At 30.9% G+C, this 288,358-nt stretch overlaps 11 protein-coding genes across 18 annotated transcripts; 4 read left to right on the top strand and 7 right to left on the bottom strand.

The window, feature by feature from the left end:
• Positions 1-4,159: 4,159 nt before the first annotated feature.
• LOC132940694 (uncharacterized) lies at positions 4,160-5,725 on the bottom strand. The gene has a single exon (XM_061008399.1). It carries the CDS (start codon positions 5,723-5,725, stop codon positions 4,625-4,627), a length of 1,101 nt encoding a protein of 366 aa, XP_060864382.1. The 3' UTR covers positions 4,160-4,624.
• Positions 5,726-34,219: 28,494 nt separating this feature from the next.
• Positions 34,220-75,030, bottom strand: LOC132941643 (homeobox protein CDX-2-like). Its single transcript, XM_061009784.1, has 3 exons — positions 73,290-75,030; positions 38,014-38,159; positions 34,220-35,643 (listed from the first exon to the last, which is right to left on the bottom strand). Exons 1-3 carry the CDS (start codon positions 74,038-74,040, stop codon positions 35,497-35,499), a joined length of 1,044 nt encoding a protein of 347 aa, XP_060865767.1. The 5' UTR covers positions 74,041-75,030; the 3' UTR covers positions 34,220-35,496.
• Positions 75,031-96,907: 21,877 nt separating this feature from the next.
• LOC132941757 (V-type proton ATPase subunit d) lies at positions 96,908-98,850 on the top strand. Its single transcript, XM_061009913.1, has 3 exons — positions 96,908-97,092; positions 97,276-98,077; positions 98,163-98,850. Exons 2-3 carry the CDS (start codon positions 97,292-97,294, stop codon positions 98,430-98,432), a joined length of 1,056 nt encoding a protein of 351 aa, XP_060865896.1. The 5' UTR covers positions 96,908-97,092; positions 97,276-97,291; the 3' UTR covers positions 98,433-98,850.
• Positions 98,851-100,535: 1,685 nt separating this feature from the next.
• Positions 100,536-107,270, bottom strand: LOC132940256 (uncharacterized). Of its 2 annotated transcripts, none has more exons than XM_061007743.1 (8): positions 106,821-107,270; positions 104,289-104,443; positions 104,037-104,203; positions 102,396-102,527; positions 102,181-102,330; positions 101,957-102,118; positions 101,653-101,885; positions 100,536-101,538 (listed from the first exon to the last, which is right to left on the bottom strand). In XM_061007743.1, the coding sequence occupies exons 2-8, from the start codon at positions 104,395-104,397 to the stop codon at positions 101,469-101,471; spliced, it is 1,023 nt and encodes a 340-aa protein (XP_060863726.1). In that variant the 5' UTR covers positions 104,398-104,443; positions 106,821-107,270; the 3' UTR covers positions 100,536-101,468. The 2 variants fall into 2 exon arrangements, with proteins under 2 accessions (XP_060863726.1, XP_060863727.1); XM_061007744.1 differs by lacking the exon at positions 106,821-107,270 and adding an exon at positions 105,558-105,578.
• Positions 107,271-107,903: 633 nt separating this feature from the next.
• Positions 107,904-114,214, bottom strand: LOC132940253 (G patch domain-containing protein 2-like). Of its 2 annotated transcripts, none has more exons than XM_061007737.1 (11): positions 113,783-114,214; positions 111,763-111,838; positions 111,622-111,698; positions 111,425-111,552; positions 111,214-111,342; positions 110,938-111,119; positions 110,688-110,872; positions 110,486-110,613; positions 110,302-110,418; positions 110,145-110,230; positions 107,904-109,433 (listed from the first exon to the last, which is right to left on the bottom strand). In XM_061007737.1, exons 1-11 carry the CDS (start codon positions 113,837-113,839, stop codon positions 109,324-109,326), a joined length of 1,275 nt encoding a protein of 424 aa, XP_060863720.1. In that variant the 5' UTR covers positions 113,840-114,214; the 3' UTR covers positions 107,904-109,323. The 2 variants fall into 2 exon arrangements, with proteins under 2 accessions (XP_060863720.1, XP_060863721.1); XM_061007738.1 differs by having other exon boundaries at positions 111,763-111,833.
• Positions 114,215-115,462: 1,248 nt separating this feature from the next.
• On the bottom strand, positions 115,463-118,092 carry LOC132940258 (probable 18S rRNA (guanine-N(7))-methyltransferase). Its single transcript, XM_061007746.1, has 6 exons — positions 117,761-118,092; positions 117,492-117,529; positions 117,226-117,404; positions 116,058-116,251; positions 115,745-115,971; positions 115,463-115,681 (listed from the first exon to the last, which is right to left on the bottom strand). Exons 1-6 carry the CDS (start codon positions 117,794-117,796, stop codon positions 115,534-115,536), a joined length of 822 nt encoding a protein of 273 aa, XP_060863729.1. The 5' UTR covers positions 117,797-118,092; the 3' UTR covers positions 115,463-115,533.
• Positions 118,093-120,641: 2,549 nt separating this feature from the next.
• Positions 120,642-135,780, top strand: LOC132940252 (serine/threonine-protein kinase minibrain). 3 transcript variants are annotated; one of them, XR_009664073.1, is made up of 11 exons: positions 120,642-122,031; positions 122,258-122,480; positions 125,015-125,241; positions 125,784-126,014; positions 126,092-126,239; positions 126,302-126,588; positions 126,649-126,795; positions 126,864-127,124; positions 127,204-127,414; positions 129,379-132,736; positions 135,463-135,780. XR_009664073.1 is itself a non-coding variant. In XM_061007735.1 (11 exons), the coding sequence occupies exons 3-11, from the start codon at positions 122,396-122,398 to the stop codon at positions 129,783-129,785; spliced, it is 2,004 nt and encodes a 667-aa protein (XP_060863718.1). In that variant the 5' UTR covers positions 120,642-121,477; positions 121,569-122,031; positions 122,258-122,395; the 3' UTR covers positions 129,786-133,824. The 3 variants fall into 3 exon arrangements, 2 of the variants coding, with proteins under 2 accessions (XP_060863718.1, XP_060863719.1); XM_061007735.1 differs by lacking the exon at positions 135,463-135,780 and having other exon boundaries at positions 120,642-121,477; positions 121,569-122,031; positions 129,379-133,824; XM_061007736.1 differs by lacking the exon at positions 135,463-135,780 and adding an exon at positions 127,618-127,699 and having other exon boundaries at positions 120,643-122,031; positions 129,379-129,516.
• A 6,343-nt stretch (positions 135,781-142,123) lies between these two features.
• Positions 142,124-143,728, bottom strand: LOC132940257 (transcription initiation factor IIB-like). Its single transcript, XM_061007745.1, has 2 exons — positions 143,310-143,728; positions 142,124-143,227 (listed from the first exon to the last, which is right to left on the bottom strand). Exons 1-2 carry the CDS (start codon positions 143,323-143,325, stop codon positions 142,308-142,310), a joined length of 936 nt encoding a protein of 311 aa, XP_060863728.1. The 5' UTR covers positions 143,326-143,728; the 3' UTR covers positions 142,124-142,307.
• LOC132940254 (elongator complex protein 4-like) lies at positions 143,264-147,772 on the top strand. 4 transcript variants are annotated; one of them, XM_061007742.1, is made up of 8 exons: positions 143,264-143,281; positions 144,704-144,870; positions 145,446-145,481; positions 145,631-145,746; positions 145,968-146,191; positions 146,785-147,019; positions 147,094-147,282; positions 147,620-147,772. In XM_061007742.1, exons 2-8 carry the CDS (start codon positions 144,741-144,743, stop codon positions 147,719-147,721), a joined length of 1,032 nt encoding a protein of 343 aa, XP_060863725.1. In that variant the 5' UTR covers positions 143,264-143,281; positions 144,704-144,740; the 3' UTR covers positions 147,722-147,772. The 4 variants fall into 4 exon arrangements, with proteins under 4 accessions (XP_060863725.1, XP_060863723.1, XP_060863722.1 ...); XM_061007740.1 differs by lacking the exon at positions 143,264-143,281 and adding an exon at positions 144,468-144,625; XM_061007741.1 differs by lacking the exon at positions 143,264-143,281 and adding an exon at positions 144,497-144,620.
• Positions 147,773-155,037: 7,265 nt separating this feature from the next.
• LOC132940693 (general transcription factor II-I repeat domain-containing protein 2-like) lies at positions 155,038-155,376 on the top strand. Its single transcript, XM_061008397.1, has one exon. It carries the CDS (start codon positions 155,038-155,040, stop codon positions 155,374-155,376), a length of 339 nt encoding a protein of 112 aa, XP_060864380.1.
• A 722-nt stretch (positions 155,377-156,098) lies between these two features.
• LOC132940247 (protein O-mannosyl-transferase TMTC2-like) lies at positions 156,099-249,085 on the bottom strand. The gene is made up of 11 exons (XM_061007729.1): positions 248,934-249,085; positions 248,709-248,812; positions 238,038-238,187; positions 236,252-236,732; positions 210,265-210,916; positions 207,422-207,536; positions 184,088-184,173; positions 183,694-183,932; positions 166,982-167,122; positions 161,293-161,556; positions 156,099-156,563 (listed from the first exon to the last, which is right to left on the bottom strand). Exons 1-11 carry the CDS (start codon positions 248,973-248,975, stop codon positions 156,393-156,395), a joined length of 2,445 nt encoding a protein of 814 aa, XP_060863712.1. The 5' UTR covers positions 248,976-249,085; the 3' UTR covers positions 156,099-156,392.
• Positions 249,086-288,358: the final 39,273 nt, after the last annotated feature.

Genomic DNA, 288,358 nt, shown 5'->3' with positions numbered 1-288,358 from the left:
TGGCATCAAATAGAAGGCATGAAGACGTATTTACATCATTGGCAATCATGAAAAATGAAAATGAGTATAAAGACATTCTACATGATTTAAGTTGTGAACCATTTTATATTCATTACCATAGTTGCGAACAGATCCATCTCTACAGAAGTTACTGTCAAAGTACTTCTTATCCTAAGATCATAATTGATGCAACTGGATCATTAATTAAGAATTTTAAAAAATTTGGAATGAATAAAACTAAAACAATTTATCTATACGAAGCTTTGGTGTACGATGAATCAAAACTACACAGCTTTACGGTTTCAAACATGATAAGTGAGCGGCATACAACTCTTGCTATCTATAACTGGCTAGCAAACTGGTTAAATTTTAATGTGCCTTCACCTAGAGAAACTGTTTGCGACCAATCCATGGCCTTGTTGTCCGCATGTGTGAAATGTTTTACCCAGTATTCTTCACTAAAACAGTATATCAGAGTTTGTGCTAAGTTAGCATTAGGTAAGGTATCGCCGGATCCAATTTGGTTGCCCAATTGTTTCATACGAACAGATGTTGCTCACTTTATAAGATTAGTGAGTAAATGGATTCCATTGAAGAATACTCAAGGTAGAGTTAGAGGAGTAATTCTACGCAGCATAGGAGTTATAATTAAAAACCAATCTATATCGGAAATATATTCAATTGTTTTATCCCTATTTGTCGTGTTAACAAATGAAACTGATGGAGTTGATGCAGTGAGAGGTAGAGACACTCCATGTGAGTATCATAAAAAACAATTAATTGATATAACATCCACGGGTTTTATAAATTACGAAGAATGGTATAATCAAGTGTTATCAACTATTGACTCTGAGGAAGACATTCATGATTCAATTGAGGAAGTGGATGAATCACAAAATTTTGATCTTGATAATGAAAAAAATCCATTTCAGAGTTGGGCTGAGGAAATATTTGAAAAGAGCAAAGAATATATTCAAGAGGGTAATGGCATTAATGCTATGTATTTGCCCACATTAGTGCCATTAATAATTAAATGCATGCAGTTTTTACCTTTGTGGTCAGGTTTAATGATACCTATTTTTAAATATGGAAAAATGACAGCCAGTTCTGCAGGAGTGGAATCAAGATTTAAAAAACTAAAAGTAGTAACTTTCAAAGACATAGACCTTCCTACAAATATTGATTTGTTTTTAGAAAGACACATAATATCTCTACGAGGAAATTCTCTTTTGCGTTCTTCAAATTACACACATACCATTCAAAGTAACAACTTTAAAGAAGTTATACTGATTGATCAAACTAATGAAGATGACTTTATTGCTATTGATGAAAACAATATTAATGATATTATAATGGACACTGAAAATGAAATCACAATAAACAAATCAATAACAGTTAACTGTGATGAGAATACTGCTAAAGAAGGGTGGGATAGAAAATCTAAAAAGCAACGTATAACAAATTCTTACTTAAACTCTAACACACATTTGCGTCATATAGACTTAAATAATTCACGCAGCATTACATCGTTACCTAATTTAAAAAATGGTTCAAAAGTAACTGATCTAAAAAGTAGGAATTTAAAAGGTTATGGTAAAGTTGCACTTAGTAATACTTGTGATTTTGATGCACTGGCTTCAATATTCATGGTGTCTTATTGTACAAGTAAGCGATATTCCGAAGAAATAAATTGCCTGGAAAACCCAAATGAATTTCTTTCTTTTGTTTCGTCAATTGTTAAAAAAGGAATCAACCCTACAACTTACAAAGAAAGAGCTCAGATATTATTAACTTATCTCGAACCAGAAGCAACCAAAATTGACTATGACATTACATTAGTTTCTTGCCATGCAACAACAGCATTTGTCATACAAAAGCTATTTCAAGATGTACCTACGGCATTTGATTATATATTATGTTCAAACCCTAAATGTGACTACTCAACGGAAAAATAAAAACCAGTGACATACATCACATTCCACACAGAAAATAATCTAGATGGTTTACAAAATTTTTTATTAGAAAGATTATCGATAGACTATTTGACTTGTGGAAATATAAACCAATATCAAACAAACCTATGTAATGGTGATAAAACTATAAGGATCGAAGCATCTACAAAACATTTAATTATAGAAATTTTAAAATGGGAAGGTACTTACAGTAAATACATTAACTAAAATATAACCTATAAACACTATATACATTTATTTATGTTATCATATTTTTTAATTGCAGGAGATATTACTAACTATAAAGATCAATCAACAGAAGCTGCTCCACAGCTACAAATACCTCTAAAGGATATCCCACAAGTTCTAACACATTATAACACAGCATATGAATTGCGAGGTGTATGTGACTATCGGAAAGGGCTAAGTAGATTGCGCACATCTGTTGGTCACTATGTAGCGTACTGTAAAAGAGGGCCTAACAATTGGGAATTATTTGATGACACTACCAAAAAGTCAAAAGCAGTCAATCAAAATACAGTTGTATTGTGTGAGCTTCTCATTTATACAGTATAATAAAATAAATTATCAAAGCATTTGTATACCATAAAATGTACAAATAAAATATTTTGATTAACTGAATTCAAATTTTATAGGTACTACATTAAAATAACTTGACAATATATTGTTATCTATTAAAAAAAATTCCAACCTCCAAGTGTAACCAATTTTAAAAAATAAAATTTAATAAGATTGTTTACGAAATTTCTATTAAGCGTTTGAAAAACTCTGTGTAAAGTTCTAATAAATACTTAAATATAATACTGCAGAAGTGTAATGAGTGGGGAATAAAATACTTCATACCTGTACTTATACAATAGGTGCCTATACCAATGGAGGTATTTTATGATTCAACCAGCTTCAGCTGCCTGAGAAGAGTCCGAAAACTTATTAAATTGGGATAATAAAGCAAAATTATATGTTAATTTTGATTCAACGTGGATGCGTCTGAGTAAAACTAAAGTTAAATTAATTAAAATATAAAATGGGGAACTTTATTTCAAAATTTTCTTATTCAGAAATTACGTTTCGAAAACCTTTAATTTAAAAATATAAACTTGGTGCAACTCAAATTTAACTTTGTACACAGTTTTGTATTATTACCAAAATAAAAATCTTAGATTTAAAAAGAAAAATTTTTACGAATTCTCAACTCAAAATAATTTGCTAACTTTCGTGATTTTTGAACTTTAAATGCTTATAAAAAAAAACTGAGACTAAATATTTTTAATATTTTTCATCTACCTTTGAAACAATATACTAGGAGCCTTCTATTACATTTTCAAGCTTTTTTAACCAACAAATAAAATTTTATTGACATTTCTAGAAATAAAACTAAAAAATAATGGAAAATGAAAATTTAATGAATAAAAAAGTTTAGATGGTGGAGTGAAGTGGTACGCGGGGTTACCCCACAAAATGTTTGTCCACTACTCCGCTTGTCTATACTTATAACTAGGGCTGGGATTTCGATGCACTTAGCATTGTTTTTCAAAGCTTACTGTGCAATGCTCGTCTTGTCACAAATTTGTTTTATGTACATTTGAATAAGAATAAGAAAGTTTATTTTGCATTTTTTTGGGCATCTAACAGTAGATTATAAATTATAGAAAACTGAAAAAGTATTATAATTGCGGTAGTAACTAAAATATGAAATTTAATTTTAAAGTTAGATAAAATTGTGGAAATTGGTTACGACAAAATTATATAAGTAGATAAAAACAAGTTAAAACATTTTATTTAAAAAAATATTTTATTATTCCGCAGAAAAAATGTTAAAATGTAAACCTTAAACATTGAATGAATTATACAGTTGTTTATCTTGGGTACCTATGTAAACTTAATAATAATTATTGGTATATGAATATTTAATATTATTATCTACATTTTCGTATACTTGTAAATTTGACGTTTTTTTTTTTAAAAAATTAGTTATATTATTTACTGCATGGGCTTCCACGATAAAAATTTTTTTGTAAATCAAATTGTCTAAAAATATTGTTATACTTTTATCTTCTTCTGTAATGCCGTTAGTTTTTTTTCTTCGTGTATTTCAATATTATTGTTATGATTACACGGCGTTATGGATAGGCAATTTAGCTATACCTCTGTCATGGTTCTATTTGTCCGGTATCTCCCGTGTTAGGCCTTATTCAACAATAAAATACGACTTATAAATATAATAATCATAAAAATATAAAGTAATTAGTGTTCAAGACGAATGTACACATTAAATTATATTATTTGTTTTATTGTTATTACTTATGATTATGTACATTTTTTTTTATTTCTCACATTTTTATTTTTTATAACAATCAGAAAAAAATTTGACGGTATTCGAAGTAAAAATTTACATGTATAATTAATATTTACATATGTTATGCTTCATTGTTTATTTGATAATATGAGCAAATTAACAATCATTATAATATTAAAGTTTTTCAACAAAACGAAAATTAAACAAAATGAATTTTAATAAATTATAAACTTAAATTTTGGATTGATGACACCAGTCAACATCTCTTTTTGCATCCCTCTTGTCTTCTCAACTCGTTGTCATCTCACAGATGCAATCGAGCGCACCATATGGCGGTATCGGTGTACCTACCACACTATTTGCAACAGCAACAGCAGCATAACGTCCTCCCGAACTTGAGGAGCCGCCTCCCCACTGCCGATAAGAACGATCTACGACGACCTTGCCGGGGTTTTTCTGCTGCTGCTGACTTTGCTTGGACCGCAGTCGTCGCTGGCTCCAACCCATCGCCATCACTTTTGGCCACGGCTATAGGAACTATGGTCGTGCTTTCGGTTGCCTCGTCCGGAACAAAATCGTTAACATCAGCCAGTGCATCTAACAGCTGGATTCTAACCGGTGCCACGTAAGAATCAAGCTGTTCAGTCACCGCTGACTTTACTTGGATCGTAGTCATCGCTGGCTCCAACCCGTCGCCATCACTTTTGGCCACGACTGTAGGAACTATGGTCGTGCTTTCGGTTGCCTCGTCCGGAACAAAATCTTTAACATCAGCCAGTGCATCTAACAGCTGGATTCTAACCGGTGCCACGTAAGAATCAAGCTGTTCAGTCACCGCTGACTTTACTTGGATCGTAGTCATCGCTGGCTCCAACCCGTCGTCATCACTTTTGGCCACGACTGTAGGAACTATGGTCGTGCTTTCGGTTGCCTCGTCCGGAACAAAATCTTTAACATCAGCCAGTGCATCTAACAGCTGGATTCTAACCGGTGCCACGTAAGAATCAAGCTGTTCAGTCACCGCTGACTTTACTTGGATCGTAGTTGTCGCTGGCTCCAACCCGTCGCCATCACTTTTGCTCGAAGTCAATGTCGTCGTCGTCGGTTGTTGATCACGGAGCTCACTGATAGCACATACAATTTTGGGCCTCACGGTCAGTGTAGGGTCGTCTACCGCGTCATCTTTCGTCGTGTATTTATTGTCGTCCACCATATATACGTTGTCTGTCGATGGATAATCGCACTCCTGCAAGATTCCAACAGGAGCTTCCAACAGTTCGTCATTTGGACACAGGGATAGTAGTGGTGCTAAATCTAACGTCCTCTGATCGGCCTCCACCTGCAATGTGGATGTCGTCGCCGACGGTTGTTGGTCACAGAGCTCAGTGATACAGACAATTTTCGGCCCCACGGTCAGCGAAGGGTCGTCTGCCGTATATGCTCCGTCGTCTGCCATCATGTGAGTGTTGTCTTTCGACGGATATCCGCTATGGGTGCGGAACTCGTAATTCTGCGAATTTCCAACAGCCTGGTTATTCTGCACTCGTCCTGACGTAGTGACGTTGTTTTGCAAAACTTTTTTTGATTTTTATAAGGTTGACTCCTCAGCGTTTTTTTTTTACCTCACGCAAGGTTATAGAAAAATTATTAAACAATAAGATATAAGTAATACATTCAAAAGTTGATTATTAAATTATATTTATGTTATAGAAAATAAAATAATTCGTTAAGCGGTTCGTTACGAAATATAAACTGATTCAAAATATGTAATCGGTCGTATGAATAAACATCCAAACGAATATTTCCATGACAACAAAATAATATAATATTGTTCAAAATTTAAAATATAATACACGGCCAATTTAATTCCAAAGACATTACATATGTAAATTTCAACATAATTAATATTAACATGAATACTTGTATTATACAAGTAATATAAGTGGAATACTTAAAAGCACCTTTATTGCACGTCACAATATTTTCAAAATATTTAGATTTATTTTATGCTATTCGCTACCACAAATCTATTAAAACCGTATGTTTGTATTGTATTTACTATTGACTAGGTAATAATAACATCTAGCAAGATCGTATAAAATAATATTATAATTTATAATATAGAAAATTAGTTTTTGTCAAGAGTTAGTTCAACCTGGTACTACTGATAGAAAAATAAATTACTTACAGAAATACCATATAGGTACCAATATACCTATAGTAAAATATGTTTAGGCTGACAGATCGTTTTAAAACAATGATTTATGTAACCCCGATGGTATAATAGGTGGTTCAGAATAACCTGAAAATATGAAATATTTGATTGATGGTTTGAACATTTTTTTTCTTGTAAAAATGTTTGTTGTACCCTTACTTTTCCCCCAATTATTTTGAATATGTAGGTATTACTGCAAGGCTGGGCATTAACGAGTTAAAAGTTAAAATTAAGTTAAAACGTTAAGTGAATTTTAATTAAGTTAATTAACGCGTTACTTTTTTTTTCAAATTAACTTTTAACTTAATAAGTTACTTTTTTTCAAGAGTAACAGGTAACACGTTAATCTTGAAAAAAAGTATCTATATTAAGTTAATTTTTGTCCGAAGAATAATGCAAATTTTTGAATGGGTTTTTGCTTTGATGTATCATTTTAAATTTCCCCAGTAATTTTCTTGAGCGTAAAGAAAAACTATCTAATAATCTATATTTTGTATCTGGAATTTTTTATTTTTGTAAATTAGCAAATTTTAAATTTAAACTAAGTTAAGTTACTTTTTTTTCAAAGTTAATTCTTAACTTAACGAGTTAACGAAAAAAAAATATGAGTAACTTTTAACTTAACTCAACTTTATTGTTTTAAAAAAACTTAACTTAACAAGTTAAAAAAAATCGTTAACTTGCCCATCCTTGGGTATTAGGATGCATTTCTGTTCTTTTTAAAGAACAAACATTCACTTTCCTAACAGAACAAGTCCTAAGTCGATGACTCAAGCATAACAGCTCTAAAAATTGTTCACAGACGTAAAAAAAACATCATTGTAAAATGAATCGCTTCACTACTAATCTAAAATAACGATTTTAATTTTTTTTACTAACCTAACGTTACAAAAGATTGAGGTGAATAAAATTGTAGTTTTTCAAATTTAACGCTCCCCCTCCAACACCCTCCTCCTGAAAAGGATTTTTTTTTATACTTATTATTACGGACTAAAATCACCTGTTTTCATCAGTCGTACATCTTCTGTTTCACGATGTGTGGCGCTAGACATATTTTTTTGAACAATGGCTGTTATTACTTTTTCCTTTGCTGTTCCCAACAAACGGCGTTTTTTATTTGGCTCGTGCAACATGTCAAAATTCCCCGTATACGTGCATTGCATTAATACCCTGTAAAAAATAAAATTAAAATGTACAACTTTGTATGAAATAACAAAATTTAGGAAAAAAATTTGCTTAAAATTTAATAAAAATATTACTTTTCATTATCTAATGGTTTTTCAGAAATAATCCCTTTAAAGCATGAGCTGCATACACTACATCGTCCAAATACGGTCACAAAGTTTGTTCCATGTGGATGAACATTTGCTTTAGGTGTCCATTGATTTTTGGTTAATGCATAGTACGTTTTAAAACTTTGTGATGGTCGTTTTTTATCATGCAGTCTGTATTGCACATCATCAGGTTTTATTTTTTTCCATTCTTCTGAAGAAAAAGTTACCACAAATTTTCTTCTAGGAAAATCCAGATTACTGCTGGAATTTTCATCCGAACTACCTGTATAAAAAAAAGTTAACAGTTATTAATATATGTCAATTGTAACGCAGATAATTTAATGATGTAAGTGCATATAGTTAAATAAAAAAAACTTTATTTAGATGATATGTATTGTGTAATAATACCTTATCATTATGAAATAATCAAATAAAAGTGTACTTATATAAGTAATATATTTGAATAATACGTGTAAAAAGTAATACCGACCATATTCTGTGGAAGAATTAAAGATGGCTTCTGGTGGATCAATCTTGGGACTAGAACAAAATCCGAGCTTTTCTTTTATCTCATGGCGTCCCTTATACACAAAAGTGTGAATAGCACTTTTACTCATAAGACTATTTAAATAAATGCTTATATCACTCCAAACAGTGTCAGTAGCTACAATAATTTCTGAAAAGAATATTTGTAAAAATAGAATTTGTAAAATGTTACGTCAAATTATGAATTTTGTTTAAATCCTTATTTTTGCACAACCCTCCAATAATAATAGCCTACTCACGGTACGAAGTATAATATACAATATATATTTTGTATTATTATTATTTAAGAATAAATTAGCATAAATGATAATTCTGTATACAATAATTATAATCACAATATTCTTGTTGTTTTTATTTCATATTAATAATAATGTATTTTATTTGATTATTCTTTGGAAAAAACTCAATTTACAAAATACAAAATTAAAATAATATTAGGGTTGAAAATTTGAAACATAATATTTTATCACACTAACCATATTGGATGGTATATTAATATTGGTCAAACAGAAATTTATTTTACGAGTAGGTTAAAATTAATTTTCTGAAAAAATTGTATTTGATGTCAGTATGGAATATAATAATATACTTTAAAAGTTTCAAGTATATAGTTACCATTTACCAACGAATAATATTTTTAAATTACAACAAAATAACTAAAATCGGTGTTCTAGGTTTTCATGTACTTACCTAATTTCGTCCAAATTTAACTTAAAATTTGTGTAAACAATAACTGTGTTTATATAGGTAATATTATTTGTATTTTTTGGTTATAGAACGAACTATATGGAAAAAGGTAATTTGAATAAAAAATGTTAAGAGAATACAATAAAATTATACATTACGTCGAACTCAGTGTAAAAAACGGATAAGTAAAAAAAAATAGATCTTTAAGCACTTTAAGGATGTGATACCTATCGGCTATCATAAATCAATGCTAAGTACATTTAATAAAAAGTACACTTATTTTGTTTTAATAATTTATTTACTTGGCGAGAAATTATTTTCAGCAGAAATGTCCATTATAATATAATATTTTAAATTACATTGATTTTCTAATGCATTTTGTTTATTTTATTCACGTTATTTCGTGTGCTGTGTCGTATAAAGTTTACGTCATATAGTTTCTCACCGAGTAAATAAATTATTGAAACAAAATAAGTATATTTTTTATTCAATTTACTTAGAATTTATTTATGATATCACATCGTTACAGTACTTAAAGATCTGTTTTTTTTACTCTTCCGTTTTTTGCACTGAGTTGTGATATAACCATTAATTTAGAAAATTGTCAAGACAACAGTATTTTTGGGAAATTTATTTTATCACTAAGATTCTTTTTTTTATTCAATAAGTACTTTTCTTTATTTTTTATTCTTTCTTTGTACACTTTGTTTGGCATATTTATATAATTAAATAATACCAATATATTATCGTACGAACATAATATAGGTACGAACATAGGAATAATTATCAACAGTATAACACACTAGGTAATAGTGTAATACTATAGTATTAATTACAATTTAACAAACTACATTAAATAAAATATAAAAAATTTAAGCTATAATGTAATTCAATGAAGCGATATAGTTTATAACGAATTGAAACAAATAATCCATAGCTACGTATAGGTAGTGGCGAGAATCTAAGTTAAAATATACGTGAAGTCGTGAAAGAGCAATAATGAAATGCGTCGCGTACATGAAATTGAGTGGGGGAATCAGTCGGCACGACAATGCGAGATGCGGCCGCCGTGATTCCAGATTTCATTATAATTTCTCATTAAAAAGTTTGCACATTTCCTTTAATAACGTAATTTCTAACAGTACTATTTTGATGATTTATTCAAAAAGATCATCTGCACGATTTTTCCAATTTTTCCAATTTATTAGAAATATATTGATTTAGTAGATAATTAGTTAGGTCCGGTTAAAAAAAACACCAAAATGTACAATGTTGAAATGGGCAACTCCAGCTTCGAGATAATAATATACACTGTCGTGCCGCCGCTTTATTTTTTAGATTCTGAGTGAAACGATGAATGTATTGATTTTACAATGATGTGTGTTTTTTTTTTTATTTTTTTATTTTTGTGTCTGTGTACACGATAAGTAGTCGAAATAATGCTTCGATTTTCGACTTCAGTATCTTGTTCGATGGGAAAGTGAATATCGTTGGTGCATTGGGGAGGTCAAAATTTTATTTCCCAGTAGTTTTCAAAAGCGATGTGAAAAACAAAAGAAAAATTAAGGAAAAACGGGAATTTTTACGCAAAATCTGTTTTCGAGAAAATCGATTTTGGTTTTTGGTGTAACTCTAAAACAAATGACCGTAGGGACATGACATGTTGACTGAATGTTTATATTAGCATTTTCTATACACCATAAAATTTTCCAAATATTTTGACTCTTTTTGAGCTGTTTACAGCCATTGTCAGTTTTCAATTTTTTTAGTTTTTTTTTCTATAAATATCAATAAAATTTTATCTATTGAGTAAAAAAGCTTGAAAATTTAATAGAAGGCTCCTAGTTTATTGTTTCAAAGGCAGATGAAAAAAATTAAAAATCCTTAGTCACAGTTTTTAATTATAAGCATTTAAAGTTCAAATTTTGACAAAATACGGAAAAATCACGAAAAATAGCAAATTATTTTGATGAGAATTCATAAAAATTTTTCTTTTTAAATCTAAGATTTGAAAATGTAATATAAGATTACTCATAAGTTTGTCTACCTTTATCAAAAAAAAAAATGTCTAGAAGAAACTTAAATTAAATTTTTATGAGCGTCTGAAATTTATATTTTTACAACATTTGATATTTACTCGATTTCTCATGTAACGATTTTTTTATTTTATTGTAATTAAAAAACGAATGACTGTAGATACTTGAAAATTTCACTGAATGTTTATATTAGCATTTTCTATACACCATACAATTTTGAAAATATTTTGACTCTATTTGAGCTGTTTACGGACATTGTCAGTTTTCAATTTTTTTAGTTTTTTTTTCTATAAATATCAATAAATTTTTATTTGTTGGGTAAAAAAGCGTGAAAATTTAATATTAGACTCCTGATATATCGTTTTAATAGCAATTGAAAAATATTAAAAATACATTTGCACAATTTTTTTTTATAAGCATTTAAAGTTCAAATTTTGACAACATTTATCAAATTTATAATTTATTAATTATTTTGTGGTTAAAAATTTATAAAATGTTTAACTTTTATGGCTAAGGATTGAAAATTTAAAACAAGGCTCCACGTTAATAGGTTATATATAAATTACTTTATTCACAATAATATCATCAAATATACTTGGTAATATCATAGGGTGACTGACCGTTTTCGCTCAGAATCGTTTTTCTTATACAATGATATTATATCATTGAATTCAAATTTAACACCATCCATTACAGTGACCCACTTGTAACCTACCGTACAGCAGAGCGACATCCACTTATCCACCTTTTTTTACTTAAGGTTAGCTCGCGCCACGACGATGAAAACTATTTGTTCAGCACAAAAAAATTTAAAAATTCAAATATTTGAATATTATATACCTAATTATTTATCAATCTTTTATTTCTTTTAGTGAAAATTAATTACAAAAGTGGTATTTTTGGAATTTTGAATAATTTTAAATTTCTATATTAAATACTTAAATTTGTTTTTCATATTTCACATTTTTTCAAGCATATTTTTAATTTTTTAACATCTATATAACTACCGAGCCCTACATATTAGTGAATACACACAATAAAGTTATAATTTACTACGTCAATTAATTTAATTTAGTATTAAATTGATTATTACTGTAAGTTTTTATAAAAATTTAGGTCTACTTACTTTTTTCACCATTGACTTCAGTTATTATACGGTCTTTAAACTTAAGAACTGCTTCCACAATTTGATGAGACGGGATAACTGTTTTTCGACCCGCCATTATTCAGGTAGTAATGAATTAATAGAGAAAAATTATACATAAACTAACTATTAGGTGCAAACTAAATAACCAAACTCATAACGGCGTGGAAACAACGTTTATTTCAACAACGGTGAAATCGGAATAATGAATTAAAAAATTCCTGGATACTAAAAATGGTTAATGATAATACAGTAGCAATATTAGTAGCGCAGTTTATTTTTATTGGCCAATAGGCAATATGAGCAATAACAATAATACGATGGGATATCGATGAACTTCTGTTTGGAATTCCCCAGCTCACCCGTCATACCACGGTACAAATCATATTACAATCACACCCAAACAATAACATGATCGTATTAAACCTTAGAGATGATTCAAGTTAAACTATTTTAGATATAATATATCCTATTTTAATCAAAACATTCAAATATTTTACTACCTACGAGCTAACCAAATTAAAAACAAGGGATCCAACATGAGCATTATATTAAGTCTACCACTGTTAAATAATTAGCTCTATCAACTTAACAATTATTCAATCTACAGTGAAAATATTAATAAAAAGGTGCTCTGCTGTACTGAAGGTTACAAGTGGGTCACTGTATAATGCATGGTATTAAATTTTAATTTAATGATATATCATTGTATAAGAAAAACGATTCTGAGCGGAGACGGTATGTCAGTCTAGGTTTAAGACATATTATACATATTTATGGTATTAAAAAAAAAATTGACCTATAATAGGTACCTATACTAAATTCCAAATTAATCATATCACGATATCCATTAGGTACTTATAACGCGTTATACATCAACAACAAACCGTGATACTATCATAGATATATAATAGTACACTTTAGAAGTTTCAAGTAACCACGAATAATATTATACAATCACAACAAAATAACTAAAATAGTTATTCTAGGTTTTTTAATATGTAATTTCGTCCAAATTTGTACTTAAAATTACTATAAAAATAAACTGTGCTTGTGTATTATTTTGATTTTTTGGTAACAGAATAAACTACTTACATGGAATCTTGTTTTAAATTTTGAATCCTTAGCTATAAAAACTGAACATTTTATAATTTATTAATTACAATGATTGATAATTTTCGATATTTTGATAAATTTTGTCAAGATTTGATCTTTAAATGCTTATAAAAAAAACTGTGCCAATGTATTTTTCATATTTTACAACTGCTATTGTAACAATATATCAGGAGCCTTGTATACAATTTTTACACTTTTTGGCACAACAGTCAAAATATTTTTAAAATTGTATGGTGTGTAGGAAATGCTAATATAATAAACATTCAGTGAAATTTTCATGTATCTACAGTTATTCGATTTTGAATTACAACAAAATAAGGAAATCGCTACATGACAAATCGAGTAAATATTAAATGTTGTAAAAATTTGAATTTCAAACGCTCATAAAACTTTAATTTGACTTTCTCGTACACATTTTTTTTTTGATAAAGGTAGATAATCTTATAAGGAATCTTGTATTATATTTTAAAATCTTAGATTTAAAAAGAAAAATTTTTACGAATCCTCAACTCAAAATAATTTGCTAACTTTCGTGATTTCTGAACTTTAAATGCTTATAAAAAAAAACTGTGACTAAATATTTTTAATATTTTTCATCTACCTTTGAAACAATATACTAGGAGCCTTCTATTTTATATTTTCAAGCTTTTTTAACCAACAAATAAAATTTTATTAACATTTCTAGAAATAAAACTAAAAAATAATGGAAAATGAAAATTTAATAAATATTGGCATAAACATTTTTTTGATTTTCGCAAAATTTCCATTTTGGGCGGTGCTGGCGAGACGCGTGAAATAGTCGAACGTGGTTTGTTCACGGACCAGACACGTGCGAATTTTGGGGTATATGGTGCGAATTCGTGCTAATCACGTGCTAAATATTGGCATAAACATTTTTTTGATTTTCGCAAAATTTCCATTTTGGGCGGTGCTGGCGAGACGCGCGAAATAGTCGAACGTGGTTTGTTCGCGGACCAGACACGTGCGAATTTTGGGGTATATGGTGCGAATTCGTGCTAATCACGTGCTAAATATTGGCATAAACATTTTTTTGATTTTCGCAAAATTTCCATTTTGGGCGGTGCTGGCGAGACGCGCGAAATATTCGAACGTGGTTTGTTCGCGGACCAGACACGTGCGAATTTCGGGGTATATCGTGCGAATTCGTGCTAATCACGTGCTAAATATTGGCATAAACATTTTTTTGAATTTCACAAAATTTCCATTTTGGGCGGTGTTGGCGAGACGAGCGAAATATTCGAACGTGGTTTGTTCGCGGACCAGACACGTGCGAATTTCGGGGTATATCGTGCAAATTCGTGCTAATCACGTGCTACATTTTGGTATATCGAGTTTGTTATTATTTTTAATTTTTCACGTTGGGCGGTGCTGGTGAGACGTCTCTCCAGCACCGCACATCATTTTTTGTCATAGAGTTGTATATTTTGTCATGCAAATTTTGGCGATAGTCATGCAAATTCATGCTAATTGCATGCTAATTTCCTGTAAAAAAAAATTGTAAAATTTTTGAATGGGTGGTGCTGGAGAGACGTTCGTGCAAATACAATAATGACGAACACCGCGTGATTCCACTAGACTAAACTTATGATTTTAAATATTAATTTCGTTTCCAATCACTGTACAAGTTTGTCAGCTATTGTTGGTTGACAAGACACGCGAACATACATTTTTCTTGCCTCAGGGTTCGGCCTAATCTACTTGACGGATTTGGCCAGTAGTTTTGGTCTAGCTCATAGTTAGCGTAGCCGGTCAACTGGTCGAGAATTTACCTTTAACGTTTTTTTTTAACAATTTAAATGCATTTTAATAATAGTTCATAGCTGCATTAGTAACGTACACGACTTCTCACATTGGAGGGTAAATAATAGGTGATTAAATTAAATTGCCTAATTCCTATCTAATTTAGGTCATAAGTATATATGTTCTAATTGTTCCTTAACAATAACACAGTCCTATTTAATAATACGCATTATTACAATCAAATTATTTTCAACGTCTGAATCTTATACGAAACAATTTTTAAAGTTGTCAACTAAGCATTATACCTATTTTAGAAGTGCAAATACAATAATGACGAACACCACGCGATTCAACTATACTAAACTTATGATTTTAAACATTAATTTCGTTTCCAATCACTGCAAGTTCGTCAGCTATTGATGTTGGTTGACAAAACACGCGAACGTACATTTTTCTTGCCTCGGGGCTTGGACTAAGACAAATCATATAATATGATCAGCCGGTTAGCCACCTCCCCCCCCCCCCCCCACCCACCCATGCGTACGCCGCTGACTGATGGTATAGCATATTATGTATACGGATTGGTAACATTTTCACGACTATAAATTGTTGGGTATGATTTTAAACAGGATTTCTACATTCTGTTATAGTTTTGATGCGGTATCAAAAAGTTTTATCCCATCAAGTAATTTTTATAGTCTGGTCTCAGAAGTTTTTACTTTAAAGTACCTAAATAAAACTTTTGGATTTTTGAAACAAATGATGAGATTAAAATATGCGTTGTACTATTTAAATTTAATCGTAAAAGTACAAAGTAATTAGTTAGTTTATTTGATTTAAATTATTTTGGAGTGCAAGTATACGTAATATTTATGGTATATATTATATATAAAATATGACATGGTGTCAAATTATTAAATATTAAGATGGCCGATTCGAAAATAAAAATGTCAAATATGTAATATTCAATGACATCGCGGACGTTTAATTAAATTTACTTTAGGCAAGAAAAATGTTATAGCCGAAATAACAATTAAAACATACTAATAATACCTAAATTAGGTAGGTAGCAGGTAATTTAATTACCTACCTATTGTTTACCCTGCAATGTGAGAAGTTCTGTGCATTACTAAATATGCAGCTATGAACTATTATTAAAATGCATTTGTGTTGTTGAAAAAAAACGTTATAGGTAAATGCTTGACCGGCTACGCTAACTTATCTGCTATAGACCAAAACTACTGGCCAAAAGAATAGATGATTTGTCTCGGGCCGAGCCCTGTGGCAAGAAAAATGTACGTCCGCGTGTTTTGTCAACCGACAATAGCTGACAAACTTGTACAGCGATTGGAAACGAAATTAATATTTAAAATCGTAAGTTTACTAAGTTCAGTATAATTGAATCGCGTGTTCGTCTCGTTGTATTCGCGATTCCAAAATAGGTACAGTGCTTATAGTTGACAACTTTAAAAATTGTTTCGTAAGATTCAGACGTTGAGAATAATTTGATTGTAATAATACGTAAGTATTATTAAACAGCACTATAGCTGTGTCATTGTTACGGAACAATTATTAAAACATACTAATAACCTAAATTGGTTAGGTAATTAGTAATTTAATTACATACTGCATACATATTGTTTACCCTGCAATGTGAGAAGTTCTGTTCATCGAACTATTATTAAAATGCATTTGTGATGTTAAAAAAAACGTTGTAGGTAAATGCTTGACCGGCTACGCTAACTTATCTGCTATAGACCAAAACTACTGGCCAAAAGAATAGATGATTTGTCTCGGGCCGAGCCCTGTGGCAAGAAAAATGTACGTCCGCGAGTTTTGTCTACCGACAATTGCTGACAAACTTGTACAGCGATTGGAAACGAAATTTTTTATTTTTGTATTTGTTCATTGAAACGACCTCAAGGTCTTCGTCAATGCTTATCACAAGTGGGTAGTAGGGAGACCATGTGATCTATTTATCTATGTATATCACTATATACATGATACTACCCCCGTTCTCCAAGAGGAGACATGTGCGGTCTTCACTCCCGGTGGAGTGGGGGACATGGTTGGAAACCGGATGACGCAATCGGACGACAACATGGGGATTTTTGGTGGTTGCGAAGAACCACACAATTTTTTTGCACTTTGCAATGAATCGAGCCGATGACTGTGTGAGTCGTAGTCAACTGCGTGACCACTGCACCACTCCGGCCCCGGAAACGAAATTAATATTTAAAATCGTAAGTTTACTAAGTTCAGTATAATTGAATCGCGTGTTCGTCTCATTGTATTCGCAATTCCAAAATAGGTACAATGCTTATAGTTGACAACTTTAAAAACTGTTTCGTAAGATTCAGACGTTGAGAATAATTTGATTGTAATAATGCGTATTATTAAACAGCACTATAGCTGTGTTATTGTTACGGAACAATTAAAACATACTAATAACCTAAATTGGTTAGGTAATTAGTAATTTGATTGCATACTACATACATATTGTTCACCCTGCAATGTGAGAAGTTCTGTACATTATTAAAATGCATTTGTGATGTTAAAAAAGAAACGTTATAGGTAAATGCTTGACCGGCTACGCTAACTATCTGCTAGACCAAAACTACAAGCCAAAAGTATAATTTATGCTGGTCACAGAATTTTTTCCACTGGAAAAGTTGAACAATTTTATGTTGTACAAATTCTTTGAAATACCTCAACTAAACGTCTATAAAATGATTATAATATTATTACATGTTTTTATTTTGGTCTTGCAAATCAATTATAGCAATCTAAAGAGATTTTTTAGAAATTAAGGTAGACTAAATCAAAACTTTAAAATATAGGAGTCCTTTGAATTTAAAATTAAATAATAATTTACATTACTAACTTGTTAGGTCGATAAAATAATTTGTAACTATAATCTTTAAAAGTAAACAAACTTTGTTTTTGGTTTAAATAAAAAAAACAATCTATAGATTTTTCTCATTAAAGCACAGAATAAATTATATGAATAATTAAAAACAAATAGGTAATTGCATTTATTCTATGTTCCAGGTACAGGTAAGAAATACAACTTTTAATAAAGTTTAATCAAAGGAGATTAGAGTCTATACTAAAATAACGTAAAATCGCACTTTAAAGTTTAAATAGAAATTTCTCGAAGGAATTTTCAAATCGAAACAATTTTGGCAAACATAACTAAATTAATGTAGCCAATGTAGGTTGCGTGTTTGGTGAGCTTTAAGTGCATATCTAATAATTTATAATACATTTTTAATGACACAATCGGTAATATTATTACCTACTTCGTCAATTATTATTGTTATAGTTGTAACAATATTGTTGGGATATTTTTCGGCGATAAATTGACCGGGATATTTAAATATATGTTACGGTACCTAAATGATGTTATATCGGAAATTAACGTTATTCGCCGGTTATTTACGTTATTTACCTACGAATGTGGGATATTATCGTTATTTTCTAGTGAATAACGTTAATAACCGTATGATTTGGGAAATGTTGATTTTATTTTAAAATAATGTCCAACGAGCAATGATAAAGTGATCGCTATACTAATTGTGGTACTATAATTGGGTAAATCAATAAAACTTTATCGGCCACAGATAAGGTGGACACTGGGCCTATACAGTATACAATTACTATACATATTATAACATTGGTATAGCCGTGGAGATTACATTTGAAAATAGCATACGTAACAAAAATTTATATGGATTATTACTTTAGTATGCGTACAACTGTCGTCGTATTTACCGCTTATTTAAAATGGCTATCGATATTCAAACTGTTCGCACAACTTTCAACGAAAATATGAAAAAAATTCTTACGAGCAAACGAGATGATAATAACTCATTTTTGTCTACTAAACACTACAATGATGTTATTGAACAAGTTAAAAAAATAAAAATATACTGGCAGTAGTTGTCACCCAAGTTGAACATGACTTATACAAACTCTGTAAGTTAATTCTTAATGAAAAAATATATTATTAAAATTAAAAATGTTTTAATTATTTTATAGGTACGGGACATGGTTTTCTTAAATATAATTACACACGCCAAGAAATAGCTGCTTGCGAAGAAAATCTATTAGACATGGACAATGTGATAAAATTAGCAGGTGATAGACAGTTGACACTGGGGGGAAGCAGCTAGTAATAGTTCGGTTGCGGGCCCTCAAGGGTACCAGCGTTGCAATTGCAAGACTGGTTGTAATAATAAACGTTGTGCCTGCCGTGGGGCTGAAAAATTATGTAATAGTAAATTTCATGGGAGTACAAATTGTAAAAACAAATAAAAAATAATAATGCATTTTTTTTAAAAATACCTATTTTAAAATCGTAGTAGGTATTTGAGATTCACGTGCATATCTGGTCTATAACAACAATTACCTGTGTATTTGGTCATTGATGTGATTATCCGGCTTATAACGATAATTACCTGTGTATTTGGTAAATAACGTTAATAACCGGTGAATTACGTTAAGTTCCATTTAACATCACTTACCGTAACATATATATATATATATATAGTATTTAAATCAACGTAAACATTACCTAATAAAAATCGTGAATGTTTTTCAGCGTTTGACAACGAATTGTTGTTATCGTCGTTAGAGAATGTTGTTACTAGGTTGACTATAACGCGTTGTATATTAATCTGGTACCACAGAGGTCAACTAAAGCGAGTCCATTTTTGTGAAATTTTGAGTTAGTTATATATAATCAGAGAATATGCTTTTTGTGATCTTTTTGAAGGTATCAAAACGTTAGGTTAGGTTTTTAACCGTAAAAGCCCTTTAACCGTAAGTATTGAAACGTATGTCCAGCGCGATACATAAGAAAAGTAATGCAAAAAAATATTTTTTAAGTATACGATTATTGTAAGTCCGTTGCAAACAAACATTCTTGTTTTGTCTCTCCTGTAAAATTTGCTTTTTTTGACTTGCGTTACTTGACTTCTGTGGTACAGATTTTCCTCCGTAAAATGTGTGATCCTATGATAATATTAATATTAGTTAGTTCGGTCTGTTGCACCCGCGAACAACCGTCAGTACGAAAATTCTTCGGTAGAGTGTGCCATGCGTTGTACCGATCACTGATGTAGGTAATAATAATATTATCAGTCAACAAACAACTTACTTACTTCTCAAGGTTTATAGATATTTACCATAAACCTCGCTTACTTCTGTCATAATAATATTATTATTATTATTATTATGGTTATTAAACTATTATCGTGACAAATAATATTGTGTATCCGAGGGCACCTCAACTCTTGAGCTCTTCTCTCATCGTGTTCGGGTAATAAGTCTGCGCCGATATGGATCGTAGGTCTTGGATAGGGCTGTTCGATTATTTGTTTTACCACTCGATTATTAATTTCACGTATTATCGATTATTTTGATTAATCGAAAATTAATAATCAAACAGAAAATCGATTTTTTAACGACCGATTAATCGATAAACCGATTTTTTTTTATGACTGAGTAATCGATTAATCGATTTTTTTAATGACTGATTAACCGATGAATCGATTTTTTTACTAAGGGCAAATTGATTCCTTAACTTCTACACAATTTTAAACAAGATTTGCAGTAAGTCATTTAGATGTAGATGTCCACTTTTATATTATCCTTAATACATTCCCAATCATTGAACTCAAAACATCATATTAGCACAGATTTTCAAATTTAAATATTTAATCTATATTAGTAGGTATCTATCTATGAATTGAGAACTTTACATATTTTAAAGATAATCTGAGTCTAAAAATATTTTATAGTTTATAATATAAGACTAAACATTAACTATAACAATATAAATTATGAATAGTAATAAGTTGTGAATATACAAATGTTGCTGTATAAATGTATTATTATATTTACTATATACAGTCTCAGATGACGGAAATCGCAGCAGATAATCGTTCGAACTACTGCTGAAGAATCAGCTTTAGGCGTCACACAATATTAATAGCCCATATTATACCTCTATATATCTATATAGGTACTTCTTTTTTTTATATATACTGTTTAGGTTATACGACATTGTATTTAGAAACCACCTTCACTGGCTTCACTATAGTGTTATTATTATTATTATCGTACATCATCTCAGCTGAGGAATATTTTGTCCAGAACGTATTTATAATATATAAGTATATACGCATAATTATTTAAATTCATTTTATATGAAACGTAAAAATTATAATTATATATATTAAAATATAATTATTTATCGCTAAATAAATTTATGGCGTTTTAGCATGCTCCGGTCGTATAAATATAACTGTTATTATATTATAATATTATATATTATGTGTACATTTGAACCGACTACCGCCGAGTGCAGTTTATTACGAATCTATATTACATATTATTATAGTTTAGAGTAAACGCGATAAATATTTTGTCCTTTTCCGTATAATATGATATAATTTTATAATAACATTTTGCAAGCTATGCAGGTACGATGAAATTTAAAACGACGACCGCACAAATGTTGCCAAGGGAAATGTTAACAAATCATGTCGCGTGTGGGTGTCGCTGGTAGAACGGTTGCCCGGTAGCCGTGTACGGCGTATTATTATATACGTTTTTGCTGTCCGGATCTTACTTTACCGAGCAAACACACGATAATAATACATAATAATATTATATTTAAAAATACGATTTACAATCGAACGAAATTGTTCGAATGCGCACAATTCGACGTGATATTTACTAAGCTAATATAATATTATCTAAGAGCAGTCGTGGGTCCCCGTCGCGTATCATAGTATACAGCTAATAATTAAATAATATCTATATACAATTATTTTGAATTTAATATGCGTATACGCACGCTGCAGTAGACGTTTGCTGAGAAATTCCGTTCATAAATATACTGTAAAAACCAAAATTAATAAATTGCATATTATAATATAACTTGATACACGTCACAGGCCACAGCACGTGTATACAGTGTACGTGGGTGATATAAGACGTGTCGTGCTAGAGTTCATATTTTGACTAAATTTATCAAAATGTCGAAAATTATCAACTATTGTAACTAAACAATTATAAAATTTTCAATTTTTATAGCTAATGGATTGAAAGGTTAAAACAAATATTCTCATAAACAGTTGTAACGATTGTCGTCATCGACATCGTACATTCATCCTTTTAGTGAATTTCATAGGTATTAAGACCAAGAATAACGTTTTTAGTTATTTTGTTGTGATTTAAAAATATTATTTGTGGGTAGGTATATGAAACTTTTAAAATATATTATTATATTTTATAAGTCTACACAATAACATTTTTAAATGTGATTTTTTGGCAAAAATGAATTTAACCTACTTTAGTAGATATCTACTAACGTCTAATACTAAAATTAATCACAATAATATCATAAAATATACCTACTTGGTAATATTATAGGCTTAAAGTCGGTTCTACATAAATTATTATACATTCACCTGACCAAAAATACCTATCATTATTATAATATTTTATTGATATATTTGATGCATGACAAAAACATTGCTATAGTAGTTAATACTTTGCATTGGTCCTCACAGTGCCATGTTCAGTGGAGCCCATTATTCTGTTGAAATAATTAAATATACAAATACACTCTAATACGTAAAAAAGAAACAATATTTTGTTTTAGTATAAACAATTTTATTAAGTTATTAACAAACAAATATAATTTTGGAATAAACTTTTTAAAGTTTGAATATAATCAAGTGTCAACGGATTGACGGCTCAAAATGGCCTGAAAAATTTTATCTATACAATATACAAACGGCTCAAAGTGGCCTTTTTTTTTTTTTTTTTTATATTTTTATCATTTTTTTTTTATTATTTTTCATTATTTTTGTAACAATAAATGGCACAAAGTGGCCTAATGGTGGGGGGGGGGGGTTGGGGGGGGGGGGAGAAAACACCAGACAAGACACAATAAGCAGGGGGAGTGGTACGTGATGGCGAGGTGCTTAAAGCAAAATAAGGCTACTGGTCACCTCTATACGTTCTCGCGGCACATCCCGCAGGCGGACGAGTGCAATGGCCAGCGCGTTTGCTCGTGGGTGACGACCATCATGACGGCGGGCGAAGTCCCGACCGCGACGGCCACGGGAGCAATGAGACGATTTGACGGCGAGCGGCTAGTGCGCGATGTTGTGCGCATCGACGATGTGCAGGTGCCGAAGACGACTGATGCGTGACGACGGCGACGGTGACCTAAAACACTGAGCGAGCAAAGGCAGCTGTTGGTGCTACGGAACCGCCGGCGACCGGAGACGTGACTCGACCGATTGCCACTGGGCAAAAATGGGAGAGGATCGTTGGACCGCGCTGCAAAGGTCCTTATCCTCTCCACGTAATTTTTGCCCTGACTCGACCGAGTCACCATCCGTTGGCCGTCCTGGAGTCGCGCATCGCCGTACCCTGAAACGTTATCCGTTTCCTCAAGTCCGGCGATGCTGACGTCCTTGTTCCTAGCTCAGCAGCTGTATCGCTCACCCGTTGTGTTTTGCAGTCTCCGCCGCCGCCGCCTTTGCGAGTCGTCTTCATGCGCTCTGCCATCGTCGTGGTACCGTCGGGGCGGTATCGTTGCCCGCGCCGGTACAGCTAGCCACCGCCGTCGTCGTCGTCCACCGCTCCTGGTGTGGCCGAAGCAGCCGAGTCCGCGCCGAGTCGTCTTGATGGTCTCGCGTGTCGGCAACCGCGAGCACGCGACGCTGGCAACTGCGATCTCGTCTTTCTGCGGGTGGCCGGAAAACGTATAGGGTGACTTACCGCCGGACACCATAAAGTGCTCTTTTACGTACCACTCCCCCGTCGCCGCCGTCTTGTCTTGGTGTCTTCGTCTGGGGGGAGGGGATGACTACACTGCCGGCTTCAAGCTTTCCGGCAACAACCACACAGCAGCAGGCGCTTTACGCTCTTCCACGTGGCGGCGATAAACCGCCTTGTCCTACCACGTGTCTTTATCTGAACTGCTGTAGTGGTTGTTCCCAGTTCTATTTCCCTTTTCAATGTAGTCATTTCCTCTTCTTCATCAGACGGAATAGTGTCCGCCTTTTGATTGTCAACCAGCATGCTATCGTCACCAATGCATTCGGCGACAGCATCATTTTTCTCAAATAACCATTTAATAGCATGTAGAACCTCCTGCTCTTCATCGTCGAGTGTTCGCTCTAAAAATTTTACTTCCGGTTGGAACTCTTCGTCCTCTATTGTCATGACCCATGTTTCGACGCGTTCTACAACATGAATCATCACAATCTCTTCCACGAAGTCGCTAGTGATGGCCATTTTGATTTTTGGTCTATTCAGGTCGGACGTTAAACTGCAAGTGAACTCGAAGTTCGATACAAAATCAGTTTACTCGAAAAATTCAAGCATTTCCCAGACGACGGGTACACAGCGACGCGAGTATGGTCGTTACGAAGTCGTTTGTTCTAATCAACAATCGTTAGGATTTCGGTCCCGTTTATTTTTCCAAGACCATTATTAATGATTATATTATTATGTATTCATTGTTCCATTAAAAATCTAAAAAAAATTTACTTAGTACTTAAGAACATCAATTATGCTACTTGCTACTATGGCTATACGAGGATAATTATTGTTAGGTACCTACATGAATAGTTAATCATAATAAACCAGACTAATTTTTTTTTCAGTCATCTTGACTGTGACTTTTTTAATTCAAACATAGAATAGTAAATATTCTATTAAATGAACAAAATTATTTTTATATACATATCATGTAATAAGTTAAGCTAAAGCTTGAGTTATTTATTATTTTTAAGAAATTAAAACTTATAAAAATAAAACATACAAATGTACCTTTATTAATAATATAATAATTAAAACATAACATTTATCTTTATAATAATGTAATAAGTAAAACATACCCTTTGGCCCACACAAAATGGTATATAATACAAAATTCCCTATGTTCTAAAAATAGAAGTTCATTCGAACCGTCAAAACAACGATTAATCATTTGATTAATCGGAAATTCGATTATTTGGCGATTAATCGAGTTTTATAAAAACTGTAAAATAATCGATGGAAAAAAATAATCGACGTAATAATCGATTAATCGAAATAATCGAACAGCCCTAGTCTTGGACACAACATTATTATTATCTATGCATACGCCACAGGTGCGCATCATCACTCGTTATTACTTTTTTTGAATTCGGTTTTTTATCGTATATATTTGACGACGAAATAACGTATTGTTACGACGGTGAGTTGATACATATGGACAGTTTAATATTTTTCTCGTTCGACGACATCATACTGGCTGCCAACTGCCAAACGAATCACTATTAAGTACAAACCGTACACAATATATACCTATGTGCTATTTTAGGGCCTAAAATTATATTGCTACTTTATTTACTGATATTTTGCTACTGCACACCTAATTCCACACCAGAATATCTTAAAGTAATGAACATAGAGACCTAGTAGCGGACATGCCACATATAACTTCATTACATAATATTGTCTTTGCTATTCATTAATAATTAGTTATAATAAAAACAATCCAAGACAATCTTCTATAAAATTCCTTGATACCTATATATGGCTATATATTATGACTAAACATTTTAAAATTAAAAACGAAATAGCTATTGGGTCAATATACTAAATTATATTATAAGCCGCCCAGAATACGGTGCAGTCGGTATTATTTTTAATGTAATGGATTTTAAACAAACACAATATGCTAATTAGCGATTTTCAATAATCAATATTGAATATTGATCAAATAAAAATTTATAAAAGCCAAAAATGAAAACGGCACACTTTTAAATTTGCTACTGCACGTTTAATATTAGCTACTGCACACAATTTTAGGCCCCGGGCTATTATATATACGCGTGGGACGAGCAAACTACTGCGGCCTAACCGGATTTTGATATACCTGGGTAATACCCACCTGACGAATGGACTGCTCGAGCAACCTATTTTCATAAACGCCCAGCTGATCAGCCATAAATAGTAAAAATACTATTATATAGCACCACCAAATAATCTTATTTTAAAACTGTAACGCAATAATAATACTTGAGCATAATATTTTGAACTGCGTACATTTAAATAAGGTCTTATTATTCCATGACATCCACGACACTCACCGCAATAATGAAATGCAGGGCTTGAAATCGATTTCAAAATCGATTTTAAATATCGATAAAAATCGTTAAAAATTTTTTAAAAAATCAAAAGTAATATCGAAATCATTAATGCTGGTTAATGATTTCCAAAATTTATATTAAAATTGAAAAAAGTTGAAATCGATAATTTATATCAATATCGAAATCATATCATAATAATATCGATTTTAAAGAAATTACAAAAAACATTTAATTTAAAATTAAAAAGTATACAGGCATACAGCCATCAGGTCTATTTATATTTTATATTGTTAATAGGCACACGCATTGATATATTGGGTTATAAGTTATAGCATTGACTATTATATACTTACATAATGACCATATTGCGTATTATGCACAATAGTAATAACTAATTACTAGTAATAATTAATAACTTGTGTCTAATATTTTGTTTTCTTGAAAGTTAAAATAGAATCTTTACAATATAGTGTACCTACATATTATAGGATAAAAGGAATCAGCGTTCGACAGGCGATAGTTGTTGTTATTGCAAGTTTTATTTCCATACACACATTTAACTTATTATTAAGTAAAATGCTTGGAAAAATAATTTTTCCATTATCGTACATTATTTATTCCGTATATAGATATTTTGTATTATGGAGGTAAGATAATAATATCTTAGTGCGTGGCGCGTATGTTGTTAAGTTTAAACCAATAACCTAAAATACTAAAATAGTTTTAATAATTTAATTTGCTACGCGTCGTCAATCTCAATCATTACATTTTGTCGATTTGACTGTTCAGTTTGCTGAAGCTTGCCGTGTATGCCGCTCATGCCCGGTTATTAGTTATCACGTTGTAAAATTGTCATATTATATAATTTTAAATGGGTAGACCTCAAACTAATCCCGTGAAAAAATTATTTTTTTCTTACAATATTGACAAAAATGAGTCCGTATGTAAGATTGAAGGTAAAATTGAAAAAGCATAACAATCTATTGGGTAATATCTTTAATTTTGGTGGCTCTTAAGTGTTTTGTTATTAAAAAAGTCTAAACACTAGGTAAACGTTAGATCTTGGGCATTATTATTTAATTTTTAAATGGTTGCGACCAGGCCCGTATTAACAAATATTGCCGCCAGGGGCTAACCTTCATTTTACATTTTTGACCATTTCAATATTTTGCCGCCCCTAAACCTAATTTTTATACTGCCGCCAGGGGCAATTGCTCCTCCGAGCCCTCCCTTAAATACGGGCCTGGTTGCGACAGAAATTTAATTGATAAAGTTAATCAATATCAGAATCTAAAATCTAATCTAAATTTCACATTGATTGAAATGTAAAAGTAATAAAGAATAATCAAAAATGTATAGTTAAAGTTCATAAATTGAAAATATTTCAGTGACATTGAAATAATAATAGTATAAATTTGATATTTAAATTTTAAAATGTAATCTAAAATTGAAAAAAAGAAAATTATATTTAAAATCAAAATCATAATATAATGAAATCGATATATTATTTTTAAATCAAAATCAAAAAATACTAAAATTGATATATTATTTTTAAATTGAAATCGAAAAAAACTAAAATCGATAAATTATTTTTAAATTTAAATCAAAAAGAACTAAAATCGATAAGCAAAATTGAAATTAAAATCGAAAAATTTTATTTCGATTTCAAGCCCTGATGAAATGATGAGGGTAACAGTCGCATAATATTGCACCTTTCGATTATATACCTCTATTTACGCACTTATGTGCTACCGAATGACTATAAACTAACCGGTTATAGTTGGATTATCTAGAATCGATGGGACTACCACCGTCACTGTTTAGAATCTTAATCTTCGACGACTACGAGTTAACAAGATTTGGTCTGATTGTACTCAAATAATACAGTTAAATAGGTTAGGTTAGTGTGACTACTCAAACAAAAACCGATAGTATTATTATACGCAAGTACCACCTTTATTATAATAATAACAGAAAAACACAATTTAAACCGATAGATTTCCCCGAACCCCGGCCACCGTCGTACAAGACCGTTTAGTTGGTTTTCGATTGTCGATTCGGAGAGAACTCGACGTGTTCGTGTCAACCATGTGACCTTTATTAGGTACCTATATTTCACATTTGAAGCTACATCAGCACATCTACACGAAAAAAAAACCAACATTATAGTATAAAATTTTAAAATTATAAATATAAATTTTTGCGATATATATTTTTCCTTAATTCTATTCCTGTTACTTAATAATTATAATATTTGTACTGTTATTATTAAATAATATTAAAAATAGAAAAATTAATTTATAATATAATGCATTACATATTTTGAAAAAATTAAATTTATATTTTAAACTAAAAAAAACTAATTTCTAACTTGTAATTATACTATAGTACAGGTAGTAGCTATTTAAGTTACTATTTTCACCAAACTAACTTTTATGTAAGTTAGAAATTTGATAAATATCAGAAACTTACTTTTATTCTAACTTAGTTACTTTTTATATTAAAGTAATAATTTAACATTAACTAGTTGAAAATGTGACTAACTTGGCCAGCTTTGAAATTGGATAAAATAAACATATAATTTTTATAATATTGATAACACAGCATAATATAGATTGTATATTATATTTCGTGATAATGCTAATTCTCTGATTATATTATCACTTTGGTTTTTTTTCCTGGATTCGGCGTAACACGTAAACAAATGAACACAATTTAGAATTTACGTACCAAATAATTTTACAACCGCTGAATTATGTACGGTATGAAAAACAATATCCAATGTTAAAATGAACGATTTTAATACATTGTATAAAGATAAATTGTGTAAAAACGGAATTTGAAAGTCGCACGTGATGAATCTATTGATTGAATGTAAAATCGCGTTCATATTTTTTTTTCTTTTTTTACGAATAATAAATACGGTGAACCTTTAATATAGTTGGAACACCATCATTGCACATAATATTATATTCTGAGGTTTACCTTATACCAACATACGATTGGTCGTTCGGTATCGTATACAACTATATATAGGCACAAGGGGTGTATCGGAGATATACCTCGAGGCCATGACTTGATGTGGTTTTCGAGACGCAAACTTCGGCGCATACTACAACAATAAGTACCTGCCCCGGGTGGAAATTCTCCAGCGATTTCGTGTGTGGACCGTCTTGTGATTAAAACCGGACAAACGGTGTTTTAGTGTCGAATAATGGTGTTGAAATTGTGTCCACGTAGAATTTTGCACTGCGGTGTGTGTTTGTACAGTGTCCCGTTAATACAACTAGCCCAATGGTGTTTGAATGTGTCGAATGGTGTTCGACGCCATACAAACACTATTTTGGCACTTTCAACAGTCATTCCGTATTCATTTTTTGGTGTGGGACTGGCGTGCGCGGTACCAGTCCTGGACCAAAACACTTAACATCTGACACTAAGCGCCTTTCTTTCAACGCACATGTGAAAAAAACACTGTACAAAAGCAAAAGAGGCCCGAACTGGTCAAAATCGAGGCCGTCCTAAACGTCGCCCCGAGAACAATAACCGGTGCACACTATACCACCGGAAATTCGACTCTCCTCACCTCCACAAACATGACCACAATAACAAACAGTGCACGCAGCTAAAACACTTCTATATACTAATGCACAATATCCAAATTTCCCCATCTTCAAAACTTAAAATTACCAACTAAACACATGTATACAAAATTAAACAGCGAAACCGGTTCGGAACAAAACTCGAGTCCGAGTCAGAGTAATGGCCATCGGACTCCGTACCACCACAACCTCCTCACGGTTTGTGTCAAACGACGCAATTCTTACTTCAGCACTGTCGTATACTGCAGACAGCCGTCAAAATAATATTATTTAATATAGGTGGGAATATTTTAAATTGTAAATTATCGACACAGGTCAGGCCGGCGGAGCAATAATGTGCCGAGGCGACAATAATATTTTCTATATAACACCGCAGGCACGGCCCCCGATGTCGCCGAGTGATTCGGCGAGGGCGGTGTATAGCTACACGACGTGCTTGTGAAACGCCGATCGTAGGTACGGGCTAGGCGATCTGAATTTGCTAAGTGTTTTGTATTTATGTTTGTTTTGATACAATAAAAGTGTTTCCGACCTGAAAACCCGAGTTGAACATTATTTTAGTCATACGTCTTACGTTCTTACCTTTCATAGGAACAGCGCCGGGATATACGTACTAGTATGTGTCAATGAAGTTTTATTAAACTGAACAGTGCCAAGGTATATATTATTGTAATCTTTGAGTCATTTCGACTAGATAGGGACGAACTAAGAATCGACAAGCGCATACCATTGTAACGATTGTCGTCATCGACATCGTACATTACTCCCTACGTTGAGCACGGCTAATATGCTGAGTGTTAGTAATGACAAATGTGTATATGAAATACATATTATGCTGACGCGATGTTTAGCTCACATCGTGTAAATAACCGACCGGGACGCCTGGCGGTAGTTAGTTATGATAGAGTCTACACGGTGAGGTAGTCGATGGAATATGGTCGGCGGTCGATAGTTGGATGGTCAAGAATGAAGAGTCGTAGTCGGTGGTCGACAGAGGAACTCGAGGACTGACAACGACTTGCGGACGACCAGCTCAACCCACATTTGGACGTCGGCACCCACGACACACCATGGCCCGATCGGTAGCCCGGAGTTATAATTTATAAGTATACTTTCGATGTTGTAACTTGTAGTAGATAGGTAATAATAATACATTAATATTCAGATATACATATATATATATATTACGTTGAGCACTTGCTTCACATAAGGTAACCCTGATCCCTAGAAATAATATCACACACCGAGGTCGAGTCTCCGAGACCTCGTTAGTATAAACAGAACGACACCGGAACGGGGAAGAGCCCAGGTGAAGAGGAGACGTTACACCATCGTACCTCAACGAGTTAACAGTGCCATTCTAATTAACTTTAGAGAGTGTCATTAACTAGAGAATACGAGGGTAAGGCGTATAGTCAAATCAGATGAGTGTTCGTCCAATTCTCAACCGAAACTAACCAATAACCGCAGATAACAGATTAACAGAATACAAAATATCGTTTCCACCAGAGCGCGTTTTGTTAATCTGTTTCCCCAATTGCTTGTCTACAGTATATTTGGGTGATTAATGCTAAAATTAGCAAAATCGTTGCGTCAAAATATTATTTTGTCAGTATAAGGCGGTATAACACGATTAGTAATTAGTTATTAGATGCGTATCATAATAGTTTATAATAGTTGAAGCCAGTGTCCATATTTTATTTTACTAAATTGTGATTTATTTTTATGTTAATTGTTTCATGTTTGTTTATTATTTATTAATTTGATATATTGTAATGCATAAAAGGAAATATCAGTGTGCTGCTAATAAAAGGAAAGCAAAACAAAAAGACGAATTAAAAAAATATGCGAATGACCAACGGCAAAAAAAACTTCGTTTCATTCCACAAACGGAAGGTAAGACCACTTTTAATACTCATTACTCAGTAATGTGCCCCCAGTGGGGGGATACTCCAATATTCCTTTTTGTACATGAAAATGTCCTTGGTTTGCTAAACACCTAAGTCAAAAGTCATAAATTGGAACAAATCTAAGGCACATTCAAATAATTGACGGAAATTAATTTTCTCTCGTTCGTTGATTTTACTAGGGAGATAATAGATTAACAATATTCATACAGTCAAGTACGACCTGGTGCTGCGAACTGACGAAGCTCAAACCGAGCCGAGGCGTTAAAGACAACAGACGAACGCCATCGATGGTTCCCCCCCCCCCCCTACGTGGAGTCTGGAGATTGTATGTATTTTCCCGAAATTTCGCATACGTTTTCCTTTAAATGAAGTGTATTTGAACGCATTTGATAATATTAGTAGAAAATATGTACTTAGCAACGTATACAGTTAGCTATAAAAGCGTATAAAGTGTCGATACCAAAATTCATTTATTATAAAAAGTAAAATAACCAATGTAAAACTATATCGATACACTCCGAATCGGAAGGTACAAAATATCGTTTCCACCAGAGCGCGTTTTGTTGATCTGTTTCCCCAATATATATCATATTATTATCCATTAAATAATTGTAATTACAACAATAATTCTGGTTCTCGTTTTGATAGCGTAAGATCGCAAACGAACCAACAGTTTATACCCAGCCATATGATTATACCGATTACCGGTGGTGGTCATCGGTTGATAACGGTATCTTATGCCAGATATGACGCACACCTTGTATGATAACTTTGTACGTTATGCTCAGATATTCATAAATATTAGAAAGGTATCTAAAAACCAAACTGACGAAATCTAATATTATTCGCATTTTAAATATTTTGATATTAATAACATTATCATATTTATGGCGATGCGGCGCTCTATATTGTTAATAGTGTATAGTAATCGAATAACTTATTTGGTATATTGCGATAATTGTATAAGGGGACGGGTGGAGTGGCCGAGCGGTCTAAGGCGTCGGTTGCGACGCGCACCGTCGCCGGTTCGAAACCCAGCCACGGGCGGCACTTTTCTTCGGGCAGTCACGGTGTCTGGAAAGAGAGGCCGCCGTGCCATGGCAGATACACCTACGTGTGCCCACGAGAAAACGCTGCCAAACTCACAAACACACGCGTTTAAACCCACATAGTACCCTCCCTCACTGTTAAATAATACCCAATGCCCTAAGTTGCCGCGGGTTAATAAATAAATATGAAAATCGATAATAATTGTATAAATTAGATTACACGAAACTATACACGTCTATATACTATATTATTACTTATTGCTAAATAACAATAATATAATAAATTATTGGGGGACGAGGTGGCCGAGCGGTCTAACGCGACGGATTCGGCACAGCCGGTCCGAGTTCGATTCTCGACCACCGGGCGGCATTTTTCTCCGTGCAAGTCACGGTGTCCGGAGAACAAGTGCCGCCATCCCCCACCCGGGCATGGCAGATACCTACGGGTGCCCAATCAAAAATTCTGCCAAACCCAACACACACGTGTTCCTCCCCCTACCGACTTAATAACCTACAGTAAAACTAAAAATAGCTAATGGCCTCGGCTGCCGGGCTCAAGATCAATTAAAAAAAAAAAAAAAAAATTTTTCTTGGAAGTATCTAAACCGACAATAACGGATAGAGAATTATTATAATATATAAATACATAATATTGCAAATATCGTCTCAACGAAAATAATATTATTTTTATCGACAAACAAATTATTGTGAAAAAAAAAATAATAAAACGGACTGTTACCCGTTAATTATTATTCATGCACGCCGGTAATTTATTGAATTTCTCGTTATAATAACACATATTATGATAATATATAGCCGAACGCCAAATCGGTTTTCTCACTCAAAATATTTCATAACTTTTTAGCTAAAAGAGGTTGCGTGTTATGTGTTTTCAAATTCCCCATCAGTCGGGAATCAGAAGGTCTATTTTCAATTTTGTACGCCCGTACGGATATTGTTTTTGCACGCCGTCGTTGTACGCATTATATTATTTGGAACGTAATTATTTTTTGGTATTTTGTGCAGCCTATAGTGTCTACGAATCATTGGCCGTGCGAATATGTTTCGCATTAGTTAGGTGCGTTAATATTTAAGCTGGTAACTAATGGACGGACGGACACAACGAGGATATAACTACTCTATAGATAATAATATATATAGCTACTTATATGAACAAGGTTTAAGATATAATAGCAATTGAAACTTACCGTAAATACAGATTGATGACGACAGCCATGCGAGTACCTATAGTACCTATCTAATCGGATCTTTAGGTTTGTAAAAAAATATGTTCCTAACATTTTATTGATGTATATAAATTATGTATAATATTATATGGAATACTGTATAGGATTTAAATTTCGAACTATAGGCAAAATTATTTAGCAGTGTCGTTTAATTTCACATAAATTGTCTTAAACAAATTAATACAAGTACTTTTAACCAATAAGTTTTATGCCCTATTTATTTTTACAATACATAAACCAAAATAATTATACAACACTGAAAAAAATATCGATAAACAAATGAAATCGTATTTTTCCTTAAATAATAATAATAATAATAATAATAAAATAATAATGATTATAATGATACAAATATTATTTATAATAATAATAATATAAATAATGATAATAATAATAGTAATAAATTATACGAATTGAAATAATCTGAAACATATATTTCGACACCTAAGAATAATTATTCACATAATTTATTGTTCAACTCAATTTTTTTTAAAACATTTTAATATTATAATCTTATTTTAAGTTCAACTACTTATATTCGTTCGGATTAAGTCTGCTTAAGTACAATATTATTTACAATCTAGAAATAAAATTCCAAGTGATATAGGTACACCGCTTACATGCCACCCATAGCTAACGTTCGCCGATAAGTACAAACACATTCGTCAACATAATAACAATAATCATCATTATTGTATTAATAATAATAATAATTATTATTATTATTATTATTATTACTACTACTATTATTATCATTATTATTCTAATAACGTCGGTAAACAACAGTTGCACATAGTACATTATAATCGAGATAGCCAGATAGGTAGGTGTATAGGTAGGCTGTAATTATTAAAACATAATGTTATTACAATAAAACCTATGAAGGTAAGTACACAACGGCGACGATTAAAAACATCAACGAGTTCGATAAGCTCACTATATACATTCGTAAAAATTAAAATTCGAGTAACAGTTATACCTAACCTATTATTATTATATTATAACGAATACACTTCGTACACCAATAATAATAGCGCGGGTATTAAGGTAAAATTAAACGATTTCTATATTATAATAATAATATTATGTACAGTCAAAAGTGTAACGGTATGATAAGCACGCATTATTGAAAATCGGCCAAAACAAAAACATAACGTCTTGTATTATAATAATAATAATAATAATAATAATATGCTAATTTTTAAAATAAAAATAAAATTGTGTTTAAAAAATAAAATAATGAAAAGTGTTTTATCGTTTCTCTTGGACGCGATTATCAAACTTACAATCTATGTAATGTAATATTATACAAAATGTTATGTATAACGTCCGATTTCGTTGGGCCCAAATTTTTTTTTTTTTTGGGGGGGGGGGGGTTCTCGATAATATTATCATTGTAATAGTAATAATAATGTTATACCCGTCGAATATCTCATATCGTCGATTTACACGATATGATTGGCATGATCGTTTCATAGGGACGAACAGCTCTCGATCGAATAATTTGTATCGGCAGGTGTCTGAATCAGTTGTTTTGAGTTCTCGTTGATAATCGTCTCTTCTCGTTTTTTGTCGATTTTCCGCTGTTTGGCTCGTCGGTTTTGAAACCATATTTTCACCTGTAATACATTTTAAAATTATTCAACTATTGAACTATAATATTATCGTTGATATTAATCGGTTATATTGTTATTATTGTATATTATAATTTATAGATATGATAATAATTGTGAAATATTAGCTTTGTTTTGGCGATTTATTCATCGAAATAATCGAATTATAATAATTAATAATAACAGACATAATTATAAAATTCACACAGTGCAATGTTTCAGTGTAAGTAAATATTATATACTATTAGTATTGTATAATTATCATTATATGCCTCTTCTAAATTTAAATTAAATTTAATTGTTTCGAATGTATACCTACCCTATGACCTATATCTACGAGTACATCAGGTAAATATTTATTTTTTCTCTCGGATGTATCAAATAAAATACTTCAGCCTTATCCAGAAATATATTTTTTATAATGCGGTCAAGACGTGTAAATGGAAATATTTTTGAAAATCTTATATAGATAAAAAAACCAAAGGATTATTTTATTATTTTTACAAAATATTCCTAGTGTATACACTATAGTATAGTGGCGTACGCTTGGGAGGGGGGGGGGGCTAACGGGCTAAAGCCCCCCCCCCCCCATTGCCGTATTATTATTATTGCTTTAAAAAAAAATATTTATCAAGTTTCAACTGTCAACTATAGTGAGCAAGACGTAAATTTCATATACATCTTACCAAAATTAATTCATTTTTGAAAAAACATTGTATACCAATTTTTATAAAATTATCAGTTATTTTTTGGTAAAAGTAGCAACTACTTGTATAAAAGGCCTTGTATTAAATTCTCTATCCTTCGCTATACACATTTAACATTTTATGAGTTTTGCGAACTACAAATTAAGTGTGCAGTTTTGACGAAATTTGAACTTTAAATGCTTATAAAAAAAAAAAACCATGATGCCTATGTATCGTTCGTATTTTAGCTAAAAAAAAAACTTACGTAATACATTTTTAAGCTTTTTGACCGGACAAACAATTTTTTATTGACATTTATAGAAAAAAAAAATTTAATCATTCAAATACAATCCAAGGGAGGGACGGTATGACCAATAGCTGGTTACCAAACAATTTTAATTTTTTTTTCTCCAATTATTTTAAAAAGCACTGAGCATTTTCAATTTCGACCTCCTAAAAATATCAACTAGATCCAATTTGCTTCCAAAAACATACATTCACCGGGTATCGAAGTTTATGATCAGAGCATTTTTTCTACCAGAAAAGTTGGGAAGTTACAAACATTTAAAAATATTTCAAATAAACGTCTGTAATTATTATAGACTGGACATAATAAAAATAAAATTGTAACTAATTTTCAAGCCCCTCCCCCCCCCCCCCATTGAAAAAACCTGCGGACGCCACTGCAGCTATAGTATATGGATTATATAATATGCTTGTACTTGATTATAGTGAATAACTCTAAAGTCAGTATAGTCCAACATTTATAAATATTATGTACCTATAACCTATATAAAGTGTGTGTGTGAGTTTCTATTTATGTAATTATAATTTATAAGCGATCTTAATATATGTTTGTCAACATTTTAAAATATTTATTACTTTTATAAATAATATCATATTGTATAACATTAGGTAAATTATATATTCGTTGCATGAAGTATGATTTTAGAAGAACTCAGTTAGTGGATAAGTAAAATGTGTTAATATAGAGATAAAATTCCTGCAAACAATGTGTATAATATTATGTAGTATATCCACTTCACTTATCTAAACTTTAAACAACTAGAGCTGCAGTTATCGTAGTTGAATACAGTTGTAACCAATTTTAAATGAAATTGTTGTATAAAATAAACTTTTAAATTATATAAGTATACGTTTAGAGTGTAAAGACGTTCAAAGATATAATTTACACAGTTTTATTTAAAAAACAATATTTATTACCTAACATCTAAATCTACACTTGCAGGGAACGATATTTCTTTCTAGAAATACAAAAGCGTAGGTATATAATATATCTACCTACAAACCTACTTGTAAGTTGTATTCTGAAAACATTTTTTTAAACATAACTTTAATTTTGAACAGTAAATACATAAAAACTTAATGTTATAGATATATATCGTACAAGCAATTACAAATTGTATATAATTATTATATTCTCACAGTTTTACGTGTACATTATTCATTCTAAAATTATTTTTCTAGTATTGTGCCTGATCTTAACTGTCACAAGTGGTCAGATATTATATTATATGTCCGTTGTACCTATACCTAATGACTATATAATTGCCCCGCTGCCGTTTAATTTTTCAAAATAAAATATACCTCCCCAATTCGTTATTAGCGTGTCGGCTTTGTTATCCAATTTATCATGTTCAAAAATATTATAATAATAATATGATCTTACTTGTCTCTCGGACAGGCTCAGCATTTTGGACAGCTCGGTTTTTCTTGTAATCGTGATGTATCGGTTAAAGTGAAATTCCTTCTCGAGTTCCAGGCGCTGCAAGTCGGTGTATACGACCCTGTACTTATCTTTGGTGCGTGTCCTACCTGTATGGTGAAAAGAAAAATTATTTATTAGGTCTGCCGGTTTAATAAATTGAAGGTTTAACAACTGCGCGCGAGTTTATTAATTTACACAAGAGCTGTTGCTGTGAAATAAAGATGATAAATTAGTGGCAATTTCCGCGGCACGGGTGTGCATAAGTACTATGTGACATTTTTATTGTCTATACAATCGCTTAACGTGCAGGTAACACGGCAAGGTAAACATAGACATCAGCATACAATTTAATTGATCCATCTTCCGAGATTTTTAATTATTGTTTTATAGATATTTTATTGATCGTCTATAAAAAAAGATTAAAAATAATTGAAATTAATTTATAAACCGTGATGATTTATTTTCAGACACAACGTGGGACACACGGGTATTATATAAAATATATAAGTACGACTGATATCGTAACACGTTTTATCACATCATCGTTGTGGGTAACGCAAAATTGTTTCATTTAATTTATATTATATTTTGTTTTCATTCTAAGAATAATTAATATAAAACAGGTACCATATTGGTCAACCGCGCGCCGTGACAACTTTATGACAACCAGTACCTAGGTACGGCAGTATAGATACCCGCTGCTTAAACATCAATACCTACACTACAATATTGTAATGGAGTTTTTGAATTAGTATATTATTATTGTGATACATAATAATCACGTAGGTACATCAACGTATCTATATATTATGCAATAAATATATCCAAAAATGTTGGACTTTATCGAGGAATGAACTATTATACAATAGTATACTAAGCTTGTAAAAGTCATCAATTAAGTTTTCGTTGGAACAATAATAAGTTGGTTTCACGAATGTTTTGAAATAGAGCTAGGCATCTTACGATGGTATTGTTAAATTCAATAATAGGTTTGTGTTAATTTTTTTGATGTGAACGCCTTGCAGGATTGGTGTAGGTAATTAATATAATTTTAGTATACAAAGCAATACATGTATACAAGTGTATAACATTGGTAGAGTTTTTTGTTTTATTTGGATAATTGAAAATCCTTTACAAACAATCAATATGATCAGTCATCGGTAGATCACGAATACGGCCACACTATAAAATTGTATAGTAATAATATTGGCACTTATATATATTATATAATAATGGTATTTATATATATGTATATAATGTAAATGCATTTATATATAGGCATTATTATTATATCGCTTTAAGTCGTCGTACTTAATCACTACAGCAGCGAAGGTTCTATAATAATAAATTATGTTCCTATACTTATATATGAACGCGCTTCGTTAAGTATGAGCACATATTTTGACGAAGAAAATTATTCAACACAAAATCAAAAGTTATACGGGTACACATTCCTAGACAAGTACCTATATATATAGTTTTAAAAGACTCAATTGGTGCGTATAATTGAATAGGTATACCTAAACTATTATAGTTGTACAACTATTGTGGCACAGTGGCATCACGCGATGCATCTTTTTTGAGCAATAATTGTTTCTATACAACTTTTAACATAGATTTTAATGTTAAAGAAAATTAATTTTAACACTGCGTAACGAGTCGCCTAATGTTATGATTAATTTTTATAATAATAATAGGTAATATTAACATATTTCTACTTCCAGATTTTAATGAATACCGTTTTAAAAACTATATTATATATTATTATATTATATAGTTTTTAAAATAGTATTCATTAAAATTTGTTACATACGTGTAATATAAATTGTGGGTATTATTAAACAAATTTAAATGCATTGGTTGGCTGGTATAGTTTTTGATGTGTGCCCCTGTGGTTCATAAAGTTCATGACGCCACTGCAGTGTTGAAGTTTATAGTACCGATTCGTTATTTTTGTACAGCGAAATTATGTAAATGACATACATATATAAAGTATACCTATACGTTTACCTTTGCATGATATAGATTTAGAAATTTCGTCGCTTGCATAAATCGAATACAAAACGCACTCGAGTCGATTGGAACACATATCTAGTATATATAGGTAAACTGCGCTTTTTAAACACCTACGAAACACGCTTATGTGGAGCGGCCCACAGGAAAATAAAAAGTCACGGCTGATCACCCTGTATATAGTTTGCCTATATGAATTAATATACATGTACAGTCATGTGTGTGTGTGTTGTGGGTTACTGTGCGTGTAGATACACCACTATATAGCCTGTACGTATACCTATATATAAATACGGCGCGATAAATTCGCTCAACTTGATGTATATAAATAATTTATTATATTGCATTATACCTATACATGATATAGAGGTAGGTACCTACAGCAATGACGGAACAAATTAAGTAAAAAACGAACACGTAAGCCACACGAAAATACGCTCTTCGCTCGGTTATCTCGTTCGGTCTATTCGTCGTGCATGTGTGCGTTGTGGTTTTAACATTTTTTTTTTTCACCTTTTCACACACATACTGTAATATATACGTATACACGCTCTGCAGTGCTAACACACACACACACATGTTTGACTACTTGTTCAACGTTTTCCGTGCGTGCGTGTGTATACCTATAGACGACGACAACTGATAGGATAAGGTTTTTGTAATTCCAAAACGTTATCTCGGGCCGCTCGAGGTTTTTCAAATAAGCCGCCAAGCCACTCGAGATAATCCACAGACATACATCACACACACTGCAGCTATACGGCGACGACAATAACGACGAGCTGCACAGAGACGATTAATAATAATATTTAAGTATATACCGCGGGTACATAATATTATATAGTGTACTACGAGTGTTGTACCCGCGGCCCACATGGGTATATGTGACGTACACACGGTTGTTGGTTTGCCCACATAATGGGCATATGTCTATATACCGCGATCGCCAGCACCGCGGTGTAGGCATATATACCTACACGCCGCTACCGCGTCGGTGATACCTACCTATCATAGGCATTACATAATAATATCTGTCTTACAAATACCTAAACGTAACAATTATTACGCTCCGAGTAATCAATCTATATAGGTATTGCGATGAATCATAACACTAGCCGGAAACCGTAGAGTTTCCCGAGGAAATTGCGCGAGGATATACCACTGCAGCAGGCTGCCAGCGGGCGTTCCTAATATATAACCGGTTAATAGTGGTTATAGTTGAGTGCGGTTGACGGTATCGTCTGCAGTAATCGACCGCGGTTTGTATACCTATATCGTACCTATCGTTGCCAAATCGTTTCGAATTCTTCCCGCGTACCAACCTACCTATATATTGTTGAACTATTGTTGTGAAATGTGCTGCGTTATGTGTGTCTGCGCATAAATATGTATTCGATTATTATAATATACACGCATAATATTATGGGCTAATACGACGGGCATGATATTATGTTACCATAACGCATGCAATGGGTCGCCGCGGTTTTCTTTTATGCCTTCTCGCGTTAACGATTGTCCGACAAACCACTGTGGTGTGCGAGACGAGAGAACGCCATTGGCCAGGTAACAATATGGCAGCCGATATACGCGCGACTCTGTGTGAACAGGTGGTGAGCCGCGCGCGCGTACAGTGCGTACGCGACCATAACACACACACACACATATCATATTATACCTATAATCATTGTATAATAATATGTAATATACACGCCGCAACTATATATACCTACGTGTCTAATATAGGTGCATATATACAGGGTGTAACAAAAACGCTGACCTGAATTGATGCTACTTAGACGTATGACAAAAATTGTTACAATTATATGATAATTAAATAGTTATGGAAATATAGGCCATGATAGCAAATTTCGAAAAATAATATTTTTGAAAAAGCTATATTGCGTTCCAAATGAATTTAATCAAAAAAATATTGATATTTAAAAAATTCTAAAAAATAAACTACTCGACTTAGATAAATGTTTTTACCATCCAAAACGTTCTGGTAATCAGATTCACAAATTGGCAATTTTGAAAAAAAATTTTAATCAAATTTAAAATTTTTCATTTTCAGTATTAAAAAATATCGATTAGAACAAAAATTATTCCAAAAGTCAGTTCTATCTGTTAAACACTGTATATATATAATATATGTATGTATGAGATGCAATAGTACGCATAAATTAAATATTATTATGTCTGTGTAATCTCGTGTCGCGTATATTTGTATATTTATCGAAAATATATAATATATTTAGAGGTACCTATCGTGCGTGTGGTAATGCAGACTATAATATATACGCAGCTCAAGCGCACCACAACACCTCAAATATGTATAGTTTTTACTATATAATAATATATTATATTATTTAGTTTGACGCGCTCGTTATTATTTAATTTATGCGCACGCATAATTTATCGGGAAGAAAGCCATAAAATATAGATTTATACGTGTTATACGAGACGATTAATATATCATGTGTATCCCATACACGCTATAGTTCACGTCCTCCTAATCTCGCTCGAACATCCCCTCTCCACCACCACCACCTTGTACAAGTCGGTCCGGGGCCTCGATAAACTACCTTCGCATCACCGCGGTTACCGCATAATTTTATATAATATCACATTGCGCGATGCGCCGGCGGTGGGATTTGTTTGATTTGTTGTTGTTGTTGTTTTTTTTTACTTTTTTAATAAACGCGCTATTGTTTCAACGCGCAGCTGTCACGTCGAAAAAGTCGTCCGAAACAGAGCAGACATACACATATATATATATATATATTAAACTACAACTGTTGTGCGCGTGGGGAACATTATTATAGCGGCCGACGAGTACTGCACATAATATTATTATTATTATTATTATAACGACTCTCGGGGGATCGGTTTGTTCGGTCGATGTGTACACCACCACCGCGCCGCGCCGCGTTTTGCGGGACAAGGACGACGACGACCAAAACGACTACAACATCGTTCGCGACAATCAACGGCCCAAATTGCGGTGGTGGTGGCGCAGACGTCCGTCCGGAGGACGATAAATCAAATCCGAGTACGACTCCGGAGCATACGTATTATATATATGGACGCGTATTATAGTACATGTCCGTTATGCGTAAGCGATTTAATTCGAAATTCAACGAGTATACCGATAAAAATGTAACACGTTTCACGCGCACGGTTTATTTTTTTTTTACTAGTATATAGTGCGATTGTGTACACACGCCGTGCTATAATATAATACATGTCCATTTACATGATCTACACGGTGTTAACTGTGTGTTAAGGGTATATCCGGAGCCGGCTATTTTTCGAAAAGTGATAAATCAAGACAGTTCCTATGTCGCGACCGATTTAACATTTGGGAAATAATAATATATTATAAATAAATATATTTGGGAAATAATATTGTTTTTCCTGCAGAACATCGTTAAAATATTCTGGTCGAGATAAAAGAAAATACGAAATACTATAAAAAAAAGACAATGCGAATAAATAAAAAAAAAATGCATTGTATATGCAGCAGAAAAAAATCCTATTTATCTTAATGTAAAAATAGATATGTAATATAATATACTATTATATGTACAGAAAAGTATACGATAAACTTTAATGATTTATGAAGTAAAATAATAGGAAATTGTCGAAGACATAGTTATCAGGATATCACAAGCTAGTAGGGCTTTTTAGGGCAACAATTATTTATGCCCACCATTACTATTCTGCATTTATAGTTTACATGTATAAAGACAAAGTTCCTGAAAATGCATTTGAAGAGTGTGGTCATAAAACCATTGCTGTGAAATTTGGACAAATAGTAAAGGAGAGAAAATACAACCAGAGGGTTTTGAAATGCGACGGTGCTGATGGTGAAATACTCAAGATTAAATGGATAGACAGAATAACAAACTAGAAAGTATTGAACAGACTAAAGAAAAAACCAGAACTTTGGCATGGTGCCATAGTATCAAAACCAGAAGAGATGAGTAGGTACAATGATTGGCATCAACTGCATCACAATAGCCAAACGAAAAGCATTATAGAAGGTAACAAACGAAGAGACGATCCGAAGAAGCAAGCCAAATACGGATATTATACTCATTACATACTTACATGAAACATATAATGATAAAATATATAAATAAGAATAACTACAATGAATTAAACATTACATACTTACATGAAACATATAATGATAAAATATATAAATAAGAATAACTACAATGAATTAAAGGAAAAAAGTTACAATAGGCAAAAGTGGTGAACTGCAGCAAACCAATAAAATTTTTGAAAATACGAACATGTCACTATAACAAATTTAAAAAAATGTGTAAATTGTCCACTCAAATATTTTGTAAACGCTTACATTTTTGAAGAGTATGCTTTTATACTTTGGTGCAACCAGACAAATTGTCCATTAATTAATATTCTGTCACTCAGATTAGTGGACCACTGAGTAAATGAGTATATTATTGACATTAAAACTTTTGGACCTCATACCGGTAAAATCAACATTACCTCAGATAACTTAATCTTTCTGAAACGTGTAAGTACTCTGCCCGCAAATATACCTATGGAATCGCTAATCAATAACTGAATAACCTTCAATAATGGAGTACCTATTTATTACAATATAAATATAATATTATTACAAAGACGGTTAAGGCGCCCGGTGCCAATGTCATTTTGAACACAAAAAAACTCTCTACGGGAATAATGATCTTGTTCTGTAGATTTTAGAATCAACCAAATTTGATAATTTTTTTTAACTAATTTAAAATCTAGATACTAGAGAGTAATATTCTACAGGCCGTATCGATCTCCGTTTTTAAATATTTTAATCTCAAACTTTATAATATGTCTTCAAAAATAATACAATTTTAAGCGTTTTTTTTATAAATTAATATATACCATTATTTGAAATAAAATAAAAAATCGGAGTTTGATGCGGCCTATAAGAAGTCTTGTTCTTTCAGATAAAAAAATATTTATCAAAATCCGACAATTTTCCCTGGCCTGAGAATTATTCCCGTAAAGTAATTTTTTTTATATAACCCCCCCCCCCCCCCCAAATAGGTATTGGGTAGTAGATTAGTGGAAAAGTATATTATAATTAAGGTGGCAACTAAAATATAAAATTTAATTTTCAAATTTTATAGAACAGCGGAAAATTTGAAAACTGGCACCGCGGGCCCCTTAACTATAGAAAAATATCGAAGACTCGAAATATTATACACGTCACACAGTATTATACTTACGCAGTGTGTAAGCATAACATGATACATTGTCGTCGAGTTACATTGCAGGCGTCGATTAATCGTTAAAAATTAAAAAAATTATGTGTTCACGAGACATCAATATATATTATCAATTATCATATATTAATATCGACTATCTGAATAAGACGTACATCATCGAGTTTATCGCCAACGACCAAGGTAATTATATAATATATTATATTATGGTCTCTCGGATGTAAATAATATTATAATATAATAATAATTATTGCTCTCCGACATTATAGCTCTGCACGTTTATCGACCATCGTTTTAATGGCCCTTCGGATGTACACACTACACACTATATTAATTATTATTGTAGGTAGGTACTACGCGTTTACCGACGACGTCTTCGTTTCCGACGAAAAGAATAAAAGTAACATTCCTCCGCGCGACGTGAAACCTTTTGTTGATGACGGTGATGTCTCCATTGGAATAAGGATATAAAAACGGAAAAAATTGAACTAAAACCGTCAGAACGTGTACAAGTATAATATAATGTGTGTACAGCTATCAAAGTTATAGTTACGACGTGTTACGACGACTGCCGCGGCGGTGATTATGAGGGGGTGGAAGGGGCGGGGGAGGGCGAGTGGGAAATGTTTAATGCAATAAAATTAAATAAGATAATGTGGCCGGTCGTTTTTTTTTTTGCCGCCTCGTCGTGCACGGCGAAAGGGTTTTTCTTGATGGTTTTTAATAGCGCGTTTCCACCGTCCCGAGCAATAAAATCCGTTCGAGCGATGTCCAGACTGCCGAAACCGGTATAAACACCAATAAAATAATAAGTATTAAACGTTACCTAGTGGTTTAAATAAAAACCGATAAATTACAAAAATGACTCCGGCGCGCGTTGTACGATAAGAGCTGTGTGTACCTACCTATGTATTATATGGGTATATAATAATAATAATAATAATAATAATATTCTTTTTGAACTCGGCCGTCGGCGTTAGGCGTATGTACCTACTACCTACTATATTATGTAGGCATGTATACCTCAAAGTTATTACCTATATACATTAAAATATTCAGAACGCGGTTTTGAAATCTAATCCGCGACGAAGGATATCGGTAATATGTATAAAAGGTTACATATTATATTATATACGTGCATAGGAAGGTTACAATAATCCGTTGCTTCGTCTGTGCGACGCGTGTGCTCGCAGAATACAGTAGGTATATTCTATTATTATATACGTACGCTGTTTACACTCATGTTTTAATCGCATGTATACCTAATTCTCGACATCAGGAAAAAAAAAAAACGACACGAAAGTCGGATACGAAAAGTCGGAAAATATTTGTTCCAACGGTAAATAATGCGCACTGCACCCGTCTCTGTATACGTAGGTATATGTTTTCGTTCTGTTCACATAACATTATCAAAAATTAGTCGGGAAATTTAAATATTTGATATGCACGTGTGACACTATCTTTGTAAAAATGCATTTCGTTTGTCTGACTAAAGAATAAGTCATAATATACTATATACAGTCTTAAAGTGTACATACGCATTTGAATACGCGTAGGAGTATATTATAACGTGATAGCGCGGTTTCCGCGGTATACCTATAGTTGCTGTTTAATGTATATTTACCCTGCATACCGTTAGGTCAAAGTTTGAGTTGGTATTTATGGTAGGTCGATGGTGTACTAAAGTGCGTTAGAAACATAAAATCCTTCTTCGAATTTGAATTACGAATTGTTTGTTTTCACTAAATCTATTTCAATTTAAATGTATAGCTTTCTTTTGCTAACTTATACAAGAAACATAATTATAAATATCTATCAATACTTTAATATTGGTAAAACTCAGAATTTAACGTACATAAAAAAAAAATTAAATCTTTACGTAATTAATTTATAGAAAATCGAATGATGGTATTTGTATAAATACACAGAACAATAATAGGTATATAGTTAAAAAAAGGTGGGTAAGTGGATGTCGCTCTGCTGTACAGTAGGTTACAAGTGGGTCACTGTAATGGATGGTGTTAAATTTGAATTCAATGATATAATATCATTGTACAAGAAAAAACGATTCTGGGCGAAAACGGTCAGTTAGCCTATGATATTACTAAGTATATTTGATGATATTATTGTGAATAAAGTAATTTATATATTTACTTATTTACGTGGAACCTTGTTTTAAATTTTCAATCCTTAGCTACAAAAGTTGAACATTTTATAAATTACTAACTACAAAATAGTTATTACATTTTAAATTTGATAAATTTTGAATTTAAAATGCTTATAAAAAAAAAATTGTGCCTATGTATTTTTAATATTTTTCAAGTGCTATTAGAACGATATATCCTTATATCAAGTTTTCACGCTTTTTTACCCAACAGATAAAATTTTATTGATATTTATAGAAAAAAAAAACTAAAAAAATTAAAAACTGATAATGTCCGTAAAAAGCTCAAAAGAGTCAAATTATTTTCAAAATTTTATCGTGTATAGAAAATGCTAATACAAACATTTAGTGAAATTTTCAAATATCTACAGTTGTACATTTTTTAATTACAACAAAATAAGAAAATCGTTACACGAGAAATCGAGTGAATATCAAATGTTCTGAAAATATGAATTTCAAACGCTCATAAAAAATTTAATTTGACTTTTTTGTAGATATTTTTTTTTTGATAAAGGTAGATAAACTTATGGATAATCTTGTATTACATTTTCAAATCTTAGATTGAAAAAGAAAAATGTTTATGAATTCTCAAGATTTTTTATCCAACAAATAAAATGTTATTGATATTTGTAGAAAAAAAAACTAAAAAAATGGAAACTAAAAATGTGAGCTCAAAATAAGTCAAAATAATTGGAAAATGTCATGGTGTATAGTCGTATAGAAAATGCTTGTATAAACATTCAGTCAAAATATCATGTACCTACGGTCATTTGTTTCAAAGTTACACCAAAAACCAAAATCGATTATCTCAAAAACAGATTTTGCGTAAAAATTCCCGTTTTTCCTAAATTTTTATTTTATTTTTCACGTCGCTTTTGAAAACTACTGGGAAAATGTTACTTTTGGACCCCCAAAGTACGAACTAGATTCACTTTCCTATCAGAAAAGATACTGTTGAAGAAAATCCAAGCACTTTAACTTTAACACAAAAATAAAAAAATTAAAAAAAAAACCACACATCATTGTGAAATCAATACATTCATCGTTCCACTCAAAATCTAAAATGTCTACAAGAAAGTCATATTAAATTTTTATGAGCGTTTCATACTTTTACAACATTGGATCTTAACTCTATTTCTCATGTAGCGATTTTCTTATCTTATCATGTATAGAAAATGCTAATATAAAAAACCAGTGAAAATGTCATGTACATTACGTTGTCATTACAATACGTTCATTTGTTTTAGAGTTATACCAAAAACCAAAATTGATTTTGTGGAAAACCAATTTTGCATAAAAATTACCATTTTCCTTAATTTTTTTTTTGTTTTTTCCCTGCGCTTTTGAAAACTATTAAGATTACCTCCCGAATGCAGCAACTAGATTCACTTTCCCATTGAACAAGATACTGTAGACGAAAACGAAGCAGTGTTACTGCTCTCAAACGGTGATGACAGACACAAAAAAAAAAACTAAAAAAAGAACACTTTATCATTGTAAAATCAATACAATTATCGCTCTGCTGTCCACTCAGAATGTAAAATGTCTACCTAAAGGTCAAATTAACATTTTTATAAATGTTTGAAGTTTAATATTTTACAACACTGGATAGGTATTCACTCAATTTTCATATGGAGAAATTTTATATTTTGTTGTAATTTATTCAAAAACGAACAACCGTAGAAATTTACACCATGTCTATTTTATCATTTTCAATATTATATTATATGTATTGTACTCGTATTATAAATTTAAAATTGTTGTTTTTCCAAACATTAGTGCGCCATTAGTGTGAATTTGTGCGACACCAGTTGTACCTACTCGGAAAAATCGTTTATTCATTTTTCGCATTTTTCATATTTCGACTCCTTTTAAGCCGTTTACGATATTTTTAATTTTAGTTTTTTTTCTATAAATGTCAATAAAATGTTATACAATGCGCCTCACACATAGTTACATAATACCAGTTCAAAAATATTAAAAAGAGACAAAATTTTTTTTATAAGCATTTTAAGTTAAAATGTTGACAATATTTAACAAATTGAAAATTTACAAATTATTTTGTTGTTAAAAATGTACATAATTTTCAACTTTTATAGCTAAGGATTGAAAATTTAAAACAATAAGGTTGCACGTAATTAATCAATTCTTTAACCGAATATCTAAAAAAATATAAAACACTATTTTTTTATAGTTATTTTTAATTACAATTTGGAAGGAATTACATAATATTAAAATCAAGAATAACGATTTCTGTTATTTTATTGTAATTTATTAAAAATATTATTCGTGAGTATACTTAAAATGTTTAGAGTAGGTATATTATTATATTTAAAACGCACATTTTTGAATGCAAGTTTTCGACAAAAATTAATTTAACTAACTGTAGTACTAATGAGTAAATGCCTAATAATAAAATAAATAAATTAAATCACTCAAGAATTTCATTAACATACATTCTAAGTAATATTATAGACTGACGATCGTCTTCGCTCAGAACCGTTTTTCGACTTTTCGTGTAGATACAATGATTTTATATCATTGAATTCAAATTTAACACACCCATTACAGCGTTACTCATTTACCAATTTTTTTTAGATTCTGAGCGGAGCGATATTTTTTATAGCAAATATACATTTATTTATTATAAATATTTAAAATAAAAAAGTCAAAGCATAATTTATATTTCGAACCTACTCCAAATTATATTTTGCATTGGAAATAAAAATCTATGTTATTACATTTTTTTTTTTTGAAAATTGTTGTTTTTTAACGATTTAAAATTATTGTAAAAAAATGTTAGTATTTTACGTTAAATGGTTCACACCATATATATATATATATATATATAGGTAGTTATTATATACCTTAAAAGGAGGTATATCTAAGTTAATTATAATTTCATTAACCCACTTTTTATTTTAATTGAACAAATTATTAGGTATTAATAAAAATTCATATGTATTAACCATAATATATATAATATAAAAAATGAGATATGCATCATCGCGCGTATAGGTACCGATTTTTATTTGATCAAGGAACCATGTTGTTTTTTTTATGGAATACTACTTAAATTACAATGTGCCCCAACATCACCAAACGATTGATGTACAACAATATTTAAAGTTCATAGAAAATAAAAAATAATAGTAATACCTATAGTATAAACATTAAACATACTATAAAAAACGATCAAACTGCTGCACGGTATATCTATATGTATGTATAATATTGTGCAGAGTACCAGAGTTATAATGTTATACTTATAGTAATAAGTAATAACTAATAAAGTCATAACAATAGTTTCGAGAATTTGTTTATGGTTTTAGGTAGTATAAACGGACGACCACGGTAGGCAGTAATAAATTTAAAAAGTTGTAACTTATATCATCGCACGGAGATTTATTGGCAGCTGCAGAAGCTATAAAACGGAAACAAAATAATAGCCGCTGACTCGGGAGTTGGGTGGGCCTGCAGCGAGGCGGGTGTGTAATGTGTATATATTTGCAGGTTTGATAAATCATATATAATCAAATAATATACTATCAAAAACGAATGTAGGTAAGTTTTACTATACCGAAATGGACCGAGTTCGGTTAAAACCACGTTTGATAAATTTTAAAATGTATTATCGTCTCTCCTCTTCAGTGTTTCCAGGAAACCAATAATATTACCATTTCGATATACCGCATCAATAATATCAACGTTGGCTTGTATTTCCATCGATAAATATGCCTACTACTTGGGCAGTTGTATCTACCAATATACTATTACTTAAAATGTTTAGAACACAAACGCTGCCCGGAAATGTTTTAACAGAATAAATTAAAAATAATCGTTGAAAAAGTGTAAAAAGGCGATCAGAATAAAAGACATGCGACGAATGTGTGCAGGCGTGGATGGTTTTTGCAAATTTTTGAAAGGTTAAATTGTACACACGTCAACTGTTGCGGGTCATTTTTCTCTCATGAATATCCGAAACCGACCGATATCGTCGGTAATGTAACATAATATCGCGGAAAATGAAAATATTATTTATCGACGTAAGACAGGGGCGGCGGCGGTGGCGCAAAAGAGGAAACCCTCGCGCGCGCGTCCCCTGCGAATCGACGCAGAAAAAGCTCGTCGTGCGCGCAACTCTCGCGATCGAAACTGTACGCCCGTCAGTGGCGAAGAGGAGAAAAACGATAATGTTATTATTATATATATAAAAGAGAGATGTTGTGTGAGAGAGAGAGAGAGACATTATTGCGAGCCGACAGTCGGCGGCGGCGGCAGTGGCGTCGTCGGTATAATATTAATTGTACCTGAGGCGGTTCGCATCGGATTTCATCATTATTGTCGTACGGCGGCCGCTAAGTCGTAAAATTCCGTGCAGCGCATTATTCTCATATACATACTGCAGGTTTTCGTATAATATATAATATATATAAACTATTTATGTTATATAAATATATATATATATATACAGAGGCATTACACTGCGCGCGGTTATAACTATACATATACCTATGCATGTGTGCGTCTGCGGCCGGTCTTTGCTCATACAATAAAAATACATAAAACACGCGACGAGTATAGAAAATACATGTATAATATGTACTGCAATTTATATATATATATTTATTTATATATTATATATGTTACTTATACGACAATATGTATACACCTACCCATAATAGTAGGTATATACCTGGGCGGTGTTGCGGTCATCGCTCATATACACAACACAATAAATATATGTATAAACACACACAGCTATAAGCCGCTATTATTGTTCGCTGTCAGCCGTACAAAAAAGACTCACGACGCATAATAATATAATAATAATAATATTATTATGACATATTATTATACACATGCGCGCCATTATACATCATATGTATATTATACTAATAATACAACAATAACGACACATGTATTATGTACGCGACGATATTATGATCATATTATGCGTACAATATTAAATTATTATATATTTATGCGGCTGCGCGCGTACATCCCTATATATTATAATATTGTGTTTACGCGCATACATAGTCGCGCCCCTCCCCCCCCCCCCCCGCTAAGATACCGCTTTTTCCGTACATAATATATTATACGTCGGCGCGCAGCTATTTTACTCGGTACATAAAAATATATATTTCGTGTTATAATATTATACTTTATATATATATTTTTCTTTTTTTTTTTTTAATGTCCTGCACACCACCGAAACCGGATCCCAGCAGAGTTCATCGCGGAGGAACATTATAATTATTACACGCACGTACCTACGCTTATTTTCCTCTTTATATATTATGCGCGTGTTTGTAAAGGATTTTCCTGCGTTTGCCTGCTGCTGTTGGTGCTGCAGTAGGTACCCATATAATATAGTATAGGTATGTATATTATACACAAACGTCATATAATAAGTATCAATATAATATATTTAACAGCAATATAAAATATTATCATAAAGTTATGGCTGTATATTACTAAACTAGGTATAATATGCGTATAGGTGCTACCGTAATATAAGAGTGTACATCCCTAGCTCGCTGCTGCATCGCGGCCATCGTCCTGCAGCACTCCATAACCGCGTAATAAATCTGCGAGGTCGCCATGTCAGCTCAATATAGGTAATATTAAAAAGTGCATATGTAGGTACCCGGTTACACGCTATACTATAATAATATACTACGGCTATAGTGATACCGCAAAAAGAACTATGAAATGTCATATTTTTTATCCATCTACGTCGTGGCAAAATCCACCTATACGACGCGCTCACCTGCACCACCATTTATTAGCGACGGCCCTGTCACGTGTCAAATAAGTATTTGGTTCTACAGACGTTGCAACAAACGAACAAACCTATAGTATTCTATAGATAAGTGTTCGGAATATAAAAATTAAAAATTTACGCTGTCATAAACATTTTTTAAATTATTAAAAAGCGACACCGATGAAAAAATGTTGTAGGTAAAATATTTTACTTGTTAACTTCAAAGTTCGAATTACATGAAAAAAATGTATTTCCAAAAACGTTACTATACTTTTTGATAAAATAAATATTACACTTTAAATTAATTACCTTGAAGCCTATATACTCTGTAGATTTACATATTATTATGTTTATGTCGTAGGTATATATACATATATTAATATAGTATTACCTGTATCTACTACTTGTTTGAGAATATCCGTTTTTCTGCTAAAACACGATGAGTTTTCGCAATTTACAACCAAATAAAAAAAATCTTTTATGTACCTAAAGTGGCGAAAAATATAATATTTTGCCAATTGTCGAAATGAAAAATGTCAACATTATTGTGTAACGAAACAGATTTAGCTAGGTACATAATAATATTATGTAGGTACTACCACTGTTTTATTGTTTGTTTTACTGTCTTGTCAGTTGTCATCCATTCTCTCTTCAACCCCGGAAATATTTTCTATTGCAGTTGCTCGACACAATTATTAGTGTACACAACTAAATAAATAGCCGTATTAAATTGTATTAACATTTCTAGGGTTGCATATCGGATTTTAAACATCATTTTTTTCTGTTTATAATTTTATGAATATTTATTACGTTTTTCGATTTTTGTGCAATTTAACAAGCATGAACAAAATTTGTACATTTCAATAATTGTATGATATTACAGAGGTTTAATCAAAATCAATTTCCGTGTACAATTATTTATCATCGATTGCAAATGGTACCTATTACTTATTAAGACGAAAAAAAATCCAATCCAATAACTGAAAAAAAAAATGTATCAACACTCCACAGGTAGGTAAGTAGATTGGAAACAATCTTGGTTTAATAAATGCGTAAATTAATGAATTGAAAAATTATTTCCTGATGATATTATAATACAATTATAATTACAAACAGCAACTATATGTAGGTACAAGCGTAAATCAATATTTTATGACACTCGTCACTCGCCATGTCGAAATTACAACATAATGTGAACGACTGAGCGCGAGTTTTATCGCATTTAAGGGGCTCAAAATATTTGCAAACAAAAATTTAAAAGTTTCTAATGGTAATCATTTACGCATTAGATGGTCACATTACGATACGAATAGTCTAGACTCTAGACGTTTTCTATTGCAGTTCTCCTGCAGTGATTAGAACATAAAGTTTCCAAGTAGTAAGTACCTATATATTAAATACTTATTAACAGGACTCGGAAGGAACTTTTGACTTAAATATTTTTGATGATAGATTTTAACTGGATTGAGATATTAAGCTCAGACGAATTATCCAAATTACTGTATTCTCTATACAGATATATAAGCTTGTACATTTAACTATTTAAGTGTATAAGAAAAACTATAATATACTTTGTTATAATCTTTTATTAGGTAGATATTAACGATTTGTTTGGTGATATATAATATATTTAGATACACAATTATTATAATGAATTGTAGTGCATATAATATATTTTATGAAACCTATCGGAGGCCATATTGAGTAGAAAAAATTCAACTACATGACGTGGGAGACAATTACTTTAGCCCGTCCGTTTTTAGATTTGCTAGGACTCATCAGTAACATTTTTTATTTGAGATCAATTAAAAGAGTAGATATTTGTACTTTCATAACATGAAAAAAATTTAGCTGTGACACACTCATAAATATATAACAGTGGATGAAGAGTCATAAACTACCCAAAATGTCTTTCGAAATTATTTTTAATAGTATTAAATAAAAAATAAATAAACGGGAAGTTTTAACTATTTTTTAGGGTGAAGGCACAATATTTATGAAAAATCATGCGTGTGCTAACGAAAATATAGTGAGCACATTGATGGTAGGTGATAATATAAATTAATAATATAAATAATACTATTCAAGTTGATGTAAATAACATATATATAATTAAAAATTGAGTCAAAAACAATTTAATATTTTAAGATAAAAAGGACCCCTCCTAATTAACTTAAATATTAACGAGGGAGTCGTTTGTTTTTTCATAGTAAGAATTTCCATTGAGATGAAGAATGTGATACCAGAAGGTGTTCAAAATTAATTTTTGATTGTAACGTAAGACAATCGATTTTACCATTAAGTACATTTTTAATAAAAATTAAATAATAGATTCGTGTCTATAGGATCTTCCAAAGAAATTAATAGTGTAGTCGATGTGCCAAACACTGTAGGAGAGTAATCACGAGGGGTAAATCAAACCGCTAAAATGTACGCTCAACTTTTTTTAGTTGACATGAAGTCAACCTGAACTATAAATATGTCCCTACAGCAGGAGCGTCATTCCAACTTTTTTTTTGTTGGTGCCAAAATGTTTGTAGGCCATTCAAATCATTACCAGGCCAAATATTTTTTTTTTTTTTTGGGGGGGGGGGGGGGGTTCAAGTGGAGACTATAAATGTAGAATATTTGTATAATTTATTTAATATGTCATTTATATTAGTATGAAAATATCACAATATTATTACTATTTTTGACGAACTATGTGTAGATACTTTTAATGTGTTTATTTTATACTGTGGATACCAGTGTACAGTGGTATTTACACTTGGTAAATAAATATATTGGTATAAAACACCTTTATAATAAAATACCTAACTGAACCTAACCTACACAGTTTTTTTCCCTGCATACTCGAAATATATAATATTATAGCAAGCTTAATAAAACCAGAAATTTATTTTATGGGTACCCTTCTTTACAATGTTTGTGTTATAATTTTACCAATTATAAAATTGTGGGACCACAAAACCACATCAAACAATCTTGGAAATTACACGTTAGTTCAATACATTTTTTTTTTAATACTGAAAAAATATAAAATATAATATTATAAAACACTTAGGTATATCGGCCTTTATATTTATTTATGTTGGCAGGCCAAAGAAGGAGTTTTAAAAAAAGTTGGTGCAAATGTACACTCTGAACCCCCCCCCCCCCCCCCCCGCGCAGAAAAAAAATGACGCCCTGCCCTGCAGAGGTCAGAGTCTAATTATTCTATATTATTAATAGTTTGACGAATTCACAGTACACAGCGGGCCTATATAGATTCAAAAGTGTTGAAAATTTAGATTAATTTGCTACTCACTTAACGAAACCTAAGGTTTTGATAGAATTGCAGCAGGCGCTTTCAAAAGCAATGTAAATAAACGGGAAGTTTTAACTATTTTTTAGGGTGAAGGCACAATATTTATGAAAAATCATGCGTGTGCTAACGAAAATATAGTGAGCAGATTGATGGAAGGTGATAATATCGTTGTGTTAAGAATAAAACCAGTTGTATACAATTAATGTACGAAGAACGAGACAAAATATTATATCTACGCAACAGGCTACAGTCTTATAATATATGCGCATAAATAGAAGGGAGTTTAGGGTATTGCGTAAGAAATTAATTCAAGTGAAAGCAAATTTGAAGAAGATATATATTTTGGCTGAACGGGATATTAGATAAAAAAAATGTTTTAAATAAGATTCATCAACACCTACGTTCGGGTTAAGTCACTATAGATTTGAGCAACTCTCTGTTACACGGTCGTATATTATCATAATATGTGTATTGCGCCGACAAGACGTGGTACGGTGATTGAAGACAGCTGTCTTTCAATAACTATTCAGACTGGAATTTAAACGTTAAAAAATGTCGATCCTGATTGAAGTTTATGGGTCGAAGTATCTATGTAGAACGTAGTAATGTCCTGATAGCAAGTTGCGAAAAAAAAAACAAATCACCATTTTGTCTTCAAGTAGCAAGAGAAGACAATCCAATCTACAGAAAAACTGGATCCTATTCATGGGATTAATGTTCATAAAAATTATATAACATCACATTATATATGGAAATACTAGCCATAAACACAAGCTCGAATTGCACCGACACGTAGTTAAAAAAATTATGTTCCCGTTTGAACACGATTGCTATTCCCACATAAACCAAACGATTTGACAATTCATAATATATTATAATATTATAGTTATACAGGCAGGCGTACGGAACATTAATAACATTTGCACATCATCGCAAAATACTGAGATTCCATTTAACGTTTATATTATCCACTCATCGCAATAAAATAATTGAAATTTAATTTTAATTGTCGACTTCAATCGTATAATATAAGGAGTTTAAACGCCGAATAAATTAAAGAAGATTAAAGCCAAATGGGAAATGTAACTCTTTAATGCAATTTTATGGGATACCATGGTGCGTATTATAAAACCATAAATAAAAAATAAAGAAACATAATACGCCGTCATAATAATGAGTAATACCGCTATTCATCAAAAAGGAAACAAAATATTTTTTATTTTGTATAAATATCGCAACACCATTACACCAATAATAAAATACTTATTAATATAATGTGGCAATGTGCAGTACACAATATTATAATATTATTTATTTATTTTTTTTAATTAGGGTTAAAGCTTCGACTACTAGGTCATTAGCCTGTGGTACTGTAGGGGAGGGTACTGTAGATTAGTTTACACGTGTGTGTTTGTTTTGGCAGAATTTTTAATTTGGGCACCCGTAGGTATCTGCCATGCCCGGGTGGGGGATGGCGGCACTTGTTCTCCGGACACAGTGACTTGCCCGAAGAAAAATGCCACCCACGACCGAGGTATCGAACTCGGGTCGGCCACTCCGTCCCCCATTAATATTATTATGCTGTAGGTAAAGTGTATAAATATCAGTGATATAGGTAGAGTACAGATGTATTATGATGTATGATCATCGGTGGTATAAATACTAAATTGGTAACAACGTGTATAACAATATTTTGACCGAAATGTTTGATTGTTTTTAAATTTTCTCATCGTCCATAGATCAATTTAAGAAGTTTTTTTCTTTAAATCGCCTACGCTTAGACATCTCAACGACAATAATGATTATATCATGACCAATTGGTTTATTATAAGGTCCGGTACACCAGTACTCCAGCAATAACGATAAAGAAATTACCGTGTCTGGGGAAAAATAAGTTACTAATATAGTAATATTACTATATAGAAACGAAATGTTTTAATCACTAGCTAATCCCATGCACTTCGTTGCCCATTAAAAGTGCCAACTCTATATGAATAATATGTTTTAAGCCAATGGCAACCAAAAATTATTGTTATTATAGCTTTGAAACCCATGGCAACCATTTATAAACAAAAATTTCCATCGGAAATCTCAAAACCCCTGGGTTGGTCCTCTCCCTTTTTAAACTAGTCTATCTTCTGCCCAGAGGTCTAATCTATCTCTGTACCAAATTTCATCGACATCGGTCCAGCTGTTTAGAAATGCATAAAGGACACAGACACAGACCGACAAACATTCATTTATATATATATATTTAACAAAATAGAGGGTAAATAAATAGGTATTACAGCTAGGTAGTCATTTTGAGGACCGGAGGGAAAGTATTGGGTCGGAGGGGAAGCAATTCCTCGTCCGGTCTTCGATACCACGAAGAAAAAAAAAAGGGTACACAATTTGGATTCGAAATTCTGAAGTCAGGGGGCGTGATGGACCTGCCCGCGATTATAGGTACCTATATTAAAATATCGAAAATCGACGACTGCACTGCAAAGCGTCGGCCGCGAGATAAAACGTACGAAATAAATATTACGTACATCTTTTACAAAAAAAAAAAAACCCCCCCTTACGCGGACGCATAATAATATAATATTGTTGTCGTCGTCATAAAAACGGACATTATAATAATACACCGAACTATGGAATCGCCGCGTTAACAACATCGCGCGACGGACAACGATAACTGCGCGCGGATAACGATGGCGAGCCGTTTTCGTATATTATTATTATAGGGTTTGTTTTTATTTCATTCGATTTGCCTCGCACAGTGGCCCATTATTACCGGCACCGAGTCGTCCGTTATTGTCCGCATTTGTATGTGAGCGGAATTTGATGACTGTATATATAAGCGTCCCGCCGAGTCGTTACGCCAAGTGTCGGCGCGGGTGTCGGTGGTGGGCGGAGGGTGGCGAGGGGATTAATTGGAGGGCCACCGGAATGGGCCGCTGGGGAGCCATTGGCCGCCGCCGCCGCTGTCTGTGTGCATGTGTACGCCGCGCGAAACCGGAAACGGCGCGAACCGTCGCACCGCCGAGGCGCGAAAAAACGTTTTTCGAATACGCGCGCTCGCGCTTCCGGTGAAGGGTGGCCGGAAGGGATGGCCAGGCAGTGCGCAGGCGACGAGGAGTACGCGCCGATGGTCGGGGTGGGGGCGAGGGCGTAGAGCCTCCCGATATATTTATTCGCGCTTAATACGCGTTGTTAACGCCACCATAACGACGACGACGACGATCGTAATAATAACAATATAATAACTGCGCTATGCAGTGCTTCATAATAATAATAATAATAATAATAATAATATATAAACTTACGCGGTCGGATTCGAAGCGGAAAACCGTTTATGACGTTATATGTGTATTGTGGTGATTTTCGTTTCGTTTTTAATTTTCCATTACGAAATACATGCTTCAGCAGAGTATAATATAATTGTTTAACTCTGAATAAAAACTTTAACGAGCGTTTCGTTTTAATATTTTTTTTTCTGAACACGACGTCGAAAATACGACTCCAAAATCCTGAGTTGTTATTTTTTTCTTCTAACTATCAAGGAAATCTCGCTCGGTATAATATATCCATATATTTTTTTGAGCTATTTCATTAAGACGCACGCCATTTTGTGCCCAAATAACGCGTTCGTAACGTCATAATGCATTATTACTTTATACTCTATAGCTGCATTATACAAATTATATTATACGACGCTAACTATATAATATTTTAGTTTTTGAAGTATGTGTAATGTGTATATAGTAAATTGCTGAATTGCTGACGAAATAGTTAATGAAGAGGCAACTGGCAACTGGCAAGTACTATATTACTACAGTAATTCAACATTATGTATTACATTTCGTATAGTATGTAGACGTAGAGTTATAAACTGTATCTGCAATGATGATTAGGATACATGCTTACAATACCTACTTACAATAAAAACATTACTTAATAATAATTTTACCAGAACAGTTTTTATTACAATATTATGGCTGACGAAAAAACCTATCGCTATAATATACTAATACCTACTTATAATCAATAAATTCTATTTAATATTTCTATCAATTTTAGATAGTGAAATTTCTTTATTTAGCCTTTAGGCCATAATATTTATACTTCCTCGAGTAGAATCAGTAGATACCTATATAATTTTCAGTCAAAATTACATTAAAATTTTTAATTTTAATAATGTATAGGTAATAGGTATGTCATATTTTTTTTGACTCTGAGAAAAGCGATGATTATATTGATTTTACAATGATATAGATATATTATATTTTCAGACTTTTATTCTTGTGTCTGACGTATAATTTTTTATGGGAGCAGTAAACATCTTCAACTTTGAAAAGAGTGGTTTTTGGTAGCAAATTGGATCTAGTTGGTACTTTGGGTGGATAAAACTACCTACAAGAAATTCCAAAAACCAGTTTTCGAAACTGATTTATTGTTGTAATTCATTAATGAATAACTGAATAGAGACTTGAATTTCTAACCAAATATTTTTTATTACCATTTTTTAGATTATTGATATAATTTTCAAAATATTTTTGAATTGTTCGACATAATAAGTTTTTTTTTTATTATTTATTATATATATACCTATATATAATATATTAGATTATTGTTTTTTTGATAATTTTAACTTTACTAGGTATAATATTTAAGTCATTTTAATTAGTTATTTTTTTAGTAGGTAAAGCAGTTTTAGTAATACCTATACTGCAGTTTTTATAAATTAACATTATAAGCAATACTATTCAAGTTTATGAAAATAATATATTATATAATTAAAAATTGAATGGAAAACAATTTAATATTTTAAGATAAAAAAGGACCCCTCCTAATTAGCTTAAACATATACGACGGAGTGATTTGCTTTTGTCATAATAAGAATTTCCATTGGGATGTGTAATGTGAAGGTGCTTTAAAATTAATTTTGATTTAAATGTAACAGAATCGATTTCACCATTAAGTACATTTTTAATTGAAATAAAATAATACATTCGTGTCTATAGGACCTTCCAAAGAAATTAATAGCGTAGACGGTGTGCCAAACACTGCAGAAGAGTAATCATGAGGGGGAAATCAAACCGCTAAAATGAATACGCCCAACTCTTTTTAGTTGACAAGAAGTCAACCGGCACTATAAATATGTCCCTGCAGAGGTCAGAGTCTAATTATTCTATATTAATAGTCTGACGAATGTACAGTATATAGCGAGCCTATATATAGACTCGGATAAGTGTTGACAGTTTAGGTTAATTTGCTACTCGCTTAACAAAACCTAAGGTTTTGATAGAATTGCAACAGGCGCTTTCAAAAGCAATGTATTATATACATTATGTATAATGTATATATACTATATAGGTATTAGGACTATACATGCATATAGGAATTTGGATGATAACCAGCTAGATCACGGCTGAGCAATTATATAATAGATGAAATGTACCTATGCCTACTAATTTCGGAGCTCCAGTGCTCCAAAAGTAGGAGGATTCTTTATCATGTGAATCATGTATTTTTTTCATAAATATCATGATATTAGGTATATTAAGCGATCATGACATTATCACTTTAGTTTATTGTTTATTGTTCGATATTTATGTATAGGTATACAGATAGGACATAGGTACAGGTCATAGGTAACAGAAACCTAATAGTCTCATAAATATAAATGGATAATTGTTTTATAGAAATTTATCGCAAGTTCAAATTTCGACAAAATTGATATTTAAATGAAAAATAACGATTTTAGTTGTTTTTTTGTAATCCGAAAAATATTATTCGTAGGAACTTGAAAGGCTGAAACCTTTCGTTACTATGTTAATAGATATCATTGATATGCTTTTGGGTATAATGTAGTAGAAAAAATCTAGTAGCATGCTACATTTCCTTATAGGAATTTTTTAATGAATTAAAAATTATGGATTGATTTTTAATATATATATATATATTTATTGATTAGCGTTTCTATAGCAATATACAATGCGTTACTCAAAAAGTTGGTTAGAAAAAAAGTTGTGTCCAACCCGAAAACATATCTATATAGGTAGGTTATAATATGAAAAAATCAAATACCTATACTTTATCATATTTAATTTAATATTTCAGCAGAATTGAGTAAAAAAAATATATTATTTAATACTCACATGGTTTTACAATATAGGTATTATACAACTATAGCCTATAATAGGTATATTTTTCTATTCGACAACTATTCATCTATATTATATTCAACCTCATCATCCCATTGTGTGATAAAAATATAAAAGAGTCTTTCATTATTTAGAAATTTTAAATTTGTTTAAAAAATATAATCAAAAAAAAAAATACTTAGGTATATAATAATTTCAGTAGCCTGCAACTGACTTTCAGAATAGGTACGTAAAGGTAGATGACACGTACAGTATAAGTACATCTGTAGTGCATAATATGTACACAAATAACAAAATACATATATATCTGCTTATCCAGATACAAAAATGTAATTATGTGTAATACAGAATACTAAATCTGCATAGTATAATAAATCTGATGAAAGGTGTAATATGTTGGATTTATATTATTATGTATTTAATTGACTTGCATCGTAAAAGCAATAATATATTAATTATGTTATATGTATAGGTATAAAGGTGGGTGTATTAAATATTTCAAAATCGCCTTATAGCTTTACATAAAATTCGATAATCATAAATATAAATGTATTCTCCTCTCGTCTCGACGAGCGAGGTTTGATAGTCAAGGCGAACATAAATATCTGGGTACAGGCGTAATATATAGGTACATAATATACGTGAATAACCGAGCGCATCGTAAACATGTTTTACAGATCATTAACGTGTCATGGCTACAGTGTCGTATACATCCATAGGTATAGAACAGAAGTACGGGCACGTAGGAAAATTCACATCGCACAGTAGCAATACTGGATTTTCTAGAATTTCTTATCTAAAATTACAATTTTTACGACTATCGAGGGAATAAAAATAAAATTCACTCCTCGTGGCATTTTCTATATAGGTATAGGTAGTAGGTACCATTATATTTGAAGTAGTACGCGGCTGGCTCAATGTTTTCGACTTACACCAGCTATATCGTGCACGACATTAAACGCATATTTTACACATAAAATATCTCAACACGATAAACAAGTTATATACACGCATAACGATATTATTATGACGCGCGTACATCAGACTTACGCTTAACAGTAATGGATTGCTTAGCTAATTTGTGGCGAGCGCATAAATTATTTATTGTACCTATGTGGCGAAGTATATACTATAAGTATACAAACCTATGTGCATGATGTAAATGTAATAATATTATTAAAACTAGATTCCGGATTTCTATGCACTAAAAACAAACCAAATATGCACCGAAAAACAATTTATATGCACTTACAAATAATATAATATTCTTCTATATAAAACAATTATTTCAACATATACGTACGTAGACATAAACATTTTAAATTTTGAGTGGGCCGTAAACCATTTTTTTTATTAAAAATTTAATAAGTGAATAGGCACTTATTTAGAGATATATTTCATTATTGCAAGATATTTTTAATTTTCGTTACGGCGTGAACACCTTATATATTGTTATCAATAATTCTTTGTCTATTATAGTCGACAGTCGTTGTTGTCTACGCACTCGTGAAATAAATAATACAGTCCATTAATATAAAAATTGATGATTATTAAAATCATTTTGTCAGGCAACAACTGTATAGGTATTAGGTATATACATTTAGGTATTGGTACTTTAGTAAAGTTATCGGTTCAAAAATACTAATTGACATGACCGTATAGACAATAATTTTGTTGGGGGACAAAGTGGCCGTTGGCCCCGGGCGGCATTTTTCTTCGGGTAAGTCACGGTGTCCGGAGAGAAGTGCCGCCATCCCCCCCACGCAGGCATGGCAGATACCTACGGGTGCCTACTAAAAAATCTGCCAAAACCAAAACACACGTGTTTAAACTTACAGTTCCCTCCCGCACAGTGAAATCCACCCAATGGCCTAAGTTGCCACGGGTTAATTAATAAAATAAATAAAATAAAGTAATTTTGTTATTATTTTCAAAAACTATTATCAACTCGAGCAGACCTATAGGTTTTAGTCGAGGCAATATTAATAATCATATCATAAAAAGCTATTATTGAATTTATCTGTCCATCACAAATACTATAAATATTATATGATATAATTTTGTAACTAAATAATCTTGTCACGACGACATCAATACTACCGCAGCATCACAACATAATAGTATATAGATATTATACCTCTCTATAATGTCGGTGTGACACACTCACACCAACAACGTCACAGTGGGTGGCGCTGCCGTGTGTTGTGTATATTATTGTCGTATATACGTGCGCGTGTTATTTGTCGCCGCACACAGAGCGGTAAACGCCACATAAATTTCACCCATCGGGGGTGGGGAGGGGTGGAAAAAAATTCCAAACGTATCATCGTTTCAAGGAAAACGCCAAACGCCGTGCCGCAACAACCCGTATTATGACCGTCACCATTCACCCGGTCACGTGTACTACATAATATAATGACGTACATTATATTATTATGTATATATTTAGGTAGTCGTAGCCTGTTTGTCCGTAAACTCACATTCGGACATTATAACATAATAATAATATTAGGTACCATATATAATAGTGCACTACGACTTAGGCGCATAATATACTTCTTAATAATATACCTATAATAGGTATATACTATATCGTAATAAGTATTAATGTGTACTACTTATGTGTATATAATATATATATTGGTCTTCGATATATAGAATACGGTGACATGTTTAGGTACCACATACGTGACGCACATAAGTACGTGGAGCTACGGACTTATACCTAAATAGGTACATAGTGTGTGTATAATAATAGTTGTATATGCAGTAATATGTACATGGGTGACTACAGTGTACATGATGGGTGACTAGAGTATATAAGGATCTCCCCGACGAGGGCTCGGCGCGCCGTGAGGGCGACAAAGAAGGCCGCCGCGCAGTTCAAACAAGTCGGTCTCTTTTGACGAACGATTCATCGGAACCTTTTTTTTCCTCTCCGCCCGGATGATTTACAAGTGTTGCACAACATAATAATATATTGTGTACAACAATAACATGTGTACGCTTTCTTTGGGTCCCTGCTCCTTACATTACAATATAATAATATTATCTCCTTCTCGACTGCAGTTTCGTGCGCGTGCGTGCGTGCCCGGCGTGTCCACCGCAGTCAACGTATAACGCGTGCGTGTTCAACATAATAAAAATAATAATAATGCTATAAAGGAAGCGACAGGCTTTCTCCACGCGCGGTGACCCGTCCGACGTCTGAGGACACACAAAAACGACCCCAAGCCATCACGTCTTCGACATGATAATATTATGATGCGCCAATGATGATGTAAATGTTATTATATAGCTACTATAATACAAAATTATATTAATTGCGATCCCTCCACGCCTAGTGACGTCCAAGATTCGGCACTACTTGTGGTCGCAGACTGCAGAGTAAAGACAGTGGCGTGGTGAACTAAAAAATTTATCGTCCGGAGGCAAGTTACAAATATCCCAAGTATTAATGTATAATAAAGTATTAATATGATAATATAACTAATTATATTTCAGATCATTATTGACTACATATTAAGTATATGAAGTATATCATATTACATTTACTAGGGAACCCACCCCTCTATTTAAGAAAAAAATCTTAGAGGCAATTGCCTTTGAAATTACCGTCCATAACGCCACTGGCGTAAATAAAGACTCGAAATCATATCTTCAAGTTCCAACCGACTCACACTACATACACGTTTACATAAGTATATTATCACATCTGTTGCAGTGACGTATTTATGGGGGGGGGGTATGGGGGATAGATCCCCTCCCTTGACCTTTTTTTTTAGTTTAGGTATAAAGTTTAAGCTGCAGTACTGTTGCTATTTATATTTTATAATTTTGTTATCCTGTGGGCTGCGAGTGATATTACCCAACAATAACAACAAAATTAAAATAGGACTATATTCGATAACTAAAACCCGCTAGTACCTAACCTATTATACTGTTATATACGTAAAACACGAAACTAATTGCGACTGCGGACAGAAAACGATAAGGAATTCGTAAATTTTAAAATAAATATTAAAAAATGTATGTGTTTTGTGATTATAGACTAGACTTAATGGGTTGGCTATGCTTTCTTGTCACAGAGAGGTCGAAATTACAACAGATGAAGTAATTGATGAGTTGTGCTTAAAAAACAGAAAACTAGAGTTTATTTTATAAATTAATAAAACAGAGTAAAATTAAAATCAATATTATTGTTTTTATTGTTAGCCTTACATGGAGTAACTAACAAAAGGTTGCATCAACACTAAAAAATTTTGATATCCCCCTCCTCAAGAAAATCCTATATACGCCCCTGATCTGTTGAGGAATACCTGTGTAAGTTCAAAACGTTCGACGTTATTATTCGGCATGTATATATCGTGCGGTATAGCATAGGATATACCTGTGAAAGGCCATATAGGTTGACACTGGAGACTTCACGAAAGGGCCGCAGTTGAAATGAAATTATATATCATATGTACATATTTTGTTCTTTCCGGTAATATAAATAGGTACTTATTATGCTGCTTCAAAAAATTACCTATACAGCTCTACTTATACATATAATAGATACTCTGCGAACCCCCGCAAATCGCCCATATCGCAGACACCGTCATCACTTCATAATATCCTAAACATTCTTTGGGCAGAAGAAAAAAATCCTTAAAATAAATCCTACAGGCGGCGTCATGATTTTTATCGGGGAAATGGGAATAATAATGTCACGTGTGCGCGCGCTCGGTTAAGTGCACATTTAACGACAGACGGCGGTGCCGCCTCACCCATCGGATGGCTCCGGAATCGCCGACATTTTTTTTTTGCTCCCCCCCCCCAAAAAAAAGTAAATCCTTTTAGTTAGGTCATTTTTTTTCTTTCTCGTCTCGCAACCTCAGACACGTCGTGGACAATAATAATCTATAATGCGAGTCAACATCACGGGACCGTATAATACAAAAAAAAAATATATAAAATCGTTTATTATAATACGTATTACATTATTGTGTTTATATATAATATTATATGAATTTAACATAAACACTCGCCGACGACACCCAAATAAGCGGCTTTCTCAAAAAGTGAGCATCATCCTCGTGTCGATGCTCGCACATGCGTTTCGGTCGTTATTACTGCAATATAATGCGGTAGGCTTTTTTCAGGTTTTGTATATTTTATGCGCGCAGACGTGATAACAACATAATAATAATAATAATAATAATATAATATCAAATAGCTCGGATATACGTGCGTGTATTGTGATGTAATTTATATGGGACTTATTGTGTTCGAATATGTATATTATGCGGTATATTACAATACTATATTAGAAAAACTACAAACGCGTGAATAACGAAATAATATAACGTCTAACGTCTGTATAGGTAACCTAATTCACTGCCTATATATTACTATAATATTATACAGAGGTATTTACGATACATCATTTTACCGACAGCTGTGATGTTAAAACGGGTGGTGGTCGAAGATAATACTTTTGACCAAAAAATTAACAGTTTGGGCGACTATCATCTATACCGCGCGTTTGGGTAAGTGAAATTATATTTACCTGCATAAAGTAAAAACCTGGTGACTTTGATGCGAACGTTTTTAAAAATATGGTTCATCATTAATTATTTTTATTACACAATATATCGTATACTATGATTTTGTTTTAGTAATTGCAAAATGCTTAATGTTGACTGTATATTACTATTTACCAATATATTTTTTAAATTGAGAATTCATTAATAATTATCTATTATATAATATTTTGTATATGTCTTTATTTTTTCAATAGGTATACCTATAAATTAATTTATTTGTTATATATTTATACATATTTGCGCAAATGGTAATTTTTGTTGAATAAACATCACTCACCCAATCGATATAATATATTCACCCAAACAGACCACGGTATTGGGTCGATTTCTTAAAACTATATAATTCTAGGTTAGGTACCTACGTAATATTTCTTTAATTCGTAATAACGCATTTCAATAGAATATCTATTCATCGAAAATCAACAGCTCAAGAAACATTTTTTAACCCGCCAGTCCATGATACCAGAATAAAATTAAACAGAAAGTACTAAGCTAGGCTGAAGAAAAATATTGTATGAATATATAATGATTTTCCACCATCAGTAATGATAGAGAAACGCAGGTTAGGTACACTCTATCCGTGGTTAAATTTCTAGGAAAAAAGGTTTCTATTGTTCGTAAATTGTGCGCAAATAGGCAGTAAAAAAGGTAATTGTGCGCAAATGAGTTGTAGCCCTTATAATTTTGTTATACACCAAAAAAAGAACCGCTTATGTGACCCAAACATCCAATAGTAGAGGATCGCTGTCCCTATCATTAATCATTATAAGTATATCATGACCTGTAGGTACAATAATATAGTACAAAGCAGTGGGTAAATTCAAAATGTAATAATAGAATAAACGGAATCAATTGATAAAATTAAATTTACCTACATGCGGATACATATTATATAATATTATATATATATATAAATAGGTACAAAAGCAAAATAATATATTAGAAAACGAAAATCGTAAACATTATAATAATTTATAAATTATAATCATTCATCCAACAGTATTGTTTAAATAGATGTAATATAAAGAATAATAATTTGTTATGCATTGTTTGTATTTATTGGTGGGTGGTTATTTAAAATAACTAAAAAGACTAGTTAAATATTGTATTTTAAATTGATTCGTTGCTTAACGCGATCAGAGTTATTTAACTAGCATGAAACTATTTGTATTATAGGTACTGTTTACAATATTGTATACGTTTATATGTTATTTTTTTTTTAAATTTCGTTAACAATTTACATAGATATTAGCATATTATACATCATATATTGTATAATAATACAATATTTACCAAATAAAGAAATCACAAGACGTTTAGGGATATATTATATAATATATAATGATATCTAATGATTTAATTTTCCATGATATATATTAAATTATTTTAGTAAAACGGGACGAACCCAAAATAGCTAAAATAATAGTGTAACGAAGCCGTTAAATTATAGGTTTTTTACAGTAAATAAAACATATCACATACACCCAATGGCCTATGTTGCCGTGGGTTTCCCAATAAAAAAAAAAAAAAACATATCACACATTGTTTATAATAGTTCGTATATAGTCATAGTATTTAAACAAAATTAACGGAATATTGTAATATGCTCGAATACTATGAATTGTTAAATCGTGATAGTTTTAAATAGGCATTGAAAAAGTTGTGCTCAATATAGTAATAACAATACATACAATAAATTTGTTTTAATGTCGTAATGACGTGTAAGTTTATTATTGTAGTGTGTGTATAAAAACAAAATAAATGTTTTAATATTAAATTGTGATGTATGGTATATATAGGTATTTTAACACAATAGGTACAATTGTCCGCTAACACGCATTATTATCAATATCATTATTAATCTATGTATTTAATATAATTTAATGCGTAAAACATAATACTTGTAATAACTAATAGCATAAGGTGTGCTGAAACATTTTACAATAATTGTAATAAATAAAAAAAAGCAATAAAATATATTATTGACGCCATAACGGTCTCACTTCGGAGAGGGTGACTATTATTATGGGTAGGTTTTATCATACATTTATACGTCTATATTTATAATTTATATTATATATACCTGCAGGCTGCTGTTGCAGTACTTGTACATTTTCTGATCAAAAACAATTAATATTTAATAATTAATGCATGTAAATGTCTGGGTCAGCCGAGTAGCTTACATTTCAGTATAAAAGACCAGAAAACACTTTTCGTCGACAATGGAGAAATTAGAATATTCTAATTACTTGTATAAAAATGCACAGCTACATACATAACTGAGATCCCTTCCTCTTCAACTACCTTTGAAATATAAGTTTAAAATAGTATATGAAATATTAATATACAGGCGATTATTATTGTGTTTAAAATACTTTTTTTTTTAATCCTCTCATTAAATCGAAATAATATTAGATCAAATATCAATATCTAACATATTCAATTCGTGATAAATGATGCGTATAGATCCCCGTTGATTATCTACTAAAAGTTCGAGTAAATTTGATTTTGGTTTTTCAGTAATGACTTAATGAAACTTTAGAATTGTTGAAAGACCACAACATTTTAAAAATTGCATTCTTTTTACATGGAATGTGTTATGGTATTATTACAGTACCTAAATAAATAGTCCTATTCTATTTATATCTCTAAAAAAACTATACCAAGAATACCTCTATAATATCCAAGTATTTTCAAAACAGTTGAACATAATATTTTACTTAAATGCATCATTTGAAATCATAAAAACTCCATTAATACGCAAGAGAGAAAACAATAATTTGAAATGTATATTATATAGTTTTGTTTATAATAATTCTTATGTTTTGTCATAGTAATATGAATAAACACCTATGTATGCAATTCTGTTTTATATTGTTTTAATGGTCAAATACCTTAAAAATAACTAAAAATAAAATAAATGTCGTTGAAAACATTATTTAAAACCCAAACAATATTTGTTTCGTTTAAAACATTGTTTTAAAACAGAAGAAAATTGTTTTAAACAACATAATACTGTTTTTTACCCCCAAAATGAATACACATACTAAGCTGCATATTTACGTATTATGCACGAGGTACACATACGATCTGCACGCGCAACACTCGTTTACAATAACTATTATTTTTTAATATTATCTCGTGAGCGTATTAATATGCATGAGTATACTTATGTCAAGTCACGACGACTCGCACACACCTGTAATATACCTAGGTAGTAAGTATAGGTATATACTATATAGTATGGTTGCGTATAATTCATAAAATTGTATACGAATTTATTTAAACACGACGTGCCGAGAATTTTTCACTCAACTTTAGACACACCACTTAATAGTCAATAATGTAATATGTATAATATATGTAAATAAATATACCTACTAACTTATACCTACCTATATAGTACCCTTAAACACCTCTGTATACTCATAATATGCGTTTCATACAATATAGTAACCCCACGATAGGCCATTTCCTACATAATATATTAGTGTAAACTGTAAAGTACTATAAAGTGTTTAGTATGTATTATAATTTATAGTATAATTATTAATTGTGTTAATTAAATTTGTATATAGTATTATAGCCTATAACGAAAAATGCAATGGACACATCAGAGGCCCCTAAATAAATTCAAACTATCGAGACCCGAAGGCCATGGCCACCTTGGTCCTCCTTAATCAGGGCTTGTAGCTAGTAGCTATAGTAATTAGTAGCTATAGATGCTTCTACATTAAAAAATATGTAGTGTAGTGTTTGTATTTTTAAAATCTTTATTGTATTTGTTTATATATTTAAGATTATTATCAAAATGCACGCCTTTTATTAGGTAGGTACTTCTAAAATAACATGACAAATTTTTCTACACAAAATGAGATCATGAATATTTGTCAGTCGCGGCCCCGAAGAAAGAGATTATTAAATATTCATATGTAGCTGGTTTAGATAATATTATATACCTATATCAAATATAGATATATCCAAAGTTTAATTTAATTTCTTAGTATAGAAACAATATGTATAAATAAATATATACTGAATATTATTTTGAACCATATGACGTGTACTTTTAAAAGAAATAATATTAAAGCACAACATAATTTATAAGAAATAGTTTATTTTGTATTACGGTTTTAAGAATTTTAGAAAACTACATTAACTTCAACTTTTAAATATTCAATAATATTATATGTAACAGCTAATAATCTTTGTTGTTGTGGCTTAATAATAAATAAAAAAAATAAATATTATATGTAAATTACAAATAACCTTTTAATTAATTTAAAATCCTGCGGCATATAAAGATACTTTTATAGTCCGCCAATAAAATGTTATGTCATTATAAACGACTCGCGACGAACAAATAATTATTATTAAATTATACGTTATAAATATCGCATGGGAAATCTTCAAATCTAATTTGGTATATTCGAACGCATAAACATTTAATAATATCCTTTGTAGTATAAAATATAATATATGTTGTAGAAAATATTGTTGCGTGAGTAGAAAAAGTTGGTTAAACGAGTTTGGCGGGAAAAACGTACCTACTTTGCTTTAATTTAATAATCTAATATAATCAGTACCGTGGACCGTGGTGAACGGTAATTTCAGCGCCTCTGAGATTTTTCTTAAATAGAGGGGTGGGTGGTAGCCGGTGGGTCACTTAGTAAATGTAATATGATAATATACTCAATAGGTAAAGTCAATACTGATCTGAAATATAATTACTTATATTATATTAATACATAATTATGCATTAATACTTGGGATATTTGTAACTTGCCTCTGGAAAATTTTCAGTTCACCACGCCACTGAATATAATATTAAGGGCCGTTCTTACGATGTCCGGTTAAAGTTAACGGATACTTGACCGGTGGAATTCTGCCGGTAAAAAAATCTGTCATCAATCAGTTAGCGTTAACCGACACTTAACCGGACATTGCAAGAACGCCCCTAAATATACTAATTATTGATATATTTTACTTACCAGGTTGTGGACGGTCTTGGTACTCGACTCTCTTCATCCAACCGTACGGACTCACGCGTCCTGTGCCGGTTGGCGACGGTTGCTGCTGTACGGGTGGCCAGTACTTGTAGTCGTTGGCAGTCTGGTAAGCAGCGGCCGCCGCAGCGGCCGCGGACGACGGTTCGTCCAACGACGTACCGGGCGACGAGCACGTGGCCGTCGAGGCCGTCACGGCCGTCGGGTTGTAGGCCGCAACGGCCTGCAAGGTAGCCGCAGCGCCGGCTGGCTGATGGTGCGGGGGCGGCGGTGGTGGCGGCGGCGCGTGGTGGTGCGCGTGATGGTACGCTTGCACGTCGTCAGCGTACGACGGCCGCCTCTTGTTGTACACGACTGCCGTCGGCCACGCGGCGTAACCGCCACCGTCCACCGGCTGATGGTGATGGTGTTGGTGCATCAACGACTGCGGCGGCGGTGGCACCGTGGGCATTCCCTGATGCGGATGATGGAGGTGATGGTCCTGTTGCTGCTGCTGCTGTTGATGTTGCTGCTGCTGTTGTAGATGATGGTGGTGGTGATGTTGATGATAACCGGCGGCGACCGCCGCGGGCTGATGGCCGTATGCAGTCCACGAACCGGCCACGGTGGCCGGTTGTGGTTCTGCCGCGCACTCGTCACCGTTGCACTGCGCCGGCATGACTACTACGTGATGGCCGTGGTGGTGATGATACGACGGTCCCTGTTGTCTGCTGCACACGGTCACCGATTCGTTCATTTTTCGTCGGCCTGCAGCGGTTTTTCACGTGCAGGTCGCCCGCCGCATTTTCGTCACCTGCTACTGTCTTCTATATAATATTATATCGTACACGACGATTGTAAAATAATATTATTTTGCAATTCTCTGCAGACACCTCCTCCTATTATGAATCGTTACATACAGCGAAAATTTCATTTGCAGGTGGTCCCAGACGTAGATCATATACGATTATGATATTATAATTATGGACGGATGAGGCGCGTTACCGATGACGTACCTTTATTACGATAATTAATGACGGATTAACACGCGAGCATCTCGTCGCCCGTATGATCGAGATCTTTAGCGAGTCGCGGCGAACATTATTAAATTGTTTTTATACGATAATTATTATGAATGCGCTTATTCCGACGCAATATTATATCGTTACTTAACAAGCGAACGATGCGAAAACGAACTGATGCACCGGCACTGCTGCAGTACGACATATATCCACGCGCATGTTTACACTCGCGTAAGTATATTATTATTTAGCTGATGCGTTTATTATAATATATTTATATATGTACCGTCGCGTAACCCGGTATTAGGTTAACCTACCCGTCGCGTAAATTTAATAAAACTGATTCGCATATATAAACGCCGCGGTCGTCGTCGTCGTCGTCGTCGTCGCGGTCGTCGAGTGTGTGTGCTGTGCGGGTTTCGAGAGCGTACAATATAATATTATAATACTAGAAAAATATTAATTGTGTGCGTACCTAAGAGAAAGATGAAAAAAAAAATACAGCAGACTTATATTTCGAGGTGTGACAGACGGATGCGTGCGTGTGCGTGTGCGTCGTACGTACCTGTAGTTGTACGTGTAAGCGAACGTTGATATTATAATATTATTACGCGTTCGAGTGTGTGTGTGTGTGTGCGTGCGTGCGTGCGTGTAAGTGTGTACTTAATATTATTTAGACACGCGATCGATTACGACTGATGAGGTGCGGTCGAGCGTGGCGCGCGGACGGCATTCGTGTGCGAGCACCGTCGGGGGCGGCGGCGGCGGGACGTGACGGGCGTACTCGGACCACTCCCGCCGGGCCGCGCGCCGGCCAATCGCGGAGCGACCGGCGCTTCGGTGGTCGTGACCCGCCGCGCTTCCGCGTAAAAAATAATATGTCCGCCGCCGTCGAACGTACGTACGCGACGGCGACGGCGGCCCGGGCGCGCGCGTTTTGTCGTTTCCGTTTTTGTTGTTCGCCGTCCGCGGAAAGACCTGACGGTGCGCCGCCGCCGATTTCTCGGTAAGCCCATTGTAACCCAGGTGGGCCAGGTACCTGCCGCCCGATTGTATTCTGTCATTATTGCCACCCGGTTGTATTCTATCGTTATTGCTATAGATTCAAAATATTTAAGTCTTATCTGGTGCGCCGCGGCGTATCCTTCAACACGTTTCTCTGAATTTCCGTCCGTTTTCGTCTAAATTTTTCGATTATATTTCGACGACGTTTTTTACCAATCTCCTACGCAGACGATTCAGCTGGCGCAACCAAATTTTTGCGTGCGACAGATTTAAAGATTATAAAAACCACGATAAGTAAAACATATAATGACAACCGAATCGCATCATTCGAGACTCATTTTTGGTGAGTCCTAGTTGTGACGCGGCGGGACCTTGTTATCCATATATTATATATATTATATACCTTCCTAATTCAATATCACGGGGTTTACTTTATAATCGTATATATATTGATGAAATTGTATTTAGGTAGTAGGTATATACGAACGAATCCTTTTATCACAACAAGTTTAAAAATACAAATTATTAAATTCACAAAATTAAAATACATTATTACATTACAGTACTAACGTATTTTAACTTACTGATAAAATATTGTGTTTGATTTTAAGTCTTGTCAACATGCGGGAGCTGATATGGTAAAATTTTGCGAACAAATTATGGTTGATATGGCAAAAGCGTAGCACTAAAATTATCTTACCCTATATTAAATCTCGTTGCCTATATTTTTTTCAATATATTGCAATATTATGTTTGCAGTTCTGGTATAAATTTATAATATATCGGACAAAAAGTCCGAGTGGAAAAAAGTTGGACGAAAAGTCCGAAAATACAATTTATATGTTAATCTATTTTTTTAAATTAGTATGGGGATCAATGCGTTCTTTCTGATTTCCTAAATTGTAATAAACAATTTCACTGAACTTTAATGGTGTAGTACAGTGTTTAAAATTAGCAATTTAAAGTCATATAATATTATATATCTGCAGGGTATCTAATCTACTAAAATATATCTATATATGTACAAAATTATTTTATCGAGAAAAATAACAAATATTATGTTTGTACTATCATAATATTGGGGGTTGTTTTAATTTGTATATTAATATTTTAGTAAATATAAAACAATAAAAACGAAAAGTTCAAAACTATTTTAACTTGATGGATTAATTTCAAATTGACTGAGGAAAGCTATAAGGTAATTTTAACTATCAATGAAATTCGTTAAATTCATAAGTTGGTTAGAAAATTAAATAATACTACCTAGATAAGTTAAAAGTTAAAAAAATGTTTAATTTAATTTCAACTTTTTAACTATAGTTAATTATTATTAATTAAATTATTTATTAGTATACCCACCTTTGAGAATACCTATATAAGTATAATATATGGATCCATTTCGGAGTTGTAACTTTTAGAAACTAGTTCATTATAAATAAGAGATACGTCTATAGACTATAATAGGTGCATTTGTTTCTGATAATATAAAAATGAAAGAGCAGTATAGAATTTGATTATTTTATTTTCACACCCCATTCCTTGAACTATTGTGGAAGGAAGGTGAGATGTTCTTGCAGAATGAGTAAGGAATTAGTACATCGGGTTACCTACCTACCTATTGATTCATATAATAAAATAAAAATAATTTTTGAAAATATTCTATTTTGTCAAGATGTTTTAATGTTTTAATTATTTTTAATTTATTATCTAAAAATCATTTCGAGATATATTTTTTTTTTACCTGTTGCATGTAGTATTTTTTTATGGATTTTGATTTTGGTCTTATAGAAAGAAATAATTAAAATTGTACCTATGTATACAATACAATACATACTATATTAACAATACAGTTTACAAAGCAAAGGAAACATCAAATTTCCAAAACTCTATATTTTGTATAAAAACGGTGTAATCCTGTTTCGAAAATATTTTTAAAAATTATTTCTGAAACTGAACCAATATGTTTTGTTATAATTTATAATATACTTAAACAGGCTTAGACAGTCTTTTATAAACGAATTTAAGTAACCTATATAGGCTTATATGAGTTATGGCCTGTGGACATAACAAAAACCAAAATATACCGACACATGAAATAATATATTTTATTTTATTTTCCATTTATTTGTAGTTTCTATATAATAGTGGTGACGACAGGATAGAACACACACGTCGTTTTAAGCTACCCTTATTTTATCCTTCATTTATATTATTATGTAGCTATAGTGCAGTATACTATACTATAATATAGCTTATAGATACATATATGTATAAATATGTTATTTTAAAATATTGGTATACCTACTATATACTTGGTATGTTTCCATATTATATATTGTCACAACTAAAATATAAATTATAAATCTAAATTTTTTTTTATAATATATATCTTGTTTTATTATAATATAATATTTCTTTGGACGTATATGAAAATCTCAGCATAATATATTTTATGAGTATAAATAATATATATCATTATAATATAATATATTAATATCTCTATATTGTCTATAATACAATTATAATGAGATATCTTATATGGTTACATATGAACTCTTTAGAACAAAATTAAAATACACTTTCTGTTACTATCCAAAATTAAAAGTATTCAAAATACTTTGTTTACGTGAGCTGGTATGATCAATCATACATAATATAATATAGAATATTATCGATAAAAATGATTAATACAATTTAAAAAAATTTTTAATCGTATAAAAATACGTCTTATATTTATATAGTGAGTTTATGAAAATGTACTACCTATATGTGCTTATAAGTTATACCGAACACGATTAAAATATTTTGAATAAAAATTTACTTTTTATATTATGATTCAACTTTAAGAACGGATCGATTTTATTCCCGAAATAACCTATGTAAGACTTACTATACGTACTGCAGGCTACCATATATATACTACTTGGTACTATACCTTGCATATAGTTACATAATAAAATATACGATATACGTACAGATATTATATGGACACAAATAATTTATCAATAAGGTATCTTCTACCTATTCCGTACGTTGTACACGTGTTAACTGTTGACACTTAATACTGATATACAAAAATATGTTATCGGTTGATGGTTAAACGGCGTATATATTATTGCACATAAGCGATGCCAAGCCACCTAAAATACATGACATGTATATAATTATTACGTATTCCGTTTACGGGGTCAATAATATTGTTGAAGATAAAGATGAATAATTACAATACTTTAACGTGTTTTTGGAAATCTAGGTTTTAGGTAGGTATATCTACTATTATAGGCACCTAGCGAATTTCTATAAAAAATTATCCAATCACATAGAAACTTCAACATTTCTGAAGTGTTATTCATTTATTAAAATACAATACTCTTATACTCATTATATTTTATATTTTATTTTAACCTACGATTTATAATAGTTTTATTTAATTTAATATTCAAGTTGGCAAATAATGTAATTTTAAAGCTTTTTTCTTTATCTACAAGGTTAAGTATCGTTTTTAAATCCTTTAGTTGAACAGTCGTACATTTTGCTTACGTCCATTACAGCCTATATGCCTACCGTTATGAGTACAATAAAGTAATTAAATTTTAAATGAAAACACTTTCACGAATTTACATAATTTGTTATATTAAGTAATGAACTGTTGTAGTTAAGACGAAATGGTTGATAAAGAACCCATGACATTATAATATTATATTTAGGTAATCGGGTATAATATAGCTGCTTAAAAAGTTATAAGCAATAATATCTTATAGATATGTAATTACTTGTTATTGTCAACTGATTACCGATAGAAATAATATTATGTTATAACTTATAAGTTTATCACAAAATAATTGAATTATATATGTTTACATAATTATTGACTACGAACATATATTTATCGGAAGAATTTTTTTTGGGAGTTTCCGAAATGACTCTTTTTTAATGTTGCTAGTGCATCCAGAATAAGGTATCATCCGAGTGCGTCCCTAGAAAAAAGGTAATATTTTTTACATAGCCCGAATGCGTCCCAGTTCATTTATAATTACCCAGGGTGCACCACGAGAAGGTGAACTGGCTTACACCCCAAAAATATATTTATTTATTATTATTATTATTATTATTGTTTGTATTATTATTTATTTGTATTATTATTATTAATTTATTTTAGCTTACACCGTTAAGTTTGGGTGAGCGTACAATTTATTAAAACAATTTTTGTTATTATATCTAAATAGGCTGGTGTTTAAACATTTAATCATGATAAGTTATTATTTTTAAATTGTTTTACAGTCATAAATGTACAAATGATATTATTATAATTGTACATTTGAACCACCATATTTGATCGCCAAACATGTAGGTATCTTAAAAGTTTTTATTAGATTAGTTTATCTTAAATAGGTACCTATAGCAGCTGTGGACCGAGGACGCACTCGGGCTATTCATTATAATTTGTCGATAATACGGCGGACTCACTCGGGTTATGAAAAATGTAAAAATTAAAAACGGGACGCACTCGGGATATCCCCTTTTTTTTTAAAAAATAGTAATAAAAGAAATACTGGGGCGTTCCTATAGGGTTTATTTTAGGGGGGTTTGGAGTGAATTTTTCCAAGAACAAACAACATATATAGTAAGTGATTCTGAGCGGAGCGATGAATGTAATACAATGATGTGTGTTTTTTTACACGTGTAAATATACGATGTGTATACCTTCACACGATAAGTAGTCAAAGTAATGTTTCGATTTTTAACTTCAATATCTTTTCTGATGAGTAAGTGAATGTATAGTTGGTTCATACGAGAGGTTCGCAATATAGTTTCGTCTAAATCACGAAAATTTGCAAATTATTATGAGTTTGATATTTATAATATATAACTAAGATTTTAAAATATAATGCAAGATTACTCATAAGCTTATCATCTACTTTTAACAAAAAAACTAATCTCTATAAGAAAGTCAAATTACATTTTTATGAGCGTTTGAAGTTCAAATTTTTACAAAATTGGATATTTACTCAATTTATCATGGAACGGTTTTCTGATTTTGTTGTAATTCAAAAATGAATAACCGTAGATATTTAAAATTTACACCGAATGTTTATTTTATATAATTGTATATCCTTGAATAAAATTGTCAAAATACTCTGGCACGTTTTAAGCTATTTACAGTCATTTTAAATTTTAAATTTATTGTTTTAGTTTTTTTTTCTAAAAATGTCAATAATATTTTATTCGTTAGGTAAAAAGCTTCAAAATTGAATACGAGGGTCCTAACACATTGTTAAAATAGCAGTTTAAAAATATTAAAAATATATTTGCATGATTTTTTTTTAAGCATTTGAAGTTCAAATGTTGAGAAAATTTATCAAATTGAAAATTTGCAAATTATTTTGTAGTTAAAAATGTATATAATGTTCAATTTGTATAGCTAAAAATTGAAAATGTAAAACAAGGTTCTACACGTAAGTATAGTTCATATTGTAACTAAAAAATCTAAAAAATATATGAACATAGTATTTGTATAGATATTTTAAGTTCAATCAGACGAACTTAGATATTTATAGACTTTAAATTACTTGAAACTTTAATAACTTTAATCACAATAATATCATCAAATATATACCTACTTATTTAATATTATATATCATACGCTGACAGACCGTCTCCGCTCAGAATCGTTTTTCGTACCTATATACAATGATTTTATATCAAAAATTTCAAATTTACATCCATTACAATGACTTTTTAGACACCTATATATTATACAGCTGATCGTTACCGATTTGACTGCTTTTTTTTCTTTCAAATATTGTTTTCCTTCTGCGTACCTAATTTTTCCCAATAGTTCAAAAATAGGTACATTCGGTGACCCGTCATCAATACTATCATAATACTTGCTTTTATTATGAGGTGGGCGGTGGTAGAATAGTTGGTTGGTGCACGGGGTTCGTTAATATATGCATCGCCATTCGCCACTCGAAGGGTCTGTGCTTAGTGCATACTGCTGCTAATGCATTCAGCACTGAGATTTGCCGACTGAATTTAGTTAATTAGTAAAAGAATTAAATAGCAATTAGCAAGTATATTGTATGTCTATTCTCTGTAATATTCTGTATACCTACTATTTAGTATTTTCACTATATTATAATAATAATATAATACCTATAATATGTCAAGCAGTCATCCACTCACCTAGCCAGCCACCCGCCCATTAATATTTTTGCATAAAGGATACCGCGAGTAAGGTAATAGTGTAATATTGCAACGTATACAACATATTATAATAGATGATGGCTCGTAAAAATTAAAAGATAATTTACCCTAATAAAATATAGGTTAGGAACAATATATTGATCAGATTATCATTCGCGTAGCAACGAGTAGGTATAATGACATAATGCCTATATAATACATACGTTTTATACATAGGTACGTTTGAATGCTGTGCATAATAAATTATAATTTATACTTTTGATTCTGAAGTTTTGTGATAACGCATTTTCGTTGGTATTTTCTTTTGTTATATAGTTATGGAAATTATTGAAATTATTGATTTCAAGTTTGAAAATAATAATAATTAAACTTATACAGGTAAAATTGTATATTAATTGTATACCTATACTAATATTTTATATACTTTGAAAATATGACAACGTTGCATCCCATCATAGTTTTGTATAGGCAGCTAGGTAAGCGGCATGCTTGCATATTGTATGCGTATATAATTGGGTCAACCGTTCGAGTTATGATGATACTTAAGAGTTTTTAAAAGCATCGAAATAATGTAGTTTGTTTTGTCATACTAATATTTATCCAAAAAAAAAAAACATCGGCATTGTATTGGTATAGGTAATATTTATTGTACTGTGTACACAAAAACGATACATGTATGTTCGCATGATATCGGTATTGTGAAAATGTAATAGAATTATTTCAACATCGGTAATAATAATAATATCTACGATTTCAGATTTGAAAATTATACAAAGAAAATAATATGATATAATAAATATAAGTAAAACTGCAAATTGTAATAATAAAACGTTTATGTGTTGTACATGAATAAAAATTATGAATGTTTTTAAGTGCGAAATTATTGATAATTATTAAATATGGAAATCGTTCTTATAAGTGGAGCATTTCTTCCAAAATTGCTACGCCCTAGTGGAATGTAAAATAAATCTTTATTACGAGTATTTCTAGGGACGCGAATGCTAATAAGTCGTTCCAGTATTCGAGATGCGTCGATGTTGCCATCAATCAATGCTAGAAAAATTAAACGACAGCTAGAAATAATGTTACTTCAGAAAGTGGCTTGAATTTAAATACCTATGTCATTAATGATCCTGTAATAGTGTAATCGTGTGGAAGATGTGCTACATTGAGTCTATGCCCTGCGAAGCTCAAGAAGCGGTTTTGGACTCTGCAAAGTCTCTGAGTGTTACTTATTGTGTAAGGAGACCGCAGATAATAGCTCTGTACCCCAAAAGTAATCATGTATGAGATAGTTGTAAAGTATAGATGAAAGACATTTTGGGTTATCAAAGTTTGAAAAGTGTCTCCTAATAAAACCGAGAACACGTAGCGCTTTATCGGCTACAAAGTCGATATGCGGACAAAAATCTAGTGATATTGGAACATAAAGGAATCTACGAAGATCTTTTATTAACTTGGTTAACGCGTTCAATTGGTTTTCCGTATTATAAAATACGTGTTATAAAAACACATCCTTAATATAGACAAAATTAGGATATGGCTGGCAAATGGCAATATATATTTGATATTTAATAGTGCATTCTTGAAAACCCTTTTATAAAAATATCATCTACTTAAATAAATATAATATAGATTATAATTTATAAGTATAAGGTATCCACAACTCTACAGTTGTCAGTAAGTAAATAATGTCATACCTATAGGTACGGCTGATCTGTTTAAAATGCAACAATAATAATACAAGTTTTATTATAAATTATTGAAAAAAAAATAGCAACAGTAATTAAGAATGAAATATTATATGGATTACTGGACTTGATAATAATAATTAATAATATTATATTGTATATTTTTTTACACTCAATAACAAAAGTTAACTTAGCAAATTGTTCAATATTAAACTACTTAGGTATTATAACCGAATCGAGAAATGTTTTGTAGTCTGCAGGCTGCAGGTTTATTTGATTTTTACCTACTTTGCTACATTTGTATAATAAATGAATAAGCTATTGGGTTTTCAATATAATTGAATTTTATTATATCAAGTGACATAGTGAAAACATCCTCTGATCAGATTCGTTTTTTCATAATTTAATAATTGATCGTAATAATTGACTTCAGATTTGAAGCAATATATATGTAATATGTATATTATATATATATATATATATATATGAAATACGTTATTGAGGAGAGCGAAGGTTAGGTTAACCTAACCTAACCGAGGTGAGCGAATCGAGTCAATAATAATTCGTACACACAACCAACTTTTATATTATATACTTTTTGAATCTAAAATCATGAAATATAAGCTCCCTCGAGAGCCAAGGGATTTACCCAACAATAAGAAATAAAAGTTTAAAGTACCCCTGTATATACATTATGATTATATTATAAACTATACAAAACTCTATTTTATACGAGAAAAAAAGAAGTTTAAAATTTTTATATTTTACTAAAAATAAACTCGCTCACTCATTCTCTTCGTTTTTACGTTATCAAACCATAACTGTAGTAACCTTTACGATAATTTTGAACAAGTTTTTTGATTTTTATTACGTACAAATTACTGTATCAAAAACTGAATATACTTTTAATTATTATACTAGCTATGCTGATTATATTATATTATATAATAAATATTTAATGATCTATATAGTATATATTATGAATATTATATACGTAGTGGCGTACCCACTACTCAGGTGGAGCTAAGGATACCTTCGAATCTTTCTCACAAAAGCTTTATTAAGCTTGTTATAAAATATATGCTATACTGCGGTGGTTTAAATAAATAAATATTATGTAAACGATTATTGCAGTGTTCAGTGTCCTGAACAACGATCACTAATGAATGTACTACAATTCTCTGTACTACAAATTACAATAATCACTACAATTTTATCAAATAATAAAATTATATTGTAGTTGTATAAAAAATAAAAATGATCAATATATTATAACAAGTCACATATAATATGTAACATAAGACAGTACGTAGCAGTAATTTATTTTTTATTCCTATACATATTGTATTAGGTATACATTTATAATTAATATAAAATTTACATCTATAATAATGTATAATGAAAAAGAATGTTACAGTACCTTATTTTCATTTACAATTCTTAGCCTTTCTTTTGTCATACAGTATATTAATAATATACATTATACCAGGTGTTATCGAATGGCGGCCTGCAGACAAGAAAAAAAGTAAAAACCGTTAATATTGTACGTACTCTGATGTTGTATTGTTGTAGTTTATCTTTTTTGTTCAATGGTGTTTACCGACACGGGCGACATCAGTAATTTTGATGGCCCGTGAACAAATTCCAGTTTTCAAATTTTGTCCTTAAAAATGATTAATTGATAACCCCTGCACTATACCAAGGGTCACAAATCAGTCAATCTTTAGAGGAATATTGGTCGATCTTATTAAAAGCTAATTATACTGTTGATAACTTGCGTATTTTTAAAGTTTAAAACTTGAACACACCTTTACGCTTTATAGTTTATATGCAAAGTAAAGTATATATTAGTTAAGAAAAACATTCAATTTTCCGATGGAGAAATAATGAAAGAAGAATATTATTATACAATATATTCTAATTATTCTGCATGTAATAATATAAATAATATACGGAAATAGGTATACTGTATACCTAAACAAATAGTGGTAGATCACCAGATACCTATATACGGCTATACTTAACATTTTTAAATTGGCTCACTTGTTGGAAAAGGTTGGCGACCCCCACACTATACAATCATATTTTGACTTTAAATTTTAAAGAAATTCAATTATGATGCAACTATTCGTAACGTAATGACTAATGGTTATATTTTATTATAATTAATTATATACAGGTATACTTAATTAATTATTTAAATTTTATTATATGATATTATACGAAATATAAATTTACAGGAAATAAGGAGGTGCTTACTAATTAAAAAAAATAAGTTTATAAATCGTAATACGACATTCCTTAAATTGTATGAAAAATCTTAGTATAAGAAAACATGTTCTTCAAGTACTTATATATAAATACAAATTCCTAAAATCAGAATTTACAAAATAAATTCAATACATTTTTTTTTATTGAACAAAATATATATATTTACAATCTGTATTTACATCTTATACAATAAGTAAATTTGATGAGATTTGATTGACGGGAGGGAGAAGTCACCCAGTGGCGGCACCCCGTAAAAGTAAGTTTAATAGGTTTATACCAAGTTGCGTTCGAGATTATAACAGATAAAAAAAAAATCCTAGTTGCTGTCGGGATCAAAACAGATAAAAAAAATCCTAGTTGCGGTAAAAAAATATGATTATAATTATTATGTTTAAAATATTGATATAGTTACATATTATTATGCTACGGTTAGGTTAGGTTAGTCTACTGAATTGATTTTTCAATATGTATCTATCTGAAAGAATTTTGTACAATAGTCAAAAGTGCCACCCACCAAAATAGTTTCAACACTGCACATGAATTTCAAATTACTTTCGCATGGAAATATTATTACATTGCATGATTTATCGTTAAATATTACTAAGTTTTCTCCTTTCGTAGATATCACTTCGTCCATATTCAAATAGTCATGTACGTCATATCCATACATTTTGGTAATCGTTGTAATTTTGCACGATTAATGTTTTTCACTAAAAATGAATAGTTTGAAATTAAATTAGGTAGGTTCTTATATGGTATTTTGAAAGAACAAAAAACGAAAACAATTAATAAAACAAAAACAAAAAATCCCAAAAAACTGAAAATTTTTTTATAACGAAATCAAAAACGAATACGAAAATAAATTATAGTATTATACATTATTATTTATACCATAAAAATAAATTTCACTTAAATCTTCCAAAATTTTCCCTTTTTCACTATACATTACAGATAGTTGTGACATTTTAACGTGTTGATACGAAAACGTCTTGCAATAGACTAAACGATATAACGTTGACTTACGTACGATAACATTGTCGATAAAGCTCGCGTCTGGTATCATAATATATATATATATATCATTATATTGGTGTAATAATACGTTAAAATAATAAATTACAAAATTTTGGCAACATCGCCTAACACATTCTATGCTCAATATTGTGTTGCTAAAAAGGGATACTAATATACTGAATACTGCTTCACAGTTAGATCATGAAATGATTGACGTGAAAATTGGATAAGAGCTAATCGGATAATCGATAACCGGATACTGACCGCAATTAAGACGTTAAATTTACCTTCAATATTATTAAGACCGCAATAAATTCGTCTATTGCGACCGCAACTCAGACAATACCGTTTAATATAATATAATATAATATAATACCGGTATTTTAAGGAGCAGGATGTTTTTTTCTTGTACCAAATAAGAAGAAATATATATAGAAATGAATATAACACTGCAACAATAATAAACGATTGACGCCGTTTCCATTAACCCTTATTCATATTACTATCATTGAGTTGTATACAATATAATATACTCAATGATAATGATATTATATGTATACAAATAGTGTATTTTAATTTTTTTTCATTTATTATAATAAATAATAATATAGTCACTTCGGTTTCAAGGATTGAACAGAATAATATTTAGTTCAGTGGTCTTGGGTATTATATTATTATTTAGGTGTTTGAGTGTTTTGACGACGGTCCCTGCACGATGTAGATAATCAATGGGAGAGTCACTGAACAGGTAAAACGGCGGTACGTTAGAACTATATAATATTCGAATGTAAATTTAAGATTATATGGGACTATACACAGTATTAGATTATATTATATTATTATATATCGCCCTTTAGCTATGACCGTAGGTCGGAAATGCCTTACTACAGCGCCTTAAACAGTGTATGCACGCAGTGTAAAACACTCGCGTGTTGATAAACTTATAATATAGGTATAATATATATTGTGTAGTTTCACCGTATTAATTAATTTCAGCAGTTATTTTTCATAATAAAATATGTGAAATGTTTGTTTCATGTTTATGATAATATAATAATAATATTATGTTTGTATTCATAGCGGATGTAATATTATGTATACAACTTAACTATATTAAGTACGAATGTTGTTACACAATAATAGTATCGTACTAGGGTAAAGGTATGTCGGTATATGTACTAAATTGTAGTGGTAGATTGAATTTAAATAATGTGACACGTAATAGCTTGTGCCTTGTGTATAGGTATATAATATTATAACGTAGGTACCTACCTACCTACGTACTATTATGTGCAGCAAAAAAATATATTATAAACGCATTAAATAATTTCTCGAGTTTTTCTATTTTGTAATAAGACTGCTGGTACATGTATTTTTAATATAAATAATATCGTCTATGGTCGCAATGAATCCCAGAAAAATGTCCGGGGAAAAAAAGCACACAGAAAAAAAGTCCGACCTGAAAAATAATTATATGGAAAAAAAGTCCGGTTATACAATCTACAGAAACAGAAGATAATGTAGATAGAAAAATCATGTGCATTATAGAAGGTATGGTAGGGTAATAACATCGTACAAACAATATTGGCGACCCAACCGTCTGGAAGTTAATTTCTAAAATGCGTGAAGAGATAGGAGTGGATAGAGCTAAAATAGCGTTACAAGAATTAGGTGAAGGGATTCCAGCAGCAAATTAACGGAAGTTTGGTAATACTTATGTACTATAGAGTGGTCATTGACGAAATATCGGTGGAAAAATTTTTAATTAATATTGGTTATTGTATTCAAAAACGAAATAAATATTAGTTCAATCCGCCGTCTGTATTATTTAGGTACATCGTACGCATAACACATGATTATATGTATATAATATTATAAGCTTGGTAGATATAGTTGCGATGATTATATTGATTAAAATTACAATTGTGGATATTGTCGTATAATTATATTAAACGTATTAATGAAAACTCTTTTGTACTAACTCAAACACAATATAATATACTACGTAAATACCACTAAATAGTGAGAAAATGGAAAGTTAAGCGGGTACTTCTGTAAGAAAAACACTGGTGAAAACTCCCATGCATATTTTATTTAATTTTACGATATTGTTTAAAACTTTAAAATAATAACATAACGTGTACCTATGATTTATTTATATAGCATTATTAAAGTATTAAAGTCTTGCACAGTTTCAATAATTGGTGTACTCATGCAGTCATTCTGCATATGCAACGTACCTATAGACTATAAAACATAATATAGGTAAATATATTATAGATCTATATTATATAACATAATATAGGTATATAGATCGTAATAAATATTATTTCAATAAATTGATGTAAATAGTATGTAAATGATAAGCAAGCAAGCTGTGTACCACCGAATGTCTATACACAATTATTTTGTAATACTATTAAACATAGGTTAATATACTTATGTGGTATAATATAGGTGTATTATATTATATATATTATTATATCGTATTAAGTATTTACAAAAAAAAAAATCAGAAGAAATGCTTATAAAAAAGAATAATATGCATTAACAACTATGTGAATAACTACGTTTATGACTCATGCAAGAAAAAATATTTTTACCAAACGATTTCTATATTATGAGAGTACCTACATCATTATATTATAATATGTAATATGGTCAATAATAGTCGTTTAGTAGTTGCGACTTGCGACGGCGACAGCACTGTTTGGCGGGCATATCAAAAAGGATACCAGATTTGTACTTATAAAATACCTTTGTTATTACATAATATGTTTGCATACCTATTATAATAAAAGGTACCTTAATATATTGTACAAGGGAAGAAAATTAACTAAATAAATGTACATAAGCACATCATGCCGAGTATTAACAATATACCTACATAATATAGCTTATATATAGGTAATATAGGTATTATTATATTATTATATTATAGCGATTTATTGTGAACACATAATACATTATTGAATTACATATTTTACTGATATAATGTCTGGCGCTTGGCTAATGTTAAAACGATAGGCTTAACTGTATGCCTAATGACAACATTTTGGACTTCAACCTCAAATAATTAACATTTTCCAGCTATACCTACGTGTGATTTATACCTAATTGAATTACATAATTATTCATACACAAATAATATAATTAATATATTATCATTTAAGAAAAATGATGATACCTGTATACCTACGTACTGCAGATTTGTCGAAAGTTCATCTAAATATCCAAAATCTTAAAATTTAACGGTTTATTTGAATCTATAGCTTATTGGTATATACGTGTACTTGCATAATATTTGAATTGGATTTATAATTATTTCTGTAGGGTCATTAGGGTCAGAAACACTTACCCACAGTTGGTTTAAAATTATTCACCAAACAGCGTTTCATCATTAGAATATTCCGACATTATTTACTTATATTTATATAGGTAGTAGCCAGTAGGTATACTATTATTACTTATACCACGGATATAAGTATATAACCGCTGTAGCCGTAATACGAACGGTTGTAAATATGTACAATACTATATAAATATATAATCGAATTATATCGAGACTAGAAAGTAGTAGGTCCCTAATAACTTCAAATAATATAACAATGTATTCAGTTTTCTTATTTTTGTAGTTGTATAATGTATTGAATGGAAAAAAGTGTTTATTCGTTGTAGTATTCACACAGGAGTATGGACTGTAAACGAACGAGTCGGCAGGTACCTATCATAGTCCGCGGGGCACAGGTCGAATGTGTCTCTTGATAAAACCTTATCTTAATCTGAGTAATCGTAGATACAATACTGCTATATACAGCATAAATATTATATCATTATTAATTATTCGTTATATTAATCGAGCGTACGCTATCTATATATTTTTTTAATATAACTTCCGTGGTTTATATTTTTGAATAACTTATTTACAAAACGAAATAAATAATTGAACAAAAAACAACATTTTAAAACTGTTTGTGCACCTACCTTTACAAAAATAAACAATAATCATAACAACATCAAAAAGAAAATATTTAACCGTCAAACTCTTAACAGTTTACAGGACAGATAAACAGACAGACAACGCCACTACGGAGTTTGGGATGAGCGCGACGATGCGGCGTGCGGTATTTCGTATATACAAATATGTCGGCCACTGTCGCCAGACTGTTCGTATAGCTCCGGTGACATCTAAGTCCACAGAAACGGACGGGGATGAGACGACTTCTTTCATATTCGTGGACAGAAAAGACAGTGGTTCATGTCGGTGCTCCGGGGGTTCTTTTATTCAACTTATTTATCAGGGTGCAGTCAATAGTCGTGACGAGCAAAGTAATTATAGAAGACGCATGCAAAAGCGATTTTGAGTGGACTTACAGACATGTTTGTGGAGGGGAAGGATCGAAACACCACTATAGATACAAGAACGGGTAAACTCTCGAAGCCGACCCATGGACAAGAATACTTACCGACCACACAGGCTCTTTAGTTGTAAACATATAATTATATCAACATCTTACAAATAACAAACGAAATGATTTTAATTTTAGGAATTTTATTTCTTATTATAGGTATACATATGTCAATTTTACATAATCTTATAATGGTTTTTATTTTAATAATATTATATCATTAATTTATTGTTTATAATAGTTTATAGAATTATTGATAACTTACGTTAAATTGAAGACTTTTGTAGGTACAGTTGCATTGAAATAAAAATAATTTATCTTAAAAAATCAAAGACATGTTTTGTAGATCTGAGGAATATTCATGTTTCAATGTTTGTATATCTTCAGTATTATATAGAATATTAGAATGAATGCTACGGCTTGCGAAAAACTTATCATTTTTTATTGTTATTAGAATTATTCATATGCCTATTGCCGTGTTACATACCATGGATTAAACATACCTACGTATGTGTATGTTAATATATATACCTACATACCTACAATATTATACGTTTCACGCGCATTTTTATACCACTCTATATACCTATATATATATTTTAAGGGGATTCGATACCGTGGTTTTCTGTTTTTGTTTAACACACGCTTGACATAGTATTTTAGACGTGTATTAGCCAAACATACCAATTGATCTAATGAAGCGATAAGAATATTCTAAAAACAGATTTGAAATTGTCGTCAAGTCTACTTGAAATTGATTTTCCCACATTTTTGATATTATCCCCCCAAATACCTAAAAATGTCATATTCAAAATGGAGTATTTAAAAATTGTTGTATTTCAATTTTCGGAGAAGTTAAAATAAAAAAAAGGTGGATAAGTGGATGTCGCTCTGCTGTACAGTAGGCTATAAGTGGGTTACTGTAATGGATAGTGTTAAATTTGAATTCAATGATATAATATCGTTGTATAAGAAAAACGATTCTGAGCGTAAACGGTCAGTCAGCCTATGATATTACCAAGTATATTTGATGATATTATTGTGAATAAAGTAATTTATATATAACCTATTTACGTGGAGCCTTGTTTTAAATTTTCAATCCTTAGCCATAAAAGTTAAACATTTTATACATTTTTAACTACAAAATAATTAATAAATTATAAATTTGATAAATGTTGTCAACATTTGAACTTTAAATGCTTATAAAAAAAAATTGAGCTTATGTATTTTTAATATTTTTCAACTGCTATTAGAATGATATATATCAGGAGCCTTATATTAAATTTTCACGCTTTTTTATCTAACAAATAAAATTTTATTTATATTTATAGAAAAAAAAAAAACTAAAAAAATTGAAAACTGACTATGTCCGTAAACAACTCAAAAAGAGTCAAATTATTTTCAAAATTTTATCGTGTATAGAAAATGCTAATACAAACATTCAGTGAAATTTTCAAGTATCTACAGTCATACGTTTTTTAATTACAACAAAATAAGAAAATCGTTACACGAGAAATCGAGTGAATATCAAATGTTGTAAAAATATAAATTTCAGACGCTCATAAAAATTTAATTTAAGCTTCTTGTAGACATTTTTTTTTTTGATAAATATAGACAAACTTATGAGTAATCTTATATTACATTTTAAAATCTTAGATTTAAAAAGAAAAATTTTTATGAATTCTCAACTCAAAGTAATTTGCCAATTTTCGTGATTTTTCCATATATTGTCTATTTAGGAACTTTAAATGCTTATCAATAAAAACTGTGACTAAGGATTTTTAATTTATTTCATCTGCTTTTGAAACAATAACCTAGGAGCCTTCTATTAAATTTTCAAGCTTTTTTACTCAACAGGTAAAATTTTATTGATATTTATAGAAAAAAAAACTAAAAAAAATGGAAATTGACAATGTCCGTAAACAGCTCAAAATAAGTCAAAATATTTGGAAAATGTTATGGTGTATAGGAAATGCAATTATATAAACATTCAGGTCAAAATTTCATGTCCCTACGGTCATTTGTTTTAGAGTTACACCAAAAACCAAAATCGATTTTCTCGAAAACAGATTTTGCGTAGAAATTCCCGTTTTTCCTTAATTTTTCTTTTGTTTTTCACGTCACTTTTAAAAACTACCGGGAAACTTTTACTTTTGACCCCCCAAAGTACCAACTAGATTCACTTTCCTATCAGAAAAGTTACTGTTGAAGAAAATCCAAGCACTTTTACTGTCCTAAAAGGTGATGACAGACACAAAAAAAAAATAAAAAAAAAAACACACATCATTGTAAAATCAATACATTCATCGCTTCGCTTCGAATCTAAAATCAAAAATGTGGGAAAGTCGATTTCAAGTAGATCGACGACAAATTCAAATTTGTTTTTAGAATTCTTATCGCTTCATTAGATCAATTGGTATGGTTGTCAAAAAACACGTCTAAAATACTATGTCGCATGTGTGTTAGACAAAAACAGAAAATTGCGGTATTGAATCCTCTTAAGGCTGTTGAAAGCGAACCATTTTTAAGGGATTAGATTTAGGCAATATTCCACATCCATCGGGAGTGCCGTGTGAATGTGTATAATATAGTACTGTAGGGATTGATCACTATAGTGTGCGTGAATTCCCTGAACGCTTTATGTAATTAAGACGCCCAGTGAAAGTGTTCGAATCTTGGCAGTCAATAAGCTTATGACAGGTTTAAATAACATTAAACAATAATTTAAAAGGTAAAACAAATAAATTAAAATGTATAGCTGCAGGAAAACTGAGTGAAAGAGGAAAACTATATAGATAAACTACGTATAAAATGAAAAAAAAGGTGGGTAAGTGGATGTCGCTCTGCTGTACAGTAGGTTACAAGTGGATCACTGTAATGGATGGTGTTAAATTTGAATTCAATGATATAATATCATTGTATGAGAAAAACGATTCTGAACGAAAACCGTCAGTCAGCCTATGATATTACCAAGTATATTTGATGATATTATTGTGAATAAAGTAATTTATATATAACCTATTTACGTGGAGCCTAAGAGCCTTGTGTTCAATTTACAATCCTTAGCTATAAAAGTTGAACATTTTATAAATTTTTAACTACAAAATAATTATTAAATTATAAATTTGATAAATGTTGTCAAAATTTGATCTTTAAATGCTTATAAAAAAAAATTGTGCCTATGTATTTTTAATATTTTTCAACTGATATTGTAATAATATATAAGGAGCCTTGTATTAAATGTTTACACTTTTTGGCCCAACAGATAAAACTTTATTGATATTTATTGAAAAAAAAACTAAAAAAATTGAAAACTGAAAATTTCCGTAAACAGCTCAAAAAGATTCAAAATATTTTCAAAATTGTATGGTGTATAGAAAATGCTAATATAAACATTCAGTGATTTTTTCAAGTATTTAAATTCGTTCGTTTTTGAATTACAACAAAATAAGGAAATCGCTACATGAGAAATCGAGTAAATATCCAATGTTGTAAAAATTTGAATTTCAAACGCTCATAAAAATTTATTTTGACTTTCTTAAAGACATTTTTTTTTTGATAAAGCTAGACAACCTTATGAGGAATTTTGTATTACATTTTAAAACCTTAGATTTAAAAAGAAAAATTTTTACGAATTTTTAACTCAAAATAATTTGCTAATTTTCATGATTTTTCCATATTTTGTCAATTTATGAACTTTGAATGCTTAGAAAAAAAACTGTGACTAAGGATTTTTAATATTTTTCATCTGCCTTTGAAACAATATACTAGGAGCCTTCTATTAAATTTTCAAGCTTTTTTAGCCAACAAATAAAATTTTATTGATATCTTTAAGAAAAAAAACTAAAAAAAAACGGAAAATGAAAATGTCCCTAAACAGTTCAAAATAAATCAAAATATTTTGAAAATGTTATAGTGTATAGAAAATGCAAATATAAACAACCAGTGAAAATTTCAAGTATCTACGGTCATTTGTTTTAAAGTTACACCAAAAACCAAATTCAATTTTGTGTAAAAATTCCCGTTTTTCCTTAATTTTTCTTTTGTTTATCTTGTCGCTTGTGAAAACTATTGGGAAATTTTTACTTTTGACCCCCCAAAGTACCAACTAGATTCACTTTACTATCAGAAAAGGTATTGTTGAAGAAAATCGAAGCATTTTTACTGCTCTAATAGGTGTCCTCAGACACAAAAATAAAAAAAAAAAATAAAAAAAAAAAAACACACATCATTGTAAAATCAATACATTCATCGCTCCGCTCAGAATCTAAAATGGAAAGTTTATAGTTTATATCTTTCAAGCATTTTAGTGGGTACCTACTACAAAAAAACAATAATTTAATTAAAATATCAATATGTACCTATATTACTTTATTCCTCAACATTCATATACCTATTATATAAAAATTAAGGGTGACTGTAAGTTGCGTCCCAATGTACGTTATTGATGTAAATTGCGTCCCGAGTATTTTTTGGGTATATGTAAATTGCGTCCCGGGTATTTTTTGTGTATGTGTAAATTGTAAATTGTGTAAAATGTTGGTATGGTTAAAAATATTGGTAATTAATTATTTACATTATTATTATTTATTAATATTAATTATTATATTTATTTATTATTATTTAAAATTGTATATTTGTATCGATATACTATAAGCTGCAGTTGAATTTTTCTGTGCCAACTTTGTCCTTTATCAATTATTAACTTATTCAGTATAACTTATTTAAGTCTATATAGAAGTAGGTAAAAATTTGAATGACAATTGCCTCACAAATTCAATTTGAGTAATTTTTTTAGTTTCTATAATTCTTCCATTTTTTTTTAATATATCCTTCTTTTTCAATTGTTACTCTATTTTTTGAGCCCTGACTTCGTAACGCTATATAAGTATCAATTTGTATATTTTTTAAAATATCTATAAAATTAAAAATATTAGGATGAGAAGAATTAAACGAACTATTTAATTTTCTATGGAAAGATTCGCAATTGTTAGTCGTGCGTAATGTCGATGATAAATATTCTGACCATATTTCTGGTGGAAAGTCAGCGTCATTTTTTATATATGAATCTAATATAGTCTGTGAATTCTAATACTCGAGCATCTTGTGGTTGTATTGCCATAATGTCTTCAGTAAAACAGTTTTCAACATCTTGTGGATTTAAGAAAGGAAGTCCAAAACAACTAATATGTGTTCATCGTATGAAATGTTACTACAGTAAAATTTTGCAGATAGAGAACAGGAAGTACTCTTGATAATACCATCATAAATACCATCGATAAAAACATTATAAATGTTAGTTTTAAGGATTTTCCGTCGGATGCAATTAACGTATACAGGACAGAAACACAGGCCGAAACTTACGTATGTACCTGAGAAATACCGGGCCGCAACTTAAGTATATTGTTATCGGAACCTTTTTTTTGGGACGCAACTTACATTTACCGAAAATCAACTATATTGTAAATTATTTATTGAAAAGAAAAACGGTTTTATATCTTTTTCATTATTATTCATAATTTTTATTGCCCACTGTATTTTGGTCATTCTGTGCAATTCCCGGACAAAGTGTTTAATTTCCCATATTGCCCGGACATTGTCCCAATTATGAATTTTGACAGTTAACTTTACGGCGTCAAGTATACATTCAAATTTATAAGAAATCTTGATTTTTTGCTGATGAAAGTAAAATCATAATACTTACTCGTACCTAGTAGTAGCCTGGATAATCAAATTTGGAATTTTTTTGGACGGGTTTTAGTAATCGCCCCCTCCTCGTTCACGATATATTTATTGAATAATTGAAATTGACTTCAAACTTGCAGCAGTCTAATAATGCAATGTATGAAAATTACAGGCACTTTGGCTGTCACAAAACGTTGCTGTGTTCATGCGATCCTCGTCCGTATCAATCACGCCGCGTTTCTAACTTCAGACCAATCTAACCAGAACATTACCACGACCACCTCTACCACAGATTCCGTGACACCACTTTCGACACGGAATGATACTGTCGTGACTCTCGATGATTGTCAATTGATAAAAATTAAGGTGTGTACTATAATTTGTACTTGTAGAAACAGTGTACGGTCTGCTGTGTTTGTGCTCTATCGTAATTTCGTTTTCTGCAGTCTGCCAAACATTCAAATTGCGGCGGACAGTTACGTTTTGATCGACACAACCCGCTCAGGTAAGCCCGGTGAACCCGAATCAGCCCGTGTCCGCGTCCTCTCGACCGCTATCGATTCAGTTTCAACGACACTTGTTTACATATTGTTCGTACTACAACTGATTGTCGGGCGATTCAGTGGGGACGATTTTGGGCGTGAACGGTCTCGTTTTAGATCAGTCGCTTTAACGTTGTTGTTTTTAGGTTGACTAACGAAATCATGGTGGACACCGGTTGTTTCTTCAACATTGACGGAGGATACTTGGAAGGATTGTGCCGCGGCTTCAAGTGTGGCATACTCAGACATGCCGATTACCTGAACCTTGAGCAGTGTGAGACCTTGGACGATCTTAAATTGCATCTGCAATCCACGGACTACGGCCAGTTTTTGGCCAATGAACCCAGCCCGCTGGCGGTGTCCGTTATCGATGACAAGTTGCGCGAGAAGCTCGTTATTGAATTTCAACACATGCGCAACCATGCCGTGGAACCACTCAGCACGTTCCTCGATTACATCACGTACAGTTACATGATTGACAACATCATATTGTTGATCACCGGGACCCTTCACCAGCGCCCCATATCTGAATTGATACCAAAGTGTCATCCATTGGGTAGTTTCGAGCAAATGGAAGCAATACATGTTGCTGCTACTCCAGCTGAACTTTACAATGCTGTGTTGGTCGACACACCGTTGGCTCCATTCTTTGTTGACTGCATTAGTGAACAGGATCTCGACGAAATGAACATTGAAATTATTCGTAATACTCTGTATAAGGCTTACTTGGAATCGTTTTATGATTTTTGTAAAAAGCTTGGAGGTATCACTGCTGATACTATGTGTGAAATATTATCGTTTGAAGCTGATAGACGGGCAATAAACATAACAATCAACTCGTTTGGAACAGAATTGACTAAGGACGATAGAGCTAAGCTGTATCCAAGATGCGGCAAACTCTACCCAGATGGTCTTGCAGCCTTAGCTAGAGCTGATGATTACGATCAGGTAACGTTTACAACATAATAAAATGACAATTGTTTTTAGAAAATAATCATTAATCATATTCTGATATGCTTTTTATAACATATAGGTCAAAGCTGTTGCTGAGTACTTTGCTGAGTACAGTGCTCTGTTTGACGGTGCTGGCACTAATCCTGGTGAAAAAACTCTTGAAGATCGTTTCTTTGAACATGAAGTGAAGTTGAATGTTAATGCATTCATGCGCCAATTCCATTACGGTGTTTTCTACTCGTATTTGAAACTTAAAGAACAAGAATGCAGAAATGTTGTGTGGATATCTGAATGTGTGTCGCAAAAGCATCGTGCTCGCATGGATAACTACATTCCCATTTTCAAATAACTTATAAATCTATGGTTATTTGTGCAGGTACACATATATTATCAATTATCATCAATTTAACATTATAAATTATCAATACCCTTTATCGTACAGTTTTGAGGTATAATTTAGATTGTTCATAGATTGCATAGTATATTAATTCATTGTTTTTATTTATCATTCCAACGGTATTAATATGTCTGGAGCATTGTTGATAGCTTTTTCAGAATATTATATGTTTTTGTTTTTATTAGATTTTAAGTGTCCAAAAGGAAAAAAAAACATAGTAAATTATTATCATTGAATTATTGGATCAGAAATCAAAAACTACCATGTTTAGAATTTATTATAATTTTTGTTTTCAAAAGACCGTTATTATATTTTAGACAGTCTTAATGTTTATTATGAAAAATAAATTTAATTTTCAAATGACCAGTTACATTATGTTTTTATTTATTTGAAAATCATGCATCCTTAATAAAATACACATCTACATAATGTTTTTTTACATATTATGTACTCAGTACTATAGTAAGTAATGATAAAAAAAAAACAAAAATATAATATAAAGAAATATATTTTAAAGAAAAACGAGGAGGTTGATTGCCAAAATGCTCCAAAGGGTAGTTCAGTTAATAGATTAATTATTATTGGCATGGGACGAATATCTACTCAACAGACAACAATAGAATAGATTAAATAATATGGATTATGGGGGACAAAATGATCTCGATAGTTGGAACCAGAGACATATAATATGTCTATGGTTGGAACTTAAGGCAGTGATTAACTGATATATTACATTTTTGAAATTGAGTTTTTGAGAAATGTCCAAAATGTAATCATTTTAAAATGAAATTTGTATGTATAATGTTTGATACATACTTGATACTTGAATATATTTTCCAATCATGAAAATATATCAAATGGAATGTTAAATCGATATAGGGCTGTATTCTATTTCTATATAATTAAAATATTTGAAAAAAAAACTAACCTGACATGTTGCAACATTCAGAAATACCACTAATCCGCTAATAATATATCTTAAATAATTTATTTTAATTTTAAATTTGAGTGGGGGCCGCTTTTTTTATAATATGGTCATGAAACTTCTGCATATTATATACATTTTTTAATTTTGTTTAAATATGAAAATAAATTAAAAATTTAAACCATGATTTCCTTATATCTGTTCTATCAGCTCTAGGAATAGATTTCCCATTGTTATCTTGGATTACCTCTTACTTACATACTAACCTTTACAGCTACATCTGGTGTCTCCCAAGGTGGTAATTTGTATCCCATTTTTTTTGTATTTTTCATAATAAGTTGTTGCAAAGGTTCCCTTCTAAAAGTTACTATGTTTTGCTGGTGATATAAAATTGCAAATCGCCTTGATTTTGTGTTTTTTGGAAGATTCAGACAGATTTGTCAAGTGGGGAGCAAACATAGGATTGTTTCTTAATATTGAGAAATGCAAGTCAATAATCTTTACCAGATGCCATTCTCCTCTCAACTTTCCATACTCTATTGACGACCATCCTCATACCGAACTCTATGAATAACCAAGTTCTAGATTTTGGTTCTACCAGATTAGTAAAGCGCTAAAATGGTTTTATTAAGAGGATACCTAGACATTGTATTTAAGCTAGGTAGTTCCTTAAAGGCGTTGTTCTGTATGCAATACCTGGTTAGGCCTATAAATGATTACGGATCTGTTGTTTGGATCCCTCACTCGGCAGTTGGTAATCTACTGCCGACAGATTAAGCACGCACATCCAATAATAATGTGTTTTGTGGGTTTCAAGCTAAAAATTACTCATTCCCTTACACAACTATGACCCAGTGGTCTTGAAGCTTAAATCTCCAGTCTTTAGCTGATCACCGAATTGCTTAAGTCTTTCCCCTGTAATCTTCTCAATGGTAAAATATTGATTTACCTTCCTTCTTACAACACATAAATTTGGTTCCCTCTCCACCTATCTGAAATGTTTCGTCTTTTTTTTTACCAATTAATGTATTTATTCAATTTTCTTGTGGATTTATAAAACATATAAATGCATGTAAAATGTACACCTTTTGTAATTGAGCTACTGACCATAAAATGTTTAAAAATAAAAATTTTAAATTAATTACCATTTATTTAGAATTATGAGGTTAGATACATTTCCACAAATAATAATTATAGATTTACCTACAAATACGATAAACATTAAACATAACTAAAACTAACAAAAAGTTATTCATACATTAGGTATACAAATTGTACATGGAACATTTATTTATTACTTTTTAAATCTAAGTACATTTACTTAATTTATCTTATAAAACTAACTATACAGTCTATGTAGAAGGATTCAAATTACATGCATTGCACACATTTGAGTATTACGACCCTACAGTCTTAAGTTGAACAAATTTATTGAATTTAATAATAAATTATTTTCAGTAAACTGACGATTAATACACAAACACGCTACATTTTTATATTATTTTAACAATTTGTTAATAAAAAAATATGAATATACTACAACGCAAAACCGTTGCTAATATTCTGTAAAATAATAAACTAACTTAGTGGTCCCACGTCTTATGAACATAATAATAATTGTAATAAATAATAAATTTCAATAGAAAAAAAATTACAATGGTGCACGAAATAAATAATAAGCAAAAAACAAATAAACCCCCCCCTCCCCCAAAAAAAAAAAATCATAAATATAGTTGTTTGATGGTGTAGGTGCAAACTAAAAATTTTGTGCAGAAATAGTAGGGGGTGGGTTATGTTGACAAAATTATTACAATTACAGAATTTCCAGAAATAAAACACAATACACCATATATTATTCACATATAAGTAGAAAACATTAAATTTTTTGTATACAATTAAAATAAATTTACTAATATTTTAAATTAACACGACGTTACGTAGTATGTTAGCTAAATAATTGCCTACAGTCAACATTTTATCCAGCAACTACAAAAATATAATTGCTGCTAGACAAAAAAAAAAAAATATATAATAGAGAAAACCAAACTAATGTGGGACGTGGGTCACTCACGAATGTTCAGGAAATGCAAACACCATTCTATGTCTTCACTGTCATCAACTAACAGCTTCAATCTATGTTAACAGACAAAACACAAACAGTTTTTAGAAATTAAATAATAACTAGTACGCTAGAATTTAATTGTACATCACCAATTGCATTTAAAAAGCTTAAAAAGAAAAACTCACTGGTTTTTATAATTGTCACAGCTTTGCTGGTTCATAGTGTCCTTCATGTGTTTGAGGGCAGTTATACACTGAGCTGATAGTGATTTAAAACATTGTCGGCGTGCAGCGTTGTGGGCAGGATTATCCCATATAGGAGTATTACGAACATGCTTCCATGCCATGAACACATAGTCCATAACGATTGGCCACTGATAGCTCTCAACCAAGCGTCTGCCTTGATCGACAACACATTTCTGAAAAACACATTAAATAATGCAGGATTAAAATATTGTCAATACTCGATGAAAACAGGCAATAAACTTACCTTGAATGCTAAGACATGGGTTGAGACTCTGTTATAGGCAGTTGGATCAGTTTTTGAAATCAATCTGCTACTTGGTAAAGCCTTGTAGATATTACGTCGCAAATAATAAATACGCTCTTCAAGGGGCTTTAAATCGGCCACAGGGAAGTGTGATCTAATTTCCTATTGAATAAAATAAGTATCTATATAAAGCTGTTTTTGAATAAAATTGAATATGTATGTACCTTTTCAATACTCGGATGGTCAATGACAATCTGTCCGATTATACTAATTAGCTGATCTGGAGATAATGATTTTAAAGCAGACAAAAGACAATTATCTTCTGGAAGTTCAACTGCCACTTCAGTACGTAATTTTTTACAACTTGGAGAGCCCTAAGCACAAACATTGTTAATTATTAACAAAATAATTAACTATAGTAACTAAACTTTATACATACTATTTTGTATTTATCTGGAGATGATAATTCCAGTGGATCATTTAATAGTAATCTCTTGCGAGGAGTACTCCTCAGAACAATTGAACTCTTGAAATTAGAACAACCAGATTTTGTTGGAGTTTCTTGATTGTTCTAAAAATAAATTTTAAATAAAACCAATGTAATATATGGCAACTAAAATAGTATCGATTGTGTAGTGAATATTTATAATATATAATCAATGATTTACGTAATCTGTGGATATATGTATTTAAGTGATAATATAATTATTACTGTAATATTATATGTGAAATAGTTAACATAAAAAATTTAAATATTTATCATTTAATATTTTAATCTCTGTTTAAAATATTAATTTGCCAAAATATGAAAAAAAAATTTCACCATTAGTTTCAAATAATGATGATTCATGGAGATACTGAGAAAAACCCAAAAATATTAAAAGGAAAATAATATACAATTGCATAGAAAACCGTGCTCTATTGATAACTCATACATAGCTGAGGTTACGATATGTTTAAAATTTTTTTTTAAACATATTTTTACATAATACTTATTTTGTTACAAATCAGAAATATATTGTAAAAGGAGTATATTTTTTTATTAATTTCAAGTTGTTTTAAATTTTAAAGGAATATTTTTAATCATTAAAATAATTTTACAAAGAACAGTTTCAAGATTTTTATTTAGAGGTTCCAAGAAATATTATGATAATTAACACATTGATTTTTTTTATCTAGTCTAATGATTATGAGATTGTTAAGAATATTATTATAATTGATTCCAGATGTCCAGATATTTACTAGCATTTAGCCATTATTTACAAAAATCGAAATATAAGATAATAATTATTTGGTCATGGATTTTATCAAAATTAAGCATATGTTTCATATTAACATTGAAGGATAATATACCTAATTAATCACACAATTCCATATCTATCCATAAACTGAAATAAATTGTAGGCACCTACTCGTTATAGCTTTTATCATAGATATAATTTTAACATGAAACACAAATAGGTACCTACTAAATGATTAGTTATCAGTTATTATTATTTATTATCTTATGATTATTATTTTTTTAATTGAAATTTAGTATTTTAAAAACTGATATAGGGATTATACAAGAAGGTTCACATTTATATTCATTTAACTAAGAAATTCAAATAATTATTTTAAGATATACATATATGAAAACTAAAACTTACTAAAGATAAATGTATTTTTAATCTCTATGAACCTTATTAGTAATTTATACCCGGATATTCTGTATTTATAAGATAATAATATTATTTAAACCTGCTAATATTTATAATTTAAAAGCATATAAAAAAAAATTATTTCAAACAATTACATAACCAGAAAAGGGCTAATAACTAATATTTGTCTATATTTGGTGGAAAAAAAAAAAATAACATTTTAATCATATAAAATGTATAAATATTTGAATGTTTTAAAGTGAAATAAGACATTTTATAGTTGAAACATAAAACCATACCACATTGTTAAACTTAGTAGTAAGTTACAATAATAATAATAAAAAAAAAAACCCAAAGATAAAAATAAGGTAAAATGATGGTAGAGTTGGTAGGTAATTAAAAACAAAATATACCTAATGAATGTAATGAATGAAGCCTACCTGTTTTATGGCATCAATGTCAGGGCTAAAAGTAACTGGTATTTTACGACGGCCCCTTTGTTGGATGATTAATTCATCCGGACTAGGGGATGGCGTCATCATTGATGTTGGCAAGTTACTTATAGTGGTATTCATTATATTGAGATGGTGATCATTTCGGCCCAAACCTAATGAAGGTATGGTAATATAGTATATATTTAGTAAGGTTTATTTGATGTAAATATTGCAGCTGTATTATTAATATTATATTACCATTGTTTGGGTCTGTCATAGATAATCGTCCTAGCCTAGTTGGTATTTCAGCTAGAACGCTTCTGGTCATCATCCGAGTTGGCTCTGGATAAAAAGGTGGTGTCTCCATTTTGTTTTATTCAATCAAAATCCTCAAAACTGTTAGTTCGAATTTCCTGTAAATTAATATTTTAAAAATTGTAATCTGATTTAATTTAAAATACAATGTACTTGGGATTCTGATTAAAAATAACCAAGAATTCAACCTTAAAATTAATTGAAGGTACCTATTAAAACCTAGTCGTTATTTACTTAAGAGAATTTATTAGAATTTAAGGTACTTTTCCCACTATCAAAATATGTGCTAGCTAGATTGCAAAAATATTTTAAGAGGAATTAAAATGTGTAAGTAAACAAATAACTTTGAAAAAGTATTTTTTTTTCTTTAAAATTAAGCAAATTATATAGGTATCAATAAATATATACATCAACCCAAATCAGAAAATAATACAAATAGTACAATAAAAGGTATTCTAAGGGAGAAACTTCCAACAGAGAATAGGATATTTTAGGTGGTGTAAATATTAGGTATAATAAATTATAAAAGTATTACTTATTACCTATCTCACATTACATCATGCTAAAATTGAAATAGGTATGAATATAACTGCAAACATAGTGAAATGAATAACAAGTATGATTAACACTACGGTAAACATTTTCATCCCAGTTTGCGCATTTGCATCGCTTGACTTTTTTACACTGTTATCTGTCAAGCATACTTCTTATTAATTTTACTATAACTGTAAAGAGGGATAAATAAATCGTGAGCAACAAAAATAGGAAGATAATCAAAAGTACCTATTCATAATAAAAGTACAAGTAGAACATCGACAATAATTGTTTGATTGGAATAATATATTTCAATTTATTAATTGTGGTACGTGACAGGTACCTTACAGTGGCTTGGTGAACTGAAAATTTTCCAAAGGCAAGTTACAAATATCCCAAGTATAAATGCATAATAATGTATTAATATAATTTAACTAATTATATTTCAGATCATTATTGAAAATCTGTCGAGTTTATCACATTACATTTACTAGGGGACCCACTGGCTACCACCCCCCCTCTATTTAAGAAAAATCTCGGAGGCAATTGGCTCTGAAATTACCGTTCACCACGCCAATGGGTACCGACATATTATATTTAAATACTAGGTATCAAACAAAAATAAGAAAATGTATATTGTAATATAAGCTACATTTTTAAAAATTTAATTGTATATACCTAATAAGAGAAGTAGATAAATGTATGCATGTAAATGACCATGATGTCTTGAGTTATTTTTATAAAATAATAAAAAAGTACAAAGGTACTATTGTGTGTATTATGATGTAACCTATTAACATATATAATATTTTCAATCAATTAAAACATTGTAGTCATTTTTTTAAATTTTTTTTACCAAGATAAAAGCAGTTGAAACTAGGTAAAAAAGTTTTTTATGAATCATATACTTGTCTAGGTACATACATTTCAAACAAAGTGGGTAGGTAGCATTGTTTTAATTTTTCTCCTAAATGTAGGTAGATAGTTTGTTAATATTTTATTTTTTTAAATTTAAATGATTTCCTCTATACACGGTAAAATCATTTAAATTTGAAAGATACTTATCACTCATCCTAAAACCTTATTATATAGAAATATTGTAAGTATAATACTAATAGTGTGATAGGAAGGTACCTAAGCTTAAGTACCTACCTGTTGAAAAAAAAAAAATTCAAGATATTATCGAACAAATATTAAAATATGAGATCATGCCTTTAAAAAACGATTATGATGAAGTTGACACATAGTCCACCCAATTGAATAGGTAGGTATTTTCAACACGATATAATCATTTAAAATGTATTTGCAGGCAAATGCCATATGATATTGTAATCGAATAAATGACTTGTGGAATATTCAAAACGCGGTGTGACCATTTCCGGGCATTTGCATAATAATAATAATATACGATTAACCTATTTCGTAGATTAGAGACAGACAGTGGTCGTGGGCGAATTAAATAACATAGTTTCACGCGGGTATCGATTTACGAAAATGTTCTCGTCGAAACTTCTGATACTCAACCAAGGAGGTAGGTAGGTAAGTATATTATACTTACAAAGTTACATCGGACCACCCCGTAATAGATTTTTCCAGCAGACGTTAAAAAAAAAAAAAACGTGAATTCCAAAAATCGTGCCCCTCGACGACAAAATAAATCGAACTACCTGTGAAGTCGAGTAGAGATACCGTCTATATTATACTTCAATACTATACGTTCTATAAAAACTTCCCTATCTACACATATACTTTTAATCGTCATGCCTATAGCATCTTGTATCGGCACCACCTGTTTGGATATCAAATAATATTAATATAGCCAATATTATTTTTAATTATAGAGGTGGGTCCGATGTCTCGGGAAAATTACAACTACCTAGGAGGGACGTGGTCGGGGGAAAAAGTAGATTAAAAAAGCAGCTAAGCACAAAAACCACTAACCTTTAAACTCCTGGACGATGACGTGACACCAGACACAGTGCTTTGCCGCCAAAAAAAAAAGATAAAAAAAGGAAAAACAAAACAGTAATTAGCGGTTAGGAAAACGATTACACGACTTTCAGCTCGAGACAAACGCTTCGAGCGAAGATTTCTCCGGACGGATATCGCTTACGACGGGCTCAGTTTGTCAATTGTCCGTTAAAAATTGTAATGCGGCGGCGGCGGTGACTGGGCGGGCGGGGTGCGGTGACCACTCGTGCTGCAAGACGGGAGGAGCAATAGGGCGAGTTACAATATGGTCGGACGGGTGCCGGTGCGAAGCGCGACTGCGGACTGGTCTCGACTTACGAGAAGTCGGAGTACCGGTTACCAGTATCGGCATTCGGCGGCGACCGGTTAGTAGGTAGAGGCCTTTGTCCCGATTGTGCGCAGGGATTTTAGCGGGAAAATCACGCGGACTCCCGCCCGTCGAACGGGGAGTCGCATGGCGCTCACGCCATTGGCCCACCGTAGACCAGTGGTTCCCAAACAGCACGTGCCCGCTTAAATTCGAACGTGCGCGCGCCCGCCCGTCACCAGCGCGAAGAAAATATTATTTCTATCCATAAAAATATAAAATACTATAGCGAATCGCGATGATGAAAGATTGCTCAAATGGCAACTGAAAACCAATAATAATATAGTCTTCCTTCAAAATCTGTTCGAGGATACACAAGCCCAAAACTTTCGTCTGTTCGAAGTTCGACCTGTTGCTACAGTTACAGACGATAAAAGTACCAACAGTAGGAACAACTTACGCCTAACGGCGAACATCCATGTTCCGCTTCAACTAAATTTTTCAAATTTAATTTTATTACCGGGTACACGAGAATACGATTTTGAATATCAAATGTTATAGGTATAGGTAAAACTGCAGGTTTATGTACATCAAGAGCAGACTTAACTGGTTAAGAGTAAACACTTTAAGATTATCATATGAAAATATTTTTAAAAAGAATCACCTATAATTATTGGTTTCATGTATTTTTTTATGCAGTCACATAAAATGGGCCACTTGATAATATATAAATTGATTTAAAAATTATGGAAAAGTACAAAATGTAATTTGCCATTGACACCATAAAGATCATTACAATGTATACAATGACAATAATATAGTACATACTATATACAAATTATTAATCAAGTTGAAATGTATTAAAAACATAGTGGACTGAAAGATATTTAAAATTAGTTTTTTTTATCTGCTAAACAACGAATCATTTTTACAAAAGGAAATCCAAATTATTCCCATAATGCTTCATACTTTAAATTATTCAAATACTAACGAGTAACGGCAACCTAAGTTATACAACATCCATATTTAAAATTTAGATACTTAGAAACCATATTGAATATATTATAACTATAAATAAGATCACAATAATATAGGTAGGAATTTAGTCATAGTAAACGGTGATAAATGTAAGTAATCTAAATAATTATAGATATTAGATAGGTATCTCACTTAAAATTAATTGTACAGGCTATTGATAACACCATATTATGCAAAAACCAATGAGAATTTTTTTTTTATAAAATTACATTCAAATATTTTATTTGATTTCCATTTTATTCTATGTATTTTTTAATCCTAATATTATTTTCCAACCAATTATATAATATGTCTATAATTTAGTTATATCATTGATTTTAAGTATAAAATGTTGTGTTTGAAGTATTTACAATAATATCCATGATTAAATAAATTATTTTCTCAATTATTATTGCTGATTCAAATTTCAACAATTGTATATTATAGATAATTTATTATTAAGTCTAAAAATGAAAACAATTTGTGTATGTAATTGTTTAAAATGTATATATTAACGGTGATTTCATGATGTTACGTCTTATAAACTAAGAAATTATGATCACATTCATACATCAAGTTACATAATATTTCATGAATGAGCATGTAAATTATATGATAAAACTTAATTGATTATAAATATATGGAATAGTAACATAAAAATAATACCTAAAAGTGTACATAAGAAGTGTTATTGGTTAAAACAAATCATTATAATAATGTCAATTTAAAGAAGAGTTTTAGACATAGAAAGCTTTACATTTAAAATGATGAAAAATGTTTGTTTAAAACCAGAATGTTTAGAATACTGAGAATTCAGAAAGTAATAGTATCAAGAGTATTTCGACCTCCGCGTTTAAGTATAATAGATAAACTCCTCTTAAAAATAATGACTGAAATTGATTGGTAAATTTAATAAGTCAGTATATAATTAAGACTATTTCAATCATCAATAGCAATACTTTGGTATTACTATTATCTAACATGCATTTTTGGTAGACAAATTAAATGTCAACAAAATAATAATTATTATAATAATTTATAATAATTTTTTCATATATAATATAATATATAAATAGTAAAAAAAGCGTGTTGAAGCTGCATTTTCAATTAGTTTCAGCCTTACTAGTTGGCACAAGTATGTAATAATGTTCACTTGTTCTGAGTTGAAGTTTCTGTCTGAGATGATGTACAAGGCTTGTCTTCTAGAACTATAGGTATCCATGCTTGATTATGTAATGCTTGCAAGCCTAAACTTAATTCTGAAACAATGATTTATCATTTAAGTTAAATTTTAATTAGACGTTAAATTAGTTTTGGTATTGATGATAGGTTATGACCTGTATTGATTTGTTAAAATATTATGCAACTGTACAATGTACACATGTGGTTAAAACCACATATTAAATAAATTATTTTATGTATAACACATTGTAAATAATAAACAAGTAATAAATATTTGTAGTACACCAGCGACATGCAATGGAATTAAACATCAAAGAAGGACCAATTTTACAAATGTTTGCAATGTAAAAAAAAGACCAATTCATATTTTTATTATTTATGGTTATGATTAACCATTTTGTTCGTATTCATTTTTATATAAAATTATTAATATCTACCAAATTTATTGAAAAATGAAAAGTAAATTTATAATTATATACAATCACAACAAATGTGGAATGATCAAAATTAAGTTATAGTTCATTTGGAAAAAAATGGTTTAAAATTGTTATGAGTATGTAATGTAACTATGTAAGGAACACAACATAAGGGCATTATTTTACCGCATGTATATATTTATATATATACATGCGGTAAAATAACACCTGTGTATTCCCAGCCCAAGGGAGACGTCTATGTTACAAAGACTTCATAATATATTCAGCAGCATACAGTTTTTCTAAGAGATAACATTACATTGGTACAGGCTGCTACTCATCAGTACTATGATTTTTTTGTTTTATTATTACCAGAAGTTGCAGATTTCTTTCTTTTGTGATCTTTTGATGGATTAAGATGTGAAAACGGAGCTTCTAAGTCTACTTGGATTGTGTTGCTGAAAAATAAATGTTTAATATAATTTTAATACAATCAATGTTAAGTATAATAATGAAAAAAAAAACTAACTCAGTTTTGGTCAGAGTAACTCCTTTTTTTGGCGAGTCATTGAGTTGCATATGAAGGGAATACATTTCTGCTAAATGTGATAGTTGGTCTTGTTCGTTTTTTGGCATTGGATGCAGCCTAAAATATAATATACTTTTTAGTTACAATTTAAAACCATACAAAAAGTAAGTAATAAAACAATTACCTTAATTCAGACTGAGCAGGATCTCGTAAGAAACGAGATACTTTTTCATTAGCTGAAGTCATAACAGAGAAACTAGGTTTAACTGACCGAACTCTGCGTAAGCCTCCACGAATTTCTCTATCACTCTTCTAAACCATACATTAATGTTATTTTTTTAGTTTTTTTTAAATTGAGAAAATAACTAAAAAAGTATTTCTAGTACCTTAAGAAAAGTATTTCTATGCCACATTGGCATACGGCCAGGTCCTCTTCCTTCGGCTAACGGGCTATTTTGTAAATTAACAGATAACAATTTCTGACAATCAATTTTAATTGGTTCGGCATCATCATCAGTTACTCCACCAGCTCCACATGCATTACCAACCCAATCACTCTGTTCATCATCTCCTACATATTAAATAACAGCTCATAAAAATATGACTATGAATAACTTTTATTAATATTAGTTTTACCTTCTCTTCCTTCATCATTAGTATAAATTCCAGCTTCACTTTCTGAGGAACTAATACTACTTGAGCTACTAGCAACATCAATATCCATTGATTTGATATTTGAAGTACCCTGATGGCCAGCTATAATTTCTCGATTACTGCGCTTTCTTTTACCAATAGCCAAGATCAATGATCCACAGTTTCTAAATTTTTAAGGTATTGTGTCATAATTTAAAGTATTTCAATTTGAATAAAATCATATTTATTTAGTTGAACTAAGAAAAAAAACAACAGTACCTTGGCATACTAGCCGAGTGACGTGTAGTTCTTCTCTTCTCACTGCTACTACTTTGAGAACAACTACTAGTCATTTGTGATGGAAACTTAACATCTGGATCGACAATCATCTTTTTAAATTTTCTTTTTCTATAAAAAAATTATAAGAACATATAATATAAATGTTAATATTTTATCAATAATCAATTTATTGATAACTATTTAATTTAACCTTCTAGTGAATGGTCTTCCAGGGGTAAAGTTTTCATTGACTGAATCTGATTCCAAATGCATTAGATGTTTTGATAGTAAAGCAAATCGAATTGGTTGTGGAGCACCACTTATGTCATCTGAATCACTCTATTTTAGGAATAAATTATATTTAATCAAATTAATGATGTTTGTAAAAAAAATTTAAAGCATTCTTACATGATAAATACTAGACACTCCTACATCTTTGGAATTACTACTGGAATCATCACTTTGAGCTTTATTATCTGGATATGCTAAAACACGAATAAAATAAGTTTAAAAGTAATGAATAAGTTTGTGATGTAATTTATAACATACCAACGCTACTGGCCGATCTTGTTCGTCGTCTGAATCCTAATGGCCGAATGAATCTGTTTCCTTTGTCCATTCTAAACTAAATAAAGAATGTTCATCATATTAGATCATATGATAATAAGTTAAGTTAGTCAATAAACATAAGTTATAATTTTTTCAAGTATTTAACAAAGGTCTTTAACTAAATTAGTTTTAACATGAGAGCTTATAGGTCGTTAGTAATTACACGAACAATATATTAAGATTACAAATTAAAGGTCTATTAGATACAGATCATGTTGGATAATACCTATGTATTTTATTCAAAACAGATCAAATTGATGCCCTTTGTTGCCCTTCATTTTCCATCAGAAATAGATAAGAAATATTTAAATGTGATCATAGACAAATATTTGTTTAAAACTACTAACACAGTTTAATTTAAAAAAGACAAAAAATACTTTCACAACAAACATACTTTGTGTGAGGTACAACACTAATAAGTAATAGGTAGGGTATTACCTTACATACAAATTATTACTGTATTTTAATATAAATTAAATATTTAGACAATACAAAAAGCATACCTATTTAGGCTTTGATATTAAAATATAGAAACAACAACTACCTATAAATTGGAAATATGGTTTGAAAGTATGAGATAAATAACGGTTTAATCAAATTAAGTTGGTAAGATTTGTATACAACTGAATAGACATCCATCTGGATATGAGGCACTTGTCTCGAATCGTTCACCTCAACACAAGATAGCAATGTTTACTTATAATAATGATAAATGTTCCTAGAGAAAAACAATTATTATAATACAAACAGAAACTAGTTACTTTCTTCAAAATTACACAATAAACATTTGTTTAGGATGTGAAATAAGCCTTTTGTTTATTACTATAAATATATTTTTGGCTATAGTCTAATAGTCTATAAGCAGAATTATAAATAACTATATTCCTAGGCCATAGCTACTTGAAACATATTATGATATAATAAATCTCATCTAGACAATCTGAATAACAGTATTAGGTACATACTGAATTTTTACATTAATATTGTAATTGGTTTTCTCTCATATCCTTACTTCTGTACTTAGGTAATTAAAATTGTTCGATACCTATATAATTGGTTGTGTAGGTTATTTAGAACTGATGTAAACGAAGGAGAGCTATTAATGAGATTGATATAAATTTAGTCCAAAGATCTATTAAAAAATTTAACCCATAATCAGAGTTATTGATGCAAATAATTGAACGTTACTCAAACTAAATAACATTTAGGCACCTCATGCAATTTAATTCTTCCATCAGGATGTAGGTAGTGAGGTGACCATTGACCTTTAGTACAACGGTACTTACATCATAAAATCTGAAATGACTACACTTTGTACCTACTAGGTATCCTTCTTTATATCCTAATGATAATATTATTACCATAGAAAATCAAATAACCTACAAGGCGTGGAAGAGGCAGGGGCGCCCGCAGAGAGCGATCAGTGGGTGCCATTGCACCCGCTGTGATTTTTTTAACAAACAAAAAAATCAGTGTATAATATAATAATGTAAATATGTGACTAGCTAGGCACCTACGTATGTATAACATAAACTTAATTTTGCAGCCACTGAGATGGTTTTCTGGGAAGAGGATACACGATAAGGGTGGTTCTCCTACCTAGTGCGGACTCGACAGACGTGAAGACGCTCACACGACTATGGTGTCAAATACCACAAATACGTGATTCCGTTCAGGGTACATCCTTGATGAGCTTCTAAAAGTGGATTGCCTATGGGTAAAAGGACGCCATTGACTGATCGGTAAGCTGATCAAATGGATAAAAATTCAAAAAAATTTGTTTAGCACGAACAAACGAAGAGGGTGTGAGGGGATCGTCAGCCGAGACCACGACCGTCCATCACGTTAATTTACTATACACCCACGTACAGCCTACCCCACAAGACATTTGGCAAGTACGTATTATTATGTCGTGTACGACCGTTTAAAATGGGTGGTAGTATTCGATTTCGGTATTTACCTTCCGGGCGTGCAGACGCGCGACGGCACAACTCAGAGTGCCCGGCACTGGTCGCATAAGTAACTCTTCGTCTACCGCACCATTTGTCGTATACGAAATATTTATTTTGACGAATCAGACGGCAAGTCGATAGATGACCGAACGTGTTGTCGCACTACTTATCGTCGAATGTCGACTGCTCGACTGGGCGCTATGAAGCGCGCCGAGTGCTAACGACTAACGAGACTCGCGGTCACTACTCACAACGATTCGTTCGGAGACGAATCACAGACCGCAGTAGGAGACTTTCACCGTTCACTCGGCGGCCTGTTGTGTTTCTTTTGTGCGGCAACGACAGTTTTTCCTTCCTTTTCTACTCGGCGCTCGATCACCACACAAAGAGACTCACTTATCATGCGACCGACCGGGCAAACAAACGACAAAGCAATCACTATAATTCAGTTGTAGTCATGTCGAGTCATGGTCAGGAAAAATTATGGTACCCGGAACAGCTTTTGAGTTTTGGCTACACTGTGATGATAAAAATCCCGTATATAAATTGTCGGGACACGGGCTCGGGCGCACGTAGGCACGGTAGTACGGTACTACAGCAGTACACTAGTACAGCAGCTGCTTCCCTAGTCCCTACCCGGTACCCGCTGCATTTCTGCAGCACGCTTTACTCTACTGTAGGGGTGGGAATTATCGTCTATTGGTCTAGTGCCAAGAGCACAGCTGCAGGTTAACACAGGGGGGTTCCAGAGACATGGTTAGAGGGGGCAAGTCATAATTTTCAGAAAATGTCAATGACTTTTTTTTTGTAGTTTTGTTTTTAACAGTACAAAATTGTTTAGAAATACAGCTTGGGGGAGGGGCGGTTCCTAGGCCCCCCTAGGTTAACAGGGTACAGACTACAGTATATTGTAAAGATCAGGATTTAAGACAACATCTTCTTTAATCTATCTTAAATCGGGGTACAGACTAGTGGACTTGCTATAAAAAGTCAAAGCATTGATTGGTGAATCTTTTCGGATTCTGTATAAAACAGATTGAAATTAACACTTGAGGCAGCATCGAGAACAATCTTAGGTTGAAAAAGTGGTCTTCGTCTCCTTGAAGTAAATCTTATGTAGACATGTAGTAAGTAACAACATACCAGGTCCAATCAGGAGGGAAAAATTGAATACACGATGGTTAGCATTAGCAGAAATGTGGAAAGTTAACCTTCCACAAGTATCTCACTAAACCCCCTAAAACAGACTTTTAGTTGTATCGGGTAAAAGCCTCACGCTTACATCAATGTTAAAAACATTAGCCCCCCCAGAGATTTTAATGGATAAGATCTATGGAAGCCTATGGTGGTTAGTCAAAGGGATGAGGAGATCTAGTATATAGATAAATAAATACTACATAATATTATTATACATTATACATAATAACAATAAATGAGAACAAAATTATAAAAAAATTTTCTTTGATTTTCATTATTGCACCAACCTTAGACTGAAGAAAATTACATAATAATGAGCTTCAAAATCTGTTTCAGCTACTCACGACCCAATATAATAAAGAAATGCACAAAGAGATTGATATTGGCTTTATATTGAAGTTCATATACATGGCAGAAACAATAATATATGATGATGTAAGTGGTAAATGGTAATTAAAGAAGACCCAATAAGAAAAAAAACAGTGAACTCATAAAAGTTTTATCCTTAAATAAATAACAGTTTATTGAAATTGACAAAATATAAATTAATTTACAAATAAAATCAAAACCGTCCACTCCTTGATCGTCCTGTGTACTTGGTATCTTCTCTAGTAGTTCTTCCTTGACGTCTTCTTCTTTCTTTTTTTTCTAAAATCCATTCTCTACTTTTTTTTACTAATTTTGAAGCACGCCCTTTTGTCATTTTTTCTCTGCAAATCATTAATAAATAAATCAAATATTACATCACTTTTAGATATTTGTACCATTATTACCTTTTTGATGTATAATTAATTTGTGAATTTTCTGTACCAAGTGCTTGAGGCATGGGCATAGCACCACCAGTCATCAAAACAAGAAAGTATTTTTTAGCTTTAGTACTATCAGGAAAATCAACCAACAATCCTCCAAAAAATCCAGCTTTTCTCGCTTGTGATACAACCAAATCTGTTTGATGTACATTTTCTGGATAAAATTGAAATACTGCTCTTGCATTACGGCTCTAAAATAAAACCAATCAATAGTTAAATAAATATGTCTATATTCTATTTATTTGTTTAAAAATTATATTATGAATGTAATACTTACCAAGCAAGCTAATAATGATGAAAACAAAGTATATAACCTTTTTGCAGGTTTATGTGATGATTTATCTGCATTACATAACCATTGTAATGTGCTTACACTGTATGCACCATCAAATGTACCAGGTTGAAATGGAACACCATCACCAATGTCTGCCAACAATAAATCACCTTCGACTTCTCTTTCTTTTGCTACTTCTAATAAAAAATAATAATAATAATAATATGTATTGTAAATGGTAGTTAGAAAGGATACTCCCAATACATTTCTATCTCCGTGTTTCAATAGATTAAAATATTTACATTTTATATCCGACATGACGGACACTGGCAAGAGGTTATAGGAAAATATTAAAATTAAAATATACATTTTGAATTTTAAAATTTAGCAATATACAGCATTGTATGGAAGTTTTTTTTTTTATTGATAGTACATCACACATATAATTATTACTTTTAAATTTGATAAATGTACAATTAAATCTAATATTGTTAGATGGACAATATTCAGTGTTCGAAACATTTACTAAAAAAATGAATTCGTTCACATACAGTGTTTAAAAAAGGAACTCGGTCACGTTAAGTTTCATATTTTTTTTCCAAATGACCATGTTCACATTCTTTGAAAATATGAATGCGTTCATTTAATTTATTTTTATGTATCCTTTAAATACGAACACAAACTTGTGGAAATCATAATATTATTGTTGTTTTATATCCAAGCTTGCCCACTGGAATTTCATGTATTTTATTTTAATAATTTGTAATATATTATATAATATCATAATAGTATTATCAATCAATATTTATTTAATACTAAATAAATCGTTCAGATTAATTAATATATAAATGTCGTTTACGTTCTATTTGAATAAAACAAGTGACATTCACATATCGTTCACAAAATATGAACTTAAACGCGTGAACGAGCTTTCATGAACCACGTTCCTTCCAAAAACTGACTATGTTGGTATTATAAAATGTAAATTTGTTATGAAATATACCTTAAGATTTGTTTTAATTAATGTTGCAAAGAATGATAGAATATATACAAATAAATTAAATAACCCAGTGTATACATTTCATGTCAAATATTAATGAGTTATTGAATGTAAATTGTCTCTTTAATAATTATAATTTGTAAAATAACATAACCAAATTATTCAACATACTTAACATGGAGCCTGAAATGTCCATGCCAAACCAAATATGACCCAAATCTTCAGCAATACTGCCACTTAGACCAGAACCACATCCTAAATCTAATAACAAACAGGTTTCGTCTTCTGGCAACATCAATAATTCCATACATCTTTCAGCCATTTCTAATTGAATGTTAATCATCCGAGAACTAAAAAATAGTTATATTTACAGGAATGTTTGAATTGCGAACAAAGAATTATAGAGATGGAGTAATAACTATGTGAAGGTTGCTTACTTTTGGGTATACTTCCTTGCTTCATCGTCATTATAAAACTGTTAAACAACAAAAACAAAATTTGTAAATAAATTATTTAATGACAAAACTGACATACTATACTAGGTGTAACAGCTAATAGGTATATAATACACATATAATATTACATATAAATACATAATTAAAAATGTTAAATTGTAAATAACTGAAATGTTTTGATATTTAATCAGCTCGGGCATATTATAATATATAAAAAGATCGTTCATATCTATTAGATATACAGAACTTACTATTTCCGGTGGAGCTAAATGTTCCGGACGAGACATATTGTTATCGGTACGAAATCAAACTTCAAAGTATATTTTGTAACAATTGTTAAATTCGCAAGCATTTAGTTTTTAAGAACAACCGCGAGCCGGGAATCGAAAGTCCTGTTAATTTGCTATCATCAAATGTCGTTATCTACCACGATAATTTTATCACGTGTTCAGTGTTGTTACCATAGGTCTGGTTACTTAATCTATTCCGTGGTTATAGCGCATAAAAAAATCAGAAACGACAGAAACTCGGGAGCTGGGGGCCCATGAGATTGGCTGAGAGTAATTACCAAAGGGTCGTTAGAATTATAAAAGTATCACCTGTAGGCTGTAGGTCGGCCAAATTGTCAAAATTTAATAGTTAGAGAAGGTGGATTTGTGTCTTGTGATAAGACTTGGCTCATTGGCGATCTTGTTTGGAAGGCGCGAATGTTTGAAGATCGAGTTAGAGTGTCTGAAAATCTCACACGGCCCAGGAAATTCGACAATTGAATTTCCAGTGCATTTTTGTATGTAAAATGATATAAGCTAGAAATCCGTGTTTGAGTGTCCAGTAAGTCAGTCATCACTCATTACACTATCACTGCAGGTTAAATAGTCTAAGAAGAAACCAGAATGAGCAATCCGTCTGTATGCAGTCGCATATGTCCGGTGTTCTCCGTATGTAAAATGTGTTAGTCGAAAATCGTGTTGAAGTGTATAGCAAGTCGTCACCTCAAGTGAAAATCGTTTAATTTCCAAGTTAGCCACGTGCCCACTCTATATAGGTACCTAGGCAATCCGACACGACGGTAAGTATTTGTTGGATAGGTAGTAGGTATTTTCAACGGCGTGCTCAGGAATTTTGGATTCCCCCCCTCCCCCCGGGCTGGTATGACATTTTTTTCAAACATAATATATGTTAAATTTAATGGTATAAATTAAGTTTAGCACCCACGTGAATTTTTCAATTTGTTTTTCTTTCGGAAACCTATGTATTACAACCAGACCGATGGTGCAATAATTAATTGGCAGAAATCATTAAACTGTATGGTATAGCATTACGAAGTTTAAGATTTCCGGTGTCTTAAGCACACACACAACGCCTTATGACAAATTTTTAATTATTTTTAAAAATTTTGGTGCAAAAATAATTCAGAGACCTAACCCAAGGTGGTTTTACATAACAAGTCAAGCAGGGGCGGCTCCAGATACATGATTAGTGGGAGAAGTCGGGATTTTCAGAAAATGTCGGTGATTTTTTTTGTAATTTTGTTTTTAACAGTATAAAATTGTTTAGAAATATGGCTGCATCCGCCCCTGAAGTAGAGGAATGTTTTCGATTTTAATTGTCCGATGAGTGAGTGACCACGTCGGATGTACATGAAAATACCAAAAATTTAAATTAGCTATAATTTTAAAATAAGTCTGACCGCCAAATTCAGACTTCTCCTGTATCGTTTTCAGCATGCTTAACTACATAGGTAGTAGGTACGTTAAAACAAAAAAAAAAAAATTTAAAAAAAAATGTTATTCAGTAAAACAGAAAATAGTTCGCTGAACGCGCGCTAAAATATTGCGTTGAACGAATGGGTATAAAACACGGAAAATCGTGAACTTTGTTAAGCTATAACTTTTTTTTTTTTATTTATTTTTATTATTAATAAAATACATAATCTGTACACAATAAGGCACAATAAGAGTATGTGCTATGATGAATAAAATATGAATAACGTGAGGAGGGAGGCCCACCAGTGTGGATACCCTCTAACTTGGGGTGATAGGATGTCATGGAGTGGACGAAATGGAAAGTGAAATTTTGTTAATTAGGGAAGTAAGAGCCAATAAAAGAGGGTTTAAAATACATTTTAAATCTTCTATAAATTTGTTGATGATGTGGAGAGGTTGATTGACTGATGAAGGGTTGGCTGTGGCTTTGGCATAAGATGTCGGTTTTTGATTTGAGTTGTAACTGGGGACGTTGAAGATTTGTGGTGCAACAGGTACAGCAGATGGTGGGCTGGGGTGTTTTTTTTCGGTTTTTCAACTTTGTCATCTTTGTAAGCGTCCTTGTGAATGGTGCGCTTTAGTAAATTTTTAAAAATTTGACAACCTTTGTAGTTGGCAGTGTGGTGACCGTCACAATTGGCGCATTTAACGGGTTCTTCCCGTGTTTTAGTGCAATCTACGGTGAAGTGGCTTAACCCACATTTCACGCAACGCGGAGGTTGGTGGCAATAATTGCGTGTATGTCCATAAATTTGACAAGAGTGACATTGAGGAGGACCAAGTGGCCTTATTGGATGCTAAAATTTCACAATTGAGTTAAACAATTTGGTTATTTTGAAAATGTCGTTGTTATTGCTGTTGCGGGCTAGGGAAATATTGAATAACGGAAGTGACGACTTGTTTATACGGTTGAGTATATTTGAAATGCTGATAACATTGTGTCCAAGGTCTCTTAGGCTATAACTTTAAAACTAATGATTTCCGGCAATTAATTTTTGCAATATCGTTCTCAACTCGTTGTAATACACGGGTTTTCGAAAAAAAATTTGAAAAATTTGCGTGGGCACGGAACTATATTTGTTCCGTCGTCTAATAATATAAGCTACGTTTACGACACACCACCGACGAGCGGCGAATACTGACAGACAGTCCGCAAAACGATCGACCGTCAGATGGCGGCACCGAGTCTGCGAGCCCGTCGCATCACTTTCGAAGTATCGAACGGCGTTTTCCATTGGTCCAGTCGAGCGGTCCGACGGTACGGTCGACCAACAGCGACAAGCGTTTTATCTACTGTCGCGACTGTGGCACTGTGCCATAGTGGGACGAAGGACGGGACGCGTCTTTAATATACGGAATGGGACGTGTCTTACGTTCTCCCATAGGAGAAAAGAAAACCATTTTCGAAATAAACCTCCAAAACAAAATGGAATCAAACCGTTAAAAGACCAAAAAAGACGAGTCACGAGTGTGATCGTATCTCGTAGCTGCGCCGGTCACCGATATTCGAGACGACAGTCGACAATCACGATTCAAGTTGCGAATTCGCGACGAAGATAAAATCATAGGAAAAGTATACAATTTATAACATATTTTGGGCTTGTGTGCAAGCTTGGCGTGGCACCACCACAAGTCACAACGGTAATGACGCGCAGGCAGTGGGCCGGCGTCTAAGACTCTAAAGCAAGTTGCAACTTTGAAATGCGAGCGGCGAGTGAGTGCGCGGCGCGACAGCGGTGGTAGTGTGGACGTGTGGTAAACTTGAAGTCTGGTGCAGTGGTACGAAAGTACAAAACTACGAGCGTTCGACGCAACCGCCGCCGCCGCCCGCCCGTCACTTAGTCCAGACGACCACACTCCACCGCCGACCACCCGACGGGCGATGACTGTAATGTACGTTCACGGTGTCTGTGCGTGCGTGCGTTTCGTGTGTGTTACTGTGTTAGCACGTCTCAGCAGCGAGCGATAACATAACGCGTCGTATATTATTTGTTATTATTTATTTATTATTATTATTACTATTATTATATAAAACTATCGAAAACTGAAAAAAAAACGTATCGCTCCGCGCCCGTCGTGTCGCGACCCGCCGCGATCATTCGATTTAGTTTAAATACATAAAATATTGTGTAAACGTCATTTTCTTCTCTTCTATTTTCACGGTTTTTCATCGTCTTCGTCGTCGTCGTCGTCATCATCACTGTTAATCAACGTGTATTACAAAAATACACGATAAACAACGATATTGGGTTGTATAAATCAATAAACGTATAATATATTATATTGTTTTAAGATATTATGCTGACTCGTCGCGTGTCGCATTTCCGTAACTACTGGTGCAGTGCTACTACGGTTGTCCGTGTCGACGGTGACCGCCGCCGTTCGTCCGTGTGGTGGTGATCGGTCCGCGGTCGTCGGCACTGCAGCAGGCTTCTTGTGCGTGTCTTGTCGTTACACCGATACAAAGACGATAACAGTCTCGACACTCCGACTGAGTGGACCGACCAACGATATCGTGTGGTACGTGCGCACAGTAGGAGCGTAGGACACGCCGTCGTCGTTACGTGATGTCGCGTTACCGCCGGGCGACGTGCGATACCGCCTAAAAAGGGCATATGCCCACCGTCGACGTAACGGCGCGCTTCACGTCGGTCAGCAGCCGTGCTTAGCGGTGTCCGCCAGCCACAGCTGCGGCTACGACCACGGACGCCTGTGAGTCCCCGATCAGCACACTCGGTGACCGTCACTTCTGTTATGTAAGTGTACACTGGCGACTGGCACGCCGTATTGTTGTTGTTGACGAGCTTTGACCCCTCCCGTCCGTCTCGACACGGGTGTTCTTCGGACATTCGCGCGCGTTTCGGATTATTATTGGGTCACGGAAAGTCTCGTCACCGCGCAAGTTGGACACTGCCCGTTGGCCACTGTCTCGTCCGTGAGTTAAATTTTGTCATTTATTTATCAAGTGTTTTGTTTGTCCAGAGTCTAGCCAAACGTTGACTGCACGTCCAGTCCCCCTCCCTGACCGTATTTTGGATAGACTACCATTGTGACACGATGCGTTTGCATGGATGGTGTTCTTGAAAAACCGGCAAAGTGTTGCCGGTTACCAATCGAGATATGGACGGCAGCAATGGAGCCAAGCAAGCCGACAGTTGGCATAAGCATGAGCCATTCATGATGGTCGAAAAGCAGAAAAATAAAAGTGAGTGTAACACAATTGAAATTGAGTAACGTCCTTTGCTGATCATCATTGCTTTTTTAAAACTAACAGACATTGATTTCACACTTATTAGAGTTGGGTACTATTTAGATAGTGCCCTGACAGCCTTTGTCATGTCACTGTGTCTTTAGTTGAAAATAGTTCTGATAAGTGTTTTGAAACAGTTTTTTTTACCAGATGTTGAAAGCGTCCTTGAGTGATTGGCTACATTTTAATACAATGAATTCTCCACACAACACCATATGTTTAGATAACTGTTTTGATAATTAAATTGGATTTCTATTGTTTAAAACAAATGCTGCTTATCTTTCATAATTAAATTTGTGTATAGTCTCACATTCACATATACCCATTTTAAGATCTATATGAGAGAAATTGGTAGGTAATTATCCAACTACTAATAACACTATAGATTGCATTTTAAACATTGGCATTAACAATTGTATGATGTAATCATTTATTTTCTGTTATTTCTTTAACATGCTTGTCATACTTACCCAATGTTTTCTCCGTTTTATGTTTATAATTGCTTTCCTTAAAGGAATAGCAAAGGTACCTAAGTATGATGAAAAATGCTTTAAATACTTGTTCACCTAAAATTGAGTTGATTAATATTTATGTATAAAAAAAACTAGACCAGTTTATCAACATTCACTGTCATAAAAAAAGATATCAATGCGGTGTCTGTATGTGAGGAACTAAATGGAATTCAATAATTGCCCTTGTATCTACATAATTGCGTAGAACGATTGAAAATACTCCCAGAAAACTATGTTGGTGCTCAAATAAGCAAAGTTTATAGGGTAAATCATTAATTAATGAATGTTGAAATATTACTATTGGATGATCTGAAAAATGCAAAGTAATGCACTAGATAATATAATTTGTAATAACAATTTTAATAGTTTCTATAACTGTGTTAGCCAATAAAATATCCTTTTTGAGCAGTTCTTAGTAACTGATTTTCCATTAGCATTGAATTTACAATTTATTCTAAGTTTTTTGATATCATAGAGTTTATTACTTTCATACTTTTTATAATTGTATGATATAAATGAAAATAGAAAATTTTGCCTTATTAGGCATAATAAAATCTGAATCAAACATGTGAACTGGTTGTCATTTATTACCAAGCTTATTACGGTTGTTTTACTGTCTTTATTAATGCGTATAATAAATAGTTTAATCCAGACCAGTTTAATTTATTTTATTTTACATAGTGAATTATATATGTTCCTGACTTACAAAAACCTAGGTATAACTATCAATAGAATCAAAATTAATAAATAATGAATGAAAATAGTTACATAAATATTATAATAAAAGTAGTTACTTATTGGGTGGTTTGGTTGTTGCATTGGCAATTTATATCTTTATGTATTTTCCAAATTGGAATTAGTTTGGTTTGATTCTATTTGTCCTATTCAGTGTTGCAGAGTATTTGGACATTTAGTAACTAAGGTTGACTTTATTGCTTTTATTATTTAAAACTGTTGTATGATTCTTAAACAACAGTGTACATCCATACATAGCACATGGTTCGCTATAAACTATTTGAGTATTTACATTTGTATGTGATCTGTGTTACAAATGAATTTAAATAACCCTTTAGTATCTATATTCTATAAGTGATAAATTGGTACAAAAAATTTTTTACACCACGGAAAATATTGAAGTTAATTATTGTTCTATCTATTTTCTTTGGTTAAAATATATAATTTGAATACTAAACAGATCAAAATTTAGATTATTGATCAACATCAGTTAACTATTTGAAATGGTTTCTCTTACTTGCATGTTTTAATCAATTCACTGGCAGGCATATGGTTGGGGATTAGATGACATATACTAAAAATAGATTTGCTGTACTGTCGAAACTATTTATAGAGTTTTGTTAATCAGTCTACACGTTTTAAATTCCAATTTCTACTTGGAGAAGTTTGTACTATGTATATACATTTTTAATTTAGAAAACTTGTTACATTTTTAACAATTTGAAATGTGACTGATAACATTGAACTTTAACCAATGATCATTCCAACAAATAGGATTTGAAATTATTTTGAGTGCGAGTGCAATCATATAATAGTTTATTTTAATATTTTATTGTACGACTGATACCTACTGCATGTAACAAACAATTAAAAATAAATCAATCATTTAACAGCCAGGTTAATCTTAGTGTTGTGGCCTTGCTCCGTGCGTTAGTTTTCCTTCTATTATTTAAAGAACTGTTTAATGATCAGCATTAAAGAAACTAGTTATAGAACAAAATCAAATAATTGTTAGTGAATGGTAACTAGTATTATATAATAGAATAAAAGTATTACTGAAGGGTAACTTATTAATCCGTGGGTATAATGAGTGTCTTAATTAAAATGTGTACCTTTACACTTAACATTGACATTTTTTAGAAAATTTTTAGAAGACTATGGTATTGTTTTTAGATTTTAGAATTTCTTGTGTATTACCTTTATGTCTGCAACATTCTAATATTTTATTATTATTTTATCAAGATCATGGGCAAGGATCCCAAGACAGTAACTTTGGTTTTGGTGGTGGTCCATTGTATGGAAGACTTGTCTCTGAAGACCAATTACCAATGGTTGGTGGTGTCGCTCCGGTACATGCTGATATCCATGCGATGCAAGCAAGAATACCACCCCATTTTCGAGATCCGTCAACCGCTCCATTGAGAAAGCTTTCGGTGGACCTGATCAAGACATATAAGTTTATTAATGAGGTATTATACGAATTATCATTTTATCTATTATTATTGTTTGTAGATTTGCCATATGATATCTATAAATTGCAAAATTCTCTGGCCAATGTTTACTAAAGTAGTAATGTTTATATTTATTTCTTATTACCAATTTTTCATTTTGTTGAACTATGCTAAAATAGAAATTATTTCTCAGATAATGTATATTATTTTTCAATTAGAACAATATTTTTTCCATTCTAATACTATTTATCAAATGCGTATATATTTATATGGCTTATATAATGTGTTAAATTTTAAAATGTCAAAGGTCAGTTATTTAATCTAAGTAACCAGGTTTTAAATACTAAGATAACACTTACTATACATAATAATTGCTTTGTACTAGGTTCCATTATCAAAAATCATTTTAATAATTAATGCTTAATGTATTTTTAATTTATATTTTAGTGGAATACTATAAAACATACATGTTTAAAAAAATATTTGATTTTGTATGTTTTTTTCTTTCTATTTATAAATTGTGTTAATTAAATTTATTATTTTGTTTTATATTTATTGAGGTATACTATGCTAAGAAAAAAAAAAGAGCTGGTGGTGGAGCAGTTGGGTTGAGTAGTCAACCTCAAAATAACGGGGCCCCCGTTGAAGGTCCTGTAGCCAATAAAAAAGAAAGAAGAGTGTATAATGATGGTCACGACGATGATAACCATGATTATATAATTAGAAGCGGTGAAAAGTTTTTGGATCGCTATGAAATCATATCCTTGCTAGGAAAAGGGTCATTTGGACAAGTGAGAAGCATTATTTGATTAAGTATTTATTGGCAGTAAAAGAAAAAAAAACTATTTATTTTATTTTGTTTATTTAGGTTGTTAAGGCTCGTGACGAGGAAGAAGATTGTTATGTAGCAATTAAAATAATAAAGAACAAAAAACCATTCCTAAATCAAGCTCAAATTGAAGTAAGACTATTAGAAATGATGAATAGAGCTGATGTTGACAACAAATACTATATTGGTATGTGAAAATATTATAATTTGTGGGTCGGTAAATAAATGGATAATAATAATTATTTACAGTTAAACTCAAGCGTCATTTTATGTGGCGTAATCATCTGTGCCTGGTGTTTGAGTTATTATCTTATAACTTGTATGATTTGATTAGGAACACTAATTTTAAAGGTGTTTCTTTAAATCTTACACGTAAATTTGCTGCTCAACTGTGCACGGCTCTGTTGTTCCTGTCCACACCGGACCTGTCCATCATACATTGTGATCTGAAACCAGAAAACATATTGTTGTGCAATCCTAAAAGATCGGCTATTAAAATAGTTGACTTCGGCTCATCTTGCCAACTCGGCCAAAGAGTTAGTTACAAAAATTGTGTTTTTACTTTATCATTTTAATGTTCAATTTGTTTGTTACAGATATACCAATATATTCAATCTCGTTTTTACCGTTCACCAGAAGTTTTACTTGGTATACCTTATGATTTGGCTATAGACATGTGGAGTTTAGGATGTATATTAGTAGAAATGCATACTGGAGAACCGTTGTTTAGTGGAACAAATGAAGTAAGTTTTATTGCAAATCCAAATTGTATTGATGATAAAATGTTATTTTATTGAATTTTATTTTTCAGGTTGATCAGATGAATAAAATTATTGAAGTTCTTGGCATGCCACCCAAACATATACTTGACCAGGCTCAAAAAGCTCACAAATATTTTGATAAACTGCCTGGTGTCGATTCATACACCTTAAAAAAACCTAAAGATGCTAAAAAGTACAGAAATCCAGGTGGTCGACGATTACATGATATATTGGGTGTCGAAACAGGGGGTCCATATGCTAGACGGTTAGGTGAACCCGGGCATTCAGTGTCTGACTACCTTAAATTTAAAGTAAATATTTCTAATACTTAATTTGATGATAAAATTGTTTTTCAACATATCTTAAAATATAATTTATTCAATTGTCTAGGATCTTATAGTACGAATGCTGGATTATGATCCAAAAACTCGAATTACACCATATTATGCTTTGCAACATAACTTCTTCAAGCGAACTTCTGAAGAGGGTACTAATACAGCTAGTGGTATCGCTCAAGCTGGACTACACAGCTTAGGTGCTAGTCCACCATTTAATAGTTTACCTAGTAATAATCCAGGGGACACAAATGTGCAATCATCTGGTAAGAATACCATTAATTAATATTTAATTTAAGGATATGTTTATGTTATGTTTTTTATTTTTTAAGAAGTCTAAAAAGTGAATAAAAATTGTTGACATCATAACTGATTATGTTTATTCAAGTCTAATATATTATAAATATTTATGTATGTATTATTATTTTTATTGTTATTATTATTTTTTTTTTTTTTGCTTACCTTGAAGGAAACACTTTCCCTACACATTTTTACGCTCGATGACTATTGCTAAACTTTGGGTCAACGTATTAGATTTCAAAAAAAAAAGTGTAAGTCAAATCTTAATAATGTGGCGTGTGTTGTTTTTGTAAATAATATTATGTTATTTTGAGTGATAACATTAAATACTAAACTATATATTATAAATGTATATACACCCACACAGATACCATTAAATTTGACTAATTAATTATATGAATTGTAATTTTATAGTAAAATCATCTTGCTTTTTTCAACACGTTACCATCTAAGTACATATTTATTTTTAGTAGTAGGCTTTACCAATTTTAATTTCTCATGGTAGATAGTAACACGTAGTAATAATGTAGTTAAAAAGTGTATACTATTTTCATAATGTACAAAGTGTGTAATGGTATTAAAGCTTATAATTGTTTTAGAGAAAAAAACATTTTATATTATGTACTAATAATACATAGGTATTTAAGAGTTATATTATAAACCGAGTGTGTAATTTTTTAGACTTGTTTTAGTTATTTAATTACACAGTATTTATTTTACTTTAAAAATACCTAAGTGAAAAATTGCATTTAAGTATATATTACTGTACCAAATTGTTGTATTAACCTTTTGACGAGCAATAGCGTTTATGCACGTTTTTAAAATGTTGGCATAGAGAGCATTATTTAGCGTGTATATACATTTTTATCACCAATATTTCTTTATTTAATAGGGTTGTATCTTATAAACCATAAGCCATTGCTAAAATATGGTGGTAAAAATGAGACATCAATAATATGTCATTGCTCTGACAATTATTTTGAAGAATTTTAAATTCTTAGAGTACATTTCTCTTGTGTTTAGATGGCTAAATGGAAAAAAAATTAAATATATGAACTTACACAAATTCAAAATATAAAAATTTTCGGCCACTTTTTGCATGACGTGGACGAATTAAGTACTTATGGTTTTTTACTAAACTTTGGCCTTGTTTAAAGAATAATATATTTAGGGTATTTAAAATGGTTGAAAAGAAACCTTACATTGTATTTTTGTTGAAAATGGATTACTTATTTTCATAATTAATATAAAACTACATGATATTAGTTAAGGTTTCATATAGTTAAGGTGTGTATTTAATTCAATTGTTGCTGTTGTTATAATTTACTTAACGTTAACTTAAAGAAAAATGCAATAAACTGATTTAAGTTACCTATTGAGAATTAAAAATTTTATTATGTTTACTATTTCTTTACTTGTCTACTTTAATTTGGTATTATTGATTTAGTAATGAGTTTTTGCATGCATACAAAATATGCATTGTTTATAAAAATGTTAGTTTTTTATTTTGATTATTGAGTATTTTACATATGTAAATAATTACTTTAAAAATGTTATGAAATGACAAAATATGATATTTCTTAATTTGGTTTTAAATTATTTTCTTCAAATACTAAATAAAAATGTAAATAATTTCTTCATATATTTGAAAACTCAACATATATGACAATAATCATACTTTCAAAACTTCCTTATTTTGTTCTTTACTCTTTGAAATCAAAAACAAAATTACCCCTAGCTTGTTTATTTATTATTCATAACTTTTAAGTTTAATACTCTCATTGTATTTCACTGATTTGTCATAGTTTTATTGCTTGTTTGGTGTTAATGCATTTTTGTGAAGTTTTTATTGCCTTTAAATTATTTTGTTTAGTAGTTATATTAATGATAATAATTAAATTCTGAATCTAATTGGCTTATTTTCTTATAGCAATAAGATTGCGGTCGGACCAGTGCCGAGGTAGAACTACAATGGATTGTGATCCTCCGCCGATTGCATCTATGTACCACGGTTACCAAACGGCGCCAATGGCTAGACACCATCTGCCTCACCATGCTACAGTTTATCCAATGAACCCAGCATCTGCTGTTGGTACTTTGGTTCACTGTCGACCCACCTCTTTGCCGTTCCTACATCCACAACATCACCCGTATCAACCAATACAATCACAACCTCCACGTTCATTGCATTCGTTGCATAATCACCCTCCACCACCACCAGTACAACAACCTGTTGCACGGGTACCAACTTCCCATTCCAATCGAACGAAACAAGAACAAGATGACATGATTGGGGTATGTATAGGTCAAAGTCCTGTAGCAATAAATATAACATGATCAAATCGTATAAAATGTAAAAGAGATGATTTATACATGTTTTCATTACATACATGTAAAAATGGAATAACTGTGATCAATCCAAAAGGGGAAAGTAATTTTTAAATTCGAATTTGTACTGAGTAGTGCCAGAAATTGAATTTTATTGTTTCCATGGACATTGTTATTGTCTTGTTTTGTTTTTTTTTTTTTGAACAAATTCCTTATAGAATTCAACTATTACTTTAATTTAACAGATTTAATAGATTAAATTAAAACAAAATAAATTGACAAATAATTTTTATCTGATGCAATAATGAATAATTAGTTAATAACATATTTTTATAAACTTACCAATTGCCATTTTTATCTTCATGTATATGTGGATAACTGTTAAAGCTACCTCAAATAATTTTGTATTACCATAGATTAAATAACACGTGTTATTTAATCTATGGTAATACTAATACAGACGAATCAATTTTGAAATTGTGTTTTAATATTTACTCACAACTGGCCAAAGCCCTATTTTAACATGACTTAGTATCAGCATTGCATGTACAGTATTTGTTTAATAAATGATCTTAATATAAATTATTTCATTTATTTTTTTTTATTTTAATAAATTTAAAACATTAATAATTATATCATCAAATTTGATTTTTATTATTTTGTTATATTTCTTTAATATTGGACAAAATTAAATTAAATTTATAAATTATCACACAGTATACTATGCAATGCACAATACATAAAACAACTATGATCTACAGACAAAAAATATATCCTAAATGGAAATCCAATAAGTATTCATAAATTATAAATGCAGAGAAAGCATTTTTTTCTGTATTAAATAATGTATTAAAGTTTTAGGGCTTTTGCTTTGAAATTTATCTGTGGCATTTCTTTTTTTCTTTTTGAAATATTGCCATTTCAATTTATGTTTTGAGTAAACGGTATACCTACACACACCTAATGACATAACGAGAGAGTTCGTATGTGCAGTAAAAGTCATAATAACGTACATAATCTGTATTGTGTTTGAATGCGTGATTAACAATGTGATGCGCGTAAAATTGAACTTTTTTTTATTGTCAGGGACCTTCGAAAACACGACTGATCGTATGTATGTAACTTTTTTTTATTATTAATACTAAAATTATTATTCGCTTAAAAGAATCGATGACTTGCAAAAGATAAAAATGGCATACGTTTATAATGATTTTGCGTACCTATACATATTTTAACACGATTTCATTATTATCGTGTCTTCCTGGAATGTTTAGCATATTTTTTATTCTTATATATTTCGTTAAATAATATACATATGTACCTATATATATATATATATATATATACATGGTAGTCTTATAGTATTACCCTAAAGATTTTTTTACGCGTTTCCACTGCCATAGGTGTATATATTATATGTGTGTGTGTATATTATATTTAAATAATAAATTATATAGTCTAAAAATATAAATAGACATAAAATAAGAAGTCGAGTACCAAGTTATAGTGCATTATGAGTACCTTTATGAGCACTATATGTCCAAGTCGTCGGATGACGATGCTGCCGAATACGCATCTCTCTCTCTCTCTCTCTCTCTCTCTCTCTCTATCTATCTCTCTCTCACACACACACACACACACACTCTCATACACACAACTTGTACGCAACTTGTGTAGTGACATACGTAAGCCGATTTCGATGACATGACCACCGAGGTAGTTTTTTCGTTTTTGTATCGCGGGCGTGTGTAAAAAATTTTAACCAACCAAAAAAAAAAAAACGAAAGAAATAATATAATATGTGATAGAACAGGGTGGAATATCCTTAAAACATTATTTTGTTCATTTTATACGGTGATCGTTTATTATATATTAAATTAATTATAAGATTAAGTATATATATAATTTGATCTATTATATGATATTATATAATTTTTTTTTTTTATTAAAGACTGGTGTGTATATAGACTTAGATATTGTACGTGAGATGTTCATATTTAAATAATAATTATAATATTATATTATATATATGAAATAGGAAAAAGTTTTTATTTATTTTTACATTTTGTTTTGTTTTTTATTTCTCTTGACGCGCCGCCTTTTTTTCCGACAAACTTGAATACCGTGTGTGAGTTGCAGTGGTCTGTACTCGCACACACACATACGTCATACATACACTTACAATTATTACACACAAACTCGTAGGTTAATTCGTGTTTGGGGAGGGGGGAGTGGTATGCCGACGTCAGTGGTCATACCATATCACTTGTATATATATATACATATATATATATACTTAGCTAAATTGTTAGTAATTAGTAATATTAGTAACTACTTTTATATATATATATATTATGATGTACGAGATTTAGTTTTACCACTCGATCCGTGTCTCCCCACAGAATTTCACGACGATAGTATATATATATATATATATATATATAATATATATTTATGTATATGTACATAATATTATGTATGTGTTTTTTGTTTTGTTTTTTTTCTTAGATAATTATAATCGTTTAACGTCTGTCTCGTCATATATTATTATTATTATTATTATTATTATTATTATTATTATTATTATTATCATTATTATTATTATATTATTAAGTAAACTGAGATATCTATTATAATATGTAACTGTGAAAACGAAACATATTCACTTTTCAGATGATTTTCTTTTTTTTTTATCATTATTATTTTTAATTATACATGTAAACGAATAAATGTATACGGCGTTTGAAAAAAAGAAAAGAAAAACAAGCAAAAAGAAAAATCGTAAAAATTATTTTCATCGTCTACTTACTGTAACTCACATACGTCTTACGTCCGTTGCAGGTGGTGCACGTTTCTATTCCCAGAGAATCCTAATTTGTTCTGAAACGTCCGAATTTGTTCCTGGGTTGATACGAAGGGTAAATCTGAATTGCTGGTTCCTGGTTTGTTAAAAAAGAAAGGTATATCTGTCATTCGTTTCTAGATTTTAAAAGCAATTTAAATTTTCCTTCCAAATGTATCTAGACTAGATGATCAGCGGTGACCAATTATGACCCGCGATCATATTTTATAGGCCACCTCGCCAAAGTATTAAATCAAAATTGAAAAAAAAATACCAAATTTCAAAAACCGAAAGAAAATTTAACTCAAATTTATTAAAAATGTGATGTTTCTAAAATGTAATATAAATTAATCTTTCCCATTTCTTATTGTCAATAATTACGTTGTTAATCAGACATGACCAAGTGTCGCAGCCTTATCGTCGTACATCGTCTAAAATCTAAATCTAAATAACATTATCGTATTTTAATCGTTTTGCAGTTTTAAAATAATACAACATTAAACGACACTATGAAACTAAACATAAAGACAAATTTAAAAATCTAGTAAAAACATCTAGAATGGTTATAAAAATGCAATTTTTAAACAAACATTTTTTTCTCATTTATAATAACAATCGATACATCATGAATAATTAAATTTATCACTGTAATATACTTAAGATTTACCTACAGTAAATTATAATATCTAAACTATTAACTTAAAATAAAACTTGTTATGCCCCTCGGTAAAAATGGTTGGTCAACACTGTTCTAGTCAATAATAATGGACCGTCTATACATTTATTTTGTGTGGTAAAAAATGTTCATACACTTAATTTTAATTTTTTCTAATTATTTATTTTCAGACCTTTAATTTTTGGAAATTAGTGCATTTCCCCTTTTTCTTTTACAAAAAACCAATATGCAACTAACAACTACCTATTTGAAATTCGCAGTTTTTTTGATAAATCGTTGTATTAATTTTGATGTGTTCAGAAAAATTATCTGGAAATTAATTCAGAATTCAGATGTGTGCCGCATAAAATATTAGGGACCATTAATTATTAAGAAAGATGTTTTTAATCATTCAGATGTTTATTGTTTGGGCATGGGAACCATTTTGGATGTAGGTTCTTTTCCAATAAGATCCTTGTATTCCTCATGATATCACCTATCATTATTACTTTTTCTACTCAATGATCTTAGGAAAATAACAACCGAACAAGTTAACGAGTTAAGGCATCTTATTTTACTTACCTATAATATATTACATATGTAAACGTTGTCTATTTTTAGTGTAAACTAAAAAAAAATCGGTTAAAAATATAAAATGAAATGTACTTACTTACCTATTATATAGATATTATTATAAATTAACGAATAAATGACTAGGTATAGTAAAATTTATAAATAAGTATACCTATTATAGTTAAAGAGTGACAAAATAAAAATTATTACTTACTATACTATGGTGCCGATGGTATTAATTACTACGTACTACACTGCTAGGTTATAAACTTAAAATAATATGAACACGTCCCGGACACAATTCTTTGTATTCACTCGACTCGGGGATTTATCAGGTTATTATATATCAGGTATATATCAGGCCTTACCTTAAATTGGTCACTTATTTTACTTAAGTTCTTTTTTTCCTATAGATAATACGTAGGTATATATCACTTAACAACACTACTATTTTCGTAAAATCTCTTGTTCTTTTTTCTCGAACAACATAAAGCTGCGTCAAAGTTGCAGTTTTACAGTATCTATAATAATATTTTTTAATATTATCATATGTAGAAAATGGTCAGTTTTAAATGAAATAATTGTTCCCAGGTATCTTAGTTATATCGTCATTAAGTTTATATTGTACATTTTAAAAGTTGAAGATTTTGACGAATCAATCATATCTCGCATTCTTAAAAATAATGATGACCCGAATGTCAACGGGTAACTATTCGTTTCGAGCTGGCATCTATTAAATATTGGGTACATAAAACAAGCATTTGATGCCTAAAATAAATAAGAAACCTTTATATATACCCACATAATATTTGACATTCATGTTAGAGACACAAACTTACTCAACTATACTTACAGCTATTTCATTAGTCATTACTTATAATATAGGTAATACTGAAATAAGTATACCTTAGGTCCTAGGGTAATAGGATATTTCTTCATGGATATGTATGCATCCATTACTGTAAAAATTATTTTTGTTATTCGTTTGTACCGATGGAACCCGCGATTGAGCACAGTCAACCGAATGCAAGTTGCCAATTTTTCTTTCCATTTACAACCAACCACCGAAACATACGAGTCTTTTGAAATAGGTACTCATAGGTATACCAACTATTATATACATTATACGTAAAGCCGGGGTGAATATTTTTCAGTTGTTGTGCTTTATAAGTGTTATGAGAGGTATTTAATCGTAAAGCTTGCTGATTATTTTCACTTGTGGTTTCCCATCGGTTGTTGCTAAAATTGGCATGAATCGAAAACAAATCGTTAAATAATATTTATATTCGTATATTATACGAGTCCTGTAGGACACTAGGAACGATATTAGGTACGGACAGGCCCACCGTGTGATAACTTGGATATAGCCGAAATGTCACTATTTTTTTTTTTAGTTTCATAGTTGGAATTGGATTAGCTGAATATAGGCAGTAGGTCTACAAACTACTACTAAGGTCTTGTTTACCCAGCTGTTGATGTTGGGTATCTAAAATCTATTTTGCAACAAAAAGTTGAAATATGTTTAATAATGCTTATAAAATGGCTGGACAAACAATTAGTATCCATATGACTATGGTCTATGTTACAAAGTTAATCTAGAAATTTCAATGTTATAGGTACTTAATGTTACGGATAATTGTATCAATGAATTGGGCGAATACATCTACAGAGTAACGTGGTTTGGATAACAATGTTTCTCTAACATTTAAAAATCAAAGTAAAAAAAAAAAGGTGGGTAAGTGGATGTCGCTCTGCTGTACAGTAGGATACAAGTGGGTCACTGTACTGGATGGTGTTAAATTTGAATTCAATGATATAATAATATCATTGTATAAGAAAAACGATTCTGAGCGAAAACGGTCAGTCAGCCTATGATATTACCTAGTATATTTGATGATATTATTGTGAATAAAGTAATGTATATATAACCTATTTACGTGGAACCTTGTTTTAAATTTTCAACCCTTAACTATAAAATTTGAACATTTTATAAATTTTTAACTACAAAATAATTATTAAATTTTAAATATGATAAATTTTGTCAAAATTTAAACTTATAAAAAAAAAATTGTGCCTATGTATTTTTATATTTTTCAACTACTATAGTAACATTATATCTGAATCATTGCATTAAATTTTCACGTTTTTTTACCCAACAAACAAAATTTTATTGATATTCATAGAAAAAAAAACTAAAAAAAGGTGGGCAAGTGGATGTCGCTCTGCTGTACTGTAGGTTACAAGTGGGTCACTGTATAATGGATGGTATTAAATTTGAATTCAATGATATATCATTGTATAAGAAAAACGATTCTGAGTGGAGACGATATGTCAGTCTAGGTATAAGACATATTATACACTTATCTATGGTATTAAAAAAAAAATTGACCTATAATAAATTCCAAATTAATCATATCACAATATCCATTAGGTACATATAACGCGTTATACATCAACAACAAACCGTGATACTATCATCATAATATATCGATGAAAATATTACAAATTAGAAGTTTCAAGTGCCCACGAATAATATTATACAATCACAACAAAATAACTAAAATAGTTATTCTAGGTTTTTATGTAATTTCGTCCAAATTTGAACTTAAAATGACTATACAAATAAACTGTGCTTGTGTATTTTTTAGATTTTTTGGTAACCGAATTATCTATTTACATGGAATCTTGTTTTAAATTTTCAATCCTTAGCTATAAAAACTGAACATTTTATAATTTATTAATTACAATGGTTGATAATTTTCGAGATTTTGATAAATTCTGTCCAAATTTGATCTTTAAATGCTTATAAAAAAAAACTGTGCCTATGTATTTTCAATATTTTTCAACTGCTATTGTAAAAATATATCAGGAGTCTTGTATTAAATTTTTACACTTTTTGGCCCAACAGATAAAACTTTATTGATATTTATAGAAAAAAAAACTAAAAAAATTGAAAACTGAAAATGCCCGTAAACAGCTCAAAAAGTGTCAAAATATTTTCAAAATTGTATGGTGTATAGGAAATGCTAATATAAACATTCAGTGAAATTTTCATGTATCTACAGTTATTCGTTTTTGAATTACAAGAAAATAAGGAAATCGGTACATGAGAAATCGAGTGAATATCTAATGTTGTAAAAATATGAATTTAAAACGCTCATAAAAATTTAATTTGACTTTCTTGTAGAAATTTTTTTTTTGATAAAGTTAGACAAACTTATGAGGAATCTTGTATTAGATTTTAAAATCTTAGATTTAAAAAGAAAATTTTTTATGAATTTCTAACTCAAAATAATTTGCAAATTTTCGTGATTTTTCCGTATTTTTTCAAGATTTGAACTTTAAACGTGTATAAAAAAAAACTGTGACTAAGGATTTTTAATTTTTTTCATCTGCCTTTGAAACAATAACCTAGGAGCCTTCTATTAAATTTTCAAGCTTTTTTACCCAACAAATAAAATTTTATTGATATTTATAGAAAAAAAATTTAAAAAAACTGAAAACTGACAATGTCCGTAAACAGTTCAAAAAAAGTCAAATTATTTTCAAAATTGTATTGTGTATAGAAAATGCAAATATAAACAACCAGTGAAAATTTCATGCATCTACGGTCATTTGTTTTAGAGTTACACCAATAACCAAAATCGATTTTGTTAAAAATCGATTTTGCGTAAAAATTCCCGTTTTTCCTTAATTTTTCTTTTGTTTTTCACATCGCTTTTGAAAACTACTGGGAAATTAAAATTTTGACCTCCCCAATGCACCAACGATATTCACTTTCCCATCGAACAAGATACTGAAGTCGAAAATCGAAGCATTATTTCGACTACTTATCGTGTACACAGACACAAAAATAAAAAAAAAAATAAAAAAAAAATAAAAAAAAAAACACACATCATTGTAAAATCAATACATTCATCGTTTCACTCAGAATCTAAAATTGAGAACTGACAATGTCCGTAAACAGCTCAAAAAGAGTCAATTTATTTTATTGTGTATAGAAAATGCAAATAAAAACATTCAGTGAAATTTTCAAGTATCTACAGTCATTCGTTTTTTAATTACAACAAAATAAGAAAATCGTTACATGAGAAATCGAGTGAATATCAAATGTTGTAAAAATATGAACTTCAAACGCTCATAAAAATTTAATTTAAGTTTCTTGTAGACATTTTTTTTTTTTGATAAAAGTAGACAACTTATGAGTAATCTTATATTACATTTTCAAATCTTAGATTTAAAAAGAAAAATTTTTATGAATTCTCAACTCAAAATAATTTGCTAAGTTTCGTGATTTTTCCGTATTTTGTCAAAATTTGAACTTTAAATGCTTATAAATAAAAACTGTGACTAAGGATTTTTAATTTTTTCATCTGCCTTTGAAACAATAGCCTAGGAGCCTATTTTATAGTTTATAGTTTTGATCTTTCAAGCATTTTAGTGGGTACCTACTACAAAAAAACAAAAGTTTAATTAAAATATCAATATGTACCTATATTACTTTATTCCTCAACATTCATATACCTATTATATAAAAATTAACTATAATGTAAATTATTTATTGAAAAGAAAAACGGTTTTATATCTTTTTCATCATTATTCATAATGTTTATTGCCCACTGTATTTTGGTCATTCTGTGCAATTCCTGGACAAAGTGTTTAATTTCCCATATTGCCTGGACATTGTCCCAATTATGAATATTGACAGTTAACTTTACGGCGTAAAGTATACATTAAAATTTATAAGAAATCTTGATTTTTTGCTGATGAAAGTAAAATCATAGTACTTACTCGTACATTGTAGTATCCTGGATAATTAAATTTGGAATTTTTTTGGACGGGTTTTAGTAATCGCCCCCTCCTCGTTTACAATATATTTACTTATTGAATAATTGAAATTAACTTCAAACTTGCAGCAGCCTAATAATGCAATGTATGAAAATTACAGGCACTTTGGCTGTCACAAAACGTTGCTGTGTTCATGCGATCCTCGTCCTACTACTGGGAAATTTTTACTTTTGATCCCCCAAAGTACCAACTAGATTCGCTTTCCTATCAGATATGTTACTGTTTAAGAAAATCCAAGCATTTTGACTGTCCTAAACGGTGGTGACAGACACAAAAATAAAAATAAAAAATAAACATCATTGTAAAATCAATACATTCTTTGCTTTGCTCAGAATTTAAAAATCGATTTTATATTAAAAATTCAATTTTTCTTAATTTTTTTTTGTTTTTCACTTTATCTTTTGAAATCTTCTAGGAGTTTCGTACTTTTTACCACCTTAAAATACGAATTAGATTCACTTTCTTACCAGAAAAGATAATGAAGTAAATCGAAGCAATTTTTCTACCACAAAAGGCATTTGTATGTTTTTTTTGGCTATTAGATTTATTGCTAAGTAAGTGTGAAATTATACTGATGACACAACAAAAAAAATATCAAAACTTTATTGCATAATTGCATGCATATTTAGTACTTTTAAAGTCTCTCTTAAGATTCCCGTGGAGTGTGAAAATTTGTTTTAAAACTATATATATTACTAGTCATTGAATGTTGATGAATTATAATACCTATTTTGGGGCCTAGATATTCAAAGAATTTTTGTATCATAATATGCTCTATATATTACCTGTTATTTCCTATTCTTTTAACCTAACCTATAATTCATATGTTTTTATTATAGACATCATTCCAAGTTATTGTTTTATTTAGCTTCACAAATGATAAAACAACTAATAATTAAAAGTTATCTGTAATTGAGCCTACTAAGTTGTATTTACTTAAATATATGATTATAATACAAATAATAAAATGGATGACAACAATGTCCACCGATGTTAAAAAATGTAGTTTTCCATGCAAATAGGTTATAAAAAATCCTTTTTTTTTAAGTTTCCTGACAAGTTTATTAAAAAAAATAACGGTATAAATGTCTTGTATTTTACCATGTTTTACATTTTTATTTGGGTCCGGGGCATGGTAATACCATCACCAAAGTACATTCACATTATTGTCTCATTTTTTTAAACTCCTTTTTAATATCAGTTTACAGGTTCAATAGTATGGCTTCTACATCATGAATTTGTAATTTAGATATGTATGGTAAGTTTTTCAATTAATATAAACTTGAAACTCAAATTTTGAAACCAGACAACAATTCAGATCAAAAACTACAGAAATTTTAAATTTAAAGATAATAGATAATAGATAATTTATGTTAGTGAAAATGAATAAAAATAAAATTATATTTATTACACAATTCCGTTAGTCAAGTATATAAACATTTTTTATGTCATGCCAAACAATTTTTTTTTGTATACAGCTGGTATCTTTTCTACAAATGAACATGGATTGACTTCAACGGCAACCAGTTCTTCTCGATTTAAAAAGTCAAAAAACATCAAGTGCTAAATTACAAAAATCAAACATTTCTCATGTTGAAAATAATATAATAAAATTAAACACGCAAGCATAAATGCAATGTGATATACTCTGTCCTACAAGAGCAGAGGACGGGGTGGCGACCAAAAATCCTCTTTTTTCCCGCATTCTCACCACTACCGTTTGGCACCGATCATTCGCCGTCGTCAACAATATGCACGCGGTGGCTGGGCGTGCGTGATTTACCTGTATATATATAGCAAGGGCAATCAGGTCTCGGAATGAGATATTTATTGGTTTTAGATATTTTAATTTGAAAAGTTTGTACTGAGGTTTCATTCCAATAAAGTAACAGTATAGAAACATTTGTTCATATTACAATAATATGATAATGACAAAAAATGATATTCTAATTAATCTAAATTCTTTTATTTTAGATAGTTGTAGGTAGTATGAAAATAAGCAATACCACAGGGGCCTGAATGTTCTGGCGACAAAACCCGCAATTCTCACGGCAAAGGTGGATTTTGATTTCAACTATATTATCAATAGCAGACAATAGAGTTAGCAATTTATTTTATTATTTATAAGGTACCTGTGGACTGTGGTGATTATGAAATCTAATTAATACCTATTTGATTTCGTCTCAACTCCCAATATTTTATTATAAGAAAATAATATGGTGTCGAGATCTGTTAACTTAAGTTAAAACTATAAATGTAAGAAGTGTCGCAAATGTGTGATTTCCCTCCTCATGCGAATAGTCATTGTCAACTGTTGTAAATTAATAATGTTACTTATTGTACATACTGTATAGATCGTAATTTTTCAAAAAATTATCAAAATATTTAAATTCTTGAACTAAGATACTATGAACTATGGACACTAACCACTATACACCATACACCATTGTTTTTACTATTTTTGCTGGGTAGGTAGTTTAAATTTTTCCACCATCCAAAGTTCCCCCCCCCCCCCCCCTCTAAAGCAATGATTTTTTGTACCTAGGTTAATATGGCATGTCTTATAAGTTACGACTAAGGAACGGATTTGAATGCAAATTGCATTTTTTTCAGAATTTCTAAAAACATTGCTTTCCAAGCATTAAGTTCATTTCATACATCAAGGAATTAAAAAATGTAACTTTTATTTTGCATTTTTAAGACTATTACATTTATAGGCATTTTTATGTTTTTAAGTCATTTTTATATAGGAATGGATAAAAATCTATAAAAATGTATACATTCTAAAAGAATTAAAAATTAATATAATAATATAATAAATATTAATATACAAATAATTTTTTTTTTTTTGGAAATAATTTTAAGGGTAAAACAAAAATAGAGAGAAGATAATTGAGGAGATAAGATAAGTTTTTATTGTATTTTAATATTTTTTATAAATATGTTTTTTATTAGTTTTAAGTTCAAAATTATATTTTCATTGCATTTTTTTTTTGATATTAAATCATTTTTTTAAGGCATTAAGTCATATTTTTTAAGACATTTTTCTTATTTTTTTATTGCATTAAAGTCCGTTCCTTAGTTATGACTTACTAGCATTGTTATGTTCAGTTATTAAAATTAGGCGATGGTTACTGGTTAGCAATAGATTAGACATTGACTTTAAATCTGGAAAAATATTTAAAACTTTTAACATAAAAAAAATCATGATAGTTAAGTATTGTTAAAAGATGGACGTCTAATAAAATTGAGAAACTTTATATTTTTTGGTGCATTGAAAATTTCAAAATGTTTTATGTTTTACAAATCTCTGCACTCTAGTTATGTATTATTTTATATTTAACATATTTCTAAAATGTACAATTTAGGTAATTGTAATATTACTACAAAGTAGTACTCGTGTATTGAACCATTTATACATTAAAGATATTATATAGAAAAGACAAATATTTGTTTATTTTACAAAAATACAAATACAAACAAAATATTAGTCTCTTGTTTTTTAGTCCAAACCTTAATAAAAACTAATTGTACAGTAAAATTATGAAAAATATATTTGTGGGATTTTTCATAAATGTTGTTTAGTTGAATAATAGTTATATGGTAGGAATATTTAGGATGTTGGAAGATCAGAAATCTGAGTCACAAACTTAAAGTCTTCTGGGAATAGTAAAGTAGCATTAGCCAATATCAGTTTATATGACTGCTTAATTGTGACTTCTGCAACACCAGCAATGTCCCCAATTTCTTTTTGAGAACGTTTTTCATCAGATGCTTGGGACGCCATAAATATTGCTGCGGCCGCTACGGATATAGGAGAACGACCTGGTACAATATCATATTCTACTGCTTTTTTAGCTATATGAGTAGCTGCTCTCTGGACCATGTTTGGTAATCCCAAATTACAACAAAATCTTGACATAAAATCTCCAGTTGTTATCAAATCAACACTGGTTTCCAACGCCTTTAATATTAATTTAAAAACTCTTCCAATTTCTTTTTTACTAACTTTGCTTACGGCACATATTTCTTTGAATGTACGTGGCACACCTTCTTGCCTACAAGCGATGTACAAGCTAGCTGACGCAATTGCGTCATTTGATCGACCTTTAAGATTTTTGCCATCGTGCACTTGTTTGAACAGTACATTGGCCCTGTCAACAATATTCCTTGGCAAATTGATGCGATCGGCCATAAGGCCAATTTCTCTGTACGCATTAAGTAGTGAACGATTAGTCGAACAAACCATACCCTTATTTTTATACTTCATACCGCCAAACTCATCAAATGATGCATCGCCCCTCGAAGGACCGACCAGTGTTGACAAGTCAGAACCATTGAGCAATGGATTTTCTGCCCCTCCAACACGCGAAGGATCGGCACTATTGGCGCCCTTGTCATTACTGAACGTCCTCCATTCGGAACCGACATCTATCACTCGATCACCGACCACAAGACCGCATTCAGAACATATTTGATCGCCAGCTCTGTAATCTTCAATCAATGGGGCATCTGGGTGCTGTTGGCATTGCACTAAACCAAACATACAGTATCTTTAACCATGGCACAACACGAATAATATAATTAGTTAAGTATGAATTCAGTTGTAACTTACCTAGATTTTTCGACATTATTCTTGAGGCAGTGGTTATTCTCACGTCCTGCGTGAAAATATTTGTTTTCACGTCCTGCCCTGTGATTACTCGAATTATTGATAAGAAAAGTTATTGAAAAACCCGCGTAATTTATAATATTTCATTTGAATAAATTTATACAGTCCATAAAAAATTATTATCTATTTTCAAGGGAAGACGACAAAGACAGTCTATGATAATTTCTGTAGGCACTTTATGCGTCAACAAAAACAAAATTACCACGAAGACTGTAGATTTACCATAGGGCGTGGGTTTGTTTTAAGTGACTTAAGTGTAGTGTTAGTGACTGAAAAAATTGTATTCACCTCTGGGTTACATGCTTTAGATGTTTGTGATAAAGAGATGTATCCAAATATTCATGAACTCTTGAAAAAATTTTGTATTTTGCCTGTATCAACTGCTACACCTGAACGATGTTTTTCAAGTTTTTGTTAAGTATTGAGTCTTGCCTAATAAATAGTACGACAGAAGTAAATATTTTATCAATTTTCCTATCTAATATTAAATAATAACTATAAATTAAGTAGTTATTATTATCAATACAATAATCATGCCAGATGAGGTTTTCGATGAACTGAGCTTCCAAAAAAAAAAAAAAATAGAAAACGGGATTTTGTATTATAACTATTTTTTTTGTTTATCGTATCAAACACTGGATTGCCGTTAGTATGAATCTATAATAAATGCTATTAGGTACTATACAATTTGAGTTAATTCTTATTTCGTCTTGATCCATACTAACTTCTACAAGTTAGGGGATTTTAAAAATGTATATTATATTATTTTTTTTTTTTTATTTATCTTAAGCTTCGGCAACTATGGCCATTAGTTGTTATATTATATTATTGTGTACGGTATTTATGGTTGTACCTATTTTTATATATTTCATCCCCCCCCCCCTAGCAAAATTCCTAAATACGCCACTGTTGTCTCGTAGTCTTGTGTAGTTGTGTTATTAAATATTATTTATTAATATTGTTATTATTGAATTATTCAATATTCATTAACACATAAATTTAATAAATATAATTTTATGACTACCTGGTCAAAGGTAGAATAGATAAATCTTAGTCCGTGGTTTGATAGTAGTAGATTTATCATTTATATGATATTATGATAAGAACGACATTATTTTGTCCATTTATCATTATCAAAATATCATCAATTTTCCTTTTTTGAATTGCTCAAAAAATGAAAATTTAAAGCTTAAATACGTATTGTTATTTGTATTGATAATTGTATTACTGGACTCATTTTCTTCCTTCATTTATGTAGTGTAAATGTTACAGATTAAAATATATATTTTGTAATAAGTGTAGAATCAAAGCTTATGTTTTTAAATTTGTTTGTTTAGCTAAAGTAATTTTAAACATCCAACCATATTTCCCATTATGTCGTTGAACTTGCAGTCACACACTATCAGTCAAAGAAAAAGTTTAAAGTTAAAAGGTACAAAAACGTCAGTGACTAAAAATCAAATTTTGATTTCTACCGGAATAGTATCGTTGGACGCAGTTTTGGGTAAGGAAATTCAGTATGAACAAATTCCACATTAACATTTGAGTTAAGGGGATTCCATACCGTGATTTTCTGTTTTTGTCTAACACACGCGTGACATAGGATTTTTGACGGATTCTTTGCCAAACATATCAATTGATCTAATGAAGTGATGAGAATTCTGAAAACAGATTTGAATTCGTCGTCAAGTCTACTTGAAATCAACTTTCCCACAATTTTGATTTTTTGATTTTAGCTTCTCCAAAAATTGAAATACAAAAATGTTTAAATACTCTTTTTTAATATGACGTTTTCTGGAATTTGGGGGATAATATCAAAAATGTAGGAAAGTCGATTTCAAGTAGACTTGATGACAAATTCAAATCTGTTTTCAGAATTCTTATCGCTTTAATAGATTGATTGGAATGTTTGGCAAAAAACACGTCTAAAAAACTATGTCGCGCGTGTGTTAGACAAAAACAGAAAATCACTGTATTGAATCCTCAAGATAAATATTTGTTTTATTTTATTTTTTGGTATATTGCACTAAATACTGACTGTTACATCATAGATTAATTTTTTTGTCTTGATTTGTTTAGACGGAGGTATTCCAATAGGCACTGTGGCTCTTGTTGGTAAGTGTTGACAACTTATATACTATACCTAGTCTATAGACATATTATGAAAAAGATTATAACTATTTACTTTCAAATATTTTTTTTATTTGTATCCGTATTACTTTTTGATACTATTTTAATTGGATTTATATTATTTTTGTATGTAGAAGAAGAAAATCACGGCCGAAATGCAGAATTGATTACAAAACATTTTATAGCTGAAGGAGTTGTGTGTGACCATTCTATTTTGATTGCTGATGTCGAAAAGAAGCCAGAAGCAATTGTAATTTTTTTCTTTGTTCTGTTTTCTATTATGAGTAAAATAATATTAATTTGTTTTAGGATTCCAAATAGCAACTACATAATTCAATTATGTATTATATAGCTATATAATAAAAAATCCAACATATTTAATTAAGTTTTTTGATAAATAACATAAAGTTGGGTTGGATTGATATTTTAGATGGACTTGCATGTATTTCTTTAATTTGCTTATTGTTCTAGGCAAATGATTTACCAAAACCAATTCAAGAAGAGAGTTTTCAACCAACTGATATTATTGCTGAGGATTTTAAGATAGCTTGGCGCTATAGTCAAAATCCTATATATGACTCTAAACCACATCATACATCAATATCTTTTGGACATACATTTGATATGTCTGCTAAAATTCCTGTTGATGAATTAAAAAACATTAGGTATTGGCCAGACGAAAAATCACAAGGTACCTTCCTATTTACATAGTTTTAATATATTTTTTCACAAAACATATTTCCCACAGTACAGTATTTTTTTTTTTTTATTATTAATTAATCTGCTGTAACTTAGGCCATTGGGTGGTTTTTAACATATAAAATTTATTACAAATTATACCTATCTTTTTTTAAAGCTAACAAATAACATAGTAATTAAATAAAAGTCTTATAATTTGTAAATAAACGCATGTTCTAAAATTAATTACTGTAAGTGTAAGTACCTATTTTAAAGTATTAAAAAAAAAATAAAAATAAATTTGAAATTATATGTCTGTTAATCATGATTATTATTATACAATTTAATTAATAATGAAATCCAACAAAATAATATTTTAAAATTCTTGAAATTGATTTTTTTTACTGAAAGAGTAATTGTGGAGGTACAAACTTCTGTTTTTCAAATGAGACCTACTCCCCCCCTCCTTCAAATTGTAAATTATTTAATGGATATTTTTTATGAACAATTTGTTGAAAAAATAGGGAGTAAGCATATTTGGTGATTCACACTGTATATATAATGTAAGTCATTTGTGAGTATTGACTTGTTTTTGTTTCACCCTAGGTACCAGTTACTCCGAGCTACTAGAACAAATAAATACAATAATAACTAAAGGAGGTTTTAGTACAAAAATTCCTGTTGAACAAAGACGTGTATTAAGAATAACCATTAGTAATTTGTATTCACCAATTTGGGATTCTAATGATCTGAACGTTGTTACATTTTTGTATAAGCTTCGAATTCTTGTACGTTCTTCATATGCTACTTGTCTCTTAACATGTCGAGCTCATACAATTGATGATGTAAGAATTTATCTATCAATTATTTTCCTAATGCTTCATCATAATATCTTAATATTTTTGTTTGTTAATTTTAGGTGGTTAAATGTCGAATGGAACATTTTGTGGATACAGTACTAATTTTGAAACCAATGGAACTAAGTTCATGTGCAGACTATAATGGGAAGCTTATTATTGGTAAATTAGCGTCTTTTAACACTTTTTTATATGAACCTCTATCTGTAGATTGGGCTACAAAACTCACAAGAAAAAAACTATGCATTGAGGTAATATTATTATTTTATAACCTAGTACTTAAAGACCATTGGTCAATGTTTTATCATCTAATAATGATTATGCATATTACCAGGGCTATGAATTTCATGATTGAATATCAATCGATTTAAGTTACTTAAAAAATATTTTGATAGTTAAAATAAATCTGATCAAGATTTAAATTAATCATAAATTTAATTTGACATATTTTTATGTCGACAACTACTGCTTGAATCAGAGCTTTAGTGATTACAATTTCAAATTTTAAACCAAATTCTACAAAACATGACCCATTTTCCCTGTCATTCCCTACCAAACACTAATTATAAAACATATTTATTTATTTAGAAATTACATCTTCCTCCATGCTTGAACAGTGGCGATGATAATGAAAATGTTCACACTAAGCAATTGTCATGCGCTTCAACAACTTCTGTATTAAATTTTTAGTTTGTTTAACCTTTTATAATTTAATAAAAATAAATATTTTTTGTACATTTAGGTATGTTTATCATATTTTCATGAGATAATATCACGGACTAAGATAGATTGGACTGGAAACAAACAGGCGGGCAGGTGACGGGAGCTGGGCAGCTTAAATTATGGAGTAGGCTTGTGCTACCTAATTTCATCGTATAAATTAGATAAACAAATATAGGTAGTGCTAGATTCACACTTGCCCCCCCCCCCCCCGCAATGTCCTACTTGTAACCTTAAGCGGTTCAGTGATTAGGCTTTTGTTTCCAGTCCATTCTATCTTAGTCCGTGAATAATGCATATTTAGAATTTTTGACTTGGTTATCATATGACCTGTTGGCTGTTACTAGTGTGTAAGATGTCCATCCTATAACACTTATAACTTAACGTAATATGGAAAATCATAAAGTTACTGAAATTGTAGTATTTGTAAATTGTACACTATTACATATTTTATGCTTAAATTATCGTAAGAACTACAATTCTATAACAAAAAAAAAACATTCAAATATCTAAAATTTAAAAAAAGAATCTTTATAAAAAAAAAAGATGATGATATAACTGTTATTGCAATAATTATCTTTATAATATAATTAATTACATTTTTTTTTAAATAGGGTTTTCAATAATGAACCAAATTTATTGTACTTTTATATAAAAAAAAAAATGTTTAATGTGTAGTTATATAATTTTTTTTTTGTAGACCGTGGTCTTAAATACAGTGGTGGATCCAGGGCTTAATTTGGGGGGGGGGCAAAGTACAAAAAATACAAAATTGGCTGGTGTCCAACAAATTTAAAACGTGGCACAACAAACTTGTTTACACATCGTAGAAGAAGAAAAAATACTGAAACAACTTTTAAAAATATTTAAACCACAATTTTCGCTATAGCACTACATGATTCATTTTACACCGCCATTAACGTCTTAAAACTGTATTAGTATATTTTTGGATATTTTTGGTGAAGTTGGCACTACAAACTTTGAACTTGAATAACTTTTGAAATACGTTCCAACAAATTCCAACAAGTGCCCAACAACGTCCAATAATGTTATATGAGTATTGTTGGTAGAGTTTTAAAGTTTTTTTTGCATATGTAGTGCTAGTCATGTAGTTGCCACTACAAAATTTGAAATTGCATAACTTTTAATGTAGCTTCCAACAAATTCCAACAACATCCAACAAGTCCGAGTAGAGTTTGTTGGAATGGTTTTAGATTATTGTGCTAACCTTGTAGTGCCAGTTTCACGTAGGTTACATGGTCCGCCTACCGTCGCCCTCGTCTAGGTTCTTGTTGACTTTTAAGAATTCGAAAAGCGACTCGCTATCGAAAGTCGACGTCCGGTGCTTCTGCCAAGTCGAATTTGTTACGCTCGGCCTTGTTGCAGGCGTAATAAACTGTTTTTACCAGGCTCGGTAAGTTGTACATTTCTAAAATGTCGGCTCCAGACGTACAGTAGAGACAGTTGTAGAATGCCTTCTACGCATAAGTCAACAAAAACTCGAAATGGTCACTCGAGACTTTTAACGAAAATTAACGATAAAAGGATGACCGCGTTGACTATCTATAGCAATATTAATAACTCGTTTACTCGTGAGTAAAAATCGTATTATTGAATGATAAAAATATTACCACAGAATACAGATTTCCATATACCTTGTCAGTATAGAAGTCTGTGCCGCAAAATAAGTTATCCTGTGATATGTTACTGGCAAGCCGACGACTTCGATTAAATCAGTAACATTAGTAGTACATAAGATGGCGTACGAATACCGACCCCGCAAACGAGTACGAAGTAACAACTGTAACCCAAAATGTGACTCGCATCCGGGCCCTTTTATCTCTAGTTGCGACAATGTAATGGGCCATGACAAAATAGATAAAAAATTATTTATTCATGACTCATGAGTGGATCGTTGAGATGAATGATGACTTCCAATAAATTACGGTAAGTTTTCCTTTGAATTTTTTTATGCAAGTGTAATATTAAACGGTATTAGGTATACAGTGTTTGGAAGGAACGATGGTTCCAAAAGGAACGGATTTCTTTTTAAAGGACGGCACGTTGAACGAATTTCTTTTTATAAAAAAAGAACGAGAAAATGAAGGAGTTCTTTTTTTTCAAGGAAAAATAACAACATTTTTCGTTCCTTTCTAGTTCCTATAAGTTACACTGATATGTAAATAATTGAAGTTAAGATAAATATTACGGGGTGCCACCATTGGGGGTGACTTCCCCCTCCCGCTAATCAACCCACATCCCATTTACGTATTGTACTATACATGTCAATACAGATTGTAAATATAAATTTTTGTTCAATAAAAGAAAAAAAGATATAAATTTTTTAATGTGAGTAATGTGTATTGCCAATTAGTGATTGTTATCGAATATCGACGTTAATCGTTACTCATTAGTCATTAGTCACTTTATTAAGAGGATATCAGTGCACTATTTGTTTCCTCTCTGGCCCACGCGCAACATGTACAAAACGCATTGACGCAGAATCATTTTTTCTATGTTTTTAAGTAATCTTAGAGTAAAATCACCTATTACAAAAAAGATAGAGAATAATATTTTTGAGGGAATGGCATGTTGATTTTATATTTTATCGTTATTTGACTTTGTATTCGATTTTCAAAATAAACAAAAAATGTTGTAAATTTAAATTATGTTTAAATTGTTTCGGCACAACATTTCGACAAACTAGTATGTCATTCTCTTAAAAATATTATTCTCTATCTTTTTTGTAATAGGCGATTTTACTCTAAGATTACTTAAAAACATAGAAAAAATGATTCTTCGTAAATGCGTTTTGTCTATGTTGCGCGTGAGCCAGAGAGAGAAAACAAATACTGCGCCGACATCCTCTTAATATTTCTTTAAGTTATAAGTTATAATTTATATAGAAATGAGTACCAATATAAAATATAATTATTATTATAACAATAAACGATGAGCTACGGATAGGTATGTTTTAAAGAATAATTAATTAATTATTTTATATGTTAACGTTGCAGTCGACATACGTGATACGTCGGCCAACAGTTTAATGTTGTGGAAAATCTCAAACTGGAATTATAAAATATAATATGTAGCCATGTAGGTACTTGTGAGTATATGATATTATGACTAAAAATAGGTACCTAATAACTATATTAATAATATAATATAATAACGACGTTCGAATTCCTATATAAGATTAGATATTATAATTTCCCTTCGTGCGTATGGCTTACCTACATCCGACTAAATCGCGTGCCGCATAAACTTACTCTGAGGGGACCGTAGTGTCAATAATGAATATGATATTATGCACTTGCTTACATTTTCGTTTTTTACGTTTCGTTTTGATCCTGCGTAGAAACCGTTCGTTTATGGAATTCGAAAGTGTTGCGCACAAGACGGGCCGTGGTCTTATTGTAATATATAGTCATTAACGGAATATAAAAGCAGTGATCACGCTTAGAAAAACACTACCACGGTATAGGTATACCTACGCTGCACATGTACAGAGGTAACGAATTTTTTTTTTATTTCATACACTATTATTATTATTATTTAGTCTGCGACGAAAAACTTTACCGCCCGAAAAACAAAACGTCGCAGTTGTCTGCATTTATAATGTACCTGTGTAACCGTGTTATATATAGAGGTACAGGGTGTATCTATTATGTCATTGTACGCGGTGGGTTTTTTTTAACGATTGTGGAATAATAATATGGAATTTCGTTGAAACGAAAAAAGACGTATTTCTTTATTTTTAACAGGCCATTTTTTTTTATAACAATTTAAAAATTTTTAAACACACGGGTGCTGTACCAAGCTAAATCAACTTAATTTTTTTTAAATGGTAACCACTATATTTTTTAATGGGTTCTGGTAAAGCTTTTATTGTCTGAAAATTTTGACAGTCAAATCATCAATTTTGGTTCGCTAGTTTATTAACTATGGTCTTCTAAATATTAGTAAAATATGCATTAATATACTTTTAATTTAAATAATTGGTATAGGTTTAATTTACAATAGCTAAATATTTTTTTTTTCTTTTAACTACCTTTTGATACACTTAAATAGTTTAATGGCTTAATCTAATGATACGCTTAAAAAAAAAAAAAAAATAACATAAACAAAATCGTTGGCAAACATAGTTCATTATTTTAATTTTAACATTCAATCATAAAAATCAGTATTATTATTTTAATTTACTATTATACTTTTCTTACAATATCATAAATTTGGATTATTTATTAAGTGGCTAAGGTATTAATGGTAAATTGGTTCAAACCTATGGTTTAAATTTCATGTTTATACCACTACAAAACATTGCACTTTTTTCATTACACAATTTTTTTTAACCCCCATATACCTAAGACATATTATAATGTCAATAATCGAATACCATTTACCATTATTACCTTAGCCACTTAATAAAGAATCCAAATTTATGATATTGTGAGAAAAGTAACTGTGATGATAAAAATGTAAAGTTATTAATTACAATTATAATAGTAAATTAAAATAATAATACTGATTTTTATGATTGTGTGTTAAAATAAACATAATGAACTATGTTTGCCAACGATTTTGTTTATGTTTTTTTTTTTTTTTTTTGAGCGTGTCATTAGATAACCGATTCAACTATTTAAGTGTATCAAAAGGTAGTTGCAAGAAAAATTATTTAGCTCTTGTAAATTAAACCTATACCAAATATTTCAGTTAAAAGTATTAATGCATATTTTACTAATGTTTAGAGGACCATAGTTAATAAAATTGATGATTTGACTTTAAAAATGTTCAAGCTTTAGGTACCAGAATCCATTGAAAAAATATAGTGGTCACCATTTGAAAAAAATAAAGTTGATTTTGCTATTGGTACACCTGCGTGTTTAAAAATTTTGAAATTGTTATAAAAAAAAACTGCCCGTTAAAAATAAAGAAACACGTCTATTTTCGTTTTAACGAAATTCCGTATTATCGTTCCACATAATCGTTAAAAAAAAAACCCGCGTACAATGACATAAGATACACACCCTGTATATAATCTGTAGCTATACGGCGTGACGCGGGAGGGTTGTATTTAGGTACCCATATATTATTATTATAATACGTATGGGTATTTTATTTGCAGGAATATCGCGTCGCCACAATATATTATATTCTGGAGGGTAAATCTCGAGAGACGAATTTTTTTTTTTATCACTTACGGGTTACTTTTGCGTATACTGCAGTCATTATTGTTGGTACGCAGTGCTTGTTTACACTCCCCCGGACTATGCGCGCGATAAAATTGGGAATTGTGAAAATGATAAAAAAAAAATATGAATACTTTTCGACGCGTCCCGTCGAGAATCATGCTGTCGATTAATTTACAGTTTACACTTACCTACGCATTAGGTATTAGCAACATTCAGTTTCATATATTGTTTCTAAAACTTGACCAATTATTAAACTTTATAAACTATGGAAAAGATATAAGAAAAAATGGAAATAGACGAAAAAAAAAATTAAAAAAAATATAATATTATAATAGGTAACATAATATACCAAATACGGTGGAAGATATGAAAACTAATATACCTAGATTACGTTTATTTAAGTCTTTTAGGGAATTGAAATTTATTGAAAAATTTATAAAAATCATAAGCACCGGAGTTAATATTTATACGCTTAAGGGAGATGAAATGAAACAAGTACCTATATAATACACTAACCGGCGTATTTCAAAAACAAATGGGAAATCAAGCCAACATTTCGAGCTTAAGAAGTTAAACGAAATAACTATATAAGCACCTATTGAGTTATTCATGAAAGAACATTGCGAAGGAAAGTGTAGTGAGTAGTTATTAACAATAATTGAAATGAAACGAGATCCTATATATAATATATACATATCGAATTACTCTAATTAAAAAAAAATATATAATAAAATATAATAATATGTTAACTACTTTTACACAATATGTAATAAGCGTTTAGTTTTATTATCTTGCACGTAGATATGGTAATAACTATTATGGGTGAAGGATCTTTATCAATAATTTATTTATATTATATTCCCGTTTAATTAAACACTTCTAACACGTCATACTGTTATCTACAGAAATATACGTAAAATGAAATCGTAAATGACATAATATATCACATATTATCTAAAGCGTACGACGAATAAACGAAATTTAAATTGGTTGTAAACCTATAAGTCAACATTTTTTGTGGGGATGTGTTACCGAACTGTGGCTACGAACTCCTAAAATCCATACCAGTATTATGATAATGCGGATTATGCATCTCGTGGCTATTTCAAAAACAACAACAGGTGTTATGGAGCTGCGCATTTCTAGAAACCTGCATTATACGGTAGTATATGATAAGCAACTCGGGCCATTGTCAAATACAACATCGGATATGGTCACAATTTCAACAAATCCGTGAATTAATCTATTCGCTGTCTTTAAAATCCCGGCCATAGTTCCTTTTAGCCAAACGATATTAATTAATGTTCGACAATTAATATTCATAATCGCAAACCCAGCTATTTGCAACGACGTCTTTCCAGGACAAACTTCTTTGGTCGCAATTCCACGAGCTCCGGTCCAAGACAGTGGAATAGCTGGAATACCACTATAAGAAGGGAGCCCGCGAAGAACGGAATATCATTCGGATGTATCGCGGTTGAGAGTATGAGACCCGAAAGCACCTTCACGTCACTCACTCGGACACGACTCATCGTGCACTTAAATTATTTTACTTGAATTAAATAGAAATAAAACTATATATCATCATAATAATTACCGTCGAAATATTGTCTTCAATTAAAACCATCAATATCTAGGCCTTCGGCACTCCGCATGCAACAGTATATATCAGGGATGGGCAACTGGCGGCCCGCGTACCTCTTTTATCTGGCCCGCGCTACATTTTCAAAATTGCTTCACATAATTTTAGCGCTTATCTGTATTTTATTTTATTTTATTACATTTTTCGATAAAATGTGGATGTAAATTCTTATCTAGTTACTTTACTTCATTTTGTCGGTTTAGTCATATCCGTACAGCCGTAGTTTTTTTAGATGGATTCAGAAAAAAATTGTAACTGTTTAAAAATGTATTTGTTGAAAATAATTTAATACATTTTCCGTGCTGTGAAGTTATAAAACAAGAATTTTATAATGAATTTAATTTTGAACATTGCATTACCCACATTGATGAATTAATCGTAGAGTTCAAAAGACGATTTGAAGAAGTTGAACTTATATGCGTCCTCAAATATATTAATTTAATAATCCTATGGCAGTTGAAATTGAAAAGCAAGATCCTTCACTTCAATTAGAATTATGTGAGTTACAAGCAGATCCATTTTTATCTGCAAAAGAGATTGATGTGTTATTTTGGAAAACATTACCAGTTGAAAAATATCCAATTCTAAGAGATTTCGCATTAAAAATGTTATCTATGTTTGGAACCACATACATATGCGAATGTACATTTTCGGACATGAAACATATTAAATCGAAGGAGAGAAATCGTTTAACAGATGAAACCTTGGGACATTTACTAAGAGTTTCAACTACAGAAATAGAAGTGGATTTTACTAAACTGTCTATTGAAAAACCTCATCCTCATTAAAAAATAATTGTAAATATAAATAAATAAAGATAAAAAATAAATGTTAGTAAATTTGAAGGACTTTTTTTTTTTTTGCTTTCTCCTATGCACTGCGGCCCGCTAGATTTTAAAGTACTTAAAAGTGGCCCGCTAGTTATTTCGAGTTGCCCATCCCTGGTGTATATTGTTGAAAGACACACCGTTTCGTATAATATTACCCATAGGGTAGGTATACATGTAATATAATAATCAGATTTTTTTTAACCTCAGTTTCCACTTCACTGACGTTACGCAGAGCTGCAGATGAACAAGACGACGGCGTCGTTGTAGGGAAATGAATACAATTTTTTCTTCTATTATTAATTTGAGTACCGGCCTTGTAATATACGAAGTTACGTCACTGCCCACTTAAATGTACAGCATTTAATTAATAGCGACGATACGTATTTGTGTATTGTACGTAGTATGAGTTTGTACAAGAAAATGCGAGTAAATAATATACATAAAATAATAATAAAAACGTGTGTGGTCAGGTTAGCATAGGTCCCTATGTTATTAGGAAATCAAATTATAAAAGTGGAAAAACATACGTTGAAAGCGTATTTTACTGTCAAGGAGTGACGCCATGAAGTATAAAAGTCCCGCACACATTATCTCTGAGCTGGTAAAAGTTCGTATCTGGAAGAATAAAAAACGAGAAGATCGGAATACAACACACAATGACGCAACGTCAATACACAAAATGTACGTATATAATATATTGTATATAATAATAATGTCAACGAGTAATGTTTTGAAAAAAAAAAGAACGTATAAAGAACGACTTAACATTTTAAAATATTGTTACAAAACGAAAGAATACGAAAAAGAAAAGTATAAGTGTACAATGTTTAAGAATACGAAACGAATATGAGATATTTTTATAATATAATATTATAATATTGTAGGAAATTGGCTCCGATGACCACGCGGATGACCACGGTATAGCCACGGTATCTTCACGTGTATGTACCTATATAATTTGACAGATCGGTTGGTCATTTGACCGTGTGCCGATGGTGTTGGACGTTTCTGAGTTTCCGGAGATTGGCCAACGTGGTCGCATCGTCCGGTTGCAATCGAAGTGCGTTCTTGTACGACCGTTCTGCCTCGTCCAACTTGTTGTTGATGTGAAGTATGGCTCCCAGGTTGCTGTGACTAGCCGCGTCCTGCAGGGAAAAAAAAATTTCAGACGATGTAATATTTGTGTCATTTGTTTCGCTGTTACCAACACTAAAATGATATCTATAGGGTTTTGAATTTAATTTAATGCACTAAAAAATTATATGAAATGTATAGGCAAAACCTAACGTAAAATGTTAAAAATGTATTTATAATCAATCGATTAATGTTCATTATGAAAACGAAATAGATACCCATCGTAATAAGCTTCGTAAAAAAATCATTCTTTGAAAAATAGTCATATCATATTTTGTTGTATAATTCATAAACTTTTTATACTGGGAGTTGGGACCTGACACGAACAAACAAACTGTATGCTTTTTACTAAACAAACTGAATTGTATGATTTTTATTATTAAAAAAAAATTAATAATTATTATTAACCTGTGATTATAAATTTTACAAAAAAAAAAAATTGAATAATAAACCCAATGGCTATCAGTCAATAGCCCAGCTGCCGAGGCTTATTCTCAATAAAAAAAGACTATTATATTCAAATACTATACACTATAACTATATACTTTATTATATTGGTTTAAAAGTTAAATTGGCTAATCCATAATTTATTTTGTTCCCAAATATATTATAAAAACAAAAATACCTTATAAGATGCATTAACAGTTTTTAAAATCTAATTTACTTATTACTTATGTAAAAATAATTAGGTAACCTAACATTTTATATTTAGAATGGCAATTTCTTAAATAAATCTTAGTTTGAATCCATTAATAGTTTGATATAGATTTTACTCATTTGAGGTGCTTGAAATTTATTTATTTTATTATCGCAACTGGACAAACATTTGATGACTATATAATTAACCCGAGTTGGTAACTAATATATATGACGAAAAAAAAATAAGCACGAAGAAAACCCGTAAATTTTCTAAAAGGCAGTGCCTCGGACATATATATATATTATAAATTTCTCTGGGTTTCCTGGTAAAACAATTTAAACCTTTTGGTACAAAAAATAAATAAATATTATTTATTATACGCCGAAATCGATAATGCCCAAAGGCTGCAGTTAAATGACATAACATTTACTTTACCGTAAACCGTGGCGTAAGAAAAAAACTTTCGATATAGTATAATATATTATAATATAATACCCCCAAGGCACCTGTTGAATGATCAGTAACAGAATAACGTTTTATAACTTATATAAATAATTTATGTATATTATATTATTTACTCGTCGACGAAAAAAAAACAGATCTAATTAAATAATTTAATATTCATATTTATATTAAACGAACCAAATCTGCGTCTTTCCACCCATCGAAAACCCATTCGCGGGTCGTTAACGTATTATCATATCAACTGTTATTAAATTATCTTTTACGCGCGTGACGATTAGGCAGGCACAACAGCGTCGACCAGCGTCGCTGTTTATTCTTCTGCGCGCTAATCAAATATTATAATATTATCATATCCATTTTAATCGCGTTAAGTCATATGCGTTTTTCAGACCACCGTGGTGAGCTATTTATACGCGTGGCTTAACGTGGCCACGTCCGCGGGTTAAGCGATTAAAGTGGATATGAGAATATAGAACGAGCTATTTATTATTTATTATGATATATTAAAGGCAGCTATTATATTTATGTATTTTTATATTCAAGCGTGGCAGAGACCTGCAGTCGTGGATCCAAGGAATTTATTTGGGGAAGGGATGAACTCTATACATATTTGATAATTAATAATTTTTTTTTTTTATTAGGGTTAAGACCCTTGAACTACTAAGATCATCAGCCTGTGGAACTTTGGGGGAGGGTACTGTAGATTTGTCTACACGTGTGTGTTTGTTTTGGCAGAATTTTTTGATTGGGGCACCCGTAGGTATCTACCATGCCCGGTCGGGGGATGGCGGCCTCTCTCTTCAGATAGATGTCTGCTCGGAGAGAAGTACCGCCCGTGACCAAGGTTCGAACCGGTGACAGTTCGCATTGAAATCGACGCCTTAGTCCGCTCGGCCACTTCATCCCCCGCCTATAATATTATATTAAATAATAGGATAGCTGTACTGATGTATTATGAATTATGATACACATTTAATAATATGTAGATTGTAAATAAATAAACTTTCAACTTCATAATATTATAGTTGTCATCAAATTATTTTTGCCCCGACATCTCAGTTTTTCATTATATGCCTATTTCATCCAAATATTTTGGTCAATTATGTCTACTCTCATTAGGTTATTAGAAGTAGATGTGTATTGATTAAACAAGAAAATGTATACATTGTGGAATCCAAACATTATAAAAATGGGATAAACTGACATTTACTTATTATAGGCCGTTGCTATTTAAATCTGATTAACATTTACATACGTGTCCCCACCATCCCCACATTGGAATTTTACCATTTTTTTTTGCAAATATTTAGCATGAATTCGCATGCAATTTATTTTGGCGCGATATCAAAAATTAAGCACGTGTCTCCGATCTCCACCACCCCACAGAATATTAAAAATACCTATTTCTAAATTTCGTCTAAAATTTGGTACGGTATTTATACCTCCACCCCTCTCAAATCATATACCGGGGACACAAATATCCTAGGAAAATAATACCTTTACGGGGATACGAAAAACTTAGAAAAATTGTAAACACGATAATAATATAACACTTCAATTTAAATTGTTTATACTAAATTTAAATTGTTATACTTGGGGGCTCGGGAAACGTGGGAATTAGGTGAATGAATTTTGCGAACCAACGTATTACCATAGTGTTTTGGAACCTGCTGTGCAAATACATATTCTAATTACATGCTAAATATTGGTTAAGAAATATTTCAAGGTAATGAAACTAAAATTGTGAAAGTAATAAAATATCGATGAAGGTTTCTAGTCAATACGCCAAGATATTATGCAGAGGGGAACGTTACGTGCATAATTTGCATCGTTGTTTGCCATACATTTAATAATAATTTGATAATCTTTTGGGTTGGGAAATTTAGTGGAACGTCGCTCCCACTATAATAGTAAACCCGCATATAGGAGAAACACATACAGCCAGAAGACGAGCAAGATGAGCCTCTATCAAAGGTCGATTGCGCCTGGGGTTTGAAATATTATTCATAATATTATATACCTAATATTGGGTGAGTACGAATGAAAATCGACTAGGTTTTTTTTTTCGATCGGTTTTCGTCGAGGGTGTGAAATATTATGTTACCTAATCGTTTTTAGACGTATTATATTTTAAATTAATTATAAAAAAAATTCGTTGTTTTTTTTAAAACCATTTTAATCTCGTAACGTGTGTGTATAAATGTAGCGTTGTATTCAAAGTGAAATCCCTCCCTCGCCAATCCTATATGTAATATATCACCCGTAAGCGATGCCGGGATCGAATTTTCCCATTTAAATCCGGCGGAGCTTGAAAGATGTCAATATCACGCAGTTCGAGTCCAAACGGGGAGACAATATAATAATAATAATATATATTATATTATATACCTATATAATACGATTCTGAGATAAAGTTTTCATTCATTTTTTTCCGCTATGTATTGAAAATATTCGACCCGGCAAATAACTCGACTTTCTTTGTCGGCAATTATATATATTTTTTTTTTTCATTTGTTTACCTACAACTGTAAGAATAATGCATATAATATTAAAATCTTTTAATATTAATATATTTTAAATAAATAAAAGTTTTTTTTTCATTACGTGAATTAAAGTTCGGTTCTATTATGATAAAAACTACGGCGTGACTTATTTCTACGAACTATACGGAATCAAATCTCCTAATACGTTTGCTGATACCATTACAAAACTCGCGTTATTACTGTCGTTCTAAGAATTATTGAACCCTCTGGGGCTTTGAATCTGGTCTTAGACAAAAAAAAAAAAAATACCTATTATAAAAATGAAATATGACGTTTTTTATGTCCGACCGTCGACATATTTTTTTTGACCCATAACAAGGGCACTATATTTGTATGGAAAATATAACCCTTATTATCGATGTAATATTATGTCTAGAATTCGTCGGTCAACCATCAAGAATGCACCGATTCCGTCATTTTATAATAAAGGTAGACGTACTTCCTATTAATGACCAAACTGAATGTAAAATTATCGGAATTAAGAACGGAATAGTCTTGTAGCCCGTGACGACACGATTGGGGTATGAAAAACTCTAATTACAAATTGTTCATCCTTTGCGTTCGCGAGTATAGTGCCGTGTATATGTTATTGGATATAGCGTTTATCTTACGTACAATTTGGTGGGGGGGCTGGAGGAAAATGCGTTTTTCGGTTGTAAGGGATATTTGAAAAATTTTGCGAATGGTCGTACGAAATTCGTACAAATTCCGTACTAAATAACTGCATAGAAGTTTTATAGAAATAGGTAGTTTTGGAAATGGGCGGGCTGGAGATACGTTTCTTTAGCCCACCCACTCGAATTCTCGTGTAACTTCAAGTATAAATTCGTACAAATTTAAGTTCTTATCGTACAAATTCGTAAAAATTCAGTACAAAATATTGGCTAAAAAAAATTGCAAAACACAATGTGGAGGGGGGCTGGAGAAACGTACGCCTTTAAATTATTTGCGTTGATAATTATTATTCATCGTGTACCTAATACATATATATATTATCATATGATGATTGTACAATACAATTTAGTACACCTAATTCACCTAAACATGTGTAAAAAAAAAATTTTTAAATTGCGTCTGCACCTGAGGACTCACCTGAGGATAAAGTCGCACGGCCCTCCTGTAGTACGTTTCCGAGTCGGACGTCCGGCCGACCCTGCGAAGCGTCGTGGCCGTCTTGACCACGATCTCGTGGTCATCGGAAGCCAGCGCCGCGGCCGCCTCGTACTGTTCCACCGCATCGTCCAGCCTGCCCACGAAAGACAGGAAATCAGCGTACCTGGTCCGCACCACCGGGTCGTCCGGTGCCGTCCGGTGCGCTTTGCCGAACCATTCTTCTGCCTCGGACACTCTCGAACGCTGCCAAGTAGAGAAAACGACAACAATTATTACATTGTAATACATTATACAAGGTTGGGACGTCTATTTTCTTAAATATTTTCGTTTGGTAAGGGTTTTCAGAAAAATGGTTTTTTTTTATAGTTATTATCATTGGTTTACTACATGAAAGCTAACTATCAAAATTAAAAAACAAACAAAAATGTTAGTACATAGTTGGTACTACATTTGTGTAAATAAATGTAAAATAATATAATACTGCTTGTGTAAGTACCTACGAATTATCTTGGTCGTTCTATAATAATTTGTATTTTTTTTTTCATTTTTTTAGATGCGATTGTTTTTTTTTTTTAAATTGTATTTTAGAACCGGCTACTCAATTATAATAGTGGACATAATATGTCAAACACCTGTATGAATTCGCGAAATATTCAGGCCTTATGTAGGCGATATCTTCTTATTGATTACAGAACAGCTGAACAGCTGGTTAGTCGTTTAGATATATCTAACCTAGGCCGTCACCCATATGATAGGTAAATCGTTACCTCATATCATTGGTTATCATAGGATGGAGAAAAATACAGCTGTTTAGTGGATGAAACATTTGATATTATTCAATGTTTTAATGAATATCAAGATTCTACGTAAAAAAATTATTCAAATTACACAGAAATCATTAAAAATTTAAAAATTTACTATGCATAAATAAACGAAATACAATCTATTAGATACTCCGTATCAAACTACATGGTTTTTGACCGAAAAACAAAAATGTCATCTACATCAATCGAAGAAACATATTTTGACAAAATGAGAAAAAGTCAATGATTATAAAAAAAACAAATTATTTTTAAAATTAGATCACTTCTACGGTATGATTATAATATAAAATATATTTGGTGACAATTTCATGTTCCTACGGTGGTTCTTTTCTGAATTACGAAATAAACACATTTTGTGAAATCGAGAAGTGTCGATTTCTAAAATAATGGTTTACTTTATAAATTGTAAAATACTAAATGTAAAACTACGCAGTGATATATCTGTATAATATTAGAATAGCGTATTATATAATATTAAAAGTATATTTGCAAGCCGTCGCGGTCGTAGAAATACAGTAACATACTAAAATAACACTAATAATATCTGACGACGTCGAAACAAAATAATATTTACTTATACGGGTGTACACGACTGCGACTACTCGCGACCTACCCTAAACCGTACTGCAGTGAGTCTGCGGGTACAACGATCGTTGCCCCTAACAACGTGATTTTGTGTAGGCACATGTTCGAGACGAGACAAGTTTCTTTTTATATTGACAATAAATAAATATACGATTTACAGTCTTTAAAATTGAAAACAAATTTAATTTAAATTGCAGTCTGACTTGCTGATCTGAACAAACAAAAAACTGGATGGTGCGAAGGAAAGGGGCTCGGCACTATTTCCATAACAACGGGCGGCTTAAGACTATATTATATTGTCAAAGTTCATAATATTTTCTAGTTTTGACCAATAGAAATAAGAAAATGTTATAAATTGTAATTAAGATTAAAATTTAATTAAACTCTTAATCCTTATTAATCCTCATTTTACAACAGGATTTACCCCATATTACATTACGAAATTATAATGTATTTTCTACTCGTAGAAACTAATTCTATACTCTTCGTAAATAAGCCTCTTGAATCATTATTTAAAAAAAAAAAAAAATACTATTACCTATAGAGTTTGTACATGTTGGTAAGTATTAAATTAAAATGTACGATGTGATGTCGGATCGGATAGACTCACAATAATCACGTTACAGCTTAAAATTGATACTGTAATATTTTTTGTTCATCGATAATTTATTGATAAACCAATTATTATTTTTGTCGTATTAAAAACGTCATGGAACCTATAATGTATAAAGTATATATCCCTCCCCGTTTAAACGTTTATAAATAATATATATATATATTATTACCTACTTATAAGCTTCTATTTAATATCAAATTATTACGACAAATCGTTATTATATATATAAAATTGATGTTTGTCAATGTTCTTTATGCATTCCTAAAGGCTGGACCGATTGCGATAAAATTTGGTACAGAGATTGATTATACCTCTGGGAAATAGATGGGCTAATTTAAAATGGGTAAATTAGAGGCCCGACTAGGGGAGGTGCTCAAACAGGGATTTTGAGATTTACGATGAAAATTTTTCTTTGTAAATGGTTGTTATCGATTTTAATAATAATAATTATTTTTTGAGCGATAAGCCTGTTTACGCAGTGGCACTTCTATGTATTTTAGTACACAATGTCTCAAGTTCGAACCATGGTTTCAGAGGACCAATTTTTTGCAATGTTTTTAATTTGTTTTTTTTTTCTTATTTTTCCTTTTGTATTTTTCTTCTTTATCTATACCTTAGATCATATACAATGGATAGAGCCATACGAACTATTTGTGAAGCCAACATCACTGTAGGACCTCGATGATATGCGCATGCGCGTGGTCTCTTATCATTAATGCTTGGCGCAGAGTGTCGGCATTATAATAATATGAACAGATTGAAATATTATGATAAGCAGTTGCGCATGCGCAGATGTCACAGGTCCTATAGTAATGTTGGCATCAACTCTTTTTATGCCCGTAGTATGCTATGACTCCATCCATTGTATATGATCTAAGATCTATACATACGGATATTTGGTTATTTTTTATTCATTCGGATTTTTTACGGTTAGGTTAGGTTAGGATTTTGTATTAATTGATTGTATTAATCCACCATAGGTTGAATTAAGGAAAAATGACAAACTATTGGTATAACTTTGATACTTTAGAGTTGATTTATACACTTACATACAAACCACATGGGGTCCACAATCTACCATAGGTTAGGTTAGGTTACCTGATAATATACTGATCGCATAATCATAAGCGAATCTCACGAACAACGCCATCGGGAGGCTATACATTAAAATATAATATAATGTATACTTAAAAAGACATTGCTTCCACAGCGTGTTACACCCGAAAGAAGTTGAACAATCACAATTTTTTTACGGGTTACGTCGGGAGTTTAGCTAGTATATTAATAATATAGTTAATAAGATGACAATATCTATAATAACCACGGCGTGTATAATTATTATGAATATTTGAAAAATATTTTTTTTTTCCAGTTCAAATAAGATCGAACAACATGCAATATAATTTTAACGAAAAAAGGGTCTTTTTAAAACTTCCCCGCGGCTCGGCGTAATAAACATATAATAATAATAATAATAATGATAAATATATCTCATTTCCGCAGTCGCCGTGTACCTATATATACATAATAAACATATATATTATTTTATATTATGTGTATTATTGTATACGTACGATGTATTATTATTATATTATATTATATACTGCGTACAATGTAAGAGCGAAATCGATGACGGCGTTGAATTTAATTAAAACCATTACACCGGCGGTATAATCGGCTTACACCGAGTATACACCGAGCGCGCGTAAATAAATGTCATATTTACTGCTGTTACAGACATTAGCCAGGGCTCAGGGAGCCAACATTATTATTATTATATGGCCGAGAAGTCGGGAGAAGTCTATAATCTATAGGTACGCATATTGTGTTTGCTAGCATTACAATATAACATGTACTGTATACATTATAGTATTATATGCACATAACATATAATATTATAATATTAATATATTGCATTATGTATAAGAACTAAAGAACAATATCGGCTCGTCTGTATAGGACTTATTCCCGACACGAAAGTACAACAATGGCGTATACAACACAAATCGTTTGAAAAAGGATTATAATAACGAATTCCTACGTATAATAATACATACCTAATAATAATATATACGAGCGAATTATGAATATAGTTTCAAACTATATCAACCAAATTTTGTACTCAATACAACATGTATAATGTATATGAATATATGTGTATGCTGAATATGTCTATTAAAATCTGTATACTCCCCCCCCCCCCCCGTGAAAAAATCATAGGTACGCTACGGACGCTGAGGGGCGGTACCCGTTTCCACCAAAATTGGACCTATCCGGCCCTTTTTCACCGTTACCCGTTTCCATCAAAAGTGTGTCTCTATCTTTTCCACCAATATTCGTTTCTACCAAAATAATTTATAGATTATTAATTTAATGGTAATATAAGTTAGAAAATGTTAAATTTTATTTGAAAAAAAAGGTCAAATGTAAAAATGTAATAAAAAAAAAAAAATGACATGGTGTATTATATTAATTTAAATTATTAATTAAATATGTTCTATATTATGTTTTGTATATTCATTTTTGTATCATATTACAGCTTTTAATATAAGCTTATATTATATTGTATATAGCGTTTAATATAATAGCGTATAATTAATATTTAGTATAGAAATTGTTTTGGTGTAAACGTGATGAATATCTCATTTGGCGGAAACGAGTGGAAAAGTGGAAGACAGCACTTTTGGTGGAAACGGGCAACGGTGGAAAATGGAAAGGTCAACTTTTGGTGGAAACGTGTTACGCCCGCACTGAGTATATTATTATTATATATATGTTAACAGACACCCGACTGCAGATCACGGGGGAAAAAATGTCAAGCGATTAGTGATGACCGACCAGACGAATTGTGTAAAAACACATTGACGGACAATCATACAAAAGTACTGCTGTAGCAGTATGTTTGTTTGGTGATGTCAGGGGACACTTTTGAATTCATAATATGTAATAGTACTGCTATAGCAGTTCTCAAAAACCGACCAAAAATGGACACTACTGCTACAGCAGTGGTTTTTTCAATGGTATCATACGAGAGACAAAGTTTACTGTCCATATACATCATAAAGTGACATTGGTCACTGACAAAATAAAGCAAATATAATTTTAAAAAAATATTGTTTATTTTTTTTATAAAATCGATTAATAAAATTGATTAATTTTATTTAGGCATGCTTTTTATAATTACTTATAATCCACGCTGTCCGTCAATGTGGTAACCTGCAGGAACGTATCGAGTCTGTAAACTGGTTAAAACACTTCGCACGCTCCGAGTGCGTTTTTAACCGTTTCAATTTAACGCAGAAGGTCCGTAACATTTGCAGCGATGTTTGGAGAGAGTTTATTTCTATCTGAACTATATATAGGTGGTGAAATACGGCGGGAAACCAATTAAACGGAATACACGTCGGCGAGACTCGATCCGCGGAACGGGGTGTGTGGGGGGGGGGGGGAAGGTTAATAAATCAAATGATGCTCCATTACATATTGGCGCATACCGCGGTATCGGTATATATACATGGTATACCGAGTCGGAAACCTACGCGGCCGTGCGCAGTTTCGAGTGCACCGAATCACACACGTGTGTGCGTATGATGTGTACAAATGTGTGTGCAACGACAAAAAAAAAACAACCCTGAGCAATTACGTTTTTGGCCAGGAGATCGCCGTACGTCAGGAAGGCGGACACGTCTGTGGGGTTGACCCGGAGCAGTTGTCTGTAGTAGAGCTCGGCTTCCGCGTCTCTGCCAAGCGCCGAGAGGGAGTCTGCCAAGGCGTACAGCATCGTCTGAAATCAGATACAACCATCGATTTAGTTCTGTGTAATATATTATTATAATATTATAAACTGTTATATAAACGCAGCGATGACAGTGGATATACACAAGCCGAGAAAGTATATTATATCGGTCAAAAGTTGTTGTACCGCGCGTGTATTATATCGTATTATTATATAACTTCGGAAACGTAACGAGTACAATGTACTCGGATATGCATTATTATACCGGCATAGCGCATGGAATGTGGTCGACGCAATGTAATATAAAACATATACGATAGGTGTAACAGAAAGACTTGACGAAAAAAAAAAATTATGCTACTATTAAACGTATGACAAAAGTTGTAAAAATTATGTGATTAGTAAATAATTTAAGAAATGTACTCAAGACAGCAAATTCCCCCAAAAAAAATGTTTTGAAAAAAGTTAAATTCATTTAATCAAAAGAATATTGATATTTGAAAAAATTTATATAATATTTTTACTATAAAAATTGTTCTCGTAATCAGTTTCACAAATTGGCTATTTTCAATAGGTACCTATATCCTAATTTTTTATTTTCAGTATTAAAAAATAAAAACAATTTTTTGTAGGTATAATATATTATGTGTAGCTCAAATTAATATAAATTATGAGAAAAAGTTATTTTTAAAAAAATTAAAAGTTTTTCCAAAAGTCAGTTATATTTGTTACACCCTGTATAATGTATCGATTGACGTTATTACGGAGTGATAGATACATAATATCATTGATTATAAATACTAGCCACTATAACAGTTTACTAGTACCTAATATATTGTATGTATTATATAGGTAGGTACAACAGTATATTATATAATGTTGCCAACAATTGAATAATGTTAAAATTATATACCTACCTGTATCTATCTGTAGGTATACAATTACATACTTATTATAATAAATTATAATATAATATCATAGAAAATTGTAATATTCTACTAATGCAGACTGTTAGAATATAATCGCACAAACATAAGCTTTAACTATGTTCTTGAATAACATATTTTTTGCTTTTGAGCAAAATAATATTAAAATGTACGCGCGAGTATAAAGACTCGCTAAAAGTAATGCACGCTAATATATTATATTATTATAGATCTGAGATCAGTAATTTTCTGGGTACTATAAAATTTAAATATTGTATACGTCGCACGTGCTCATTATAGGGACCTATACTTACACTATCGTGAAATTTCAAAGTTTCTATTCATGTACCGTCATTTTTGGAACCAAATTATGTTATCGAGTCTCAAGTGCATACGAATTTGCATACGAATAAGTGTTTATTGGTATGTAAAATTATAATATTAAGTTGTCATTTGCACAACTACAATAATATAAAATGTGTTTAAATCATGTTACGAAAACTAAAAATAAATTGTTACATAATATAATAATACAATATTATTTTACACAGAGGAATGTCACTGCGTTTTACATGATTTTAATTGTTTTGTAAATTCCAGTATGTAATTGTTTCCCTTTTCATATTCATTATAATGTTATTATTATTATTATTATCATTATAATTGTTATTTACAAAAGCTTATCACCCTGTTAATGTTCGACGTCATCCGAACGGATTTCCAACATTTTTCCGAGTAAAAAAACACGCAAAGGAACGCAGGTAGGTACACTACATTATTATTTATATAAAACAAATACCTATCATTTTAAACCTTTTAAAAAAATAATTAATTAAACATATATATACGTGAAATGAAGATTTTATAATATATAGTAATATAATAGTATACAATATATACAGTATACAATGTACATAATATAATATAGCGTTAAACCTTTTACAAAAATAAAATTAATTAAAAAAAATATATAAATGTGAAATGTATAGCATCAACTTAAATAATGTCACCAATAATAATATAGTAAACTCCGCACTGCAGACTGCCCTTTATTGACGTGTTTTTCTCTCTCTTCTTGTAAGGTAGTACTCTTTATAATAATATTATATCCCAGTCAATTCGATAAGTAATTACTTTAATAATTGCGGTTTCTATATTTTTGACATAATATTATTATAATATATCTGTCCTATATTTCAATTTTATACGGTCTAATTATGTCTTTTCATAATACCTAATAATTATTGGTAATCAATCACTCCATTAGGAAAAAAGGTTAATATTGTGACATATTGTAGGTATAAGAGGAGATAATATGTAATAAACTAATAACTAATAACGATAGGCATGATTCACATCATTGATATAATATACCAATAAACTATACGGAATAGTGTATTCGTATTGTAGCTATACATAGTTTCATATTACTAGTTATTACCTATTAAAATGTTAAACAACAATTAAACAATAATATCGAATTTAATGTAATTATATTAAATAACATAATTTGTGTTGTTTTGAAATATTTAAACTCAAAGACGAGTATTAATATCAATCATGTAAAATGTATGATGCAATAAATTAATAACATAATATTATTATTAAAATATACTGTTAAAGTTTAAACACAAATCGCGAAATAAATTGAATGAACAATTTTGACAGTAATCATTTCGTTTGATTACATTTTTAAAAATAATGTATTAATGTACCTTTTATTAATACCTAAGTGTACTTTAATATTTTATTTTGGGATGCGATACCGCATGGTATAATGTTACTGTACATTTACAATTATTGCACATAACATTCATCACCAACAATAATAATATGGTGTACGTAATATTATGTACCGTTGTCAATGTCATTAAAAAATATGGACTTGTCGTGTTTTTTACGATCCTCATTTATCTCTAAAAAATCGGTGTACCAACTTCGTTTCATAAGAAAGTAAGACATGGATACTGTTGTCCGGTGTATTATTCCTTCCTATCGTCATTAGTATTTGATAACTAACAATCAATACTCTTAATTCGAATTGTTTTACTATTTATATATTTTTATTATTCACGGTAAATAATTATTTATTGCTTTTGTCACCTTTTCTCTTCAAAAACGGTGCATACCCTTCAGTGGTGCAGTCATATGGGCCAAAACTCGCAAAAACCCCTTTCGGTGACATTTATTGCAAAACAAAAAAAATGTTATCAATTATCCAAGTGCGTTACATTAGCCGTGACTGCATATTATTATGCACCATACACATACACCTATTGAAATGGATTTTATCGCATTATCGTAAAAAACTGAAATCCGAACGTTTACTTATACGAGATTTTTATGGCATTTTAGCTGAACATTTTAGTGACTAACAATATAATTATTACACGGGTCAACATGCATACAGCTGTTGCAGTATTGTAACCGAATTCAATGTACAAACGCATTAAACTTATTGTGACCCGACTTCCGCGAATTTAAGTGCAACCGTATATATACCACCACTACATTATATACGACTTTAATATATGTCATAGTGTATACGACTTATAAAAAAAATTTACATTTTCAGAGCACGCTCGTCAAGGTAATGGGTTTTTCTATACTGCCACGGCGAAGAACAATACGACGTGTGTACAACGGCTACTCTCGTACACACGACATTGTGAAAAAAAAAAAAAAACTAAAAAGCACGTACGGACGGTTTCAGTTTTGAATTTTGAAAAAAATTTAAAACACGTAACTACACGCGAGAAACATTGTTTTTTTCCACCACCGTCGGTCGGTCATTGTTTTGTACATACTCGCGCACAATATACAAGTCGGGAGCCACTCGAGTACAAGTTTTGATCTAGCGAAAGTACCGGAGAGAAACACGAGTGGGGCTGCAGAATAGAAAATAAATAAAAAAATATAAAAAACAAAAACACTTGCCGGGCAGGTATTGTTTTTAGAGTGAACTTTGGAGACGGCCGTTGTGTGAAAACTCGACGACGTACTCAACAACATCCACTTGGCCTTGTTTTACGAAAACCGGCGGGGCGGGGAAAAAATATTTTGATTAATTGCTGTAACTTGCAGCTTTTGTTAGTCGTCTTTATTAAAGGAGGAAAAAAATCCTCAGGTCATTGTTATATCCAAAAACCGTGCGGGCGGCGGTGGCGGCGGCGATGACGACGGGGACAAGTCGCGTATTCGTCCTCTTTTTTTTTCTTTCTAATTATTAATAACAACAACGGCGTTTAAGAGGCAGAAATATTTCTCGAAAGACAAAAAGACGCGGCACCCCCGTCCTGCCACATCCTTAACAAAATACGAGGCCACCGTATAGTAGGTGCCATTAAAATACGCGTTCCGAAAGAATCGAAACTGCAAGTTGGTTTTCCGGTCCCAAAAGAGGAAACAGACAATAGATTCGCTTTTGTATTATATTTAATTAATTTGATTCCGAGCAGTTGTTTTCCGACATAATATTTTCATACAGTTTTTTTGTCCTTCGGTCCTTTTTCTTTTGAAATATTTTCAAACGAGAAAGAGAGGGCGAGACAGTATATTTTCTTCTTTCGTTGCACGGCCTTTGCCGGCGCTAAAAATAGGCAATATAGTTACACTGGAAACAGTGCCAATATTATTCCCGTTGCCTATAATATAATAATAATAATAATAAAATTGGTTTTGATAAAATTAATACCTATATTATATTTTATTAATAATCAATCGATTTTTTTCAAAATCTATATCCAAAACATTATCATTACGCGTATTAGAAATAATTGTCTTTTGTCATAATAAAATCTAACTGTTTATATTTTGAATTCTCGTCGTATAATATTAATTCTTTAATTCTTTACATAATTTAACTTCACGTTTTTAGATATTTTGTCAAATTATGTTCTATTAATAAACCGGCAAGATGTTAATAAATAATAATTAAATTAGAATTCCACGCAGTAACATGACATACCTAATAAAGCATGACGTACGTATTTTATTATTATTATTATTTGATAATTACACTAGAAATAATAGCGAGTGAGCACATAAATTAAAATTCAAACATCAACCATAATTAGTGTTTGCAATTTGCATTATAACTAGGGTTACACATTTAAAAACACAACCATGCGCATGATTATTATTATTATTATTTTTTTTTTTTTATTTAGCTTATACGAGCACTGGCACACTTGGCACGTAGCGTAGTTTTACGTATAATTAATTAGCTTATGCAGTCGTTAACTTTTAAAATTTACTTTAGGTACCTACGATAAATTAGTTAATTGCTATAAAATAGCTGGGTATTTGAACCGTTTATATCGTAACGTCGTCGTCGCCCATGTTATTTAAACTATAATTAATATGATATGTTTATTGTATACCATCATGGCGTAAGTAATTTAAAAAATAATAAGAATTCAATTGTTCCGAAAATCATACAATATAATAAATTATGAATTATTGATATCATATTGCTTTGTTATTTTCCATGGATGAATGACGATTCAGTAATACGCTAACAACCAGTAATGTAGAAGCAACCATACATTTTTAATTCATACTTATTATTCCTAGTTATTAATTTACGTTTGCAGTATAATTGTTTTTCAATTTATAGTTACTCTTAAATTTCAAAATGTGAGATTTTGTTTCAGACAGAAATTATAACTTTATAATGTCATTAAAAAGATAACTCATTTTTCATTTAATATTAGATTTATAAAGTGTTAAGACGTGACATGCTATGTTCATGTTTATGAGCATTTTATAGATAAAATTAGTGTTTAATTAAATATATAATATAATAACAATAATGACAACATGGTTAAACTTACTTAAATATATATTTTTTTAGGGCTATAATACAGTATTGAACTTTAAAGATATAATATATGAACAATATTTACGCCACAAACCATCATACAAATAAATTCATATATGTGTATAATATGCTACTCTACCATACTGTATTTATAACACTTATATCACTTGAGTAGTGAAGTCATATTATACTGGTATAATATGATCTAAGATTATAGTACGGTATACGCTATTATATTGTACTATATTATATAATTTTATACATCGACTTATTGTAATTGATTTGTATCACTGGAAAGCCGGTCGTTTTACGAATAGAAAAACAAAATTTTAACCGATCATTTTTTTTTTCTTAGATATAGGTATACATCAGAAAAAAATACGTCCAGAGGGAAATATATATTATTATATATTATGTGTATGCGTACAGTGTGTACGCATTTATTTATGTTTTGAGTATATTTGTACGTTTCATACGTGAATTTAGTTTATCGTCTAGACAAAATATGAACATTTTTCCCAACGGTGTTTGTCAAAAACGCAGAATAGTTTTTTATTCATCCAAACAGACAGCTCTATATCACACGTATAGGTCCACTATTATACGTCGCGCATTGATGCATCATAGCACAAATAATAATAGTTATGTGTATAATATCTTTCAGTAAAACATGTTTAATATATATATATATATCGGTAAATTAAATTAAAGAAACAAACAGCACATATTTTTATAGATCTTGTTCATATAGTTATGATGACGATATTATATTATAACCCTATGCGTTTAAATCAAATGCAACGGAAAATCCGAAGGAGAAATTTGTTTAAATAAAATATACACGTTTTATACCACGCGTCCGCCTTCCATAATATATATATATGATTCAGTTAAATAATAATGTATACACGAAAGACTTCCAAATATAATTCAAGTTATTTATATGCGAAATAAGACGCGCATAATATTATCGTTTGAAATTAATTACACAACCAAGTACAATTGTTGAATTGTTAAAATACGAAAAAACATTGAACTTTAAATTACACTTTTGAAGCCTGAAAATTAAGGGTTATTTAAGTTAAAATGTCTTAAATTAAAAATTGCTTCTAATTCATTATTTCGTTTCCTAGAATATTGTTATTTATCAGAATTTATGTTTAATTAAATTTAATATGCATATAAAATATTACAACAACTATTTATTTCTAAAGGATTGGATTACAGAATTTATCATGAACAATGTTGAAAATATTACGGTCTTACGTTTATGTATAAAGTAAATTTTGTTTAATATATTTAAATATAGGTATATATAAATATTAAATAATATAAAAATAATGTAAAAATAAATCTTTTTATATAGGTATATACCGATCTATATACTCAGGTATACATAAAGTTATAGCTTTTTATATCTAGCTGTCCGCTAAAAATCAAAAACGGCTCGCCCGATTTGAATAATTTTTATTTTATTCTGTTCATAATATTGTCAAGGCGAGGTTTTTACTAAATAATAATATATTATTGTTTATTGTAAGGTTGCAGCTATTGGTTAGTGACACAGGATGATGCCTGGCTTTGGAACACGTTAGTGACTGAGGCCAATCACTGCGCCACACCAGACAACAATATTATGTTCTGTGTTGTTTTAATTTATAACTTTAATAGCCTCGAATCATTAATATGTAAAAGTTCTAATTATTAAGGTGTTATTGGGACAGGCCAGAGAATAATAAAAATGTGTGTGCGAACCGAGCAAAAATAGACAATGGACAACTGCACGGTCACGTGGCATTAGATTACAAATGTAGCTGGTTATAATATGTGCAGATTACAACTGAGTCGTAAAGTGAAAAGATAAAAAAAGACATGTTTATTTGAAAAAATGAATAATAACGGCTTTAGTAAATTCGGTCGATTAAACTCGCTTCAATACTATTATAAAAAGTTAAGAAATTAAAAACGTCGCGTCGTCCAAATCCGTAGAAAAAAAAAAACAACGAACGACATTGTATTTTTAATAAAACCAACTTTATTATTAGCGATTATCGGACTAAAAAAAAAATGGCCGTCATTATGAATATTATTTACTGCACACAGTACAAACCGAACTCCACGCGATAATAGCGTATATACACTTCCGGCTATAATATGGCCGTTTGTAATTTTATATATATATATACCTAGGTATATACGTATGGGGTGGTTTACAGTATAATATACAGTTATGGTGTCTACCGATGATGTTGTTTACAAATATTTCATGGCCGTAAACGACGCAATAGTCGTTCTCACAATATTGGAATTTTAAATTGTTTCGTTCTGAATACTATTTACAACGCAATTGTTTAACATCGCAGCGAGGACAACGTTTGTTTCCGTAACGAATAATGTATTATGAAATAGCAATAGAAATAATTCGAAATCTTTGTTACAACGATGATAAACGTAATTCGAGCAGGAATATTATGAAGAAATCGGTACGGAGTAGCCTGCGGGTTAGGTTAATAACAGAGTAACCTATACGGGTACAGAATAAATTAATATACGTCTTGTAGAGATATATTTAGCGGTAGGCATACGAGTTAAAATTTTAATAATGCCTATTTAGATTGAATTTTTCTTTCTTTTTTATTAATCTTCATTGTGATTAGCTATACTAAGCCATTAGTTCTGAATCAAATAAATGTATAGTTTACAGTATTATAGTTTATGATTATAATATTAAATCGTATGATTTTTTTTAAAGAAGTTGATGATGTTTATATTTGATTAGAGGTCGGGTACTAATAGGCTTCTCCTAGTATAGATGTGCTATGTGGTGTTATTTCTTGAGTGTTCAAAGTTTAGGGTATTTGTTAGGCGAGAGGAGGAGGATGGACCGTCGGAGAAGATTTTATGTAGAAAAGTGTTACAAACCTTGTTACTCTGTTTTTAATTCTTGGGTTAACTCTTTAAGTCGTATAATATCGATAATTCCGATCATTTCTATGCGTGTCATGTTGAATGATTCTAATATGAGTACAGGTTCGGGGATACTATGAGTGTGTTTTCGATTATATAGTTAACTTTTAGGTTGGGAGTTTCTTTGAAAAATATTTTTGCTAGTTCGAGAGTTTTTTCGAGTGTAATAATAATTTGTTGGGTTGAATTAGATCGTTTTGGTTTTTTTAAATTTTATTGGACTGTCATAACATTGGATACGATTGGATATATAGGCTATTTTTTTGAAGTATTCTTACTACGTAATATTATTTATGTGTAGTTTACTCTCAGATTAATAGCTGGTATTAAGCAGGGTTATAACTATGTGCCTTCTTCTATACATAAAAAAATATTGTTTATATTAAATAATAATATTGTATTTGTTTTATAAGAACATTTATTAAAATTATGAATTAATGAAATATTAATCTTTATTTTTTAGAACAATAACGTTTGGATATCTTTCAGATGATTTTTTTTTAATATAACAATATTAGTATTAGCATTATTTATTATTAGTTTATTAGTATCAGTAATAATGTTTAAAATAATATGTTTTTTTGCGCTGACGGTAAATTAAATTCTTGTATAGGTACTTCGTTCTGAATGTAAATAACTGTTTTAACAATAATTTCACTCACGTAATTATTTATTCAGTATAATATATAAGCCGCGGATATTCCTAGACGATACGACATCATATTATTATTCTCTATAACTTATCTAGCAGTGAATATGAGAGTAAAATAATATACTGCAGCCGTGGTGGATCTTGTCTACAGTATTTCAGTCCTACGTGATATGCAGTCAAGCATACTATGGCTACCATACATTGGCGTTCTCGACAATAAAATGTACTATATATATTATATAATATGTAATATTGAATTTTCTCGGGTCGCGGAGATGTGCTTTTAATAAGAGCGAGCCGCACGCGTAATATTACATACCCGTGTATAATGTACATGATAAATATATATATATATTATGTACGGCCGGATTACGACCAATTGAAAAAAAAAACCCTGCTGGATCCCCGCTGTGCGCGTGTGTGTGTTTATATATAACCGTCAACCAGTGGGAAATTCAATAACGCTCACCAGTGGAGTAGCTCTACTTCGTGCTGCTATACAGCCGCAGCACCAGCGTAGTGTATCATCCAAAGACGACGACGATGGCTGTGAATAGAAAACCGCCATCCGAAGCCACCACCGCCACCGCAGTGCGAGAGCAATCGGATTAGGCCCTTAGATACTTTCGACATATCATAGGCGTACGCGGGGAGATGCCGCACAGACGTTATATACACCGCGACGGGGAAATTCTCGTGCAGCATATATAATATGTGTGTGTGTGTGTGTGTGTTTAAAGCTTACTATACCTTTTGCTTCTTTACACACACACACACATGGCGGTGGCGGCCGCCGCAACGATGAATAGACACATCATTTTGATCCCTTAACCTCCTCACTGCCCTCTTCTCGTCCCCAGTCGATCCGTTCGACATCTCCCGCCACCCACCCTCTTTTGCGCCATCCGACCGCGTCCGTAGAGGGACCGTATAGAGAGAGAGGCGCCTTATATGGTGTGGTTTTGATACGCACCACGTGGTCTAATATATATATGTATATATAATATGTGTGCGGCTTCATAAATTATTCGATCTTTACTTTATTTACGTCCGATAATAGGCCGGTGCCCGAAAAATAGAGAGGGCTTTCGCCCAACGTTCACCGAGTGGTATATGCGTATATAGTCATTTTCTAATCCCGAGCTCGAAAAAAGGTCCTTTTTTTATCCACCATCCACCGCACTACCATAACCGCGGCCACTAATACTACTACTATATGTACCTATGCCCTATAAAATATATACATATATGAACACGGACTTCTATGTTATCGCTACCATATTCAATACTCCCGTTTCACAGCGGCGGCGAGGGTGCAGGTAGGTTATACTTATAATATTGAAAGGAAAGTAAAAACGGGGTGTAACACATCGGTGCGGTAGTCTTTGTGAATTTTTTCCCTTTGGCCTTTACCACAGGTCGCTTTTATATTTGATATTCTTATCGTGCACCCCAAACCAAGAAAGATCGAATATTTGATCGTCAAAAGGTGTGCGCGCGAATTCTGATTGAACTGTATAGCATATATATAAGGTGTCGAATTCCCTGGCGAACGATCGAGCGTATATATACTGTAGTCTTCAATACTTTGGTATTTTTTATTATTATTATAATAAATAGCACTATAGAAATTTTTCCGGTGAAATTTAAATCCCGTCTCTCGTTTTCCGAGAACAAATAACTGAAAAATATATACACGGACAACAAGTACCTATTATTATTATTACTATTATTATTATAACAATGCAAATTCACTGGAAAAAAAATGTTTCCATACGTCATATTATACAGTATGAATATTTAAAAGATAAACACTATCGATTTTTTCGAAAATTTTCAACTTGTTTGGAAAAATTTCTTTTAGATAATATTATGAAGACATTATACAACACAAAATTTAAAAAAAAATTACATATATTACTTTTTTATTGTTATCGTTTTTTAGTTTCTTTTACTCTTTTGAATGACAATATATAATTTGCATATTCATATTCGAGAACAGAATGTTTTTTTTAAAATGTTAGTTCATAAAATATATTATATTTCATACGAATAGATTATTAGTTATATTTATACCTTATAAATTATGAGTTATTAAAGTTTAGTTGGCGAGGTAGTCGGTAGTGACTGTAGGGGACTACCATTTTGTGGGGTACGGGTCCCCCGGTGGTTCCGCTCCGATCAAATGCTGTACTTTAAATATTTATAAGTCTTAACCAATGAACGACTCGATTGAACAACAGATTTTCATAGATTGAAATTAGCAGAAAAATATTGTATATATATATATATATATATATATATAGGTAAATTAAATAATTAATATGTTCAAAATAAATATTAATTAAATATGAAAACCTTAAAGTTATTTAATTAACTACCTACGAAAATGATGATTTAAAAAATAAATTTCTTGTCTTCGGGTCAGATAAAATGTTTCCAAGAGACCAGTGGCGTATACATAACTTTTGTATGGGGGGGGATCAGTTGCAAACAAATTATTATGGAACAAAAATACCTAGGTATGTGCACATTTAAATACCTAATAAATGATAAAACATATATATATTCAATACATTTTATTTTAAATTCTACAAGTAGTTATATGTAGTTATGACTTGTTCGTACAACTGACATAATATTTGTGGTTGATTTTTGTTTTTAGATAATAATAATATTTATTATTTAAGCTATTTTTAGCTATTTTTATATTTCTTTTTCTAATGTGTAGGAAAATGTATTATTATACGCACGGACATGCGGGCGTCGTCTCCGCCGCGTTGATATCGGTGACGTTATACTTGTATATATAATATACATATTATCAAATATCACATAATACGATTATATGGATATGAAATAAATATATGATTACTGATTAATATTAAGTAAATTATTTTTAATTAATTGTTGAATGTGTTAAAATAAAAATTTACAAAAAATCCTTGCCATTTTTTTTCCTTGTAATTTCCTTACATTAAGTCATTAAGAACACTATTTTATAAAATTAAAAAAAAGGCCTATTGGGGGGGGATCTGACCCCCACATCCCCCCCTTGTATACGCCCCTGCAAGAGACGTCATTTTGGTACCCCTGCACTATATCAAAATATAATATATGTATTATAGGTATTATATAAAATGTATGATATTATTATGGACGGTATATAAATCGATTTCCAATTTTGTAGCGTTTGTCGTTTTATAAGCATCGCCTAGGTGAGAGCTATTATTATAGTATTACAGTGACAATCCGCGTGACCGGACAGACATCGGAAGTGTTGTTCGCACCCGAAATGTGTTCGACTTAGCAGCCTGTATATTATAATATGCTCGTCACGTATAGTACCTCCACACCGTAAACTAATCTCAGTCCATTTCCTAAATATTATAGTCCTTCGCCGCCGTAGTCAACAACCGATTTCGTCGCTTCGAATCGTGACGAAAACGTGTAGTAGCGGTCATCCCTCATAATGTCGTAGCTATAATATATACAACTGATACAGAATGTAACAGATAGAACTGACTTTTGGAATAACTTTTGTTCTAATCAATATTTAACATTTTTTTTTTATATATCATTTATAGTCACTTGCGCCACACTAAACATTTTATTTAAATTTTTTTGGATATATTCAAAATAGCCAATTTGTGAATCTGATTATAAGAACAATTTTGACAGTAGAAACATTTATATTTAAGTCAAGTAGTTTATTTTTTAGAATTTTTTTTAAATATCAATATTTTTTGGACTAAACGAATTCGGAACGTAATAACTTTTTTTAAAATATTTTTTTTTGGGAATTTGCTATTTTGCTGACATGAGTATATTTCTTAGATTATTTACTAATCATATAATTTTAACAATTTCTGTTACACTTTGTATATGAATGATATTGTATGCGCTTGTACAACAAAACGATTTTTAATAGGTTCGTAGCGCTCAAAAGAAACGCGGAAAAAAAACGAGTGACCGCGGTGGCTGCGCAAAAGAAGTGTTAATGTTTGCTTTTTCTCGGACCGAATGCTATATATATATATGTATACGTACTATCATCATCATCATCATCATCATCATCATTATTATTATTTATTTTAACTACAACGTACGACGACGATAAAATCGTATTTGCGGTCGTCCCACCCGACGCAGCGGCGTATGCCGTCGGAATACAGAGCAGAGTGTATTATATATATAATATATGATATTACGACGTCGTGAGTACATTTTTCTCTCCAGTTTTCATTTTCTTAATAACCGTTTAGTCGCTGGGGAATAGGAGGCCGGCGGAGCTCGCGAAATTTAAGATCCCAGCCACAACAATAATAAACGCCGAGTGCAGTATTTCCTCCTCTCTTGGGTGGCGGCGTGTGTTTGCAGGAAGCATCATATTAATAACTGCACACACAAACACACTAAAAGTCGAGTCTCGATATAAATTAAAATGTCTGCAGAGAGCCTCCGCAATACGCGTATACGATATACAGTGACGTAGACGCGTGGGCGTGTGTTTATGTGTGTTTTGTGCGTGCGGGCGTACGCGATTGTTGTACGTGCGAGCGCGTCGGGCGTGTGAGTTCTCGCCTTTCCATTCAAAAAACTCGAAATGAGAATACTCGCCGCTCCATCGTCGACGCCTGTTGTGGCCAGAGGCCGTCTCGACATTTATTGCAGTTATATTATGTAGGTACCGTCGAAAGTTATAACCATTTATAAGGGCCGGAGCGAAGAAAAATGCCAGTGTGAAAACCTGGAGTAACGATAATAGCTACAATATATTAAAATTGTATTACAAAGTATGCACACCTCCCTTTTTCCTCCCCAATAATGCTGTAGTTATTCAAAATCAGTTTTTCGGAATTTTCAAATATACTTAAAGATCGTATTATTTCAAAATTCCTAAGATATTTTTGAACAGACTTGAAGAGATATAAATACTTCTGTTTTTCAAATGACAACCCAATGCTCTTTTCTGCCGTAAATTATGTTTTCTGAAAATGTTTTTTAACTACATATCAAAATCAAAATTCGAACGAGTTAGTTTTTGATATTCTTATTATAAATATTTTTAATTGAAATACTACTCGATCGCATTTTGCATCAGGCACGTCAGTGTTTTAACAAAAAAATTATCAGTAAAAAAGAGTGGGGTTTGTTTGAAAAACAGAAGTTTATTGTATTGCCACACGATACAACAAGTATCATGAACTTGAATATAATATGCAGGTCTTTAAATACCCATGTTGAAAGATTCCAAAAATAAGAATTTGAATAAATTATTAAATGAAAAAGTTGGGGTGAACATGCCAAGTGAATCACTTTGTATAATAGTAGAACATAATTATTCGGGACGCATCTATAAGTTTATAAATTATAATAATCCCGAATCCGTATTCGATCTTAGCCAATAGGCAATAAGAGGTCGACGTTTTATTTTTATTTCCTTTATTGTTATTATTGTACCCGCCTATTTAATACATATTGTAATATTATTATAATATATTATTATTCAAGGCTGGGCAAGTTAATGATTTTTTTTTAACTCAGTTAAGTTAAGTTAATATGCACCAATAACAAAAAGTTAAAAGTTAAAAGTTAATACACAATTTTTGTTAACTTTTTATTAAGTTAAAAATAAGTTAATTTGTTTATACAACACTATCGTACTTAATTTTTTCCAACCCAAAACTAACTATTATAGACTATAGTGTTTATACTTAGTACAGTATTTCCATATAAGTTAGATTCGAATGATATACATTTTTAACTTTAAACAATATACGATACATATTTTTTGACATGATAAAGAAATATACTGAAATAGTAAAATATAGTTAAATTAAAAACAAAATAAATTAACTTAACTTACTTCTTAAAATGAAAAATTAACTCGTTAATTTTACGTTAATTAAAAAATAAATTTAGTAAGTTAACAGTTAAGTTAATGAAAAACCAAATGTAACTAGTTAAGTTAAAAAGTTAAAATAAAATTAACTTTTTAACTTAACTTTAACTTTTTAACTCGTTATTGCCCAGCCTTGTTATTATTCCATATTGTGTTTGGTGTACGGGTCTGAGCGTGAGTATAGGTGCGGCACCAAGGAAACCCGGAAGGCTCGTGCAATATTCTTTACCTCAAGCCATTCCGTAAAATATATTAAACAACAAAGAGATTTTTTTACAATCCTTGGCGGATTCTCGTCTTTTACGACGTTTATTAAACGGTAATATAACTATTGAAATCGGATATGCAGAACGACGACCCCCATTTATCTATGTTCTATATATATATAACACGCGTGTCGATATTAGATAGACGGAAGTGTATTAAATTACGGGCAGTTTTTATTTTTTTTTATTAACACTTGTTATTCGAATATAAGGCTGTAAAAATAAAAATGACATCGGCGCCGTAATTCAATACACAGGTTATCGTCTGGAACAGTAAATACTATAATATAATATAAGTGTGTATTATATATGTGTTGTACGTGTATAACTATTGCATGTATATAGGTTATTTTTATATGGTTGATTATTATTAGTTTTTTGACACTCCCGCTGGCAAGAAAATATCGAATTTCACGCAGCAACAACTATAATAATATAATATAATAAAAATAAATAGTGTACGAGTGAAATGTTCGACTTAACAATAAAGTTTATACTATAATCTTATTCCGTCGGAATAATTCTAAACTAATCATTATACTACCATCGTATTTATTGATTTATATATTTTTTCCCGGCGTCAGAAACGTCTATATCTTAATTGCGCTGTTTCCCATGCCAAATCGTAGTAATTCGTTATCGCGTACATCTAATATATCTTTAAGTACAAATCGTATTTTTTTTTTTTATGTCTATATAATATAAGCACTATATAGTGCGATAACGGTTGTAAGTGGGTTCTATATGTTATAGAAAACACATTATTGGTAATTATTTGAGGCTATCACGTCCATTCCGTCGATATAATATATATAACAGTATAATATATATATATAATATGTTATACTATTTGATTTTTATTCAATCGTTGTATTAAATAATATGTTGGTGGTATTATATTACATAATATCGTCGTCTACTCGTATTTATAGTCTAAAACGACTACAGCTGATGTTAAAAATTAATATCTATTTAGTACCTAATAAGATAGCACAAGTATTATTTAAAGTATTTTTTTCATTAAAACCGTACACTGCAGGTGGTCTTTATATAATGTATTAATGTAAAAAATATGATATACCTGCGACGAAGATCCGTCAGATTTGATGGCCGATTTGAACACTTTTACCGCTTCCTGGTGTTTGCCAATTGTTGCAAACATTCTACCCAATCGAAGCACGCACGACCTTTTAGCGGTCACGTGTGACCTAATGTCTTTCACTCTGGAACCGTCGAGACAAAGGCACTTGTTCAACACCGCTTCGGCTTCGGTGTACCGATTAGTAGCTGCCAAACAATCGCCCAGACTCAGATACGCCACTGCAGTGAACATAATATTTAAACGTAATTAAAAATAAAACATGATTACAATAATTACCAACTATAATTGCAATCAATCATGTACATGCATAATCTATCGGTTAACCGAAAGCAAAATTTAATATATTTTATACTGTATATAAGATTATATTTACACGCTAATGTAGGTCTGAAATTGATCGCCGACCTGTAGCTCAAAATTGCTTCGTCATAATTTTTGTTGTTCCGTAACAGATTTCCACTGTAACACAAAAAAAATTTAAACGGTTTACAATTGCAACCACTTTGAATTTTGTTTACATAAGTGGTAAATAATATGGTAATATATAGTTACATGTAGCTATTATAATATAGTGGGTGACATTGTTGCACGTTAGATGATAATATATAATGGAATTATTTTATTTGCATACGCCTGACGCCGCCTTGAATATAATAGTTGTCTACATAATAGTATTATATATTATTTTATTATATAACTCAGATAATATTATCCCCTAATTTGCGTTGACGGCGGCGCCGGCAGTTTCGTTTATATTTTTCGGTTTTGACTCGTAATCATTTATAAACGTTTTATATCGCGTGGATCGCTGCTGCAGTTACGTTGTCTAAGGGGGTTGGCAATTAATTATTTCAATTAATTTTCAGAAACATATTAGTCTCTGCACCGAGGGAATGTTACCATAAATTGTGTTAATAGTATACCCCCACTCGTCACCGTACACCCGCGGTGTTGGCGGGGTAGGCGAAAAATAGGGACCGAATGGCATCTCTCGAAAACGTGACAGGCAGTTTGTTTTTGGACGAGTGGGGTAAAATAATAATGAAAAAAAAACACTCACGCGGGCATGAGAGAGAGAAAAACATATAGATACAGAGACTACAGTGAGAAGGAATGAGAGAGAGAGAGAGAGAGAGAGAGAGAGAGTGAGAGAGAGAGAGTGAGAGAGTGAGAGTGAAGTGTGCGGTTGTCTGTCGCTGACAGAGGAGCTTCTCTACTCATCTACACTTTCTAGTGGTCGGCAGCGGATTCTCCAAGAGGCTACATACCATAATATACGTGGTACTTATATATATATAATAATAATATGTAGTGTGGTTTTCGACAAAAAAAAAATATAAATTTTTTCTTCTTTCCGTACCCTCACACGCCACACCACTGAAAACAAACGACGTTCCTGTCAACCGAACGAAGCCTGCACCGCCGAAGGATGATTCATTCAGCCACTACTCCTAACCATCAATATTATTAAATTATAACTGTATACCTTGGTGGATATATACGCACAAAGTACTACAAGTATAAAGTATAATGTGTTTTCACGGACATTACTATATAGTCGTTTATATAATATTATATCGAAAGTGGAAATTATATTATATCCTTCTCAAGTACTTGTGTGTATAATAATATGTGCACCAGTTTTTCTCAAGTGGGGTTAGGTATAGATGTATACGTTTATAAACGATATTATACGGTGGATGTGGCCCACGTCACTTATTATAAGAGCTTCAAGATTCACAGAGTACTATGCGTGTTAAGCGAGTGTCAAAGAGACAAAACAGAAAATCTTAATGACATCATCATCATTGTCTTCATCGTTGTAGTTATATTAAAATATCGTATGACGTAGAAACTATATGTATATATTATATACAGGATGATTCACAAAGCATGCACATTGCACACCCCCCCATTATTCATCGATAAAAATCTGATTTTTTAAATTTTTAAATATACTTCAAGACCATATTTTAAAATTCTTGAGATTTTTTGTACTTATATTAAGGAGGGTCCCGTTTAGATACAAACTCCTGTTTTTTTAAATGAAAACACCGCTATTCATTTATAAATTATATAGTAGATATTTTTTTTGAAATTGATGACGTATCAAAATTAAAATTTGTACGAGTCATTTTTAAGTTATTTAACTTTGCGTACTAAGGATAAAAGGTCCATATGGCAATATGTTTATAAGGTACGGGGGCTATGGTGATTTGAAAATTGTAGTTATTAATATTAATAACTTGTAAAAATTGCCCAAGTATAATAAATACTAGATCTATAATTATAATATGTCTATTTTATATCTATGTAAAACTATTTTTAAGGACTATTATCCTTAATACAAACTTTAAATAAAACATTTGACTACTCGTCCGAATTTTGAATAAGACACATCAAAATGTTCAAAAAATTTATCCACTAGATAATTGACTGTAAAAAAGTTCGTTAATTTGAAAACAATATGGTATTTGTCCTTCGAGTAGATATTCTTAAAAATTCCAAAAATTGGAATTTGAATGAATTCATATTGTTAAAGGAAAAAAAGGGGGAGGGATGAGAATGCTTGGTAAATCACCGTGTATATAGATTATGGATATTGGATACATGATATAAATTGAGCTTTTCGACATAACATTATAACACGTTAAACTGTGCCGTATAACAAATTAACAAGAATTATTATGAAAATGATTCAAGACGATCTATAAGGATCATTAGAAATCTGTGGCGAATCGTTGCATGGCGTGCGTATAACTGGAGTGGACACGAGACAGATCCAACTCTGGATGTAGCTAGGACAGTATAGGACCTGAAGGATCGTCTCATATGCGATTGGGTCTGAAAATTCGATATCCACGCGTACAGGCTTAGTCGTTTAATCACGTCGACCATAATAATTTTATTTAACGTCGCTCGATATCGCAGCGAGTTGTATACAATAAGGTACCTCCCTATAACGGTATTATTACTTACCGAGCGTGACGTATAATAAAGATATATCGTCTTAATTTCAGTATACACGCCGTATTAGTGTTTCTATTAAACGAGCGAAATCACGCGGTATATTAGCTGCACCTAAATAACAGCAAGTTGCTTACAGTTACGACCGCCGTACGGGCGTTATTAATCGGTGCACATAAAGACATCCAATTTTCGCTGAGAAAAAAAACAACCAACGCCTTTCATCAAGGACATTATTTAAGGAGTTAATACATTTTATATATACAAGAATATACTTGTGTTTATATATATATATATATATATGGTTTTATGTTACGGTAATACGATACAATATATAATCATACAGACACACAATTCGTTTTCGTAAAAGACAGAATATATATTATATTATATACATATTATACAGCTATAATAATAGTAGGTATCCACGCGGGGTCAAATTTTAATTCTTCGCTGCATAGGGCGTTTATTAATAAGTCTCACCCGACACGACGTAAGTCCACCAAGGTAAATCTATTGGCTCTTATTATAATTAATTATTTTTTTTTTAACTATTAATTTTTTAATTAATTTCGACTTAATAAATAATAAAAACAACCAATCTGAACGAAACGCGCACAATTTCCACACGCGAATAATAATAGTGTAAGTAAATAACCATTAAATAATGGTCGCGGTGTGCTTATAATATATAAACTGTGTTTGTGCGTGACATCTAACTACCACGTGTCTTGAGGGTAGAGACTATAGGTGGATACGTGTAGAGTGTAGACTGTAAAGGGCCAGTGCAGGTCTGCAGGACACCTTCCTGTAAGATTCCACCTATACGCCGTATGTATATTATTTCCCTGTGTTCTGCAGTTAACGATAAGTCGTTATTTTCGGGGGAGAATAAAGAAAACTGCAGTACACCTCTCTCGGGAAATAAATCTTCCCGTATAAAGATGCAAATCATAATTGCTCGGTGACAATCCGCACATGCGCCCGCAAAAAAAACATCGGAAAAAAATTATTATGTAATTTATATACGGGCGCGTTTCACCGGTCGGGTTTGGTTAGGCCGTTTTTTTGGGGGGTGTTATGAAATTGCAATTACAGTCGACTTACGCGCTTTTCTACACGACGACTCCCTTCCCTCCCACCGTCGCCCACACTCACGTCTTTCCGCCCGGAGAAGTTCGAAGCTGTGCACGTGACACGTACACGTGCAATTTATACGTGTTACCAACTAGACTGTTGTCGACGGATAAGTTTCTGCCTTAGGAAATTAATTTTCGCCATTTTTTTCCTGTCGTAACTATAACTTCATGTGCAATTTGGGCGTGCGTCGCGGGCCAAACTTTTTTGTTCGTTCAACGATAGTGTTCTAGAAACGGTGGCTATTTATTTTGTACACTATCAAAAACCCTTTCAAATATGATTTTCGTCCAGTGAAATATTATATTCAAAGAGAAAACTTCTTCTTAAAAGGTCTAAAAACACATTGACATGCAAATTTCATGATTCGCGGCGTATAATATAATTATACGGAAAATAACTTATGTACATTGTCCTAAAAATTATATAGAGCAAACGGTTAGAACAAAATACAAATGATACGCACAATACAAATTTACTATATATACTCGTCGTTAAGTTATTTCTACATTTTATTGATCTAAATTATAAATTCGAAAATTTTTACAATATGTATATTGTAATCATTAATCAACGTAGCCGATTCTCTACGAATAAATAACTTTGTACTGAATTCATTGTTTAAATATTCAATCGAAATTTTAACGTTATGAAAAAACATCAAAGTGCAAATTATTTGTTTATGTATTAATATTCTATCTATATATCAATAAAATGTAATATGTATATGTTACAACAATTTAATAATTCATTCATATGTATATATATTATAACACTATAATACGTGCATATATTTATAAAATTAATCGCCGAAGACCTGTATAGGTATAATGGATAATAATAATATGTAATATTAAAAGTAAAACAAAATTTGAAAAAAAAGGTAGGTATACGATATTTTATCAATACTTAACAATAGAAACTCAACGGCTTAACGTGACTTGCTGTATTTTATAAAGGTAATAGAAAAGCATCTTTTATTACGTTTCAAAAATATATCCCCGTCTCACACGAGTTTCAAGTAATAAGTATTATTTACTAGATTCCAATATAAAAGTTTTATTACTGGTGGATAAAAATATAGTTCAAACTATTTATGTATGGTGATTTCGATTAAAATTTCAATACAAGCCCTTGGGATACTGAACAGTAGAATAAGTTTTATTTATTAACTTTAAAATGTATTATATATAGCTTACAGTTTTATTTTTTATCAAGTTTTATAGAAATTTTGTATTAAACGCGCTTATATTATACATCTAATGCTTTATGATTATACGTTTTAACGTACATATTGTGTTCAAATCTTATAAACTATAATTATGTAACATTTTTGTATTTTTAAAAAAGTATATTTTATAATACTGTTTTATGACAGTTATAACTTATAAGTCTTAATGATACATATATTTATTTTTACATATATAGCTCCACTCAGAATCTAAAATAAGAAATAGAATGAACAAAATTAGTCGATAAATTTGTATAATAAATAAATGAATTTAGGTACATATTATAATACTTGATTAAATATTGTGAAAGAGATGTTATATTCAAAAGAACTTCAAATATGTAATAATTGTGAATACGATTATTTAAAAACCAATGTCTACATCACATACTCTGGTTACATTATACCGTGAAATAAATAAATTAACCATGTACAGATCTCGTCCCAAATAACATTGTTCGAATACCAGACATTCCCATCTAGTTTGTTCCCTTATTAAATACACGATAGTTTTGTGGAAAGTATTGTATATAATAACATGTAATTATTTTGAAATAAATTGTTCAATTATAAAACGTCAAGTACACCGTATGACACAAACGAATGATTTTCCGATCGCTTATTAATATAATAGCCAACTCAATATAAAAAAAATCTGGTCGATCGATTCGAAACGATACTATAAATTCTTAGCGTTTTAATTTCAACCAAAACGATTATTTATCATGTCAACGATACTTTATATTTTTCAATTAGAATAAATTCAATTCAACCAAATGTTTTATCTCAAAAGTAACTGAACTATCTGTTTATTTTTAAAAATGAGGGTAAATGAAAATTGACTGCAAAAATAGCATTAACAAAAATAACAATAATATATTAGCATTATATTACACATTGGGATTAGTATATAAATATAGGACGAATGTTGAAACATATTATAATATTATATTATTATGTACTAAATTGCTGCTGTACTATATATTAGATAAAAGACGAGAGAAGAATATTATATTAAAATGTACGGAAAGTCATAATTTATTTAACTCGTTACTACCATGGTAACAATTTAAAAACATTTGTCGTACAGTGATCCTATGTAGGTACACACGTGCCATGTACAGTGTAAACAGTAAACACTCCCGCAACACACATTTTTGAAATTCAATTGAAGAATCGTAGATGCACGTGCGTTATAGTATAATATATTATAATAAAAAGCCCCTCCGGATTTCATGTCGTATAGAATATGCAGTTATAACTTATAATTTATATGTATATTATATTATGTACACACGCACTAAATATAATTATAATATATTTTAATTCCAATCGCCAGGCCGAAAGCCGGCGGCACGAAAAATGAGATTTAAAAAAACCGAGTGATTATGTTTTGTGCGGAGTGCGCGTTTTATCGTTTTACATATAATAATAATAATAATAATAATAATAAAATTAATAATAACAAAGATACCCTGTTTGTCTGCGAAGATGAGCGGCGCCGCAGGCGAATTAAACACCTAGCTCGCGGCTGCGGGCGAGGAACTTTATTATTATTACACTTTATTTTATCGTCGCACGCGGAACCCGCGGGGTCTAACCGCACACTTTTTGGCCGAACGAGTGTGCATATTCTATTATTATAATAGGTATATGCGTATAGGTATTATGCAAACGCGGATGGAATCTAATTTATAATAACATTAATACTGCAGATGCGACGATAATCTTAATAATTATTATGCAATGAACTCGCGTATACCGCGGTATAATATTCTGTTATGGTATTTTGTGTTATAACGCGCGGTTTGTTTGTACGAAATTGACAACTATAACGCGTAAAGAAAATATTAGACTGAACATTTGAACTATTGAAAATTCTCGATATTGTACCAAGTTTAAAATAATAATTTAAACACTGGCAGTACACTATATCGTTACACTTAAAATGTACCTAACACAACAGCTTCCAGGTGTAAATCCAATAATATATAGATCGCATATTTAAACCACCACAATGTTTATCGCATGTAATGCAAATTACGATAACACATTAATACACCTATAGGCGTTAAATGGTCAAATCTCGATTTCTAAAAAGTGGTCGAAAGTTACATATTATTACCGGCGCATTACCACTTTCTACCTACTTCAATGCATAAAGATACGAATTGATTTATCTACAATAGTCAATATTAATTTATTCCATTTCGAGATATCGGTGTAGACATAATCTTATATTCGACTTATATAATTACGCATCGGGTTGAGGGACCCTCACGTCCTTTATTTTATAAATCGTCTTTATGGAGGAATTTTTTTATTCTACTGTGTTGTAGTATAATATTATTAGCTTTGTTATAAATTCCGCCGGTGCGGGAAATGGAATAGAAAAAAAAATTACGACGTGGTATGCTGCTGTAGGTTACACGTGCACATTATTATTATTACTATTATAATAAAGCTGCAGTGAGAGAGGAATTGTGGGTGGCAACGGCCGTATGAAAAGGCCGGGCGCGCGTTGTGCGTTGGCGGAAGTGTTTCTAATTTATGGCGACCTGTTGTCCGAGAAATGCGCGCAATTACCGTTCTCCGCCGCCGAACGATTATACGCGAGCTCACGCCGCGGCATTTAACACGGCCATTTAACAAGAATTAATATCCTTCAACCCCAATGCCGCGGCAACCGCGTGTTTTCACGCCGCTGCCGAGTAAAAGGCCGCCCGCGAGGTGAATGCATGTATATTATCGTATATGTATATTATTATATTATGTACTTACTATACATATATACCATCTATATATAGCATACCTGCACTGGCGCTGTACCTACTATATTCTCGCAGCTTTTAGACCATAAATCGCATGCACCGCTACTATTTCCTCTTTACAACGGTCACCTCCGCACAGGCCCGACAAAAGTCGTGCGGCGCAATGTCATCGCGGCGGCGTTCTATCCTCTGGTGGTATACAAATGCAACCGGGTATATAGTGTGTGCGACGTGACCACCACCGCCTACGCCATATATTTCCGTCTCACGGGTCCGACCCCGGAAATCGAATATCGACGGCGACACGAGGTACATAATTATTATTATTATTATTGTATATAATACGATCGCGACGACTTCTAGAGTAACCCAAAGCGTTTCTCCCACGAAATATATTATGTTCTGAAAACGATATTCGCCGTGTTCCGTTGCAAATGTCTCGGATGTCGTATTTATGCGAATGTTGACGCACCACGATCTTACACAACTTATTACAATATTATTATCCCGAAATAAATTCATAATATGATTTCATAGACGAACTTTAATCGAAACGATGAGAAAAACAAGACTGTAGTGATATAATTGAATCGAGATGCATTATCATGATATGAGTATTGTTATTATTATTATTATATCCATATCCAGATGTAAGTATTCTAGGGAAAAACCTATTTTTTATTATTTAATTGATTTACACAACCTATACAAATTAGTTATAATAAGCTTCACAGATATTTACAAAACTGTTTAACATCCAAAAATCTTGATTTGCAGAAGCCACCCTCTAACGACACTCCTCAAGCCCGGATTAAGGATCAATTAGGCTCCGGGACACCTTACACTTAGTGGGCCACCTTTCAACGTTAACTTCAAAATAAAAGTATCATTTCATATTTATGACTTTATATTATTGTATCATTACATATTGATGACTTTATATTATTATATAATTTTGTACATAATATGTCATTGTACACGGTTTTTTTTTTAACAATTATGGATCAATGATATGGAATTTCGTTAAAACAAAAAAAAGACGTGTTTCTTTATTTTTAAACGGAAATTTTTTTATAACATTTTTAAACACTCAGTTGTATACCAATAATACAATTGATTTTATTTTTTCAAATGGTAACCACTATATTTTTTTATGGATTCTGGTAAAGCTTTTTTTCTGAACATTTTGACAGTCAAAATAAATGAGAAATTTTGGTTCTCTAGGCGCTAGGTTATTAACTATATGGTCCTCTAAACTTCTAAAGTTTAGTATAATATGCATTAATACTTTTAACCGAAATACCTAACTTATAAAAGCTAAATAATTTTTTTCTTATGTCCTCTTATATACTTAAATAGTTAAATCGGTAATCGAAAATACTCAACAAAAAAAAAAGTGGGTAAGTGGATGTTGCTCTGCTGTACAGTAGATTACAAGTGGGTCACTGTAATGGATGGTGAATTTGAATTCAATGATATAATATCATTACATAAGAAAAACGATTCTGAGCGAAAACGGTCAGTCAGCCTATGATATTACTAAGTATATTTGATGATAATATTGTGAATAAAGTAATTTATATATTTACTTATTTACGTGGAACCTTGTTTTAAATTTTCAATCCTTAGCTATAAAAATTGAAAATTTTCACTCTTTTCTACCCAACAAATAACTAAAAAAATAACTAAAAAAATTGAGAACTGACAATGTACGTAAACAGCTCAAAAAGAGTCAAATTATTTTCAAAATGTTATCGTGTGTAGAAAATGCTAATCTACAGTCATACGTTTTTTAATTACAACAAAATAAGAAAATCGTTACATGAGAAATCGAGTTAGTATCAAATGTTGTGAAAATATGAATTTCAAACGCTCATAAAAATTTAATTTGACTTTCTTGTAGACATTTTTTTTTTGATAAAGGTAGATAAGCTTATGGATAATCTTGTCTTACATTTTAAAATCTTAGATTGAAAAAGAAAATTTTTTATGAATTCTCAACTCAAAATAATTTGCTAATTTTCGTGATTTTTTCGTATTTTGTTAATATTTGAACTTCAAATGCTTATAAATAAAAACTGTGACCAAGGATTTTTAATATTTTTCAAATGTCATTGTCACAATATAGTAAGAGCCTTGTATTAAATTTTCAAGCTTTTTTACCCAACAAATACAATTTTATTGATATTTGTAGAAAAAAAAACTAAAAAAAATGGAAACTGAAAATGTCCGTAAACAGCTCAAAATAAGTCAAAATATTTGGAAAATGTTATCGTGTATAGAAAATGCTAATATAAACATTCTGTCAAAATTTCATGTACCTACGGTCATTTGTTTTACACCAAAAACCAAAATCGATTTTCTCAAAAACAGATTTTGCGTGAAAATTCCCGTTTTTCCTTAATTTTTCATTTGTTTTTCATGTCGCTTTTGAAAACTACTGGGAAATTGTTTTGACCCCCAAAGTACGAACTAGATTCACTTTCCTATCAGTAAAGTTACTGTTGAAGAAAATCCAAGCACTTTTACTGTCCTAAAAAGTGATGCAGAACAAAAAAAAAAATTAAAAAAACACACACATCATTGTAAAATAAAAACACAAAATTTTTGGCAAACAGTTGATTATTTATTTTAGATTCTGAGCGAAGCGATAAATGTATTGATTTTACAATGATGTGTGTTTTTTTTTTTATTTTTTTTTTTTGTGAGCGTTCGGTAAGATGTAATTCAGAAATATGGGCTTAAAGTCCATTATTTTTTCGTACAGCTGTAAATTCAATGGTATGATTTAAAATGACATTACAGTTCCAAAGTCAATAAGAGAGTAGGTATATGATGTTAAGAGATTGTATTTTTTAAGCGTTTTTTCGAGATGTTTTGCGAAGCAAATTGAAATCAACATTTTTAAAAGATACGATAATCGGAATACATATTTTGGTAAGGGCATTATATCAAATATTATAACAAATTTGTTTTGAAAACTATATGGATTTAATTAATTAATTATTATTCTATTTTCTATTTTACCACAAAATATAATGGCCTTATTTGTAAATGTATAATTTTATGACTAATAAAAAAAAAGACAAATAATACAAATTACAATATTATACATTTCTTATTTCTTACAATACTTGGGTTATTCAGTATATAGGTATTACAGTATATTATTCCATTAACTATTTAATATTTCTTTACATAAGATGTAATACGCATTTATATTTTAAATAGTAAGTCTTATATGGACGTACTTATTTTTTTTAAATGTATTTGACGTAGTTCATACTTAATAACGTTATTCAATTTTTATTTTATAATATTATTATTTCTCTTTATGTTCACCTGCAGAATGCAGTTATAACTTGTTATTAATTTTATAAATTCAACTATATATATCCATATTTCCTATTAAATATCTATTAATAATGTTATTCTTTGAAGTAAAATGAAAGAATAAATTGGTTTTTAAATAAAAAAAAAAAATGTATTGAAATGCCTGTATTTATTTTAAAACGATTATTGATTTTGGATAAATTATTTGTCTGCATGGCTAGACGGTAAAAAAGTCACAGATAACCGACATGATGTTGGAAAAAAATACGTCATGAATTATTCAGTTGTTTGTCATGCTAAACGAAAATATTTTAAACAGGAGTTTGTTGAACGTTATCACATAATTTTCGATTAAAGATATTGAATAATTATTTATTTTTTTTCGTGTTGAGCATAATATTATAATATTGTCGAATAATTTATGTACATAATTTACACTTTTATAATTACAGTTACATTAATTAATCGATTTTGAAAGAAAATCAATTCCGAAATTTAATAATCGTATTATACCTACACTTATACCCAACTTGCAATAGTTATAGGTACCATTTTTTTCCTAATTCGACACTCGTATGTTATAAGCACACAGTGTATAAAGTAGCATTTAATACAATATGAATTATTATATAGCTTAATTCATCACTCAACATGGTGATATTATATTAATAAGATATTTTAATTTTCAAACACATCCAAGTTTTGTTTGAGTTTCAGTGTTACACGATTGCATTTTATTCATTGGGTTAGAGGGTTGTTATATTATAATAGACGTATTTGATTACGATTATATATTATAACATGACAATAGTAACATTATTATGTAAATAAAATGTAGTCAGAAATGTATTATTATCTTGTTGTTAAAGTTAATATTTAACCAACGGTTAATAATGATGAATGCGTATTATACGTATTCATGGTATACCTGTATTATGTAAAAGTAAAAAAAGAAACATTTTAAATTCACATTGCAGACAAACAATTTGATTTTCTAAGATGTTAAAAGCATATTATAAAACCATATTGTGTATATGTTTACAATTATATGTATATATTATAATATATAGGTAATTACGTTTCATCAAAATCGGCCAATGGAAGCTAATACTATGAAATACTATAAAATAATATAATATGATAATAATAATAATATGATGACTGATGTCTATAGAAAGTATAATACCGAATCGTAATCACATAATATTATATATGTTTATGTATGTAGTTAATATATTATAATATTATAATATTTACATTTCAAGTTATACCTCTGTCTAGTCACGATTTATCATTTAAATGGATGGGTATTGTTGTGTATGAGATATTGTTCAAATTATAATATGGTTATAATAAAACAAAATATGTACCTTTAAGTATGTACCTCAATAATTTTTGATTTAAAAAACTGTAGAAAGGTGATTTTTATAATACATTTAAAATAATACCAGCCACGTGCATGTCTCACCTATACACCTAACCTATATGGAATTTAAATAAACCACGCGTTATTGCCGAGAGGAGAAAAATATAAAAAACTTACGTTTCCGGCCGATTCAAATCACGTGAAGCAAATCCAGGATTATTTTTTAGACCGTTCTTCAGAAAACACTGCGGAAACGGCGAAACGCTACCCAATAATAATATATTTATTTTCGACTGCCGCGGGGTTTTCTCAGACACATCTGCGCTTAAATATTATATTATATTGATGAAAATGCCTAAACTACGCGTCAATGTGTGGTGGGTGTTAGGCCGTTAGGTGGTTAATCGCGTGTAATCTAATAAGCAATGCGCCGTCAGCAGCTATAGCAGTGTAAGTTCTGTATTTTTTGTTTCGTATATGGCGCACCAGCGTAGATGTTGTTCTCTCGTAAACCAGATCGGTGCGGTGGCGGTGGCGCTAAGTCGACGGAAAAAAAATACGAGAAAATACTTTATCAGCCCATAAACGCGCCGCCGCGCGTACACACGCGCACACACGCACTCATTCACACCGCACGCACCAGTTGCTTCGGCTTAAGTAACGTGCGAATATCGGCATATGCGTTACTCGGTTCATTAATCTTTCGTTTTACAGTGCGCGCAACTCGCTGTTTCCAGGACGCCTCGCTGCTATACATAATATATATTTACGCGAGACCCACCAACACACACACCCACACCCACCCACACATATGCACACACACACACACACACACACACCCACACGCACACAAGCTCGGGCGTATTAACGCTATTTGTGCTTTGTGCGGTCTTCTCCACACCAGGCAGCAAACTTATTATGTGCGAAAACCAACGCATTCATCGCGTATCGCTAAGCGTGTGTACATAATGTATACTATTATAATAGTCATCGCCGCGTACGGCGTATATTATGTTACGTACAAACAGCGCAGTGGCCGTGTATACAATTATTACGACGGAGAAGGATATTCAACTCGCAAAATGCGGTTATTAAAAAAAAAAAATTGTTCGTGTCATAAATAAAAAAATATTCTATATTATACGACGAACGCGCATAACATGATATCATGTACGTATATAATAATATATAATATGGTATATCGTGATGTGCATGGAAAGAGAAAATAATATATACACCGTTTCCGCTGCCGCTTTTGTCCAGTAATTTGTATTTTAATGACAGCGTCTACTTTTTGACGCCATCGCCGCCGCCGACAAAACAAATTGATACAAACGGTATGTGAAAAACGACCTTTTTTTTTTTAATAGTCTCCCGACCGCCGCCGACGCGACTTCCACGTCGGCGGAACCCTTATTGTCATACTATACACTGGCAAAAGTTTTACACGCGAATTAATCATCAGGATCGTCGTTCGTCGACCGGAATAACAACTCATTGTGTATATTTTTGTGCCATATTGCAGCCAGACACCACCACCAACCGACCGCGCCTTTGCGAATAAAAAAAAAATCGCGTCGAAACCAGACGACACTATTAAAATATTTACGTCACACCATGTGGGTACCTATCGCGTGTTGGAAAAGTGCAATACGAAGCCAAATGATAATAACATGCCCCTATGGTCGTATAAACGAGTACCTATAGCGTTGGTATGGAGTCATAGAGAACCTGCACACATCGCGAGTTACGACTTTGGCAACATTTCGTCCGACGTCATACACCATAGCAGTTTACTCTTGCAACTTCGAACGCCTTCACGCCCTAACGAAATACACTGCCTGCAGTCAACCAAACGAAAGAATTATTGAAGACGTATGACTTTATATAAAACCTTTGTTCTAAAACTCATATAAGTATAGTTGCATAATGTTAATGATCTGGACGTTGTAAAATTGATGATTTTAAAATTTAATTTAAAAACGTTCGCATTGCATTAAAAATAGAAAAGTAAATTAATATTAGTATACTTAACAAAATGGTCTCAAAATGTATAAAAATATTTTCTTTTTGGACTAGAATTTAAGACTTTCCATGTATCGCGAAAAGAAAAGCTTTTATCTTACAACTCATGTAAAATTCATAAAAATGATCTAAAATCGAAAAAAAATTATGTTACACATTCTTTTTCAATAATAGAAACTTTACCCAATTCCTTATGAAAAAAATAAATTTAAATGCCTTTTACCAGTGTACTTACATCTGAGCCATAATATAAACTGCAGATAATTCGAAAACTGTATTATTAACAAAAATACATTAAGCCAATTGTTACTTGTTAGAAATTTTTTTGGAAACTACGAACCTATATGGGAATAATATAAACGAGCAAACAGCATAATATTATTATAATATAGTCATGGTGCACTGGTTTGATCTACATCGCTATATTAATACCGTAAAAATATAATAATATTATTATTAAACCACAATTCAAGCGCAGAACTCGCGGTATAACAATATTCCTACATACGCACTTTCAGAGCCCCGGGGGTCTACTGATCCAAATTTGGGAAACATTGTTATATTATTACGACCTGTGTTTTCGTTTTGACGGTGTTACCCATTACGCAATATTATACAAATTTATATTTATACATATATATAATACACCTGTTTCGTTTCAACAACTTGGCAACCCACACAGCGGATGATTCATTATTTGGCTTCGTAAAGCAATTAACAGGTTTCTGAAACGAACATTATCAAGCTATATGATTGTACAACTGTACGAGTGTACTACAACTGCATAAGTTTATATATGACACAAAATGAACAATAAAATTGTATTATTATATTATGTACATTACATAATATATACATACTATATTTAAATCACAACGTATAGGTTATTATTACTACGAACAAGACAATTAACAAATTAATATCACATAATATGAAGAGAATTGATGATGAAAGCTATACCTATGACCTATATGTACTATAACTGTAATATTAATTAATATTGTTAACAAGTTATGGGAAATAATAGACATGTGTATTGTACATAAGTACACTTTAAATTTAATGTTTATGAAATTATTGATATCGATCGTTTTTAAGGTGTTCAAATGTTCAAAATAGAAGAATTTCCAACTGAAGTTTTACCTATGCAAATTGTTTGATGTGTACGTGTAATAAGTGATTATTAGTTTGTATAACTGAAGTGGTGTAAAAGAGATAACCGAGTGCTTTCAAAACCGCATAAACGTCACAAATATGATGTCGACGAGTTATATATTATATTTCACTAAAAAACATGTTAATTGCTAGTATAACGCGATAAAAATCAGAAAAGTTTTAAATTTGTTTTAAAGTTTTTATTAGAAAAAATCAATTTTTTTCAATTCCGTATAGGTACTGGTTGAAAATTTATAAATTTTATATTTTAAAATCAAATTTAAAAAATAGATGAGGGATAGAAGTAATTTGAAAAAGTGGAATAATCTATATATCTAGTAAACATCATAACGAATTCTAATTAGTTTTATATTTCTTGTCGAATCTATATTTTTATCAGTACGCAAGTAAAAGCTACTATACGTCATCTGAATTGGTTGAAGAGATGAAGTATCTAAAATAATATTGGTTTATAAAAAAAAATTGTTTTCTAACACAATAAATTAACTAGCATTCTGTATATATTATACTTGTATGCAATGTACCGCAGTATTTTTATAATATACAATGTCATCTTAAAGTTGTTGTATTTAAATTACTCAGCACTCGATGCCGCGAACAAAATACGATTTTTATTATTTTTGGTTATTGATATTAAATATTGTATTCAAATAACTTTCAGACAATATAGAAATCATTTAGTGTCTGAAGTACAACCATCCGAATAAAATTACCATTATAATATAATATAAATATTATGGTGTGTACAGTATACACCAGGGGTCGGCAATAGGCGGCCCGCAGAGACTAAGTAACTGAACCGCCGAAAATATTATTTTTTGAACGCTGGCTTTTCGCACATAATAGATATTTGATTTATTTTTATGATGTATTTAAAATGGCGTTTTTAAAGAATAAATATCGTTCAACGTTAATAATTATGATCTCCATTCTCCATCTTGAAAACACTCTGCGTATTAGTGGTTCTCCAAGAACAGGTACCAAATTTTAAAAAAAATGGCTAACATTATACCTATGTTCTGTTATATTAAATAATTTGCTTTTAAACAGCTGAAACTGTATTTTTAACACAAAAATAAATACATTAATTATTAACTATTTGCTATTTAAGTTTTTTCTGGCCCTCGAAAATTTTTTTCCAAATTATCTGGACCGCCATACAATTTAATCGCCGATCCCAGCTGGTATACACAATATATTATAATATTATACAGTACATTTTTATGAACATATACTACAGGATACGATTGTCGTGCATATTTTGTCGATAAGTACCACGGTAGTCATATTCGCCGTTGAGTCGACGTAATCGAAAACTCGGTGACCTGTATGCCAACGGGCTACGACGCGTATCGGAATGCGAAATCGTATATATTGCGCCATCATAGTCTTTAAGTCGAACGAAATGCGCTTCGTGGTGGGGAAGTTGCGATATTGCGAGATCAAAGGGAATAACAATATATTGTCGCGCGGGATGCGTTACGCCGATGATAAACGGCATTGTTGCCGGATTTAAATATTTTATTATTTAGAGTTTAAATTTTAAACAATGACGTGATTGTTTTACGTAAGACGCATACGACTCGAGTCGTTCGGAATTCGCAAACTATAATATTATACGTTCCAGACATTTTTTTGTTTGTTTATAATATTAAATACGGTCATTAAGGGGGGGGGGAGGTGGTCGAATATTATTATTCTCTTTACTATGACGTGTTAATAGTTTATTAATTTTATACTTTTTATCAGTATATATTATGTACCTGCTATAATAGATGTAACAAGTACGTATTAAATTTTTAATTTTTGAATGTAATAATATCTTTTATGTAAACGTTGATGTGCATGTTAAATATATCAATTATAGTTTCAATAAATTGTATTGATAAGCACTTTATGTATCGATGAGTTGATGGTTATCGAAAGTTATAAGGAGCCGAGTATCATTACCTACTACAGTGGTGAGGAATTACAGTCCTCAGCCATAATTGTTATTTAAACTGTAAAATATTTTATGAATAATAATCATGAATTTCGTAACGACTATCAATATTTTCCAAGGTTATTTTAATAATAGGGGTTGTCATTCAAATAAGACATAAATTATAAGAAAACCATTTGGAAGTATAATGACACTATAATAAAATTATTATAAACGACTTTTCAGTATTTCAACGACTGTCCGCAAATAGCTGATGGCACGTTGGAAAAACCTCCACTTTATATTATGTATTTTATTTTATCCTATATATGTGAACGCGTCTCCTCAGTAATTTAATAATTCCGATCGTCTGCAGCAGTAACAGTTCACCCTTCCACCATCACTCCATCATGTGCGTGTTACGTATTTAAGGCTATAACATTATAATATGTACTTCAGCGGTGCACTGTTTCGCATCCTATGCTATATTATATATTTCCTCCTCACTAAAAAAGAATCCCCGCGAAAGGACCGAATCAGACAAAGCGACGAAACGGGCGGGCTACCGAGCGGGGATAAAATTGTTCCATTTATCGTGTGCTCGCGGGGAGGGGAAAAAGAAGTTTCCACCGATAATCCGAAAATGTACAAAGTATAATACATAGCAGATTTATCACTGCTGCAGCATATTGTACATACATATATAAAATGTATATATATATATATATTAAGGGAGTGCGCGCTCGCTCGCTCGCTTATTTATACCGTGAAGTTTGGTCGCCAATTCGGTTTCAAGTCAGCGGCGGCGGCCGATTTGTCCTTAATTTTATTACGCTTTCTTTTTATATGCGCTCGCGCCAAACTGATGGCGAGCGGGTGGCGGAGGGACGTTATTGCCTGGTGACATCTGCACCATCGGTCCAAACTGTCGGCCGTAAACGATTCCTTTTCACATATTGCTTTCTCGATCACTACACACACACACATATATATATTTATTATAAAGTCGTATATATATATATATACTGTTGGGCGCAGGAATTGTAGTACTAAGCAACGGCGGCATTTGTTACGAATCGCTGAAATTTATATCTGTGGTTATAGATTTCTGTCGATATTTTATATCCAATACGCTGCGATGGCCGCTGCGAGAACCTGCAGCCAATACACATCAGTCAGGTCTCAAATAATTATCGACACGAGAAGTCTTCGATTTGAAATAGGTAATAGGACGATAGGTACAAACTACAAAGCGATATTAATAAGAATAAGAATAAAAATATACGCATGTTGGTACTGACGGCGTATTGCGAAATTCGTTTCCAGCGATCAGTGCGTTTGAAGCTGCGTGATTCATAATATTAACGCTTTGCCCATTTTCACAGTTTTAGAGAAATATAATGTAAAGACAGACAAAAAGAAATGGATAAATAGAAAATGGACAGAGATACAGAGACAGAGGGAGTCAGAGATAGAGAGACACAGAGATCGAGAGAATAGGACGCGTTGACCCTACGACACTATATTATTACGTACACAGCCATTGTGTGTGTGCGCTCGCGAACGAAATCCGTTTCGGAGTTTAATACTCTGCGAACCATAGTGGAAAGCGATTTGAAGAACTAACGCGAATATTGGCTTTTCGAAACGTAGTTCAAGTGCGAAATTGGCGATTTTCCGACCGCAGCCGCAGACGAATCGCGCCGCCCGTGCACAATGGGTCCTTTGATCCACGTGGCCACCGCACGTTGACCACATTGTTTGAGTTTTTGGAATAATCAAAAATATGAGGCCTCGATAAATAAGGAAAGTCGTTTAAAAATATCATAAATAGGATATATACTAGTATATATTGTACGATATTTGTGTATACAGGATGATTCAAAAAATATGCTTTCTTTTAATAACGAATTTATTAAAATTCTGATTTATGGAATTTTTAAGTAAAAACCAAATTTTAAAATTCTCAGATTTTATATTCTTACATACACTAATTTCGAAAGAAAAATAATAAAACTTGAATATAATAATTATAATAATAAAAAAAGAATACAATATACACATATGAAAATAACATGCGCTATGAAAGTTACAAGTTACAACCCACATCAAAATAATAATAGGTACATAGTATGTATTATGCATAAGATTGTAAAGTTTAAAATGTAGATTAATTAATTAAATTCGTGAACCGATTATAAGATAGTTGTACTTTTATTTCTCAATAATATTATGTTATTTAAACTTACTTTAATCGGTTTTTGTTTACATATTATTTTGACAGTCATAAAATAATATAGCTGATAATATAATTTATTGGTTATATTGGTCACTGTACATAATTTTTTTTTTTGTACAAAAATGTTTATTTATTGTATAATATGTATGTTTGCCTGTTTACCTATAATCATTATTATTTCTCTAGTCTCTTAATATCAGATGCTACATAAAAGCTTATAATGTTTTTTTAATTAATTTAAAACTTTCATGTTTCGTGAACCTACCAATGTTGTTAAATTTGTTTTTAATGGTGATTGTTCACCTATATTAATACTTGTTTAGGTTATATAAATATAAATATATTAAGTATGTATTTAAAAAATAAAGGATAACATTATCATACGACTTTGAGGTACGGCCTAAATAACGGGCCTAAATAACGGCCTAAATAAAAAAATTTAGGATACTAAATAACAGGTACTTTAGGAATTGATCGTGGGATATGTCACTACTGGGTCTGCTTTGAAGGTTCTATGTTTTTCATATCTATAATTTTCGACTACTTGAGAAATACTGGGTTAATAATAGTTTCGTTTTATTAAGGTTATAGCCTATAATAGGTATCGATAGTTACTTTAAATTTGTTCGATTATGATTTATGAAAATCGCGTTGTACATGAAGCTGTTGGACGTTCATAGAATAATAATGAGCCATGAAAATAATTTTCGATCGGTGGATGTGGTCTTAACGTTAAATAATTTTAAACAATATCTTATCTCAGAATGAATCGAGCAAGTTTTAATTGCGACTGGTCCCCCTCCCCCCCATTTGACGAGAGGACAAGCAGAGGTGGTCACTAGGTCATTTTATACCGCTAATGCGCTATCTAAAATATAGGAAAACCCTGATAATTTAGGATAGTTATAATACAAAAGGTAGAGTTCTAAGTTAACCATAATTAATCGACGGATCGATATTGATCAAACACCAAGTAAATAATTAGTTTTCGGATTAAATCAATTGGGTTATTATAAAAAAAACATACACTAACTTATCTGTAATCGAGAAAATTGTGTCCGAAAAAAATAAAATAAAAATATAGAAACAATATTCAGTGTCTATATTGTTGTAATAGCAATCATACAATGAAATAAAGAACACTAATAATAATAATTTATATTACAATGTTTTTAACTAATTGGTTATTGAAAAAATAAAAATTTGAAACGTGCAGTAATAATTATTTTGTTTATTTTGTCTTATATTGCGATAGTGCGATATCATTGTAGTGTGCGGTTCTATCAGTGATCCAGATATTAGTTTTAATGGTGAAGTGGTTTAATTAACTCAAGACAATTTCCACCAGTTGAAATAAAATAATTATTGTTTATTAAATAAAAACGCAAGTTTAAAGACGTGTAATAATCGTATAAGTCGCATGGCACGAAGGTGCTCAGGACTCAATAGCTACATCTAGAAATTCTGTACTGCGGACATCCTTACAAATGGTGATCTCGTTCCTCATTTCCTAGACCAGACTACTATAGAAGTGCTAAAATTTGGCCAACGACCTTTGTAAGTTAGATAAGTTAGATAGTAATTTGCATTAGAGTGGCACTTCAATTATACCTAATTAATTATATGGGAGAGGCACACTATTTAAAGAACATACGTATTTATTTTATTTAAAAAAAAAATTTTGTTTCAATGATAACCTAATATACATTATAAAAATTAGTAACAAATAACAATATTATAGGTTTTCTAAAATTTTCATTTATTTAACGATTATTAATTGTATGGCTTTAATTTTTAACATACTGCACCGGGCCTGCCTCAGACAATGATTTTGATTTTTACTTATCTTCCTATGTTCATAATGGAAACTTAAGAGTAGTCTTAAATTTGTTAAATATTAATACCCAAAATTCCAGAGGCTTTTCAAACAGATCAATACTTTAATTCACTATAGGTGTACATAGTTTGCATACTATGGTAAATGTTTACTAAACAGTCTTTTTAATTATTGTATATATTTTAAAATATATAATTATTAGTTTATACTTTATAGTTATTATTACTTATTGATTATTGATAGTTTATAATTAATTCGATATTTGTTTTAAGAATGTTTGATGGGATATGAATTGCATGATAAACAATAAGCAACATTCCCTTATGTTATATTTTACTAACCAATTTAATATTATCAAATATAATTAAAATATAATACACTTTTTTGTATGATAACAGAGTTTTAAATATTTATGAAAAATATAAATATTTAAAAATTAGGTGAGGTAAGTAAATTTTAATTTAACATAACAACTAATAAATGTCAATTAAAATGTTATAAATATTTCTATTCATGATTATATTTTATTTTAAAAATGTATTCAATAAATATATTAATACTATATAGGATGAAAAACGTATTGAATACAAGTTATTGGTTTCAGAGAAAAATTCTTTAGAAGATATTTTGCATCATCCTCAATAAAGAAAGTTATTCTAAGAATTCTCTGTGAAAAATATACTATCTTAAATTTTTGTATTAAAATAAGACCAACTAACAAAGGAATTTTTTTAAAGTTTGGATCAATAATTTTTTTCTGCTATTAATTAAATATTTGTTTAAATATGTTTATAATTGATGATTTCTAAAAAATACTTTCAAAGGGACGGCATTGAAATTAAAAAATAAATATTATAAAAAGATTTTCAATATATTATTGTAGTAAAGGGTATGGAAAAAATGTGTGTATTTTTATACAGCAAGATTTAAATTTTGTTAAAAATAAAAGAATTGGGTTGAAAGTAACCAAGACAAATCACACGAAAACGTGATCGTTTCACTTGTAATGTTCTAGACCACATGTCATTCTATACCACTAAACTACAAAACAATGTGGTTTTTATTGCATTTTTTTTTTATACTCTTGAGTTTCATTATGTGAGTAACATGACGTTTCATTCTTTTTAGATAAAACGAAAAAAAAGAAAAGAAAAAATATATATCGCGCTCGTTCACTAAAAGTAGGCGTATAAAAGCCATCAACTTTCGGACAGCCATAAGCTTCTTGGGTGTGTTATTAAATTGTTTTTTCCTAGCGTATCTCAATTTATTGTTTTGTTCCGTAGACGAAAAGGAGATGAGGAACAATAAGAAATGATATTTTTTTACGGTCTTCAATAAGGACTGTGATTGTTATACGGCACATTTGGCACAAAACTCACCCCTCCGATAAATAACGGAACATATTTTACGAGTGAAACAAGGCAACGGAATATATACAAAATACGAAGTAAAAAATTGTTTTATTTTTTTATTTTACTCTGACAGGTATGCGGTAAACGATATTATTTATAGAGTTTCGAAAATAGCATTAGCCTTAGCAGTTTCTTGAAAAAAAAAAAAACAAATAAATAATACAGCATTTTCCATATAAACAGTAACAATAATCGTGGTCCGTGCGCAATTGTGTGATTATATTATAAGGACAAAGGTGGCAGGTGTAGAGGTTATATAGTATAAAATTAGAAAAATATTGTTACTCACAGGTTGTAATGTACGTCAGCCATGTTGGGCCGGTGTTTGAGTGCGGACCGGTATGCCATTTCTGCTTCGTTTGTTCTGCCTTGAGAGCTGAGTATCGAACCGAGATTGCCATAGGCTAAAATTTAATCAAGATTCGAGATGAGAATTAGAGTGAGAGTGAGTGAGAGGGGTAGAGAGTGTGTGGAAGAGAAGAAGAAATTGTGACGGTGAAAAAGAGGGGAAAAGAACGGAAACGATCAGTGGAGCCTATTGCGTTTGATTGAATTAAAACAGGCGCGCGCTGCTAGGTCGAAGGGTTGTAGCCAATGGATTGATAGGGATATGGTTTTTCAGCCTGGAAGACTGAAAGTGGAAAGGGGCGCGAAATTAAAAACACTAAGAAGTTTATTAGACGGCGTACATATTATACAGTGTTTGTCCAACAGAACGTATTTTTTCTCGGTGCTTACATTGTAAAAACTAAAAAACGGCGTAACGGGAGGTATTTCTATGTATACAATATTATATATATATAAATATACAAAACATGTAAAATATTGTCTAGTTGTCTTACAGTGGGACAGCACACGGTAATATCTCAAAACGTATCCCTACGTATAATATGTAACGTTTTTCGTCTGACAGTGATCATAAATACCATAAACCGCATGGACTTATTTTTCAAACAAACGTATATAGATAATACATAATACTATTATTGTACGTAAAACCTGGTTTTACTATTTTATATTATATTATATTCTCTTGACCAGTCTTATAAAGTTATTGAGTAAAAGTATTCAAAATTCAAATAAAGTATTATAATACTTTATAAGTATACGAGTATACCTACCTATAATATGCCTTATACTCAAATACGTATTTTAAATACTTTGTCAAAGTGTCTTTGTATTTAAAATTAATTTTTTTTTCTTATTTCGTAAACAACCTTCTTAATATTTTTGTTGAGACATTAAAAAAAAATTATTTATTTTAAATGGATATGTTCATACAAGTCATATAGTATGATCAATATAAAATAATTAACATTTCCAGAAGGTTTATTATCATGTATACATAGTTTCAAATTTATAGCTGATTATCTTTACGGAGGCACATATCCTCCATTAAAAAGTAGACAGTAATATACTAAAATTAAGTACTATCGATTTTATTGCACAATTAAAAATAACTTTGAAGAGAAAAAACATTAATTCTAAAATGATACATAATATTTTCTAAATGCTCTTTGTCGTGATCTAAATATTTTTTTTGTGTGTGACTTATACACAATATTGTGTTTAGGAAAAGGAAAAAGGATGGTTAATTTATAGATACACAATATGCAAACCACCCATATTAAATATACCATGCTAAAAACAATTTAAAAAAAAAAAGGAACACTCAGTATTCGAATACGTATATCAAATACTTTTAAAAAGTTATCTTTTATAAGACTGCTCTAGACAATGCATACGAGTAAATTTAGTCAATATTATGTACTGGATGAATATGGTTATTATTGTTATTAAACTTTCAGTTGAGAACGTATTGTGGGACGTATACAGCTGAAACAGCGATTAAACAATAATAACATGCTATCAGACTGTTTTTGTTTTCACACCGAAAACCTAAAAAGCGTATAGGTACACTATACGATCAACGTTCAAGGTTTTTCTATAGAGATAATCTACGTTATTATAATACTTGTTAGTTGGAACGGAGAATAAGTCGTAAGTACAATTTAAGATAAAGAATTTCGGGAAGAAAACTATTTTAATGAGTTTTTGAAAAGTGTATATTGCTGTGTATATTTTATATTGTTTTAGAAGGAAATATATAATTTTACGACGCACTCTGTATTGTGTATTATGAATTTGAATACGCTTAATGGCTAATTGCAAGTTCTCGAAAACCTATGGTTTTTCGTCGAATAACTTTTCTTCGAGTTGCGTAAAATTACAAAATATGTATATCTAAATAAATTGTGGTACGTGTTTTCTCAAAATGTGTGCATTAATTTAAACACATCATAATATATACAATACTTACGCATACATATAATATATTATATTAGGTATACGAAAACTATATATTGTATAGTAGCACACAGTATCAGATGACTTGATAGTTATTATGACTCGATGGATTAAATACGGTTTTGTTGTAATATCGAAAGTTGTATAGTTTCAGCTTTTAAATCCTCTGGAAATATGTCATTAAACTTTTGGAAAACAATAGTACCTAATCCGAACGTTTCTAATTCGATTGAATTTATCTAAATAAAAATATATATCATCTGACCGCGACAGAAATAGGAATTTGATGAAAAAAATGTCTATAAGCATATATGAATTAATATATTAGGTACAGTTTTATATTGTTGTTACCTGCAGCGGGTAAAATACAGCTGATTTCGAAACCTTTGAGACGAAAATTCTATACCAACTATATTATATGAATAGGTAAAGGACGGTATGTGAACGGTTTATGGCTATTATTTTGGACTCGTAACGATAATAAAACACAGGGTTATTATTCAAAATGCATCATCCTATCCGCTTGGCGATTGGCTTCCTAGGTCATGTTTCTGACATCTTACGCCACGTGATTATTAATTTTGGGACATGTTAAAGGTACGTACCACCACTAAAAAATTAACGGAGTCAATAGAAAAACTTTGAGTAGCTTTAAATAAATTTGAAACATGTTTCTTTCAATTAGGTAGGCGTAATGTATCGCATAATATTATATTACTCTAAACCTAAAACCTAAGAATATAAAAGCGTTTGAAATCGAATGAATCATTTTGAATAACCGTGTTTATGGTTGAATGCGAAAACTATTCGAAAAGGTACACTCACATTTTGGTGGGTTGACTTGGATGCCAGACCGGTAGAGGGACTCTTCGTCGTGCCAGTCGCGGTTCCTGAGAACGGTCCGCAGACCGTAGGTGGCCACCGTCACGGCGTACAGGGCGTACACGATGGCCGACCAGCGTCCACTGGTGGCCTTGGCGAGAGCAGCGGCTGAGCAGCCGACCAGCAAGCAGTAACCGACGCTTGGTATGTATAGCACGCGCTCGGCCACCACGAAACCGACGTAGAACAGGGCGTTGGACGCGGGCACGTACGAGGCAACAGACAGGGCGGCGGCCACGGCCACGGCAGTCCGTTTTCGCCGGACGGAAGCGCGGGCGACGGCCGCCAGAGCAGCGTAGAACAGCACGGTGGCCACGTTTCGCGGGTCGGCCACCGACTCGATTCGGGGCACGGCGTCCATTGACCAGTCGTAGCTGAGCACTTGTGGCCACACCAGCAGCCGGGCACTGACCACGGGCAGGTGCAAGAACGTCAGCGCCCTGACAGTCGGGTCCGGGTGCTTGGCCGCAGGGTTGTCTGACGCCGCGAACGACGGCACCGCGCCCGACATGACGCACAGCCGGCCGGCCACCATCGCCGCGGTGCTGGTAACCAGAACTTTCAGCGTTCTCTTGCAGTCCTGGTCCGCAGTTACCTGCAACAATCCAACGAGAAAAAACGCGTTATGATAGTGTTGTATGAAAAAAAATATGATAATTTTCAGATATGCTGGTAAAGTACCTAATATGGTAAGTCTAAGTAAGTTAGGTATGAATAGAAAATATAGTGCCTATTTTTTTAGAATACAAAAATAAATATTATTACAGCTTTTTTTTAAGTATTTTATTATAATAGGTATAAAAGTAAAAGCATTATATCTACGGAATAAATTAATTTCCAGTTTATACTTCTAGCTTTTTAGATATTATTATATGATAATATACCCATACAATATATACAAAATTAGATTAATTAATTAATTAATTTAACTAAACCATATTATATTATGATGATACTCTTTATAATGATTACAGTGATATCAGACATTTAACATTTTTCATCAACGTGCTATCGATAACCAGTAGCGTACGCGACTTTTAGTTCGGTTAGGGTTTTACCGGGGTAAATAATTTACATTATTTTTTTCTAAACAGTTTTTATATAACAAATTATGGTTAGTCTCATATTTGGTCTACATTTACAGTATTTAACCTGATCATCTATAGCGCCTCTTCGGGCCGTAATAAACGTGGTAATAATCGATAAACGGTGATACACCATCGTTTGTGGCAGACGTTTAGTAATGTTCTAAATCAGCAAAAAAAAAAAAAAAACCCCGAATCTATGATTATCGACGTCGTTGTCATACTCAACAATTTATTTTATGTCTATTAAAAATGACCAACAATTGATCTGTGTGTACCAAAATGGTGGTAAATAAGATTTTTTTGTAGAAAAAGTAAATTTTTTTTCTTTGGGTGGGGGGGTCAGAACCCTGCGTACGCAACTGTCGATAACATTTCGTATCAGTTAGTATGATTATTTATTTATGCAAGTCATTATATAGTATTACACTATTATAATTATTATCATGGTAATTGATTTGGTATTCGAAACCACATATTTATTTATCGCAACGACCACACAAATATTAATATATTTAAATAATGTGTCATCGAATAAATATAAATTAACAGAATTCCACAATATTTCAATACCAAGCCAATTAAGTTTGGATTGTAGCGTGTACAATATTATTAACTCAATCGTTTCACCAAAAACCATTTAAAATGGGAAAACAATAAAAATAAAACGTTCAATGCAATAAATCATAATAATATAAACCTAAATATATACATAGGTACGCGTAGGTGGTAGGTAATAATATACCATTATACATATATTATAACTGTCATTTTTGATATAGAGCTCCTATTATCATAACATTTAAATATTGCACGTGTCGATCTGTATGCCCAATATAAGATATAACTATAGAAATAGAATTTTATTTCAATGAATAAATTATTATTATTATTTTTAAATATACAATATTATTCAATTTGCGCTTAATATATTATAATGTCCTACGAACAGTTATAAATTCAAAATATTTTACGTTTGGCGCTGAATGACAACAACTTAATATTATACAATATTGTTGAAAGGAAATGAAAATATGTGGGAAATGGAAGTAAAAATTTAAATTACCTAGGTAGGTATATGTAATATGTGTGAGTTTTTACATAATAAAAGCTTTCAACAATATGATATAATATTATAAAATATTTCAAAGCATTTGTCGACGACAGCGAATGAATAGATATCGTTTTAAAAGGTTGACACATTTCGGAACGTGAAGCAAAAAATATTTAGTATAGCAAGACATCGAAATTAAAGATGTTTTAATTAAGATAAAATCTTAGTACCTATATATATAACCATCTAGCTATAATACCCGTGGATAGAACGAAATGTGTTTGTATCTTGTTTTGAACTCTTGTTCTCAAAACTTTATAAATTCGTCATATATATATAGATGAAAGAATAAGTATATAGTATACATACACACGTACTAACACACACCCAAACATACAAAATGTATTTAGACAAACTATTGCATGAGCGAATAAATCATTTAAATGATTTGTTTGACAATAAAGGTTCGTTGAACATCAATAGAGTAAGTTGTGTCAGCGTGAGGAGGAGTTAAACTTTATATCAAGTTGCAGTGCCAGTGCGTAGCAAGCAAGCCAAACAGGTATAGAGAAAATTTAACAATACACATATTGCTCCTTATATGTATACAAAAAAATACTCACATGGTGACGAACGATGAATTTGAGATCACACAATATGATAAGTCTTTAATAATTTATATCTATACATAATAGAACATTATCGTCAAAATTATTAATCTTCAGTAAAATGTATAATCAAATAAATAATAGACGGTATAGTATTTAATATAAGTACTACACTTGTATGGTGCATATAATATGCGAAGGTCACTGCTCATTTGTTACCTCTCTCACTGTTGGCGCAATATATAATTATGCGTAGGTATTATATGGTATATATACATAATAATATGCTTGTCGACTTCTTTCTTGTTCGGCAATTATATATTGATGTATGACTTACGAGTAAAAAATTATATACGAAAAAAACTCGAGTAACCGAAAAAGACGGGAAAAAGGGTGTGTGCGAGAGAGAGAGAGTGAGTATAAGAGCAGCTCTTATTATATAACATATATACCTATATTATTGTCCTAATAGGAGGTGCTCATCGTCGAGTGCATTTCTAGCTATAATGTCCATTAAGGACTACGTCGTCTTTTGCAGTGCGGTGATGACTAATGGCGTGCCTTTTATCCGCACTTGCGGTCGTCTTTATGACGTATCACCGTAATGCGTTTTACCGGATTGTCAGCTCGAACTGAGTGAAAACACACACACACGCGGTCGATCATACGAGATTCCCCAAAAAAAGTTTCAATTCAATATGTGGCTCGCGAGATATTATAGTTTATAAATGTATAACACACAGATATAATATAAGACATATTTAAACGAATATATGCGTCCACATATCAAAATAACGTTCGCTAAAAAAATTCCTCAGAATGGTCGGAAAAATGAGTTAATAAACGACACGTATAATACATAAAATATATATTATAATGTAATATTATGAGTCTGTAAAAAATAGTATAATAGTTCGATATACATAATATAGATAATAATATAATGTAGGTATTATAATTTTTATTATCATTATATCGTAAAAAAAAAGTCACTTGTAATTTTATATGCGTTGATATTATATTAACATGTTTGTATTGAGTAATAATATAATGAATACGTTTTTATGTATATTTTAAAAGTGTAATTTGTATTTTGTATATACGTATAATATGTAATGATATAATGTGAAAATTGTGAAGTGTTTTTCCACTACGTTCTCGTTATAAACTTTTATACGATCTAAACGTATTTGTTGATTTAGATTATTTTTGAAATACGCTCCAAAGTTTTAAACAATGATAATATTATGTGTGTGTGTGTGTGAGAGAGAGAGTGGGTGGTATACAGTATGAAAAAAATAAACAATATAATAATACCGATATTTCAACTCTAATAATATAGTCGCTGCAATTGTATTCGCACACTAGAAGTCCAAGTGTATATATATATAATACTATATTACTATAGAAATTGTTGTACACGTCAAAAGCAGCTTTATCACATAATATATATGTCGTGAAATACGATAAAATATCTTCTTACCCCGGTCAATGTCAGCGATGTAATAATATAAAAAAAACACTCATGGTTATACTTAGTCATTCGACCGTGTACGCTGGACCCCACTTTAAATTTCATCTCTCAGAACTGCCAAGTTAACGTAGAACCTAGGCCTTCGTTAAAAAATTGTAGATAGCTCACAGAATATATTATGGTCGCGTACTTCTATTAATCACCAATTAAAATCGAATTGTCTTTGAATAAATTAAAGTAATTTCAAATACATATTGTGTACACGGTACATTACACACATAGGCCGTCTTCAAACGCAATGGTTATAATGTCGCACGCGAGTACGTACAACTGTATAATATAAGGTTTGAAAATGATCATAGGTATAAACATTTTTATTACATAGCGAAAACTGTGTATTATTTTGTTTCGACGTTTTGTACAGTATTTTTCTCGTTTATTTGTGCGGTTTCCTTCTGATATATTATTATAGACCTATAATTAAAGAGGCATACCATTATTATATATTTTAATCGAAACATCAAAAGGGACCATCCGTATATATTGTAAACATTATATAACACATATCATAAGCGTCCGGGTTAAGTGCAAGTACGTGTTTGCATTTATTATGGTTTTCGTGCAATATGTGCATATGTCCTATATAGTATATTATATAGTATGTTGATGGATACGTATTACGTATGTATTATGTACGTATCTATTTGCAGTCTGCATGACGATATTTAATGTACCTTTATAATACGGAAATATTTTAGTATAATGCATTGATGTTGTTATAATATCACTAACTACCATATATCATTGTATACTTACTATTTACATATAGAACTTCACACATATTTATGGAGATACAAGATATCGACTAAAATGTTTATATTGTGCAGTGATGAGGATAATCTATATACATATATATTCTCGTTTATGCATACAATTTAGTTTCGAAAGGGTTTAGTTGAAGTTTTTTGTCTTCTATTTATTATGGGAATTACACCGAGCTTAATCGAAAAAGTTAAAATTGATTTCGATACCATTATTATTATTATTCTTATAACAAGAAAAACCCAGCAGTTTATTATATGGTAATCATAAATATCGAAAAATTAGACGAAATACACCAGATCCACGATCGATATCTAAAAGAAAATCCGACGTAATATTTTGCATATGTTTAGCTGAACGTACACAGGAAATATTAATATACAATATTATATTATATACCTATATAAGTAATACCACGTACAGACATATAATGTATTATATACACAAGAACTGTATAATATCACACTCAACACCCACCTTCATAATAGTAATATTCAATAAGTTTTTCAACTTTGCTTTTCGATAAAATCTCTCATTTCAGATATGAAATGAAAAAAAAGTTCATTCAATATAGGCAACAGTAAGACATTTTTTTATAACTGAAACACTAAATATTATAGTGTTATGTGCCATCTAATATTAAAAACCATATTACGACTTCCGTTAAATTCTTTAGTTACTTTTGGTACCTACGCAAAATAAAGGTAATATTGATATTTTTTTTTATTCCAGAAATAGGTGAACACTGAACATATTATAGTCTTAGAGTCAATATCAAAAGTAATATCAAAATTACAATGTTTGTTGTACTTAAATTTAAAAGTATTACTTTCAGTAAGTACAAGTACCTACGCAGATAATTATTCAATTCAAATAAGCGTAGTAGAGAATAAAAAATGATACTTATAAGAAATAAAAATCACAATAAAAATAATATAAATAATATAAAATTAAAGAGTTTAAACTGTATTAAAATTGTAATTAATAGTCTAAATAATCAATAAAAAAGTCAACAATAAATAAATAATAAATATACTACCTATATGATAATCAATATATTATATACCCGCTATAATGGTATCTTGTAAGTAATGAAATAATACAATTTTCAAATTATAAAAAATTATACACGATTTTCGTGAAATATTTGGAAGTATGCAATACTGCATTTTTGTTACTTAAATTACGTGTGTAATATTGTATACTAATACCTTTCTTTGTTCACATTTCCTAAAGTTGGTTATTAGTTAATGAGTACTAATATTATTAGGTATCATAAAATAGTATTAGTTATTGAAGTGGACATTTTAAACATAATAATAATAAACAATTGATTGTACCAAATGAATTCATTAAAAAAAGTATCTTAAATTAAAGACTGATTAAAACAATTTGTAAATATTTAAATAATTAAAAGAACTTAACAATTTAAATGCTTAATAATAATACCATGTTCAGTTGTTTAAGACTTTAGTCATATAATAAATCAATAACTATAGTTTCATCAAAGCTTTTTATTTTATATATAACAGTGAATCATTCAAATACAACTATACCATTATGAAATCGTATTAATATTAGAAATACATACGATGCGGATATAGGTATATTAAACCAATGGAACTGAAAAATAATTGAGTACTTATAGTTGTATATACAATATATACAATGTTGTACATATTATATCGTATAAAAAGGTCATTCTGTTGGTATCACAAATAGTTAAAAAGTTAATTAAGAGGGCTACAAATTTGAGGCAGAAAGCAAAATTTATATATTTTATAACGGTGGAAATTAATAAAAAAAACTGAATAACTACTAAACCTTCCTAGGTAATTAATCACTCAAAAATTACTGTTTTTATTGAAAAATCTATCTACAATTAACCCCATATAATACTGTATACTTTTGCATATAGTTGTATTAAATGTGTAAGGAAATATGAAAAATGAATTTAATCGGCCTGACTAAAAATATCTAAACATATCCGCAAACGGGGACGTAACGTTTGGCAAAAACTGCAAGTGCTTAAATTGTTTGAAGTCGTCCTAATTTTTATGGGGAAAAAAACACCATATCGTTGACATAATATTAAAATATATAAATTTATTATACTAACATAGTGCTAATAAATCAAAGGGTGGCGGCGCGTGCGATAAAAAATAAATGAATTATTATTTTGTTAATTTGAAACAACCGGAGCGTGTAATAGGTAAATAAACAGGATTTTTTTGTACAAAAACACCTCGTAAAATAAAACGGCGTTTAAAAACAGCGTCCGATACAGACGAATGGAGCGTGTGAAAAATACCCGAACCGAAAATTAATATCAAAACACGATGTTTCTACCCCAGATTACTTATATTTTCAAGATACTTTCTTATTGTACAGCTGCTATCCATCCAAAACCCCTCATAAACGAAAATAAGTACATATACGTATATTGTATATATATATATATATTAGTTTTATCCTGCAATTAATATACTAATTAAAAAAGAATGTAAGACAGTTATTAAATATGAGTTGAGATCAAATTCCAAACAAGAGCCGTGACCAACAAACCAGCTATATACGTAATTTATTAATTTATTATTTTAAAAGAATACAATATAATAGTATGCTTTGGTGTTATGATTAACACTGCGCATCTTGTATCTATATAAATATTGTATAATTATGTATCCTTCGAAGCACGATAATTCGAATAATTGTATAAAATATATAAGCATTTTATATATTTTAGCATTATTTTATAAGCGCCTTTCTAACATAAAGTATGAAATATAAATCTATAATATATAATACCTATTACCTATCGATCGTAATATATGATAGAGTACATATTATTTAATTCCATCGTGTTCAAAATATTATTGTAAGACTCAGACAGTCGAAGAAAAATGGAATAGGGATTTTTTAAAGACACTCAAATTTCAGAATCAAAGGAAACAAAGTTCTAGTCCAACATGTATGATAATTAACTGTATGATACAATTTTTGGCAACCACCAACAACAATATTAAGTAAGTTCAATTTACATTTTATTTAGAGTTAATGTTATGATATAGTGACAATTAGGAGTGTCAATCGTTTTAAAAACCACTTATATATTATATTATGAATATTGTTTGAGCTGTTTGAACATCTATAATATACATCTATATAATAATATTATATATTATTATATCTTATTATGTTGTCCCGTTCAGTAATATTTCTGATACTATTTATTTCACAATATGACAGAGGGGGGATAACCTCTGTTCATAACACATATAATACAAAAACAAAATATAACCATCCATGGCATTCATTCAATGATATTAACAAAGTACTTTATTTTGTTTTTTTTTCGTCCAAAGAAGATATAACCAAGAAGATTACCTTCTTATTATGTCATTTATTTTTATTGAAATTCATTCAACCTCGAAGTAGGGTTTCTAATTTTTATTAACGACTGCATCTATTACCAGATATAAAAACGTAGGTATAACATTGTGGTATAACCTTAGACTGCAGACAATCGCCATCGGCTCGTAATTTGAAACCATTGAATTTGCCGTCGTAATGTCGTATACTATTAAATTAAATTGTTAAAACCTAAAACTACAGTTGCACATGGTGGACAGATACGTTATAGTTATTATTATTGTCGTTAATACCTATAATATTAAACTTGTGTGGTTGTGACATGACAGCGGGTTTTGTTCGAAAGCCACCTACACGCTTATGCATCGAAATTGCCTATACAACACGCCGGCCAAAGAATGTCGTATACTAATATTGTATACTGCAAGTCTGCAACGTAATGCCAATCTATATTATGTGATGCGTATAATATCAAACAATATTTTTTGTGAAACTGTTCATAATATGTAGAGTATAATATTATTCAATGTGCATTTTAAATAAAAATAACGAATTTTTTTTTTATCAGAGGTGAAAGAATAAAAACGAAAATAGATTAAAAATTATTTAATCCTACTTTAAACACAAATAAAACCCTTTTTGATGTGTAACAGCGCAGAAAATAAAAACGAGACCTATAAAAACGGTGGTAAATATTTTGGTACGGTCAAAAAATGAAAGGTAGGTACGAATTCGATGAAAACATGTAACGCCCATTTTGTAACGCAGATACCACTGCGGTATAATCACACAAGCAATTAAGTCTAAAGAACAAACTGTCCGATTTTATCCAGCCTACACACAACAAGAGTCTATATATTTTAGTGTACCTATATTATAAAGGGTCCACTGAAATTGTCGCTCTCGGGCCAAAGTGTTACAGTTACGCTCCACTGTTTATATTATACGGTATATATATATATATAATATATGTATATTATATTATGTGTACGAATTAAATATTTATATGTTTAATGTACAAATATACACATAATATTACATATATTATACATAGGTATATATAATATATATAATATACGCAGGTACCTACTCGCGTCTCGCCACAGTATCGTATACGGAATATTATTATTATTATTATTATTATTATTATAAACACGCCATGTAATTCAGTTAACGCACACGCTTTACCGCGTTTTAATCAAAACACGGTTGGTTGGGGGTTTATCCGGTTATGGAACGTTGGGCTAAACACCGCGGCGGCGGCGGCGACGGACTAATCGCTCGTGAACGACTATTATACGCTGTACCATCAGCGGCTATACTGCATTATAATAATATATTATACTAATACGCACTATATATATATAATATATATTATACTAATACACTATATATATATATATTTTGTTATAAACTGTTAGCGGCAGTAATCTTCGCGTGCACCGATATTTACCCGGTCGCGATTGTAATATTCGCATGCGGTCCCCACACGATTATAATATTATTATTTTATTATTATTGCTGCAAAACAAAAAAAAAATGTATAATACTATATTATCATCTTTTAGTTTTTAATTTTTAATTTTTACTATGCAACCATTTAGAATTGTATATAATATTTTGTTAAATATCGTTATCTGTACTTTGGGTCACGGCCCGTATCAAAATCAAATCAAATGAAATCACTTTTTTGATGGTTTACGATATGAACGGATATGATTTCAGCTATGAAACATTGGGCTTAGACACCCCGGCGGCGGTGACGGAATAATCGCTCGTGAACGACCATAGTCACTGTACCATATCAGCGGCTATACTGCATTATAATAATATATTATACTAATACACTGTCTAGGTATTTATATTTATTATAATAATACACTATATATATATATATTATACTAATACATTATTTATATATATAATATATATTATTATAAGCTGTTATTGGCCGTAATCTTCGCGTGCACCAATATTTACCCAGTCGCGATCATTGTGATTCGCACGTGGTCCCCACACGATTATAATATTATTATTTTATTATAATATAAGCTGATAATCTTTCCATTTGTGTTTTATGCGCGTAAATTAAACTGTATTAAGTACCACAACGATGTTACGTGATGCCAATATATTATAATATTATAATATTTCTATTAAATCACAATTATATATCGTCTGATAATAGTAACGTCGTCCGTTTTTACCATACACTGGGTGGGTGGTGGAGTGATGTGGTATTGGATAAGGAGCGGGGACGATCTGCAGAAGTCTTATATTTTGTAATTAATTCGTTTTGATTGAATAAAATGTATATACTGCTGTGAAACGAAAAAAAAATGCATAATTTAATATTATCATCTTTTAGTTTTTAATTTTTAAGTTTTAAATTTTTATGCAACTTATTATGTTAAATTATAACCCATTTTGAATTGAATATAACATTTCGTTAAATATTGTTATCTGTAGTTGTAGGTCACGGCTCGTATCAAAATATAATCAATGAACAAATATGATTTCGGCTATGGAACGTTGGGCTAAACACCACGGCGGTGACGGACTATAATCGTTCGTGATTCGTGAATGACCATACAATGTACCATCGTCCATCAGCGGCATCGTAATCTTCGCTTACATTGATATATTTTACAATCTCACGATTGTGATTCACACGTGGGGTCCCCTCACGATTATAATACAATTATTATACGAATTATAATCTTTCCATTTGTTTTCGCGCGTAAATTATACTACACATTAGGTACCACGAATACGTGACACGCAAATACGCCATATGATCATAATAATATATTATACCTATACTATTTTAATAACGCGTTGTCCACTGGGTTTTGGTGGAGTGATGTGACACCGTGAGAGGGGGAGGGGGGTTAGTTGAATAATATATTGTTGCGAAACGAAAAAAAAGAAGTTATATAGGTATGTATATATCATCACTTCTTTGATGTTTTGTGATATGAACCGTTACGATTTCGTTATACCTGCCGATTTTGCTTTCTACGTCGTTTTTTTTTTTTATCTATTATTGATTCTTGAATATGAACCCAAACGTTGTAATATATTATTAAGAAACAGCCCAATATAAATATAATAATAATAACAATAATAATATGATGGTATATAATAATATTATAGGTACATAATATGTACTCCGTCGTTTACAATACATTATTAAATTAAATTATTACACGCATATTAAAAATTATAAGTGTATTTTGATGCCACGCAAAGACCTCGAAATATATACACCTTTATACAATATTATAGACAGAACGGCTGGGCGGTGCTTCGAAGAGAATCCGCCTCCTAACCCCCAAGTTTTCACGTTATAGTTCACCCACCTAAAAATTTAGTTATTTTTATTTGATTTCCATTAGAATGAAAATCTGTATACTTTCAGATTTATTGAATGATATTCTAATAACGATCTAAATGCCATTAAAATACGAACGAAACTCTGAACCGAACACACCGTGTTTTAAATTTACACACAAATCAAATTATATCTGTCAACACTACATCAGAAAATATATTGAATTTATTTTGTTTATAAAAATATGTTTTATGTTCCATACAGTGTATTATTATTACGGGTTAATTTACGACGGAAAAAATACTTAAATTAAATACAACTCTTAGACGTCTTACATAATATCATAAATAATAATCACATCAGCATACATAGGTATAATTTAATGTGTTTTTTTTATCATAGTATATAATACTATAGAAACCTGTCAGAGCAATGTCTAATATAATATTATACCGACTGTGTCTATTATAAAGAAAACATTTAACGTTAAACGTGAAAACACTTTGTTTTTCGTGCATACCGTTACGCAAGTGATTCTGTCTTTCACCCAACCAAATTTGCACCTCACCTCACACATTATAGTAATGTAAAAACTCAATTTTTGGGAAAAATAAAAATTCTATACTGCTACAGACAGATATGGGTTTAAAAGTTTTTCACTGTAAACTCACCCTCCTACTCGACCACATTAAAATATATTATAATATTCAATATTGATCGTTCTACACTAAAAACGATTCTGGTACAGATCAAAGGAGATCGGTGGATCAGTCTTTTTTATAAGAATGGTTTATATTATATCAATTTATTATGTATTATGTAATAGCATGATTTATTATCAAACGATATAAGAAGAACTAATTTTTGTAAGTAAATCTGATTAGTTCTAAACAACTATAATATTGTAGACAAGTTGTATAAATTAATGGACACAATATTAATTGAACAACATCCACTCTAACAATAAGGGACCTGCAGTGAATAATGTAGATGATTGACCTGCGTCTTGCCTTGACTTGGCCCCAGGCGTGTAGTAATCTTCGGAAAGCGGGCGACTCGTTTCGTCGGACCGGAGGCGACGAGGATGGCTTGATTATATACGTGAAAATGAATATCATTTTCGTCGGAATTTTGTAACATTGACCAAAATATTATAATACATTTTACTTGTGGGCGGTTTCTTTCGGGCAGTGCGAGGGACGCGAAGAAAACAGAGAGGCAGGCGATGGACTATCGTTTTCCTAAGGTTCACCGACGGAAAATAACGCTTTTATAAACTGTACGGACAGCAGTGGTGGCCACAATAGATAGTTGTACCGTGGTCCAGTGTGCATCCTGGCACCTTTCATCTTGATTTTTTTATTTATTATTTATTTCATGACGTGTATCGTGTATGTGGAAATCAGTAAAAATATATTATATTGCAGTTATCAATACCTTCACAAAAACCAACCAAGCGCCTAAATTAAAAAAAAATAAATCGCATATTGTATGTACAGACACTATCTTAATACAATAGTGATGTACTATAGTGCCATTAGATCATTTTGGTATTTTTTATAATCGGAAAGAAATTATATCCTAAATTATTTTTTATATTTCATATTATTATATTTTATGGTGCCTACGATGAGAACTTATACTCCATAGGTTAAAGTGGTCGTGATTTATTGAAATACATAAAAAACCTATACATTATATTTTGTTAATCTGATAATTTAAAATATTATTTTTATAAAACATAATGATAGATAACTACTACTCCTTAGGTTTTATACACACTATAGTTTATGCAACTTACACAAAAAATTGTTTAAACAATTCTATTATACTTTGATAAATTATAGTAAGTATAACTTTACAGGTACAATACGTACCTAGTTCTAATGTAATTTTCACATATTATATTCACTAAATGCGTATTTAAATGCCTGTTATATTTGAGTATAGATTATCTACTCTAGTAATCACCCCCATTGGTCATTAAATATTGTATTTATACAACCTCTGTTTTTGGAATTATACTTAGGGTCCATATTTTAAAATACTTAATATAATGTCTTCTGGCAATAATAACTACTCATTTTCAAAATGAGAACCCTCGCCTATTTATATAATGCATTGTTGAAGAAGTGACTGTATGAACATTTTGACATATATATTTTTATTTTTAATCAACATTGAATATGAAATGTATAATATGTATAATAATTAGTAAATGAAACATATAATTATCCTGTTGGAGATAAGAAACATGAGTAACTTGAAGAAAAAACCACCCACCGACGAACTTCAAAGGAATATTTTTGATTTAGCTCGTTGAAATTTTAATAAATATCGACAACATTTAGGATTTAATCTTTTGTACATTTTCTGGAATATTTAAGGAAGAATTAAGTTATACAAATCGAAATTTGAACGATTTGTTTCTAAATTAAGTATTTAACTTGAAGTTTGATGTACTGAGGATAAAATTCGGCATCATATCAGGTTTAAAAAATATTGGCAGCTACGCGATGGTTTGACAATTTATTATAGTTATTAAAATTTTATCATTTGAGAACATTGTTCTAGAATAATAAGGAATATACTAATTAATATTATATAAAATATTTAATTTAAATACATTACTAAGAATATTATTCTTATAGAAAGTTCAATAACGCTTTCAGTAGAATTATCTTCTAAAAATTCTTTTTAAAAAAAAAGAATAGTTCTCATTTGAAAAAAAAGATCTTTGCATCGTCAGTCGTCACCGAATCCTTAAATTGTATAAATATATGTATTTTAAAATATTATGGTGTTTAAGTATACTTAAATATTTCTAAAATCAATATTTAAATAAAATATTCATTATTATAATTTAATGTTAATAGGGGGGGTGAATATGATTGCTGAATCACGCTGTAGATTTTTTATTTCGAAACGTTAGATTATGTAAATTATTTACCTATGGTTGGCGGCAGTAAGCTTAAAAATAAAAGATTTTTAGATTTAGGTACGTAGTTAATGTTTTTATATTTTCAAAAAGATTACATAAACATAATTTTAAATAGGTATTAAATAATTTTCGCACATCTGCACTATTTCCGAGTTGACAGGATTTCCCAAATGATGTCTTTATTATTTCTTTTACACGAAAACAAAATACTGTTTTATTTTTTTATACTGCATAAAATATTTAAATGGAAACATCATAACAAAATTAGATTAAAAGAAAACCACGTACAAAGGTTTATAAATACATTTTTGTGATTACATAACTTTGATATAATATAGTACGATTTTAATAATAACTTTGTTGGATGAATAAAATTATCAAAATGTATATCCAGATTACAATATTACCGCACAATAATCTATTGACTGTTGAACTTAATTTGTAATTACAACGGATATAATATTATCATAAGCTGACTATCTGGTGTGTAGAATATTATAATTATAAACGATTGATTACCGAATTTGACTATTCATAAAATATTCAAATTAATTAATGAAATTTTGTTCTACGAAATAATCATTATTATTTTGTAAAGAGCTTGGATATTGAGTTTAGTTCGTGTGAAACACATCATATAATTACAATAGGTAATTTGAATGTTGTATAGAAATTCTGAAATTCCTATAGATTGTTTGAAAATGAAACATAAGTATAAAATATGTAATTCATTTACTTCATCAAGAAAACAATAACGTATAATATATTGAAATAAATAAAAAAATCATACTTAAAAAACAGTGAATTTGGATTCGGGGTCACTGAAACAAGTCGAACAATATTTAACAAATACGTTTTTGTATATCATCCTGGTGCTTATTTCGTTTTAATGTTTTGTAATTATAACAATGCGACGTCCATTAAAATGGACAAATCTTTCTACCCTCAACAATACCTAACCTCCAGGCCTTCTTTAACATTCATAATATTGTATCTGCCTAATGTTCACGGACTTTTGTTTAAATTATTGTTTTTATTTTTATTGTTAAACTTTTATTTACTGATTAGAGTAAGTTGATAAACGTGATAAAATTATATTAAACATGTTTAAATTCTTTATCTTTGTTCACTCAGATGTCGAATTTCAGGTTATAATAATATTATGGTTTTGTATGATTAAAACCAAAATATGACCAAGTTTAGGTCACTGGTAGAATGTAGGTGCTATAGGAAGTAAAAGTAAATGTTTATTTGAATTGACATTAAACTGAGGTCAGGAGGGTATATAATAATATATAATATTTTGTATGAAAAAAAAAACAAATACAAGTACTGAAATTATAATTTAAGTCAAGTTTTTATATTTTAATGTTACAATTAATATTCATTATAAATGGAATTGAGGTTACCTATTATAAAACGGTCAAGATTAAGTTATAAAAATGCGCTTGCTTACATTTTGAAAATATTAGATATTTTACAGTTTCTCTTAAAACTATTGAACATTGAAAATTTGAAAAAAAATATCTGTGACTCCAACACTCTAAAATTGGCGTTACGAACTAGTACGTTTTCAATTTTTTTTGACTGTACCAAAAGGGTTTTCTAATGAGATATTTAAAATGTGCACAGTATATTATATAGATAATATATAAAATATAAATGTATAACTCTGAAGTTTGAACTGAATCTAAAATAAACATACTAAACAATATTGTAATTCATTCAATTTAGAGGCAATATTGCATATTATACAACTTCATTCTGAAGCAGTACGATTCATACATTAAACCTATATTTGAATAAACTTAAAAATGTAATGAATTTTTTCTGATAAAATACAATATTAACTATTATCAAACGTTTTAAGCACAAAGTCATTAATTTTACACATTATTCATAGTCCATAGACAATAGTATTACGCAATGTAAATATTTTAGTTAATCATTTTATATTCTTAAAATTATACGTACATATAAATTATTTTTTGTCGAAAGATATAATAAATAAGATATAATATTTTTTTATAATAAATACTGAATGGTTATCAATTTTATATGTATACATAATTTTTTTCCAGTTATTGTACAGAAAATGCATTTAGAATAATAAATTTGTACTGCTGACGGCTATATATATTTAATATTTACCAACACTGTGTAAATATGTTTTTCTGCATTAATAATTCCATTAATTTCTGAGAAATAAGCATCAAATCTACTATAGAGTTTTAAATATAATTCCAGATTGATACGATATTGAAATAAAAGTCCGTGCGTAATTTATTTCCTTGGTTTATGAAATATTAAAACTGCATCCTACCATTTTGTTTTATCATATTTAATATCAACACAAATTGTATAATTTTTTACCATAGCCTATATATTATAAACTATTATTATTTACATTAAAGTCGAATGAACAAGGAATGTAATATCGAATTTTCTCTGGTTTAACGTTTAAAATCGGATTTTTCAATGATTCGAGATCCTAGAATAAAGTTATTTTTTAAATAAAAGAAAGGGACGTTTATGACTGTTGTGCAGCGTTGCGAAAAAGGGCTACTGGTATCCTTCTATGTATAACATTATAACGTGCAATTTATAAATCCCAATGAAGAATTTCCATCGGTCACAAAGCTCTCCTCCCAAAAAAAAAGATTTGGTCTAGACTGGCATGTAAAAAGGAATTACATTATGTCGGACTACAAAAAAGTACCTACATACTGCGGAATATTATATAGCCATGTAGGTATTGCCATATAAAAATGTCCATCCTTACATAATTTCATATCCCAGTACGTATATATACATATATAATATACATGTATGACGTAAGCTCTTTAAGTCGGTTCCGTTCACATCACAACCAATATAAGTACCTCCATATTCAATATAATAATTCAATATATATATATATATAATATATATATATAAACGTGCGTATGTGAGGGATTTTTCTTTCTTTTTCTATTGAAATATGTCTCTGGACTATTCCTGGAACATCATACACGGTGTATATAAATGTTTGTTAGTGTATGTGTGTGTGTGTGTGTGTGTGTGTGTGTGTGTGTGTGTGTGTGTATGTGTGTGTGTGTGTGTGTGTGTGTGTGTGTGTGTGTGTGTGTATGTGCGTGTGTGTGTGCTGTGCTGTGCTGTGTTTGCATACATGTACATAAGAACACTTCAATCGGCTTATGCGCTCCCTTCCTCGACCGGCTTCATTCGACTCTATCCCAAATCATTTTACTCTGACAGTCGAGTACTGAAATCCTTGGGTAACATCGAACGCTATTGCAAATATCACTTTTCTCGTACTCTTCCAATGGACCCACGTCAAAAAGAAATCTCCACGACCCCTATTGTTAGGGTGATACTCGAGTTGCAGACGGCAGTTGTAAATGGTAACAATAATATAACATGTTTACTAATCCTTGGAGTATCAGAAATAGTATAACATATGAAAACAACTCTCTGAACTACAAAATTATTAGAAAACCTAACAATTTCAGTATCAAATAATATTATGCAATCGTTTTATTGATTATTTTCACAAAATATTGAATGATTGCATATTGCAAATTGCCATCCAACTATACATCATAAAAATAATAATAAGAGATAATATATGTGTGTTAGGATGTTACTTCTTGATTTTCACCTTAAGATTTAAAATTATTTTCGTTGGTGTCTTTTAAATTTAATATATTTGAATATGACATTTTTGTTTAATTTTAATTTTTTATTGAAGTAGCTAACATAAATTCACCTGTACCTACTAAAAAAAATAACATTTTAAATACACTTGAAATAAAACCATTTAAAATTAAAGTTATTTCATTGAAGTATACATATTATACAAGAAAAAATACTTGAAATTCCACGAACAGAATAGTGCTATATTATGGTGTAGGTATAAACATACTCTATAAGTAAGTACAGCATGTGTTAAACTCAAGGTAGAAATAAACCTGGACAATTTTATTTCAATGGAAAAGATAAATTATAGAGGGAAACTCTTAAAGAATAATTTTCATTCCAATATTTGGACACGCGGTGGGTGGTAAGGCGTACTCGGCTGACATGTGTTGGGAAACAAAAACGAACGTCCGGGACACTCACTTTTCAATCGTGAAAGTTATCTGTCAATAACAGACTCCATTACGAGGCTACCCCACTTCTTGTAGCCATCGGCCAAATCTAGTAAAACAAACGAACAGACGGAATAAGACAAATAATAATAATAGAAATACGGAGGAAAAAAATAAACAATTTTCACGTTTGAGTCGTTTGTACAATTTCGAAATAACACGTGCAGTGCATTTTTATACTATGTGTTAGTCGTGTGTATCGGAGCCTGTAATAATATAACTCCGATATATGTACCTATCTATATACTTGATTTGTATTTTCCATCAGACTTCGAGTCGGTTGAATACCGCCATGAATTATTTATTAAATAGTAATTGATATAATATTATGTACCCACCATCAATTAAAAGAAATGTAATAATGATTACATAAAAAAACGATGGTTTGAATTCAAAAAGCATCAGCCCTGGAGTGCATTCCCCGGTATTGAAATATTCTGTACAGCTGTACAATCATAATTTACAAAACCATACCATATACAGTGACTGTGTGTGGGATGAGGGTGGTAGCGGGGGTTGGGAAACGCTCTCATTACCATAGATACGGACTCCACGTATTATACAATTGTTTTAATAAAAAATATTGAGTGCGGGGGAGAGGTATAATGCTGATTTTAGAGTAACTACACTTTGTAACAACTCGTTTAAAAGTCGTTACATGGTTGAAAAGCATCCGTAAACAACCATCATCAGGTGGTGGTGGCTTCAAATTGTGTTTAACTTGTTTATTGGTTTTTCTTGTTTGCTTTTACACTCGAATATTAAAGTGTGCGATATCGCGTTACAAGCCTATTCGATTATGCGGTGGTGGAAAAAACCCGTGTTGAGAAACATTTACACTCGAAATTTTTTTACACGCACGAGGGTGGTCCCAGAGGGGTGCAGGACGAGTGACTTTTTGTATTGCCCTCTCGGTGTGACGATGTTTTTCGAAACGAGAGAAATATCCGTTTAATATGCGCTGGCAAAGTTCCTAATCGAATCTGCACATACCATCCACGACTGTTTGACAGTGTATAGGTGAATTGCAAACGCGCGACTATAATGGTTTTTGATCGAATTGTTTTTTCCACCCCCGTTCCGTTTTCTTTTGTTGGACGCCTTGTTTCACCGAGTTAATGGTGTTGTTTCATTTTACATTATAAAAAACACACACTCACACAAGTTTTCGAATAAACAATTCCATTCCGACGCGGTATAAACGATAAATGAAAACAATGTCACGATGATCCATCTGAAATTTCTCACAGATTACATTTCGCAAAAACTGATTATTCGACAAAAATACTTTTTACTTAATTGTTATTTTTTATTATAATTTTTTTAATAAGTATAATATTATTTGATCATATTATGAGCATACCAAACGTACGTATTATATAATAAAAATATATTATTATGTTATCATAAATAGAATATAATCTATGAATGAATTATTATTCTCCGATTCCTGTAGAAATAATATTGTCGACCCAAAGTAAAAAGGTACAGATGCAAAACATACACATTTTACGACATAATATAACATAATAATAATTATTTAATTTGTAATTTAACACTGGTAATTAAGCAAAACCAATTACAATCATTTGACGACAGACATGACATTATTAATTATTACCATAAATCATAATATTGGTATGCATATCGTGATATTATTATTTTCATACGCTCCAGCCGTCTGCGTAGCATAGATGATAATAATATTATATTATAACTGTATTAGATTCTATAAATTATAATAAATAAACACGAATAGGTAAATTGACTTATTAAAACGCTGTGGCTGTATTTTATAAACCTGCTCCTTTGCCAATGCAGTCGGCAGAGGTAGTGACGTTGACATCATGATCCCTGGTAATAAAGTACGATAATACGAAATCGAATAAAAATTATCGCGCATAATAATCATTACGTACCTATCTATTATAATACTATTATATAATAAATAACAATAAAATATTGACACTTCCGACGCCGCCGCCATCTCGCGTTTTGCCCATATAATATTTAATGTTATTATAATGTATAACCTATTATAATTTATTGTATAATAATAATATCGGTGTACATAAATAAAACCTTTCGAGTGCGTTCGACGTTCATTATTTCGATCACGAAACAACCGAGATGGTTTGGAATTTATAATCCTAAAAATATATAATATGAAACGACGACCCGGTCTCGTCATTAAGGTAAACGTGTACGACTCGACGTTAACGCGATATTCGTGAACGTAATTCACCGATTTGATTTTATATTCCATTTTGTATATAATTAAGGTATACATTATACATATTGTAATATGTACTGCACCGCGGGCTTGTTCGACGGTTTTTAATTTATTCGATTCGTGTGCGATATCCAATGCGTAATTATACGCTACCGGACCATAAGGCGAACCTTCGATTAGGGTTTAAAGTATAATGCATGTCGCATGTAATATGTATTTTTAATTTTTTTGATTTCCAATGGTCCTATAACCGCATATACCGTCCCGTTTCGCGTCATCGTCCTTTCTCCCTACGCGGCCGTATTGCGGGCAGACGATATTATAATATAGTATTATCTGTCAAAAATAAAATCCTCTTGTCATGGAAAAACCACTGGGACTTCATTCCACCTACCAATAAACTTAAGTCCATCAAAAGTTCAGTGAAACATTGGTATACACCTCCAGATCTCAGCCGACGTTAAGATATTGCGATCGCACGTATATAAGAATCAGCCACACTTTCGCTACACTCTCTTTCATAATGAGCAAGATCATCTACCTACATGCAATATATTATGTCAAACTCGCATCACTATAAAACACATACTCGAAGAATACCCCAACTATGAACTAACACGCACGTCTCTAAACCTTCTGTACAACATCAAAGTAAATCTCGATAAAGGACAAACTCCAAATATCATCAAATTCGTCACTAAATGCAACCTCGCATCAACAAACTCTAATCTAGTCAAAACTATATTGTAAACACACTTAAAATTTAACTGTAAATATGTAATTTTAACTGTATATATTACCAAATCTGTACTTAATAAAAAAAAAAAGAAAAAAAAAGTCGGCTAATAATCTTAGAAGTTGAAGCCTGTAAACTTTTAAATGAAAAAAAAAATAAACATATATTATTATCATTTAACATTTTTTTTACTCGTGATTTCAACGCGATCGCGATACCATAGAGGCACATCATTACATACGTACACTATGCTATATACTCCGACCCGCAAGCAGTCACTGCAGCGGCTCATAACCGGAAGCTATTGTGCACAAACACACGCACAAAGCGCCTATAGTGTATAATATCATATATATATATATATATATATATATAGTATATGTATATAATATACCATATGATATGTATATACAAACAACACAATATGTATAATGTATATATATATAGGTCTACGCAATGCCCGACCTCCCGGCGGCGTATACATTGTCGGGGGATCGAATATGTGTGGATCGCGGCGATACCACACGGCAGCTTTCAAAGGTTCCTGCACGCGGAGACTTGTCAATATTAAACTCCGGTACCTGTATTATACATATAATACCTATACTGTAAACAATGCCTTTACGTCATTAGGTTATATTGACTGTGGAAAACAATTTGCATTGAATAAATATAGGTAACGTTTACGGCTAGGCGCACATTATTCCGGTATATAGCGAGAATTCGTCACATCTATATAATGTTATATACTCTATAATATTATGTACCACCTACCTATTGTGTACCGACATGGGTACTATACCGGCACTATATCCTGCAGCGTTTATATTTTATAATTTGTATGTGGAATTATCGATATTATATTCTATATTTTACTATTTTTTTTTTATTATTATTAGATGGCTACTAAACATTATTTTTGATTGGAACATAATTACCAACGAACTTTACAAAGACTTTCACTTTTTCCATATATATAATAAGTAATAATACTGTCAACGTCAGGGCATATTTATCAGGCTAGCTTCTAACTTACAGTTAACACGAGTTACGAAGTCGTGTCGCATCGCACGGACGCAAAATATACAATAACCGGGAGAAAACAATTACGCGGACAATTAAGGCGTTCCTTATATTGTACTTTTGGAACGGAACATAAAATATGTGATGATAAAACCAAAAACATAATATAATATAATTATTTGCACAACGTTAAAATCATTTCGACAAATTGTTTCTAAGTTACAAATGATTAAAATAATTATTCATTTTATCCGGAAATCAATTCAGACGTTTCGGAACCAATAATATTGTGAAATAAACCTGCACACTATGCCACCTATATTATTATGTCTTAGCCGAAATCAAATATTACTTTATCATACAATTATATCATTGATGTCATAATGTTGTCAATAATCTTATATTGTAAGTAGCGGAAACAATGAAACACTAATGAACAACGCAGGGTGGCGGTGAATCGAGTGAATCGACCGAAATTTCTGGTTTTAATTTTAATTGAACTATATTATTATTATTGTTTTATTCTATTTTGAAACAGAATAACAATATCACATATATATAATATGTATTAAGTAAGATAAAACAATAAAACATTGCATTATAAATGAAAAATTCCTGGCATTTAGAATTACCATATTTTTAGAAATAATATTATTCTCCAAATTTATCAATAGCTATTATATTTTATAAATGATATGCGCTTGTATAAGAGTAATACAAGAATACATACCAATAAAATATGTTTTAAAAATGAATAAATGAAACCACATAATTGTTATTCCAACCTCTTATTATTCGTTCAATAATGTATTCCTCGCCGGAAACTATTGCCTTATACGATTATTATAATTCAAATTATGATTAACGACTTCATAGCCAATTTTATTATACTTCCTTAAATAGTTTTTTAAATCTAAAACTATGCAAATATAATGTTGTCGATTGAAGACTCGTTTATTCAATTTGTTTATTGCACATATATTACCCACTTTTTTATGAAAAAGTATTATAAATTATATTAATATACAAAAACTAAATTATTAAATTAATGACGATTAATAGTCGGGTGGGACTCATTTTAAAATGTTATATAACCCATATACATTTTATTTTATTTTGATTGTGAGTATACCTACATCATTAATTAAGACTATTGACGAACTTGATATAGGTACCTAACTATACGGTGTATGTTTGTGTAACTTCGGTAATTCAATCATGAAAACTGTATTGTTGTCAAGGATAAGTTATTTTAATTAACGACCTATACACATAGTCGAATATCACGTACATTAATGATGTGCTTGTCAAGTGAAAATCGTTAACTAATATTAACGTACCTAAATATCAGAATTTTGTGATTTTTCGGATATTACCTATATGGTAACAATTTACTATTTAATGTTCGTGAAAAATTTGCGAATGGTTGCGATTACGCAGTACGCTTACTCAATCGTAATAATTAGTGATGAAACACTTGACTAGACAAGTGTAATATTAATTGTAAGGGCACTATGATGATGATACGTCATGGGGAGGGGGGGGGGGGAATTAGGAACAGTAGACATTGTTCGAATTAAAAAAAATGGTGTGTTTATAACATTATAATTTTCTTTTTTTATTATTTATCTTAAGCCTGGAAAGTAGCAACTATGGTCATTAGCATTTGTAGAAGTGGGGAAGGGACACGGTTGGTTCGGAACATGTGTTTGTGTGGCAAGGATTTGTCACAAAAACCCGGGTGGTCACCCATCCGGGAACTGTAGTATAATATCGCCCGGTGCTGGCAATCAGAACACGTTTGTGACTGGAGCCAAATACCGCGCCACACCAGGTCACACAGCAGTATAACTTATAAATATATTCTGAACCATTAAATTAATTATTTTTTTACGTATCCTGACAGAATAATTAAAAAAAACTTCCTGTCAATAGTTTCCTAATTAAGACGCTGAATTTATATAAGTTTTTAGTGATTTTTTACATATTATACAGTGTATACTTATCTAAAAACTGTAGTACTTTACTGACTACTAGGTTATCAAAATATCAAATTATTTTAAAATAGTAAATTATGGAATTGTAGTTTATTTTTTAAAATATACATTAAAGTTAAAAAACCGACCATTTAGCACGATCGCAGAGTGGACTTTCCCAATTAATTTTTATAAAGACGTATTTATAAAGAATATTGTTGAAAATAAAATTGAAACGATATGGAATTTTTTTACCAAATCTTTTACTTAAGATATTTTGAATCAATTTTTTGTTCTTTATCAAGTCGCCAAAAATCTAATATTATGTTCCTTCTACTTGACAATAAACATACCAACGGATCAGATACATTTGTTGCAAAGATACTCGTAGGTAGGTATAGTGTAAAATGTGTGTGCTGATAATAACCACTTCAAATACATTGTAATATTATGATATTATAATTATTTATAGTACAATAAACTGAACGGATGTTTTCACATTTCGACGAACCTAAACATATTTGGTAAGCGCGTGGCTTTCAGGTGAACTAATTAGCTCTTACGGTGAGTTACCGGGTATACTGTTTATATCACGAATTTTTTCACAACGTCGTTCTAGGGATTGACTAAAAAATGAACTAATATCGATTAATTTCTATATTGTTATATGATAAATCAACTATAAATATATACACCAATTATAATAATTAATCAAATATTAATAAAATAATAAATTTAATGTTTACGGCAAAAATTAAATCAGCCTACCTGCTACAAACGTAAATATATAATTCGTAATATTTTAAAGGCTGCAGGTGTCCATTTGCTCGGAATCGCTTTTCGTATACAGTGGTTTATCATTAAATTCAAATTTAATACATATACATCACAGTGACTTATACTCAATGACGAGGTTCACTCGACACCTACTCTACACCAGATCGTTGTTATCTAATCCCTTATTTTTTTATTATATAATTTGAAATACTTGATACTATGATTGATTATAAATTCTTATTTTTAAATCATGTATTCACGTATTATTATTCTAATGCGACTTGTCGCAGTATTATATAATATAATAATATTATGTGATTACTACATATTGTTGGCGCACTCACCTTGTTCCACCTCTTGATGGATCTGAGCCGCAGCATGAGTTCGTATCCGATGCACACGGCCATGACGGATATGCCGTTCTCCTTGGACAGCATGGACAGGAGCGCGAACAGCACGCAGAACACCAGGTAAGCGGCCGCCGGACGGCCGTCGCCGTTTTTGCTGTAGCACGGCTGCAGCGGCCGCCGACCGCCGGGTCCGTGCTGTGGTTGGCCGTGGTGCTGGTGGCCGTCCCTGGCCCGCACGTGCCGGCCGTAGCACAGGAACGACAGCAGGAAGAACACACATGACAGCACGTCGGCCCGGCCGACCACCGAGGCCACGGCGTCCGCGTGCACCGGGTGCACGGCGAACAGGGCGGCGGACAGCAGTGCGCCGCGCCGGCTCGTCACGGTTCGGGCGACGGACAGCACCAGGCCGGTGGCCAGTCCGTGTAGTGCCACGTTCGTAACGTGGTATGACGTGGCCTTCAGTCCGGAAAACCTGTGAAACGCATTGCGAATTACTTCAACGGATTCGTGATAATTTTATTACGATGAAATTCAGCTGGTCGCGATTTTGCGATAACCATCATCGCCGTAATGGGGCTAACTAGAATAGAAGTTTTTAGACCCTCCTGGTTCAAATCCAAATCGATGCGAAAAAAATTAAAAACTCTAATGGGTTCGATGTGTAATATAGACTCAATACAGATTTCGTGATTTGGCTATAATAAAAATGTATATAGAAATAGAATCATCAAATAAGATTATTGATAATGATAATTTAAAATTATTAGCATTACTATGTACACATACTATAACGTATACATATACATTCATAAAACAGAATATATTAATTTTATTAATAATATTAGGTATACTGCAGTATACTTATTTTATTTTTAATGATGAGGGGGAGATGGTTTTAGTCTATGGCTTATTTTCGACTCTCATCTAACAGACTCCCTGGGCTACTACTTAGTTCTAGTGACGCTCATGATAGGGTTCGGCTTTGCCCACCTACGGCTTCGATCTTTGAATTTCTAGGATTCTAGTCCCCGTAACTATTTAGTCCTAGCTACGCTTATGATAATGACAACGAAAATGTTTTTCAACTTATAATTATTAATTATATCCCACTATCCTATAATATAATAGACGGCTGCTATTCGTATTATTATGATATTATTATGTAATGTTTTCGCAAGTTTTAATAATATAATTTTTGTTTATAAAATCAATACCAACGGTTCATAACTCGTGAGGATTAAAAGTTAAAAATAACTTTTTGAGAATTTTTTTACTACAAGAGTTGGTTTTGTACGTATAGTAGGTAGAATTCTTCATTTAATGAATTTTTTTATATATTTTACACACATATAAAGTCATAAACAATCAATATTGCTCTATAATTACAGTATTTTTAGCCCAAGTGCACGACATAAAATTGCCATGTGGGTTAATAATAATTGGACTAATATTATGTAAAAAATTTATTTATAACAATATAAAGACCTGCACGGCTGCACACTAACATAGGTATACCTTTTTATCTTATTATTTTGATCTTAAATATTATTTTTTTCCAAAATATTCAAACTTTCAAAGTTCTAAAACAATTGCTCTGCTCGACTGCTCTGAAAAAAATCCCTGAATTACGTATTTTACCTAAGCGTTACTTAATATGTGATAAGCTTTTGTTGTATAAATGTATGAAAACTGTGGTACCTACGCATAGGTTAGGCTTAGAAGATATAAATCAAGCATGGTTAACTAATAATATTTTTAAAAAAAATTAAATGTTTACCTGTAATTGAGTCTGTACGTTAGAACGGTGATCGGTCTGTACGATCCATGTGAATTTCCCGTACCCATCGGCGTGCCCCAAAAGTCATTCCACCAAAGGTTCGAGCCCGAGGTCGACGGTCTTATGTCTTCATTCGCTATTATCGCTCGACTAAAAATCAAACAAATCAACAAATTAGATGGATAAAATACATCACCACGAAAATCATGTTATATTTTTGTTTTAAAATCTTTGATTGCTGAACGAAAAATGTATTGAATTTAAAATGGTGTACTTTTATTTAACCTTTTGGAGCAGTAAAAACGCTTCGAACTTCAACTTTAAGGGTGATATCTGGTAGTACATTTTTTCTAGTCGGTAATTTTAGAGGGTCATTACAAATTCCCATTATTTATCCAAATACGCCTCCCCCCCAAACAAAATTTTTTATGCAAATCTGGTTTTTGACAAAATCGATTTTTAGATGAAGTTTAAAAATAAATAGCTGTAAGAAATAAAAAGTTAACATAGAAAAAAATTGACTAGAGATGATTTAATTTTCAAAATATTTCGGCTGTACCTATATTTTATAGATATTTTAAATTGTTTATGTGCTACTAAATATTTTTCCATCTGCCTAAAAGCTTGAGAGTTAAATATAAGATATTTTGTAGATTCAACGTAATATGGAAGTGTTTTATTATGTATTTTGTATTAAAATTTTGATAGCTGAGGTTTGAATGCTCAATTCAATGTTCCTCACAAGATGTTTTTACAGAAACTTAAAATCTTGAAAATATGACTGTACAATTTTTGTACATATTTAAAGTTTAAACGAAAAATAACTCTTTAGTTTTTTATACTTTATGTACCTATATTATTGTTTACTATACACATAAATACACAATACATTTTCAAAATATTTGAATTAGTCTTAAGCTATTTATACCATGAACATATTAACATCGTTATACGGTACCTATACCTATTAGTATTGGCTTATAAGTTTTAATAGATGACATCAGCTAGTAATATTTTACGAAATAATATTATGACAAAATTACAATATAGTATAAAAAATTCTTATATTATGTGATTTGTGTCGGGTAAGAATTAATTCAACCCTACCGTATACAAAATGTAATTACTTACGCATAGTAATATCAATATTATATTATAATAAAATATTCTTAGTAATATAATAGGTGGATAGATAGTTTCCGCTCAGAATCGTTTTTCGTATACAATAATTTATCATTTAATTCAAATTTAACACAATATCCATAACAGTGACCTACTCAATGACTTGAGTACATGACTATATAGGTACACTAATTGGTACCTTCTATACAGCAGAGCGATTTCCCAGATTTTTTTATATATATTTTATGATACTGCAGTTAATTTGTGACAACGACAATACCTGTATATATTATATATAATATATTGAAACAGAAATGTATTATTTAACTTAAAGCATAAAATATACAGTTTAAAATACAATTGATTATGGACCTATAATGATTGTTTTTTTTAAACATCGACAAAACGGTTAGTTTAAAAAACCATTTAACAAACAAGGAAGTAGGTAATACAATTATTTCCTGGAAATTAGGACCTTAGTTCCAATCCTTATCACTTCTTATCTTTTTTTGGGGATTATTAACAAACAGTAGTTTTACTTTTTAAACATAATCGAATTCACAAGATATAGGTACCTATAACAGCAATTCCCAAATTTCGGATTCAGAAGTCACACAATATTGTAAAACACTTTCAGAGAGTAATATAAATGGAAAATCATTAAACTATATGGGTTTGTATTTTGTAATATCGTAAATGTATACTACAATATAATGTAGAGGTATTATACTTCCCGTTTGAAGAACAGTTGTTATTTTTTGATAAGAAATCTGATCAACAATAAGTTTATTTAAATTATAATTTGAAAGTAAGTTATCTCGCCGTCATCAAATGCACGAGTAGCATATAAATTACGTTCGAAAGTTGGCGTATAATCTTTTAGGTCTTCTTGTTATTATTATTATTTATTTATCATGAACACAACATTTAAATTTTTATTGAAGGTTAGGCTGCTATTGAAAGTTTTCAAAGAGTTTTCGTGGTTTTCAGAACCGACAAGATAACATCTTTAGTACAGAAGTATTTTATTAGAAACATTATATATAAATAAAAAAATTGTATATAATAATAATAATAATAATAATAATAATAATAAAATAAAAATACAAGAAAAAGATTTATTATAAGGAAGTATTCGCAAAAGAGCAGCTTTTACGACATTTTGAATGAAGGCCAACGACTCACCGACATAATTTCCTGAGCATTATGTACCTGTGCGAGTGTATGCACGAGTATTATATACATTTTTATATTCACATCAAAGGCAGAATAAAGTTTCAAAGAGAAATGACTGCCAGTAGAGCCCAGTAAAATAATCCCTTCGTTAACGATCCTTTTTCCTTTTTTCCACTTTCACCCTGTCCTCGCAACGAACAAATCTTATAATAATAACGTGGTTCGGAAACCGCTGGTCTTGAATAACAAACAGGAATACCATTACCATAAAGAAATGATGATATTCATAACGAGATACAATGCGATTTACTTTGTATTCCTCTGCCCACACCATTCACTTGGACTGTCATTAGCACGATGTCCTCTCTGTTTGGGGTCATTATAATTTTCAATAATAATTTCTCACCAAACGCGTTTAAATACAGTCCCGCAACAATGCTTTCCACAAATTTACTGTCTGTTTCGTATTTTTTCTTAATGCACAGTAACTTATCTTTATCACTACGTACCATAACCTAACCGAGGGTTAATAGATGGCAGCTAGGACTACACTTTGATAATATAGATTTGCAAATATATGACCGACATTATAAATACGTAAGTACATAGGTATTATCAGTTACATGTTTACATTGTGTGGACGATCTCATTCAATATTCAATATTAATTTAAAGAAGTAAAATATTATTGTAATTAATAAATATTCTGTAATGATTTTAAGCATCTTAAGTTAAAATATTAAATTATGCTATGATTAATTAAAATAAAATAAGCATAATATTGTAAAAAAAAATATAATTGTTAATTACTCATGAATTAAAAGTAAATGTTAGGTAATTTAAAAACAAATAAAAGTTTTTTTTATGGATATAAAGCTTAAATTTCATTTCATCTGCATAAGCTATTGAATTATTACTTTGTTTTAAGTATTACTATTAATCGATTTTGTAATTGTCTAAAGATAACATTTTTATGGGTGTTAAAAATATATTATTTTTGTTGACTGTAGATCATAAGATTTCAGTGACTTAGGAATTCACCAAGTTTAATAAAAATATTTTATTTTGAATTTATTTTCTTAATATAAGGAAATAAATCAGTTTGATTGGCATACATAATTTATTTTATTAACTCCACGCTGTTATAATAATAATATTTTAAAAATTAAGAGATATGTTGAATGTTATTGTATTATAATTAATAAGCATAACATTTTGTACTGAAATGAAGTTTATGCTTTTCAGAACTTATGAAAATATTTAACAATTTTATTAAAATATGTTAAATTTATAAAATATTAAAAACTGTATTAAAATATTATAAGTCGCTGATCACTCGTAAAATACAAACAGGAATGTTTACTTTATGACCGGAGCTGTGGAGTAAAACAATTATTTTATCGCAGAGTCAACTGAATTAATATTAAAATAAACACCATAAAAGTTTGAGACAATCCACTTAATTATTAAGTAACTTAATAAAATTCAAATGTAAATTAATTATTTAATGCTTTTATATAACAACGGCAACGAAATAAAATTAAAAACTAAATTGTCATAGCAAAAATGAATGGTATTTCAACACAATGAAATCCGAACACCAAATGAGATTATTTTAATAATATACGCTAATGTATTTTATACACATATTGTTTTAGATTCGTTCCAAGACATTATAAATAATTACATCGCTATTATAACAGTATATGCAGTATAATATTTAAAATAATTTTATCTGAGTTTTACAGTTTTGTTTCTAGATATAATATTGAAGAGACACAATGTAGCAAGTAATTAATTAGTTTAACACCATAATATAGAACGATGGTCAAAATAATAAATACATTTATAATGGAAATACAGATTAACGAGAAATAGCTGTCAGCGCAACTTTCGGTAAAATGTTGAAAATCACGTTGCCGAGATGTTTTGGTGTTTAGTTTAGTAGTGTTTGAAAACTTCTATAACGACACATCAATGAGTAAAAAACCACTATACCAACATGGCAACGGAAGTTTTCGACGCTAATTACCGTATAAAGGAAAACAATGGTTGACATTTTAGTGGTACAAACTTTTCGGAAAATATCAAATTAGATTAACGCGCTTTGAGGAAAATAACCAAAGCGTCGGGGGTTACATTTCCATGATTAGCCGCCACACATTTTGATTCGATCGAACAACGCGCTTTTCCGTTCAAAAATACGTGTCGGTTGGCGGCGGGGAGAGGGTGAAGTCTTTGGTTTTCGTTTAGATATTATTTACTCGCTGCACGGGACTAATAAAAGTTTTTTTCTCAAGTTTGAAGTGTTTTTTTTTCGTCCCAAAAAAGTTCATCGGAATTTTATTTGATGTGCGGGGAGCGGTGTGCACCAAACGCAATTACAAACAGCAAGTACAAAGAAACGAAATTGAGTGTGGCGGCGTTAAACGGCTGGAGGGTTTTTGCGTGTATTTCGTGACACATAGGGCGTACATAAAATACACGCCAATTACCCCAAGACGCATTTAACGACGAGCGTTTTACATGAATTATTCACTTTATCGCGTGGAAAGAGAAAGAGACGTTACCATCCGCAAGTGCAGCAGTGGACTCGATGAAGAAAAACAATTGAAAACGGTGCTATGGTGCAGTGTTGATCGCGACGCAAAGGCGACGACGGTGACGATAATATTATGACACGTTGGGCGAAGGACGGAAAATCTCATTTCCGCGTACAATTAAGTATCGTATAATATAAATTATTGTTATTATTACACTCTCCCCAAAGTGATTTATCAAAAATTCAATTTTCTCAGTCTCCACGCGATATTATAATATATTATAATATCCGTACTCCAAGGCGGCGGCGGCGGCGTTGTTGTTATTGTTGTCGTCGTCGTTGTCGCAGTTGTCATTGTCATTGTTATTATTATTATTATTATTACTATTCCTAACCAACCCGGGGTCTACTCGGCGGGAACGCGAATTCATCTTGTTGACTGATGGAAATTTCCTACTCGTGCAGAGTCGGCGGCGGTAGTGGCGGTAACCCGCTATTAGGGGGTGTATAGGCTTCTAAAAAATACGTCTAAATGAGTCTCGATAATCCTTTACATTTCCCTTGTTTTGTTCATTAGGCTTAATAGTAAATCCCCCAGAGCTCATTAAAATTAATACCGACATTTTTTCATTTTATTTTTCCCGTCCGTTCTTTTTCGCCTTGCCCATGATTCCTCTCCGTTTCGCTCCTCCGCGCTATCATATATTCCCCGTCGGGCCCACAACCGTCACCGTCGCGCCGTCTCGTATTGTTTTGTCCCTGCGCGCCCCGTGCCATTAATTCTCAACGCCTCGCGGGGTTTTAAACAAACGAGGAAAAAACAATTAACTATACGGGCAAATGTAAGAAAAAGAAATGCACCATGGGCAGCTGTGCAATAGGTTGGCGAAGGGGGAAGAGTGGTGTACATTAATTTGTCATTAAATCGCTCCGACGTTTAATAACGGGGGACCCAGCTGCGGAATAAAATATTGCTTTCATTGGAGAAAAACCGTTTCTTTACATTTTACACGTTTCTTTTTGATAGGCATATGCGCACACTTTCTTATTATTGTTGCAAAAGTGAAATTATTATAACTTGGGTTTAACGTTCGATTGGTTTTCAATGTTCGGAGTTTTTCGATTTTTTTCGCAACGACTTTGGCGTCGAAAAACAACAATGAGGTACTATAACACTGACTAGTGTTATATATTATGGCTAAAAACAGTATAGTTATACCTAGGAAGACTTATTAGTTTTCCGGTTGATGTATTTAAAATTAAAATATACATTTGAACTATAAGATGTCATAGATAGTTCAAAACTAAGCGAATAAATATGTAATTGAATATTATGTATTAGTTTAATATTAAAGTGTCACCATACTATTATGAATCATTTAAATGCCTGTTCGAGTTAGCTGGTAAACTAACAATTATTTTTGGTATTTATATTTGTTTGAATTAATGACACATTTGTAAATTCTAAGATTCATACTTTCTGAATAAAAAAAAAAATTTAAAGATTCAGATTGGAAAGTTTTAAACAAAATTTTTGTAAGAAAGAAAAAGTGAAGTATTTATAAATTACTCAATATTAAGTTATAAGATGTAAAAGTTTTATTTAAAATTCAATTTAATATGTTCACAAATATAATAAGAATGATGATTATATTGAATAATATTATAATAATCATGTACCTATTAATAATTCGATATTTAAAGCATAAAAACAACAAAAAAATGTGGGCAAGTGAATGTCCATCTGCTGTTTAGTAGGTTACAAATTGATCACTGTAATGGAGGGTATTAAATTTGAATTCAATGATATATCATTGTACCTATACGAAAAACGATTCTGAGCGGTGAAAGTTTGTCAGTGCATGGATATTTTATTTTATATTATATTTATATTGTTATTACTTACTTATTATTAATACGGTAGCCGGTATGTTGAATTAATATTATAAAATTATAGCAAAATCGTTATTCTCGGTTATTTAATATGTAATTTTGTCCAAATTTGAACATAAAATAACTATAAAATAAAACTGTGTTTTTATATTTTTGATATTTTTTGGTTGTAGAATAACCTACTTACGTAGAACATTGTTTTAAATTTTCAATCCTTAGGTATAAAAGTTGAACATTTGATAAATTTTTAACTACAAAATCATTTTTAAATTTCAAATTTCATTAACTTTGTCAAAGTTCAAATTTAAATGCTTATAAAAATGTCCAATGTTGTAAAAATTTGAACTTCAACCACTCATACAAATTTAATTTGACTTTCTTATGGACATTTTTTTTTTTTGATAAAGGTGACAAGCTTATGAAGAACCTTGTATTATTTTTGAAACCTTAAATTTAAAAATAAAATTTCTAACTTATTGCAAAATAATTTGCACATTTTCGTGAATTTTACGCATTTTGTCAAAGTTTGAACTTTAAATGCTTATAAAAAAAAATGTTGTTTATGGATTTATAATATTTTTCAAATGTCATTGTCATAATATATTAGGAGTCTTTTATTCAATTTTCAAGTATTTTTACCCAACAAATAAAATTGTATTGACATTCATAGGAAAAATACTAATACAATTAGAAACTGAAAATTTCCGTAAATAGTTCAAAATATTTTGAAAATTGTATCGCGTATAGAAAATGTCATGTATATACGGTCATATGTTTTAGAGTTACACCAAAAACCAAAATCAATATTCTCGAAAACCGATTTTCCGTTTTTCGTTAATTTTTATGTTGTTTTTCCTGGCGCTTTTGAAAACTATTTAGAATTTTAAATACTGACCTCCCAAATGCACCAACTACATTCACTTTTCTTTCCAAAAAAATGCTGATTTTGATAATCAGAGCAATTTAACTACCCCAAAAGTTGATGACAGCAATAAAAACATACATCATTGTAAATACAACACATTCATCGCTATATGCTCAGAATCGAATGTACATATATATATATATCATGTAGAATATTTAATATTATACAACTCACTAGGATCATTTAGTCAGTTAAAGTTTTCATATGTTGTGTTAATCATAGTAGGCCTAAAAGGGTCAATACAGTTAAATAATTAAACCTATTAAAATCTGATTTGTTTTATTCGTTTTTATTAGGTAATTATTATAGATGATCATAGACTGTATAATATTATAGTTTACTCATATACAGAAATAATAGATGTATGTAACCATTTCGTTACACGTCTTACTGAAAACAAGTAACATTTTGTCCTTTTACAAAAACTAAAAAAAATATTAATTTTATTGAACGTATTATCTACCTAATTGAAAGTTTTGGGAATCAGTTTCATAATTATTTACTTTTATATAAATATTTAGTGCGTTTCTTCAAAAGTTTGAAATGTATGTATACAGGTACCAAACATGCTCGCCCCCCCATTATTACTTTTTATCATATGAATAAGTGATGAATTTATAAATATACTTAAAGACCATATTTTTAAATTCTTGATGTTTTGTATACTTACCTATCCTGTGGCAATACATACTTCTGCTTTTCAAATATGAACAACGTGATGAAGAGGGGGTTGTTATTTGAAGAACAGAAGTTTGTACCTCTACAAGGCACTTTTAAAGCAGTACAAAAATCTCAAGAATTTGAAAACATGGTCTATAAGTATATTTAAAAATTTCAGTATACAGTTTTTGGAGAACTGAATTATTGAAGAAGAAAAGGGTTGACATGTTTGGTGAATCACTCTGTATATAAATAATATACATAATTATTTACTGATATATATGTGGAACTTATTAGTTTTTTTAAGGACGAAAAGTTCGCATTTATGCTAACACTGATCTTAACACGGGTTATTTTATTTAGTTTAAAAGTACAAATCCCACAGAATATTATTATAAATATTAGATAATAATAATGCAAGGAATAACTCAGCGAACTACTTTTAAATGTTAACATAATATATAATAGTTACCTAACGTTTTACAATGAACAACAGTTACAGTATTAAATAAAGAAAAATATTATTACATTAATATGAAAATGCTCATGTAACAATGTAACAAAATTATTATTTTAGATGTGAAAAATAAAAACATGACACTTAGATTGGTATTGTGCCGTAATTACTGGTTGATTTATGATCTACATAATACATAAAAAGCATTAGTATTATAATAATAATATATTGGTATCTTATTAAAATATAATATGTCAAAGGCATAATATCGTGGTTTCTTCACCCCGATTTGAATATTACCATTTAAGGCTTTTTTTTATTGTTATTTTAAACAAGATTTTGGGTCAAAATTAGGATAATTTTCGTATTTGCTTTTCGTATTATCATCGTCTAGTTTAGTCTATGGGATTTTATCGTTGTAATGCGGCAATTTGTATGCGATATGTGGCCGAGAGGACAAATGCAATTGCCGCTATACGGTTAGTATTTTTGCATTGGCTACAATAAAATTATAATGCTGTAACGTGCGCCAAACTTTTAAATAAAAAAGTGGTAAAAACAAAACGAGTTAAACTGGAAAAATACAACGTAAAAAAAAAATGAAAACGTAATCGAAAATTACACGATTGCTTTTTTCCCATTACCATGTTACCACACGGTGGTATAGGTACTTACCATAAATTCTATAACTAATGCCACACATATTTCTATGGTTTAAATGGACAAAAACGCTGGTATCTTGAAATTGTCTCCAAGCACAAAGGAATATTTATTGTAGATCTGTACTAAAGCGTATTAAAATAATACCACTGCTCAAAAATTCGTAACAACCTTACATATTATTAAATAATAATATGTAGGTATATTGTGTAACGCTAAATACATTTGGACGCTATCTCATCATATTATTACAACTATAATTCTTTTTTTTTTTAAAAAACAAACTTACTGCCATAATATATTCGACTGGTGTTGGGTATATTAGGGACTTATCATCCTGCTTAAATTGACTGTATGTATATACCTAACTATAGTAAATAATAATTACAACTGGGGGACGGAGTGGCCGAGCGGACTAAGGCGTCGGCTGCGACGCAGTCGACCCGAGTTCGATTCCTAGGCCATGGGCGGCATTTTTCTTCAGACAAGTCACGGTGTCCGGAGAACAAGTGTCATGTCGCCATCCCCCATCCGGGCATGGCAGATACCTACGGGTGCCCAATCAAAAATTCTGCCAAACTAAACACATACGTGTTCCTCCCCCTACCGACTTAATAACCTACAGTAAAAACTAAAAATAGCTAATGGCCTCAGCTGCCGGGCTCAAGATCAATAAAAAAAAAAAAAAAAATTACAACTTAATAATTTATTACACAATTAAATTGCTATCAACCATAATAGGTATATCCATAAAAAAAATATCAACTGTTGATCATAGTTTCTACGTAAAACTTAAGTTTACATAATAATAATAATAACTGTGTATTTTGTCTTTTATTTATTTAACTAATAATAAAAATAGTATCAACCTACTAATAAGAAATCCTTATCATTTTTTAATTTCTACATACTATTTTTTACAAAAGATATTTAATACATACCTATTTATAATCAATTAGATTGACTTAACATAACATTTAGTAAAAAGTGAAGTTATTATGATGGTATTATAAAAAAAAACTGAAACTAATTTTATTTTATTGGATGATACATTTTTAATAAAACAAAATTGATTGTTCTATGTATTAGTAATAATATGGTATTTATAATATTGTCACACATCGTTGTACTCGTATATTCTATACACCTAGTAATGGGTACCTTATGATTATATAGAAATCAGCAGTCGTATAAAAAATGTTTTCAAAAAAAAAAAATAATATTCATATTGTCTTACTTGTCGTCGTACACGAACCCAGCATTCAGAGTATTCGCGTACACGGCAATCGCCAGTGAACAACATATCAATAAGTGATAGTCGACGTTAAAATAACGTTTTATCTGAAAACAATATATAGGATGCGTTTAGTGAAGAGTATTTGTTTTTTTATGCTGCAGGGAAAATTCATATACATTAAAAATATTTTTTTCCATTTTTCTTTTAATCATTTTTATTACGTACTCGATTTGGCTTTTTGACCGGCACAGGGGTAGCCGAGACCATCGCGGCAACGTGACTGAATAGCAACACACCCAGACACTCAGCGGTCCTTTCCAAAGCAGAACCACCCAGTGTCCCTTCGGCGCATGCGTTTGTTTTTCAATTGCGCAAGGACGCCTATCGTACATGTTTAGATATAGTAGGTAATAACATAACATAATTTATCAATGATCGTGAAATAATAATTTTAAAATACGCATAATATTATGAAAACAATTTTAATCAATCATATTATTATTAAATATATTATCATTATAATACGTGTATTTATCACATACATTTAAAACACATTAATTATAACTATACGTAATCAACTGTATACATTTTACTTGAAGATTGAACATGCGTTTCGTCTAAATTATATATATATTATGCATAGTATATACATGAAAACTTTACAATTTAAAATAAAATTTAGGAAAAACAGAATTTAATAATTTGTCAAGTTAATATAACTATATCGTACCTATATCGTAATTCATTGGTATTTCACATATTAAATACCTTTAATATTTATACACTCTTAAAAGAACCGCACAAACATTAAAATAGGTAGTCTATATTTAAATAATAAAAAGAAATTACAAACGAATTCCGTATCATAAAAGTAAAATTCAAATAATATATGTTTGTGGCATTTTTACAAATAGATTTTGTTCTTTCAAACTCAAAATTCAAACAAGTTGGTAATATAAAGATTATTTTTAAGGTAGTTTTATTACTGCAGAACTATGAAATCCTTACATTTGATTGTTATAAAATATTGAAACTTTAATAATTTATTATTAAATGTTATTATACTTTATCAGCTATATTAAAATAATAAGTGAACTGTGAAAATAAACCTATTAGTATGTCATAATAGTAAATAGTTACTATATTATTTATATTTTATATCATGCATATTTAAATATTTGTACATTTCGTATTGTGTAGATATTTAAGTACTATAAGGTGAAGATTGTTGTTAATAATCAACTAAATTGACTATATATAATATTATGTAAAATTAACCTATAACTTATAATAAATAGTAATTTTATATCCATATTATATTTTAAGATTAATTAATGAAAATATAAACTTATATTAATACATAATTGATTTTTCCGAAATTTTGATTATAATTTATTATTGTCAATTATGAAAGTATTTTGATTGAGAGTTATAGTTATAGTATTAACCACATAATATAATATATTATAATATCTAATAAACTGATGTATATTAAAATGAGATAAGATAATATATATTATATGAAAGGTATGTTTATTACATGACACCTATATTATGTACTGATATCTAAACATTTATATAGAATAATTTGCTAATAGTTCTTATCACTGTATTATCTTTAATAAAGTAATGAGTAATAATTCTATACACACATAGCGTGTTTGTATTTAAGCTTAACATTAGTTAAAGCCTACAACTTTAATTATGTTTGCTTTTAAGTTTCAAGACAAATGTATGAACTGGGGCTTAATAATATATAAGTAATTATAAAACAAATTTTTGTTGCCATTTGCAATTGTTGTGATTGAAAACAAATTGTTGAAACAATCAATAGGTATAGTTTTTTAAATAAATGTAAATGTAGGTACAACGTCAGTAATCAGAGAAATTCGAATGTCGAAATGATCAAAAAATGAATATTTAAACATAATTACGTACATTCCTGCCACGAAACAATTGTAGGTATAGGTAGTTCCTAATTTATTTATGATTATTATTGAAATAAATGATCAGCTGAAATCGTATAAAATATTTATTCAAACAAAAATAATCATCGCCTACAAAGTGTAATATTATTATGTTTTCTATTATTGCAATAAGTTTTTTTCTATATGTGCATTTTGTCAGAAATTTAAATAAAAAAATTAATGTACGTGCATGTACAAAGCGATTTTTGACAGGCAAAGACAGGCTGTCCTGTATTATCCTATTATATCAGTTTTGTTTCTTTGTAAATATAGATAATAATGATGACTTTGTTAATCATTCATTATTGTTGAATATTGAGCAAATTGTGCTCTCTGTCAATAATTATCGTCATAATTATTTATATGTATATAAAAAAATTATTATAATTAACTTCATACGTAAAAAGAACATAATACCAAAATATATTTACATTATATACTTATACAAAATCACATAAATTAGATACGTTTATGTGTACCTAAGTATAAATTATTATTATTGTAATAATTTCGTATTTAAATAATAATTCAACGCCATGCAAAAATATTCTTTAATTATATTCAATACCTTTTTTAGAAACTGAATATATCTATAGAGTTTAACTTTCAACCCTGCAGTTCTATAGTAAAATAAACCAGATATGGTATCCTTAATTCGTAACTGATTCGTCCATATTCCACAGTCTAAAAATATATGTATGATAATTAATAGCTGATAGAACAGTGTTCATAAAAAATTTAATAAATTTAATTTAAAAGTTCATTAAAAAGTTTACTACAGAAATGGTGTAAAGTGTAAGAGTATATTATGCGTTCGTCGTATAATTGGTTTGAAAATATGTCACCAGAGTATTTATTTAAGTAAACGAATACGATACGCGTGAAATATTAGTACCTCGTTGGTAAATTAAAAATTAATTTATCATTGCGTATAATATATACCTACTGAAAATATAAATTTGATTTGAAATAGAAAAATATTTGATTGCTGCTCTATTCATATTGTTATTTTCCAGTGATTGTGATGGAAAATAGAAACATTTAACATGAACATTTAAAAACCATGTTATTATAGCGTATCTGAAGTTTCCAATTAAAAAACAAATTAACTTTGAATGGGTTGGTTAATAAAAATATAATTCTTTTTTTCTGTAACAGTACCTATAAAAACAAATGACATGAAAATTAATCTAACTCCAAGCATAATAGAAACGAATAGTATTCGTATCTATTTTAATTATGTTAGTTTTTTATTTATTTAAATATTTTTTATTTAATAAAAATACATGCACTTATGTTATTATTAATAATAATTGTGATATGTTTTATCAAAATATTATGTAAAATAATAAAATAAACGTTGAAATAAATTATTAATATTGTTAAAAATAATGTAATACAATAATATGATTTATGATTATTTTTACTGATATAAGGTAAACATTATATCTAATGTTATAATAATATTTTTGGTTGACAAACCTAAATCCTTTCCTAATGCAAGTATAGATTATGCAGAAGCAAACGCGTGTGAACGGTCTACTGCACTTGTGTGCTCGCCTACGATTATAATAGACATAAGTTGTAAGCTTTTCTCAAGAAAAGTAATTGTATCTAATTTAGTATTTAAAAATAAGAACTTAATTACACGGTTATTTACATATGGATTACACTGTATTATATGATTTTGTATTCACTAATCTGTAGTATTATTTTGTCAAATAAATTGCTGAGCTATATAAATGAATACAATTTAAATGGCTAATAAAAAACAATTTGACTACATTGCTTACTGCAACTTGATATTGCCTAAACGTATTTTGTATGTATCCCTATAACCAGATCATTAATCTGCCTATCATGGTTTACATATGTATCACTAGATGTGTCATACCAAATATAACTAATAACATTTAATCATTCAATTATAGCTCGTTTGATATGAATTACTGGGGAGCGCGATTATTTCAATCGATAGTTTTTTTTTAAATTTAATATATTATATTTTAATTTATAGAAACGTTCTTGTACACAGGTAGGTATAGGCATTTTCCACAGGTATTGAGGTATCACATAGGAGGTATAATGATAAAAAGTAAAGAGAAAATTAAATTAATGTTCAAATTTTCAAGGGTTGTATTAAAAGTACCCAGAGTTCAAAATAATAATATAAACTGTAATAATAATAATAATAATAATAATAATAGACGAAAAAAAGTAATGTTTTAGACGAAATTCTATTGTGACCACAAGGTCCGCATGTAAAACAACATAGCTATTTATTAGTTTTAGTGTATATCAAATTGAGTTATTTTTCTAGATAAATATTTCTCTTACTAGTGAGTCTGTGACACGACAAAGATAAAAATATAATTTTATTGGTGTGAAATAAAATAAAACACCATTAAAAATGAATACCCAAATATGAATAATTAATTCAATAAAGCGACGCGTTTTTATAAATAATCTAAAATGTTAATCGCCGAGAACCTGTCAACAATGACACTGAACGGAGAACGCTCAAAGAGAAACTATAAAATAACTTAAGAAACAAGGATAGATATTTAAAATTTGTTTATTTTATTTTTTTAAGGACCCCTACTGAGATATAATCATGATTGGTTGCCGGTAGAGTTTTAATTTAAACAGTGTCAATCAAAACTGCTGAAAAATGATAATAATTAAAATAATCGAACGCAAACGATCAAATCATCATAATACCCAACATTTATTATATAATAATATGGACAAATAAGGAGCAGGGGTGAACTTGTTATCCTTCGTTTATCGCCTCATTAAGTAAAATATGCACACGCTGTTCTTTACGGTTTAGTGACTTACGAGTTTATAACGGCATTTACTTTTTTTTTTTTTTTTTTTAATAATATTATAATGATATTACCGTTTTATCGTATCAGTCCTCATAATCGCTGTGCTCATATAGTGCTGCTGTCACAACTTTCGCACCCGAAAAATACGCAAATATAATAATATATATACGACCACACATATATATATAAGATAGACAGCGAGCTGCAAGCTGCAAGCCTGAGTTACATTCGGCCTCGTAAAAACTGACGTTTAAAGAATACCCGATCGAAAAATCGTTCCGATCGACAGGTTGTAATTATTATAATGTAAGGAAGTCGCGACTTGCATTCGTCAATATTTACACTAGCGCGCAGCAAAGGCCGCGGATATAGATGGGATAGCAGAGGTAGGACTTACCGCAGGAGGAGGAGTAGGAGCAGGATTTCTCTATGAACGTTTTCACACTTGTTTACCCACGACGTTTAGTGCGCCGCAGAAGGTTTATTTAAGTTACCAAAGGCTACTGTGGTAATGTTGTATGTATATATTATATATAATATTTAGGTGTGTGTTAGACGGGGGAGACCTGACAACCTAACGGAGTACGATACATACATGCATGCGTGTTATATATTTTAACGACGTCCATATAGGGCGTGTAACCGTTAAAAGAAAAAAATCAAAAGAATATCAAAAGCTTCAAAGTCCGAATATGGCTGTTATACTAAATCGGTACTACCTATATAGCCTACACGCTATACCTTATACAGGTTACCTATACTGTCAGTTGACTACTGATCTATATTACGTAGGAAACTTTATAATATTAACGTTGATCATATAGTATCGTGTCAAGACTTTTATGACGTAAAAACGGACGCGTTTTGATTTATCTATATATTTAATCAAAAGTAAACCTCAGGGGTCAATTGGGTCAGATCTATAATGGCTCTAAAAAACAATTTCCAATCAAAGAATAAAACCATACGGTACGAATCTATCATAATAATATAATATATTATAGGTATATAGAGTGATTCTTTTAACGGAAAACAGAGATTACCTACCTTATCGAAAAATATTCACGTTGTTTATGAAAATATTTATTTTTACAATTATTTGAATTTTAAATAAAACATCACTTTTTATCGTTATTAGTTTTTTGCCTTTTTACTTGTTTGAATAAAAAAATGTATTATTGATTATACATAGGTACAACGAACCAGACATCTTTCTGAAATTTGTATACATAAAAATCGAAATTCAAACGAATATAACACGAAGGTAACTTACTTCTAACTGGTATTTAAAGTTTTGATGAGCGGTTGTTATCGTTGTGTTGTACAAGTATGAAATGTTACCAACTTACTTTTGAAGTAACGAAGCCTTGTGGTCGATAATATATATTTATAATGTAGAATGATGGTGAATGAGTTGAAATATATATTTTATATTTGACAAATACAATTGATTGGAAACTAGGTAACTTAACCCTTTGAGTGTCATATATGTATATATAATATATATGCACATATGCGTCCATAGGTCAGTGTTCTTCCAGGGCCATAGGCGCATATATTGTGCGTCTTAGTTTAATCCAAGAACGCTTACAGAAAATATATTGGAATAATACCAAAGAAGTTATAAGTGAATTAATATTTTTATTTTTCCATGGTCTAACAAAATATTTATTTTTTTCTAATATATATATTTTTTTTTATTTATCGATTTATCATATTACAATTACACCGTCGTATTATGTAGTTGTTATGTTTAAATTTTGTTTGTTCGAGACGTTCGTAAATAATAATTATTATTCAAATTTCAAACCGCTAATCATCACATATTTGCATTCGTTAATTACATTTTGAGAACCAATGGCCGGATTGTTCTAGATGACCAAAATCGGAACAGTTAAGTATGTATCACAGTCCATAGAGTCGTGACACACCCACACCATACCTTTAAAATGTCATTAATAAATTATTTTATTGTTAGATACATTTTATGTCATGTGCAATGAAGACCGAAGTTTAATTTGTAAGTACCTATTTCTTGTGACACTGAACTTCATATTACAAAATACTGTTCAGTTGAGCCTTTTATGATATTTACTTTTATAGTATAGGTATATTGTAATATAAATATTTTTTATATGCGGATTAATTGTAAATACAACTTATTTCCACAATCAAATAACAAAAAATCAATGAATTTAAAATCAATTATTATTAACTATGATTTATATTTTATTAAATACCTGCCTATATATTATTTTGATTTTTATAATGGCAAAGTGGGTATATTTTATTATAAAGGGAAAAATTAAGCTTTCATATTACCTATAAAAAATAAAACTAATTATTATAAAACAATCAGGGTTTCCAATTTTTATTTTGCACCCATAGGGGTTCAAATTTAATTTCGATAACTGATTTGTTATAGATTTGTGTTATATTTTAATCATAGTATTATGAATCGGGCGATCAATAGTTATTTATTTGGTAGAATATTTATTATATTATACTTACGCCTCCTAAATGTTTAAAATCTATTAAATTAAAACGTACATTTCTAAATAATTTAGAAAGAAGTACATATTCCATAAATACAAATAAACATCAAATTATCAATAAGAAATGATTTTAAAATTTGAAAAATAAATAGAATACATTTTTAACCCAATAAAAAAATAAAATAAATATTAATGATTAAATTCCCTTGAGAGCTCTAATTTTTTTAACTTTGTAAAAACTGTAAACACGTTTTCAACTACTTACTAACGACCACTCAAGCACTCAATAGACGTCTCCTGAAAGTTTTTGAAATATAAAATTTTGAAAATAAAACTTGTATAATTATAAAGTAAAAGCTAACAAACTTTAAAAATAATATTTGTATAATTTATTTAAAAAGCAAATCTGATTACCTCTATTCATGTATATACTATATATTGTACAAAAGGTACAAATAAGATTCATAAGGTAAACTAAAACGATAAAATAGTGTTAGGACTTATACGTGCATGTACTATAAGAAACGATCATATGGTAATTTGTGCGCACGTATTTGTGATATAACGCTGAAAAGGCTAATAAAATAGTACGTATGAGTAATACTGTCTACTGCACAAAAGAAATAAATGGTAGGCGGATGTAAATCTACAAAAAGTACAGTCATTACTCATTGTTCAGCAATATAATTGACTTTTACGATAATCATTTAACAATGTTTTGTTTGAATTTTATACACCTGTATTGTTTGTAATATATTATAATTCATAAGTTTACAACAAGTTGATAATCTGACTAACTGAGTAACTGACCAAGAACAATATAATATGGTATGAGTGACATTCAGTTATTTAAAATAACAATACACCAACTGGATATTCGCATAATAGTATTGTTATAATAATATTACTAGTATATAAAAAAAAATATATAAATAATAATCCGTCAATTTCTATAATTGGTCTCAAATCCCTTTTTAAATATATTTTATTTCCTGTAATACACAGATTGACATAAATAATTTATATTAAACAGTAGGTAACTGAAAATATTTTTATTTGACTGCTTACAATTTACAAATTTATAATATGTGATAAAAATATATATAAATTTTGTATTATTTACACCGACCTATTAGGATTTTTTTTTTTTTTTGATTAATCGTTGGTATTACGAAAATTTAATAATTTTGTACCTCTATAATGATTGATATATATTTTACCGTTGCCGGTTTCCTGGGAACAAGCTCTATATTGGCAACATTTATATTTAATACTTTTTTTTCCTATTAAAACGAAACGTTTATTTATCATTATCACTAAAAATAATTTTGAATAATATTTCTCAGCGAGAAGAATCAATAAATGCAAAATAAATAACCGTATTCAAATGTAAATCGACGTGAAATGTCATTTATATTTTTATAAATTGTTCCGTATTATTTAGATTATAAACAATACGTTCGCTAAAATATTCGTTCTCGGTAACTGTGTACGAAAACTTCATGAATATAAAATGAGTCAGACCTTTTTCATTATTAATCTTCATAAGGTCATTTTTACGCGTATATACATCATATTATTATAATATATATTCTACATTTTTTTGTACCTACGTCATAAAACACAATTAGTTAATTAACCGAATTTATCATAAATATTCTCGGACGCGTGTGCAGGCTATACGTCCAGGGACATCTTTCCTGATACTTATAATACGCGCGTTACAGTCAAACACATTAAATCCATTAATTCTGTTTTATTATAAATCGGCGCACAGAGAACGCGAAAGGGTTAAAGAGCCAAATGCGGTTACTTTTAATTAAATCCCATGGGTGGCACATGCCGTGTTCGTGGTCGCACGAGGCCTCGACGAATTTTCAAAAAACATTTTTCTACCCATACATTATAATATAATATGACCATCATTTCGATGAAGTCGACGTGTATTTGTTTACCCATTTCGTTCATGTACCTAGGTAGTATTATTGTACACAGACACGATTCGTTGTGCCGCAGGTAATATTAATTATGTATGATTTATTGTATAGTGTTCAAAGGACACAATGTTTAAAACGACCAATGACGAATACCTATTTATTATATGTGCGTACATAATAATAATATGTAAATTAAATCGCTTAATTCGTTCGGATCTATGCGTGATTAGCTTCGGATATCAATTGCACGGAATAATATGTACATGGATGACAAACGTTATCGTTTCTGTTGTATATTATAATTACATATTATATTATGTAAACACAATATATATTCCCATAATAAATTACGTCTGTCAATATTAAAATAATTATTTCCCAATTAAATTGTAATCCATATATAGGTACGCTATCCGCGTATAAAATATGCATAAAAGGTAAAGCAATATGCAAAAGTCAAACAGGGACACAATAATTATTATTGGGATTCGAAATACGCGAGAATTAATGTTTTTCTAAATTATTTGATACAAATAAAACCACAAAGTATTCAAACCACAGTTAAAAATGTTACGATAGACTTGTACGAAAAGTTTGTCTACATAGGTATACTAATGTGTTCATTAGCGTATATTGTAGTTAAAGGTTAATTTAAGTAGCTGGAAAATGAAGAAAAAGTAATTAAAAAATAACTAAATAATATTATTATGTTGTAAAACAAGAAGAGCTGATTTCCGTTTCGCTTCGTTTACATTTTACAATGTTTAATCTGAATAAACGACTCTATATTGTTGTCATATTATTATCATATATTCATAAAAAAATAATATCATTGCAGTTATAACAATAGATTTGAAAAATAATCATCGAATGAATTGTGTTTATTCTACCGCAATATATGGAATATGCAAAATGCAAATATTTTCTTTTGAATTTTTTTTTAAATTATTTCAATTAAATGTTAATTGTAATTGTATTATGTAAAGTGAATGGGCATCCGCGCATGACACTATAGTTTAGCTTTAAATAGTAAAACTATGTAAAAATGCTTTTGAACTCGGTGAACTCGATAATAATAATCCATAAAGTCTATTACATTACACAAAACTACTTCAGACATTAACTTCGAAACTTTCAAGAAGCGAACATATTTTGAAAAATACTTAAGTCTGTAATTTCATGCCTCGAAACATCCTGAAAATAATCAGTCGTAGTCCAACTTCAACTTTCCGTTTAGAATTTTCTTATGCTTAAGGGGGGCGAATGGCATTTCAATGTGTCCATTCATTTGAAATATGATGTTATAAATCCGAATTAGTTCTTCGATTAAACGACAGCCGTCCCTTATCAACTCTTCCCAGTATATACTTTAATGTAAGAGGCTTGCGACAGCGGTAGCGGGAGAAGAACCATGAGAATTACAATTTTGTATTCAACCATTAAGCAAAGAACTAAGAAGATTAAAATTAAACTTTCAATTTATGACTCGTACAATATTTATATTTATTTACTCATTAATGTGGGAATAGTCAAAAGGTTAACATTATTTATTTTTGGTAAAGAATTTTTTAAAACATTTACTATCACCGCTGACATATTATTTAATTAGGTTTCATAATTAAAAATGGTAGATAATTTTATCGCACGTGCTCAGGAATATCAACTTTTTTAGTCTACCTATACATATGTACACTCCTACAAAAACTCATTAAACTGGGATTTGCACGTGGACTTTAACCATTTTCATCTGTTTTGTGTTTGTGTACTAAATTATATTTTTTTAAACACAGATACCTACCTTTTTTAATATGAGTATGACGTTCAAAATGGAATAACCGTAATAATATTTTAATTGCCATCGTCTGATGAAAAATTATTTTTTTAAGCATACTTTACTATTCTCACTACAAAATCTTTACAGTACTATTCTTCGAAATTTTAATATAATGGTAACAGTAAAAAAAAATAATGTGTGGTTTTCAAATATATAATTTATTGAATTCCATAGTTATAATTATTAAATGTTTACAATGCCTGTTTAAACAGTTTTAATTAAATTTCATACATAATTCGAATTTTCAATTGTATTTTCAATGGATTAAACAACTACTGGGTATTTTTTAATAATTTAAATAATTTATGTAATATACAATATAATAGATAAATATATAATATACATATAATATAGTATATATATTTTAGAGGTACCACCAAATTTGTATTTCTAACAAACTGCTTACGACATGGTTGTACTCGTTATTCTGTACCAGACTACTTTTTTTAAACACAGGCAACGTCGTTTTTGTTCCCCTAAACTTTTGAATTGCCCGTTTTAACGATGTACCCACTTAACAATCTCATGATTATAATATTCCACTCGACAACAAACTCTCCAGTTTCTGCACTATAATTAGTACCTATATAGTATAGCCATCCTACCGCGACAAATAGAATAATATATCCTCCACAGACTACAATGATATTATGGTACTATATAAGTTCGAAATTTGTGTATGTTATAGTAACTACGGATTCTAATATCAACAGCGTAAACAACACATAGGCACAAACTAGATGTATTATTTATAATATAATGTTGCTTAAACTCAGTTTTTTTTTCGGATGTGCATCGAGAATTTGCAATATATACCAAGGTTAGGGTCAACTTCAAGCTATATTTTTAGAAAACCCCTTTCCTTTCCTGTTATACCCACTATTATTAAATACAAGTCAGAACAACCACAGTATTCGTTTGAGTGTAACCATAATATTATTCTATTTAAACATTTTAAAAATTGTTCTCGGTTTATGATGATATTTTTAAATTTTATATTTGTAAACGGCAGCGAGGTTAATCGAAAGATTTCTAGAGACTCGTTTTGATTTTTTTAGGCGTACAAAGAATAAGGCGGGAAATGCTGTTTAGTAGTTTTGTGAATAGTTTTATGAATAATACCTACCTACATTTGTTACATGTTTAACTTATAACAATATTATGCTATTTATTATGTTTTTATCCTATCAATATCAGTAGATGGATAAATATTTCTGATCGGTTCGTTCTCCATTGATTCATATATATATAAAATTGTACATAGGTACTTATTACTATTTGTATGATAGTGGACTACTAATCTATATTTCTAATAAAAGTAATTTGTATTTTATATTTATCTGTAGAATATTTGTAAAAAAAGTTATCATTCCTAATGTAAATTCTCAATTCCTTACACAGTTGATTAAATTTTAATAAGCCTATCAAACAATTAGGAGGTGTCACTTGAATGTTTTCTCGGGAATAGACGTGTCATTAGTTGAAAATGAATCGGAAAATCCAATACATCGTCATCGTTTTGAGATGGAAATTCGTAACAGTTGTTTATAATGAAAATAGGTTTTTTTCAATTTAAGACTCCGTTGTTGAGTTTGCACTTGCAGAATACGAAGAATTAAAAAGATTTCTCTTGTGATTTTTAATTTCCCAATTCGTATAATTGATTGTCAATGAACTTAATATTGTAAGCTGGAAAAGGTTCAGCGGAGGAGGTTTTTCCGATTTTCCAGATACTTTCTGGGTATTGCTTGTCCTCCTCACGATTATTATCCTATTGCCACTTATCTTGGTCTAGTTACTTTAGCCAAGCACCAAGTTATTTTGGTAACACATTCTTAAAAGTCTTACTTACTGGTGTTATAGATTCTCCAACCTTACTTTTCCTAATTACGTTTAAAGTTCCACGACGGTCCTCTCGCTCTACTGCTATGTTCCACTTACCCTTCAGTCCCACCAACTACATGAGTAATGAACCTATTATAAATTATAAGACGTTTGATGTCGAAAACCAACACAGGATTTAATGTTTTTTTTAAATTTTTAATTGTACACATAATATGTAGGTATCTACGTATATTGCCCATGTTATATATTATTGTAATCATGTTACGTATTGTTATCTTGCTTTGTATGTTTATCTACCTAATTGTACAAAGGGCTCGTCCCGTATATTTTATAACAAATAAATGAACAAATAATAGAGAAATTGTAATTATGATTTTATTGACAACTGAGACTGCGTAGATATGGTTATATTTCGAGCCTTATTATTTTTTAAGAGACGTATCATAAATGATATTGTTCGGAATCGGTAATCATTTTCAGTTATAGCTATGGCTTTAATATATTAACGATTCGTGTATACACCACAATATTATGCGAATCTTATAATGTTAGATTTTCAATCAACTATGGTAAATAGCTTATTATAACACTATTAAATTAATATAAATATTAACTTACGACCACGTTCTAATTCTCCATTCTGAAATATGTTTTCCTAGTTCAACAAAACAATAGAATAAAAAAAAGTTTGTTTTATAAATATTTTAATAAGTACCAACTAATTATATGTACCTACATGTATTATTTTTTGTGGAACAGTTTTAAAGTGAATAGGAGGCACCTTCGCACTCCTGTCCACCAACATGCGCATATAAAAATAATTAAGTTTAAGGTAACATATATTATAACAGGATATTTAGTAGAAATGGAGAAGTATCCGCGTGGGCATACACACACGAGCAGTTGTCGGCATCCAGGAAAATCAATCGAAATAAAAATTGTATTTTATAGTGCGAGGGGATGAGTTGATACCTATACATATATTATTATCGTAGGTATATACTATATATATGTATGAATTGAATCATTCCGCACACGAGAGTATATCACGAGGTCCGTGCAATAGATTTTGGTTTGAAGAGCCCAAAACACCGTTCCGTTTATTAAAAATAAATCGAATCGAGGGTTGTTTATTTGTCGGGGTCAATATATATATTATATATATACTTAGTTGGAAAAGCGGTTCTCCGCTTTTTTCGTCTTCTTTTCACTGAATATATACAGGGTATCTCCCAGTGTTTGTTCTCGTCCGTCTCCTGTCTAAACCTCTAAACCCCAAAACGTATATATACTGTCTATTTGCGTATACTCGTAAATTCGTATAGTTTAACATACACATCAATATTTATACAAATTAACCCCATATTTCATTTAGATCAACTATCCAAAATTATACATGAAAATAACTATAGTACGCAACTACATATATTATTGTCATAGGTACTATAATATTTATTATTTCTAATAAAAACTAACAAAAGGACAAACACATCAGTCATCGCACTGCATATAATTTACATGTACATATTATAAGTGCATGTGTTACGATATTTTTTTCAGCACGAGAACGCAATTTATGTTAAACTTATGCGTTTTATTACGGAGGAGGAAAATATTATGTCACGGCCGCATACTTCTAACCCATGGGCGTGCGCGCAGGGAGTGCTGGGTGTGCCTGGGCACCCATACCATTTTTTTAATTGGGGCCCTAAAATTTAAGTCCAGAGAAAAGGGCCCGTCACCCGTATTTTAATTGATGTCAGGTACTAGAATTAAATGTATTTTTTCCTAAACTACCTCTATATGGTAAAAAATATATCATGTTTCGTGATAAAAAAAAACAATAAAACGTGCAATATTTTACATTTACGTGGAATAACTACTTACTGTGATTATAACAATTTGATGTTCTTGGCTACAAAAGTATAATTTATAATAAATAAACATTGCAATTATTTTAGAAATAGATATTAATCAAAGGAAATATATAACTATGGTAATTAGTAATTGGTACTAGTAATTATATAGGTATCACCAAATAATATGTACAAGTCTTGTTAAGAGAGTGCCCAATAATATTTTAGGCACCCCCCGAAATTCGGGTCTGAGCATTCCTTTGATCTAACCTTTTGAAATGTGGAATTTACTGTTAAAATTTTATCGATACATTTTCTGGTAAAATTTGGTAAATTGGTAAATTGTTTAAATATTTATTTTTTTGTTTCATTTTATCTATAACAAACCTAACAACTTATTACTGAAATTGATCATGCTGATATTGAATAATGATTATAAATTATAATATATAATTTACATCATTAGTATTATTAGTTGTATTAACATTTTGTAACTGTTAAGAACAAAATAATAGTTATTTGACCATAGTTTTAAATAATTATAAAATAAATTAAATATATAAGTATCTACTTAATATAAAATAAATAATAATAAAATATACAAGTATCAAATATTATATTTTTAAATTCAAACCGTGTAAGTATGTAACATTTAAAACAAATAGATCAGTCGATTTAACAACAATAAAAAAAACATCTGTAGAATTTACTTTTAACCGTAGCATTTACTAAGATCACATATTATATTCTCTATACCTGTGTTTGCCATACGTTATAGGTACCAAAATCTACCACTAAGCATAATATTATTCATAATGTATTAAATATACGTGTGTGCGAAGTTGTAGTTGTTGTTGTTGTTCGATTATTATATCGAATGACGCGCGCGCGCAGCACCGAAGTCTCATTATATTGTGGGCCGAATACGCGACGCTGAGTCGCTTTCGAGAGAGGAAAAAATGTGTACACAACATAATATATAATACACGACCGGAGAAAATTGAATTTGCGTAAATAAGCGAAATTATTCGCGTGGAGACGGGAAAACTTTTATACGTATTCCTCCGTCGGGCCGCGGAGCATTCGGATGACTCGTCCGTGTCCCGCTACCCTCGCGCAATAACTCTATACGTGAAACTTGCGTCGTATATTTCGTATATTATTATTATTATGTATTACGCGCGCAAATCTAATAACGCGTGAAAAGCGCGCGCGCTTTTCTTTTCGGATTTCGGACGCCTCCGGGGACGCGCGGCTGCAGAGCGAGTCGGGGCGGAGGTGGAGGGACGAGGAGATTCGATGGTAAATCGCTTTATATAACACTGCAGCACACACATATCGTATTATTATTACGTCGAACGAAATAAAAATCATTGGAAACGTCCCGCGGACCGGGAAAAAAATAGGATTCCGAATGTGCGTGGCGGTAATGTGAGGTGGTGGGTGGTGGATGGGGTGAACCGGTGGGTGCTGGCAGGGAGAGGATGTCGGCGCATTTGGATATTATATGTGCGCAGCAGTTCTCTCTCACTCTTTCTCTCTCTCTCTCTCTCTCTCTCTCTCTCTCTCTCTCTCTCTCTCTCTCCGTCGTACATATACATATTATAATAATAATATTATATACATTTGACGTGGAGTCGTCAATTTTTCGTACTTTTATATAATACGAATGCGGCACACTCGCTCATGCCTTACGTGAATATTTAAAAAACCGTGCCCATACATAGGTGTGTGTGTGTGTATATATATATCATATACTTTGTGTGTGGGTGTGAAAAATGTGACGGGTGTCCGTCGTAATGGAGAGTATTATGTGTACGGTTGGCGTCTGCGTCGTCCTCGAATCAATCATTATTTTCCCTTCACAGCAACAACCCCCACCACCGGCAGCACCCGATATCCGACATCCGAGCCTCGGTTTATTATAATATATATATATATATATATATATATATATATTATATCCTATGGTATTAGTTTTATTATTATAATGTCACGTCGAATATATAATATAATATAGCGTTTGTGATATATTGTCACGGCCGCCGTTATACATAATATAAGCGTATATATAATATATACTTACACGCGAACACACACACACACACATTCACGTATATATATATGATACATGGACATAATAAATACATATACATCCGGTGGTATTCGCATTAAATTTACCCTAAACGCTTTAGAACGAGAGACCGTTTTTTCGGTCCATTTAACAGAACGCGCGCCTCCGAGGTTAATCTTCCAGCGGTGGTGGCCAACAAGTCGGGACGAGCTTTGCGAGTGCCTAGTGAGAAGAAAATAATGTTTATTGTAATATATACATATTTAGTACGATGCGTATAAATAGGAATGAGTTTTGGAATATTATTTCTCGTACAATATTATTATATGCAAATTAACGTTGAAACGTACTTGTATTATGATCTAGGTATTACACGCGTAATCTGCATGTGGTATATGCATTCAATTTTAATTAAAACACAGGAATTAGAAAGTCGTAAGAATTTTTTTTTAAATTGAAGTATACAACACATTAAGAAGCAATTAAGTTGGTATCTATCATTATAATATTATGTATAGGGGTATATGGTATATCAGGGTTTTAAAAATCAACGTAAAATATATTTCGTATATTCTGCGGTAAAACGTTACCATCACCGTGAGGGAGTTTGCATTTACGCCTGTACATACAATTAATGTGGGATGTGCCTACTCTTTTTTCAGCTTCGATTTCCATGTAATTGCACCAATAAACTTGCACTGGAACGCTTTAATATCAGTACCATTATGTGTGTGGCTAATGCAGTTTATTAATAGCTTTTTTTTTATTTTCGTTTTGTTTAAATACTAAAATACCACAATGAATTTCTTTCAAGTGGTATAATTAATATAAACAATATGAAAACAAATGCCGAGAGTATCGTCAAATTTGAGTAATCCGCGCTATAATAATATATTCATTTATTATAGTATTTTACCAGAGAGATTTTACCAGAGAGTAAGAATATAATATTATATACTTACTATTCGAAAATATTTTCTTTCCACAGCTATACCATAGCAGTAGAGGTATAGCCGGTGATGTGGGGATTTGTATCGGTAGATATTCATAATATTTTCAAAACAAGAACCATAATTTACCCAAATTGCAGTATGAGTTTTAGTATAGAATACTATACAGTTATTTTTATTGACATCCTATACGTACATGAATGACATTCTAATAACAGACCTAGCTGATAATAATATTATTATATTATTATGGAAATACATATATTACATTATTACAATGATATTATAAGTTATAACAACTATAACAATTTACAAGCATGCTAGGAGAATAAACTGCAAACTCCGCGATCTGTAAATTGTATTAAAACAGTTGTAATAGTTATAACTCATACCAAGCTATAATTAACTGCATAATAATTGTTACAAACAATAATTTATTTACAAAACTGTTAGATATTTTTTTTTGTTAAAGTTCACTTTATTTTATTTAATATTCAGTATTCATGAGCGTAGTATTATCAAAGGTAGTTTTAAGAACATACATTTGAAATAGCTATATAATGGCGTTTACGTTAAAGCTACATATTTTATGTATATAATATTATATATAATAAACTCAACTAATTTATATTTGTTAATTAATAATTTATTACGAATGACTCTGAACAGCATTGAGCAGATGATGAACTTATTATACTAAAAACAGAGCGATAAATTAAAGATAACTTTTATGAAGTATGTGAGTTTTCATTTGCGTACCTATCCAATTTAAAATAATTAAAAAAAAAAGCATTTTCACCCGATAAAAGGTTCGCAAGAAGTGCGTAAGTGGATGACGAGTTAATATAAATAAACAGTATAAAGTGCGCACAAACGAACGGAGACGAGAGTTTTGTTATTGACTGGTTAAAATGGTTAAAATGGTTAAAATGGTTAGACACACATACACGCACGCACTTACTATATTATATACATAACTTAATTAATAAATTACTTTATTTTCTAGAGGGTCGTTCAAATACACACATACAATATGCCTTTATCCGTATAATATAATATTATGGACATCGCCGCGGTTTCTTTCGTTAATGCGTGCGCTTGTAGCTCGGTAACAATGCTTTCATATAATAATAATAATATATGATTTCACTAATATACACGAGTTTCTATGTCAAATTGGCCATACGTACACATTAAACTTTATACGTCCGAACGTGCAGGGTTTTATCGTCTTAAAGTCATATCGCGAGTAACTTTTGCGTGGTATTTTATATCGTTTTGCGATAAAAAAAAAAAACAGCCCAAAACAAAAAGGTTTTATGTATGTGACCATACCATATAATACATATAATATTATTATATATAGGTATTATACTGCGGTATAAGTGCAATCGAGCTGATACATATTGGATATATGATGTAAAATGTAAAATGTATATTGTATATTTAGGTACCTATACGTTTCGAGGACATATATTTCGTCGCGGATCCGCGTATAATAATAATATAATTCGGTTATTAAAAATATATTGGACGAATAAAAAATTGCTAGTATACTAGTATCCGGTTCTACACAGGTAGGTAGCTGGTTTATACCTATAAATACATATTATAACATATATATATATATATATAGGTAGCATACGATATATATTTTATATGGGTTTTTATGGGCCACACCGGTGGGATTACGCACGACGGGTGAGCCGAATCGGCCGCCGGGGACGCCTACGAATTACGATATATGTACCTATAAGTATCGCGTCGGCCGACCGTTCTCGACCCCGCTTTGGTAAATATTCGTGTTTACGACAACGGTCTAGTGCGGGACATAGTGACACAAACATCGTAATTGTATTGTAATACTCCGGACTCGACGCGTGTCGTCCTAGCTATATATGTATATAAGCTGCCGTTGCCACTGCGGTGGCACAACACGACTAAATCGTACACCGAATAGGGATTGAGTAGAACTGTTGCAGGACAATTCCGTCAGTCTGCCGGTTGCAGGGGTGTCGAAAACACCGAATTCGACGAGGGCCATAATAATATAGAGACCCGCGATATAATTATTATTTATTATTATTATACGTGCGCGCGAGTCCGGATTAAGAGGGGGGTCCAGGAGGGGCATGGTCCCGGTGCTCATTGATTTTGGGGGCCCATTTTTATACCCAAAATATTTATTTTTTACTGCGTTCAAAAAAATAAAATAATTTCAGTAGGTAGTAATTATAAAATAAAAATGTTCTTCATTTTTATATCACGAAATATGACTAAATTATAATAAATATAAAATTGATATTCTTTGATGAAGTTTATAAATTGGGAGTTGTGAACTACATCGTACGCATATATATATGATAATCTTTATTATCTATGATTGACGATTGTGCGTGGTAATATAGTACACATTATACAATTTTATCCGTAGAAAAGTAAGGTACAGTCGTAAAAATGTAGGGATACAATTTTTTGAAGTTAAATTTAAAAGGGGGCCAACTAAGTAAATGGTATCCCGGGGCCCAATTAATCATTAATTTGAATTCGTATCCAATAGAAATAATTATATTATAATAATATTATGCAATATAACACTATATTATATATACCTCAATATACCTATCACCGTGATATTATATTTTTTCACTAACAAAATAGGGGTTCGACGTTCGCAACTAAACTGAAAAAATAATATTAACTGTATGAAACGACGGCAGACCTGTTTAAAAAAAATTTCCTAAGCAGCAGTTATTCAAGTTATAAAACCGATACGAGTAAATATTCAAACCGAAACCGTACCTTTGCCTTTTTTTTAAATTGAAATCGAAATATACAATAACTAACAATACCGTGACCAAGATAAATGCAATTAAACCCAAAATATTGATTTTTTCCCACCGTTCTCGGTCCATAGCTTTGAAATCATTAGACCAGCTAGCTTTTAATTGATGCGAAATGGTCAGTAAAAGTGATTGCACTAATTGCCTGCAATTCAGTTTCATTGCATGCATATAATATAATATATAGTACACAACATCTATGCGATATGGTGAGAAAATATCACAAAGAAAATATATCCAAAACCAAAATATCTCAAACAAAATATCCCAAAACCAAAGTATCCCGTGTAAATAATAACTCAAAATGATACTGAACTTTATTATAAATGTTGCGATTCGAATTAATAATTGCTCAAAAATATTTCAGACATAAATATTCTATCAAAAAATATAATTGCAACAATACAATTATTATTGTACGTCATGAACTTATATAAAATTATATCGTACAACTATATAATTCGAAATTTCTAAAAATCCATACTATAAAAAAAAAACAGTTTAAGCAAATTTACGCAGGATGTTTCGGTTTTTGGATATTTGTCGTGGCACCATGCGATATATTATTTATATAAATAAATCTATATTATTACGTCTATTTTCTATATAGGTGAATAATAATTATAAACAAACAAATAGTAGCGATTTTGATTAAAGCAATTTCTTTCATTGGCCATATTTATTAATGCATCACGATGTGAGTATCTATATTAAGATTTACACTTTACAGCAACGTCTGTGCTATATTATTTTATCAAAAAACAAAAATTCGCTGTATGTATACTACGTGCATGCCTCGTAAAATCCGGCCTAGATGTAAATACGTAGTAATATTGTTTTTTATTTAGAAGTGAAAATATATAATATTATATTTTATTGTGCATTAAAATTGCAGTGTAATCGATAGTCGATTTCGAGTGGAGCTTACACTTTAATCAAAAATATGTCAACATTTTGTTAAAAAATGAGTGCTCATTTTTATATCTTTGATTATTTTTTCCGCCGGTTTTCTGTGATTATCTTGGAAACTTCTATATATGATAGAATATAATATATATTTTATTATACTTTCTTAAATCGCGCAATATCATATCTTGTTTACAATTTCCAATTCGGTGTAAAGAAATGCTGCATGAAACTTTTTAACCTCGAAAAGTGTTGACCGGAAAAAAATGCACACATCATTGCAGTACGACCAATGTTGTTGGTATCCACCGCTCCGGCGCTCAGCTAAGAATCTAAAATAGTAAAAACTATTCATGTATAAGTACTTCAGATTCTATAATATAATGTTTTATATGTTAGTAGACATGAATAAGTGTACAACAATAACGACGTACGCGGATATGTATCGATATAACTCCACTCGTAAACTATTATTATACTGCAAGTTCTATATTATAATATTATGTAGTTACGACGCACTAAGAAACAAAGCGTTTAGCGTCGAATAAAATAGTGTGGTGTATAATATTGTACAAAACTGCTGCCCGTGATTAACGCGTTCATTGTTTTTTACGCAGTTCTGAATGATCGTACAACGAGATCTCTAATGCCTTTACGTTTTTTATATAATTACTACTGCTGCAGTAAAGTCTATCGGATTTTTTCAAAGAGGTCGTATATAATACGCTATAATACATCGAGCATATTACATTGAAAACGAACAATACGAGTTTTTAGGCGATTAAAAAAACGTCTGAAACAAAATTCGAAAATCTAAAAGGAAAAAAACAGTAAGAAACATATAAATTCATATTTTTCAGACGGCACTCACTAGCTAAATTATTGTTTCGACAATAAACAATAATTTAATATCAGAAAGTACTTATACATCTGTACAGAGTGGTTCTTTAATGAATTGTTCCATGTTCTTGCATGGATTGCCAAGTGCCGAGTATAATATTATTATCTTCACTGTGAATTGTATTTCTGTAATTTGTCATTGTGAAATCGTTTAAGGTTAATTTTAATATCATACTATATATTTTTTAAATGCATATTATATTGGATTATTACCGTTTTTATTTGTTGGAAAATGTAATTTGTACTTAAGTGAGGAATATTAAAACACGTTATTATATAAACATATCATTATGATTTATCGTTTACGCCAAGGGTCGTCAACCTTTTTGATGCGAAAGTCCGAAAAATAAATAATATAAACTTTTCATGGTCCACAATTCGAATATACTTTATTTTGTTTAGGTATTATTAAGGTATATCTACAAACAAACAACGTTTTTTTCCGCCGTTTCCAGTCAGTACTATTTTAGTTAGTGGTTTTTATACAAACTATAATTTTTACCCGTGGGCTACATACAAATAATACAATACAATTTCGATGAGAACCACGTGCAGCTCGCAGGACATGGTTCGCCGACACGTGATTTGAACGGTAGCTAAGGTTACTATATTATAGTGTGCTGAATTTTAATATTATAAGTTATTTCTAAGAACCAGGACAAATTTTTCATACTCAAAATAGTGGGCACAAGGTCAGCACCCAAGTAAAAAAATCAAGACTAACAAAAATAAATTTCTTCAATATACTTAAAAAAAAAATCCAAAACTATTTTTGTACTATTAAGCATTTTAACTATCAACTTATTCCCAAGTTTAACCTAAAATATTGTTAACCATTAATTACGCACTTATAATCATATTGAATAAATATACTGTAATAAGAAACAACTATATAGCCATAAAAAATAGTATATTAATTATAATGAATTATTACGGGACAAGAAAAAAATATTTAATTTATGTATTTACAAGGATATTATTCTTACCGGGCATTTAAATATCATCATCGGGACACCGAAATATCTTGTGTGAAGAACTGGACAGTTCAGGGCGACCGGGACACGGTTCATAAGTATTGGCGCGATTTGGGTTAAATGTATGGGGGTACTAGATTTATGTTTACTAATGTGATCAGTGGGGCACTTTGCTCCTCACACCCCTCCATTCATACAACTTAATTTTATACACCTTCGCATTAATCTTAATACAAAAAAATACCTATAACATAATACACTTTTATCTATATTATTATTATTCTGATAGATACCTATGTATTATTCTTATGAAAATGATAAGGTCTTAGAAATAAATTGGCATAATATTATAGTCAATAAAAATTCGATGTGAATTTTGGGTGTGCTAAGCAACCCCCCCCCCCCCCCAATTCGCGCCTATGGTTATAAGATATCTCAACTAGATAATCGCCCCGATTCGCGTTGAAATAAACACCTTGAAATACGCACAAACACACACACACACACTCGTGTGTACGTGTTTTATACACGTGTTGTGCCCACCCACTCTTCTGCAACATGCTTCTGACAATTCATTAACGTTAGTGCTCGCGCGCGTGGCTATATATATATATTATTATACACTAATATAATGTAGTAACTGCGTTCCGAACAAGACGTGATGTGTTTGCCGGGGACGTGGGCCAACGGGTTTCGGCGGCGGCGCACCTGTAACGAGTTTAATCACTCTAATAGCGCAGTCGGTCCCGGGAGCTTTGGACGTGGGTTGGGGGCGGCCGGAGGGGCGCGCGCTCGGTCGTCCGTCACGCGCGCGGACGACAGCCGATGACGCGCGGGCGAACAAAACAAACAAGCCGAGCGAAGTAATCGACGGACGAGACTCCGCGCGGGAGTGAAACAATTATTATATTGTATGACGTGCGCGCGCGACGTACGCCGATATATAATATGTGGGCAATATATGTAATGAATAGTGGTCGGACCGCAATACGCCTGTGTAATACATAATATACCAACATGACAATATATTAAATGTTATACATGTATTATGGTTTTAGGTTCATTCAGAAATGTTTCCCCTAAGGTTTACCCATATGTAACATTATAATCCAGCGCGACGGTAGTGGCGCGAAGCTAAGTAAAAAAAAAAAAGCGAAGCGGTCACTATAATATGGTGAGGAACCAATTTCGTAATGATATATTTCAGATATTCGATTTACGGATCCGTTTAACGCAAGATCCTATAATTATTGTTTCAAAAAATACGTTTTGACGTCTTTAAAATATATTTTATTTTACATGATTTTATAAGTCCGTACAAAATAATACATTTATGGAACAAAATTATATTTTTTTAAATAACATTTCCAATCAATATTTAAACTTTTGATTAGCCGTAGTATTATAGTGGTTAGGGGTTAGTGCTTTGTAGCACTCCACTCAACTCATATAAACTTTAGATACTGATAACACATAAGCTCTACCTACTTTTCAACAATTTGACTTTTATACATCGAAGTAGGTACTCTTGGAATCAGAATTAAAAATAAATGTTGTTATTAAAAAAAAGTATACATTTTAACTTAAAAAATGTTTTCTAACGACTTAAAATCATGTAAAAAAAACTATTTATAAAAACGTTGATAGTCTTTGATATAAGAAGCAGGTGTCTTACGTTAAATAGATCACTCGGTGTAAGAACGTCAACCTATTTTAACGGGCGCTGAAATTATTTTGAAACCAATGATTTGGTATAAATAATTATCTATAAACAAATTCATCAATATTATATCTTTATTAGACTGATGATGACCTTGAATAATGTAAAATAAAAATATTTTCGATATTTATTTTTCGTCAATCCAGCATATGATATATTGTTGTATTATGCGTGTATGGTGATATGGAAAGATTTAACGTGATCATGTTCGAATTGTGTCAAACGACAAAATGTTTCGTCATTAACGGTTCACCGAACGCGAGAGCAAAATTATTTTTCACATTTTTTTGACGATGAAATATATAATTCCACGTCAAACGTTGTTTTAAAAAAAAGTTTATTATAATTGTGATACAATTATTATTATAATAATGATCTAACTGAATTCACATAACCCCCCCCCCCCCCTCCCCACCTAAACGGCCACTTTTCGCAACACTATATAAAATATAATTAGAAATATATAGCAACAATTGGATCTAAACAGAAAACTACTGCAGTAACGTTTGCGTAATAAATTATAATAAACAATTTATATGATGCGTCAACTTCATATTATTTTTGTTTTTACACACTTTTCATGTCTATATTATCAAACATCAGCAATTCAAAAATTAAAATGTTTAAGTTAGAAATATAATAATTAATAATTATACTTTGGGTAGGTATACAAATTACAAATGTCGTTTTTGTAGACGTCTCGAAGGCACACGACAGCAGTTAACCGCCGGGACATATTATCAAGTCTGAAAATAAAACTGCACACTATTTATATAATATTATATATATATTTCAATCTTTAAAACGTATTCGTCGTTGCCTATATATTATTATAAATCACACAACGGATAGACTACGTGACGGTGGGATGTAAGAGCGAGTGTGTGTGTATTTGCACGGGGGGTGGGGGGGGTGGTGAGGTTTGAGGCTATACGCGACAAAAGGAGTCGGTGTAGGCGGTGGCTTGTAAGTTGTGGATGAATAGACTGTGGGACTTAGTGTGGCGGTATGATGTTGGTTGACGAGAGGAGGGGAGGGGGGAAGAGTAGAGGCAAAACCCATTAGGTTGATTACGCGAGTAATGTCGTCTGACGCGTTTGTGTCATCCGACAATAATAAGATGGATGTTGTTTTCTCGCGGCAAAACTTTCCCCGGCGAAAGTCAAACGGACAGTCGCGCCGAGATTAAATCGGGATTAAAGTGGCGACGACGTGGTAATATAAAAGCACAAAGAAAACTGCGCACCTGCGCGTGTGATATATTATTATTATATAATATATATATGTATATATATATAGAAACCTATATTATATTACTATTATATATAGGTACAAACCACGTCGAAAAACAACTGTTCCGCACCGGAATTATTACCTTCCCCGTAGTGGATAAAACTTTATTATTTGCAGTTCTAATTTCTAAGTCTGAAAGAGCTCGAAGGCTGTGCCGTAAGACCATGCATACTATACATTGTATACAATACCATGACATCTTGCTTTCTACTCGAGAAATATTCTATATGTCTATGAGCACCTACCTTATAGAGGTACTCTCCTATACAAAACCCTCGTCTCACGCCTTTACCCGTCGTACACACATATAGGTATATATAGATTATTTTTACATAATATATACGTATCATAATATATTGTATACAGTGAAATGTGCAAATAATATTACATATATCACCCTAGGTCTCTATTTTTCATCATTCCCCACTCGCCTAATCCTTTTAAAAAACATATGTCGACAACACGGCAGTTGAAAAATCGAATTCAGTATACCTGGACAAAAGACAAGATTTAATAATATATAATGTAATATGGTGTATTATGTATTATGTTGTATAAAATACAAAAAGAGATGAAATTCGTTGCAGACGAATAATATGAGAGTATGAGGCGTAATAATATGAATACATCGAGTTACCTCTGTGAATTTAACTCAAATAAAAGCTAAAATGTACTCTACAAGAATCAGAATTAGAATATTAGAATCATATTATGTAGAACTGGGTATAATTTGTTGTTTTTAAACGGATAAGCATATTTTGGATAATAGAACGCCGCAGTGTGTTATGGAAATGTATAGGAATAAATAAATATTACAGCACGGTCACCGCAGGGTCATAAAATATTTTGTAAACAAACGAGAAATAATACGGTTGCAGTATACACGTAGGATTATATAGGACGGTACACTGCAAGCGAGTATTTTTCTATAAGTGCCTATTATGTGATTCGAAATCTGTTTTATTATGAGCTCATCGATTCTAATATAGTTTCCTGAATACCTATATATACCTACCTATATAATATCCGGTATCCTTGGAGTATCATTTCAAACTTTTTGAATCAGACAATCGATTTTATTATGCATAATTTATCTTCTTGGGAACTTTTTTACCCGAACACCGATAGACTTAATATTTGTTTCACGATATCCAATAACAAATAAATAAATCCATTGCAGATGGCCTATTATACTCAAGTTGTTTTAAGTATATGCGGCCATCAAATAAACACGTATGGTATTTTTTTTATAAATGTTTTGAACGTACGCGCAGTTTAAATTTTCTAAAATAGCTTTTTCATTGCAATTGTTTTAGTTTTAAAGATCACACCAAGTGCTCTTTTATAAAAGTTCTTATTTTATTGAGACTCAAGAGTTTTACTATATATACAGTTTGAAAAAAAATGCACACACGCGTATTCTATATTTAAATAATATTGAATAGTATAATATTATTCACAATGAGTAACTTTACGAACTCTACTTAATTCTACTAATATTGATCTTAGTAAGCTTTTTATTTATTAAATCCTTAAGAAGACACCATAAGGTTTCTTTTAAAAATAAAATATTCCTATTAAACTTATCAAAGGCCAGAAATATGTATTTTAAATTTTTCTTTCAAAATTAAGAGGTACACATTTTATCTATTTTTATGTATTATAATTAATAGATATATTGATATAACGTATTATACCTATCTTGAAAAAACATTAAACCATTATATTTCACTTTTGTTTCACTTAAATATCAAACTAAAAATTGTTTTCAAATAATATTTATTATACATTTGTGTAAACAAGTAAGGAACATAAGTAGGTAGGTACTCAACAACTATGTTACATTTTATGATTTTACAAGTAAATAATTATGTTTCTAAAATTGAAAATATAAGCAGTTTACAATATAAATGTAATAGGTGATAGTATGTAAACAAGGAACAGTTTGAACGTTGGATTGAGATATAAAAAAATATTAAAAATTATGAGTAATACTACTGAATTAGTATAAAAAATATATATATTATATTTACGTATTAGTTATACTGAATAAGATATACCTTATATCATAGTGAATACCTTTTGGATAATATTACGAATGTGTTATAGGTAATAAATCTTACTTCATATTATCTACCTAACAATAGTAACTCTGCTCATCCACTTTTTGCAGTTCAAATTACAATAAGAGGAATATAGCTAAATTATTTTCTGTACGGTTGCACCGTAAATAGCTATTTTTCTTTTAGCTGACATAATATGATTAAATGAGAAAAATAAAATAAGTTCCAAATTTATAAAAATGATTAATACCTTTATTTTCTTAAAGCATTTAATTTCACCGTAGTGTTGCCATAAGTGATGGATTTTCTTATTTTCTTTAACTTTAGCTTGTTTTTAAAACTACAAGTGCACGTTGCTTTTATTTATAGTGTAGGTATATATCGACTTTGAGTGGTAAAATACTTTTTTTCAGACTTTAGAAAAAGTAACGAAGAAAAATTCATCAAAACGTTGGTTCAATATAATGGAAAATAGAAGTGAAATTGGCGATGTCACAAAAACGGTTTTCAATGGATTTACAGACATTATTTAACTCAAAGATGAATGATTGTGCCTATACAGTATATTATATATATATACTATAGAGTGTATGGGTACTTAAATATAATATAATAGTTATATAGTAAAATATTATTAAGAGTAAGTTGAACTTATGATATACTATTGATTTTATTTATTTTTTATGTAGGCATTATTAATGTGATGGTCGAAAATGTAAGAAATAAATGTAATTGTGCACGTTTATGAAATACTATGAATATTAATAGAAATGAGAATAGTATTAAGTATTTAAATAACATTTTAAAAACTGAAAATATCAAATACTGTATAATATAGGTACCTACTCGTATTTTATTCAGAAAGAAGTATACTCGCGAAAATTGTGTCTTTTTCCGGTGACAAAGGTCGTAGGGTGTAAATAAGGGTGTAAATCAAAAATCACTGAATCTAAAATATAAAATTACAAATAGTTGGAACGTAATAACTGTACAAACTCGATTTCATATAGGCTTTATCGAAAGTTTCATCGCACGCAGGTAAAAATATACTATGACACGGTACACAAAACACATTCAAAAACCATAATAATAATATCGACATTGTATATAATATTATTATTATCGTTATGTGTGGAAAATGTCACAATATATAATACTGCAATATCATATTATTATAATTTATACTATATAATAATATGTATATAGAAGAACGATCGAAATGCGTCGCATTACAGTCTGTCGTGGGGTGGGTAGGAGCAGCGGAGATGTATTAACAATTGCCAAACGGATATCCGGGGTGAGGTGATAGGGTTGGAGGAAAAATAAATGATATTGAATAATATAATAACGTCGATGGTGGGAGTGCGGCGGCGGCGGCGTTCAGACGTTGTCGGGAAATAGGTAATAATAATATAATAATATATATAATATCTCGCGAGGGAGACGTTGACAAATACAGTAATGTCGTGACGAGAAGATAGTTCGAACTCACTCACACAACTACGACAGACACGAACGTTTCGTTTTGATTAGATTGAAGTTAACAAATGACCGGATCGGGGAACCCCGTCGCCACTGACGTTTCGCGACGACGTGCGGCGCGCGGCGGGAGGGTCGTCGTTAATAAACTATATAGTAGTACATAATATATATATATAACTATACAGTAGTACATAATATATATATAACTATACAGTAGTACATAATATATATTATATAACAGTATAAGTATATAATATATATATATATATGTGTGTGTACATAGAGCGTAATGATAGTATATAGTGTTCGCTCCCGTTTTATCTGTCCTCGCGGTTCGGTTCATTTGACAAATGTGCCGGTTTCCCCACCACTACACTCCACTTGTACACTACCATCCCACCCCCGCCAATCGGCTTTTAGGTAATATAATGGCGTGTATATACGTCCGACATTAAAGACCCGCCGCCACTGTCAGCACGTGGTGCACGACGTATACCGCTCGTGGTTTACTGCTGTATATATAATTAAATTAATATAGGTAGTTGCACATCATAGATAAATCGCAAATCGATCGTCTGCGAATAGTATAAATGGCGGCAGCACCGGCGGTGGTCATGTATTACACGTGATGTATGTCGACCATACTATAGTATAAGGTCTATGATGTCAACAAATCTCTGCGACAGTCCTGCCGGAGACGGCGATAGACGTTCGTCGTGTGCCTAGGGCAGACTAATCGACCGGAAACGAACAGAGAGCGCGTGCGAGATAAATTCAACGAGACAGCAGACAACTACAACTGCCAGTCGTCGAGTCCGATAAAATCTGCTATAGCCTACAGAAGTGCTCGTGTATACATATTATATTGTTATGTAACGATATACATATACATACATAGCTGATACTTCAGTGGTGTAACTAAGGCGTGGGAGGGATCGATAGGGATTAGAGATTGTGACAACGTCCATGGGCTCAAATATACTATGATTGGAATCCCGTTATTCGATTAGTTAGGGCAGTTTTTATAAAATATATAATTACAAAAATAAACTATATTCTTCAACCACTTCCAATTATAATTGTTTCGAGTTCTAAAAGTTCGGCATACATACGTACTTGACTTCAGTATTTGATAAATAGATTACTGGTTTGGCCGAAACGCGTGTGTGGGTTGAGAACGGCGAAAGGTATGATTATGATGCGGTAGAAAAGGGAGCACTTACCTATGTACGCGGCGGCGGCCCTGTTGATATAACTTTAATTGCATAAGTTATAAAGTCTAAAGGAAACATTGTTATTGCTCTAACCACCTTCGCCCGGCCCGACGCGAGCCTATAATAACATCATAGTATGATATTATAATTATATAGGTCCACTGAACATTGTTCAGGGCCAACATTTTGAAGTCATACCATTGCTCCATATGTTATGATTACATTGTATTATACATCAAATCATTATATTAACCCACAATAGGTACACACATACACACTCACACACACACACACACACGATCATTTCCGACATCACTGATAGTGTTTATATTGCCCACGGGCCATTGTTGTTTAGTTATGCGGAATACAACGCGGACCTGCGGACTTGAGGTATAGATATACAACGTACATATTATTATTATAACAACGCGAACGTATTGTACGTGCCTATTATGAGGCGCAATGCGTTTCGCGCCTAAAGCTTTTGTCGAATGCCAATCACTACCCCTTTCGGGGTGTACCCGGCAAACTGATCGGAAATTCCATACTTGGATTACACGTGTTTGCGGGGTGCGCATAATGCAATGCGTATACATATGACGTGGGGGCAAGCAGTTTATATTATATACACCGCTAATCAACTAAACGTCTATATAATATATATTATTATATGCACCTATAACCTTTATGGGATATATTATGTATTATGTGTACACGTATGACCGAATAATATGTATGTTATATTATAATATTACATAGCTACTTCGGAAGTAGGCACTGTAATATAATAATATGACCAAGTCTTACGCGGAACCCAATATGTATAGTAATAATAATAATATGTTATGTATAGAATTAACGTTATTGTTCCACGTATTGCCTATAATAATATTATTATACATTGTGCAAATACTCGCGCTGGTGGCGCCTACGAGGAATGGAGTAATGTGCGTATACCGCGCCGAAAAACGCCAATATGTCCCGATGTTATTATAATTATTATGATTACCTAATATCACATAGAACGAGCTTTGATCAGTTTGATGACGCATCGTCATTAATAATATAATCACTATTCACTGTGATCAGCAATGGTATTATATTGCAACATGTAGTTGTGTATAGTGTACTTTATTTTTGTTAGATGGTCCCCCGAGTCCAGTCAAATGTCATATTGTTTTTTCTTCATATAAATGTATATATATAGATATAATATGTAAGTATAATTAATATATTATAATTTATTACGACTAAGTACAGGCCACATTTCATAAAAGATTATGTTTCAGTCTCCAGTCTTCAGTGTAAATAATATTATCGAAATAGTATAAGCCGTGTAAGAGTAGGTAGACTAGGTAGAGTATTGAGTTTCTGGTTAAGGGAGTAGGGTTCCAAATGATTGTAACGCGAATAAATCTTCCCTCTCATATCTGATTATTTAAAATTATAACACAATTCATATCTCCTATCTATAATAAATCATATTGTTATAGATAGTTGTTCTTCTGTTTCCGAGGGTTAGATTGTGCTCTGTGTTGTCTATATCGTACAATAGTATTTTATCAGCGTAAAAGGCTGTTTCGGTAGTTTACACTGTTACACCAGCTACCAGTTTTAACAGGTGTATACATTTTACAAGTTAAGGTGGGTTTCCACTTCATACGTGTATACGTGTACGTGTATAAAAATACTTTTCTGTGGTTGGTTGGTATACCGGGGTGCTTATACGTTCTTACCACAGGTCTAACCATGATACCATGAAGTTAGATCTAGTTTAACTGTTTCGTATAATAACAATATTAATAACATAAGAATACATGAGGTAACTAATATGTTACCAATCCTAACCGATCTAACCCATCTTAACCGATGGGAAACGTTTATGAGACCGTTCATAGCGAATGGATCTGATCAATATATGCACGTACACGTATGCAGTGGAAAGTGGAAACCCACCCCTTTAACTGGTTTTAACTAGTGGTAGCCGGTAGGTACCTAAGTGTATAATATACTAAGATATTTTAACATTAACTGATGATATTAACCCTATACTTTGACGGTATAAAATTGTCCTGATTTTATCGCATAAAAATATGATATTAATATGTAATCATATTGTATTCCTCTTGTTCATATATTATCATAAATTACAAAAACCATCATAATAGTTTAACTCACGAGATATAAAATATAAAGTTATATTTTCAGGAATTTGAATTGCTATATTATATTGTATATAATAGAGTCTTTTTTGGACAATTTAAATGACGAATGGCGGGTATAATAATACACCGAGATTCTACACTCATATTTATCTTATCGTGGTTGCTTTCCAGACGATTAATATTATATACTCGGCTTCGATAATACGCGTGTCATATTTTGTCAGTGCACGAACGCGAATATAAGAACGTTTATCGACAACATAGTATAATGCATGTAATAAATGATTTCGGTTCAAAACTTTTTCGTTGCGTTTATATTCCAAACGTTAAGATCTATACACATCGAATAACGTTACAAAGTGCGATAAGGGGTAGGAGCGTGGGGCTTAAATGAAATACGCGACATTGGCATTGTCATAATATGTCACATTGTTACTTTAATTTTCTTGATGCACATTGATTTTGATTTTTAAAAGATACTTTTGCAGCACAATTTATTATCCCCCGAAACTTAGTTGAATAATACGAGTTATCAAAATCACTATAGATATCGCAGCATTAGTAAAAAGTCTAATTTATATACACGCCTACAACAGAAAATAGGTACATTGTAATTAGAAACTATATTCAACAACTTATTATTGTATTGTGTATATCTGACAATAATTATAGCATTAAATATTTTTTATTTGTGGTTAATTTCGCGGAGTACCTACTTCGGTCGACGGTCATAGTTACTGATTTATGAGCACATAGTATAGATAGGTCATAGGTATCACTCGCGTATATTGATGAGATATTAAAATATGCACAAAATAGATCATCGTAATATTAATATCAGAGAGATATCAGCGTATATAGATAAAGTTCGGTGCAGCTGATGTCAATTACCGAAATCCAAGGAAAAAATACTGTTGACTTAAATATTTTCAGCTAAAATATACAGTATCTTGTATTTGTAGCAATTCATGTTTTTCGCGATATCCGTCACCGAGAACTGAAGTCCAATCCATAGAACGGGACGTGTGCGTCCTGTAACCATTAATAAATATTTGTTCATAAAATATATTATATGTGGCGCGACGTGTATAAATTATAGCAAGAACATTAAAGAGGTTACCTACTATGGTGAGCGGGTGAGTGGGATACCGGCAAAACGTTCGAGTCAACGGTGTCTCCGCGGACTTGGCGCGATAATGGTGGGTGGAGCAGATGGGTAAATCAAACAGAATAACAGATCAAAATTACAGTCGCGGTCGGGCCTTACATATTATATTATTATTATGAATATTATAATAGTATAATAATATCATGTACCTGATGCTGCAGTGCGCACGCGCGTATCGTACGACACGCGGGTGCATGGCCGATACGTAGGGTCGACGGGGTTGTTCCGGAAGACGGTGTGCGTGTTTATAAGAGTGTTAAATTACCATATAATTAAACGGACGGGCTGGCAGGACTTTGCAGCGGTGTCGCATCACAAAGGCGTTTTGTATTTCATCCGAACTACGTCGCGTAAGGTGGCGAGCGCGTGCTCCGAACCCACTCTCGGATTTCGACGATTAATTAACTTACTCGAATATTCATGAACCAAACGTAGCCTCTTCTCCCCACCCACCACCCTCCCACCAATATACACTTTGTCTTCCTTTCCACTGCCCTTGGCGCGCGAGTACGCACACACACACACACACACACACACTGCAAACGTGTAATAATATATCTGTTGTATGTATATATACACATAATATTATGTTATATAGGTGGAGGTGCCACCCTTATTGTGTAACGCGCAGTGATTTTAGCCCTGGCGGCGGCTGTTGCGGCGGGACATTCGGTTACGATTAATTAACGTCACCGTGCCGCATAAGCTTTGACCCTATCGCCCCAGCGGTATATAGGTACGCGCGGGGTATCCTCTTTCCGCCAAATTTCTATTATTATAATATTATAATATAACCGTCGTTTCTCCGCCATAGTATCCGCCACAATAATATTATAATACACGAATCGAAAATAAACAAAAAAAAAAAATAAACATATTAAACCTAGTATACAGGAATAATATTGTAGGTGGACAATTGGAAGATATCGGTTTTGTTTTTTTAATTTGCTTCTTATCACGCTTTATTGTACAATGCATTTTCTCTCTCTCTCTCTCTCTCTCTCTCTCTGAGAGAGAAAGCTCTTCGTGTGTGTGTGTGTGTGTGTGTGTGTGTGTGTGTGTGTGTGTGTGTGTGTGTGTTTGTTGTCTGAATAAAACCATACATAGAATGAGAACAACACTAACACTGTGCAATAAACACCAATGCCAATAAATTCGTCGGTGAGCGTGCAGTGTTCATTATTAAATTGCAACATTTTAACGATCGTTTAATTAAAAATTAAAAATTCATGAGAACAAACCACATCGTATTCAAGTATAGTGTATCAACTATCTATTATAATTATATGTTTTAAATTTCTAAAAACGTGCATTAATTTTGATAAGATGCATACGAGAATGAATCTCCGCGTGATGCATCATAATATAATAATAATAGTATTATAATTATTAAAAAACGCAAATGTATTCCATAGGAATGTTTTTGTTCGTCTACGCTGGTTTTAAGCTATCATCAACAATTGTAACTTCAATATAACTCTGAATTGTGATTGATTGTGCAGATGCCATGTAACAGCTGACTGCCGGTAACAAAATTATAATTATTAATGAATAATTACAATATCATTTACATTGCCATGGATATATTATAGGTATGTATATATTTTTATATACTTAAATACCAATAAATTTAATCAGGACTTGAAGTCGATTGAAAAAATATCGGTTTCGGTTTTGATTTTGTATACTGGTTTTTAATTTTTTCGATTTTGGTTTCAATTTTTCAATACCGGTTTCCAATTTTTTCCAGTTTTGGTTTTGTTTTAAAATACTGGTTTTCAATTATTTTCGGTTTGTACCGGTTTTTTAAATCGGTTTTGAAACTGGTTTCAAGCCCTGCATATAATACCATGCATTTTATTTTATGCGGTAGAAATTATACATTTATTTTCAGGGATATGTTGAACGTTTCTCCGCAACCCATTATTATTTATAATATGAATGCGTATGATAAGGGATGGGATGTGAACTGTATTATAATTATATTATGGGCCCAAGATATTCAGATGAAATAATTACGGTATACTGGGCAGATATTATAAAATAAACGCTATAAATTGTATGTGATAGCGGTATATAATATAAAATATAATATATTGTATAGACTGATATTATATTAAGTGCATGTGTGCAGAAGTATAATATTTTTTAAGTTTACATAATAGGAGTATTAATAGTGTATTCAAGTCCATAAATGAATGAATGTTTTATTTTATATTTATATATATTATGTATGTATAATTATTTGTATAGATAACAAACGTGCCATGCGAGTTGAAAGTATTTTATTTTTCATATTTTTCTTACAGTTTAAAAAAATTTTCATTCACATACGTCAATTAAAATGGTATACCTATAATAATAACAACACCAAGTTTGATTATATTACGAAGCAGCAACTACTCTTGAAAGAATATTTAATTTAATTTCATAAAACGTATAAAACCGTTACTTCTCCATACTTAAATGATTGAATATAATCGTGGTTTTTTTTTTTATTAAATTTCATTGAGTCAATGACGTACACTTCACGCAGTAATAATTAATGAATAGCGTATATACATTACACATACGTAGGTACAGTACATATATGCAGTATGTGTCTAGAAAGTTTTTAATCGTTTTATACAATTACATTTTAACATGACGTGTAGATTATTTTGATATTTATCAGACGAAATGTGTATACAAAATATGTGAACAAATTAGAATCTTATACACCGAGTTCTCCACGTGTTCATTAAATATTGTTAAATTTGTAATTCATATTATAGTCACCCAATGACGTCTGATGATAACGAAATTTTTATTTTTTTTCCTTATCGCACACAAATGCCGAGTAAATAAATTGTAATATACAGCTAAAGTAGACATTTCTTGTCCAGTCATGAGGGTTTACGAAAAATAAAAATAAAATCACCCCTAAATATATTACGCCAACTGACTTCAGTTAGAACCCAATTATCTCGGTCTTACCATTTATCCGTATCGAATTGAATCTTATTTTATAAATGCTGGGCTTGCCCGACCAAATGGACGTTTTTATTTGGCTTCCGAGCGGTTACTTAAGTGTGCCCTCGAGTGTGCCCCACGACAATAATCACCCGATCGAGCCTCCAGATTGTGCAGTGGCATCGAAGCAACAATTGCCACGGGATCGTATTAGGCTATCGTTTCCAGTGTAAATAAAATTGGTTCCATATCTGTTCGTATATATAGATATTACTTTAGGTTTTTAATCGAATTAGTTTCGACAGGAGCGAGGGGACGGAAAACCACTAACTAACTCTCCACGAAGAAGAAATGAGAAAGAAAAACACTGCTATTTAATGTTATATATACTTTTCCCATTAGCTACGGGTGTTTACTCAGTGTCCCAAATTTGGTCTTTAAACCTCTACTGTCAAATAAAAACCCATTATTATACAGACTGACCAACTTTTGTTTGAATCCCTATTATTTCAAACAAAAACTATATTTATTCTATCAACTTTCATTTAGAAGCTTGTGTATAATATATTAAATATAGTGCATTATAATACCACGTAAGTAGTTAGGTACTATTACATTTTAATAATATAATTCTAATTTAAATACCATGTTTTAATGAAAGTAATTTTACGCTTTTTAAATGAATTCTTAAGATCTAGATTATTAATGTTATATACTGGTATCAAGCACAGAGTCAAATTAATTTCTAAAAACTATTAGGGTAGGTACCTATTACCTATGAAAGATAAGAATATATAGCTAACAATATTAAATGACTGAAAATTAGCATAAACTATATTTTAATTATTTCATATTATATATTATCATAATTTTCTATTTATTATATTTTAATTAACTTCCACCCAATTGTGCAATTTGGACAGAGAAAATTTAAGGATATTTTCAAATCTAACACATCATTCACTCCAGTGACATACTCAATGAAGTGTTACCTACACTCAACACTCAACATATATATTATACAGCAGTGCAACTTTTCTGGTTTCTACAATCGTTAAGAATAAGCTGGTTGGGATTTCAGAACAATTTTAAGGAGTATTCGATAAGTATTACTCAAAGGTCGCGTACACAGCTGTTATCGTGTCTGTAGACTGTAGCGAACGATTATTTGTGGTGCGAGTATCTCAAGCACCGGTCGTAACTCATAACCTGAATATATATGTCATTGCATCAAATAAAATAAAATATATTAATCCAACAAGAAACCAATTTAGACCTAAAAGCCCGACAAAATGTCACTCACATACTTAGAATGATAGGATTTTGGTTCTGTAAAAAATATGCTCTGGATTGTCACCCGCACGTCACGGTTGGTATTTTTAAACTTATCGTTTTGAATAACAACTGTATTTTTTTCTTCAGAAAAATCAAATTAGGGTTCTAAATAAAAATGATCAATAACCTAGAAAATAGATCGATAAACTCAAACATTTTCACAAAATTCTAAGATAAGTGTAATTACATCTATTATAAACCATGAAATACAATGCTCCCTGCAACCATACAATAATATTATTATTATAGGATTTTAGATAATAATATTTTTTGAAAAGACAATTATTACAGTTATTAACGATTTTTATGACTTTTACGTTCGATATTCATGGATTTATTTACCTATATTGATTTAAAATTAAATTATACAAATCTATCATACTCGAGAATGAACATCGCGTATAGGTTGAAGCTAATACGAAAAAGTCGGTATAAACCTGTGAATTAACTGAAAAAATAAATTTAAAAATATGATTTGCTAGGTACAAAAAAAATAAACCGAGAACGATAATGAAACGGAATAATTCAGTATCGTATTTATTATAAAATAATAATTCATCTATACAATGGGAAAAAATTAAATATATTGTAAAAAAAAAATATAATATGAATGGTTTCAAAAATATCCCACGTTGACGTTGCAGGGTAAAAAAAAGTGTGGGAAATAATATCTATAATTAACCAATCGTTTTTTTTCTGAATCCATCCAAATACTGCAATGATGATGATAATAATAATTGAATCACCGGTAAAACTAAAATGACCTCTGTATAGTATAAAAACCGATTTCTTCAATTTGTTTCTGATTTTATTTTTATGGAAATTATAATATACTATTGTTATTTT

Source organism: Metopolophium dirhodum, chromosome 3 (assembly GCF_019925205.1).
Source record: "Metopolophium dirhodum isolate CAU chromosome 3, ASM1992520v1, whole genome shotgun sequence".
Lineage (NCBI taxonomy): Eukaryota > Metazoa > Arthropoda > Insecta > Hemiptera > Aphididae > Metopolophium > Metopolophium dirhodum.
Note: the sequence above shows the minus strand (reverse complement) of the source record. Positions and strands in the feature narration are given on the sequence as shown.

Coding starts and splice junctions, on each gene's coding strand:
- LOC132940694 (XM_061008399.1), bottom strand. CDS start 5,725: ATGGCAGACGACGGAGCATATACGGCAGACGACCCTTCGCTGACCGTG.
- LOC132941643 (XM_061009784.1), bottom strand. CDS start 74,040: ATGAACGAATCGGTGACCGTGTGCAGCAGACAACAGGGACCGTCGTAT. Junction 38,160..73,289: donor CCAAGACCGTCCACAACCTG/GTAAGTAAAATA, acceptor TTCACCATACAG/GTAGGACACGCACCAAAGAT. Junction 35,644..38,013: donor TGAGCCTGTCCGAGAGACAA/GTAAGATCATAT, acceptor AATGTATTACAG/GTGAAAATATGGTTTCAAAA.
- LOC132941757 (XM_061009913.1), top strand. CDS start 97,292: ATGGTGGACACCGGTTGTTTCTTCAACATTGACGGAGGATACTTGGAA. Junction 98,078..98,162: donor GAGCTGATGATTACGATCAG/GTAACGTTTACA, acceptor TATAACATATAG/GTCAAAGCTGTTGCTGAGTA.
- LOC132940256 (XM_061007743.1), bottom strand. CDS start 104,397: ATGGAGACACCACCTTTTTATCCAGAGCCAACTCGGATGATGACCAGA. Junction 104,204..104,288: donor TATGACAGACCCAAACAATG/GTAATATAATAT, acceptor TACCTTCATTAG/GTTTGGGCCGAAATGATCAC. Junction 102,119..102,180: donor ACCATCCGAGTATTGAAAAG/GTACATACATAT, acceptor TTTATTCAATAG/GAAATTAGATCACACTTCCC.
- LOC132940253 (XM_061007737.1), bottom strand. CDS start 113,839: ATGCGACCAGTGCCGGGCACTCTGAGTTGTGCCGTCGCGCGTCTGCAC. Junction 111,343..111,424: donor GGAAGACCATTCACTAGAAG/GTTAAATTAAAT, acceptor ATTTTTTTATAG/AAAAAGAAAATTTAAAAAGA. Junction 109,434..110,144: donor AAAGAAATCTGCAACTTCTG/GTAATAATAAAA, acceptor TCATTGTTTCAG/AATTAAGTTTAGGCTTGCAA.
- LOC132940258 (XM_061007746.1), bottom strand. CDS start 117,796: ATGTCTCGTCCGGAACATTTAGCTCCACCGGAAATA. Junction 117,530..117,760: donor ATTTAGCTCCACCGGAAATA/GTAAGTTCTGTA, acceptor GTTGTTTAACAG/TTTTATAATGACGATGAAGC. Junction 115,682..115,744: donor ATTAATTATACATCAAAAAG/GTAATAATGGTA, acceptor AATGATTTGCAG/AGAAAAAATGACAAAAGGGC.
- LOC132940252 (XM_061007735.1), top strand. CDS start 122,396: ATGGACGGCAGCAATGGAGCCAAGCAAGCCGACAGTTGGCATAAGCAT. Junction 125,242..125,783: donor CATATAAGTTTATTAATGAG/GTATTATACGAA, acceptor ATATTTATTGAG/GTATACTATGCTAAGAAAAA. Junction 126,796..126,863: donor TGTTTAGTGGAACAAATGAA/GTAAGTTTTATT, acceptor TTTATTTTTCAG/GTTGATCAGATGAATAAAAT.
- LOC132940254 (XM_061007742.1), top strand. CDS start 144,741: ATGTCGTTGAACTTGCAGTCACACACTATCAGTCAAAGAAAAAGTTTA. Junction 146,192..146,784: donor GACGAAAAATCACAAGGTAC/CTTCCTATTTAC, acceptor CACCCTAGGTAC/CAGTTACTCCGAGCTACTAG. Junction 147,283..147,619: donor GAAAAAAACTATGCATTGAG/GTAATATTATTA, acceptor TTATTTATTTAG/AAATTACATCTTCCTCCATG.
- LOC132940693 (XM_061008397.1), top strand. CDS start 155,038: ATGGCAGTTGAAATTGAAAAGCAAGATCCTTCACTTCAATTAGAATTA.
- LOC132940247 (XM_061007729.1), bottom strand. CDS start 248,975: ATGGTCTCGGCTACCCCTGTGCCGGTCAAAAAGCCAAATCGA. Junction 238,188..248,708: donor GGGTTCGTGTACGACGACAA/GTAAGACAATAT, acceptor TTTGATTTTTAG/TCGAGCGATAATAGCGAATG. Junction 184,174..207,421: donor GCTGACGTACATTACAACCT/GTGAGTAACAAT, acceptor TTTGTGTTACAG/TGGAAATCTGTTACGGAACA.